Source organism: Ornithodoros turicata, chromosome 6 (genome assembly GCF_037126465.1).
Source record: "Ornithodoros turicata isolate Travis chromosome 6, ASM3712646v1, whole genome shotgun sequence".
NCBI lineage: Eukaryota > Metazoa > Arthropoda > Arachnida > Ixodida > Argasidae > Ornithodoros > Ornithodoros turicata.
This window is the reverse complement of record NC_088206.1, coordinates 60,671,359-60,906,614: the sequence shown is the minus strand read 5'-3', so window position 1 is coordinate 60,906,614 and position 235,256 is coordinate 60,671,359. Positions and strand designations below refer to the sequence as shown.

At 45.8% G+C, this 235,256-nt stretch overlaps 1 protein-coding gene across 5 annotated transcripts; it reads right to left on the bottom strand.

Moving 5' to 3' along the window:
* Window positions 1-82,599: 82,599 nt before the first annotated feature.
* LOC135396874 (uncharacterized) lies at window positions 82,600-233,983 on the bottom strand. Of its 5 annotated transcripts, XM_064628086.1 has the most exons (21): window positions 198,814-198,894; window positions 197,906-198,060; window positions 196,956-196,987; window positions 196,692-196,856; window positions 194,885-195,021; window positions 194,316-194,483; window positions 193,761-193,959; window positions 186,098-186,222; window positions 111,632-111,928; window positions 107,766-108,970; window positions 106,889-107,147; window positions 104,424-104,537; window positions 102,828-103,019; window positions 100,710-100,859; window positions 98,492-98,585; window positions 92,096-92,349; window positions 91,900-92,045; window positions 87,664-87,742; window positions 86,925-86,989; window positions 86,193-86,378; window positions 82,600-85,421 (listed from the first exon to the last, which is right to left on the bottom strand). In XM_064628086.1, the coding sequence occupies exons 1-21, from the start codon at window positions 198,838-198,840 to the stop codon at window positions 85,394-85,396; spliced, it is 4,077 nt and encodes a 1,358-aa protein (XP_064484156.1). In that variant the 5' UTR covers window positions 198,841-198,894; the 3' UTR covers window positions 82,600-85,393. The 5 variants fall into 5 exon arrangements, with proteins under 5 accessions (XP_064484156.1, XP_064484154.1, XP_064484155.1 ...); XM_064628084.1 differs by lacking the exon at window positions 198,814-198,894 and adding an exon at window positions 233,594-233,983 and having other exon boundaries at window positions 196,692-196,987; XM_064628085.1 differs by having other exon boundaries at window positions 196,692-196,987; window positions 198,875-198,948.
* Between the last annotated feature and the right edge of the window lie 1,273 nt (window positions 233,984-235,256).

Sequence of the window (235,256 nt, the reverse complement as noted above, 5' to 3'; positions counted from 1 at the left end):
ATGGAATGGATGCTCCCATTCCGCAACCCTTGTCTACAGTGCTTGTTACAAAAGGGCGACTTGTGGGTGCTCGAGCCAGACTCGGGAGCAGAGTTTTCTAGCGATTCCTCGCAGGAGGGTGCCTGCGTTTATGTGTCGACGTCGGTTTATGTGTCTACTCCTAGCCGAGTCAGTGGAGAGAACAATGTCATCATCCCGACTAATATCGTTCTCTCCACTGATACGTTAAAAGTGGGGGCGTACGCCTTTTTGTGACACTTACGCAGTTATGTTAATTGTCACAAAAAGGCATGCGCCCAGCGCTTTCCACAAATGAGGGGTGATAACCATCTCATTCTCTGCAGCAGCTGGCCTTCAGCGTGCTGTGTGGTGAAGCTCTGTTTTAGGAGTGTGCGCGCCAACCGTTGCGACGAATTATAGGGTTATCGCTTCTGACTCGAAGAGAGAGAGAGGGAGGGGGAAAGGGCGTACGCCTTCCTGTGCCCGTCTTGTGTCAATGGTTTGAGCAAAGCGTGCTATGCGGTGATGTTCTCTTTTTAGAGTGTATTGTGTACATAACTGCCCAATTAAAGAAGAGGTACCCGATTTTAAAACTACTTTCCAAACCCAATTTTCTAGGTGTAAGACAGGTGTCCAGTAATAGAACTTCGCCGCACAACACGTTACTACACTCTAAAAACAGAGCCTCGCCGCACAGCACGCTCTGCGCCAACGATTGCCACGAATGATAGGGTTAGCGCTCCTGATTCGAAAGAGAGAGGGGGGCCTATACGCCTTTATGTGTCAATTATCATATATCTAAATTGACACGAAAAGGCGTACGCCCCTCTCTCTCTCCCTCTTCGAATCAGAAGCTGTAACCCTATCACTCGTGGCAATCGCACAGCGCTATGCGGTGAAGTTCTCTTTTCGGAGTGCACGCCTCGCTCCCTTCTAAAATCATCAGTATCATTCCGCGGAGGGGGTGACCTTGAACGTATTATTTGGTTCTCCTTTTGGACTGCAGCGGTGTGTTTCAGCTGCAACTTCCAGTCGTTGCTTCTTCGAAAAGTGTCAGCGTTATGTGATAAGGAAGGACTGCCTCAAATAATTCACACCCAGAACGAAATGGCGCCCGTCGAAACGCAACGAATAAACGCGATAACCGTTTGTTGAGCTTTTAGCCATTTGTCCTTCTATATAACGCCGCACAGGGAACCACGAAGGCATGTTAGCTGATCACAAAGTCGCGTGTGGTTGAAGTATACTTCTCAAGATATCCACGCTGAGCCCTTTATGAAAAGTGTTTAAAACAACAAAAAAACAAAAAGAAAAAAAAAGCGGAACACTAATCGTGTACCCCCTGCGTCTTCCCGCAGGGCAAAGGTGTGCGATTCCAAGTGATGAGATCTTGTTCCACTAGTCCCGTTCTTGACGCCGTGAAGATATCTCTCTCAATTGGTGACGTTTTCCTCGCAAGGTCATGCTGCCCAAGGACACCCATCTATGGCACTCCTGACCTTATTGGTGAAACGACGATCCCGGCGCAGATATAGCGCTCTACAGCGTGTAATCTGTTACGTCATATACGTACCTCTGTCTTCCGACCCACCGACCTCGATAAAAATGCCATATACGGAGTGCCCCGATAACTCACATCTATTATTGGGTTCTAATATATTTATTAGGCACGTGCGAATTTTAAAACGCAAGCGAACAGATAGATAGTTAAAGCAAGTACGACGTCAATAATTATGAAAGCGAATCGAATATTGTTGTATACCATAACCGGACGCAGGAAAACATTGTGATGCACGCGTTGACGTTGGAGGTTACCGGTCCTGCGCAGTTATTAATCTCGAGTAACACAATTATTACAATTAAATTAATTATACACTCTCAGTAATTAGTTACCTCTAGGATTACTGTCGATATTGCGTAATTGTGGCTCGAATTTAATTAATTTGCAAGTAATTTGTAATGCACCACTGGAAGTTAGTGGTATACTATACTTTGCATGCGAAAATGCCCTTTTTCGTCGTTTTAGTGTGGCACTCTTAAGACATTCACCACATTCCTATGATGCATTTGCGACCCCAGTTCAGGCATATTCCGATGTCTTTGCTAAGCACAGATTTCTATGCTCCGCTGCACCAGTGATTTTATTTGTTTTTTCAATAGATATCTCCGTGGAAAAAGAATGAAGCTATGCACGAAAGTTATGGATTGAAATGAGTATAGCTCGGGTGCAACTCAATCCCTCTATTATGATTTTTTTAATCGTAACTATAATTTACTTGCTATTACTAGCACGGTAGTTGGAAATGTAATTCAATCAGTAGCTTTTCAATCAGAAAGGTAATTTTTACGGGTCTGGTCATCCGGAAGCTACAGTTGACAAACAGAACTTCACTCTCAACATATGCTAAAGCCCAACCCCATTCAGAATCATCGGGCTATCTCCCGATTTGCTGGGGACGGGGGGATGTATGACACTTTCTAACACCTTGCGTACACGTGAAGTGCTACAAAGGTGGCCTATCCCCTTTGTCCGCAGCAAATCCGGACACAGCGTGATATCATAATCTGTACACGCATTGCTTCAGGAGAGAGGATCTCCAGAGTTATTCTGTGCTACCTCTTGCAAAAATCATCACCTGTTCTGTCTTAAGAGTGCGTGCAACCATGCAGAAAGACAAAATGGCATTATATACAAGGGTCGTTCAAGATTGACCGAGACGTTTGTTCGGGCAAAATCAGTGAGCAAATGTAATTGAATGAAACTTTCTGAGGACGTAGTGCAATCCTTCTCGGTACCGCGGCACGTGCTGCAGCTTCAGCTATCATGGCGGCGAGCAGTATATCAGTAGCTGTGGAACAGCGATATACAGGGTGTCTCAGTTAAATCCCTGGGCTAAATATTTCGCGAACGGGTGCACCAATCGACGAACTTTCTTTTTTACAAGTATATCTGTCCGATACCACCTACAAGCTGCGCACCGTGTGAATGAGTGGGAGTCGCGCATTATTTAAATAAAAATTCAAACCAGTTTCGTGAAAAAAACGTAACTTTTAAAGCAGGGCGTTGTCGGCATTAAAATGTGTACTACCCCTTTTGGGACCTTCATTGGAACCTTTTAGAGAAAGATCTGCCACCGAAGCAGGTCATTTGTTGCAGTAATTAATTGGTTTTGGTTTACATATTTTTGTCGCGGCTGGTCGCGGCGAAGCGCAAAAGGACGTAATTCATTGGTGGATAAGTGAGTGGAAAAGCGTCCTTTTGCGCTTCACCACGACCAGCCGCGACAAAAAATATATAAACCGAAACCAATTAATTACTGCAACCAATGACCCGCTTCGTTGGCAGATTTTTCTCTAAAAGGTGTCCACTGAAGGTCCCAAACGGAGTAGTACCCATCTTAATGCCGACGGCGCCCTGCTTCAGAAGTTACGTTTTTTCTTTTTTTTTCACGAAACTCGTTTGAATTTTTATTTAAATAATGAGTGCCTCCCACTCATTCACACGGTGCGCAGCTAGTAGGCGGTATCGGACAGATACTTGAAAAAAAAAAAAAAAGAAAGTTCTTCGATTGGTGCACCGGTTCGCAAATTATTTAGCCCGGGGATTTAACTGAAACAGCCTGTATAAGCAGGGTGTTTCAGTTTCAGTTTCTCCTTGTGTAGGAGAACGTCAAAGGCTAGCTGAGATTTTGCAAACATTACCGGCATTCCATTTTTGCAAACATTACAGTATGAGGAGAAAAAAAACAATGTCGAGAGGCAAGTGTATCATTTCATCCCAGAGACAAAAAGAAACAGCATGGAATTGCAACATAAGGCTTCCCGTCCGCCAAAGAAAAGCAAGATGCAGCCGTCTGCTGCGACATCCTGCTGCACTACACCTGTTTCGAAACTATGATTCTCCAAAGACTATATTGGGGTGGGAGGAGAAGAACTCCGAGTTCCTTGCACCTGCACCACCACACCCTTGTGGTATGTTCTAAAGTTTTGGTGCTGCCCTCTGGGACATGCGGGGTGTTGGATCCATGTGGACTGCAACAGGCAACTGCGACTGTGGACTGCATGTGGTTAGCGTGCTGGCCATGTCACGTCGATACTGGGAGGTACCCGGGTTCGAATCCCGGTGCCGGCTGTGCCGTTTGGGGATTTTCCTGGGATTTCCTCAGATGCTTTCAGACATATATGTTGGCACAGTTCGCTTAGAAGTCGGCCCAGGACGCACATTCCCTCAAGGCGTCAGTCGTGACGCTGCCCACACTCTTAAAAATGAACTTCACCGCATAGCACGCTACTAGCCAACCAGCATCTGGAGTGATACCGTTATCTGCCCTGATTTGTTGAAAACGAGAGGCGTACGCCTTTTCTGTGACACTTATGCTGTTCGTAATTGTCACAAGAAAGGCGTACGCCTACCGTTTTCAACAAATCAGTGGTGATAACGATATTATTCGATATGATGGTTGGCTAGGAGCGTGCTATGCGGTGAAGTTCATTTTTAAGAGTGCACCTCTGTGAGACCGAAAACGACGAACCCTGTCACCAGCACCACCGCCACCATTTAGTGTTATGGGATAACGATAAGTTGAAGATCGGGCACGTGGGATGTTGACTGGAAGGGTCATTCTTCTTCATGAAACACGGCGGATTTGAGGCTATAGCAGACCTGTCCGAAATGCGCTGGAAGGTTTTGACCCATGCCCCTTACAACCCAGATTTAGCTCCAAGCGATTACTATTTGTTTGGGCCCTTTAAAGTGCACTTTAGAGGAAAGACGTTCCACGGCAGATAATGCGAACCAGAAAGATGTCCTGCATCCAGTGGCTATGACCGCAGCCCCATCTTTCTACGTCAAAGGCATCAACGGGTTGCCACAGAGATGAGGGCGTTGTGCGCACGGTGAATACTTTGAAAAACTGACGTAGTTTGGCGCTTCCCGAATTTTCTATGCTATTTCAAGGAATAAAAGTCTCGGTCAACCATGAACGACCCTTGTATACAGGGTGTCCCAGAAAACGTGTCATTGAATTATAATAAAAAAACTACACCACCTGTAGTCATGTGGTCAATGGCATTTGTTCTTACTGGAGTTTTGCCACCTCTTCATGTGAATGTCGTGTAACGTACACTCTTAAAAATGAACTTCACCGCACAGCACGCTCCTAGCCAACCATCATCTCGAATGATATCGTTATCTGCCCTGATTTGTTGAAAACGGGAGGCGTACGCCTTTTCTGTGACAATTATGAACAGCATAAGTGTCACAAAAAAGGCGTACGCCTCCCGTTTGCAACAAATCAGGGCAGATAACGATATCATTCGAGATGATGGTTGGCTAGGAGCCTGCTATGCGGTGAAGTTCATTTTTAAGAGTGTAAGTTTAATTATGTAAATTTTTGCGAGCTTAAGTCGGAAATTTGCCTAGTAAATGTCACTTTTTTACCCCACCAATGTGAAGAGCGTGTCTAAAACACACGGCTTATCACGTCCGACTTTCGCTGGGATAATGCTTTCCCTCTCCCAATTTTAGGAACTGTTACTATCACTCTGTGGGCTGGCTTCGGAGCCTCCTTTCGTCGCACTGAGAGCGATTGCGCTCAAAAAGTCATCGCGCGTTATGGTCCGGTGCCCCGAAAAGCATGATATTCGGCTATTTTTTTCCGATGGGATAGCTCGTGAATATCACTGTCAATTATCGTGAATTTGAGTGAATTCGGCACGCTCTTCATATTGGTGGGGTAAAAAAGTTACCGTTACTTGGCAAATTTCCGAGTTCAGTTCGCAAAAAATTACATAATTAAACTTGGAGTACATGACATTCACATTAGGAGGTGGCAAAAACCTAATAAGAACAAATGCTGTTGACCGCATGATTCTAGGTGGCGTAGTTTTTTTATTATAATTCAACGACACGTTTTCTGAGACACCCTGTAAACATGATGCAGACCCGACTAAACGTGACAAAAATGCCTGAGCTTGGAGGACAATAATAATAAACATTGAGGTATACTCTTATCACAATCCCATTGCACAAGATATGCATCCCAATGAGCTAGTACATTGAAGTCTGCCTTGGACAATAGAACCTTCGATATAGTCAAGGTGCTATGCTGGGAACCCAAGAAGAGAGATGCAGCGTTGTCAGCACTTGTCAACTTCATAGGGAGCAGTGATATGGAATCTGTATTTTAGGACCGCGCTACGCATGTGTCGTCGAGTTCCTCGTTCCTGTTATAGTTTCTCGCAATTCCTTTCACAACTAGGGGATGCAGCTATACGCATGTGCAAATACAGTTCGGTAACCGGGAGGGGTAATGTTTTTCTCTTTTTATCTTTTCATTTTTCTTTTTTCTTTCTGTGGGGTCCATCCATTTAGGGGTTCTTTATGGGAGTAGCAGAATTCGTCAGGTGACGAATTCAATTTCTTCTCTTTTTTGCTACATTCGAACTGAAACTCAACAATCCTGTAAATTCTTCGCGGATATCTTTTACGGTGTAGGTGGTATGGTGTGCAATGCTTGTGCTCATCGTTAGTGCAGCGGAAGACCATTACGAATACTTAGGATTGATACTCTCATTTCATATTGCTGTCGGGACCCTCGTGACACTTCCCGCGATCCCCTGACGCTTCGGCAGCCACATCGAAATTAATGAAGTCCTCGCCTTCCATTCATCAAGTTGGATGTACACCATGATTAACGAGTTTCTTTTAATGCGCAATGGGACTGACAGCAAGACGTATATATACATATACCAACCAGCCACAAGACGCAGGACAGAAAAAACGGCAAAAAATCAAACTGCCATCCAGTTAAAATAGAAGAAGAGGAAGAAGTAAAGCACCACGAACGCCACCTAGAGTAAACAAAGGCGAGTAGGTGGTGGCGGTGGTCGTGGTGGTGTAGGGGCTCGCCGTTGTCGGCCTCACAAAGGCGGCCAACGTCACGACTGGAATGTGCGTCCTGGGCCGACTTCTAAGGGAAGGAAGGGATTCCTTAAACGGCGTTACGTCAGTCATAAGAGCCCGCCAATCACGACCATTCTTACGGCGGCCGTAGTTATGGAGACCAGCCACCACCAGCCGCATAGGAAGCCGCTAGTAGCCACGGAAAGTCTGTTTGAAATCGTCTGCTTTGATTGGCTGAAGCATGGCGAAGAAGTGAGAGTAGGGGTTGCACTAGCACTGGCCCACCAGCACCAGCTCGCGTGGCTGAGTAGGTAGCGTGCTGGCCATGTCACGTCGAGACTGGGAGGTACCCGGGTTCGAATCCTGTTTTTTTTTTTTTTTTTGGGGGGGGGGGGGTTCCCCAGACGGCTGTCAGACATATGTCGGCGCAGAGTCAGCCACAGAGTCAGGACGCCCATTCCCCCAGAGCGTTTAATCGTGACGTTACCCGCCTCTGTGAGGGCGACAACGACGAGCTTTTGCATTAGTACCACCACCGCACGTACCGAAACTCATGCGGCTCTGACGTCTACGCCAGTGAGGAAGCGCGAGAGAGGCCACCTGCTTACGGCTACCAATGGGAATGGCCGGAACTCTGATGTCAGAGCTTCACGAGTATACGTGTGCGCTAGAGTTTATATCTCGCCAAGTACGACACGTCATTTTTTTTTCTTCTCGATATTCTACTGTGCAATACAATGTGCACACGATGTTATGAGCTGCATCCATCAAAGCGTCAGAGCCTTTCTGTATCTATATAGGTGCGACTTTGTTGTAAATCTTTTGCGCTCAATGCAGAGAGTCTCATGCACACCAGGAGACTGAAATTCGAACATCTTCAGAATGTGCTGAACCTCAAGATCGATGTGTATGTCTAGTACCGATCGGCGCATTTTTCTTAATTTTCTTTTTTCTGCAAACGTCGAGGGCCCCGACCCATGCATTGCGATGCCTCGCCAGCGTTCAAGAAAAAACAAAAAAACAAAGAAAAACAGATATGCATCTCACTGGAAATCGGCGTCGCTGATGACACGCCACATTGTACCCGCCCCCTGCCTTCAATTACCTCCTTCGTGACGTCACCAGCAAAGTGGATTTCTCTCTCTCTCTTTCTTCTGCACCTCTACCAGAAAGGAATTTTCGATAAGAAACAACTCTAATCCGTACACCCATCCCGCCAATGATACACACTGATCACACGCAGATTGAAGCTACAGACGCATCCTAAATCACGGCGCCCCTACGCAACAGAAGTGGCGGCACATCCATACTCGCGATTAAGAGCTTTATACCTTAATTTGCATTCGGTTGCCACGGCCGCCGAGTTACCCTGTTGTTATCTCAATCTGCCGAGTTTTTTTACTTGCTTTTTCCTTTTATTTTAACGGTTGGAAGACGTGAGAAAAGAGTAAATTCCGAAATCCTACTGTCGAGCAAAGATAAGGAGAGACAGTGTTGCTTTTTGGCATGCGGAAATTTCTCACGATTATTACATCATCCGCGTCTTATCAGTGCGAAGAGACTGCACAGAACCGGTGGATTCGGGTACGCGAAGAAGCGCCACTCAAAGACAACGTTTATTTCTTTTTGGGGGCGGAATATTTTACCGCATTACACCTCCGGCAATTAATTTGTAATGTACACGTAAATACACTCTCAAGACTTCTAGAACCTCACCGTATAGCACGCTCCTATTAGCCAACCACCCTCTGGAATCACTTCATTCTCTCCCCTGATTTGTTGAAAACGGTAGGCGTACGCCTCTTTTTGACACTTGCGCAATTATGTTAATTGTCACACAAGGGGCGTACACCCAGCAGTGTCCACAAATCAGGAGTAGTATCTTTCTGTGCAATGGTTGGAAATTCGTTGTAAGAGCGTGTGTGTTACATCATAATTAGGGCTCTCTTGTTCCCGAGTAAAACCATATCTCCGGTACTTCCAACATGAACCACTGTCATGAACGACAGGTTATAAACCCGATGCCTCTCTGAAAACCTACTTTTCACAAAGAAGGATGAAAAGCAGCTCAACGTGTCGAAATTAGAAGGAATTCTGGGTTCACTGTCGTCTCCCTGCACTCCGTCCGCTGGTGCATAAAAACGAACTTCACCACATAGCTCGCTCCTATAGCCAACCATCATCCCCAGTGACATCGTAATATCTCCTGATTTGCTGAAAACGGGGGGCGGGTAGCCATTTTTTGTGGCATTATGCAGTCCTTAATTGCCACAAAAATGGCGTACGCCCCCCATTTTCATCAAATCAAAGGAGAAAACGTTGTCATTCGGGGTGATGGTTGGCTATAGGAGCGTGCTGTGCGGTGAAGCTCTGTCTTTAGAGTGCGCACTCTTAACACAAAGCTTCACCACATAGTACGCTGAAGGTACTGTACAGAGCGATACCTCTATCCCTCTTGATTTGCGGAAAGCGAGGGGCGCACGCCTTTTTTGTGACAATTAACATTTCTGCATACGTCTCACAACAAGGCGTACGCCCCCCTTTTCATCAGATCAAGGGAGAAAACGTTGTTATTCGGGGTGATGGTTGGTTAGGAGCGTGCTATGCGGTGAAGCTCCGTTTTTAGAGTGCGCACTCTTAAAAATGAACTTCACCGCATAGCACGCTCCTAGCCAACCATAATCTCGAATAATATCGTTATCTGCCCCGATTTGTTGAAAACGGGAGGCGCGTACGCCTTTTTTATGACACTCGCTGTTCATAATTTCACAAAAAAGGCGTACGCCTACCGTTTTCAACAAATCAGGGACGATAACGATATCATTCGAGATTATGGTTGTCTATGAGCGTGCTATGCGGTGAAGTTCATTTTTAAGCGTGTGGGGTGCGTTTGCGTAGCCCGGAACAAGACCCCCAGTGAACCCTAGGAGGAAACCCAGGACACAAGGCGCCATCGAGCACTATACTATAGAGCCTAGCAAACGTGGCTATATAAAAAAAAAGAAGAAGAAGAAAAAAAGAGTGCCTGTCAGCTCCTAGACCACGTTTCTTCGTGGTTAATTGCTTTGTCATGAATGACGCTCGCGTAAATACACTATTTTCGAAACCGGTCACTATTCTTTATTGATAATCCCATCTATTCCACCTAATCCCGGACTGGTTTGCAAAAAGACCTGATCTCTCCGCGATTATCAGCTTGATATATAGCGCCGATATTGATAAAATATATTGACGGATCTACTGTGTCGTGGCTTTTCTTACTTCTCTTTTCCCCGACCTTCCGTCCATATAGTACCTTGTACCGCGGTAAGGCATACCTTTTGTATGTCCATGAATGCTTCTTGCCGAATCCTTATGGTCGTCCGTTTCCTTTAACGGTGTATAATTAATGGACGCGACCCCTGGAAGCAGATAAAGAAAAGGCACACATGAAGCCCTTATCTGCGTATTGTTGAACTGCATCATCATAAAAAAAAATGAAAGGAAAAGGAAAGAAAAGAAGCTGGATACCAAAAAGCGTCATGAACGTGATCGGTACCGTGAAATGGAGCCTATGCCTTGTGCGCACAAAACTCTGTATGCACACCCTATTGTAGACGTGCAGTGTACGCTGCGCTGCACGCGCATTCATGCGCGCATGCGATGCTTCGGAGTTGCACGTGCGCGCTGCGTGCGTTAACACCGCTGGCGAACTTCCGTTTTGCAGCAGAGTAATTTGCACCACGTGGATAAATAATGCGTATACCTCTGATAAAATGAACGCATGCGTAAATCCGCTTTCGGTGATGTTATCAGTGGAAAAATATGCAGTCGAGAGGAATATAGGTGGTTATAATGATTGCAGCGCGAGATCCCGTGAAATTACGAGATTAATCACTTAGAATTCATCCATATATTTCCGTCGGTACTGCAACAGCTCCACATAGAGAATGTCGAACTGATATATTTTGGGGTCCGATCTTCGCACCTCGAAAATGGTTCCTCGACACTGGCCCCTATATTCGCTTCAACTCCGGAGTAAAATGCAAAAATTGCGCGTGCGTGTAAGCTGTTTCAAGTGAAAGGACAACGTGTACTTTGTTTATAGGTTTATATCTCGACAAGTACGATGACGTAAAAAAAAAAATCCTTTGCGCGGCACTCTGCTCTGCTCGGCGATACACGTATTATGTAATGAGCCACATGTACAGAAGTGATACTACCCCTTTAAAGTGCCACAACGGCCCATATCTCGTTTCTTCAGAATTCTGCTGAATTTGTGTCATTCCAATCCCCATGTATCACAATGCATTCACCCAAAATACTGCTCCTCCATTTGACGCAGAAGTATCATAAAATCAGTTTTTATCATATTTTAATCAGTATGTTAGAATTACACTGGATCCTTTATTAATGACCGAAAAGAACCTCACTAGTTTCATTCTAAACATAGACTAATCACTTAATCCTCATTGTGCATTTAATTTTGTTACTTTGTATCTTGTTAATTTTTATTTTGTAATTTGTTACTTTGTATCTTGTTAATTTTTATTTTGTAATTTGTTACTTTGTATCTTGTTAATTTTTATTTTGTAATTTGTTACTTTGTATCTTGTTAATTTTTATTTTGTAATTTGTTACTTTGTATCTTGTTAATTTTTATTTTGTAATTTGTTACTTTGTCATTTTGTACTGCGGCTGTACGGTGTACATTGGGAGGGGAGCCTCAGTCAAGCCTCCACGGCTCTTTACTTCCCCTTCCAACCAAAAGGAAAAATAAAATATTGAATTGAATTAACTGCTAGTTTTGAGCAGTATGACGTCATAATGTGCTCAATCTGCTACCCCTCACGCAACATTGCTCTTCGACCGTCGACTTCCGTCTCTTCACCGCAGCTGTTGGACATCTTCCAACGTGGAGCGGAGAGCGGAGACCGCGAAGGTGCGCGCGCTGTTGCTAGCAGACGGACACCAGACCACTTGGTGACGTCACCTATTCTTAGCGAGCCCGAAACCACGAAGTTTTGGGGGATCTTTCAAAAATTCGTGCATGCGCGTAAGGTGCACGGAATGCGTTTACATTTTGCACACGAAGTCTTTGAGTGAGGTTCATTTGTAATACCGAATACAATAGAATTTTCCTTTTTTCTTGGAGGGGGGGGGGCGTAGTGGCGATACGTAGCGCAGATCCACGACGTAACGGAACACCTGCACGTCAGTACGACTAAAAGCATGGTCGACCATCACCGAAGAGCAGCGCACCCGCTTTAAAACCACGTTATTAGATACCGTTTGCCTTTTAATTACGCTCGACTAGGCCTAACGCGTTCTTTGCATAAGAAGCACGTGGAGACCGCTCCTGGCCAACCACCCCTTTAGCGTCGGCGCGTCTAATTGAGATTGATACCCGACCCCCTCCCGTCTCCCTGAATCACGTAAGCGAAACTTTTTTTTTCAACTTTTTCTTTACGTTCGTGTTTTGCTGGGGGCAGAGAAGACCAGGTCGTGTTTGGCTTGTAAACACGGGCAGCGATTTATCACTTTTTACTCAAGAAGAAAATTCGGTAGCGCTTCCATTTTTTCCTCTATTAAAATCGTGACTCTCCGCAGACTGCTACTTCCCGTTTATAGTGCCGTGCTCCGTTCGCTTGCCGAAGAAAGTGTATGGCTGCATGTCCTCGACGAAGATAATAACAAAAAAAAAAAAAAAAAAAACACGTGCGGGGGGAAAAGTCTCCCTTTCTGTTGAGGAGAAGTGTACAAATAGGTGTGGCGTGCACGGTGTTGTATCATGAAGACAAAGGTTGTAAATATGTCGCTGAAATAAATTAGAAATTGCGACAAGTTGTACGCGAGAGAAAGTTTCGACTGGGAAAGGAACGTTGGAAGACAGAGCGGGGGTAGTACTGCATTACATCTCGGTAAATACGCAGTGCCAGTACATTGCATTCTGTGGAGGAGTAATTCAGTGACCGGCCTCGGTGGCTCGGTTGGTAGCGCAAACTGATCCCATGGTTGCGGGTTCGAACCCGGCCGAGGACGCCAGCAGCTTGACGGCTAGTTGCTTTGACATGCCGTCTTCCGCGAGGCGACCACTGTTGCGTCAATTATTGAATAGTAATTCAGCGAGTAATGAGTGCTTTACAAAAACTGTAATGAGTAATCAGCAAGTAACAATAATTTCCCCAACTCTGTTGGTAAATTACTGGGGCTCTATACAGCGCATTCTAAGCTAACGGGAAAACGGTCCTGAATTAAAGGGCTAGCGTAAATGAGGTACCAAGCAGAAAGGAGAGAAGATATACTGGTAATTGCACCTATAGATACTCCTAAACTCGTAAGAAGTGGTTTAGGAAAACAGTCGTTTTCCAGTCAATCAAACAAAACAGAATAAAAAAAAAGAGGAGGGTTGGAGTTGCGTGGACCGTATACGCAAGGACGTGACAGCATTTTCATGGTCTGGCAGCCGAACTGTCTCCTTTTATAGAAGCACAATGGCCGCGTATCGCTGATCAATTGAGTGATTTACGTCGACGGAGGAAGATGAATGAAGAAGTCCCTGCTCGACGCACACAGGATTCTTTTCCACACTATGTCGGTGCATGTAAAAACATTAAAAATAAATATAAAAGACATTTGTTTCTGTTTCCATGTCTTCAATGTCCTCAAATTTTGTTCCCCACTTATCCATCTCCGCGTGCAGAGCGTTTCCTTTTCTTCTTCTTTTAAATCTTTGATGCATGTAAATCTCTGAAGATATGGTCTTTTTGCAGCGTTTAATCGAGTGTATACCTTTGTCAGTCAATCACAGTGTCTGATCCACTCCATTACGTGCGTACAGAAATGCGCACTTGATTGATGCGCACATCTATATGTGTGTATTTTATATGTACATATGTGTGTAGGTAGAAATATAGAAATGCAATGGGGTAAATCCTACGTGCGCTTTCTGTTTCGGTAAAAGAATTTGAGGTTGACTATGCAAATTTCGGAGATCACTTGGGAAAATTGAATTTCTCGCGAATTAAACTTACCATGCAGCTGCGTGGCTGAGCAGGTTAAGGCGTCCCCGCTCGGGGATGGTAGCCACGGTCGTGCTGAAAACTGGGAGGTGATGCGTTCGAATCCTGCCATCTCCATTTTTTTTCTTTTAAAAATCAATCAATCAATCAATCCTGCCACCGCGGCTGTGCTGTCCGAGGTTTTCCCTTGGTCTTCCGAAGACTTTCCAGACGAATGTCCCAGCACAGTTCACCCTGAAGTCGGCCCAGGACGGTATACTAACCCCCCTTGTCCCCCACGCCTTCCTGCTATCCTCTCTCCATCTCTCTACATCTGTACGGCGCTCATGGCCGCAGTTGCTTCGCAGAGCTAACACGGAATTAAAAAAAAAGTGAATGAAATGTGATAATAGTGCTCAGAAGTCATGGCAAAATCTCTCCCGAAATAAATAACGTTGATTCGTGGTGTCGAGGTCACGCGCTGGTTCACTGGGCTGTGATTATGGCTCGGTTTGATAACCAAACAGGTAACTATATACTCTTTTGGTGAGACTTTTTTGTCATTACTGAAGAACAACGGACAGGGACCGGCGACTGCATCCACTTAAAAAAATTTTAAAAATCAGACGGGTTTTTGCCTCCACACAGACAAAAGAAAAGCGTTTTTTTTTGTTTTGTTTTTTTTCACGTTAGATGCAACACCCTGTATAACTGTAGCTTTTGTTCCTCTCCAGATGTGGGTTTGTCGTATGAATCAAGTAAGGGCAAATAAGAGTTGCGACGCGGAATCCCCGATTGAATGACAAGCGTGAGAAGAGGCCACAGCAGCTCCTCGTCCCAGTCTTTTATTTCTCCGCATTCATGAGCAGTTGCAGCAACCGAGGAAGTATGCGGTATACAGCGAAGGAGCATCGGGGGAAGAGGTCAGCAGCGTTCGATCACGATCTCATTAATTGATCTTAATTGGTTTAAGGACGAGTAAAACCGGAGGCAGCCAGCGCGGCGAATCGTTAACCCTCTTTCTGGTCCCAAGAAATAGAAAGTGCTTCGGTGCGAGGGATGGTCGTGTTGTGTATTGGGTACAGTTGAGTGGATTGGATGGGATTGCAATTTTTTTTTAAATTGGAAATAAATAATTGAGTGGATTTGTGGTGTCGAGTTCACGCGCCGGTTCACGGGGCAGTGATTAGGTACATTCTTTTCGCTTGCACCTCCTGCACCAGATCTGAACTGGGTCATTTGCGTGCTGCACTTTCCCGTTGAAAAGAAAGGCATTACTAATAAAGTTCCTTTCAGCTGGAAAGTGCAGCTCCCGAAAACCCGTCTTGCGTGGAGTCCAAGATAGTGCAGTCCAGTGAAAGTGAAAAGAATGCGCTCATTATCACTCGGTTTGATAACCAAACAGGTATACTCTTTTGGCGGGACTTTTTTGTCAGTACTGAAAAACAACGGACAGAGACCAGCGACTGCACCCACTTAAAAAAAATCACACAAAAAAACATACGGCTTTTGGTCTCTCCACAGACAAAAAAAAATCACAGATAAGCTGAAATCATATTTTTTGCCTGTCTTATAGACATGTGTGTGGACCTATATAATAAAACCGAAAAACATCAAAAATCGCTAACGTCAGGCTCAGTGAATATAGACTGTTTCATAAGATAAAGTATCGAAGGATGTTGACTGTTCCACCTGAATCCCTGTACAACGAACCAGAAAAGAGGGAGAGAGAGCGCGAACAACAAATGTATAGAAAAGGAGCCGAGGAAAAGCTTTGGAAAAGTTTGCTAGATTTGATAACATGAAAAGGCCTTCTTGGCTTTTTGCATACTATGCCTTGTTATCTCAAGCCCTGTCCCCAATAAACGGCATCGCTAATAACGTATCGAGTCACTGTCGCGGAATCGGGCAATTTTGTCCTTTTTCGGCGGCATTTCTGTCATGTTCTAACGACGCCCGAGGAGCCGGACCCGCGTGGTAAATTGGTACCAGCCGTTACTGACGGCTTATGCCGTCGCCACCTATTACAGGGTTTTGATGGGCCTCTACCTGTGTAACAAGAGATTGCGGAAGTCTCGTGGCTGTATGAAAAACACATGTAGCGGCGTCCCTTTGGACACCCGCAAATAGTTAAGAGTCAATGTCTGCGGGGGACCTTAGGGGTTTCCTCCTCCTCCGTTGTTTACCAGTTGTGCCCCTCCACTTCTGTGATCAATTAAAGTGCATTGTAGCAAGTGTGTGTTAGGCGCCAGAGGTATGCGACGTCGGCGACTGACAAAGACGTCAAAGCCATGCGACACCGAATAAAACTCTTCAGGACCCCTGTTTCGGGGCAGTCGGAAAACATGTGACCAGAAGTCGGACGTCTCAGCACCAGCTCCCCAAAATTCAATTTCAAAACAGTTATTCCCTCTGCAATGGTTTGTCAATATCGTTTGGTGAAGTGAAGTGTGTGCAGTGATCATCGATTTGGACTTTGTCTACCAGCCACACCAAGAGGACCATCTGAAGACTGCCATCATCAATCATCAATCAGCTAAGACTTTGATTCCATTTCATTCCTTATACGTATCAGGACTCTAACCGACCTGTGATTTCGATGTTACCGTTGTCTGTTCTCCCTTTGAACAAATGTTAACCCAGCTGTTGATAGTGTTCTCGTAATTCTAGATAGAAATTGTTGCGTTAATTAAATTAGTTGCTGTTAACGTTACTAGCATCTCTCTTTTGTCTCATTGTGTGGCGCATGGGGCGTGTGTCGATTGACATAGGGCAGCCCGACCACTCTTCTTCATTTATTTGTCCGGAACGGTGTTGCTAAGTGTCCGCTGTGCGGCCGGAAAACTTTCGCCGGTGAATTCGTCTCACCTTTATCAAGAGGTTCAGGACGGAGGATATTTCACCTGGTGCGATCGCGAGTAGGTCCCAGTGGTATAGCATCCCGGGAACGCACCAGGTTTCCGTGACAGTCACTGATATAGAATAGTTAGGAAGCAAGCGAGTTGGTGATATAGATCCATACTGAAGAACCCCGAGACAAGGGACACGGAAAAAGGGTTCCTTGTGTATGTCTCCTTTTTTCGTGTTCCTCGTCTCGGGGTTATTCAGTATGTATCAAGTCATATAAGTTGTGAGCATCAGGACTCAGGAGGCTACTGGGACTAATAATAGCGCCAGCGAGCGTTCTGACTGAGCACGAGACGGTTGGAATATACAGGGTGCCTCAGTTAAGAATCGAATAACTTTCTTTTTTACAAATAGCTGTCCGATACCATCTACAAGCTGCGCACCGTGTGAATGAGTGGGAGGCGCTCATTATTTAAATAAAAATTCAAATTAGTTTCGTGAGTAGTTTCGTCTTTTCTGCCCTGAAAACGGGAGGCGTACGCCTTTTTTGTGACACTTATGTTGTTCATAATTGTCACAAAAAGGCGTACGCCTCCCGTTTTCAGCAAATCAGGGAAGATAACGATATCATTCGAGATTATGGTTGGCTAGGAGCGTGCTATGCGGTGAAGTTCATTTTTAAGAGTGTGGGACTAATATTGGGCCAGTATAGCCAGTATTGGCCCAATATTGAACCAAGTTGTTCTGCTGCTTGGGATCATGAAAGCTAAACCATTGCACAGACTGATACCGCTGTCATTCCCGGTTTGTGGAAACGCCTTTTTGTGAAAATCAACGCTACACTGTTAAAACAGAACTTCACCACATAGCGCGCTCATAGCCAACCATCATTCCGAATGATATCATTCTGGGCATTGATTTGTTGAAAATGGGAGGAGGCGCCTATCTGGGACATATTATCTTGTCCCAGATAGGCGCCTCCCCCCTGTTTTGGACAAATCATGACACAGAATGATATCATTCGGAATGATGGTTGCCTAGGAGCGTGCTTTGTGGTGAAGTTCTGTTTTAACAGTGTACTACGCACACACAAAAAGGCGTACGCTTCCCGTTTAACGCAACAGGTGTTAAAGAACGATGTCATGTGTTTCTAAGGTTGTTGTGACGTCCGGTTCTTACACCAATTTCTACGGCTTGGACATTCTCGGAATCACTTAGCGGAGTCACTTAAGTCGTCTCTTGTGACGCTTCTAAGAATCGCCCACGAGGCAGCTGACAGAGCGTCGACAAAAGACACTGCGAATCCTCCTTGAAACGGCGACGGATCATCGGGCATTGTGTAAAGTGGACGCTGCGATCTGGGTCGCTTTCTTGGGAGAAGACCTCCTTATCATCCCAAGTCCCCCTCGGGGGCAGAAGAAGGGCGCGACAGCGAGAGTGAACAAAGAGAGTGGACGCCTTAAAAGTGAAAGTCGGAACAATGAAAACAGTCTGCAGCCCGCTCGAGCCGGACGCCGGAAGGGACCAGGAAAACGCCAGCAGTACGCCCTGCGCGGAAAGCTGTCGTTGGAGCACCGGCCCGGGACGCCAACTTCTGTGACTCGGAACGCCACCCTATCTCTACATACTTGGCCAGCTGACATCAGCCATCCACCACCCGTCCGGACATCGTGTGTGCCGTGATCTCCGAGGCCCTCTACGAACTGTACTACATCGGTGAGCTCTCCTCATACATTGACAAGCGTTCCGTGGCACTCCCTGTGTATGTTCTGTATAATAGATCCTTATTGGCTCATCCCTTGCACGCGACGTCAGCATCCTGCTGCTGTACATATTAAACCATTATTGTTACGTTCGCCATTGTTTGTGTGCTTTCTCCTTCTTGGTGTTCGGTCCCACACATATTGTAGTTGTGCCTGCGTCCTCCCCTTGGGAGCGTAGTCGTCACATTTGGTGGCAGCGGTGGGATCGCAACACTGAGAATAGCGGGAGACACGACCCTCCACGCTCAGGAGAGGGCAGCCGCAAAAATGGCGACGGTACCCCAGACGGCCCAGGGGAGCGCGATCGGAGCAGGAGTTCTAGCATTAGGATCAATGCTCCCGGCATTCACAGGTGACGGTAACGGCGTCTCCGTCAAGGAATTCTTTGCGATTCTAGAACAGTTAGGAAAAATGGGCGGTTGGCAAGATAACCAACAGATAGGTATGGCTAGGTGCAAAATGATGGGAAACGCACACAACTTTGCCTGGCTAGACGAGGACGCCTTAGCGGTGTCATCTTTTGAGGAGTTCAAAAAGATGGCTATAAGCCGGTTCGACACAGAGCCGAGGAGCACTAAAATGGAAAGGTTCCTCTCGGCCCGTCAAGAAAAGAACGAAGACGCGCGGTCTTTCGCAAACCGTGTGCGCGCGCTGGGGAAGGACACGATAGGTGATTGTACCGAGGGGTCCGAGAAAGCCAAAATTGCTGGAGAGTTACTAGGAGAACAAATGCTGTCCGTGTTTTTAGGCGGCCTGAGAGATCCCGTTAGGCGCTTCGTGCTCTCCCGCGAGCCTAAGACTATGCAGACAGCTATTGAGGTAGCAACGAAAGAGGAATCAAACGAAAAATTGGTGTCACCGCGCGGAGTAGTGAGAGGCATATCGGACGGCGAAACTCAAGAGATAAGCGAAATGAAAGGTCGTTTGGATCGTCTCGAAGCATTGCTAGAACAAAGTATTAGGCTAACGCAAGAGCGCGTGGTAGAAGAGACTCCGGCGCGGAGAGACCGATCGAATGTAGAGTGCTACAATTGCGGGAAGTTAGGGCACTTCGCGAGGGACTGTCGCGCACGCCGAAATTTTGGCAGGTCCGAGCGCAGGCAGTACAGTAACAGCAACCGCGGAAGAGAGTCAGGACGACGCGAATCTTACACCCCTAGGCAGGCCCAGGGAAACTAGAAGCACCCCCCTTAGCAGAAGACACTGAGGGGGGGAGCCACCAAATAGGAATCAGGTTCTGTGGGGAAACGTGTCCGATTGTGCGTTGCCAAGTGTTAGAAATGCCTTGCGAGTTTCTCGTCGACACGGGGGCAAAAGTGAGCCTCATAAAGGAAAGCGCGCTGCAGCTGCTAGGGACGAGCTGGGAAAAGACCCTCGGGGCTGATAAAGGCTATGCGCGTTCTAACCTAGTGGGAATAACGGGCAGCCCCATACAAACGAAAGGGAAGTACAGGATCCCCTTCCAAATCGGGCAGACGAAATTCGAGCATTCATGTTTTGTTTGCACGGACGAAATAATGCTTCCAGCTTCCGGCATAATTGGGCAAGACCTCCTCCGTGCTCAGAGTATAGACATACTCGCCAGTGAGGCCACAATCGTGATTCGGGGCGAAAGCGTTCCTATTGTAAACTGGAAGGAGCCCGCTCGCGGTCGTAATTGGGAGACGGGTGACCCTAATCCCGCTGCTACCGTACGCCTTCTTGGTGAATGCCGCATACCTCCGCAGTCGGAACTGATAGCGACTGCCTGTGTAGACTCCGTTGCTCAGCCAGGGGACGTGGGCGTTGTCGAACCGACGATAGAAGCTAACGGACTCGTCGGCGCTCATCTTCTCGTCCAGGTGTCGGACAACGGGCACGTACCTGTGAGGATCGCCAACTACAGCTTAGCCGAAATGACGCTACCTAGAAATAAGACCGTAGCACTTTTCATCAACGCTGAGTACGCCGACTACGCCGAAACAGCGTGTTGCTGTCACATAGATGAGGCTGAGAGTGCCGAATTCATCGGTAAATTTGACCTCGAACATATAAACGCAAGCGAGCGCGATAAGGTCACGAAGCTCATAAAAAGCAACAGCGTCGCTTTCGCGCACAGCAGCCTGGACTTAGGTTGCTGTGGGGTCATTAAGCACAGGATCCCAACGGTTAACGCGACCCCCGTATACCGCAGAGCCTATCGAATTCCATACTCAAAGCGCACCGATCTAGACAAGCAAGTGGACGAGCTTGTCGAAAAGGGCATAGTGGAACATTCCACGTCGCCCTGGGGTGCCCCTGCTCTCCTAGTTCAGAAACATGACGGGTCGTACAGGTTAGTCGTAGATTACAGGGACCTAAACAAAGTTACCCGTTCGGATCCGTACCCGTTACCAAACATTCAGGAGACCCTCTCGACCATGGGAGCAGCGAAGTACTTTTCTGTCGTCGACATGGCCTCTGGCTATTGGCAGATAGAAATGGATGCGCAGGATAAGGAGAAAACCGCATTCAATACGCCGTCGGGGCACTTTCAATGGTGTAGGATGCCCATGGGCCTCAAAAACAGTGCGGCGGTTTGGCAAAGAACGGCAGATGTGGTTCTGGCCGGTCTACTGGGGAAGTCTTGTCACGTGTATCTAGATGACATTATTATTTTTAGCTCCGACTTTGATCAACACCTGAAAGACATTGAGCAGATCCTTAACCGCTTGAAGGCGGCCGGGCTGAAGTTAAAGCCATCAAAATGTCAGTTTCTAAAGCCCGAGGTTCGGTACCTCGGACACGTAGTGTCGGCAAATGGTGTCAGACCAGACCCCAGCAAGACGGAGTGCGTAAGAAGTTTCCCTGTACCAAAAAACGTGAAAGAGGTGCGACAATTCCTCGGCCTAGTGGGCTATTACAGGCGTCACATTGTAAATTTCGCGCAGATTGCCAAGCCGTTAACGAATCTAACGTCTAAAAAAACACGATTCATGTGGAATGCCCCCGAAAACACAGCGTTCCAAACTCTTAAAGTCAGCTTGACTGAAGCCCCGGTCTTGAGGTTCCCGGATTTCGCGCGGCCTTTCGTCGTCACGACGGACGCTTCGAAAGTAGCGCTCGGAACAGTTTTATCTCAGGAGTTCGATGACGGCGAACACCCCGTGGCTTACGCGAGCCGGCAACTAAACAAAGCAGAATCGAACTACGGAGCAACGGAACTAGAATGTCTCGCGGTGGTGTGGGCGGTGAAGCATTTTCGCTGTTATCTGTACGGGAGGCGCTTCAAAATCCTAACGGACTGTCAGGCTCTTAAATGGCTTATGAATGCCAGAGATCCCAACTCACGGCTAGCTCGATGGAACCTTCTGCTCCAAGAGCATGATTTTGAAATAATGCATAGGCCTGGCGCAAAGAACCAGAACGCAGATGCTCTTAGCCGGGCACAAATACTCGCTATTCAGGACTTCTCACCGTCCCTCGAGGAGCAAAGGTACATAGATGAGCAAAGGAGAGACCCTGAGCTCCAGGGCATCATTCGCCGGTGCGAAGAATCCAGAGACAGAGTATTGGGGAACTACTATCTGGACGGGATGGGCCTATTGAGATATAAGCAGCATTCCCAACGGTCCAAGGAGTGTCATTCCAACAGGATAGTTGTTCCTAGCAAGCTAGTAGGGGAAGTATTAAAGCTCTATCACGACGCACCTTATGCAGGCCACTTCGGCGCCACAAAAACGCGAAAAAGGATCAGCGGGACGTATTTCTGGAAGGGCATGAGAGCTACCATTGAGGCGTACTGCGCAGCGTGCGAGTCGTGCTTAGAGCGTAAGTCCCCTAAGAACCGCCACGTGGCTCCGATGAAGATTTTCGAGGACATCAACCGACCTTTCGAGCGCACAGGGATGGACATCGTCGGTCCTCTCCCGACATCTACGGGGGGGAATAAGTACATTTTGGTTTTCGTGGATCATCTGACGAAGTATGCAGAGGCAATCCCCATTCCCGACCAGAAGGCGGACACTGTAGCCAGGCTTTTTACGGAACAGATTGTCCTACGTCATAGCGTGCCAAAGCAGCTACTCACCGACCAGGGGTCAAATTTCACGTCTCGAATGATGAAAGAAGTATACCAATTGCTTGGGATTAAGAAATTGCAAACTACGGCGTATCACCCGCAATGTAATGGCGGCGTAGAAAGGCTTAACCAAAGTATCGTGAAGGTGCTGTCACATTTTGTATCACGTGATCAGAGGGATTGGGACATGTGGATCCCGTACGCTTTGTTCGCCTACAACACGGCCGTGCACGAAAGTGCGAGAGATACCCCTTTCTTTCTTCTGTATGGTCGCGATCCCGTGCTCCCCGACGTTATGAGCGAAGCGCCTACCGCAAACTACGGAACGCTCGAGAACTATCGCGCAGAACTCATGCAGCGGCTGTCTATCGCGCACGAAGCGGCGAAGCGTATATTGAGGTCGGCGGCCGAATCGCGGAAGGAGAGGCATGACCGCGAGTCAAAAGACGCGGCGTACAGAGTGGGGGACAGAGTATACGTTGAGGCCGCCGTCGCAGCAGCCCCCGGCGCCGCCAAGAAGCTGTCACCAAAGTGGACGGGGCCGTTCCGCATCGTAGAAAAGTTGTCCGACATAACGGTACGGATCAAAAGCATTCGACAAGGTGACGAAAAGATTATTCATGTCAATCGCCTCAAAAGAGCCTTAGATAACCCCACGCAATATGACGAAGGTGATCAGGGTGCGCGAGAGCACTGTGGGGCCGAAAACCAACGCGATCCCTCAGCGTCATCCTGTGGCGAATTAGATAATGGTATTATGGACTTAATGCTGAGTGAAGCAGCAGCTGAAATAGCCGACGTCCCCCTCGATGTGAACCCCGTAGGCGTGCCTTCCCCCGCGCTCCCAATCATTCCTCAACATTCATACAACCTCAGGAGTAGAGGTACCACGGTTACATAGGAAAGAGGCCAGAGCAGAGTTGACGCAATTTCTCTCATTGGGCTGAATTGTGGGACAAAAGCGAATGGGTTATCGGACGCCATATATATTTCTCTCGTAATCACTTGCCTGGGTCGACTTTTCTGAATTGTACTATAGTGTAGCATCTTTGCGGACTGTTAGGGGTGGAGTGCCACAGATGCGTGGAGATGTGTGCTGGAGAGCCCGTTGTTTGTGTGTTGTGTATGATGCGAATTTTCTCAACTAGAAAATTCTCTTCGTGGTGGTGGCGGATGTGACGTCCGGTTCTTACACCAATTTCTACGGCTTGGACATTCTCGGAATCACTTAGCGGAGTCACTTAAGTCGTCTCTTGTGACGCTTCTAAGAATCGCCCACGAGGCAGCTGACAGAGCGTCGACAAAAGACACTGCGAATCCTCCTTGAAACGGCGACGGATCATCGGGCATTGTGTAAAGTGGACGCTGCGATCTGGGTCGCTTTCTTGGGAGAAGACCTCCTTATCATCCCAAGTCCCCCTCGGGGGCAGAAGAAGGGCGCGACAGCGAGAGTGAACAAAGAGAGTGGACGCCTTAAAAGTGAAAGTCGGAACAATGAAAACAGTCTGCAGCCCGCTCGAGCCGGACGCCGGAAGGGACCAGGAAAACGCCAGCAGTACGCCCTGCGCGGAAAGCTGTCGTTGGAGCACCGGCCCGGGACGCCAACTTCTGTGACTCGGAACGCCACCCTATCTCTACATACTTGGCCAGCTGACATCAGCCATCCACCACCCGTCCGGACATCGTGTGTGCCGTGATCTCCGAGGCCCTCTACGAACTGTACTACATCGGTGAGCTCTCCTCATACATTGACAAGCGTTCCGTGGCACTCCCTGTGTATGTTCTGTATAATAGATCCTTATTGGCTCATCCCTTGCACGCGACGTCAGCATCCTGCTGCTGTACATATTAAACCATTATTGTTACGTTCGCCATTGTTTGTGTGCTTTCTCCTTCTTGGTGTTCGGTCCCACACATATTGTAGTTGTGCCTGCGTCCTCCCCTTGGGAGCGTAGTCGTCACATTGTTGTGAAATACTATTTCAAGAGTTTGCTTGTAGTTCATGACAACAAATTGTATTACCTGTTGTATTTCCTTGCAGTTAGTGACTGCACAGCGTCAACGCGTGCGGCAGCTGCACGTTCACCATGCAACACCATCATCAATTATGAACAGCATAAGTGTCACAAAAAGGCGTACGCCCCCCGTTTTCAACAAATCAGGGCAGATAACGATATCATTCGAGATGATGGTTGGCTAGCAGCGTGCTATGCGGTGAAGTTCATTTTTAAGAGTGTAGTTGTAGTGCCTGCATATCACTGAAGCAAGTTCATGAACGCACGCGTAAGTTCGAAGAGGCAGCACAAGTCTGTTGGACTCGCCACGGGACCTGGTAGCCCGCGCACTGCTGCAGCGACAGAAGCTACGGAAGTGAAACAATTCTAACAATTCTAATTGTTGAACATTGAATGCCTAGGGGACAAACAATGAGCAACGAAACATATACCGTTTGTGGAACGCTACAGGGGCCCCCCGCCGTCAGATGCGTTGTGGACGCATCGCAAGAGCTGGAGTCCAGGAAACGCGCCTGGGAAAGGCTGCAGTTGAGGGCGAGGCGGGTGGCGGAAGCAAGGCATCGAATGGCTATGTGCGGAGAAAGCGGGCTTTACGCGATCGACAGAAACTGCTTCCGCGTGGCCTTCGACGTCGATAACCAGAGTCTTCTCAGTGCGGGAGAGGACTCTGTAGTGTCCCGAGTACGGGGCGTCCAGGCATCTGCGAGGGGAAGGGACCTGGAGGAATACGTGAGATGTTGTTGTCAAAGTGTCTGGGACGTAGGAGCGGCGAGATGAAGGATATCGGGGAGGGCTTGGCCTGATGGACTTGAAAATGTCTCGGAGTAAGGAGACATAGTCGGATAGGTTGTGCGTAGAGGTGACGAAGTCAGCCGGGAGGCGAAGGGGGGTCCCAAAGGCGAGCTCAGCTGGAGAGCAGCCCAGATCTGGCTTCAGACACGCCCGTAAGTGGAGCAAGATGAGGGGGAGGGCGTGAAACCACTTGTCAGGATTGCGGAGGGCGCGAAAACTGCTCTTCAGGCTCCAGTGAAAGCGCTCGACAAGGCCATTAGCGCAAGGGTGGCCTGCAGTGGTTCGGGTGCGTCTGGATCCGAGAAGACGGCAGAGCTCGTGAAAGAGACAGGATTCAAACTGTGCCCCACGGTCCGTGACTATTTGGTCTGGGGCACCATATCTTGAAAGCCACGTACTCAGGAGGGCGGAGGCAACGGTTTCAGCACGGATGTCTGCAACAGGAACAGCCTCGGACCACCTCGTGAAACGATCAATGATGGTTAGGATGCATCGAAAGCCGGATGAGTGGGGAAGGGGACCGACCAGGTCAATGTGGAGAACTTGAAACCTTCGGTCGGGTGGAAGAAACTTGCCTGGTGGGGTGCGCGTGTGACGGACCACCTTCGTGCGTTGGCGGGTAGTGCATTGCAAGGTCCACATACGAATGTCCCTAGCCATGCACGGCCAAACATAGTGGTCCGCAATCAGACGCCTGGTGGCGCGGATTCCGGGATGGGAGACGTCATGTAAAGCGCGAAAGGCCAGATTGCGAAGACTTGGTGGACGGTAAGTTCTTGGGGAAGCGGTTGAGACGTCGCAGACAATCGTGGAAGTGGCGCCGGGGAGAGCTACTTCTGTCAATTGCAGCGACGTTTGATGAGACGTGCGGAGTGGCTTGAGGTCGCCGTCATGGCGCTGGCCTTGCGCAAGGCGCTCCAAGGTAAACATGTCTGGCGGAAATGCGGAGATACGGCTGAATGTGTCCGCAGGGATGCTGTTTTTCCTGCTGATGTGCTCGATGGTTGCCTGGAACTCCGCGAGGAAAGACAGCTGGCGGATCTCGCGTAGCGAGTGGTGCTGGCCAGCAGCCCGGAATGCGTGGACCAAGGGCTTGTGGTCTGTGAACAGTATGAATGGGCGACCCTCCAGGAAATAGCGAAAGTGCCTGACGGCGGCGAACGCTGCAAAGAGCTCGCGGCCAAAGGCACTGTATCGTTGTTGAGTGGGCGTGAGCTTCACCGAAAAGAAGGCGATGGGCTGCCATTGATTGTCGAAGTACTGTTGAAGGACGGCCCCAGTAGCCGATCCTGACGTCCACACCCAGGGACGTAGGAGCATCATGGTGTGGGTAGACCAGCATAACAGCGTTTGCAAGAGCTTCCTTGGCTGCGAGAAAGGCTTCCTCCGTGTCGTCTGACCAAGCGACACTAGTTGATCCGGGGGCCTTCTGTGGAGTACGAAGGAGGGCTTCAAGGGGGGCGAGCAGAGACGCGCAGTTCGGAATAAAACGCCGGTAGAAGTTTAGCAGGCCGAGGTAGCGGCGGAGCTGGCGAAGAGTGGTTGGTCTCGGGAAGTCTCGCACTACCCGTTCAACCGTGCACGTCATCCACGGTCGCCCTGACTGCCCTCCTCTAGTGAAGTCGTGGGCATCTTCTGCTTTATCGCCGCTCCGCGTCTGAGGGAGGGAGGGGGGGTGATGTGGCGGCCGGTGGACAACGACGAGGATGGACACGCGCCTAGAGCACCCGCTTCAGTTCCACCGGCGCGACCATGGAGATAGACCACCGTCATCGCCTCTCCGTGGCATACCATCATCGCCGGTCGGGACTCATGTAGAGGGACACCACCTCCTCTATACCGTGATCTGGCGGCATATTTGAAGCCCGCCATCAGGACAAAATGTCGGGGACTGCTCGCAAAGAATGTTCTGCTCCAACTTGACCACACCCGGTCGCATTCGTCACGTATGAACACTTCAACAATCCGTGATCTTTATTTTGAGTGTCTTCCACGCCCACCATATTCACGAAATCCCGCGTCGTCGGACTATCACATGTTCGGCGGTCCAAGGAGGGTCTTTGCAGCCGGAAGATTGGTTCGCAGCTGACCCAAAGACTTCTCTGTTGAAATACAGGCGCTTCCCAACAACAACAGTAACAACAATAGATGCTGAATAGAATATTTATTTCGCTTGTCTACGAAATGTTCACAATAGATGCTGACGATGAGATGGGCGCACCCCAAACGATGGCACGTCTGCATTGAAAAGAACTTTAACACTCAACTCAACACTTAAAAACAACAACAACAAGCAGGAGGACTACGTAGAACGATAATACATTGTTTCGTTGAATACCGTAAACGTATTTTATTCGCGATGTATTGATTTTCGCGAATTTCGCGACCGCTAAATAATCGCGAAAATTTGTACTCCCGAACACAACTTGACGTTTATCCCGCGAAAGGGAACAGCCCTGGAATCGCGAAATCAAATACACGCGAATAATTTCGCAAATGACTGAATGCGCGATTCGCGAAAATTAATACACCGCGAATAAAAATACGTTTAGGGTATTCATTTTCGTTATTCGTAAATAAATTATTGAAGGTTGGACTCCCCTCGTAGATTAGAGTGCGCATCTACTGCAGGCGTGGCAGGGAAGGTACAACATATGTTCTTTGGTGGTATAGCTTCAACGTAATGCTGAAGACTGGGAGGTCACGGGTTCGATTGCTACCACAAGCTATGTCATCTGATGTATTTGCTGTGTCTGCCGGCCGACTTCCCAGACGGGTTTTTGGCACAGTTCCCCCTGAAGTCGGCCTTGGACGCACACTAAACTCCTCTCTCCCATTCCTTCCTGCTGTTCTCTCCCCATCTCTCCACGTCAGCAGACGCTCATAGCTTCCGTTGCTTCGCGGCGACACCACTGAATAAAAACGAAACATAGTTCCTATTCTTCTACGTTCCGCTGGGGGTCTGTATTCTTTTATTGGCGTACTCGATTGATTTAAATTCGTTCTCAGGAGGTGGGCATCCTCACGAGGACAGATGATGGTAAGGATACATCCTCATCTCACCTTACTGAGGTGAGGTGAGGAAATTTTTCAAGAAAATAACTATTGAGGTAAGGTAAGGATAATTTAGAGAAGAACATTCCGGTGAGATTTTTTTCCAGGTGAGGTTGCCAGAAGAGTGATTGACGCAACAACAACAATAAATGAAGAAGTGATAATGACATGGGATGTTTCCCCGTGATTGACGCAAGGTGAGGACAAACTATTGATATCCGTATATCTGTCGGCAAACATTGAGGAGAAGGACAAAATCGTGATGGCATTTGGCCACCTCTGACGTACTCTATAGGATGCGCCTGCATCCGCAAGAACTCGTCTTTGGCGACACATTCAGCCACATTGCACGTTCGAAAACTGTCGAGCATTCTATATACCTCCTAGTAATTACACCGAAGACGATAACGTAAAGCAAGACCGGATAGATATAACTTTAATCCGTATTTTTTCTTCCGTATAGAGCTTAATCTAATTTAATGCATTACCCGAAAGGCGTACGGGCGACTACCAGTTTGGTTACATATCAGCTCTTTATATCAGAAAGAGACATCTCGCACGACCTCACGAACCCGCGAGCTGATTGCGGTTTAAAAAAAGAAAAAGAAAAGAAATAAGAGACGTTCGGTACCTGTCTATTGAAACTATTCGGAGTCGAGTGCCTCCCAAATATATTTCACCCCACTAATTGGACACGGCGTGTCGGTTTCGCGAAACCAGTTTGCCAAATCGCGACCACAAAAAAGAGACAACTCCAAATACCCACAGGACGCTTTTATCGCAAACTACGCGCAGAAATACCTGCTCCTCGTTTGTCACATCCACTGGAATTTCGATAGAGAAAAAGAAAAATACGCAGAGCCACAACCCGACCGGGCGTCAGTTGACCTTACACAACTTACCTCGATAAAGGAACGTTATCGACACGGCAGAACGGAGACGCCACCGAAAACTGATGCCTCCCGCTTACAGCATAAATGAAATAATCAGCTGTATAGAGATAATGAGATTAAAAAGACTGTCATCCCGGCGCTTCCTGGTCCTCCTCCCCCTTTATCGTGTATCTCTACTCCCCTACATAGAGCTTTTTTTACTCCTTTTTTACGTCGCCATAAATCAGTTCTTCCCTGCTAAGTTTTTCTCTCTGTCCCTCTCTCTCTGTGCTGCTTTTCTGACCCGCGTATCAGCGTAAAATGACCCGAGTACTTTATTCACCACCTTCCTATTTATATTTGTCTTTTTTTACACTTCACTGTTTAGTAAGAACGATATACAAAAAAAAAAAGAAAGAGAGGAAAGAAAACAGACTCATTTTCAAACTGCAAGGTACGCTTGCCACACCGGCGCAAAAAATGACATCGTCCTCTGCTGTCTTTTGAATCTCGACTGCCATTATTTACGACGCTCGTGCCAGTTCCTTTTTAATGACATTAAACGTGCCGTTTAATGTCATTAAAAAGGAACTAGATGACGCGGCCCACTCACTAAAGTAAAATATGCGTGATGCAGCTTTTGAAGAATGAAACGTAGTTTACAGGTTGAAACTGCGTTTAATGTTTTGAAATGTAACAGTAGTTTAGGTTGATCTTCACGTGAACACCTTACGATACGTTTTAATGCCGCCGCTCTCACTGGAGTTCGTCATCCGCTGCCGGTGTACCCGCGAGGAGGAGTCCCTTCGACATCGTCTTCGGCTGAACGTTGCCCTCACCCGTTCACTCCTGTTCAAAATGGGCCGCCTCTCATCTCCCACTTGCCCCTGCTGCGCCGTAGAAGACGATATCTCTCATCAGCTCCTCCACTGTCAACGTCACCACCATCAGCGGGCCGTGCTCTGGCAACACCTCTCAGAGCTTGGGTGCTCGGACGGACGGACGGACGGACGGACAGACGTTTCTCTCGCAACACTCCTTGGCCCTGTGCAGCGAGATAACCAGTGGAGAGTCACAAAAGCGGTGCCCCGCTTTCTGCATGACACAGGCCTCCTGGGCTCCCTGTGAGCCGAGTGTCTTTTCCGATTTGTCTTGTTTTCATTTCATTTATCTTTTTGTTATTTCCTTTTCTCTTGTTTATATTTTTCCCTTTTTTTAGAGAATAGCAAGCCAGCGTGCTGCATAACTGACCTTTCCCCTTTCTTTTTTTTTTTTTTTTTTTTTTGCTGCCAATAAATCCCCCCCCCCCCCCCCCCCGCCGCCGCCGCCGCTTTCAGCATAGCTTGCAAACTCAGAAGACAATTGGTGTCCGCGTCGTGCGTTTTTTGGTTGTGGCGGTGAAAATCCCTATTCACTCGAACGATTATTTCATGAAAAGGTACTCGTGCAGGCTAAAATTTAAGAAACCAACTTGTGTTGTATAGCAAAAAGTGTTTCTATGCAAACTTAAACTCTTACGTAAACACACGGAGCGAGAGTAGGCCACACAACCTATACATGGTTGCATTTTCACTTCACCTTACTCCCCTCTCTTCCCCGACTTCAGTGGGAACTGTACCGACATCCGTCTGGAAAGTCTCGGGAAAAAACCCCGGGAAAACCTATTACAGAGATTCAAACCCGCGTCACCTCCCAGTCTCGGCGTGGAAATTGATCATCCTAACCACTATGCCACGGGAGCTGGTTTTTCTTCCCGATAGTCACGGGGGTTTTCGTCATGGATATATGCCACCAGCGCGCTTACTTTTTATCATTAGCAGGTAAACGCCGTTAAAGCACGTTTGTCTCAACTATAACAAGTATGTTTGCTAACATCTTAACATAGTCTCTCGCACTCGTCGGTATTACCATGTTGTCATACGTATTGTTACCACCGAATGTTAACAATGCTGCTTGTTATGCTTGTTGTGTTTATTGTTCGGCCTTGTGTCTCTCTGCTTAGGCTGACACTGGGCGGTCAGCAATATTACCCAAATAAAAATAAAAAAATAAAAAACTATCCATATGACTGACATTAAGTGACTAATGTCGCAAGTTTTAATGTCATTTTTCCTCCCCGTGGGACACGTGGTCCTCTTTCATAATGCCAATCCGGTATACTATAATTTCGTACTCGTATCTCATGGTAACGTACATTTATATCCCAGCTTATACCCGGAACAAGCGTACAACGGACTTACCTTTTGTACGAGGGACGTCTGACTCTGTATCTATATAGTCGTCGTCATGCAAGGATGTCGGAAGGAGTGTTTATCATAATCAGCTACGTAGTTTGCGTGCAAGATGCGTGTTGGAAGATGGAAACGTGTATCGTACTGTAAACTCGATCAACTCTGTCTGGGACGTTGTAGCTAAGTGCACCGAATTAAACGAATTGAAATTCGTGTCATGTCGTATTCGCAGGAATGATTTGTTGGAGCCTCTATCGATTCAGACGTAACCGGATAGAATCGTAGACGCGAGATGCATGTTTTTCTACTACTGTCTTCCTTAATCATTAAAAATGAAGAATTTCCTTTCCCGTTCAGCGCGTGTACACTGTAAACTGGAAAACATCCTTTTGGGTGTAAATGGCTTGTCCTATAACTGACACCTCTTTTTAGGCCATATGGTCTGGAACGGTATCATCTCATATGGCCCGAGTGTGCATAAGGCCCAAGTGATCAGAACGCCCAAATGTTCATAAGACCCGAAAAAAATTTGGGCTTTTTGAACATTCGGGTCAAATGAGCAGGGCAGGGTAAGGTGTCCAGAAGGCCGAAATGCCCAGAAGGCCAAAATAGTCATATGGCCCGAAAACCAGGAGGGAAGATTAGGAGTGTCCTAGATATTTTCTTTGCTCCGATGCACAATATTAAATAAATGCGGCAGAGGAGAAAAAGGTAACTGAACTAAAAATATTAATAAATGTGCTGAAATGAGGAAACAATTTTTCAAGCAAATAAGATATAGATGTGGCAAACAGCGTTACCCTTACAGCGTCCAATATTTCGTTCGTTACATTTGGTAGGCTCTGTGCCTAATATTTTTATTGAATAACTTATCCGTTTGCCACATTAAAAGCCTTTCAACCTTCTCTGGAATACTGCTATGACGCACAATGAGTACCGCTTTTTCTGCGAAGGTAACCAAGCCGGGCACTGCAGTTGCGTAGCCAGAAAAAATATTTCTGGAGGGGTTCAGGAGGAAATTTGCATAGGAGAGAAGGGTTTACCCATCGTTTCCCTATCCCAAACGAGCTACCAAATGTACGATTTCGGGAGGGGTTGGAACGTAGCAAACCATGCCTACGCATGGGACCGTTTTTTCCGCTCTAACCCCTCGGGAACCATTTTTTCCGAGATCGTTTGTTCCGTCACCAAATTTTCCGGGGCTATTTTTTCGGGGCCGTTCGACCAAATGGGTTCCATCAAATGGGCGAACACCTTGGAATTGATTCTGTAACTGAACTCTTTGGAGAGTTGACTACATTTCACACGGCGGAAGCAGCGCATTGTTTGTGTTCACGTCAGATGCGCGCTGCAGAAGGAGCATATTCCGAGGATTCACCGAGTGCAATCGTCCAAAATGGCCGCAACTTGATTAACATAATAAATCTCAGCTCCGAGCAAAATACAAAGTCGTAGGGCTTCTCGGAAAAGTGTGGAATTCCTGCGCTGTCACACCTGAAAGGCGATTTTACAGACGAATATTTGTTGCATATAACTCGCACTGATGAAAGTACCGTACTTCTCTGTGTATAAACGCCGTTATATATTAAAAAAAGTTATCTGAAGAGGTCCTGCGCAGGATGATGACGCGCATATGATGACATTAGATAAAGTACGCGCAGGACTTCTTCAGAGAATTTTTTTTTAAATGTATAACGGCGCTTATACACAGAAAAATATGGTACTTTTATCACTGCAAGTTTTGTGACCCTGAGGCAACAGAAGCCTTTCCTTCAGGTGAGGGAAGGTTGGGGCTGGCCTAGTTGAATGGGGAAATACGCTTCTGTTGTTTGCGGTTCCATGACCTCACAGATCAATCTGATGCCTTCCTGGTTTTCGGGCCATATGACCATTAGGGCCTTCTGGGCATTAGGGCCTTCTGGACACCTTATCCTGCCCTGCTCATTTGACCCAAATGCTCAAAAGGCCCAATTTATTTTCGGGTCTTATGAACATTTGGGCGTTCTGGCCACTTGGGCCTTATGCACACTCGGGCCATATGAGATATAACCGTCTGGAGCACCCTTTTTAGAGGCTGTATTCTGCGTAAAACACCCTTTGAAAGTTTGCTTTTCCATGAAAATGCCTTCTTTTGCGCCCTTTAGACACCCTTTTAGAAGGGTGTAAAATTGTTAAAAGGGTGTATAAAGGGTGCAAAAGACGGCATTTTCAAGGTAAAGCACCCTTTCAAAGGGTGTTCTACACAGAATACAGCCTCTAAAAAGGGTGTTCCACACCATATGGCCTAAAAAGAGGTGTCAGTTATAGGACAAGCCACTTACACCCATGAGGGTGTTTTCCAGTTCACAGTGTACAGGTAACTTCCATTGTAACGAGACACAGCCTCTGTTTACGAGTGGCACTATAGCGCGGTGAATGAGTGTTTCAAAGCTCTTTTTGTTTTGGTTGTGTGTGAGTGTGTGCGTGAGTGAGTGTGAGTGTGCGCGCGTGTGTGCATGTGTGTGTGTGTGTGTGTGTGTGTGTGTGTGTGTTTAACAGACACAGAGTTGCTGGATTTACTGTGACCATCGTATGTAATTTTCTGGGTTACCATTGCCCACCGCTTTTCCTTTTTCGTTCGTTCTTTCATTCATTTCATGTAGAGCCACTAAATAGGGAAATTTATCTATCACCGCGTTTAATTACAGCCACGAAAGCTGTTATACAACAGAAAAAAAAATTGGCCTCGAGAAAAGCAAATTATCGAGTAAGAGAGATTCAAGGAATTTTGCTCGAATGATTCCAAAAATGCACTTCAAGCACCTGCTCGGCCGCTCAGACTCCATGATCTGCTCTCGCTGTGCCGTTTTGGCAGACATCAAGCATGTGGTACTCGACTACCATCTTTAGAGTTCCCAAAGAGCACCACTTCAGTGTCGCCTGCGCAATCGATCGCTGCCGCACCATTCATATTGGCAACCATCTTCGGCCCTTGGTCTAACATGATCGAACATCGTCGTGCTCTGCAGTATTTCCTTATTTTTATACTCCGTGACACCGGTCTCCTCTCTATCCTATGATGTACCTGCGTACCTGTGTGCTGAGTGTTTTCGTGTGTTGTGTTTTTGCCAAGCGTTTTGTTGATGTTCTCACCGCCCCAAATTTTGAATCACCGACTCCGTTTACCACTGACCGTCTACCACTCACTTCAGCGTCGTTCATCGTATCATCATCATGTCACGTCTCATTCCGTCCATGTACCTCGAGGTAGTGGGCCGCACCCCGTGTGGCGAATTTCCCCATTCATCATCATCAATTTATCTGTTGTTGTTGTTGTTCGTGCAACAATTTCGCGAACAAGCCCACATGTACAAAGTTCACGACTGCTACCACAAGCGTAACAAAGGGTCATTATTCTCAAAAAGCAGTTGCGTGTACGCAGCTATAATTTCCTACAGCGAAGCTCCCGAAACTTTCCACGCCACCAAGCGTCCATCCGCAGAAGCCAAGCGAAGCATAATACCACGTGGGCACGAGGCAAATAAGGAGAGAGTGCTCTCTACTTAACAAAGCTTTATCAATAGCACGGTGGAAAAAAAAAGTATATATATATATATATATAGGGCGTTCAACCTCTTCCGGCGTATTTTGATTTTTAAATACTTCTTTCGATATTTTGTCCCTAAAAAAAGCTCAAGCAGAGATGACTTCTAGTCATGGCTATGCATCGAAGGAGGTGAAAAACGCTGCGCATATATCATGTCGGCAGTCGCTAATTAGAGCCGTTACCCGTAATTGGATAGCCTAATTCCAGCCTTCACCTTCGGGCGGTGCCTGTGATCAGGGGGCGCTGCGAGCGGAAATCTATGGGGGAAAGCTGCAGGATTTATATCGCTTTGTTTCGTGTAAAAGCCCCTCCTGTAGAAAACTTATTTGTAGCTTGGTCGTGATGACTGCATTATTTACCTCTTTAACGGCATGGCATGTCTATTTATGGTCAGACATTCTACACCTGTACTGTTGTAGTGGCCCAGTAAAATATTGATTTCATCTTTATAGTATATTCCTGTTCATGACGCTTGACTGATGCTATCGTTAGCACCGCACGACAGACACAGCAGAGGATAAAAGTATGGCAGTACACTCTCAGAACAGCTTTGGTGGTGGTGGTGGTGGTGAAAGAGCTCGCCGTTTTCGGCCTCACAGAGGTGGGCAACGTCACGACTAACGGTCTGGGGGGAATGTGCGTCCTGGGCCGACTTCTAAGGGAACTGTGCCGACATATCTGAAAGCGTCTAAGGAAAACCCAGGAAAAGCCACAGACAGCACAGCCGGCACCGGGATTCGAACCGGGGTACCTCCCAGCCTCGACGTAACATGGCCAGCACGCTAACCACTGGGTCACGCCAGCTGGTTTTGTTCTGGTCCAATCACGATTGCGCTCACAGCGACCGTAGCTATGGAGACAAGCCAATGTCGGTCACATGCGCAGCCACTAGAAGCCAGAAGAAGCTTGTGTTTGAAATCGTCTGCAGCGATTGGCCGGCATCCTGACTTTACACGACCACGTCCGAAGGATTGAGACGAGGCGCTAAGGAGGCCTTCTCTCTCTCTCTCTCTCTCTCTCTCGGTGGTGTTGGTTATGATTTGCGAAGGTGTCGTGTTCGTCCTTGTGTTTGTGTCATAGACCTCAGTTACACTACGCGGTTTGAGAGAGATGGCGCCCGCCTCGACAATATTCGTAGCAAATGTGGGTGTGACTGCGAATATACGCAAGAGGATGTGTAGACCGGAGTGCTCGTCCTTGTGTATCTAAGTGAGGCTATAGCATCTCTCACTGGAGGGTATACGGGGTCGCGTCCCACGGCTGTTTGATAAAGCACCTCCGTTCTGTAATCAAAAGCCGCTGGGCGGACACCTATGCATCACTTTCATGTTTGGTCAAGGGGGTTTTCGCACCTCAGCCATCATAAGCGTCAAAACCGTGACGTGAGCTCACAACCTCCACTAAACTAACCGTAACTAATGTTATTGATGACGTTTTAATAGTGAGCGCTGCAGTCGGGTCTCGGCACGCAACGTCCCGGAACTACCGCACACGTAGTATACATTGAAATAAAACTAACTATTCCCGCTTAACCACCCCGGTGATGGATGCATCCGCTTACGCGCTCCAACCGTATGAAGATCCATCATCACTATTTTAACTATCACCTCCAAAAACCACGGTGACCACATCGCTCGCCTTCAAGAACAAGAATAATCGGGATTTCGCATAAAACTCGGTACAATGCTCGGGAAAAAAGAAAAAAGTAAGGCCACGTTCTGATACACTTCTTGGGACGACAGATCGTGCTGCGCATAGCAGATTGCTCGGATAAGGAAGAACTTTCTAAAATGCAGTATAAAGCATGGGAACTGACCGCAAAGATGGCGGATACGTTAATGAGGGGATAAATTAACAGTGATTAATCAGGAGGCACCCGATGGAATGATAAGCGAGCAATGAGGATGCTCTATACCAACGCGCCCCCTACACAAAGTTGCGAAACTGTAACGCCCTCTGTAATGAAACATTGAATAATGCGACCATGTTATACAATGCAAGTTTTTTTGTGCTGCATGTCTGCAGGCACTGCGTGAATTTTTTCCTTTTTTTTTTTATTGATCTTGTAATTACCAGCGTGACTTGTAAAGAACACAGTGTTGTATACTGTTGGGAACACGGTTAGCTAAAATCGCCTGTCAGTACTTCGCCGTCCTATATTACCTCGATTGTGCTTGAAAGTGTTGTACCAATATTGTATTTGTAGGTGGACCATGTGCTTCACGTGTTTATTACTCGAAAGAAATAGTCTTGCAAAACCTGGAGTTTTGAGACGAGATAAACCCCTACAGTACTTGCTACCCGTACCACAGCTAAGTCACCAAATATGCGCCATATCTTACGCACGCACAGGCGATAACTCACTAATGTATCACCACTCCATCACCATCGCTGCCACCACCCAAAAGTAATTCGATATTCTACGGTGGTTGTACTTTTTGTACCCTCAAACGGACGACGTACACCCAATATTATATTGTTTAATGTCACTTTTTTTTTTTTCACCTTTACGCTATGTGCAGTTTCCTTATCTTGTGCAACGCAATAATATGTCAGGACAGTTCTCTTTTCGATACGTTCCACAATTCCCAACCGCAATTTTTGTTGGAGAGTGGCGGTCTTGAAATGGATCACACAGACAGACGAACACGACACAGGCCTCAAGGTGCCTGAAACCGTGAAAGATCGAAATAATGCAGTCGAACCGTCAGACAGCGGCAGGAAGTCAAACCCTTGATAATTGCCGATCTCTTGATTGCTGTTCAAGTGCGCTTACCCCTAAGCTACGCTGGGACCCAATCACACATACATATAATTTCAGGTCTGGTTAATTTATTCTTTAGCTATCTTTTTTTTTCTGTTCTTTTAACGAGAAATTTACCCACGTGAGCAGGTGAGCTCCTCATGTAATGAACTAAACCCCGCTTGACGGTGATCAAAAGAAGCTACTACGCTGTATTAAAAGGTTTTACCAACTTCAGTGACAACATGCAGATACGTATCCTGCGGTGCAGCGCCATCGAGTACTTCGACCGCCGAGTATACTAACTATCGGGTAGAAATGAGTGTCATTACGTAAAGTATAATGTGCACTCTCACAAAATGAGCACATTCGGTGACATTCTATGCAATTTGCATGTAAATTGTAATCATAGTCTTCAGAAACGTTAAACGCCATGGATGCAACGATCTCGAAGAAAATGTCTTTTATGTTCCCATCTTTCTGACGCAAATTACCCAGCAAGCGGGAGAGCTTCTTAGCTTTCATGATTAATGGCTTTTTCCCCGCTTGTGGGTATAGGGATGAGAGGAAATGTTTTCCACCTTCAAGGTAAAAATTGAACAGTCAACTTAAGACCAGGATTATCTTAATTGCCAAGCGCGGAACTGGTTCTTGTTTCGGAAAAAAAAAAAGAACAGACACAAAAATGGTACCCGGACGTATCCATGCAACAGAGCGCACATCATTAAACACCCTTGTTGAAATATGGTCGAGGAAGAAAACAAAAAATAAATCTTGAATCATATCTTCATCCGAAAGAATGTCACTCTCTCTCTGTGTGTGTGTGTGCAGGAGAGGCCCACTTTGATGACGTCATCACACGTAGAGGGTCAGCCGGGTTCGTGTTCTCTGTTATCGATTTATATACACAGGTCGGTGTGTACTCATTAATTTGTCTTACTGTTTTATAAATATTGTCAGCGAACCAATCTATCAACTGCCGGGTGCCGCTACCGAGATCGAATTTTTGTATTTTTATAGTATATATTTTGTATATATTTATATTATATATATATATAGTATATTTATAGTATATATAGTATATATTTATATTTTGTATAGTAGTTTATCGGTATGCTATCACGATACGCTTGGCTTTCATAGAATAACTAAATAAATAAAACATGCATGTCGTACACTGTACTTCAGAACATGCTCAAGGTCGATCAGCGGTCAGAAGAAAAAAAAAAAAAGAAGAAAAGGCTCTGTCTTCTTATTCGCTGAGGACGAACGGGGTATTCCATTTCTGTGACACTTTGCGTGTATGCGAACTGCTGAAACTGTAAACAATGATATCAGAGCGTCCAGCTGCGTAGAATAGAATACAAGTAGAAAGAAAAAAAATGGAAACGTAGGTGGCAGCAGTACCAGCTGCATTAATATCACGCTAGTTTCGTTTGGTTCACTTTATTCAAAAATGTGTGCGGGGTTTGAAAAAGGTCAGAACGTGTACAGTACACTGCTCCATCCCCGTCGAGAGGAAAAAAAATGTCCCAACGTGTTGTTTGCAGAAGGCGTCCGTTTGAAAAACAGTGTCCAGGCGGGGAAAGCTCATGGTGAGCTTTGCTTCAACCTCATGCACACATAAACACACGGCAGGGCGCCTTTGCTGGCCCTTTTAGTTTTGTTTAAAAGCGTCAGCCGACCACAAAAGCGCCCCCTATTCATCCGCCTCCTTATGCCTTTGAAATGCCTGCTCCCCTCCCTGCCACTCTCTCAACCGCCCCTTTTGTTGTCATCCATTGTTTCAACGTGTCGCTTCAGCGCGTCTTCAAAAAAGAAGATACCCCCACTCTTGTGTGCGCAGTAGCAGGTAGAGAGCATCATTATCCTCGGCATCGGTCGTCTTTTTAAAAAGCGCCGTCATGCTTCCGCTCTGCGAATTACGCAGTTAGCCGACCTGCGCAGCGTCGCTGCTGTTCGCAACACACTTGATTAATCTTTTACAGACTCGCGACTCGTTGTTTTTTACGGGTACGTCTCATGTTCCACGTTAGCGGGCAACATTGGGACTATCGTATAGATGACGATGATGATAATAATTGGTGGTTTTACGTCACGAGACAACTACGAGCATGAAACTGCAAAGGACAGAAACCAGCGGCATGCCGCTCATTGGTGGTAGCCAAGGTCGTGCTGAAGACTGGGAGGCGGTGGGTTCGAATCCTACCACCGGCTGTGCTGTCTCAGGTTTTCCCTGGGTTTTCCGAACACTTTCCAGACGAATGTCGACACAGTTCCCACTGACTGAAGTCGGCCCATGTCGCATAATAACCCCCTGTCCCCCACTCCTCCCTGCTGTCCTCCCTACACCTGTCCACATCTGTACGCCGCTCATAGCTATCACAGTTGCCTCGCGGCGCACACTGAATAAAAAAGGGACAAAATCTTCAGAACGCTACCGAACTCGCGACATTGCAACTTACGCGTCTCTCACTGAAAAACTCTCCCGGAATATTGTTTCTCTTGAGAACCGTAATTATTACAAAATTAATTGGCAGTTTTGAGAAGTACGGCGTCATAGAAGGCGCTAACCGCCATGCGTCTGGCAACAATGCTCTTCGAAGTCCGATTTCCGTCTCCCCATCACTGCCTACTGGCAGTCTTCCAACGTGGGACAGAAAACGGAAACGCGCCCTGTTGCTACGAGGGAGATCCTAAAAGACCCGATCAGAGCGTCGAACCGAACCGGAACCGAAACCGAAAACCGGAATTGACCGGAATTTTTAGCTGGAACTGAACCGGAACTGAACCGTAATTACTAGCGCCATCTTGGAGCTGAACCGGAGCCGAACCGATCTGGGAACTTCGGTTACCGGTTCGGTTCGGGTTTGTGTGTACAGGGGGGTGATGTGGGGATTTGAGCGGTCTGCATGCCTAGATGGGCGGCACGGTGCTCGGGGAAGGGACGAAAGGGGGGCCCTGTTGGTAGAAAAACAGAAATAAATGCATAAAAAAATGTAACTAAGAGATCTTGTATCATTTTTACTGGATACCTCTAATTTTGTAGCATATTAGAACCTCGAACCGGTTCTGAACCGGTTTACAGCCTCTGAACCAGTTAATCAAAAATCGACGCTCTGGTCTCGATGACGTCACTTACCCTTGGATAAATCCGAAACTATGAAGTTGGGCTGGTTTTTTCGAAAATCTGTGGGGTCGCGTAATCTTCACTGACGGCACTGATATTTTTCGTACTGAGACTTTGAGTGTGGCTGATAGTTAACTAGGGAACCTCCATCTGTGTACGCACTGTATGTACTATTTTGTTTGATTAAGAGTAAACTCTATTTGAGTGATTGATTGGCTGATTGATTTTAATATATTTTTTTTTGTCCGTAGTAGGACTTCGAAGAAGAACAAACCGCCTGACCAACAGGCCTCATGGCGTCCTCCGTAGCTGTAACTGTGTGTGTTGGTAAGCTACTGGAACGATGAGGGCCTTACATCAGAGCCATCGCTTCTCGGAACACATTACACCCTTCAGGAAAGGTAGGTGCACATCGAACGCATATGCTGAAGTAAAAGTCCTCAGGCAGGCCAGGAAATCAATTGCATTTGTCCTTGCTTTCTTCTTATAGATGTGAAGAAAGCGTACGACTATGCAAAGCACCCGGCTTGGCGGGCCTGCTTAGTGGCTCCTGCCGAAGCGAGGATCACATGGGGTGCCCTCTGGAGGTGCCTCCTACACTTTCTATCGGACAGAACGTTCGACGTGTCTGTCAGCGCAGGCACATTGGTTCCGAAAAATCCTTCCAGAGGGGGAGGGAGGGGAGCATGCAGCGTGCTGTCCCTGACGCTGTTGAACTTAATTGTGGCAAGAACCCGGACAAATCCTGCCTACATCCTATCCTATGTCAGCTAGAACTAGAGATGCAAAATTTCCGGAAATTTTGAATCATTCGAAAAAATTTATTTTCTTTTTTTGTTGTTGTTGTTGTTGTTTTCGAAAAAAAAGGAAAAAAAATGGAAATAAACGCGGTTACTGCTGAGTCGCATTGCCACTGAGAAAGCATTGCCGGCAAGCCACAGCATACAATGAGCTAGACACTTTAGTAGTGTTCACCCTCTAGGCATAAATGCAGAGCAGAGCATCACATGAGACTGCTGTCTACTCAGCGATAGGTAATTAGCACAATCCGTCCACTCCGACCAGAACTCCGCCATTGTGTGAACGCGATGGCGATCGCTTCGATCAGCCAGACGGAGCTCTAAGTTGGTGGTTGTTGGCGGATTAGAGGCACCTAAGGCATTGTTGGCGGGTTGGAACGCATGAAAGGCACGAAAATTTACAGTTTTGAATTTTGTGGCCTGGAAATTTTGGGCTAGTTTTCCGGAGACGAGGAAAAAAACCTACAGAAACTGTTTTTTTTTTTTTTCAAAAATTTCCAGTTTTTTTTTGTTTTTTTTTTTGGGGGGGGGCTTCGCATCCCTAGCTACAACTAACCACATCCATCATAAGCGATGCCGCTGTCCAATGATTCGTTTTGCCCATCCTAAGAACTTTTAGCGCTTGCTGAAATGTCAGCACACGGGACATCCTCACGTGGTTTACATAGCAGTTTTACGTCCCCTCGCAGGATGACGTCAAAAGCAGCTCGTACCATGCCACCAAGTTGCTTGTGTCCTCGACTAGGTTCGAACCCACAGCCTCGGAAAGTATTTTACGACATGTGTTTCCTTACAAATGCTCGATGGCTCAGCTGAGAGGTTGTCAATCAGACGATTCCAAACATGTGGTACGGTACAAGTTGCTTAGGTGAGATCACGCTCTGCTAAGGTCACATGATCACAGAGGACGAAGACCTGCAGCCCTGCAGGCGCGAGTTTACTGTTTTCTTTTCTTTCTTTTTTTCTTCCCATACCTGTACCTCTACATTCGAAAAAAAAATAAGAAAGGAACACAGAAGGAACACGTCGGGTGTCACGGAACAACAAATGCATGTAGTAATGATAAGTGAAGAAATTTGAGGCTACACACAGAGTACGTAATTTCTTTTTGGGGGGTGGGGGGAGAAGTTTCTTTAGCAAAATAAGCTTTACTGTAGCGGAGACTTGTGCGTAAAACACATGTGACGGTTGTTGGGTACTCCGGAATTGACGTATACGTAACGTTCAAGGTACCAATGAAGAAAGCAACACATTGTGAGCCTGCGAGCAACAGTTCTGCAAATATACTTCGGTGCTGCGTCAAGCGGGTTACTGAGCCAATACCAAGCCATGCCCGCACAGTTCACCAACTGTGGTGTTGTAAAAGGTAGACTCTAGTAAAAGGGAGAGATGTAAGCAATAGGAAGATTAGTATCTGACCCTCTCTTCCTGCATCACCTTCTTACAACTCTGGACGAAAATGTACAAGCAGTATAGAAGGGATTGAAACCACTAAGTGATCCGCAACGCAGTTTTTGAGAGATCGGCCCGTTAAGCCTGTCAGCCACACCATGACGTTTTTATTATGTGGGCCAGTTAGTTAAACACTGACGTACTCCAGTAGACTGCACTATTAACGATGCCTACCACCAAGCGTATGTGGCTCATATACTCCAATTCCTTTATATTATTGATACTGCCTCCCAGATAACTCCAGTCACGGAAACCCTCTCTATTTTTTCCTCCTTCATTTAGGAATAATTTGTCACACCTGGTGTGGAGGTACGAAATGATCGTCGTACGAGTTCCGCATACAAGAAAGCGTGTGTCGTCCAACCTCTATAGGATAGCCGCGACATCCACCTTACCCCCCCCCCCCCCCCCCATTAAGCGCGCCACATTTTCCTTCTTTCTTTTTTTTATTTTTCCTTTAGATTTTTAAATCCCTTATTTCTTCCTCCGAAGGTTTACTGTGGAGGAAGAAAAAAAAAACGCTAGATTACGAAGAACTCACAAAATAAAAATTAAGAAACAAGATAAAGAGAACAGCCTCTAACAACACGAGCCAAACTCGAGTGAATTGCCGTCGACGCGGTTAGCCAACCCCACCAGCAGCGACCCGAGAGTCACCCCGAGAAGTTGATGTCGTTGCTCTTTTCCTCCCAGATAGCGCTCGTCGGTAACAGTTTACCGCCGCCCTTCTCTTATGGCGCTCTTCAATAGAACGCGGATATCGCGAGCAGGAACACGCGACAACCGCCATTCTTCAATCACTTACGAAACCCTCCTCTCTGCAGGATCCATCCGTTGCTCTTTCTTGGCTTGCGATAACTGCACACGAGCGGCGTTGCGTAATAACGTGTATGTTAATCTGGGTGGAGGTCATTTTGTGATAGAGTGCGGGTGTGATACGTGCAGAGATATCCCATTTCAGATGGATTTGAGAAAACTTGGCACAGCTTAGGCTAGGTCAGGTGCCGCTTGGAAAAGCGCAGAACATCGTTCGTCATGTGCTGTGCTGAACGCAAACAATCAAATGCCTGTACGATTGGATGTTCTGACTTATGACATACACGCGGCTCATGTTTCTTCGAGCAGGTATGCCCTGCCCTGCATGAATGGAGAAGTTAAAGAAAGTGCGCAGTATATGTGTTTCCGTGAAATTTAATTAGTAAGTTGGACACAGTCACTCGAATGCCGGAAACGTCTTTGGTTGCCGGAACCCGCAGGCAAGGTAGTATGTACTTTCTTGTTGAGGAAACAGAACGATGCCAAGTGATCTACTATACGGTATTTTGAAGATGAAGGTGGCCGCTGTAACGCACATATAACGATATTAGTGGAATTAATTTCTCTTGAGCTTCCTCGAAGTCAAGCAACACTGGCAACTGACTCGCGCTTCTCCACAACGATTTCTGAAGCAGACGACATAGAACTAATGCCTGTTTTCCCCGCTGTCGTCTGCAAAAAGTGGTCTGGTCCCAACCTGGGACTGAGCGTTAAATCTCTCTCTGGGACGGCCACGTATGCTTGTCAGATCCCTTCAGACGTTTTTAAATCGCACTGCAAATCCGAAATTGCACGCATTGCCGAAACGAGCCACATCCTATTTCCAGAACCGCCCTCAACAACAAGCCTTACAACATTCCTCCCTTTATCAAAACCCAAAATGACATACGAGGAAGTCACATTGGAATCGCCCACCATAACTTACAGACGCTAATCTCGCATTCTCGTCCCAATACGTGATACTCCGAGATTTAAAGGGAAAGAAAATGCAGATCGGCACATTACCGGCCGACATGGAAACCACGTGCATGACCATACGCACCCGCTAATCCTATTCGACTTACCCGCTATCGTGTACGCCCATCTTCTTTAACCCTTTTTAAAAAAGCCGAAAGAAACGCGCATTTCTATCGCGTACTCCCAGCGACCAGCGCAACGCACCGACACCGAGCAGAGGGCTCGTGTCTACGTGCGTGCGTGCGTGCCTTTGAAATGCATGCATAAGAGCCGTTTGGTGTATAGATAAAGTGGATAGTTAACGTGTTTGCGTAGTTTGCATGAGAAAGGCGCTACTTTGTAACGTTGCCAAAGTCTTTTATTTGCATGCACAACCCCTATAAGTGCGTGATAAGATTGCAATGTCGCAGCACGTTTTTCTTCTCCTTCTAGTTCCAATTCTAATTGCAATGTTGTAGCGGATACACGGAGAACTTCCCGATCCGTGACGAAGAATGTCGTAACACGAATGTTGGCATGGGAGGATGGTAAGGAAATAGAGGACGATTTTTGCACCTTCACCACAGAGAACGATACCGAGATCATTTCCGATTTGAGGGGAGAGCGGGCTTACTCCTTTGCCGGTGGCCGTTGACATAAATGCGAAGTGTCATAAAAAGGCGTACGAGTCCCGTGTTAAGTGCATTGCGAGAGAAAATGTTATCACTTAGCACGATGGTTGGTTAGGAGCGTCGGTGTTCTTGTCAGGAGCCAGCGATTATCACGAATCGTTCTCTCCCCATGGTTTCTTGAAAACAGGAGGCGTACGCCCTTTTATGACAATTAACATAACCGCATACGTACCAAGTAAGGTAATTGGCGTAAAGCGTTACATAAGTGCATAAGTGTCTGCTAAAACATTTGTCCGTCACGTCAGCCCGTACGGTGTACGGACGTTTCGGTACAAGACATTCTGGTACGGACATCTCGGTACACGGCCATCTTGGTACATGAACATCTCGGTGCATGCGCGGGATGCGGCGCGCATGTGTTGCGCCCGTCAAGTTTTATAAGCGAGGGGTAAAACCTGTGCGCAATAAATGATCTTACCGAGGTGTCTTTGTAACAAACACCAAGGTTATTTGATAAGTCGAAAACGTTCATCAAACCACGTGACAGTCGTCAAAAGCTCCAAAAATAATCCAAGATCACGGTATTGTTGAGGGTTAAAGCGAACGGCCTGTAATTGCAAGGACAGCTAGAAGAGAACTCCCTTGAGCCTAAAACATGCCAAGAGGATACAGATACCCGAACCAACTCCTCTTGCGTTCCTTATCGTATTTGAGCTTAACCAACAAGTTCTGTGTGTGCTCTCTGTCGTCACATTGTCGTCACACTGACGCATCACGCATACGTGTTGGCCGACTGGAAAGAAGCATTCATTTGTTGGTGGTAGCTTCAAGGTCGTATACTGTAGATTGGGAGGTGGTGGGTTCGAATCCTGCCGCCGGTTATGCTGCACGAGGTCTTCCTTGCGTTTATTTTCTGGCAGACTTTCCAGGAGAATGTCGGCATATTGCCCCCTGAATTGAGTCCACGACACACGCTAACCTCCCCCCCACGTCCCCCACTCCCTCATGCTGTCCTCTCTTCATCTGTCCATGTTCAACAACAACAGCATATACACTGATGATGATGATGATGATGAATGGGGAAATTCGCCACCTGGGTTGTGGCCCACTACCCCAATGCCGACTGCATGAGATGAGAGCGGTGTCTTGCAGAAACTCCAGTAAAATCTGCAGGGCACAGCGGTGTTACAGGATGTCGGTCCAGGGCCCAAGGACTGTCGCCAAAGTGAACGGAGCGGCAGTGATTGGCTTCAGTCGGTTTCGCAACCTTTCTCGTTGAACCCCGAAGAGGACACAGTCCACGGTCACGTGCTGGATATCTGCTAGCACGGCACACCTGGAGCATAACATGAGCGAGGGCCGCACCAAGTCGGAGCCTGTGTATAATGGACGAAAAGTTGCGAGGCAGCCGATTGGGCAAGTTGAGGGATAAATCGGGATCCACTTCTCTCATGAGGGTCCTTGACGGGACATCTTAACACCATTGTAGATGGGGCAGTTTCAACAAATCGCTCTCCAACTCCTAGCGACTGTCATTCATCCTCCTCGATATTCGGCATCATGATTTGCCACCATAAGGAGCATGAAACGGCTCGAACAACAACAACAACAACATAGATGAATAGATGATTATGATGACGTGGGATGTTTCCGTGCATTGAGTGCAGGACCCTACCCCATTCCAAAAAGGTTCACATGAAAGGATGACGAGGGAAGGAAATCCCTACAAGGAGGCCGGTGGCCCTCAGAAAGGAAAGAAAAGCGCGAAGTGCACGGCACTGATAAACGGCTCGAAGGAAGATATGTCAGGGGGCAGAAATTAGGATTTCAAGTCCTGGGGGGGGGGGGGGATTTTGAGCGGTCTGCCTGCAAGCCCTGGGGTAGATATCTACACAAAAGCTACGAGTGCAGCGCGCGATCCTGCAGGTGCGCCCTAAATGACGCACCCTGGAGTAGCCGGTCCCGAGTAGTTTGGGACTAACATCTCCTTTTTTTTTCGTGTACCAATCAATCAATCCATCCACCCATCCTGGTGCGCGAGAGAACTTTCAGTCTCACTGGTCCCCTCGGCTGCCAGTCTGCGACGTCATCAGTTGCCTAATAGTGAAGCGGGCGCCTTCTTTTTGCAGTTCAATTTTGCGCTCGTCCCGCGTCGCTGTCCCTAGCAGACGATTCACGGCAGCCAATAAAAAGTGCTCCATTCACCTGACGTCACCATATGCGATGGGTAGCTGAGAAAGATCGCCGTTGCTGCGCATTCTTCTCAAGAAATTCGGACTTCAAAAAGTAAATCTTTTCCGTGACAGTTCCTTCTAAGTGCCTTTGATCGGTCGATCAATTGATTGATTGATTGATTGAGATTTAAAAATATGGAGATGAACTTCACCACATAGCACGCACCCAGCCAACCATCATCCCGAGTGAGCATGGCCAACCTCTCTTCTCCCTATTAAACAAAGAAAAAAAAAACATCGTTCCTTCTCCTGAATTGCTGAAAACGTGGGGTGTACGCCATTTCTGTGGCAATTATGAACTGCATACTGCCACAAAAATGGCGCACGCCTCCCATTTTCAACAAATCAAGGGAGAGAACGTTGCCATTCGGAATGTTGGTTGGCTAGGAGCGTGCTATGCGGTGAAGCTCTGTTTTTAGAGCGTAGAGTGCATGCACGTATGCCGACGCTGGGTGGGAAACCGCGTTCCTCACACGCATGCGCGTACACACATATACATGGGATGATGATGTGATGGGCCACTCGCGTTCCTTAAAAACATATCAAGTTACTCTGGTTTTTAAGTAGTAACACGTGTTCCGTCTTTCTTTCAACGGGGTTCCGTCGGGCAGGTTAACGTTCAACTCGGCTCCCCTGTACCTGACTGGAGCACGAAATGGGGCTTACTTCGTGTTTTTATTCAGTGAACGTACAAATTCGTGGCGCGTTCGAGGAACGTCTCTACAAAGTATTCGCTCGAAATTGCAATAAATATGAATTTGAAATAACGATAGGGACGTTGATGCATCCTTGTCCCGCAAATGCCAGAGTATTTTCCTTGAAAACGGACTCATACGATATTATCGGGCGGCACAGAAAGATGTTAATCGGATGAGGAACCTTATTTTTACCAGTGTTTTATTATGACGGTTACGACGCTATTGCCCAACTAGATGTACATGTACAATTTAGTGTTTCCTTCGCTCGCACTTCGAAATGTGCAGGAGCTACACTCTAAAAACAGAACTTCACTGCATAGCACGCCAACCAATGCCACGAATGATAGGGTTATTGCTTCTGATTCGACGAGAGAGGGGGGCGTTCGCCTTTTTGTGGCAATTTAGCGAGACTGGGAGGTACCCGGGTTCGAATCCTGGTGCCGGCTGTGCTGTCTGGGGTTTTTCCTGGGTTTTCCTCAGACGCTTTCAGACAGGGTTGGTTACCGAAAATATTGTTTCCGGTTCCATTTCCGGTAACTGGAAAACTCGCCTTTTCGTTTCCGTTTCTGGACGATTTTCGGGAGCGATTTCTGTTTCCGTTTCCGTTCCCGTTTCCGAGGTAATTTTGGTACCGGTTTCAGGTTCTCATCAGAACTCGTACTGTCTGGTTTTGGCTTTTTCATGTCAGATATTCTAGCTACATAATGGATGCAAAAGGACAGCCACACCAAACACAAACATTAAAGACTTTAATGCGAAGTTCGTCACGAATCTTATACACCGCAAGTAGATGCGTCTCTAAGTTGCGGAAATACATGACTTTAAGTTTCAGAAGTCTCCGCTCGTCCGCGAAAATAACACGTCATCGAAAACTTTCGCGTCCATCTTCAACACGAAAGAAAGTCCCAAAAATAAACGAATGCATGAATGAATGAATTATGACTGAAACAACAACAACAAAAAATAGGTTAATGATAATGAATGGGGAAATTCGCCACGTAAGGAGCGGCCCACTACCCCAAGGCACAATGGGGCAGGATGTGATGTGTCCTGATGATGAGGTGATGAACGATGCTAAATAGGGATAGTCAGGGATGACTTAAAGAATAGTGCGGATATATATATTTTTTATATTAACGCGAAAACACTGAGGGAAACGTCCTGCGGATTTGGTTTCCGTTAACGTTACCAGTCTTGAATTTCGTTTCCGTTTCGGTTTCTGGTAGTGGAAACTAAAACAATTTTGTTTCCGTTTCCACTTCCGTTTCTTGCTGAATTTCGATAATTACCGTTTCTCGTGTCCGTTTCCGGTAGCCAACCCTGCTTTCAGACATATGTCGGCACAGTTCCCTTAGAAGTCGGCCCAGGACGCACATTCCCCCAGGGCGTCAGTCGTGACGTTGCCCCCCTGTGTGTGGCCGACAACGGCGAGTCCTTTCACCAACACCACCACCACCATCATTTTTAAGAGTGTACCCCACTAGTTCACAGCGCTCGCAGCGCATTCGTCATCATCCATGATAAGAGCACGCTATCTCACCTACGGAACGACAGAACCGCCAGCGCGGTTTACCAGTCGCTTTGAGAAGGAATACCAAAGCATCTCTTGCGGCTGTTCCTACACTCTTAAAAATGAACTTCACCTCATAGCACGCTCTTGGCCAACCATCATGTCGAATGATATCGTTATCTGCCCTGATTTGTTGAAAACGGGAGGCGTACGCCTTTTTTTGTGACAATTATGAACAGCATAAGTGTCACAAAAAAGGCGTACGCCTGCCATTTTCAACAAATCAGGACAGATAACAATATCATTCAAGATGATGGTTGGCTAAGAGCGTGCTATGAGGTGAAGTTCATTTTTAAGAGTGTAATCTTCCGTCGCCCCCGTGCGTGAACGTGCCGGTAGCTGATCCAAAGAGCGCATTTGTGCACTGCTCCGCGCAAGAAATCATGTAAACCGAAACCGATTAATTATTCGAAAAAAATCACTAAGTGTCGACGCGGTTCTTTTCGTTTTTTTTTTTTTTTCCTTTGAATATTTTTCGCTGAAGGTTCCGATACGTAAAACAGAGGTTCCGTAAGCGTGCGAAGTAAAATTTAAAAGTTAGCATGTTTATTTAATTAGTGAGCGTACGCAAATGAGCCGCTCACTATTCAGTTCATGGCCGATGTCCCAAGGATCCTTACCAAACAGAAAGGTCTTCGATGGCGCCACCTGTTCACGAATTATTCAGCCTGGGGACCTTCATGAAACACCCGGTATAGGTCTTATCAAGTACGCACGAGCTTGCAACCTGCGTAAATCTACACTCTTAAAACGAAACTTCACTGCATAACACATTCCCTTAGCCAGCCATCATCACGAATGACGTAGTCCCCCCTCCCCGGATTTGTTGAAAACGAGAAGCGCACGCCTTTTTGTGACACGTATGAAGTTATGGTAATTGTCACAAAAAGGCGTACGCCCCGCGCCTTTCACAAATCGGGAGTGATAACGGTATCACTCTGTGCGATTTTTTTTATTCCGTCTTAGCGCCGCGAAGCAACTGTGGCTACGAGCGGCCTATAGATATGGACAGATGGAGAGAGGACAGATGGTAGGAGTGGGGGACAGGGGATTAGTATGCGTCCTGGGCATACTTCAGGCGAACTGTGCCGACATTCAACTGGAAAGTCTTCGGAAAACCCAGGGAAAACCTCAAACAGCACAGCCGGTGGTTGGATTCGAACCCACCTCCTCCAAACTCTGCGCACGGGTTGGCCTTCAGCGTGCTATGTGGTGAAGTTCTGCATTAAGGGTGCAGTTACGATAATTGTCACAAAAAGGCGTAAACCCTACTTGCTTTCTACAAATCAGGAGTGATAACTATATCATCGTGTGTGATCCTGGTTGTGCACAACCTCCTCGTCACCTCCGGCCACTCCGTGTGGTTTCAGTGGGTGCCAAGCCACATTGGCTTGCCGGGAAACACACGTGCCGACACAGCAGCGAAGCGCGCTCATGGCGCAGCTGAGTGCAACACTGTCATCCCGTTATCACCATCCGTCTGCCGCATACACATCCGCCGGCGCGTTTCCTTCGACACCCACCTCTTCATGGAAAACACTGTCGCAGCCAACACCTTCCTCCACCGCATTGACCCGAAGATGGCCTTCAGTGTGTCGCTACGGCTGTCTCGAAAGGAAGAGTCGGCTCTGCATCGTCTTCGCCTGAATGTCGCCCGTACTCCATCGTTCCTGTTCAAGATCAAGCAGCGTCCCTCTTCGGCGTGCCCCTCCTGCTCCACCGACGCCGACACCCATCATTTACTCATGACCTGCCCAAGATATGCCGCTCCTCGGACCGCACTCACGCACCGTCTATCTGCCCTGGGGCACAGAGACCTGTCTTTGGCCACCCTACTGGGCCCCGTAGGGCAGAAGCAATGGGCTGTTACCAGAGCGCTCATATGCTTCCTGGGTGACACTGGGCTCCTGGACTGCCTCTGAGCGGTCGTGTACTCATGCCCCTCTGCTGCCCATGTGCCGCTTGCGTCTTTCTCCCTTTCTGTTTCTTTTCCTTTTCTTTCTTTTCTTTTTACAAGGAATAGCAAGTCGGCTCCTGCCTGGCTGACCTTTCCTTTTTACCTGCCTCTTTTTTTTTTCGCAATAAACATATTCCCCCCCCCCCCCGTGTGTAACAATTAGCCTTCAACGTAAACGCGGTGAAGTTCTGCTGTAAAAGTGTAGGGCAAGACCGAAGGGAAAAGGGCTATGGATTCGACACAAAACATCAGGACCACAAACTTCCTATGATTTTTCTTTTTCTTTTTTTTTTTTTTTTGTCTAGAGGGACGGTAGATAAGGCGTAAACCCTCCCTCACCTCTTCTCCTCGGGGCGCACGCTGCGATCTGTCCGGGAAGAGAGAGAGAAGAGAAAAAGTCTACTACGAAATAAAATGAACACTGTAAACGTATTTTATTCGCGATGTATTAATTTTGGCGAATTTCGCTACCGCTAAAAAAATCGCGAAAAATTGTACTCGCGAACACAGCTTGATGTTTATCCCGCGAAAGGAAACAGCCTTGGCATCGCGAAATTAAATAGTCGCGAATAATTTCGCAAATGGCTGAATGCGCGATTCGCAAAAATTAATACATCGCGAATAAAAATACGTTTACAGCATCATTTTTTAGCCTGGAGTGGCACTTTTGGTATTTGTGTTCACTTCAGCGTTCCCTCACATTCCCCATATAGCCCCGTTGACGTTGAATTGATCAGGACTGTTCGCCTAATTTGTATAACGCATATACGTCCCCTGCAAACAAGGATAAACTCTATACCGTTGTCTTAATCTTGTGACTTCGAATCAAATGTATCAGAAACGAACATTGCGTCACCCAAGGTTGCCCACGGCAATAATAAATGAACAGTTATAATACAAAGCCGGAGACCCTAAACACATTGAGATAATATCCGGTCTGCTGAGAACAATGCTCCGCAGTTAATAAGAGTCAGCAAATTGAAAGTCAACGAGCTCCAGTTGGATAGCAGGCACAATACCTTGTCTGATTAAACTGGCAACGTGATTGGGGCGCAAATTGGTCACGCGACCGTGACAACCAGCGTGCCTGATTGCGTGCGTAACACTAAAGAAATGACGTAAACGCTGCGTGCACTGGTCCGCCTTTGGTAACTATCCATTACGCCACTGCTAAAGGCTGTCTGCACGAATAATAATTTTAACACAGAAGCGAATACGACTATGAATACGGTACTACGGTGAATACTAATACTGTTGACTATGTACAACATACATAAGTAACAGGTGAATATAAAAATATAAAAATATTCCCCTAAAGAAGCACACAGCTTGTTATACCTCCTCTTGGTGTCTTCGAACTTTCGTGAACAGCTTCGGAATTATTCGAATGTATTCGGTTTGGCAGAGACCGTCTTTCGTTTCAAAATTCGAATAGACAATGCTACGCTTTGGTATTCGAAGTATCCGAATACTCCCACAGCCCTCACTGTTGCACATTTCGGATCAAGATGACTAAAAATGTGTAACGTAACAGTATACGAGCCATACGTCCAGGCTCCAAAGAAACTGCAACGTTGTGTAACCTGTATTCGAATTCTGGTCGGACACTGTAGCTTGTGCGCTGCATCTGCCTACCTCGTAAGACATCTGAGCAAAACGCAGCCGGTTAATTCTTGCAGCAGCTAACGTTTTCGGCCGTAATTTGACCGTAAACGCTACACTCAAATTGAATTAACACGCTCGACAGAAATTTTGATTCAGTTAGTTGCAGTAAGCAAATATTGTAACAGCCTGAATTATTTTGAAAGGGCACATAACAGCAAACTGATAACTCACTTTTGCTTACGGTTCTGATTTACATGCGGTTCGACGCCATGAATGACTATCCGAAACGGTGCGCTCACCTCAATCCATATTTATAGCGAATTAAAACGAAAGTAGGAGACATTATAAGAGCATAACCATCACTAATATCTCGCTTCTGAATAGCAGCATAGACCACAACGAACTCCTTGTGTAGGGCTTCCTTCTAAGCAATCGGTTTGCCTTTGCAGAGGAGAGGTCGTCCACAGACGACAGCAGAGGGCAGCACTTTTCAAAAGAACGGCTTGTCAACGCAATCGGCGTTTACAAGTTTACGACGTTACGCATTCGGAACTATACTTTTCAGTAGTTACGGACGGTTAAGAAACATTATGATAATCGCAAACTACTAATTATTGGCCGCGTAAACGACAGAGCCTTTTGAAACTTTGTAGCAGAGCGACTGAAATATTTGACAGGTTGCCAACGGGACGCCATTGAAGACAAGTTCAGGTTTACCAAGCCACAATGTTATCGGTCCCCGCTAATGAAGCGTCTCGCTCCGCTAACTTTAACGCGAAAGCCGAGCTGATAAGTTGGAAACCTTTCACTGTCAAGACGGTATTTTTGTTTCTGTTTTATTTTTGTGATGCGACCTGGCTTCACACTTTAGTGCTTATCGTGTCAAAAGCAACCTTCACAGGTTTGCATTATGCCACTCACAAATGCATGTATAGGAATATGAGAGAGTATGTGAGCCGCATAATAACTACGAAACAACCGTCTTCTCAACTTTTTATTTGTATAATTACATTCACTTGTTTGTACAGTAGGACTAGTTTGCAGTCTCTTTAGGGGTCTCTATATGAAATGTGCACGGACAGTATAGAAGTTCGATCTCACAGCGCGTAATATAGATAATTATTAACTGTAGCAGCATTAATCACTGTCAAGCAATGGCGACAATTCCTTGTATCCACAGGACAACCCTATTTCTGTGGCACCGTTCAAGTTGACATAGAATAGATCCCTGGCCTAATATCACGCAGCAATACGTACTGCTTTACTTCCTGGAGTTTCTACAAGGGACATTTGTCTTGCTTGCACTCTTTAGTTGAGCTGGGCTCATATTGTGACTTTTATGTCTTTGTGCGCTGACACTGTCTGGCCATGAGAACTTCATGTCATACAAAGGACAGCGATGTAATATCATTTTTCACCACTCACCTTATCATTTCATGTCTGATACTGACTAATGTGCCCTATAGGGTAGCGAGCCACAAAATAGTGGCAAACTTCCTGACTCATCCTTACTACATGTATTTGTTGTTCATTTGTTCGCCCCGTTGTAAAAGAACAACAGCTGAACGAAAACATTAAACGGAACAAAACAGGGAGTTAATTTCACGAAACGAAAATAACTCCCGTAACGCGGGTTGTACAGGACTACATGACGCCGCCAATAATAAACTTCGGACAATCATTTGAATATTTAGTTTCTCATATCTTATTGTCATTGCAACTGGGAAAACAATTAACGCGAAGAAATAGACACCGAAATCATTACAGGATGGTTCGTATGTGCGACCCTGCGCGTTTGCCAAGCCTTCTGGCAGTAATAGAAACGACTTAGCAATTTTCGTTCAAATTTCCAATTTAATTTTCATTCCACAAAAGAGGAAAAAATACAAGAAAATAAAAAAGAAGAAGAAAAACACTCCGAAGAGTTGTCACAAAGCCAACTGCGTGACATCCCCCTAAGGATCCAACAAGATATCACAACCGAACGGAGTGCCGTACACCCAATAAAAGCTGCAACCTTGAAAAAACGCATACATATGTGCCCTCCACTGTGACGGGCACAAAATAAACACATGTGCGCGTCTGCCAAATGAAGCAAGAGACTAGGAAATATATTAATTAATCCCTTCCTATCACTTCCGATATCTTCCCGATGATAAATAACAGTCTGCAACTTTAACCCGAATGCCCTCCTCCGCTGCGCGAGCCGTGAATACTGATTTGACTGGTTCAATTCCGTTTCTGTCTCTCATCATTACGGATAATGCTTTCTGGTTATATGCGCACACATATGCTCTGGTTAGAAGCGTACATGAGCAATGCATACGCACATGACAGATACGAGTAGGATGCCAGTGGGTGGCAAATTGAATAAAAACATGATCCGTTAATTTCGGATTGAAATTTCTGCCGTACGGGAGTGCCGTACAAGAACTGTCGGACTTCCCCCCCCTTTTTTTTTTAAATAAATGCGGATTTAAACCTGTGGGCAAGCAGTGCAATGGTCGCACATAGGTATATGCCTGCCTTGAGATTGATGGTATATTGGTAATTTCTGGCATGTGGCGCACACTGTTGCAACAGAACTTCATCACGCTCCTACATAGCCAACCGTCAAAAACAAGAAAACAAAACGAACTCACCACATCTCATCTGTCCGGTGGGGTGCGGCCGGTACCGAAGTGTCCATGGCGTTACCCGCCAATGGACAAGTGACACTCTCCCCCCATCTATGCTGAGGAGAGTTGACCCAACGCTCGCTTTCCGCATGCCACGAAACACCTCTCGTCAAGACGCTGCATTAATTCATCGAATGCGACTCGATGTGGCTTTTACAGCTCAGTGGCGTTACCGCTTGAGACGAGTTCACTCTCCCAGATGCTGTCACTGCGGTGCTCTATAGAAGATCTAGAGAACATTCTTTTTCATTGCCCACACTACAAACCTTCCCGAACAGCGCTCTCCGGATCTCCTAATCAGCTGCATGGACTCTCTCCCCCCCCCCTCTCTCTCTCTCTCTCTCTCCAAATTTCTTGGTCCCTGGCCACATCCAGCCCACCGACGCTCTGCCCTCAAAGCTCTTTTGACCTTCTTGGACACCATAGGACTTCGATCCTTATTGTGGAAGGGGTCAGTATTTCATTCCCCACATCACCACCAGCAATGTGGTAGAGTATCGCCCCTGGCGGTGAAACTCCCCATTCATAATCTCAAAATAAAGTTGTTCCTTCACCGTTGACACCGTATAACACCGTTCCAACCGACCACCATTCTGAATGTCATCGTCCTCTCTCTTTATTTGTTGAAAACGGGAGGCGTACGCCTTTTTGTGACACTTGTACAATTATGTTGATTGTCACAAAAAGCCGTACGCCGCGCGCTTTCCACAAGTCAAGAGTGACAACGGCACCATTCTATATGCAAGGGCTGGCCTTTAACGTATTCCGCGGTGAAGTATATCTGTATTAAGAGTGAACGGCTCTTTTGGACGCATTATGCAAAGCGCAAAGTATCCGAAATAGGCTTGTCCGTGCCATTTTCAACAAATCAGGAGGCAGAACGCTATCATTCTGAATGGTACACTCTTAAAAATGAACTTCACCGCATAGCACCCTCCTAGCCAACCATTATCTGGAATGATATCGTTATATATGCCCTGATTTGCTGAAAACGGGAGGCGTATGCCTTTTTGTGACACTTATGCTGTTCATAATTGTCACAAAAAAGGTGTACGGCTCCCGTTTTCAGCAAATCAGGGAAGATAGCGATATGATCCGAGATGATGGTTGGCTAGGAGCGTGCTATGCGGTGAAGTTTCATTTTTAAGAGTGTAGTTGGCGAAGAAAGTGTTATGTGGTGAAGCTCTGTGTTTGCAGAACCTCATTCCCCACACTTTATAAAACATAACTTCACCACATAGCACGCTCTGCGTCAACCACTGCCACAAATTATAGGGTTATCGCTTCGGGTTCGAAGAGAGGGGGCGATCGCCCTTCTGTGTCAATTACCATATATCAAATTGTCATAAAAAGGTGCACGCCCCCTTTCTCTTCAAATCAGGAGCGATAACACATCATTCGTGGCAACTGTGGGCGCAGAGAGTGCCATGCGGTGAAGTTCTGTTGTTAGGGTGCACCGCGACCACGAAATTCACCGCGCAACACCGATAAACTCTTGCAGCACTGCGTGGCTTACGATCAGTGACCGTTTGGTTACACATCGAAGCCGCCAAAAGGTACAGACAATTCGCAATGACACGACTTTCGTGTCATCACTCTTCGGTCCTTATCGGACAATAACATTTCGCGGCAACGTCCACGAGTCGTTCAACGCGTGATATGGACACATTGCTCGAACACACGGGCACCCAACCACTGACGAAGACCACCTTGCAGTAGAGTAACAGTTCCAACACCCGACGCACCACAGACCCACTCCCAAAAACTGCGTGCCTGCTTCCACAGCCTCTAAAAACAGCTCATCCATAACTGTCTCCAAGCAATACCAACACTAATAAGCGTATATTGTGGCGCTTCACAGCAAGGACCACCCAATGGCGTGCAACAGGTACAGCGGCGTGGTTTCTCCCTAGGTTTGGGTGCTCCGCACCCGTGCTCAATCATGTTGAATCCGACAACCACGGTAATTGTTTCTACATACTGCGTACACGATATACAACATACCGGTGAAGAAAACGAATGACACGCCATCAAAGGCTGTCAGGAATGCTCTCGAGATAAGAGCGGCGCTGCGACAAGGTGTACCCCTGTTGGGGTACACTCCACTCAAACAGAACTCCACCACACAACGTGCTCGAGGCCAGCAATTGCACAGAATCATACAGAATCAGCCAGGAGGGTACCCCTTTTCGTGACAATTACCGCAACTGCATAAGTGTCACCAAAGGCCACCGAACAGTGAGACTTGGACACACACACGCACACATAAAAGGGATGATGTGGAGACGTGGAGAGATACAAACTACAACGTATTTTGCAAGCAGTGGTTTATCCAAAATCCCAAGCACGGAGGGGTTTTGAAAAAAAAATTGGGGCGGGGGTCATTATTATAGTTACGTCATTACTGCCTAACATATCATTACCGACATGTGTCTAAAGCTGAAATCGCAAGGGCACCCCCTGTAGGGGGTACACAGGTGAAAAAGTTAGGTGGGTGTCACTGAACATTTGGGGGGCTATTAGGGGGGTATGGATAAATCACTGTTTGCGAGTACCTCAAAGAACTTTGCGTACTTTACTTTTCCATTTTGAAGGTGGAACTTTGTATTGGACTTCAAGTACCAATGATGCCAGGTACTTGACACTTTACTTTGAGTACAATTTTGAGGTACTTTGCCCACCGCTGCTTGTCACCTTCGCCGGCAGAGTTGTACGTAACGCGTTACTAGTAATTGCGTTACTAGTAATCAATTACTTTTTCAGTAATTTTTTAACGTAATCAGTTAATTTTGTGAGCAAGTAATTTTCCAAGTAATCCGATTACAATTCGCGGTAATGAATTACTGAGTAATTGATTACTTCTTTAACCTTCTGTCAACAATGGCAGCCCTTTTCAGCAAGCGAATCTGTTCTTCTGTTCCACCACCAGTTCGACTGAAGCAATGACGCAGAGGTCACTGTGACGGCCGTCTCTAGTCTACACGTGTTATACACACGCGTTATTACCACAGCAATATGATACAACCGCAATAATATGATGATATGATAATATTACAACCGCGACCTACTAGAGCAACAGTAAAATAGATGACTGTATTGATAAATTGTGGGGACTGAACATAACAGTAACAAAACGAAGCCGAAGTTTCGATGTTGTTTTAAATGTATGTATAAATCTGTAATAAACGTGTGCATGTGTTTAGTATGTTGCTTTCAAACGTATTTGTGAATTTCACTTATCATGTATGTTGGTGTCTCATATTAGAATTTGCAACAAGAGCTGCATGGTTGCATTCACTGCAGGCTTGTTGGCTTTGCTACAATTTAAAAGTAACGGGAAAAGTAACGCGTTACATTTTTAATCGGTAACGTATTACATTTTTGATGAAGTAATTTGTAACGGTAAAGAATTACTTTTCGTGTAGCTGTAACAGTAACTGTAATCAATTACTTTTTTCGAGTAACGTATACAACTCTGCTGACTTCGGTAATGTTTTCGTCACCGGGCCTCAATTCCAGACTCATTCTGAACTCTTGAACACAACCTAGAACGTGCACGTCGAGTTCCTCAAGGAGGTATCTACGGGAGTTTCGTGAAACAACCGGCAGTTCTCGTTGTCTTTCGAAAGCCACAGGCTTCCAGCTTTCTGAACCAGAGAGAGCTCCACGGCGGAATACAACCGCTGAGCACATGCACACCACAAATACACTCAAAACAGTAAAAAGACAAACACAAAAACATGTGAACTATACAGCCCAAAACAATTACCGCAGACACACTCCCGCGGTTGTGTACACACATTCCACCGCAACACGATAACAAAATGACTACGAGAGGGTGAAGCCCACACTCCGCGTGAGCCACGGGGTTGGTGTCTATCAGCTCGTTTGTCAATCAGCCTCTTTTTGCCCTCATACATCTCACTCCATTATGTACGAAGACAGAGGAGGGAACTCAAAGGGAAGCGCCCCCGTCACCACAAAACGTAAAAAAAAAAAAAAAGATTTGTAACCGAGAGAAGGAAAACGATTATTGGAATGGGCGAGACAATGTTCATCCGGGGCCTTATTAGGGCGATAACAATCCTGGGCTTACAGCACGCGATGTTGCGCCATTATTCGAGTATAATTTTATCGAGTTTTAGGCATTTTACCGCACGGGCGGGCTGGCTGTACCAACGAAGCCGCGTCAGACGAGAAAGACCCATTGCACCCCAGCGGTGCTTTATGGTGCGTAAATGCGTATGTCTGCCCTTTATTTAACACCTTTTTTTTTATTAAAGCGATAACTTATAGGGCCACGTGAGACCACGTGATTGCCAGACTGTGATTGCAGCGGTCATGTCTCGGTTATCCACAATTCAGGTATCCGGGTATCTCGTTATCTGGACTACATCAGCGGAACGAACCTGCTACCATTGGCGTTTGTCTCGGTTACCCGGATACCTGAATTTCGGGTAACCGAGACAAAAGCCAATGGTAGCAGGTTTGTTCCCGCTGATGTAGTCCAGATAACGAATTACCGGGATACCTGAATTCCGGATAACTCCTTATCCGGACTACATCAGCGGGAACGAACCTGCTACCATTGACTTTTGTCTCGGTTATCCGGAATTCAAGGATCCGGGTACCTCGTATCCGGACTACATTAGCGGGAACGAACCAGCTATATCATTGGCTTTCGTCTCGGTTATCCGGAATTCGTTATCTGTATCTGAAAAACAAGTTGGGGGACCAACGTTCCAGAACCTACGTCATTTTCATACGCTTATCCGGAAATGTTTCAATGGCCTCTGTCCTTAGCATGTGTTTATCTGCTGTGTTCGCACTGTTTGGAATAGCTCCCATGCTCCTTACCGCTTTGGCCTTCCTTATACTGTTTGGCTCCCCTTGTTAGATATGCGCAATATGTTGTGTGCTGTGTGGCATTAGGTTTTGTTTTTGTGTTTGTTCGGCATTTTCTTCTTCCGTATTGGTTATTGGTAGGTATTGGTAGGTACAGGTCCGGGCACTCAGTAAAGATGCTAGTAGCGGAAGTGGTGTCCACTGGGCACAAGATATGTGAACATCGATCGTGTGTCAGGGCCATCCCAGAGCACCTCCAGACTCTTAGCCTGAGCCACAGATGCCCTGAGCATTGATTTAGGGAAGTCTGCCGTCTACAACGTTTTATCCTATGATATCCTATGCAGAGATGCCCACTTACGTCGAGCAGTGCACATTGCATGCGCGTTTTGAGGTAACCAGGGACGGTATTTTGCTTGTTTTCTTTCTTCTGAAGCAATACAGAGGTCCCCTGAATTTTCGGGTTTCCCTGGAAGTTTGCTCGATTCGCCCATTGGAAATTCGTTACCTGGACGAAATGGCGACTCCCGGGGTGTTTGGATAAGCGAGACATAAGTGTAGATGAAATTGTACACCAACAACACACACACACACAAAAAGAAAAAAATGGTAGATGGATGGGGCCTCTCCGTTCGGGGGTCCACGAGGTTTTGACCGTATAGGCTTTACTCTGGTTAATTTCAATTTAATTTATTAACTTTATTAGCGTAATTAAAATTAAGAGTTCTTATATAATTTAACAAATATAATAAAAACAGGTAATTCAAAATAATACTTACAAAACAAATTACATAGAGGATAATCATACTCGTCTCGTGACGTAAAGCCACAAATTATCGTTATGAAAAGGTTACATGAAATTTCTTAAGTGTCCGTCACATAAACGATCCGAAAGACGTAATGTCTACATCATCATAAGAAGAAGAAGAAACGAAGAAGAGACCGAAGGACTAAAAGGCAATATTTCTTGCAGCAAGATCTGCGTTCCAGCAATAAAGAACAAACACCTTCTGATGCAGACGTCATTCACGTGGAGGAGGGAGAGAGAACAAGAGGGGAACAAGTTCTCACCCACACCCTTAAGAATGAACTTCACCGCATAGCACGCTCCTAGCCAACCACCATCTCAAATGATATCGTTATCTGCCCTGATTTGTTGAAAACGGGAGGCGTACGCCTTTTTTGTGACACCTATGAACAGCATAAGTGTCACCCACGAGCGGCTGTTGAAGGCGAGTCATACTTGCGTCATAATAGGAAGGCCAACGTCGAAGCTGTATGACAAGCATCCTGAAACAGCGCTTGTGAGCTGGGCATATATTAGTACTTAATATATAGGAACCGCAATATATGCACTTCTTTTTCTTTAAACATCCATCCAACACGCGCCGGTTGACATTGGTACAGAAAAAGTCGCAAGAATTACAATGTAAAAACGACACACGGGTTATAATAGCAAACGTGCACCCTAAAATCGGAGCTTCACCTCATACGTCATAACACGCTTACACTCCAAAAAGTACCAGCGTTCACACATACTTTCTCATTAGGTACAACTCCATCCCTGTTGTGGCGCACAATGACCTCAGTTGTCCGTGCGCAAAAAAATAAATAAATAAAAATAAATAAATAAATAAAATCTGAATCAACACCATCATCATCAACACTCCAAAAAGCGCACACTTAAAAATGAACTTCACCGCATAGCACGCTGCTGGCCAACCATAATATCGAAAAATATCGTTATCTGCCGTGATTTGTTGAAAACGGGAGGCGTACGCTTTTTTTGTGACACTTATGCTGTTCATAATTGTCACAAAAAAAGGCCTACTCCTCCGGTTTTCAACAACTCAGTGAAGATAACGAACTTTGTTCTTTGCGAACGTTGAGGGTCACTACCTTCCAGTTTCCATAGGTGTTCAAAATTAATTAGCGCGAAAAGTATGCAGAACTGAGAGGTGATGACTTGTGTGTGTGACCAGAAAGCCAAGTTTTACATTATGGTACCTTGAGACATTGTGGTTATATTTCACTTTACAGTTCCTTTAAAGCCCCCTCCCCACCCTCCCCACCCCCCATCGTCTGAGGAAAACCGAGGGAAAACACCCACACTCTTAAAAATGAACTTCACCACATAGCACGCTCCTAGCCAACCATCATCCCGAATGACAACGTTCTCGCCCCTGATTTGTTGAAAATGGGAGGAGGAGCCTATTTTGTGTCATTATGCACGGCACAAAATAGGCTCCTCCTCCCGTTTTCAACAAATCTAGGGCGAGAACGTTGTCATTCGGGGTGATGGTTGGCTAGGAGCGTGGTATGTGGTGAAGTTCATTTTTAAGAGTGCAGACAGCACAGCCGGCTCACGGATTCGAATCCGGCTCACCGCGTAGCACGCTCCTAGCTAACCATCATACCGAATGGCATCGTTCTCTCCCTTCATTCGTTGAAAGCGGGAGGCGCACGCCTTTTTGTGACACTTATGTAATTATGTTAATTCTTACAAAAGGGCGTATGCCCAGCGCTTTCCACAAATCGGGTGTGACAAATGGTATCGTTCAGTGGTTCATGGTTGGCATTCAGCGTGGTAGGTATATGGTGAAGTTTTGTTTTTATAGTACAGACGGAACAGTCATTCAGAATGATGGGTTCTCTTTCCTGATTTGTTGAAACCAAGAAGCGTGCTCCTTTTTTGAAAACATCGCAAAACAAACTTTTCCAGACTCCAGTAATGACTGAATCATCGTTGTGGCAAATCAGCATATCGTCAACATAGAGAAGGATATATATGCGACTGCCTTTTTCTGTCTTGAAGTAGAGGCAGGGGTCTGCCTCGCTACGGCTGAAGCCCTCTTCAAGAAAGACTTCGTTTGCCTTGATGTTCCTCGCGGCCTGCTTGAGCCCATATATAGAGGGATCTCTGCAGCTTGCAGACTAGATGTTCTTTACCTACCGAAACGAAACCTTCGGGCTGTCTCATGTATATGTCTTCTTCAATCACTGCATTGAGGAAAGCAGTCTTCACATCGTAGTGACGAACCTGCAACTTTCGTAATGCTTATACCGTGAGAAGAATCCGCAAGGTCGTAAGCTTTACAACGGGGGCGAAAGGAGCGTCGTAGTCCTCTCCGTATTTTTGAGAGTACCCGTGGGCCCATAACCTGAAGAAGTAAGAGCGCAGTGCGGCAGTGCGAAACAACAGGTTTAATGTGGGAGCGAACAGCAAAGGTAGAATGAGTGCGCGAGAAACAGTGCTCATGCGCCACAAGGCTGTTGTCGCCCTCTTCTAACAATTGTTGCGAAAACGCGTACGCCTCGCTTGTCTCCACAAATCGGGAGCGATCACTGCACCATTTGGCCCAGTGGTCTGCACAGAACGTGTCATGCGGTGAAGTTTCCGCTTCTGTCCGCGCGGATAGTCATTTTTACAACGGAAGCAAATGCGAAACGAATAGTTCAATAGCAAATATACGGACGCGAATATTTGCACGAAGCAGCACTGACTTATTTAGTACGTTCTTCTGTGGGGGTTTGAAAGAGACAACCTCCCGACCACGACCTAAGATTATAGCGACCATGTCATAGGCACCTCTTCCCAGCGCCGCATTTGGAAGCTAGCGGTGGCGATACTCATCGGCCCGGTTATTGCTTCCTCAACTTCTACAATACTTTGTACTTCAGGTTACCTTAGTGGTTTTGTACAAGCGGTGGATGTCCCACGAGAGATGTTTCTGTGTAAAGTTGATTATTATCATCACTATTCTACGCATTTTAATGGGAGCTGTTGCTGTCGTCTGCTACGGTTGTCGTCTGCAAGTTCAAGATTCAAATTTCCATTCTCCAATCATGATGTAGATCCCGCGGGACGATGTGTAGCGCTCCTAGCGGATCGTGCTGACTGGCTCCTCATAGGGGTTGCCGACTATCAGGGATGGGCAGTATTTAAATACATTGTAATTAAAATACTATTTAAAATATAAATACATGTATTTATATTTTGTATTTAAATACAGACCTGAAAAATGTATTTATAATTATATTTAAATACTAATTTTTGGGTATTTATTCTTGTAAATACTTTGTAAATACTCCTAAATACAGTATATACTGAGTACTGACTCATATCTTAAAGTTGCCCTCCATCTGACCTTTCGGGAAGAAGAGAGAGTTTGGGGCGCAGTTATGCTGTGTTTGCGCTACCATGCGCATGCGACCAAAAATTTTAGATGGCAAGTTTTTCACTGTTGTTGCGGACAACGGTCGCGACTATCCAATTACCTTGTTGTACGAAGCATCTTCGTCAAATTTAATAAAAGCATTTATTCATCGGCACCTGTGGAGATGCTCTTCTCCTTTGCGAATCTGATTGTACGGCCGAACAGAAGATGCCTAAAAGATGCAATATTCGAGAAACTTCTAATATTAAAATTGCCATGATAATCTAACAAATAAATGCTATTGTTCGTTGCTGATTTGTTGTTATGATCATCGTTATTTCTGTAATTCCAGATGACATTTTAATCACAGTATTTATGGTAGTAGTTACGGTATTTAAATACTGTATTTATATTTTGTATTTAAATACTCATGTTGAAAAGTATTTATGCAGAGTATTTAAATACCTCTTTCAACAAAGTATTTTGTATTTATATTTAAATACTCAAAAAATATATTTATGCCCATCGTTGCCGACTATGACATGGTCGCTATATCTAGTTGGTCGTGTTCCCGACACGAAATACTTCAAGTACAGAACCGTATACTATTTTATCCGTAATTCGGATCGAAGTCACAGTTACTGCCTTTGGCATTCGAATAAGTTCGAGCATGACACAGCACTCATAAATACGTGTGACGTCCGACGACATTACTATAATACACGAATTAAAAGATGCAGAGGAAAACATAGAACAAATAGACGATGACGTGGGCGATCCAATAAGGTGATGATGAGCATAGCCTTGTTTTCTCGGATCACTTGCATACTAAAATTAGTGAAATTACTTGCGTGGCACACCGCTCCGCCGCAACAATGACAGCAGCAGCAGGGAAGGGCGATTACCTGGGGCGGCGCCGCGACTCCAACTAATGGCACATGCAAAAAGCAAAACCGAACCTACGCGACAAACGCGAAATAATGTAATAACGTACAAAACAAACGCCGGGGATGGACACCCTAGAAAATTTAACGCCGGCTCGGGTCATAAAAGTTGTTTTCAAACACTTTGCAGAGAGGAAGCAATAAGAATAGCAGGGAGGTACATGTACCTAAAGAAAACAGATAAATCTTCAGGTAAATCTGATAAACTCTGCTCTGTCATCAAGAGACACGACCTGGCCGTGGTAGTATATTTCCAGCCGCGCAGGATATTGGAGGGAGAGCTTCCAGAAAGGAAAGAAAGAAAACAAAAACGCTGTCGTAACAGCTTTAAAAAAGAGTCGTCTGTCGTCTGCAATATTTTTTTTTTCTCTTCGAAAGAGGTTTATCGGGGATAGAAGTAAAAGCAAGTGCAAGAATGTGTACGGAATGAACCGAAATTGGCGAGAAATTCGGTTCGATAAGGGAAAGTACTTATACATGCGCAAATAGATCAGATCGGTGTGTATACTTTGTGAAAATAAACGATACAAAACCGCCTCTTAGTGAGAAAAGTCGTTAGAGGAAACGGAAAAGAAACGAAAAAGCGAGAGGCGCCAGGTTTCAGTTTTTTTACGAGGCAGTACCCCTGCGATGCAGAAGACAGTGTGATACAATCGTGTGACTGATATCGCTGTTACGTGGAATCCGCGTGGGTGTCTCTCTCTCGCGATACATTGTAAAAATAGTGCGATAATCACCACGAGATTCCTTGTACGCTTTTCATTTTGTTGTGTAGCAGTTACAATGCCGAAGCCAAGGTGTCAGGAATAGGTGACGGGGTCCTCGAAAGTGTGACTCATATGTATCAATATAAAATAACAAAGAAAACGGAGATCCCAATGCGAGCTCGTGCTGACAAGGGTATGTGGGAGTTGATAAGGCGTTTTGCAGACGCAGATTCAGCGCAGAGCGCCATCTACAATGCCACTGTACAGCAGCGCCCGCACGGCGTTGTGCCGGGTAGGGTGTGTACATGTGTGTGAGAGCTAGTATCGCATACAAACGGCCTAATTTGAGACCCCTGCTCCTGTAACCGACCCTCTTCCCGCTATTTCTTTATTTCTCGTTGTGCTTTAAACTGAGCGTGGCAATTTACCGAGGAGGGGGCTATTACATCTATGATAAATATTCGAGCGCTGCTGGCGAAATCCCACCGGCCGGGACTGTCGGGTATTTGAGTCTCATTTCAGTTACATTCCTGCGCAATTTTTCCAGAAGCGTTTCACCTGGAAACAGTCAAACATCTGCATGGGGAAACGATGAAAGGGGCGTTTCGTCTCCGGCAGGTTGCTACCCGAGGATTTGGCTGGGAGATAACGTTATCTATTATCACATAAATGCTTTCATCGTAAATGCTGCAACAAATCTCGGTCTCCTCAGTCGTAAATAAATAAGTAATTGGGGCTTTTACTTAGTCTTACGTCCCGAGACAACTGAGATCATGATTGACGCCACAGCGGTCGGTCTGTGGATTGTTTTTGCCCACCTGAGGGTTATTTAAACATGCGATGAAAGCTTACCACGCGGCACCCCGTATTTAACGTCCCTCGCGGAAGACGGCGTGTTGAAGAAACTTGTACCTTGCCACCAAGTTGCTGGCGTCCTCGGCCGCGTTGGAACCCGCGACCTGGGGATCAGGAGGCGAACATGCTACCGACTGAGTCACCGAGGTCGGTCTCCTCAGTCGTCATGTCAATTTTCCCGATATTCGTCGAAGCTCAATAATTTTGCTCCGCTAATTTTACGTCCAGTCCTGAATCTGTGCATTCCCGCCAAACATAAATTTTCCAAATCTCGAACTGCTCGGAAACGAGTTATCCCACACGCATAACGCTGAGGCATCGTTTCGAGATTATGCAAAATATACGGCATAAACGGGAACGCTAAACTCGAGTACCACTTCAAGTTAATCCGATTAAGTCTAACAGACGCGCTCGTTGAATGCCCCGTAAAAATGTTGCACGGGCAATCCCGACCCTTCGCAGTTTCGTACCACGTGACCGACACGTGACCCCTCCCCCCCCCCCGTGAAAAAAAAAAGAAGAAAAAGTCAGCGCGACGCACCCTTCTGGAGGACCGTGTTCAGAAAATCTGGAGAGAAAGCACCATGTTTATGCAACAAGCGTGTTGCGGCTTTGCCCTGTGTGGTACATAAAGCAGGAATGGTTTTCAGTTCGAAAAGTCAGGGATGCAGATGAAACGTTCGCACCGCGTGCACCATCCGTTTCATGTTCACGCTTAGCCGATCTTAATCCGATTCGCACCGTGCTTACAGATTAGCATGAAGGATTAACGGACGTGAACTTTTTTTTGTTTGTTCTCATGCGCGCGCGTGAAACAGAGTCATAAACGTATAGTGACACCCAGTGATTTATCCACACACACACCCTACACCCCCTAACACCCCCCACCAAATCTGGAGATGACCCCCTCCTAAAATCTTGTGAGATTGCGCAATATTGAGTGAAAAGCATGTAAATACACCCCTTGCAGAACTCAACCCCCCCCCAAGGACGCAATTCTGGGTAGACCACTGGTGACACCCGTGGGCAACCTGATGCGGAAGAAACTCTCCATATTTCTCTTTCATATCCAATCCAATCCAATCTGTGTAAAAAACATGAAACGTTACTGCGAGGCCCAAAAGTCGAACTTTGGGACTACTTTCCCTGCGCTGTCGTTTAAAGGGGGCAGTATTCTGGAGTTTATCACACAGTTGTTTTTATGACCAAATCTATCGTTTCCGTTACGTCAGTCATTTTAGTGCCGTCATGCTGACCACTGACGAGCACAGTTATCAAGAGCCATAGTAGGAATGTTGTCCCCATTAATTTTCAGCATGGGGCCATGACAAGGAAAGGCTGAGCTTGGGCAGAGCCAGAACACACAAAGTACGAGAATGACAGCCAGCGGAAGGCAGGCCAGGCCAGAAACTAGAGGTGGGACGAATCCAGAATTTTTCGAATCCGAATCCGAATCCGAATCCAAGGAAGGTTCTACGAATCCACGAATCTTACGAATCTCGGACCTTTCGAATCCTTTCTTTAAAAATAGATTAAAAAGTCGGAAGAAAAAAAAACACACTTATAGTGAAAAGTGTTTTGAAGCAGAATACGATACCTTTATTTAATGAAAAATAAATAAATAAATGGTGCTTCAGTTTCAGGAGAAAATATACCCATATAGTTCTTCTTAAACGTAATTTATTTAACATGTCGTTCATCGACTACAAGAAACACATAAATACTCGAGTCTGAATTATTTCCATAAAACTAAGCAACAATCAAAAGCAAAACAAGGTTGACTTTTAAACTTGTGATGTAACAGTTCCTGCCTAAACTCCTTCAGTCCAGAGCAATGTAAACAAACAAACAAGAAAACACCTGTCGGCCAATCAGGCTTCCGGTGGACTCCGAAAGCGCCAATTTGAAAAAAAAAAAAAAAAAGAAGTGGCTGGTGGATTCGAAAGATTCGCTTTGGGCACTGGGATTAGGACTCTCGAATCTCGAATCCCTGCCTAGGATTCGAGGATTCGCGGATTCGGTTGGCGCATCCCTACCAGAAACCCTTGTCGTCAGTGTCGTACTTTGTACGCTGTGCCCAGCGAAGCTTAGGCTTTCCTCGTCATTTATCTTTCCCCACATCTGGCCTGTGTAGTGTGTATATGCTTTCCTATTTAACCAGTGGGGCCGATCTCATCAGAAGTGCATAAGTAGGTAACATTTCAGTAAGTGTAGTCAGAAGGTTACGAGGAACACAATTATGTTCTGCAGGGCTGGCAGCCTGTCCAAATGTATAAACACGCAAAGTGCAAATCGATGCAGGAGCTTCGGTTAGGAGCTTTCAGTTAGCGAGGCTGTCAACACTCTAAAAACAGAACTTCACCGCATAGCACGCTCTGCGCCAACTGATGCCACGGATGATAGGGTTATGACATTTGACTCGAAAGAGAGTGTGGGGCGTACGTCTTTTTGTGTCAATTTGGGTATATGATAACTGAGACGAAAATGCGTACGCCTTCATGTCTTTTCGAATCAGAACCGATAACCCTATCATTCCTAGAAATAGTTGGCGCAGAGAGTTCTAATCGGTGAAGCTATCTATGTCTTTAGAGTGTATCATTCTGTGCAATGAGAGAGAGAGAGAGAGAGAGAGAGAGAGTCTTTATTGATACATTTTTTTCCATGTTTACAGTGGGGACTGCTAGGTAATCATCAACGCTTTACCTTCGGCGTGTTATGTGGTGAAGTTCTGTTTTATGAATGCAGGAAACACCAGCTCCTCTACGGTGTCCCCAGCAGAAGCGCCGCCTTGCTGCCCCATCTGGTGCTCAACACGCGCACTAGCAGAGCAGAAGACCCCCGCACAGTCGCCTCAAATTTACGATCGTCTGCGTGCTCTGAGTAGCAGCCACTCAAAAAATAAACAAATAAATAAAATAAAACGGACGACGACAAGAAACACGCAAAATTTACTCTGTGCCGACTGCGCTACTAAAGTGCACCCAGACGCTTTCACCGCAACGGAGTTTAAGTAACGAAGAAGAAAAAAAAAGAAAAAGAACGCTCGGAATAAATTGGTACCGCGGGAGGACAGAGAAAGTCACCTCTTCTTTGCAAAATGCCGCATGTTCTTATACATAGACGGTACGGTAACTGCTGCATAGGAAGGCTTTCACGCCGAAAACACGCGGCAAGAAAGATAACAGACGAGGTAGAAAATGAGCTTGATGCATTCACGGATGTCCCGCTCAACTTACGAGCTTCGCTCGAGTCGTTGCTTATCGCATGGCGGTTCCCTCCGCTGTGGACACTCTACTACATTTCTTCCGCTTCATTTTTTTTTCTTTGTACTATTTAGTGCGTTGTGGCGGCGGTGTAGGTCCTTTCGGTGCTGGTTATGCGCGCCCGGGGTAGCAGTGACCTTTTCTTTTTCCTTTTTTCGTTCCCCCCCCCCCCCCCACTATTCCGCGCGCATATGATCCTAGGCGTGGCACGACTGCATCATGCTTTTCCTTTTTCTATTTATTTTCTTTTTTAATTTCCATGGAGTGCCAGCAGCCATTTCAAGTGCTTCACAGCACCGTATGCGATGCCTTTTATTAAATGCAGCAATGAAGGAATCTCGGGCGTGCCGCAAAGTAAGCAAGTCAAGCCACGAATTTTAGCATCCAGATTAGTGACCGCGACTATGTGCGGACTGTGTCTGATTCGCGAAAAATCGGGGTCACAAAATTAAATGGTGCAAAATTAAAGGATACAGTACTTTGCGTCCTTGTATCGCACCGCAGTGGTTTTTATTTCAACATATTTGTACCAAATATATTTAAAAAGAGACGAGCTGGTTGTGCATGAACAAGAAGAAAAATGACGAATTAACGATAAAACGAAAACGAATAACGGGAAACAAAACGAAAGGGCACGTTACTCAAATTCGGGCATTTCTACGACGGATATACAAATACGACACTATAGCTTCTTCCACGGCGAGGAATATCATCGATGTGATCCAGCAATGGCTGCATGTAAGAAATACAGACCTGTAAAACGAAATACAACAACATTATGCTTATCCTAACCTAACCTAACCTAACCTACAGTTTTTATTTGCGCAATTCTGTTTTATTATTCTCCATATAGTTTCAGCCTCTGCAATTTAAACTTGCCTCTGTCTGCACGTTCATGTGAGAGTGAATGGAACAACGTGGGGAAGAATGTGCAGTCAACGAATCGGCGTAAACCACGGCCTGTGATACGTGGAGCATCATTGTGGTGAAATGTGGAATATCCGAAATAAAAGGGGGTTTCGACCCCCCACCACTGGAATTCGTTGACTTTGCACCATCTATAATCGAGTAAACGTCCCAAGATTAACAAACTTCCAGCAATGAAAGACAAGTGCAAAGAAAGGCGCAGACTACCAAAATGTGAACCAAAAGACAATGAAGAAAAAGGCTGATAAGGAGCATCCAGCTGAAAAGGTGCAACGCCGCCACCGAGGTATACATTGATATCATCTCAACGAATACAGAGAGGGAGAGAGAGAGAGACCGTAATTAGAAGCCGCAAGTTTGAGAATTTATAACCCCATGATTGCACCTATACTTCACGAATGTGTTTTTATTGCGTCCACAACCACGCTTCGCGGAGCGGAATAAACAAGCAAATATTTCATAATTGTTCCCAGTGTACATGGCGCTGTATTAATGCAGGTGTGCCATCTGTACTACCGATGTCTGCATATTAATACGCGGTGCAGCTCCATTATGAAGCCATTTATGCGTCGTTCCTTTACGGCTTTTCGTACATCGCCGCCGCATAAATAACTTGCCCATCCAGGGGGCAATGGAGCGATTTCCATCCCCAAGGATATGTGCCGCGTTCTCCGATACCGACCCGAATACCGACTGCTTCAATCAGAAGTCACAACTCTATAGGGGGGAACATCGTTGAAGACCAGGGAAAGTAACAAAGCTGGGGCTAGCTAGTAGCCTATAGCACAAACACATAAGCTTCCAAATGCCAGAGCATGGGAATATAGCGACACGCTAAAACAAGGGCACACTCTCACACTCTAAAAACAGCTTCACCGCATAGCACGTTCTGCGTCAACCATTGCCACGAATGATAGGGTTATCGCTTCTGATTCGAAGAGAGAGGGGGGTACGCTTTTTTTGTGCCAATATGGATATATGATAATCGACACAAAAAGCCCCGCTTTTGAATTAGAAGCAAAAACCCCCATCGTTCGTGGCAATGGTTGACCTAGAGCGTGCTATACGGTGAAGTTTTTCGAGTGCAACAGTGCAACCTCTTCACGCTCTCTCCTACATGTTTCACTAACACACCTTCGCATACATGCACAGGACGAGGCAGGCGGCATCTAGTGAAGATGATTGGAAGGTAAAGAGAGTAGCTGGGAAGATTTGGACTCGCCTTTTGGGACGGCTGTCTTATACCGCTGTCACACGGGCGTTTCAATGGTGATTGACGTGAGTCACAAGCGAACTGAATGGTAATTCGACGCCACTACACGGTCACTTTGAGTTACCGTTGACTCGGATGGTTCTCGACTCGATGGAGGTTCGTCAAACGTCATTGAAGATGTCAGTGCTGCTCGAAAACCGCAGCTGGCAGCCTCGTGATTAGTTAACAACCAAAAGCTCAACAAAAGCACCCAATAAACCTGCAAAAAGTGCTACAAAAAGTGCTACAAAAAGTCTTGAAATTCGGTATAAAAGTTAATACATTACGTGGCTGGCATTCGAAAATCTATGCTTGTGCTCTCGACTCACACACCACGTTATGTCGAAGAAAAATGCGTGTAGATTATTGTTACACAATTCAAACGCTATTCAAATTCAAAATCGGTTCTTGCCTGATGTAGATGGAGAGACGGAAGGACGCACGGACCGGCATCTGGTGTACAGCGTTCCAACCTCTCGAGGAACATTGGATCGACCCCAGCGTCAGTAGTGCTCGAAATGTTCAAAGACCATTGGCTTCAATGATATCATTCAAATTTTTATGTTCAAGATTACGTCTTTCCATAGGCAGAGTTGTGGTGCTCATGGGCCGTACATGGCATGCACCGTCAAGAGAAATACATATTTCTGAATGCCGAATTACCTGATGTCCTCATGCGTTTCACAATGAGGGCCATTCTGCACGTGCAACCCGTCTAAGCCGTTTTCTTCACTAAGTGGCCACACACTGGTTGCAAGGGTCATTCGTCGCAACCAGAATGACACCACATCCAGTGTCGTTTCGGCGGCGGCAAGTTCAACACCCGTTGGCAACTTGCGAAGTCACGATGACATTTACGGTGTAAACGGAGCTCCGCCTCCATTAACAGTGGTTCTTTGTTCCGGTTGTTAGCTGCATGCTTGTTCCATTCGTTTGTCACCATGCAGTCTAACGAGAGGAAGGGAACATCGTTTCAGTTCGCAATGGGGGCTATTGCACATGCGAGCAAGCGCGACGAATTTCTCTTCGTATAAGAGTAATTCTCCACTAAAGTCGACGGTGCTGCAAGTACTGCAAAAGGATGAACGTTCTTCAACAGTCAACGGTTCTTCGGAAAAGGGCCCTGAGTAACGCGACCACTGAACCAGTATTCTTTTATTTAAAAAAAAAAGTTAACTATTTAAGCAGCAAATTAAACTTGCAAGGGACTACGCTAGTGGCCAATTCCCTGTCAATGCACCGTTGCCGGGCGTTGCGCAAGTTTCCCTGAGAGAGTTTGTCCCCAGTAATTTCCAGTCTTGCAGTGGCTATACGACAGCAGTCCACCTCTTTCTACGCCAAAGGCATCAAAGAGTTGCAATAGCGGCGGCAGTGGTGTCTAGATGCGCACGGCGAATACTTTAAAAGACTGACGTAGTTTGGTGCTTCCCAAATTTTCCATCGTATTTTAAAGAAATAAAGACCTACAGGTCGACCTTGAACGACCTTTGTACGTAAATAGTCGCTTCGTGCAAGTAAAGTACAGAGTGGGTGCAGACAAAGTAGCCCCACATTTATGCACGTATGGCGTTCCCTGCTTACCGCATGAACTTCCGGTGGCGAGGGATGACGCATTTCTGCGATGAAAACGAACAAAAAAGTCGTAGTAACCAAACTCCACGTAACAAAAAAGTTACTCATGCAAACGTTGCTCTCCGTGCATCCCGAATTTCCTATGCAGAAGTCAATATGGCGGTCACGGCACAGTTGCGTCTAGCTACCGCTAGGCGTACCAGATCTTTTGCTTCTGCGTGGATGGTACCCCCAGCGGTATAGGGCGATACAACTGTGCTACACTGCCATGACCCACTGGAAATACACGGAGCGACGTTCGCGTTGCTAACGATTTTATTGCGCAGAGTTTGGTTACCACGATTTTTTTTCTCTCGATTTTCATCGCATAAATGCACCGTCGTGCGCCGCCGGAAGTCCGTATGGTATGCAGGGAACTATGTGCGAAAACGTGGGGCTACTTTATCTGCACCCACCCTGTAAGTGCAAAATAAAGCTGTAATGAAAAGTAAGCCTCGCGCTTGATCATAACTGTCTCGCGATGTAAAGACATGTATTATCAACTATTATCAAAAATCCACCCACAATTTAGCAATTACTTCATCGTCATTGGCTATACTTCAGCAATTTATCGAGCAAAGCAACGTACTCGTACGTTCGATACGTGCCTATGCATGACGCCATAAGAAAGGCAGTTCCGTTACAGCCTCCTCTGAAAAGCAAATATACGTAGAAACATCATATAGAGCTATCGAAGAAGGCAAAGAAAGAAATTTCCAGCGTGTAGTCAAACGGCGCACATAGAAAAACGAAGCTCATTTGTAAAACGTTCTCAAAAGTATCGGGATGGAGAGCGTGGCTAGCAATATTCGGAACGAGATAAGGGTAACATTTACATAGAAAGCACCGCATTTCGGACGCAGGCACGCGCCCCGTACAATCCACCGAAAAGCCTCCGCGAACCTCGTAAGACATAGAAGAGAGGCATTAAAAATTCACCACGGGTGATTTCTAATGGACGGAACCGATTTTCGGAAGTGCTGTTCGCATGGAAATGGATTGAAATGTTGCGCCCGACGGTCGCATAGCGACGTTTAGAGAAACAGTAACGTTACGCCTGCGCAATTTTTGCACGCGATGCTTACATAGCGCAGTTCATTTGACTTTATATCGAACGAAGTGTCGTTTTGCGAAGATTGAATTTAAGACAGTAAACTGTAAACACAGTAAACTAGATAAAGAATGCCCGCTTATTGCCTCCTCTGGCACCTTCGCTACGTGGACATATAAAGTCAGAATTCGGTCTACTACTGCCAGTCACCGTTCTGCGAATTCAAGAACTCGCAAATGATTGCAGCTAACTTGGAACCTGGAGATCCGAATCTGTAGAAAAAAAGTGCAACACGCTTTCCAGGAAATCAGTCTTGAGAAAGATATGGGATCGTTTCGCGGTTTATTTTAATTTTTTTTTTTTTTTCATTTAGTACGCGGGGACGTTCAGCCACTACTCGCAGACGACGGTGGTCCGTCTCCATGACTACGACAGCTGAAAGTTCGTTCGTGATTGGCTACCGCACACACGATCCTGATTGACTCTTAGTTGTTACGTCACATCGACGAGTAAGCAGAGCAGACCTTCTGCATCTAGGTGGTGTTGGTGCAGCTTCACAGTTTCTCTCTCTCCCCTATTGCCCGTGCAGCGACCTCATTGGTTCCTCACCCAAATAAGTTACTGCCTTGTGAGTGGACAGACACTTTGTCAGGTGATTTCTCCACACTTTACCCTCTCCCCTGTGCAGAAACAAGGAAACACACAAGGCAAGCACAGCGTGACCGCGTTCTGGAACTTTCATTGTTCATATTTTGTGCTTTCTTGTGCTCTCTTCCCAGTGCAAGACCATCGTCAGCTGGCGCCATCCATCACTGTTACTCGGCCAAGTGGTAAGAGTATCGGCTCGTGGGTGGGTGGCCCCAAGTTCATGCTAAAAGGGACACTAAACAGCCCGCCGGACATTCTCCAATTATCATGTTCCGTAAAAGAACATGGCTCACAAATCCGCACATGATATTCCTTTGGTTCTATAGCGAGTCCATGAAACCGATACCATTTATGTTCGGCATCGGCCGACGATCTACCTGGCTCATTCTTTTCGCCCGAAAAGTGCTTCGATATTAAATTAACGAATTTTAAGGATTAGCCCTGCTTCCGCAGCTGCAGAGGATCCAGCGGCGCGACATCACTTCCTAAGCGGAGGAGTGAGAGGATGGCGCTTACAGGAGAAAGGCGACGTCCAGCTAGACGCCCGTACGGCAAAGGCATTCCTTTTTTCAAGGCCGTGCTCTGATTGGTGGTGTAGGGAATGACGTTTACGCCTTTTTCCAGAGAGGGAATTCCGGCATACTCTTAACATCCGGCATCTGTTCTTGTCATGTATTCCATCGAAAAACAGTCAAACTACGCCACTATTTCGCGTGAGATTTTCGATACCGTGGTCAGCGGTACACGAGGAATAAAATGGTACACTATAGTTTCGAAATCGACTGGAACTGATGCGACCGTCCCTTTCAAAAACGTAACCCGCGCATCTCTCTCCTTCGAATCTCGCTCGTGAAGCAACGCTGCATTCCAAGCACTGAAGATCGGTGGCATTTCAGACTCCAAGCCGTGACTGTAGTGCAATCCTATCGCGATAATAGGCATATCTCTGTTTGTAAACAAATGACGCCATACTGTTCGAAAGCGCCACCAATTTGGTAGACTTGAACTACGCCCGAAGGGGCGAACAAGGTCGCGCCCGAAAGCCACGATCCTCAGGGGATTACGATGGTCCCTGAAAGGGACGCGACCTTCGGTCCTACTTTTCTTTCAATAGGAGGCAGCGAACAAGTACCCATTCGTGGAACCAAGCCCTCCCCTTCCGATTTGTTTCGGTTTCAGTCTGTCTAACAACGTCATGATGACGTTCCGCGGGTAGAGGTGTATTGTGAGAAAATAAAATAAGCGGCTTTCGTGTCGCCGGAATGGACCTCTCCCTGTTTGTAAACAAATGACGTCATACTGTTCGACAGCACCACCAATTTGGTAGAGTTGAACTATGCTCAAAGCTGGGCGAACAAGGTCGCGCCCGAAAGCCGCGGTCTTCAGGGAAATACGATGGTCCCTGAAGGGGACGCGACCTTCAGCCCTATTTTTCGTTCAATAGGAAGTAGCGAACAAGTGCCCGTTCGTGGAACCCAGCCCTCCCCTTCCTATTTGTTTCGGTTTTAGTATGTCTACCAACGTCACGATGACGTTTCTCGGGTAGAGGTCTATAGAGCACAGTTGGAAGGGACGAGAGGAATTTCCACGATGAGCGAGTGTTGTTTCGCACAATGTTCGCTGCCCAATTTGTCATCTACTTGAGTGAAAACTGGTCAAATGACCATAGGTTACGCAAAAAAAAAACAAAATAAAGGAAAGAAAGAAAAATACTTTTCAGGCTTTTTCGGTGACGAAAACGGAGGGGGTATGATAAGTTAGGATGGCAAAACGTTAGCTTAGTGGGTGCGTGTAATGCGTGTTTACTCGCACTACCCGCGGATGCATTACGGGCAGTGATTTATCCAGACCCCCCTAACACCCCCAGCCAAATGATCAGTGACACCCCCATAATTTTTTCACCTGTGTACCCCGTACAGGAGGTGCCCTTGCGATTTCAGCTTTAGACACATGTCAGTAATGATACGTTAAGCTGCAATGATGTAACTATAATAATGAGCCCCCCCCTCCAGCTTTTTCCAACACCCCTCTAGGCTAGGGATTCTGGATAAACCACTGATTACGGGTATACCCGCATTTTACCTGCATGGCAGCGAGCCAGCGACACTGAAATTCTCCACGCAAATCGCAGACTGCGCGGGTGACTGCGGGTACACGTCGGCAGCTTCATTTGCTACGACAGAAACGACATCAGCTTGCCTTGCTGGAGATAGCTGACCTTATGGACATGTCATTACAGGCGTTGAAGATCACGTTTAGAGACTATAGTGAGAGGGATATCTGCCCCCTTTCCTTCAAAGTTTCGAAGTGCTCCCCTCCATACCATGGACATAGCATGGCGGGTTACACAATTGATGATAGCTTGCTCATATTGCGTTCAATCGGCTTTTTGGCGGCTGTATCCACTTGAGGCTTCAAAGCAACGCTTTATTTAATGTTATCCGCCCCTGCCTAACTGCGGACGCGAAGGCAAAACTCCGCAAAAAGACGTGCTCCCTTTCCTGCGGGTTGTGGATAAAGTTAAGAAGATGAGCTACAGCCCTTCCACGGTGAGCTCTTCCCATGAAAATTCAAGTACAGCAGCGTCAAGGCGCCCGATCTTCAACTATGGCGGGCTATATAGGGCTGTCCTTCTAGCCCGCCATACTTCAACTGTGACATAGCAAGTGTTAACGTGATATCTAAAGTTCGCGCGCTTCAAAGCCGCTGTGGTAGGCTCGCGCAAGAGCTCGTGGCGAATCACGGGCTGAAGTGATACATTTAACGCGTGTTATGGCATAACGACACGTTGAAGATCGGGCCCCAGGGCCTATATCAAAACAGTTTTGGAGCGCGCGAACTTTAAATATATAGCGTTAACACATGCTATGTCACAGTTGAAGATTGGGGCCCTGGGCCCGATTTTCAACTTGTCGTTATCCCATAACGCGCGTTAAATGCACCACTTCGGCCCGTGATTCCCCACGAGCTCTTGCGCGAGCCTATCACAGCGGCTCTGAAGCGCGCGAGCTTTAAATATAACGATAACGTGCATGAGACTCGCGCAGCAACCGCTCGTCAGTTTCCAAAGCAGACGACTCACCTACGCTTGCGGTCTAGAATCTCCTCGTCCCAAACTGCAGAGCTCGTACACAGGAAGTGTATGTCCTCCACTCCTCCCTGCGGTCCTCTCTCCATCTGTCCACGTCTGTACGCCGCTCATAGCCACAGTTGCTACGCGGCGCTCACACGGAATAAAAGAAAAAGGAAGTGTATGAAGGCTTCACTTTCGGGAATAGCACTATTTGATGCCTTCCTTCCAAACTGTATTCGCCACGCGTCCCAACACATTTTATTGTACACTACACATTATTAAAAGCGATAAAACCCCCAGTGGTGGGCCTAAAAGAGGGACAAAGGACGAGGCGAGGAACGATACACAACAACTGCACTGAACTGCCAAGCAAAGGTTTATTCCACCAAAACATTATCTTTTAAACGTTACCCTCCTTATCCTCTTCTCGTGCCGGTCTTTCCACGTGTTTATCCGGATACTTTCTTCCTGATATGAAGTTATATCGACCTTCTTAGATAAGTGTATTGAAGCCTTACCGAGGCAATTCCCTCCTAATCTTTTGGCTTCTTTCGATTCCATGAACAGCAAAGCTCCTTGTTTTCTACTTTTAGACAGTACTGTGGTATTTTTAAATATCGGCTCACATCATTCAAATTTGCGTATGCTCCTCCAATGTACTATAAGTTTTGATCAAATTAGCCGCACGTTCTTTTAACCCTCCTGGTTGTCTGGCCTATGTGTACTTTACTACATTTAACCTGTAAACTCCAGCCTCGTGACAATTAATATACTTTTCATGGTTAATCTGGCAACCCTTTTCTTTTTACTTTCCTCATCAAGGCACTAGGCGATTTTCCTTTTGTAAATATATACTACATCTACCCCATAATGCCTAGAAAATTGTTTTAATCTACGGCCAGCCCTTTATGTACGTGTGGTATAACGCTCAATTTCGTTTATCTACATTCAATCCTTCTGTACCTTTTTCATCACTTACTTGTTTAAACACCCGATGGGCTGTGTCATTAGTTACTATTATTGGGAAGCCCGCTTCTTTTAATCTGGTTTTTGAAACTTCTTTCCATACGCTCCTTGCATAACTTGCTTGCAGCACTACAAATAATGTTATATGCGCCGGCATTTCTTACTGTTTTTGATATATATACGAATCAAATGGGATTAAAGATTTTTTTTTTTACCACAATTTCAAGAGGTAGTTGCTGCCCTGTAGTAAAGATGAGCTTCTGTGAAGCAACTATGCCACAGCAGAGCAAGGGCACGCACGCCATCACGAACAGTTGCATCTGACCCAAACAAACCAGTGACAGGTATAGGGGTCATGAGCCTTTTTCTTACTTTCGTAGCACGATGCCTTGATGAAGTACACAACTTGCCTGCCTATAATAATGTTTGTTTGTAAGGAAAACGAACGAACGAACGAATTAACTGACTGCTCTTAGTGTAAAGCGTCCCAAATATGCACCTGTCAAAATGTGATCCAGGTGAATAGTCCGAACACAAAATCTGAATTCTCCGAAATGTGGACACGCAGGCTGCGAGCCAAATACTCTCTTCACTCCCCTTGTGTGATTTCCTTGAACTGAAGATGCGACCACAAACTGATCAGTGTAGAAGTTGTAACTTCTGAAATTTAGCCGTGACAAGCCAAACCACGCCATGCTTTCTTCCGAAAGTTTTGGCAACTTGGATAGATCGGTCAACCCATCCAGCCACGAGGAACGTTTCCACAGACATAACAAAAAAGACAAAAAAATAAAAATAAAAAAAACAAAAAAACGAAAAAACAGGCACGTATATCATGCAGCGAGCATAAATCCCGTACGCCGTTCTTCCCGCCCGTAGGCGCGTGCGTGTGTCTGATGCGCTCAGTCTCCCGCAACATGGCGGCTGCAGCTGCTCACGGCCGCTAGGTGGCAGTATTTCGAAACCGGTCCATTCATAGAGTTTTTTAGTTGAAATGGATCATGAACGTTTCAAAGGAATTACAAGGAAAAGGAATGGAATTACAAAGGTATTGCATGTTGCCAAGCTCCCATCTCCGACACGACTGCTCGAAATGGGAACCCTTGTTTATGTAACTTTACTATCAAGAATACTTCTAGATAGTGCTCTTGCGCGTTTTTTAATGACGTGATGAATTTTTCTAAACCTAATTCTTCAAACCATTTTTTTGCCTGTTCTTTCATTCCTCTACTGGGTCCTCCTTCTACAACTTATCACTTCTTAGTTCCTATCACTGAACTGTTTCTCTCTCTCTCCATAAATGCCTGATCCCTGACAACTGCAAATTTTCCAACCTTGTCTGCCACGAGAAGCTGACATTGCTCTGTTTTTAATTCACTAACTGTTTGGTTTGCCTTTCAAACTGAGATATTTGTTTACAATCTTCTACAAGATTATAAAATACAGTTCTGCTTCAGTACAGTGGACGAAACAAACAGTTTTGTATTTCCAAAAGGTGGAACTATGCCGCTTTGTCTACAGTATTGTGATGCTGGTGGTAAGTGGTGACCTGCAGTACACCATGTATGAACATATACTGTGAATTATAGTCATTTAGGTCATCGTGTGATCATATCTCAAACCATACTGCTTATGTTTCACGCAGCTCAATTTCAAGTTTAGAACCCTCCCATCCACAGGCACACACATAAACAAGCAAACAAAAACAAAAACAGTATTGGTATAATTTTTGGGATGAGCCCTAAAGGAATGCTTATCTGAGAGGAATCCAGTATCTTATCAAACCACTGCAGCAGACAAATAAGTGGTAGCTGGCAGAAAGAAAAAAAAAACACAAGACAAAGGTGACTATTTTCACACTGCACACCATACAAGATGAGTGTACAGTATGAGCAGGTGAGCGCTTAAAGTGTGCTTCCGACCTACAATGTCCCAGAAGGCACACAATGAACTTTTACACAGGAAGCTTTGTGGAGCTATACTTTTATTTATGGGACATAGAAAAACAAAGGCTACAAAGAGCAACTATATGTAGAACATACTGTGTTCTCACATTTTTTCATAATTTTTCAGTAACAGCAGGAAGTGTATACATACCTTTTTGTCATATAGTACTTCTCTTCATTTCTTTTTGGCTTTCCATAAATCCACCACATGCAAGGCGCTTCCTATTGCAGAGCCTCAGTGAAACCGTCATGACAAGTTTTCATACAAGCTTTTGATGCAGTGCAATTTGTCACCTGACTAGATACGATTTACTGCAATCTTGGAGTCCGTAAATGCTTATACGTATCTCATTTCAAATGAGTCTACATAGGTTTTTTACTAAAAAGGTAATGACAGCATGAAAAAATAAATACTAAGTAACAGAGCTGATACAGTAAAATACCTTTCTGTAAAATATAAGACTTCATGACAATTTCACTGAAATGCCTGAAGGAGATTTTCTTTTAAAAAAAATGAGTAATGGTTAATGGCTCAGAACTACGACGACGACGACTTACAAAAATGTGACGCCAGTTACAACGGCCCGAGATGAATTTCATCAGGACGCAAAAGTACATGGTACAGTGAAGGACACACAAATTGTGGACAAATGTAGAAAGTTCGTGTGAGCATGCAAATTTTACGTAATTTTACGTTATTGTGATGTCTTGTACTCCAAAACAGTAAAGGCTAACTTCCTGTGAGCAGTTCTACGCATGAACATTACTGTGTAGAATGCGTAACAAACAGACACGTATAAAAATACTACTTGCACATCTGACACAGAAGTGGGACGTATCAATGTGAGAAAGGCACATAATAAATGAATTGCTTGGTTCACACATCTTTGTACCTCGCAATACATTCACAAATTGTAATTCCACATGCTGGATTGTAGATGTATCTAGAATGGAATCCACGTTACCTGAACCAAACTTGTGCTAACATAGCACAAAAAAATGTACACCAGTGTTTCAATTCAAGCAAAAACAAACACTAACGCAGACAAAAAATAAAATAAAAAATACTTGCTGTAGCAAACAGAACTTACCAGTACTTCAACAATGCAAAGAATTGGACACTCACTAATCATCTCATACTGTGGCACTATTATTGTGTCCACAAGATAGATATTCATCTTGGTACTGTCCTTCACAAGTAGTGACACTGAATTTATGTCCTGTGGTATAAGGCTGTGAAGAAAAGTGGCAAGAGAACTCTATGAAAAACACAAAAAAACAAATAAGTGCTCATCATACCATATGTGCTGCATGTACACCAACACTGCATGTGGAAAGGAAAAGCATGGTCCCTTGGACACTGCACAACGTTCAACAGCCATGTCCTAATAAAATGTTACACTATATCTAAAATTTGTACTTGTTTCTAAAAAGGCTCAAAATAGTTTTTGATGAAACTAACTTTGTTAAGTCATAGCTTTGCGTTGTCTTACTGGCTACCTGCTAGCCTTCAACTAATCTTTGGTAGTACTCTGATAATGTTCACTGATAGTTCATTGGTTAAACTATAGTTGATCCTTTGACATGTACAGATAATCTGCCATGGAATAGCCGAAGGTTTCCAAATTTCGTGTTCATTTGATTTCAATTTCTGCACAGCATCCATGGATTTTGCATACTACTAAATTTTCTTTGATTTCTCAGATAATGCTCTGATGGCAAGTGCAGAGGATGACGAAAAATCGAGTACAATGTAAGTAAATTTTATTTCCAAATGAAGGCGTAAGGTGAAAAGCTGAATTTCAATGTGTTAATGGATTTTTTTGAGCCTCTCACACTTGGCAAGAATGAATGTCAGAAGGAATGACATGGCAAGAAACACATAACTAATGCCGACTACACAGCAGTCGGCTAAAAATATCTACCCACGAATGAGCAAGCACATGCAGGTATGACACGATGTGCACCACAATGCATGCTGCTACACTATATTGGTATACATGTATCATAAACACTTGAAGTGTGAAGAAGTGTGCAATCGTGCGCATCAAATGACGTGTCCCGTTGCACACTCGTACAAATCCAGGCTCCCCAGTACAGGCTTCTTAGTCACATACCACAGTGCATGGTTATACTGTGCAGAAACTGGGGAGCAACAGAGCAGGTTCGTACGATAACCACAAAACGTGCAACATGCTAACACAATGTCGCTACTGTCATTTGCATATACGTGTCACATGGCACATCTAATGCGAAGAGTGATGCGTATTTCCGTACGAGGCATAATGCTAGCAAGGGAGAGTCTTCGTAACCTTGTAAAACTTGAAATTGTAAGAACAACATACTCTTATACTAAAAATTATGGATCTCATAAGCAATTTCCAATATTATGAAGTTTAAATGCCTTTGTCTGTGAATCTCTTACTTTAACTATAATGAGTACGTTTGGCATAACAGTTACGCGCGCCCAATGCCAATTCAATTTTTGTGTCCCAGGCAGGCACGTCTATAACAGAACGAAATAAAATGCAGCACCAGAAACAAACGTCATCAAAAACAATATTGCTGCACCGCAAAAATTCCCTCTTATCAGTTCGTTGCAGGAGACATTTTGTGCTCGCTTGTGCAGGGCATGACATAAAATGGCAGTGATGACAGAAATCTAATGACTTCCCGAGCCCCAACACGTGTATAGGGTGATCGTTCCATCGTCCCCTTGTCTCGAGATCCAGAGGGCAGTGCGGAAGCAGACCAATCACTGACACATCTACAGCGATGTAGCGGAGGGACGTTTCAAGGGGTGGTGTCTTCACTTCATACTGGTGGTGGACCATGGGTGTAGCTAAATAGAGCAAAAAAAGTTTTTTTTTTTAATAGTGAGCAAAATGTTCACTGTATGCTCTAATTTGGAATACATAGTCAACAGACTAAACAAGATACAGGCAAAATTATTCATGGTCAATCTCCTGTCACACGAAAACACGACAGTATGGATGACCACATTGGATACAGTAAAACCCTTTAATTTTGCTGCCCCAATTTTTTTGCAAACTGGCACACATTCACGGCTATTAAATTTTGCTGGTTCCGTATCCCCATATTTGTGGCCTGATTGACTTCCTTTTCAATAAGCCCAGGATTGTCAGTGCCACATTTGATAAAAATGACTGGAACCAGGACAAAAGATCACAAAACAGATAAGGGCAACACAAAAACAACCAGATTATATGACCATGTCTTGGCAACTGCAGTGCAACTCTAGAAATGCCTTCGAGTCCAGCCCTGGAGTCAGACAGAAAAAAACTTGCGGTCTCTCTGCTGATGCAACGCGACGTTTGCGACAGGGGAGAAGAAGGTGGATGCCAACGTGTGCACGGAAATGGGAACATTAGGACTGCTGCCAATTTGTTGAACTGCTAACAAATTACATGGATAATTTGAAATTCTGGAAATGATTCACTGAGCATATTAATGTCTTAATGTCATTCTTTAACTGAGCACGGTGTTCCAAACTGATTGCTCACGAGTCGCCATTGAAACTGAATATCCGTTCCCACATAGGATACGGAATACGATTCTGAATTCTCTCTTTTCTCTATGCAACTCGTCATACCTGAGCTGTGGTCCAAATGAAGCATGAAAGTTGTTGAGGAGGTCACAACAGTGAGGTTCCATCAGACATGCCACACAGTAGAGCAGCACCAATGCAACTTGGACGGGAAGGGCAGCTTTCAAGATACGCCACAGACGACGACCGCTCGGTGGATCGTCCTTGGATGATGGCTTGGATGTGGGAGATCTGCATTTCAAATATCACAGAGGTAAAAAAAAATCTGAGCGCTGGTACCAGTTCATGTAAAATATGCAAAAATTAAAATTTAAGAGAAAGCCATTATTTACTTGCAGCAGGTTCTTCTCCTGCACTCTTCTATAAAACTAACTTGTAGCTATTGCTAGTTATCACTTTTGATTAAAGTAAATAATTAAAGTACTTTAACATTAAACATTAAAGTTACTTTAACAAGTTGCATTTCAAAAAGAGTGACTGTAACCCAGTTACTATCTTTGCCGACTAACTGTCATAGCGGAGTTCACTTGCATAGCTTACAGGCGAGGGCACAGTCCCTTGCTTGTGCCATGCCGAACTATCGTTTTTACACTATGACTCCCCCGAAATGAAAATGTTGATGCTGGAGAGCAGTTTTCTGTCATACATACAATTTATGACATCACATTCATATTTTTACGACCATGTTCTACTGTCTGTTTTGTTTGTTAGGCATTATCAGTCATTACTGACACAACGTCTGCCTGTCCCAGTACCTCTCACAAAAGCAACTCCTACCTGCTGTTCTCAGACGTAACCTTCTTCTCCGATGTCACAACTGTGCTGTCCTCGAGCGCAGCAACCTACAAACACCAAAATGGAAATCCCTGTATGACTGATAACTTGCATGGCAATCATCGTGGGTCAAAGATTACGGTGTGTAACACAGTTGGTATCGGATATGCATAAGGCTTTGTGTTTCAGGGTAAAACCTGGTAAAACCTATTTTTACCCCAATTTACATCATTGTAACCTGGGGTAAAACATGAAAGCTAACTTGGCAAAGTGCCAATTCAGCCACTATTATGTGCAGTGAAGTACGGTCGTGCATGCATACAATTCAGCACTGTCGTTCTGTACCCCATATTAATCGAAAATGCAAGAGGCACTTCTTTTTTATTTTCAACCCAAAAATCTGCTCCCCCCAACCAGTATCGCCTGGTTTTACCGTTTTACGGGTCCTGAAACCACACTCGATTTTTACCCCACCCTTTCCTCCATTTTTACAGAAAACATGAAGCCCGAAAACGGCTATACTTTTGCAGCGTTACATAACATAATAAGAAACACTTTCAGTACTGCTGCTGCAGTTCGGAACGAGTTACGGTAACAGACAGTTTGCCACAGGAACTCCAAAAAATACCAAGGTTTGCATTAGTCCTATGGAAACTACAAACAGATACTCAGCAAAAGATACAAGTTTCAGCATTGCCCAGTCATTCTGTGACCCTCTATTATTTCTATCAGGGAATCTCACCCTTTCAGACAAAGCATCCTGGCTCTCAGCACCCCACTGGTTCTTCATTGCTTGGAGCTCCGTCAGCTTGGCACCACTCCTGAAAAATTGCACAGAGGAAGTCAGGACATGCAAAAGTGTAATGGGACCCATAAATTCTAAACTGTTCTGCTGGTCTGTACATATGTACAAACACAGCTTGTTAGTATGCATAAATGTGCTCAAAAAGTGAAAGATTGCAATAAGCAAGAAAATTTGCATTGAGGGTCTTTGCTACTCGCTTGTGAGGAGAAGCTTAGTGCCCTCTGAGAACGAAATGTATGGAACACAACCAGGGCCGGTGCTAGGGGTGTGCGGGGCCTGTTTCACACGAAAAGTAATCCCTGGTTGAGGGCTTTGTGCGCGGGGCCTATGCAAGCGCGGGGCCTAAGGCGACCGCCTTACTCCCCCCCATGACCCTGAACACAACAGTAGGGGTTACAGGGCAGCAACTTTCATAGATCCATTCCTTTTTTATAGTTGCTTTTGCATGGTCACGAAGTATTGTGTGTCCCTAGACAATAACATGCCCTACAGAGAAGACAAGATGTGCTCCTGCCACACACAAAAACTATGGTGCGTGGAGTATAATCCTGGAAAGCTAGGATGATCTCGTACCAATCTATCACAGACATCATCAGATGAATGCAAGTAGTTTGAAAATTATTGGGAAGCTTGTGGACGTGTACTCAAACCAACACACACATTTCTGAATGCATATTTATGAATAGGTTAACAGGATCCTCTCATATGTGAGAGCATCTTAAGAGTGTGCCAGAAGAGAAGACTCTCCTATATTTGCACTTTGCAATGTGAATACTGATGCTGGTTGGTAAATTTAAAAAAAGTACGAAGAATATCTCACTCGCAGAGCTTTATCAAAAATCGAAAGCACAGAGGGAGTTACAGACAGTGATTTTTCCAGTAACCCCCCCACCCAAAAAAAAAAAAAAAAAAAGAAAACCCTGCCAGAGAGGAAAAAAGAGAGAGAGAGAGAGAGAGCAAAAGGCAGCAGACACCGCAGGTGTTGGATGGGTATTATCGAGATGACTACGGGACCTCTCAAAAACCACAGTCACTGCAGCACGACTATCGTGTATGTACTTCCCATGTGTGGATACAACACGTTTTCTATACCACGAGAAGTAATACGGCGAAGATATTCGCGACGGCAGTTGTCTTCCTTGCTCGTCCGCCAGACTTAACCGCGAATAATCTTTTCTGCAATCTTTGTTAACCGCACGCGCGGCGAACGTTAACCACACCAGTATAGAGGGTCATTGCTAATCAGATAATCTTTGTCAGAAAGCGTGTCACACAATGTTCGCAAAAGAAATATCGGAAAAATCTAACGAGAACGAGTCAGCAGAATCGACAATGGTATCGCCCACGCAGAGAAAACGAAACCACATCCACAGCTATCAGCTCCCGCAAAGAAGCTGACACCACGAAAAGAGACGCAAGCGAACAAGATTTGCAGTCAGCGTAGTTCATTTGTAACACCTTAATGTGGGAACTTGACAGTAATGAAGGATAAAATGGATGATTGGACAGAAGGTGAAGAGACTGAACCCGAACCTCCCCCTGCTCGCACTCAAAGGTATTACAGACGAGGAGGCCAGGAGGACGGAAAATTAGTGACGTGTACAGCAAAACTGTGGACACGCACGCACAGAACTGGAAACCTAGCAGACGAACTCGAAAACTCCGCATGCAGACGACGCATTACAAACCTCGCACACAAGATGAGCACCCACTAACAGACATGCACTTTCACTCCTAAAACACACGTACGCCCACCGTCGTGAAAACGAAACGCCGGAGAAACAGCCCAACTTTTCACCATTCCTTCGGGGGAACAACGACGTACACTCGCCAAACCGGTACAACGACGGATAACCTTAGCACATAAAAACGGCGAGAGAATCACCTTCGGCCCCTGGCCATCTGCGGGAATCAGGCGTAGGCAGAGAAGCAAACGGAATGTCCTAAGTGGAAGCAGCAGCTCACGACACGTCTTCAAAGCCCAAGCGACAGCTGAGAAGCTACGCAAGCCAGACACACAGGAACGCACGAGGACGATGACAACGAAGACGCCAGATGCCGTTCGTTCAACTACGGCGAAACTCCCCTCTCCTCATGAGGCGCCCTTTTCGGCCTTCTCTCTTTCTCTCACATACCCGTTCGTATTGGGTTAATGGAGGCGAATTGTTGAGATGTGCGAATTAGAGCTTTCCCTGTCCTCCTTTTTCTTTCTTTTTGCTCAACCGAGTGTGATGCGGCTGAGATGCTGAGCTGACCTCGCAATACGTAGTTTCTTTTTTTTTTTTTTCTGTTCTTGAATGACTTTTATACGGTGTAAATACAGATATTATAGAACGAACCGATAGTTTAGAATGAGGGGGACGAGGCACCGTATCCATCCATTCGTTTCCTCTCACGTGAAACTTACGCACCGTCAAATTCTATATTTATAGCGGGAGAATGGAAGATTTCGAGAGGGAAATAGAGCAGAAACGTGATTTCTGGACCACGACAACAGCAAGAAAGAAGGACACCGTCCGTAAAGGGCGCGGAAAGAGGTAGCGCGGACGGACACACGTCAACTGGAAGCGTGTGCGACTCGATGGCAGCCTGTCACACAACCGAACATTCCACAGGGTCGCGAGAATAGCACAAGAGTAGCAAGTCTAAGCCTGACTTGTGTCGGCTGATTTATGATGTGCAATAAAATATTTTTTATCCGTGTTGGACACCCTGTTACATGTGTCCAAGGGCTTCAAAAGCGTACTCGTTCGAAATGTTTCGGTTTGCTCCCTCGTCTGCATTTCGCATGCAGGTAATGATGGAACGAGTTAGGCCTAGCTGACCGTGTCGACGGTGACCGCTCCTAGAGACGATGAAAAGAGCAAGATGAAATGACAGTTGCACGACTGTCGTGAACTTCTTTCCATTTTGCAGTCGTTACGGATCTCATGTTCCGGTCCATTGTTCGAGATGGGGCGTCTCTTGGTTGCGGAAGCCGTTACAAGACCAGCTGACAAAACGTGTTCGTGTCGTTCGCAGAAACATCGTCCGCTTCGCCTGCGTGACCTAAGATTTGTGTCCTTCGATTGTACCTGGGTCACGCTGATGGACCCATTTAGACTCTTTCGCTACAAATGTGTAACACCCATACGAGTATACCGCTACCCAGGCTGTAACGGCATCGACCTGCTTTGTCTGCTTCTACGCGAGAACGATATCGTGGCAGGTCGGAGGCTCCTTGTGGGAAGGCAGGAGTCTGCGATAGTCTGCGGTGGACGCGACCATCTCAACGCCATAACATACCCTGTTAAAAACACCATAAAGCTGTGTCTACTTTGTGAAAGAACCTTTTCTGCATTGAGCACTGAAGTCGTAATGGAGACAGAGAGAGAGAGAGAGAGAAAGAGCCTACCTTACGCGTGGGGGGCATGGATATGCCCGCTCTCAAATCTGCGGAGGAGAATCCTCATGGCATCTGATTCATAAACAGGCCTGTATTTACCGTACGCCCTCGCGGCCGTTGATCCGACGCGGGGGACAATACGTATGCAATCTTTCATCCTTCTTTCCGACAACACGTAGTTGCGCTTCTTGTGCCGAGGGACTGACTTGCACTTCCCGTTTAAAATCGCCTTTGCTTATGCATATAATTACGACATTCACCGGCAAACATTTTTACACAAACGTGAATTATTGAGCGAGATCTCCTACCCCAAACCACTGCCGCCAAACCACCGCACTCGCTCGAGAGGTCCTCGGCCAACTTGCTCTCGTTCCCATGACGTAGCACCCACCCTAAGCAGTGCCAACGTCATCCAGACGACGAGCCTGACCGCTAATCGGCGTGACGTGGACGTGAACCCAACTGCCACATCCCAAATTAAGAGTCCGCCAATCACAGCAATGGAGACAAGTCGTCATATGGTGCGTGGATAGCCAATGGAAATCACACAAATTCCACACACTACCCAATGATAGTCACAGGATGTGCGGTGTTTGAGATCGTCTGCTATTTGCTGGCGGCTATTGATTGAACAAAAATTGCTCTCTCTCTCTCTCTTCATGGCATAGTTAACGAGATAAAATTTTCATCGGACGCGCTGCCTCGGGCGACAGCATCAGAGGCGCATGTCCGCTGTCGGTTCTCAGAAGCACGTGACCGAAGTCCCGGTGAAAACAGAAAGAACTCACATTTCGTACGCATCGTCCCATTGGCGATACAGGTCCTGCACGTGCTCCCTGAAGCAGGGAGATCCACCCTCAGCTGTCAGTCTATGCACCTTCAGCTTCACCTCAAGCAGGGACTCCCGGATGCCGTGTAACGACGATAATGCCACCTGCACTCCTCTACGTCATTCGCGGTTTTAGGGTAAACCCTGACACTCACCTTGAGCTCCTGCACCCGCTGCTCCATCCTAGGCAGGTCATGTTCCTCTGAAGCAAGATCACTGCTCATTTTGGGGCTGGGCTTTCTCACCAGCCTAGCCAGTGCATCGAGTTCAGCACGCAGGGCAGCTATGTCGCTGAGCACGTCTGCTTCCTGCTGTTGGGGCTGGTTTCCACTGGACTCTGTACTCTTTTGCGTGGTAGACTGACGGCGCTGAAGCTCCGTCAGCAGCGCTTCCCATTGGCTGATCAATTCTGCGGTAAAGGAACATCGGCAAACTGAAACTATACCGTCTTCATTACCGAGAAACCAGGAGGGTGGCATCTCAAAGGAACGTGGAATGGCCCAAGAAAAACGTCAGGAGTAGAAATTAGGATTACACACACATTCGCGCAAACAGCACGAGCGCAGCGCGCAAGAGAGTTTTCTATCTCGCGAGTCAGAAAAGCTGCATCTATTGGCTGTCAGTCTGTGACGTCATCTCATCCGTCCAATAGTAAGACGCGCGCCTTCTTTGCCGCTTTCTTTTTTGCGGTTATATTTGGGGCCGCGCGTCCCTTGTCACAGAGCGGTCGATCGGTTGCCTTGCTCCCGCACTGTGGGAGACGATTCTCGGCAGCCAATAAAAGTGCTCGGATGAGCTGACGTCACAGCACGCCAGGAGGAGGAGCTGGGAGAGCTCGCCGCCGCTGCGCCCCATTCTCGTAAACTGATTTTCTCAGAAAACGCGCACTTTCCAAAGGAGTTTGGCGTGGATGTTCCAAAATGTAGTATGTTCCTAAACCGGAGTAATAAAATCTTCGAGGTAAGGTGGTCTGTCTGTAACAAGGAAACTCTTCCACTTTCCGCTTTTAGACTTCAGGATAATTTGTAATTACCGAGAAAATGAGCTTTTGTTCTTTCTCGACAGCAGCGCTCGGAAACCGTGCAATGCAGTCACGCGGGTAGGTTGCACGGCTGAGGCCACTGGCTACAGCCAGTAAAATATTTCGGAGACAAATCCCAATGTGACGCAACGTGACGCTCGTGTTGTGTGACACCACACAGAGAAAATACAGTCTACTTTTCTTACAAATAAATCACGAAAAGTGGTAACGAATGCGTATTTCTGATACAGTTTTGTAGTTTCAATATTAGAAGCTGTACTTTAACAGTAACAGGCATCGCCGGCATCGAGAAACTGGACTAGACTGGACACTGGCCTCAACTAGTGTAGCGTCACTCTGTTCAAAACCGGGAAAATGTTACAAAAAATAAATCACCGTATAAATCGATGCGTAAAAAATAAAACCAATAAATATGAAAAAAAAACTATTTCAAACCAAACAGAGATGCAACACGCACGTGCTTTTTAGCATTAGAGTTATCTTGCAACGTTTCCAACCATGAGCTCAAAACATATTTTAACACAACACCTAACATATTAACATAATATTTCCCCCTAATTTGCTTTTATGTGGACGCGTAGTTTGCCTTCTCCATGACGCACATAACAAAGGGCTACCACACAAAACGCGGAGGTAACAGAAGACACAGACCGGGTTGGTTTGACTACAACCAGAGTGGTGTTGGTGTTATTCATCGGGCAAACTCATATAAATATGCAGAAGACGAGCACGCCTTGCTCTCTACGAAAATGTGTTTACTAAATCCTCACTAAGACAACAGTCTATGAAAGCCTATCGCACAAGCAGGGCAGTGGTTTATCCAGAATCCCAAGCATGGTGGGGGGCACAATATTGGAAGGGGGGGGTCATTATTATGGTTACGTCTTAACAGCTTAACATAACATTATCCACATTTGTCTAAAGCTGAAATAGCAATGGCACCCCCTGTAGGGGGGTAGACAGGTAAAAATGTTAGGGGGTGTCGCCGAACATTTGGGAGGAGGGTCTTAGGGGGGTGCAGGGGGTTCTGGACTGCAAACAAGGGGAGGTGACTAACAGCTGCCTCATATATTTTTGTTGACCACCCATTTCGTGCGGTGCCCAAAGACCGTCTTGCAAAACTAGATGTCCAAAACTGTGCAATCTACGACACTGATGCTAAAGCACACGTATCCTCTGCGCCGTGCTCGCGGTTATCTTCTGCGGCACGCGATAAGCGAACGAAACTGGCGAAACGCCTCTCCTACCTGTCTGCGTAGCCCCATATTCACACACACGCACGTAGACAACACACTCACAGCTGCCTGTGGCAGCGACCGAGCTTGTTATCTTCCACGTAAGTGTACCGCACGTACTACGACGAACACCTGAAGACCGAACCGCGTGTTCAGTTTTGTATCTCTCTCACATGTGCTTCTCTCAAGAGCGAACGCCGGTGCATGCGTCCGCGTTCGGTGGCCAGCATAGCAGACGATCAGGCGGGCGGTTGCGTCGTCTGCTTCAAAAGCGTGACGCGAAGAGCACCTTTTCAATGCGCGAAGATCGTAACTTCTTGGGGGGTAGAAATGGCAGGGCAGGCGGAAAACGTTGCGGGAGTGAGAGGTACCCTATTTTCAGCCGGAAGAGACGCAACGCGACGGACGGTGACGAAAAGGGCACTATGCCAAAAGGAGGAGAGCAATGTAAAGTCGCGTACAACTGTGCGACTAGGCGGTTTCATTCGTGCCACGGTACATGACTTGTTCTTCTTGGCCGATTCATTTGGCATCGGCATGACAGGCATTTTCGCAGGAGGTTCATCTCAGGGGGTGCTGGTGTCCATCCCTGCTGCTTACTCTCTGGCGTCTTTGGCCTTACGCCTTCCTGGTCGGTATCTTTTTTTTTTTTTTCTTTTGGGGGGGTCCAATTTTGGGGGCATTAGGGGGTTGGGTGTACTGGGAAAATTCCTGTGCCATGGAGTCGGGTGGTAGAAGCACGACCCACCTTCTCTTGCGCTCCCCACCCCTAAAACGTTTCTGCTGTTTACACGGAGAGACCAGCCCTAATTGGACCTCTTCCGTATTGACCGAACGTCGTAACTAGTAGTACCTGGAGTTATTCTGCACTTTTTTGTGTACAGAAAGTAAGAGTGCCACTACAAACTATGTTTTTTTTAAATATTCTACTTCCTATTATAAATCAACCCTACTCAAAGACTCGGCCCAAACGCTGCTAGTGAACATTACGCGCTTCTGCTAATTTTCGAAAGAGCACGTATGGTTAATGGTAAGAAACTTCATAGTTTCGGAATTCTCCAAGAGAACGTGACATCACCGGGCGCTCCTGCCTCCGTCTCCTAGCAAGAGCGCGCGTCTCCACAATCTACCCACATTAGAAGACTGCCTGTCAGCAGCTGCGGTGAGGTAACGGATATAGACCTTCGAGGGGCAATGTTGCCAGATGCGCTGGCCGATTGGTCACCCAATGTCATGCTCCTCAAAACTAGATTGTCTGTTATACTGTGCGAGAGAACGACACGCGTAGATAGACCCGGTGCACGCGTGCGAGATTCCAGGTGGAGAAGGGTTCGTCGTGACGTAGCCTATTCCCCTGGCGTGACTCATGAGTCATGACGTAAAATGAAAGAAGGAAAGAAAGGGCACGGGGACTTGCCGACGTCACACGAGGGTCGGGTCGGCCCTCCGCGGCTGGCTTCCCAGACTGTTTTTGTAAAACTGATTGCGCACGGTCGAAAGGCGAAAGCTTTTTCTTTTTTTTTCGCGCAGTGGCTCCTGATGGACAGATGAGACAAGGTTTCGAACCACGTTAAATGTCAGCTGATTGCTCCTTTAACACACCTTTCCTTCAAATTTCAGCTGTCGATGCGCGAAATACCGGTTCGTAGTTAGACTTCGGGGCCGAGGACGACGAAGTTGGACAGATAGGTGGATGAAGGTTGAAGCGTGGATGGAAGGTTGGTGGGGAAGGGATTCAATACCCTGGCATGAAACGCACTGCTCGTCGCGCTACTGGCTGTCGGGAGAGGAGTAGTCCAAAAAATCAGAGGAATCTGAGGTGCCTTGTGTACAGAATGATGCAGCTACATTGGGAATGGTACGAAGCATCGGAAGTGAGAGCACATTGGTTTTATGGAGCATTCCATGTCAAGGATGCTGTCCAAAAAATCGGCCCGTGCCTACTACAAATAACCTTTTAACTTGCATTAGCATTATATCTATTCAAAAGGTTTTAATTTTATTTTATTTTATTTGAGTGTGCTCAGGTGTCATAGTTCTCAAAGTTAGAGTCAGGGTGTCTACCAAATTGCAGCCTTCAAATTCCCTGACTTTTCCAGGTTTTCACTGACTATTTCAAGCGAATTCCCTGACGCAAACAAAAGGGAAGTTGTTTCTTGCTGCTACGTTTTGATACAAGTCCCTCAAAATAGACAGATCATTTATTGAGTATTACTGTGGCTGCCATACTTTCCACCGATCGGCACTCGCGATTCGCTGCGCATCGCCACGGCACTTGTCTGCGATTCTCCCTCCCTTCAGCTGCTTTTTGGCAAACTCCCTGACAATCCCCTGACTTTTCCAGTCGCATCAAAGTTCCCTGATAACCCAAGGTTTTCCAGGTTGGTAGACACCTTGAGAGTAGGAAGAGGTGACGTCATAATCATCACGTCAGCACCACATTCACAAGAGGAGGGTATGTATGTCGTCAGCAAGCATTTCGAGAAGCACATAAGGCGAATCCCTGGCTAAGATACTACTTACTTAGCCAACAGGTACAAAAAGAGGTCATAGAGCAATTTAGTGGACAACCAAGCTTTACAATGGAACCGGTTTTAATGACAGGCTTCGGAACGAAAACGAAAGCCTGGGCTCTCGCCCAGGCGGTGAGACGATGCCAATGACAATGCAGCTCGCTGAAGATGAAGGTGGGTATTTAGCGGGCGCTACATGGCACTGACATAGCCAGAGAGGGGGGGGAGGTCCTGAGGGTTCAAACCCCTCCCGAAACCTTTGGTAGTGCATTTGGGAAAAAGAAACGAGGGGCAAACCCTCCTTTCCCATGTAAGGTGCCCCTAGAACCCCTGCAGAAATATTTTTCTGGCTACGGCACCGCTACATGGCTCCTGTCATTGTAGTCCCGCCAGTCTACTACACACGACATCCAGAAAGTAAGTTCCGATTGGCTACTAAGAAACACAAAAACTTCGAAATGTTTTATTTTCAGTAGGTTCTACGTAACCTACGCTACATTTTGGCACAGCAGGGCACCAGCTGCATCGTAGAATAATGTTATGAAACTAAATTATGCTGGGCTTCCTCCATATAGTCTTCATATTTGATATTTGAGAAGATGCAGAGGATTCATGGTGTGCTTTCACAAGCTGTCCAAGGACTGGTTCCTCAACCACAAGCAACACATAGGGAAGAGACGACGGGCCACTCTATTGCCTCAAAGTGACTGTTCGGACCAAAGCCAAAGCCACCCAGACACTGTTGCACGATTTCTTACGATGCTCAGTGTCACAGCACGAAAAAACTTCAATCAAATGTGCAGCTAATTACTTACAATTAAATTTTACTGTATTCACCTTCTCTTCCATAATGTCGCTATTGGCAACTTTCAGTTTCTGTTCTACCAAGCAACCAAGCATCTGATTCCAAACAAACTTGCTAATTACTTTTTATCATGTTCACCCTTTTCTGTGCCACACACTCTTGTGACATCTGCCGAGGTGTTCGTAGCTCATGCTTACACCACTGTGAAACTGAAACTGCACGTGAGCATGTGGTTTGCTTTTCTTGTTTATCACAAAAACTGCACCATTCGGCTGGTCAAAATTCTAGACTTGGCATCTATAAGTAGCTCAGAGTTGAACGGAACCCTAGTCCAAACATATTGCCCCTGGCGATGAAACTCCCCATTCATCATCTCACAATAAAGTTGTTGTTAGTCCAAACATCGGTCAACAGGGAGAAAAACTAGAGACAGGGAGACAGAAACAGGATGAACACTAACGTCCCACCAAGTGTTGATGTTTGTTCACCCCCTCCCCTTTTTGTCACTGTGTCTCTGGTTTTTCTTCCTGTGATCATGTACCAGCTAGTCTGCACTCTCTCCCTCCTATCGATCCTTAGTCAACAGCTCCACACTGTTCCTTTAAACATTTTAAATGTGAAAAAAGATGCGTCAACGCCATCTTATTGTTTCAAGCTGGCGTCTGTGACTCGCCGGAGGACAGACAAACTCGTATGCATGCCCACAATGGTGACCGCAGTCCAGCACCAACACTTGCAAATATAGAACTTACTTTCTGGATACGCATCGTGAAGAACCTGACATGAACATAATCCTCTTTGCAGTCGTTAATCAGTTAGAAGGTAGATTATTACATATTTCTAAATGAGACAAGGACGCAGAGGACACTCCTCAAAAAAAAAAAGAAAAAAAAGAAAGAAAGGAAAGAAGAAAAACAAAAAGGGAAAGACACCATCAGTTTGGATGAGGTACTTACTTTCCAGCTGGGGAGAATGTGCACCAGTGTGAAGGTGAACCTTGATCACTTGGAGGCAGTGGAGATTCGTTTGGCAGGTAGCAACCAGTTCAGCCTGTTCAGTTACAAAGCAGGCAAGCACACAGAATCAGCAAACACTGAATTTCACTGAATCCTCATCCCACCACATGCCGTAAGACAGTGATGCCTTTGTTCCTATTACTTTTTGTGGTATGCATCACACAACAGTATAACAGAAATATCGAGATCAAGCTGCACTGCTTGTTGTTAGGTACTTGGGTCTTGGGTTAAATCCAGTAAACCCGGTTTTACCCACCTATTTGCGACACTGTCGACTTTGGGAAAAACCCGCAAAAGCCTGCGCACTGAACTCGCCCAAATAGTAAACTGAACCAAGACACGAGGCAAGGTGAACACTAAATACTTTGTGCTTCTTCTTGCAGCCTCGTGCATTTGTCTTTTCACTTTTTTTTTTCTTTGCCCTGAAAATTTTCCCTTTCACACAGTATCACCTGAGTTTCAGCTGTTTTACACCTTTTAACTTAAAATCCAATCATTAACCCCACCCTGATTTTGAAAGATGTAACACTCGAAAAGACGGAAATTCTCATTGTGCATTTGTGGCTGTCGAGCGACACGTGGGTACAAAAACCAGGCAGGTTCAAGCCAAAATGCATGAAAAAAAATTAAGCTGTTCCTGTTACGAATAGTTAGGCTTTACGTTTTGTGGGAATTAGGGTAGAAATCAGGTTTTATTCCTGCAGTTATGAAATAGGGTAAAAATTTGAGCTGTGTGAAGAGCAAAATTTCCATTGCGAATAGTTTACAAATATTTCACTTGCACTGCGAATCGAATCCGAATAATTTCTCCAGACCAGCGAATGAAATTCGAATAATCAGAAACTGCCGAACTTTCAAATACCTCCTGGTGAAATATTTTGTGGTGTTGTGCTCATTCGATGATGTTCTGCTCAAACTTGTGAGCCTTTTCACCCGGCATAACATACCATGAGAGAAGGGTCCCTCTGTGTTGCGTACGGTAGACTGCATTAGTGGGATGAACTGCATTGAGACTTAGTCGACATGTTCCGTGCAGCCTACTTTGTCTGTCCTCATTTCTATGTTTACATTAACAAAATACAGAAACCGACACTGTCCTCAGTGTCGGTTTCTGTATTTTGTTTATGTGATCTACAGGACTTGACTCCCCTCTTCGTATACGCTTATGTTTACATTGTGAATTTCCTGTACTTTTTTTAGAAACTGCACATATTTCCATCTGTTATTGAACATAACTCTCAAAGTTGTGGGTATATTTACTGGAACATGCAGTGCCCAGTGTACAGTGTTGACCATGAGCTCACAGAAGTTGTTGACTGTACTGACAGAATATTGTAGACTGTGTAAAGTGGGCTTCACCTCACACTCGAGTGTAATGAGGTGAAGTCGAATTGCAGAATGGGCCGCACACCTATCTCTTGCATGTAGTGAGGCGAAGCCCACTTGCGGAATGGCGATAGCGCTACCTTGCTTCGGTACTATTCGAAAAATATTCGAAAATTTTAAATACTGAAAATAAATTATGAACAGCATCAGATATTCGTTTCATATTCGAAATTTCGAATATTCGCACAGCTATAGTAAAAGGGGCAAAACTGGGCGATATCGAGCGGGAAATAAACGATGCATAAAACGAGTGCTTCTCACGTTTCAGATGAACGCAAGACGCTGAGCAGCTGAGCTGAATGCACGCTGCTTAGCATCCTCCAGTGACTATATTCGTGGGTGAATTTACACTTTGGCACATTTGTTATTGGAGTTTTCCTGGTTTTACCAAAAGTGACAACGATGTAAGTTTAACCGACGCGATGCCCTAGGATAGGTGTGTGAAGAATAGCGTCTGTTTGAAATATCGAGGGCTCCAGTCCTGAGGCACTTCCCTTAATGTTTGCTCTACAAGGTGTTTGACGGTGTCAATGGCACTGTCTACAAAATACAAGGTTCAAATATTTGTAGCCTGTCAGTGACTGTGCTTCATTCCCATTGCCGAAGCGTAAGGATAGCAAGAAGGTATCCCCAAAAATAGGTGAACAACAAGCATGCCACTGTAACTCCATGAAAAAAAAAAAAAAAAAATGCGTATAATGACCCCCTCTCGACATGTGGTGTGTTGAGGATGTCTCAGACATTTCTTTGTAAAGTAGTTCTGTTCACTTACAAATTTTGAAGTGGCAATTTCTTTGGGTTCCCTATTCAGGTGCTTTTGTAGGGTGTTTTGGATAAACTGGTAAGCACGGACGCTCTGCCCCAGCAGGTGCTGGAAGTCTTCCACATCGGAGTCAGAGTCGAAGTCTGTCGCTGCATTAACCTGATGAGGATCAAAGCACGTTGAGTGTAACAACAAAACGTGACACAGATTTTTGGGAGGTCATTTAAATTTATTTCATAGTTGCTGTTGTTCATGGCCTGTGCCAGCTGTCTGCTTTATGCGGTATCCCAACAAGTAAATTCATGAACAGAGACAAAAGCAAATCAATATCTCAGCAATAGCAACAATGTATAGAATATCAATTTTATTTAAATTAATTGACAAGGTATTTTTATTAAAAGCAGTAGCAGGAACAACCGTCTTGGCAGAAGAAAGCAAAAATCATGGTGTCCACAGTGTATCAGTCCTGGCACATGGGCTCTGTCGTTGCACTATTAAATTGTATGATATCATTATAGCCATCTTCAGTCCTAAACTTTTTATTTCAATGCTCTGCTTGCTCTGCAATTGCTGCTCTCTACCAAGCATTTGTAGAGCATTGGTTGTACAGGGCTCAGGTGTGAGGCATTGGAAGGGGCCATATGTCATGCCGCAATACAGTCTAGCCCATTTATAACAATAGTGATGGGAACGCAAAATTCAATTGTTATATCAGAGTATTGTCATATACAAGCTTTTGTAAAATCACCACACAATGTCGTGTACACATGAAAAAGGTGCGAGAACAATGGCAGTGCAGATCATTATAGTTGTTTTATTTCAAAAAGTTAAAGTAGCACAGAAGTCATTTTTAACATCCCAGTTTTCGTCCTATAAAACTGTTAAGTTTGCCAGTAAGATGCACCATGTGAAGTAATTTACACCACAGAGTCATAATTATCGCAGGAATTGAATTTAAAATATGCAGCAAAAAGCGACCGTGCGCAGCGGTGGTGAAGAGCACTACCAGCCTGTGATCTGCCTGGAACCTCGCGCTGACGCTATAAGGAGAACGCTCGCTGATTGGCCTAGAGAAATCTTGTCTGCTACTCCGCTGTCGTCTGCTACTCGGCTGTTCGGGGTTCTGATAAAGCCTTTCTCCTTGCTCGGTAATGCTTTGGCCGCTCCTTCTATCCCAAATTCTCCGGGAAAACTGGCAAAACAGGTTTACGGCGGCAAAGGGACAATGCGCTGACCCCCACTGACCAGCAAACCAGAATGAGTCTCCTTATGCCGTCATCGGTGATGTGCCATCATACCTCCTCATCCTCGTTATAGCTGGAGTGGCGAGTTAAGGGTGAAGGCGCGGAGCTATGTTTATGTGAGTTTTTTTCTGGGAAACAAATTGCACACATCAATACCTTTCGTGCTATTCGGTATAATGACACAACCACTTTCATCAGATGTCTTAATCTGAAATTTTTTTGGATGGCCCTCTGTACTCCTTTAAGCAGTGTTGCTTGCTTTGAGCTTTGGAAAGGTGGAGGAAGAAAAAGACCCTCTTAAATGCCCAGTGACTCACTAATCCTTCTGCTCTGCGTGACTAACCACCGAAGACAAGACTAACCACCGAAGAAGAGACGGGGCGGCGGCCTTCGAAAAGTGGAATTCTTTTCGTTTTGGCGGGAAACCAGAAGAAAACCCCATTGTTATACGCGAGCAAGGCATTCCATTGAAGATTGTACAAACAAAGTTTTGTTTGCACACGTTTCAATGGGAGAGCTGACAGGAACCGACAGTTTGATTGTATTATCGAAGTTATTGTTGTATTGAAGACTGTAATAAACAGGCTCGACTGTATCAGAGACATCACACCCTACGCTCTTAAACCCAGCGTGGCGACCACAATCAATGTAGCACCTTGGAAACATTGAGCTTAGTCTGCAGAGCGGGAAAATGGTGTTTCCATGTTTTAACCCCTTGTCTAGATTTTGACAGAGCCCTGAACATCCTTTGAAATTCTACAAACGTTTACAAAATAAGGTCGCGCATGCCACAAAAGAGACAATAAGACTTTCGAAGACTCTGTGGACTACTAATCTTAGTGACAACACATATCGGTGTACTCTGCATCACTGAGACACTGACCTGCGTCTTGGACGTAGATCGTGGGAGCTTATGTGGAGGTCGTCGTGGCCCTTCGTGAAGTCCACTTAGAGAGGATGTGTCCGAATGACTCCCAATGAATGCTCTGTAGTCATCTCCAAAATGCAACAGCTTCTTAACTTGGTCTTCATCCGCTGTCTGCTCTGAGTAGGGTTCACTGCAGTATGGCGGATCCTGGAATGCAAAACAGTTCCCTACAGATTACGCCACACATTCAATTCAGTGAAACCTCGTTAATGCGTACCTGGCGGGGATGCCAAAAAACTACGTACTAAGCGGTAGTACGGCTTAACCAAAAACTCAAAATACAAGTCCACGTACCTGTCTAATGGAAGAAAAATGGAACATGTTTGACAAAATGAGGATAAATATCGCCGTTTATTGACTTTGCAACAAGATAGTCCGTTATTTTAGTTATTTTCGCTTCGTACCGAGGCGGCCTTGCAGCAATGATTGCGGCTTCAAATCCACATACATTCCGGTCGAGCTGTTCAAGAAGTCCCCGTTTTCTGGCAGACTGATCGATGGTATGGATGATGTCCAGTTTCTCCATGGTGTTCAGGACACGGTGGCATGGCGCTGTCCCACAAAGAAGTGAGAAACGAAACTATAGGAGGAGGAGGAGGTTCGGAGCCTAGTTGCCCTCTACACTATGCGGGAGAATGACCTCTCTTCCTCACAGGAGTGACGTATTGGCGTCGCCCCATCTCTGGAGGAGCCACGTGCTTCCGAATCTTTGTTTCTGGTACGGGAGGAGCTAGTTTTTTTGTTCTGCACGGTCTGTTTCAGGACGAAAAGTACGCATTAACCGATATTGAGGCTGCGAGCAGCTACGGCTTAAGCGGGTAGCAAATACATTGGTTTCAATGGGAGTCGCGACGGGGATTCAGCGCAACTACTGGTTAAGCGGAATTACGGCTTAAGAGGGTACGTATTAACGAGGTTTCACTGTACTTCAGCTTAGACACCCTCAAGCTGCTCTTTCGTGTGATTGAATTTTGCCTATAATTCGTGGGCATCCTACGTGGAATCTGTGCAATCGCAAATTCCACTGGTCAACTAGAGTGAGCACTTACATCTTCTGCAGAGCACTAAAATCCGACACAGAGGGACAGAAAGACAATTGCGCTTTCTCCAACGGCCTAGTGGCAGCCGTAGCACAAGCTGTACGTGACGACAGTGTCCCACTGGAGCTCCGACTGATTCAGAGAAGTCTCAGCGAAGCAAGTGAGGCCTGCTTGCACGACTGTTGAAAAACTTCCTCAGTGGTGTCCTCAGCAGCTTTGGTAGTGCTCCAGGCACACACTATACTGTCCTCAACACCATTCACTTGTAATGCACTGGTTAAGCTACTAAGGGACACAGCACTGAGGAATTTCCTCAATGTTTATGCAAATGGGCCCTGATCCGAAATGACCAGTAACTCCAGATAGACCAGTGGAATTAGCCTGCCTCTTTTGAAATTTGTAGTTCATCTTCCTTGACACATAATAGACCTCAAATTCACTCTTGAAATGCTGTCCAGAAGTACCGTGCTCAGTACTACATGTCACATGGTTAGCAGAACATTTCATGTACCTGGTAGTCATCCCACATCTGGTCTGACACCGAGCTCTGCTCTTCCACGTGAGTCAGTGTTGCGTCACATACAGGAAAACCATTTAATGACGCTTGTGAGATTCCCATGCAGTCCTGCACAACAAATACGGGATCTTGTTAGTTCAAGATGCACATTGCACATTCATTCTCAGCAATTAGTCAGTAGCTCATGCCAAGAAGTAGTGAAACTGGATCTGATGTCACTCCTACGTAAGGCCTCGTGGTAGTTGCATCACTACATAGCTGGAGCACAGCAAGGTGCTGTTTGTAACAGCATTATAAGTGTTACCAGTTATCTCAAATTTGCTAGTTATACAAGATCACTCACCAAGAGTAACACCATAACTTAGACTTGTAATCCTCCAATACTTCCAATTCTGCCATGCTAAACAGAACTGACATTACCACACTGCAATCTAACATCAATGTATACTAATGTTATGTAAAAAATAACACACCCAAGCAACACTACACAGGAACACAATGATCAACATGCAGTTAAGGATTAGAACTTAATGGACAACACTGTGAAACCTAAAATAACGAGCAAAGGGATATATTGAGATACAATGTGAAAAAAAAAACAAAAAAAAAACTGGAATGACAGCAACTCTGCCCAAAGAAATCAAAGCAACAATCTTTTAAGTAATATCAAAAGGTGGTTATATTTTATCGTATTCAATGCAGACAGCAGCATCAACAGGGGAAATGAAGATGCAGTGCAGGAGAACCATAGTAACATGCAATGAGGCAAACGAAACTGAGGTAACGGTTAGCATCCCATAAGAAAATGAGAGTAACCGTGTATTCCCGCGAGGGACATCCTCACGGAAGATTCTAGTGGAAGAAAAAGCAAAAAACTGTGCACGGAACCGAAGTTCCGCCCTGTGTTACGTTGAGCATTCACACGGTGCCGGAGTATCGGGAATGGAGTGTTGTCACACGACACACGACACTGTCAGCGTCTTTTCCTGTCGTCCGCTATAGGGAATATCTTGTAGCCGTTAGCAGGGCACGTGAAGACACGAAGTTGAGCACTCGGCGCTCACGTGACAGCAGAAAACCTATGACGTTTTTCGCATCTTCCGCTGGAGTATTCTGGGGAATTTTGCTAGTGTAAATATATGGTAAGAGGGGATGTGCCACAACGAAACCTAACCAAAGTAGGTCATCTCATGTCACTGAGCAAAGAATTGCAAGTCTTGATGCAAAACTACATTTTTAGGTCCTGCAATGTGTCCTGCTTAGGCAGAGTTGAAAAAAATTGCACAAAGCATGAAAATGAGGAGAAACATAGGTAATGCGCTGGTAGGAACTTCAAGTGCTCCTTCAGTATTGCTCAACTGCAAGCACTGCCAGACGAAATGTTGTTACGCCTTCAAAGTTGGCTAGAATTCTCTCGGGAGTTCGTACCATTAACTACGACTACACAAGGAAGGTTAGGTAAGAAAAGCAGCACCTGCTACTTTGCGATGGTCAAGACCCTGAATGTCTTGCTTGGACTATGCTAAAAATAATTATCCCAAAGGTTCAACAGTAGTTTTTTATTTTTTTTTTAACTGAGGACCTAAGAAAGCGATAATGTTTATCACCGATACAGTGTCTGTGATGTCAAACAGCAAAGAGGCTTGGGTTTAACATTCATACAGTTAGTACAAGAGCACACAAGAGGGCAAGAGTTACACAAAAGAGGGCAAAGCTGGAGTAGCAGTCCTCTAACAAACAGAGACTCATTTTATGCATTATCAGTAGGCTTCAGACTTTTCGGATTTATCCGATAAACTCCCTCTGACGTTTTTTTGCAAAAAATTGGATTTATCCGAAAAACTCTGATTCTTCCAAGGCCCACGTGGCGGCCTTACGGTTTTTCCAGTTTCCTTCTTCCTTTGTCCCCTTTCTTCCACACCTACTTTTCGACTTCAAACTGATCCGAAAAAGAAAAAAAGAAGGTCAGAAGTGGTAGCCTCCTTCAGGGTCACTGGATGCATGAATGGCCCAAAAGGAGGTGGTACACACATTTGTCCCATCTATGCGTCTTCGACCCTCGTGACTCTACGTGACCCCGGGCACTGGGCTAGTTTGGCACAGAACAGTTCTGTGTTCGTCACAGCTGCTACTCAGTTTGAACCTGGGCACCATTCAGAATTTGTGCAAATATGCTTGTTTGTACTTCAATAGCTCTGGGTAGTAAAACATCCATGTGCTGTATCATGTGGTCTCAGTCACTCTTACACGTCTTTCCTTGCATTGTCTCTGCGATGACTACTCCGAAATACCCCGAAATCGGTGCCGTTCATTTTTCAGACTTTTTAATCTTCCGAGAAACTCCGAATTTCAGAACGGTTGAAAACTCTGATAAACAGCCTCCAAATTTTACAAAATGTAAACTGAGAAAACTCGGAAGCCCTAATTATCAGCAACACTGTTAGGTACGTGTCACTCACATGGTAGTTCTCTGTTCCTGACGATGAAGTGTGATGCCCTGAGAGGTGGCCAGCACTCCCGGATAGTGATGCCGCTGAAACATCCCGTACTCGACGAAGTCGTGCAGAGGAAGATCCCGACACTGCCTCGGAGCTCGAGTCCGAGCGGAACGTTCGGCTGCGGAATGCTCGTGCCCTTCTCTGACGATGTAGACGGTGTTCCGGAGAGGAGAGGTCTGACAGGTCCTTCTGGACGCCCACTGAACACGTGCGAGGTCGTCTAATAAAGAAGGACATTGCATACTTTTGATTCACACTTAGACTTCCACACAATCTCCTCCATAGTATGTCTCGCATCAATGTGGTCTAGCTATTCAAGAAGGTGCACAACATTGTGCGTAACCTGCTGTAGGACAGCCCAGTAAATGAAATTATTAACAATTAGCAAACTATCACTCCAAGAGATGGCCCTCTTGAGCAATGGTTTGAGGTGAACAATTATGCAGACTAATTAGTGCTCAGGAACCAAAATGTGTAATTGCACACTTTGTCGCTAACATCGAAAAAGCTCTTGTTGCAGCTTAGTCAATGCCGTCCACGCTACAAAGTATAACACCCCTCAAGCAAAGCATACAGGACAGACAAAGACATATCATATCATATTTGAAAACTAGATTCAATAACCACAGAGATCAGAGATACAGAAACATCTTGGTCAACTTAAATACCCTAGAAATAAATTTGTCTTTTCCAATCAGCTTTCTGCTCATATCAGGGCGAGGAACAATGATAAGTGTAAGTTAAATTTTATTTGCCCAGACATTCGTCACTACCTAATGCACCATGGAAGTGCAAAACATGGAAGACACGACACAAGACAACACTCCGTAATGCTTACCCTTCGCTGCCCAGACCTTGCTGCCCCGACGCAGCGCTCATGAGCACATTCAGCGCTGTCTCCGACGTTGAGAAAGGTGACAATGCTGACAGGGCACCCGCTCCTTTCACGTCCGTGACGCTCCAAGGCCTGTCCCGGCCTCTCTTTTTGCTCCTCAGGCCAGTCCTCATGACCACACCACCGTATCGAGCATCTCCACCAGCTCCGACCTGTACTACAGTCTCCACTGAACCTGTTCCGGACTTGCTGAGAGACACACTCCTGGATGTCGTTCTTCCTTGACTTCCTGAGGATGATGTGTCCGCTGCATCACTGTCGTTGTCTTCCTCGTTGGTTGTGTACTCCCCGCTGGCGTCGCACGAACTGTCCACGTGGCACGGCGCGCTGTCTTCGTCTTCCTCACCACCTGCCGACGAGTTGCACCTTTCCAACCACTCCTGCACTTTTGTCACTTTTGTCGTCTCGAGCGTCCTCTTCACTCGGCGTACAGCGGCAACCTCCGTCATGAAAGAGACATCCAATGGGCACGACGAGTTCGACGTGTCTTGTTTCTCACTCGACAAGCCGTCTGCAAGGCCATCCTTCCACTCGTCGTCGTCGCCCAAGATAGCATTGACGGCTTCGCTGTTTAAGTCGGAGAATCCACCTTCGGGTTCCAGAGAAGTCATCCGGTAGAGATCTGCGGCCGGGCCGGTGTTCTGAATCAGCGGACAGGTCTTGTAGTCCTCGTAGTCTTCTTCTGGAGCTGAATTCCAGCGCCCTTCCAATCCCGGTCGTTCCACGTCACCGGCGTCGTTTTCCCAGTAAGATTTCGACGTTTCTTCCGGGCCGTAGCTGTAGATATGAATACAGTCCTCGCTCGAAAGTTGCGTCGAACTCTCGCTGGAGTAGCCGACATCTTGTATGATTTCAAAGCGACCGCTGCCAGTTTTAGCCTTCAGTTCAGCGATACCCGTCGTTCCTACCATGACACCCTTTTCGAGGTAAGTAGGAGCAGCTGGCTGGACGGGTGGTGGAATATCCCACTGAGGAGTAGGAGAGTCGGACTGTCGAACGGGGTCTTGAGCAACATTTGCTCCAGGCAACGGAACTGTCACTTCCATGGCTGAAAGGTCTTCGTCCCATTCGTTGCTCAGTCGCGGTTGCTTGCTGAGTGGCTCGTCCCCGTGACCCCTGTCACTACCAGAGTCCCACTGTTGGCTTCCCTGCAGGAAGACGGATTGTTTAATCAGCAACAGAGCTATAAGCACTTGTTCTCCTTTGGATATTTTTGCAGCAAAAAGAACTGGAACACAAGGACCCATGGAAGCACAAACGCGGCACCCCTGCCTGACATCCACCAGGTTGGACAGTATAAAGCGGGAATGAAGAGAATTTGAATTTGCAACCTCGGCAGTGCAAATAAGCGTTTTCTTTTCTTTGTTTACAGAGCTTCTGACGGCAGTGAGAGAGAGAGAGAGAGAGGAGGGGGGCACTTTACGTTTACCCTGCCCTGCCCGCAAATTCTCCTCGCGACGCCTCTGAGCTTCAGTATCTCCAACACTAACCAGCAACACTTCAGATAACAAAAACACGCAGATGCTATGCTTTGTAAGCCAGCAGGGCATCTGACATTCTACTGATAGGATGACTAATATGTGATAACTACAAGATCACCCCATCCTCCTCCTTTTTTTGAAAAATGTCTTTCTCTTTCTCACAACTGTATTTCTCACTGTATTGTTGCAAAAGTAAAATCTTGTAGTTGAGAGTGAGCAGCTGTGCTTGTGCCTCCGTGTGTCTTTGTGCCCCAGTTCTTTTTTTCTTGCAAAATATCCAACAGACATATGTACCAACTACCCCGCCTCACGACACGATCACTTGGAGACAAGAAATAGGTCAGGTGCCTTAGAGCACTGCAGTGGCACTGTGTGGTGTAAAAAGATATATGAATGGGGCCAAGAAGCAGAATCCAAACCACAATTAAAGTGGACATGAAAAACGTGACATGGACAGTACCCAGAGAAAATACACAAATATCAAACCACATAGGTACTATGACATGCAGTGCAAAATATTTCTAGGTAACCTGGATTTTTAGCAAGATATCAGCTCGCAATATACCACGGTCAAACAAATGCTCTCAGTCAGTGTTTATATCGATGAGGTTCTCAGAAGCATATCACTGTGTCAAGTGCTAGTGTCACTCTGACACTGTACTTCCACGTGCTGTTTGATAATAAGAGTAGAGGATGGACAGAGCATTATCAGGTAGCTCGGTTAAAATGCCTCCAGCTCAGCAGCAGATCGGGGGGGGGGGGGGGGGGGGGGGGGCATGAAGGAAATACGAGTCTGCGAAGATGTGCAATGAACAAAATAAAGAACAAATGGCGTTCCTTCACTAATTTTTTGCGGGCCATCTATCGAACAGATTTTTGCTCTGAAAACGGCTACGATATCAGGTGACCGAAAGGAACAGATGTTCTCATTGGGACAACTTTGTAGCTTTTATAATTCAAAAGTTAATTAAGGAAAGTTAATTAAGACATTGCCTTTGGACTTTGCTAATGCCCTCCTAGGGAGTGCCCTTCAGCATATATTCTATATTGCAATTGATTTCATCTTGGAAAAAGTGTTATATATGTTTTTTAAAAATATGTTCACAGTTAGCTGGGACACCATGTATAGTCTGAAACATGAATGAGCCTTTTATATTTCCGTCATCGCGTGAGCGCGAACGTGCGTCGACAGCGAGCCATGACGCGTCCCCGACGCAGCTATGAATCCCTAATTCGGAGCGGCTCCCTTCAGTTCGAACTCCGCTTTATTCGAACAAAACATACATTCGGTTTCCTTCGAGTTCGAATTAACGGATTCCACTGCATAGCTTCATAGCAGAGTCAATCAAATTGGACTGTTATATTCGGGCCGTAATGAACGCAGTGGAACCACTGTCCCTGCCACAGTTTCTAGCCATCTAGCCTACGTAATCGTAAGGCCTCGCGAAATCAACGTTTCCGCGAGACGCAACACGCGGAGTGCCACGGCGCGTGCTGCGGGAGCTAAGTCGTTTCGCGCGCAACAGTGAGTTCAAATGCAGATTCAAGGAATACTAACGCTAACCTTCGGTATCGATGTTGCCGATACAAATAAGACGTATTTACCTCAATTTTTGTTTCTAGTAAACGTGACACATTTCAGAAATCGGAACGACCTTAACGGCATTTCTCTCTTTCTTTGTCTTTTCCGAACACTCGGTTGCCTACAAAGACGCCGCATCTGTTACACATCACCAGATAGGATGCCTCATTTAAAAACATCCTTCATCTACTAGTTTGCAGTTCGTGCTTTACTAGTCTGCGTGATACAGTCGTGTTCCTTAGGACGCCAGATAATATCTTACCGATGATGCTGATAAAAAGGCCTTCAAGAGAAAAGACCTAATGGCTGCTGCTAAAGAGGCAGGTTAGCTTGAAAAGTAAGTCAAAGCTAGAAATTTCGCACAAACCCGAAGCCCAATGAAGAAAAAAAAATTAATGCATTTTTTACCATTCTGCAGAACGCGATTTAATGCGGTAGCTTCATAGGGCCATGTTCCGATCTTGGTCTTCGGGCATTCGCATTCTCTCTCGCCATAACTGTTATGGACGGACCTACACGGCCGTCGACGTTAGCCAGCCTTGTAAGTCAATCATTCAAGCCTTTATGCTTATCTGAAGTGCCTATTAACAGCATGTAGCCTAGTAAGTAGTGCACACACAATGGACACATGGGCGACCATTTGTCACCCTATTAAATAACAGCACTTTGCACTTGCCCCCCCATCTTCTTGATCAAAATAACCTTCTTTCCACGTACGGACTGATAAGGCACTTTAAAAAACCCACCTGATTGCCGTATTTATTGATGAGCTGTTCGAGACGGCATTGCCATTCGAGGGACTTCAACCAGAGGCCATGCCATCGCTTCTCAAGGTTCGCTGCGACGCGACAGAACCTCTGCGCTTTCCACGAAGGAAGTGGCAGAGACGAAGAACTTTTCCGCAATGAAGACGCTTCCCCTGCACCCTGCAACGAACTGTCAGTGGCTTCGCCCGCGCCAGCGCTGGTGCAGCTCAGGGATTCGCACTGACGAAGAAGAGACTTCACGAAGCGTCCACGGGATTCAATCTCCTGTTGCACAGCCTGCATGAACGGAACGAAGAAGCAACGTCATTTCCTTTTCTTAGCCAACGAATAACTACGGATAACATGATATTCCTCCTTCACATCGCTACGAACTTATATCATCATTCCACACTCATAACCCACAGAATAACAACTCCAGATGTAAACAGACTAAGTGATATGCACTGGACATTTGGAACAGAAGGCACAAAGAAACGCAGCTACAACAAAGTTTTTTTTTATTCCTATTTTACCCTCGCAATGTTGGTGAAAGTTTCCGAGTGCCCATTGTTGACTCAATAAAAATTTATTACGCTAATTAAAGAAAAAAACGTGTAAGGCCTAGCTGCATTCTGTTCTGTTTCCTCGTCTCGTGTTCGACCTTGATGCGCTTAGTAGGAAGCACCTAGAAGGACCGAAATAACTCGCGGCCATAATAACTTTTTTTTTCTTTTTCACCCCAGTCAAATGCTTCCTGCATAGCAATGCTGCATACAAACACATCAGCACATCATGCCCTTACTAGACATTCGCATCCAGCAAATTATTATTTCCTCCGCATCTAACAAGAAGTCGTGCTTCCTAAACGGGTACATGAAGTGGCCGTCTCGCAAAAATAGCTCAGTATTTAGACAGAACAAACAAGAAAAATAAAACATTAACCCTATCATCATCAAATGGTCGTTCGTTCCTGGAACACGAAAAACCTTACCGAGCACAAAACTAAGAAGCGCCACCTCGCGGGGTCAACCCTCCGTGGCCGAACACTCCAAGACCTTTACATAGAGGCTAACATCGTCGGATAAGAAAATTGCGGGCAGAAAGAGGTGGTGCCCGCGCGCGTACTAATCTGCGCGCGCCGCGACCGGTTACTGCGTTAAATACCCCGAATCTCCATTTATTCGAACACACTGCCATTGCTTCTTTTGTTCCCGTTTCCGCTATGCATGCAGAGTGAAGGGCGTTACAATATTCCGCCCGTCGCGCACGTCAAGCATAACCAATGTCAAGACCTGTCTTTCAGACAAGGCCGTTTACTATAAAAACGGTGTTCAATTAAGCGAACTTCCGCATGCAAAGGAGGAGGTCTCCAGTCGCAAGATAGGCGGGTGCTGTACAGTCATGTGTTTGGATTTGCGCGCGCAAACGCACCTGAAGTTTGTTATTGTAAGCCTCTAATTTTTCTTTTATCTTCGACAGTCGCTTGTACAGGTTACCGGCAAGCATTTGGACTGCCTTACAACACAAACATATGCAATGTTGCTTTTACAAAATGCGGCACCGGTAAACTCGGGCATATCACGAAGCAAGCCAACCAGAATCCAGAATTCGTGAAATTTCGTGGGCGCGAACATAGGTACCCAGGGAAACCGGAGCCACGAAATTAGAGGGTTTTCGTAGTATACGTATATTGGCACTGAGGTCATTAGTCACTAGGAAAGCTTCGTTAAAGCACGCCGCTTGCAGAGCCAGCAAATGCGTCGTGAATCCAGGACGACACAATAGGGTAGATGACCGCGAAGACGTTGCACATAGTCGTGCTCAACTCCCATCATATTGCATTCGTTGTCGTAATCCCGCCGTCAGCTTTATGTTCGTTTCAACGCCCACCTTTCCGAGTGCAACAAAAAATGCCGGCTAACGTTTTGTTCTTCGGCGTTTTTCCTTTTTCTGAAGTTAATAAGGGGGCCATTTAATGGTTGCCGACACTTTCCGCTTCGACGCCCTTTCTTGTCGAAGCGAGCGAATTTTATCGCCTCCACCGTCGGCGGATATCTCGCCCTCTTTCGGTGATATTTTCTCTTTTCTTTCTTTTTCTGCGTTACGTCCAAGATGTGGCCAAAGATTGGGGGCCAGTTGAGGGACCTTTCATGCAGGAGTAGCAACGTCTCAGAAAGAAGTAAAAAAAAAAGACTCTCGAAACCCGGCGCTACGGGGAACGACGAAAGATAGGGCGAGGTACGCGCACAGGTAAAAAAAAGCTGCTTAGGTTAAGGCATCTAGCACTAAGACTAAGGGAACGTCGCGATATGTAAATACTCTCAAATGGGGCTGTGAAGGTGCACGTGGGGGCTATCGACGTCGCAAAGAAAAGGAAAGTATATATCATCGTGCAGCCTTCGCGGCTACCTCATTACTTTTTCTTTGCTGCTATCAGTTTGAATGAGAATACTCTTATACGGCACAACAACTGCATTGAGACCTCGATTCCACTATCCATTTTCCCGTCGTACTTCCAAATATTGTTCGCGGTTGCGCCACCACCTCGTGTCCCGCAGAGCTGTACTTTTCCATCGCGTTCAACAAGACCGGGTAACTTATCAATGCTATCATAAAAGAACACGGTGAAAAAAAAAATCAGATATGACGTCTTGTTTTGTTTTCGCCAAACCTGGGTACGAAAGCAACAGTCATAATTCAGAATAGCGTCCTACTTCGGGCTTTATAGCACCGTAGTCGAGTGCTCTATCGTAAAATGGAGAACGTCGCACCCTAGCCTAAGGAAGTAGTGTTTCAACGATACCAGCATCTTCAGGAACAGACATGCACGCGCGGCAAAATATTGGCACAAAAGGTGCGCGTTTTCACGACCTACGAGACGAGTGGGACCGCATCCTTGGAAAACAAAAACGAGAGAGAGAGAGAGAGAGAGAGAGAGAGAGAGAGGTGTTTTGGTGCTTTATGGCACAAGAGCGACTAAGGCCAAATAGTGCCAAGACACATGATTTATTCTCCGTGCTGTGTTTTGCATGTTCTATACTGGTTTGAAACAAGAAGGATATTATGTGTCATTGGTTTAAAAGGGACTGTGACTGTTTTTGTTTTGACTACAGTGCTAGGAAAGAAAAAATAGGTGTGTTGTTAAGTTTGAAGCAAGGCACGGAGAAGTATATGGGATTTAGCCACGGCAATATACTGCCACTAATACCCTCCGGCCTCCCTTCTGTGACTATCGCATTTATGGCGCCCACCGCACTGCGAGGGCCCAGAAGCTTTGGGAAAAAGTCTTTGGCGAGGGAGTCGCCTATTCTCCTCTGTCTAAAAGACTTCGAGACATTTCCGGGGCAAGGAGCTCACCCGAACCACCCTACCCATGTTGGGATTCTGGGCACCCCCAGGCGAGGGAGTCGCCATTACTCCTATGTCCGCAGGACTTCGAGGTATGCCCAGACGGGTGGAGAGAGAAAGAACGAAGAACAGACACACATCCATCGTTCGTTGCACGAACGCATTAAATACAGCGCCACGAAAGTTACTTTTCTTTAGAACGCTTAGGTCTCTACCATTACCCCAAAGCAAATGCACCGTCAGAGCACACATTTAGAGCCATGAAGAGTCATCAAAAGAAGTCATAAACCCGCACTTTATGCTGTCGATGTCCTCCGTGCAAGGGTTTTTATTTTGTCCTCGCCCCATTGTGCCTCTCTCACCCTTTCGCTCTCAGGCAGGTCGAAGGACGCTACACGCGCAAAACACAGCGCAAGGACAAAGACCCGCTCAAAATCACCGTCGCTCGTGCGTGCACTGTGCAAGGTTGGACAGTTCAAACACCACGGTCTGTGCAGTCTCCAGCGTTTTATTTTTGCGAGCCTTCCATCGTTAACATACAATCCTGGAAGTTACGACGTACAACCCCTTTCTTGTCTCATTATACGGCAGCTCAAATGCGTAATTTCCTCCAACTATGACGAATGGCAGTCATTACGTGTTCCAAATATGCAATCTACGACAACAATGTCACGTCAGAGGAAATGAGTAATGAACGACAAAATGACTGCGCGCGTTTATTTTGGGGGCCGTCGTTGATGTTTTCGAGACTGGAGAAAGTGCGTGCGTATGTGCGAAGAAATGTTTTGTTTCGTGTTAAATTCAATTGTTTGAAAGAGCGATTAAAGTGAAGCGTGAAACGGCATGTCGCAATATATGGAATTGCCAATATTCAGCCACGGAGGAAACAATGAATAAAAGAAACATTGTGGCGCACTGAGCCTTGTGTGATCAGTTGGTGTGATCTACTGATGGCGTAGGAAAATGTCCAGAGTTACCGAAAGACTGACAGAAATGCAAACGTTCAAAATGCAGACTCAAGTCCTCTGTACGATGCGAAAGGCGCACGGTTTATCTTTGTTTGAACAAGAACAACATAATTTTTGTCACTTTCCGTACAGAGTAGTTCACTGTGCAACAATTATTATTTTAATCTATGTATATAAATGTCTGTGGTCACATTTTAGACCCCTTCCTATGTGTTAGGTATGTTATATGTGCGTTGTTCATTATCTTTTTTTTTTTCAATAATAAGGACTCGCGGAATAGAGGCAGGTTTGAAGATGTGCCAGCCAGGTCACATTTTACAGTAGCGCTGTCTTCCGGCGTATGTAACGTACTGTTAGAAAATTCTGGACACGACATGCAAACAAGGGTTTCTCAGAAGAACGTTCCCGCGGTTCTTGACATTCTCGGATTTATGGCACCTTTCATGCTTGGCTTCTCAGTCAACGACAGTACTTTCCGCATGCACTATGCTAAGGGCTCACCGAGGCAAAGGCGGATCGACGAAGCCGTTGGCTTTGTACAAGAACACACGAGAATGCAAGAAATTCAGACGACCCCGAAGCTTCGTAGTATCATTAGGGAAGTTACACGAAATACACACGATTATCAGTGAATAAGAGATATTTCACGGTGCGAAGACTCTCTTACATCTATAATGTGTTTGAACGCAAACTTCAAAGGTAGCTGGACTGTAGCGATGTAGTTGAGGTAAACGTTGCATCCAGCGGCGTGTATTCGTGATTTCCCGCACTCGTTGAGGAATCCCATGTGGTCGAAACTAGTCTTGTATATAGCACGTCCAGCATGCTACTAGAAATGTTGAGCCCCTCCCACGTGAAGAATCAATCACGTTATTATTATCCAACGAAACAAGTTGGGCTTGCCCTCTCAGTCCTGCTTGTGTGAATTATGCGCTGTATAGAATTAAAAGATAGAAACAAATAAGTTGTTCTCACTTACGAAGTTCGGAGACCGATTACAGTATTCGTATTCACAAACATTCTGCTGCAGGAAATTCTCGAGTGACACGGACAACCGTCCTTGATGACTTCACGCGAGCGCCACTAACACCAGCACAATGTCGTCACCCAACACCGTATCCACCGTCCCTGGTAACTTCACTCGAGCGCATCACCAGCACCGTATCGTCAACACCACACGGCCCTATACCACGCCAAAATTTTCGCCCATCAACACTTTAGCAGACGGCCGTTTTCCAACGTTATTCGACTGGGTGCCGCGCTCGACTGAAACACGAATGTACAAATCGCGTACAAGCGAACCTGCGCGTGCTCACTCCGAAAATGATACAATTTCGTACTTCGCATAGAAGGTACTAGAGCGAAAAGAAAGAAAGAGAGAGGCACGTGAGTTTTCGCTTTCCCCAGCTCTATATACGAACACAAGCAGTACCCATCCATCCAACAGAGAACACTTGCTATCCAGAGCAGGAACCGCAAGGAGATGAAGTAGACAGCAACAGCAAAGGTGTTGGCAACGTATTTCCTTAGTGCACGCTCATGTTGTAATAAGATCACAAACAATTAGAACGCGCCTCTCAGCACGAACTGTGATGTTCGAAAGTTTAACATGTTGGACCACCGGCTGTGCTGTCTGAGGTTTTCCCTGGGTTTTCCGAAGACATTACAGACGAATGCCGGCACAGGTTCCCCTGAAGTCGGCCCAGGACGCATACAAATCCCCCTGTCCCCCACTCCTTCCTGCTGCCCTCTCCCCATCTGTCCACATCTGTACGCCGCTCATAGCCACAGTTGCTTCGCGGCGCTAACACAGAATAAAAAAAAAATGAACATGTTGAACATGAGAGAACTGATGTTCTGAGGCTGGAACAACATAGAAGGGACAATCACATACAAGGCCTCAAGTTGCCTAAGAAATTAACGCTGAAAGTCACTGAAAAGGTTAGCCAGCTGTAGGACGCGAACCCACATCCAGAAGATGTGGGTTCGAAGACTACTTTCATCTTTCATCATGAACATGTTGGCCTTTTGCGTTGAAAACGACGTATCACACTGCGAGTATGAAGCCGAAACGTCTTGCTTTCTTGTACAGAGAGTGTTTCCTGGAGCTGTACAGCTTCATTTGCTTTTTTTTTTTTTTTTCATTTACTGACCCTGTACAGGGGTTTATAGCTTCGAGCCGTTTAGCTCAGCCGGCAACAACTGCATGACCTCTAAGTCTCTAAGGTACGAAACAAAAACTGGGTTAGGAAAACCTGGCACGTCGAAAGAAAAGAATGAAACTGAAGGAAACCGCGAAAAAAAAATCGAATTTCCGGAACCCTTTCTCACACATACGACAGATGAAAGGAAAAAAAAAAGCCATGAGAAGATGACAAGCAAACAAAAACCAAATTCGAAACGCTAGGTTTCTCTCTCTCTCTCAATTGATCTCATGCGTGGGTGAATGCATGTTTCACGCCAGGCGTCCACCTTTTTCCTTTTCTTCCGTGTTTTTCTTGCCCGTACGTCCATCAGTGACACTTTCGCACAATAACGAGGAAAAAAAGATCTGGGATATCTAGGTGAGTACACTTTTCGGCGCGAGCGCTTTCTCCGACGACCGAAACGAAAGCTAGCCAGAGCTGATAGAAGATCTGCATGTATAGCGTTACGTGCGCTGGGCCGTTAGAACCGCTGTAGGTTAATCGTCTCGTACCGACATTTTCCACCCTGCGCGAGATGCCATTACAATGACCGCGCGCTTCACTCGGTCTCATTCGGACGGTTGCAACATTTCGATCAGCGGTGAGCGAGGGAGGATGCATTGTATGCAGAGTTGACGCTGGTGAAAATCGATGTAGGCCTCGATTTCTCTTTTTCTTTTTTTCTTTTTTGTATATATGTTTGTGTGTGTGGATAAGGGGGTAAGACATACAAAGGGGGAAATGATAGAGTTCGCTGCTGTGCCATCACAGCGTTAAATCTGCTGTCGCTGCAGTAACGAGATTCGACACCTAGGAACGTTTGAGTCGTACCCTTAGTGTGCTCGAGGTTGACAAATTTGCGCTTCACTTTTGTAGTTTCTGTTGCTAGACATCTAAAAATCCTGCCACTTGTCGTTCCTGCCGGCCATTTCCGTCATCTTTGATTTCGCTGTAGGTTGCAGATAGCGGAGAATCAGCCACACTTTAGCTTTTCGCACGGTACTGTGCTGTCATACATATAGCTCAGAAATTCTTCATCCTAAATGTCAGACAACACGCGTCCCTCCAATTTTTTTTTTTTTTTTTTTACCACTCAAAGCAGAAGGTTCACCGTTCGAAACACGGGGAAGCGTAATGTACAATACGTTTAAAGTTTACGTTTATGTAAATATTCATCTCTCGACAGCCTGTACTTCCTCCAAAGAGCCACCGAACGTGTTTGGGTTAAACGACACTGAAAACACTCGATGCATATCTGGCAGAAGAAGAAGAAAAAAGGCTCTCTCGAGGAAGCGGTCATGCTTACAGAGACAATGACGGCCGTGCCGCCAAACGCAAACAGAGCATCGCACAAACAGGGCCGTCACAATGCGCCAGTGCGGAACGTCCAAAGGGGACGACCATTACGTCATCGGTTTCGCTCTACTTGGTTCAAGACGGGCTCAGGAAGATGCATGCAGCAACACCGAAAGGTAAAGCGAGTTTTGCCCGTCATACTCCATGCCGTAACATGCTCCATCATAAAACAGGGCCGAAAAAAAAAAAGAGTCCGAAAAAGGAAACTTACTTTTGCTAAGTTTCTGTCGGACACTACACAAGTCGGCGACCAGCTGTGAGCGGGGAAAGTTTGATTAAGTGGTTAATTTCAATTTGAGGTTAACGACTGTATGCTAGGGATGGAACGATATATCGTTGTAGATATCTTTGCCAATCGACGTTCTAAAAATATCGATAACTTATCGACGTTCCGTATCGGTAAAGTATAGGGCTGTTGCAGCGAAATTTGCAAAGTCGAGCGCAGCGCCATTTCGGGCCCAAGCAGTTACGGATCTAACAGTCTGAATCTGAACAGTATAGGTAGTTTCATCAGCGGGTTCTATATGGTGTTTCAAGCGATAGAGCGCAAAGGAAAGCTACAAAACCTGTAGGAAATCTACAGAAAAAGCTGTGCATTTTGCCAAGTGCGAACTCGAGACCGTGTATTTGAAAGTGCCGCCGTCGTCTGCTAAACTACCGCGCGTTGCGCATTTTCAGGTGCTGACGTCGCTGCTCACGCGCGCCGTCTGGCCCACAGAAACAGGTCTATCTAGAGAATATCGATCCATATGGGTAAACCCGGATTACAAGCGCTAAAAACAGAAGAGGATAACACACACGGAAGGCGCACTAACAACAATTTATTTGACATGAGACGAGCGTACTATAAAAGAGCTCAAGAACTCCCTCTCTTTTTCCGTTACATCAATGGACGGACAGCTGACACACCTGCCCCCCCCCCCCTGCGATCAAAAAAGCTTCCCAAATTTCCCTCTTCCTACTATCGCGGAACCTTGCCTTTATCTCCGTTCCAGTAAACACAGGATGACAACCACATTGCTGCACACGGGCAAACAGGGTACCAGACCGCGCGGAGAGGTTATACCTCCCAAGCAGCAAAATGTACTGAAAGTCGAGTGCAATAGGGGTGGACGGGTAGGTGGAAGGCCTTGAACAGACTCCTGAAACTAAAGAACATTGATAAGACACATACCGCCCACCCCTATTGCACTCGACTTTCAGTACATTGTGCTGCTTCCCAAGCAGCACAATGTACTGAAAGTCGAGTGCAATAGGGGTGGACGGGTAGGTGGAAGGCCTTGAACAGACTTGTGAAACTAAAGAACATTGATAAGACACATACCGTCCACCCCTATTGCACTCGACTTTCGGTACATTGTGCTGCTTGGGTTGGGCTATGTTCCCTTAATCGAGTGTTGACACACCTTTTGATCATCTTACATCAATGACATCATCTACGTAGCGCTTTTAATCCGACATGCAGTACCAACAGGCCCAATTCCACATTTTGAGCATACGGGTAAAGTATATAGGTTACTAATCGACATTTTAATCGGTGTTCGTCGACACTCTGCCTCAGATATCGATGTTTAGCGATATTCAAAATGCCGATATTTTCGCACATTCACCGATTACAGATACCAGTAATTAATACCAGTACCGCCACTGATTCCGGACTCGACGGAGTTTTCTTCCGTCGTCTCATCGAAAGTTACTGTTAACTAATAGCCATTATATGCCTCACATTCACATTATATGCCCCAAGAGAGATTCACGGCAATCGATACGAAAGAGACAAAAGGCGACCTTCCCAAACGAAATGTATGCCATATCACGTACGATCCCCACCCGCACAAACGGCCCGCCCGAAGCTTTTGACAGCGTCAGGGACGATGAGAGAAATAACCTTCGATACCTCTGACGCCTGCACTGTCACGTAAGCCAACACCCGGGCTATTCATGGTCAAACTTTTGATTCCGTTGCTTCTATCCCTCTGTACAATGGTCTTTCATTTCAGGCGCGAGCTAATTTGTATGCGTTATAAAAACGCAAGCAATCATGAAAGGCGTCAACGAACGACTACACCGCAGCCCGCGTTCAATGACGCATACACGACGTGTGTTTAGCGGCTCGGTAAACATTTCGGTTCGATGCAGTTCTCACGGCACTGTACCGGGGTTGCGGACGGACTGAGAGAAGACTGCGGCGAATGTGACACTTTGAATGCGGATATTTTCGTGGTCGTGCAGGGACACGAATGTGCAAGAAAATACCGTTACCTTAACACGAATACAAAAGGAACGGCATTCGCCGGTTGCGTCGTTCGTGGTCTATGATCGATAAAAAATAAAAAAACGCAATTTACGCCTTCCCTCTCTCTCGCCTTCTCAAGAAGGCTGACAATGCGTAGCGTGCGTTCATTGGTCTCCGCAAACGCGGTTTGTCCAATCAACGCGGGAGACCGTTTGAGCAGACAAATCCGAGGCCTCTCCGCACTGTCGACCTTCTTGACAAGGAGAGGGAAGGCGTAAATTGCGCTTTTTCTATCGATCATAAATAACGAACCACGCAACCGGCGAATGCCGTTCCTTTTGTGTTTGTGTTAGGGTAACGGCATGTGTAATTCAGCGAGGAGAATTTTTTTTTTTAACATTTTCGTGCCCCCTTACTAGTTCGCGATTACGCTAGGCGGGACATTTAAGGGAGCTTTAATTTCCCGATGCATGTTCTATGCTGTTGTATCATATAGCTACTCTCTGTCAGAATGCCGGAGATCTGAGGCTTCGCCAGGACGCGTCCACAGACCCTTCCTTGGTGAGTTCGATTTTGACGATCAAGCACAGGTTATCGAGATTAGAACTAGGATGGAACGACGAAATGATGTTCGAAGGAGTGCAAAACTGGTGTACAGAAATAGTGCTACAATAAATTCCTGCTCACACAATGGATAAGATCGACTCGGTGGAACTAGAGCACTGGAAAAACAAGTTTTTCCAGTGCTCTAGGTGGGACCAATTAGTTGGAAATTAGAATTTTTCTGTAGTACTTACCTTCCTGAAATTCTTAACTGTAACTTCGCGCAAAAAAAAAAAAAAAAAAATGAACACCGCGAAAACTAGGGCACTACTTTTACGGCACTTTTATCGACAAGTGGATGTAGATGCACTATCTTCGTCTCCGTGTTTCTTTTCGAGTTCTTTTCCGAAACGTCGCGACGGGAGGATGCCACCTCTGCGGCGAGAAATTACGCGGCGAAAAGCAATTCTACCCTCGCCGCATGCAACGCGCTCCAGAAAAAGCTTTCGACCAGCGCTATTCTTACACACAAAGCCCTTTCAACAGAACCTCATTACCACACTGAGGAGGAAATTAAGCGGGACCTTTCCCTTCTCATCCATCCAGGTCAAGTACGTCACTAATTAATCACGGCACTTATTATAGCGGCGCACAATTTCCACGCAACGTAGCACACCCTACATCCTCAAAAAAATAAAAAATTAATAAAAATGAAGGTCACGTACATTCGCTGCTCTACGCGAAAGGCGTTCACTTATCAAAACTTATATCGTAAACTGGGCCGAAAATGTTGCCGTAATAATGATAAGAAGAACAGAGGGTTTCTCGCTTACACCAGCAAAGGTCGCGCGCGTTGGGAAACAATTCATACGCGATAAATATCGAACAAAAAAATTACGACTTCATTCTCGGGAGCGCACGTAAATAAGAAAAAGAGATCAAGAACATATTACGAAAAATAAGCGAAAATAAGCGCCGCTGTGCGTCGTATATTATGAAGAGAGAGAAAGAGCCAATTTTTTATACCTGGAAAAGCGCGAACGGTTTTCGCGGGAATCCATTACAGGTGGATGTCAGGGCGTTCCAGGGGGAGAGCATATACTAGTAGTATGCGATGTCCGATGGGCCTTTTAAATATCTGTTGACCGCGATACGGCGCGTTTCAGGGTCGACTGGGACTATGATAGGCGAGCGCGGATGAGCCACGTTTTTTTTTTTTTCGAGGTTAATGTTGAACGTTGATGCTCCTATGTTACCGCCCTCTATACATGAACGCTCGGCGTAATGAATGTGAGTCGACAATTTCGTCGAATTACCCTTTTATTATTGTTTTGTTTGTCATAAAAACGCGAATGCCTTCTGGTTTCTGAATCGTAAATCGTATGCTTACTCCCACATAGGCATACATTATTTCGCATCACTGCACACTGAAAGCAGGAGGCCTTGTACTTTACTCGTGATCTTCCGTACCACGCAGGGGAGTAGTCTCGTGTAAGGTATAAGGACGCTGTTCAAAAAGCTATACAGCCTGTCTTCTTATTGCTTCTGCAACTACTTCCGAGTGCTGCGTTCGAAAGGATTCTCGTTTATGGATACATCGCTTCGTATTCCTAGGCCGACTGGATGATGGCAAGTTCCACCTGAGAGTGTGGTCCAGCAAACATCAAGCAAGCATCTAGCTACTTGACCGGAACCGTACCTTTGTTCATCACACACGATTGGGGAGTGAACTTTGTATTCCGTGTCAGTACCAAGTACATAGCACCTGTTGTACTTTATGTACAGTACAAAGTACACTACAAATGTACTTGAAGTCAAGTACAAAATATTTTGCAAAGTATATTAAAGTACTCATCAAGTACACCACAAATTTTTAGATCGTATCGCCGGACATTTGAACACTTGGTAGTGATAAAACGCGAGGTAATTATGTTTCGACTGCTATATTTAGAAAACTTTTAGCAAGCATATTTGCCAAGCGCTAGTTAGAAAACATCGATAATTTACAGCTGACTAATTAACAGGAACCGAAAGAAATTATTCTGTTTGCAATTTTGTGTTCGCATTGCCGATTGGGTACTTGAGTACTTCAAAGGAAAGTACCGAGAAAACTACTTAAAATACAGCACAAAGTACACAAACTTTAAGTAAAGTACAAGTACTGAGAAATCTACTTAACAAAGTTGTACTTGGTACTTCAAGTACTACCCCCATCACTGGTCGCAAGCTACCTAGCTTACACCTTATCACTCGAAATGCTTTCATTTCGTTCTGGTATCTCTCTTTGCTGTTGTTTGTATGTATGCCCGGTCATTCGTGACGTCTCTCTGCGTTCATTTCCGCTTCGCCTCTTCCAGGTGTAAAGGGGGTTAGTGCTCGAAGGCTGCAGGAAGCTAGGTGGCGCTGGACATGCGGAGACACAGGGGTGATCAGTAGCGCACTAGAGCATGAAGTCTGCATAGTCATGGCACAGCTGGCGAAAGACAAAGGGAGGCAACGAATGGCCCGTTCCAGGGCCGGATATGGTGCCACCTAATGGTGCGTTTGTTTCTTTCGTACGCCTTTTGACCGGCAGGAGAACTCGCAACGACCCTGAGGCGCAGCTTACGAACAGCCATAGACTCTGGATGCAGTCAAAGCTGAAAGAGTTCAATGTGCTCCATCACTGGATACGCCATTTTTTCGCCGATAGGCTACGTATTCATTCACGCGCCTATCAACCTGGAGCATTATTCCCGGACACGTATGGATGCCACGAAGCACATCTCGTCAAGATGCTGCATTAATTCATCGAATGTGACTCGATGTGGCTTTCACAGCTGAGTGGCGTTACGGCTTAATTGACTCTCCCAGATGCTGTTACTGCGGTGCTCTAGAAGATCTAGAGCACTATCTTATTCATTGCCCACACTACCAACCTTCCCGAACCGCACTCTCCGTGTCTCTTAATCAACTGGACTCTCACCCTCCTCTCTCTCTCACAAAATTGCTTGGTCCCTGGCCACATCCAGCTCACCAACGCTCTGCCCCCAAAGCTCTGTTCACCTTTCTGGATACCATAGGACTTCGATCCTTATTGTGAAAGGGCTCATTGTTTCATTCCCTACATCACCACCAGCAATGGGGTGGAGTATCGCCCCTGGCGATGAAGCTCCCCATTCATAATATCGAAATAAACTTCTTGTTATTGTTTCCCACACAGCAACGGGCAACTGTTCCTGCTCTTTGCAGTATAGGTCGGTCAATTCATTCATGATGGCCATCACGGATATCATTCACCATCACATCATGGAGAATGATGCGACGTTGAGTGATGGGGTGCGATACGACGTGATGTGATGTTGAAGTCGAATGATGGGTTTTGAAGTTGATGATCAACGATGAATCATGATGTTGATGGGCTGCGAGTGAAGACCACCATGCCCTATGGTCTGCAGTTCAAGCTCATCGAAGCTCATCGAAACTTCACGAAACCATCTTCAACCGCCGCTGCTAATGTACTAACCGATGTTTCTTGCTTGTCATTCATCTGGCCCGTGCGGGCGTTTCTTAAATATCCACCGTGTCCTATTCTTCGGAGTACTTTCTTTTTTTCTTTTTTATATGCCTACTCAGATTCCAAGATCGTTTTATGCCTGCACAATAAACGGACACAGCCCTTCCCAGCTTCGCCCTGTATTTAAGCCGACAAAAATGACAATAGTTGCCCGGGCAAATCCCACGATGGCCTATCTTTGTCTTCTGTTCCATTTGTTTCCGAGAAGAAAAAAAAAAAAAGGCGACACACACCCGCCACACCCATGCCTCTGTGATCTTCCCATTGAAACCGACTGACCCAATTACGGCGTATATGTGTAACTACACCCAATATGCACACACTATATACCTAAATACACGAAGAGAACGACGCGGCGTGTGATACCTCGGGCGGAGTCGTAACGAGTTCCTGCCGGCATCGAGCGTGTGTGAGCTACATCCGCCCAGAACCCAATATGTAGTGTTTTAGAAGAGGAAGCTTCTGTCACAGATACGCATAATCTACGAGAACCATACATTCAGGGCCACCGAGCATGGTGACGAGGTACGGGATCACATTCCGCCCTCGGGACGAAAGCCCGTTTATAGGGACGCTGAATCACCGATGACACCCTGGGGGCGTACACCCAGCTGTGTTACGTGTTATATAGGCATCGAAACCGGTAATTTTTTTTTCTTCTTCGTGCGGTTTATAGAAACGGTGGAAAATGATCATTATTCGGTATTATTTTTATTATTATTATTTTGTAAGTAGGCGTTGATGAGGAGTCTTTCTAATGTGGGTCAGTGGGTTCGAATTAACGCGTTAATGATGTGGCTAAAGAGATTGCGAGAAAGCGGTCTTTATCTTTGTTCTTTCCGCCACCTTCTCCGTGCGAAGCTGACAGAAGTCGTGGACGCTTGCAGTCTTTTATAACAAATGATGTTGCGAGAACGTGCGCTAGAAAACCAGGCTAAATGGTACGAAGACTCGGTCAAATATAAGACGTATTTTATATGTAAAGGAAACCTCATCTTCGTTGCTGAAACCGTCGGGACATTGTTATGGTGAGATCTGCCGCTTGGAGGCAGCTTGGGACGGGTACACATATACGTTACAGAGTTCGAGCAAAATCTTTTACCAGGAGCCTGGGAGGAAACGACGAAAAATATACAAGCACGACGTTTCCCGGTTAAGTCCCGATCCCATCCGACATCTACATTCCGAGTCGATTTTTGTCCAGGTTGTCACCAATGTTATTGGGGAATAGGTGACTCCAAGCTGTCCCGTAAACATCGTAAAAAGGTGCCCAATTTCTGTCCCGCAGTTTACGGAAGGCATTATTTCTTTTCTTTTTTTGTGTGTGAGTGTTGTTGTGCCGTGTTAGCGCCGCGAAGCAACTGTGGCTATGAGCGGCGTACAGACGTGGACAGATGGAGAGAGGACAGCAGGAAGGAGAGGGGGACAGGGGTGTTAGTACGCATCCTGGGCAGACTTCAGGGGGAACCTGTGCCGTCATTCGTCTGGAAAGTCACGGAAGACATTAAATCTGAGTCTATTTATATACTGTTTACGCGTCCGGGACAGTGTTTGTAGCCCAGCTAGGCAGCCTGCTTGCCCATAAAGGTGCGCCCGATGGTAAGCATTGACATACGGACAAATCGTGGAGTCTCAGAAGAAGACGAAGTCAAACATCTACGCAAAAGGAAAGCGAAGACGGATAAACCCCGGAACAACGGTTAGAAGGACAGACTGCTTATTCTTCGGATCCCGAGCACCACTTTAAACCGTCTCGATGACCATAATCGCGATCAAAGACGGAGATCGACCAACGCGAGCGCAGCTGACCCCGTTCCCCGGTAACTTCCAGACACCCCCCGTTCTCTTGCCGGACCAGCAATCTCGTCAAAATTCTTCTTTTTCCTGCCAACGAGTCATCATCTGAGAGACGTTACGAGAAAAAATAATAACAATCAAAGGAAGCAATTCGATGGGAGGTGCGTCGACTCGTTTTCGAACTCGGCCACAGCGCTACTGTGTAGCAGTGCATGTGCACGACAGGTTGTGCCATTGTCAGGGAGGTCTGTACATAACCAAATCAGCATTCGCTTTGATTTGAAATTGGCATTGTGCAATGATAGCGAAGATCAAGCTATACACTTAACGATGTCATTGCACGTATTATACCCCGTTCGCACGGGCACACGCAATCTGAATCGGCACTCTTTCATGATCGCGGCTACACGCACTCGACATTGAGGATCCAGGCGAGTGAGTCCTCAGTACTGCTCTGCTTCACGGGCGAAACTTTCGGTGGTACACACTCTGACGAGGGGATCACCAGGTCATCTACCCTATGTGGCATTCGAAAGACAATTACTCATTCTATTAGTCATTATTCATTCTACATTTACTTATCATTAAGTATGATATACAGGGTGTCTTTTTTTTATACAGATTTTTCATTAAAACACTATAAGAGCTATACACACCCTGTTTTCACTTCTATCATCTTTCTGGGCCGGCGGACGTTTTTGGCCATCAGTTGCTCAACCGTCGAGTGACTAATTACCTAAAAATCTTCAATTAACTTTTTAATTATAAAAGCTACGAAGTTGTCCCAATGAGAACATCTGTTCCCTTCGATCACCTGGTATCGTAGCCGTTATCAGAACAAAAATCCGTTCGACAGATCGTCCGAACAATATATGCATAATATATAGTATATTTCTATTTATTTGATAATGGTTTTCTAACACGCATACAGACGCATACAGTGCGGTAGTGAATCCGAATACGAAATACGGTAGCGTTGAGAATGTTCCCGCGATATACTCTCTGGTTTCAATTTCCGCTTTGCATACAGATGTTGTTGCTTAGCGGGTGTCCGTAGCAAAGCAAAGAAGAAGAAGAAAAAGTAATGTGGGACACACCGATTGGAGTATTGGAGGGAAGTGTAGTTTGAGGCACGCCGTTGCATACACAGTGTATCTATGCATGTTCGTGTACGAGTAAAAAGAAGGGAAGACTTGCTTGACATATTTAGGGCATTCGCTGTAGCACGCAGTGTATTTTCGGTGCTGTTTGAACAAGAGTAAATGCGATATCTTGCCTTGTACGGGTACAAGGGTTCTGAAAATGGCATGATACGATATAATCCCCGATGTGTGAGCATATAGGAGGTAACGTTGCTTCACAGTGGGTGGCCGTGCTATCCGGCCAAGCTGTGGGGCGTTACTGGGTGGTAACGGTAGCTGAGTAATAAAAGTTACTACCTGGACAGAATTAGAAACGTCTATCCGTTACGGAAATGGCAGAGTACTTTCAAGGAACAGCCACACATAGAACATCTGTAGAGTGTTGCTCTCCGTAGGTGTTACATTGGAAGGATAAAATTGATGGCATTTCCGTCCTAACCTTGTCGTTTTCTTTAAATTTGTCCGTAAATTTCTTTAAATTGAAAGGCGAAGTAGTTTCATTTATGCACACTGATTATTCACATCGCAGTGTGAGGTCAGCGCCGAGGATGCAGTGAATTGCAGTCCCTAAAGGATTAGGGAATTCCGTTCCAAATCCAGACGCCCAGATAGGTATGCGCGAGCTTCTCTTGCTGTCTCATTGGATACCGCCAGTAAGGTGAACCGCCAGTCCTTGCCCCCTGGGGATCCCATTCGTTGCCGTCAAAGACACTCACTGATTTCATTGCGTTTTTCTTCTAAACGGTAGCGTTGTGCGAACTAATTTTGCTTGAACTATACTAATTGAAACACTGACTTTCATTTGAGAGCAAGTTGTTTTTGTATTTTAGTTCCCCTTTAATGCACACTAACAAAAAACAAAAATATGAAGGGGCCTACCTTTACTGCTCCTTTAAAGTTTAAAAATAAAAATTACACGTCTAGGCTACACTTAATCGCATCAACGAAGAAAGGAAGGCGGAAACTGCGTGCAAACACACCTTTTGTTTCACATGCCTTCCAGACGACAGAACCTCGCAGCATCGTATTATTATTATCTCCGTCGGGCACATCTCATTTATAACTGGGACACGAAGCACTTAATAACGAGAGAGTCATAAACATACTTCCCTTCGAGTACGTATTCTTGCGCGGGAGCACCTTTTTCATTTCCTCTATTAAATTAATGCCGTAAAACATTACACTAATATGGCGTACCAGCAAACGCGCCAAGGAAGTGGTTGTGGCTTTCTCTGTACCGGCTGACGTTATCATTCTGCCCGTAGTCGTACACGGATGCATTCGCACGCGGGGTAAAATTATAATGTTCGTGCGAGCTGACAGACGTCTCGGCATTGTTTTCCGAATAAGCTCATCGTCACTGTAGGGCGCTGAGAACGTTCTGACAGCCGACCCGTTCCTGAAGCGTTAATAACGACGGTAATACGCGATGGTCCACTACATCTCTGAACGCGCATCAGTTTTATGAGGTTCCAAATATTAGCTAGCTGCTCATTTATGTATTTATTTATTTACCGCCAGAGCACATGCGGTCAGGCTCTTGTTTATTTAAATGTAAGTATGTACCTAAAATACCGTATTTAAAATACTTTTTTTTTCGGTATTTAGTATCTTACTAGGTACTTTTTAGGGAAGTAAAGAAAACAGACAGAGTCCAGAACAGTAATGATATGCAGGAAATCCAACAGAGCTTTCATGTAGTAGCCTACGTTTCTTCAGGTGCGAAACGTTTGTACAAGTTGCGCAAATATATACAAGGAAGGTCCCACGTGAACAGTAAATGGCGAGAGAGAAAAAAGAAACGCGAAACAAACAAAAAAGAAAAGAAAGAAAAAGGGGAATGTGCATATTGGACCTTCCTTGTATATATTTGCGCAACTTGTACAAACGTTCTGCACCTCAAGAAATGTAGACTACTACATGAAAGCTTGTGAACGGTAAAGAATGCTTCACAGTCAAGTCAGAACCACTATACCAGGTACCTCGGTACTATACCAGGCCGAATGACGTTCTCCTGCACATTAATGTGCACACTAATGTATTTAGCCTTAATTGATTTTCGAGTTACTTCCCTGCAGAGACGACGTCGCGTCAAACGCTTTACTTCAAGTAAGGTGGAAGTCTACAGTGGCACCAAATACATTTATGAAAGAAACGAAATGTATCTGTAGTGACCCGGGCAGAACATGCATATCAATTTGTTGTAAGCTCAATGTAGAATGCGTTTTGACGAAAGTGGTTTATATTTATTTATTTATTTATTTATTGGGTCGCGTTCGTTCTCCCTCCCCTTCTCTGCCTTCTCTCTCTCCCTCTGCTTGCTCAGCAAAACGTGAAACATAAAACAAAAGTAAGTATCCTGTCGGTCATCTTGACAACTTTTTTATGTCTGACTCGAATGATTTTCGCGCATTTACCTGCGTCAGTTCTTTACAAAGCCATTACACCGTTTATACTGGCCTTGCATTGCAAAGTCACGCAGTGAAGCCATCCAAGGCTTGCACAATCAGAACAACGCACCCTCTAACGCGATAGGCAAGCACCCTTGACACAAAATAATAATAATAAAACATTAACGACAAAGAAATAATGTTGTCATAATCGATCTTCAGTTCATTCCTCCACAAGTCCTGAGCCGTACGATGATTCCTCCTGGTTTGCAGTCATACCTGTCTTTCTCTCTCTCTCTCAACAACCTCGAGAACACTTCACCTAGCGCACAAGGATACGCCCACTCAAACAATGCTGGTCTTTCATAAATACATCATTCGAAAAAAAAAAAAAAAACACCGTCTTCCGCACACGAATCAAATAACAGTTAGCCTTCAGACAATCTGCCCCCCTGTTGCGGAAAGGACTCTACTAGCTTTGTCCTTAAAGAATATAATTTTGGGCTATTGGACTGTCAAGAAATTGCCAGCCAAACACCTCTGACGCAGTAACAAACCGTTCGCTGCGGATAAAAAGGTTTCTCTTTTATTTTCATCCACACATAACATGACTCATGCTTCTGTCTCGGCGTCCTTGGAGACCGTACAACCCTTGTTCAGCTCCACTGCACGCTTGGAGCGAACTGGACTTCTTATGTCGCGTTTGACGAAGGCCTATATTTCATTCCGGCCTTGAATTACCAAATACCCCTCTGTCTACTGAAGAATATCTCCTTTCGAAGAATGTCCGTTTGACGTGTCAAAAAAGTCCTTGTTTCCTGGGCATTACGAGACAGTTTCTTTTTCTTTCTTTCTTTTTTTCGAGAGTCAAGACTAACTACTTTGTAGCAAAAAATGCAGGCAGAGGCAGCCGCGGGGGAAGTCACGTGCTATCGAGAACGACTGGGAATGGCCCAGGCCTTCTTTGACGTCAGAGCGCGACGCGGACGTTTGTCAACGCGTATTCGAGAGGCTTTGTATAAAAATGGAACGACAGCGAGATTCGTATCGATACTGTCGTTATTTTTAGCAATCGATGTGTTACAAATATCGACATATTTAACGAATTTCGGTAAATATAGTAAGGAATCGATATCTTGACATTTATTTATTTATTTCCATTCAGGTGATGGATGGAGCCGGGCTAAAAGCTCATAAGAGCTTGAAAGGGTGCCGCGGCTCCACATAGCAGTGACAGCAGCAACTGTACAAAAATAAGTAGTGTGAGTTAAATATAAATAGTAGTCAGCACATTCAGTAACATAATGGCATGTTTTTGTAATCCCTGTGGGTTAACATCAATGAGATATAGTACAGCATGTCTGATCAAGCACATCACTTTCGAACATTACATGTTTTTAATTCACGAAAGGAAATGTTTGAAATATATATCTTGCGATGGTGCAAGCGATTCAGAAGACGAGGGACCATTACTTGCAATCCTTGGTTGCCGTATTTTGAGCGGGAAAAAGGAACTGTATAGGCGTCGGGACCCCTGAGTGTATACCCCTTCTTTGTTTGGACGCAAATCGGCTAATGTAAATAAATCTTTGGGAGTCCTTAACGACTGCTTATATGCTATGGCCAGACGGAATGTGTATTGCCTCGATATAAGGAGCACGTTATGTTTGGTATATAATGGTCCAGTTGTGGCGTCATAGGGAGCACCGTCAATAATACGTACAGCTCTCTTTTGTAGCAGCGAAAGTCTTAAGAAGCTTAAAATACGTATTTTGATCGACGTGCGTTCATCCATAATCGAAATTCCAATATTTCTGAGTCTCCGCTGGACTGGCAAAGAAATCCAGCGCAGCGGGGAACGCAGAAGCGGAAGAATGCCCGAAAGAAAATATTTTTTTCCTCGCCGTCACTCTTACGGGCTTGGCCGTCCATCAGTATTTAAGGTCGTCATCCGCGTCAACGCGGACGTTATAGCGGGATGTAATGTATAACCCCGATCCGAGCTACGCTGGACCTGTCAATCAGAAATGTTCCCGTTGCCTACTTTTCACAATTCACTCTCTTCCTCCGGGAGATAACTCGTATCGGCTGTGTTGTACAATGGCCGTCACTTCGGCCGATATGCCCAGATTTTTCATCCCACGCAACGGCGTTGCGTTTCGGCACGAATAAGTTGTTTGTCTTCTTTCAACGCTTTCCGCATTATGGAAATAAGGACAGAACAGCGTGACGGACAATCCTTATAACGTGACAGGACATCCATAGGCCAACAGTCAAATCCTCTGGAATCAGGTACCCTATAATACTTAGTTGTATTTTCTTCGCATTCTTTTCTCTCTCTCTCTCACTTTCAACCCAACAAAAAGGAAGAAAATTAAATGTGGATGCGATGTGGATGAAGGCCCGGATAGTCAAAACCTGAGGACCTACATTATGGCGGCAAATCTGCTAGCGGCAGTGGCGCTCTCCTGCGGATGACGTCATGCGAATAAGCCCGACTTCAAACACCGTTACCGTCAAAGCCGTCCATGGGGCTGGTGGCGACTCATTTCTATCATTACGGCTGCTGAAAGGATGGCTGTGGTTGGTGATACTCCTGATTACTACACCACACCGTGCAGCGCCAACGCCATCTAGATACAGAAAAGCTTGCACAATGCCTTCCCCTCACCCCCCTCGTCACGTGGACATGCACAGTCGCGATGCCGTCCGCTTCAGCCAATCGCCACAGATATTTTCAAACAGCCGCTTTCTGTGGCTTCTCTTTAGATAACGTATGTAGTGGCGGTCAAGCTTCGTTTAGTTGAGATAGCTTTGACTCGATGCGAAATGTTTCTTCGCGTCACATCACGTGGACGAGATACAGCGTGGCGGGCATTTTTATTCCGAATGGTCGTTAATGGTCCTCACATATAGAGATCAACCATGGAACGACGCTTTCCGTGTATTCACACGAGCGACATTTCCCCAGAAGCGGAAGATGCCAAAAACGTCATAGCTTTCTGCTGTCACGTGAGCACGAGCGCTCAGCGTCGTGTCTTCACGTACACTGCTAACCATGGGGGAATATCCTGCGACACAGCCACGACATATTCCGTAGCAGACGACAGGAAAACACGCTGACGGTGTCGTCTGCTAAATGCACAGTACGCCACTCCAGGTATTCCAGCACAGTGTGAATACTCAACGGGACGGAACTTAATTAGGTTCTGTGAGTAGCGTTTTTTTTTTTTTTTGCTCTTTCTTCCGCTAGAATATTCCGTGAGTATGTCGCTCGTGTGAATACACGGTTTATGACGCTTTTCGGAGGGGAAGCGCATTTGCTTCACCAGTGCCACACGCAAACATGAAACTGCTTACAAGTCACATTCGTTCACCTCTCCCGCCATGTGTCCACGCTTCGGTGACCTTTTTTGTAACCGATGCGGAGGGAACCGGAAGAAAGGGACGTTCTGCAAAAAAAAAAAAAAAAAAACTCCGGAAGCCCCATCGTTCCGGAAGCAACAATAGCGCGGACGTCGCAGAAGCGCATCGTTACATTTCCCATTACATTCCATCTTCTCGATTTGGTCTTCCCGATTTATTTTACGATATCCTTTGTTAGAAGGCAGCTCAGCTGATAGGGTTTTTTGTTACGGATACATCTTTCTTTTTTCTTCTTCTTCTTCTGGGTCAGTTTGAAGCGGTACGAAATAACTTCTGTCAGTGCACGACTTTGCTCCGACTGTACATGTTGTTAAAGAGGTCAGTCACTGGAGCTGGTGTCATTATGGCTGTGGCGTGACACGAGAAAAGGCTGAATGGCGTAATGGCGCATATATTGTCCCGTGGCCGATGCGTGCCGTATACGCCGTGGGTGGTGTCTCGCATATCTTTCTCGTGCCCTTTTGGAGGCGATTCTTTGCCAGGTTACGGGGTTTCGGGTGCAATCTGTACCTGCCTTAATAGCCATCGTGTCAAACTTGAGACGACTGTCCTTTCCTGAGAAGTCGAAAGGAAAGAGAAGTATTTCGTTATAATGAAGCCAGTGGGACCGGAAAAACTTCGATATAAGCGATAAAAGCGACGTGCCATAAAAATAGTGACAGTAGCCTCCGTAACAGTACGAGAGGGTTAATGTATATATGAGGGAGAGAGAGAGAGAGACGTAAGCTGAGTTTGCCGTATGAGCTTCCGTCGGCCCACGCCATTCGCATTAGGCGGAACCGACTGGCAGGACACTTCGAATAACCAGGTTCGAAACGCATAGCCAGCTTGACTGGACTGACTTCCCCATCAATTCGCTTAACTAACGAACGAACGCATCTCGAGCGGAACACGGTGTGATATTTCGAATAGAGCGAATGCGATTTCGTTATAACGAGGGCTTGTACTTTTGCTCCCGTGCTATTTCAAAGAGACATTTGAGAGTAAACGAAGAGGAAGTCATAATTAAAAGCGTTGGGGTCCATCTTTCTAAGCTCGATTCAGACGAATAACAGCTGTCAGGTCAGCGGCCACAGCAACGTCTTATTTCTGATAAGTGATAACCAATCATCTAGGTTTTCCGCATCCAGCCAGAGAACTACGGAACTATGAAGGAACTATGACCATGTACACGGTTTCATTTACAAGTGGTAAAAATTGCCCAGAGCAATATTATCGGTCACGACACAGTGTACGCCAGCTTCTGTGCGCAATAGAAAGTCCTAAACAGACTTGTACGTATCTTGAGTACGTACTGAAAATACAGTATTTTAAATACTTTTTCCGGTATTTTGGTACTCTACTCAATACTTTCTGCGACAAGTATTTTTAATGTATTTAAAATACTTTTTTCGGTATTTGCTACTCAGTACTCAAAATAATTTCCTTCCTCGTCAAGCCATATCCAGCACGCTTCCCGCCGTGCCGAGATTTTCAGCTCACTGGAATTTAACCCGCTTTTTCTTCTGTTTTTTTTTTTCGGGAATTCGCGAATCTGTCATTTATCCTCTTGTACAATAAGCTGGTCCCAAGCCTGGCCTTGCTTGTCAATAACCAACTTCGTCAGAAAACCGTTCCTATTCATATTGCCAGGTGAATCACCAGGGGATTAGGTACAAGATAATCCCGGCATTTATTTCCTTGGTCATCAAAGCAATAAACACGTACCAGATGGTGAAAGACCCGAACCGACATACAGGAGGGATTACGAAGTTTTGGGTCAGAATATATCAACAAAGTTCACTTGGGTTCACCAAAGTTCACCAAACATTACTTGACATCAAGACGTTGCAAATGAAAGATATGCATGGCTCATGAAGTTTATTCCTTTAATTTGCAAGGCCACGTTCAGAATACGCGTTTCACTTACTGCTAATACTAAAGTATTTTAAAGAGTATCTTAAATATTTCTTAGAGTATTTAGTACTCTACTCAAATTACTTTCAGCTTTGAGTATTTTGTACTCTATTTTAAATACTTTTTCTGTAGAGTATTTAGTATCTTATTTTAAATACTTTTGCGCAGTATTTTGTACAAGTCTGGTCCTAAACACGGATGCACGGAGTGACTGTGTGTCATAACGAACACAGACAACAACAACAACTTTATTTTAAGATGACGAACGGGGGCACGAACACAGAATCCACAACGATGGCGTCGAATGGCACGCAAACTCGAGTTTACCCATATCAGCTTGCGACCTCGTATATCTAGTTTCGCCAGTCGAAGATCGCTCACTGACTCGTAGTACGACCTTGCTACATTTGTCCTGCGCAAACACAAAGCCGCCTAACGGATACAGCTGTTTCATCAGCAAAGCTGAACACAGAAATAAGCAGCTGCCGCTGCACAATGTACTTGCACACATGCCCCCAGTCTAGAGAGAGAGAGAGAGAGATAAAAAGAAACAGAATTCTCTGTGCGACGACAAGAGTAAATGGTCAACGACCTAGTACCGTCCAGTGACCGAGCAAACAGCACACGGACTATTAAAACAGACAGAAAAAGTGTTGAGACAAAAGGAAATGGACCATGTGCAGAGAGGAGGACGTACCACCCCAAAAGAGAAAGATGAAAATAAAAACCGTTCTGCAAAGCCAGGCAAAGCGTGCACAGAGCTTCATCAGAGTGTGAAGTGGGCAAAAACACCCTGCAGGAGAACGTCCAATAAGGGGCAGCAGTCTGGTCAGAGTGACCGGTCATGCCCAGAGGACAGAGATTCGTCACCCTACATAGTTGGCATCGATATGCATCCAAACTGAATTTAAAGTCAGCGTTCATTCAAAAGTCACACGAATCATTTGCCACTGGAGCTGAACCGCACGATGTTATTCAGCTTGGGAGTCGTGACTCCGCTTTGCCTTCCCTCTTTTGTCTGCACTCCTGCTATACAAAATAGTACAAATAGAGATGAGCGCGGACAAGACTGACAGTTCCCGCATCCGCGCAGTATTCGCGTATGTAAGATCCGCAACCACAACCGCGCAGATACTGAGTTTACCCGTACATCCGCGGTCTTTGCATTTGTAGTGAAAAAATCCGCATGGCAATGTAATGTTACTTAGAAATGTACACCACGACTGCGTGCTCTTATAGACCTCTATCCGAGAGACGTCATCGTGACGTTGGTAGACAGAGTGAAACTGAAACAAATCGGAAGGGGACAATTGAAAGAAAAGTAGGACCGAAGATCGCGTCCCTTTCAGAGACCGTCGTAATTCCCTCAAGACCGTGGCTTTCGGGCGCGACCTTGTTCGCCCCTAGCTTCGAGCGTAGTTCAAGTCTACCAAATTGGTGGCGCTGTCGAACACTATGACGTCATCTGTTTACAAACAAGGAGAGGTCTATTACGGCTCCCCCCAGAGAATGTCGGCGGAGACAATAATGCTTATTTGAGGATACAATGCTTATTTGCAGCAGAGTCACACAGTTTCATCTGCCCGGATTTCAAAGCGTTTTATTTCCGTTCGCAAACGAGGTGTGGCGCGGATTCTCGAGCGGATCCCCGGATGTAACCGCGCTCGCGCACACGTCTAAGTTAAAGCTCATGCCTGTGGGAAAGATGCTCCAGTTCGCTCACCTTTCATATAGGCGCGCTGAACGCGAAAACTCCTCTGGTCACAACAGACGCCATAACTGATGATCACGCTCATCCGCACAAAGACTTCACGACGACAGAAGAAATAAATTCATACTGAAGACACCCCGAGATGAGGACTATATCATCTATACCATCACTATATCATCTATATGAACAGCTCGCTTGCTCCCTAACTATATTCTATCAGAAGAAATAACTATCTCAAACCCTCTTGCTCGTACCATGTGCACCATATGACTCGCACCATGCCACCAAATTGCTGGCGTCCTTGCCAGAGTTCGAACCCATAGCTTTGGAACGAATTGGTATAGACGTCACCGAAGACGGCGTAAAGGTGTCCGTCGATATTAAAACACCAAGGGCTCTTCCGGAGCGTTATCTGCTCAATCAAGACTAATAACCGCTGTACATAGAAACACACAAAAATCAGAGACGGACCGATGCACGGCCGTGAACTTCGCCGGCGGTAGCAACTGCGTTTTTCCGACCGTTTCAAATCGGGGTATTTTCCACGGGTTCTTATATACGCTTAATCCCGAACGGAGTCCTCCGCACGCGTATCCATTACTCAATCCGGTACCAATTGCAGCAAACACGCTCCTTCTGTGCCTCGCCCATCAGTGTACTCGCCTCAAACCCGAACCACCTTTTTTCCCCGGATTGATTTATAACAGCCCATTCAGAAAACGTGCACTGACCACCTGTGCGTCTGGCTCGGCACGCATGTCGTTTCACGTTTTGCTTCTGCTACCAAGTGGCTCAGATGGCAGAAGACGACGCCATCACTCACGTGGCAGATGGTTCTGCGCATGTGCCACGAAGGCACGACTTCAAACGCAATGCAGAAAAAAGAAGAACGCTCTCTTATTTTCTTGGCTCGTCTCACGCGAGCGTGACTGAAGACTGACACAGCGTTTGCAGATTAAAGTCCGTCTTGTCCGCCCACCACGAACTATACGAGCGTGCTCGCGGCTGGAAACGCTGAGCGAAGGAGCGAAAGGTAAATAGCCTGTGAAAGCACACAACGAGACGACTTTAACATTGAAAATAGACGAAGCTTGTGTGCAGAGGAATAGCGAGAAAAAAGGGCGTGACCACACAGCGCTGTCTCACACAGATTCTTCGTTTCGGTCGTCAGCTGGATGACCTTGTAATTCTGTATGTGTCAATTAACTCTTTGTAATAGAGCGACACTGGTGTCCCATTCCGCGTTTACAAGTAGGGCTTCATAATAGCCGCAGTTGCCGCTCAGGGTGATTGTTCCGCGCTGACATCTCTGTCTTCTGTATGGTGGACGCTCTCATCTGCAATTCCAGCAGCTCATGTAATGTCTCGACCACGACCTCCTAGATTATAGCGACCATGTCATACGGACCCCTTCCCAGCACCGCATTTGGAGGCTAGCGGTGGCGCTACTCATCGGTCCGGATACTGCTTCCTCAGTTTCTACAGTAGGTATTTTGTACTTCAGCTTACGTTACTATTTTTGTACAGGCGGTGGATGTCCCACGGGAGATGCCTCCTTCTAAAGTTGATTATCATCATCATTGTACGCGTTTTCATAGGAACTGTTGCTGTCGTCTGCTACGGTAATGGTGCGTCCGCTTCTGCGCGTTCAAAATTCAAACTTCCATCGTCCAATCATGATGTAGATCTCGCGGGCCGATGAGTAGCGCCCCTAGCGGATCGCGCGGACGGGCTCCTCATTGGGTTTGCCGATTATGACATCGTCGCTATAATCTAGTAGGTCGTGGTCTCGACCAGCGACACCACCCATGCAGCAGGACAAATTGACTGAATACTGGCGATACTGATGCAATATTGAACCAGTATTGACGACCCAGTCAATATTGAGTGAAGATATTGTGCTGTTTGGGTGCATGTCCTTGACAGACCCTTGTGGACCGTGCTCCACGGGCAGACTTCGTAGGAAGACGGAACGATAACTCAGACTAAACAGTGCAGCCTGTGCCGAGATTCGAACCCGGAATCCTCCCTCTCTCCCACTGCTGACGGTAATTGGCAATTATGTCGTTCACCCCGTGCACCCTGATCCATCCGCCTTATATCGCTACTCCTTAATCACGCACCACTTAATTACACAATGGCACAAAAAGAATATCGCCGACCACGCCACCCTAACTTCTTCCTGCCTTTCCCTTATAATCAGGCTTCGCTCCACGATCGATCAAAAACCAAAACATCAAATACAATGAACACACAAGAAAAAAAAAAAGAAAAGGAAACCCTTTGGCTACATCATGTACACCACGCCATTTCCTGTCACGGAATAACACATACAAAAGAAAATAAGCAGTGAAGAAAGCAAGAAAATAAAAAGATAATGAACGGTAAAAAAATAGAGAATAAAAGGAGTGCTCCAACGTGAGATCATCGATATAAGCTCACGCGATGCCGCTATAGAATTAGACACGACATCATAAAGTAGTCTGGCAACATCGTGTCTAACGGCCACGATTTTTTTAACTTACCCTCCGCGACGTGCGTTGTTATCGAATGCCGTGGGATGACCACCAATGCCGACCAGTACCTTTCTCCGTCTATTGATCGCATAAATAGAGTTTTACTTGTTCTTTGCAGGGCCGCCTTCCAACTCGCTCGACGTAAGATGGAAGTCATGACTGATACCAGTCGGGTTTTCGACGAAAAAAAAAAAAAAAAAAGATAGCGTGCTTTTACGATGCCGTAGCTAGTACACCAGGAAACGGCTTTAATCTTCCCCGCTAATCCCTACCCCCCTTCCCACCCATCCGACATTGAGCAGGAAAGGGTTCAGTGGATCGAGCAAACCCTATCTAGAACTGCGATAATCAGACCCAGCATTCAAAAAACGATTTGCAGGGTCTAGAAGCTAGAACGGATATCAACAGCTCCCTTTAGGAGTGACAACATTAAGAGGAAGAGATAAAAACCTCCCTATAGCGTAAGTAGATATCGGGAGCATGCACAAATGAACCAAGCGATTCTAGAACACAAAGACCGCTATGTCTCTACGGCATTGTACTCCGTTATCACGTCCATTGAAGGAATTAGCGGAGCTTGTATTTGTATTTTATTTTCAGACAACGTGGAATTACATTTATCTCCGCCGATAGGAATCTGCTTGCACACCCAGATATATTGCGTGCTCGGACAATTCTGCAAAGAAACGAAAGACTGGCTATGCATCGTTCGAAGTTCATCTTGTTAGGACCGCGAAGCAACTGGGGCAAAAACGGCGCACAGACGTCCACACACGGAGAGAGGACAACAGGAAGGAGTGGGAGATAGGGGGACAGTATGCGTCCTTGGCCGACTTCAGAGGGAACTGTGCCGAGGTCCGCCTGGAAAAGACTGCGAGAGAGCTCGGGGAAAACTTAAGACAGCAGCACGGCCGGTGGAAGGATTCGAACCTGCCACCTCCAAGCCATGGAGCTCCCACAAACTGGCGAATGCTGTGCCGTTGGTACCTCGTCATCTTAAAAAATGGCGTAACCCATTATGACGCTGATGATTTTCGTCCCAGTCACACGTGCAGCTTTTAAGAAAATCACAATTGAAAATTGTGGGCAACACTGCGCCGAAGTAGACACCAACTCCGCATTGCCCGTCAAGTATGGCGGCAAAACTACATTGCATGCACAACGCCGTGACGTCTGCGGCGCGCAGCGTTGGAAACCAAAACCAGAACAAAAAAAATTCTCACACCAGGCGTCGCCACGACCAACATTATCGAAAATTTTGCAACAAATAAAAAAAATCACAGCGACATACCACGCGTGTCTGCTATGTAACACGAATGTAAGGACCCTGCTCCTAGAGTCACTAAATAGGCTACGCTTCAGAGTATCGACACTGAGGTATAACTGAGGCAAAAGGGCGAGTTGGAGAGTCGCCATGTTGTTTCCGTTTCGACCTCTAGCGCCATCCATGGAGCGCTTTTTGAAGTGTTGTCTTGTTCCACTGCCAAACTTCATCTTCATCTATTTCTGCTGCCGAAGTAGACGTGGGGCTGGAGGTCAAACGGAAACAACATGGCGGCTCCAGCTCTCCCTTTTGCCTCAGTGTCCCTACCCTGATGCGTAGCTTATTTAATGACTCTACCTGCTCCGGACGTAACGTATTTTGGAAGACAGTGCAATGCATTGAAGACGAAGAAAACGTTATCCGCGAGTCAAGGAAGCAGCGAAATTTTACAATTATTAAATTTCTACTCCCTCCCACCTTCCGCAGACCGTACGCTTATTTTTTGCTTATTTTTGAAAAGTACTTCTTAAAAATATATATATATATATCCACGGAGAACTAAAAAATCCCCCGCTGCGACTGTGCACGGTCCGTCACCATCCCTCGAGGCGATATACTCTTCCCATTTTCTCTTCTTCTTCTTTTTTTTTTTTTTTTCCATCTAGGCTATCACGTCAAAAATGTCCCGACAACACGCTGGTCCAAATGAATGTTCGACTTCTTACAAGCACTCATGCACAGCGGGCACTTCCTCCAAGATTCGCGAGGGGACATACGGCCATTCGCATTTATTCATCGGTGACCTCCCTAGTAGACGCAGGCGAAAACCATCAAAGTCGGCCGTTTCAGACTCCCGGCGAACAGGAATAAAAATGACGGAAGCGATGGAAGGCGAAAAATCGCAGTCAATCCATGCAGGGTGCAGTATGAGGGCAGAGACTATTATGGATAGACAAGGAGGCAGAGATTTTACGCTCGGTTTTGTCGGATAAGCGGAGTGAAGGGAGAGTGCACACAAAAAGGAAAGTTTTTTTAGACGAGAGCGTGAACGAGGATGTGTGGCACGCGAAGTTTCTTAGATGGGGTGGATGTCAATCATACGGTCCGTTTATATTAAACGCGGAACGAAAAGTCGAACGATGAAGAGCAGAGTTGTTGGTTTAGGAAAGAAACCCCCGGGCAGTTTTATAGTACGGGAAAATGGGTCTCCAGTCGTCTCAGAAAGGGGTTACGCTATTATAGTGCAAGAACGACACACGACGATTACAGTGTTCGCAAAATGAATATTTGACGTATAGCATCGTAGTGAACAACTCTCATGGTTAAAAGCGAAGTGCATTACGACGAGAGCCGCCGATATTTCGAACAAAGACTGTTTTTCTTCCGGGATCAGAAGAAGAGCATTTCCATACCATTTCGCTGGATTTTCCACATTTGCAATCTTATGTAATGCATGCAACGAGAGTTAAGATTACTTTTGCGTGCGACGTGAAAAAAAAAAAAAAAGTAGCTGAAATACGATCGCCTTACAATATTTTGTAAAAGCACGACACAGCAACGACTCAAAGGATTCGGTATAACCAAACGAGGGCTGCCAGGCAGAAGAAATACATTATCTTCAGCTTTAGTCAGGGGGCGGTTGCCCGTGATCATTTGTGTTTGCTAGTGGTGTTGTGGGAGTGATGGGGGGGGGGGGACGTAACCTCCCCCATAACATATTGTCCCACACCGCATTCCCGCCTTTTACGAAAATCCTGGAAGACCGTAGAGCATCATTACTTATGTCAAATGTTAATCTGCTAGAACCATTCCTGCACCGGAATAATCAGTAATGGTTACCAAATCTGGCGCAGCCCTATGCCCGTTCAATCTACGATATACCCCTGTTACATGACCTCCTCAGTCTGTGAGTCTACGGAAAAACAACACATTGTGTTCCATGGAGATGCGTGTACACGAACTTTTACGAAGACACGCACGCGCTCAACAAAGCTGGCATCGACGTACAATGTATCCTTCCGATCGAAGACCATGTCTCGCGTGCGCTGAGAAGATTGGGACACGCAATCGTGGATCGTAACAGAGAGCGAGAGATCCTTGTCGCCATTAACTGAACGCCTATTTAAAGGATAGGCCTCTATTTTATGTATCCCGTCAGAGGGACGGCATACATAAGCAATGCAGTCACGACTTTTCCGTTCGGGCGACCTTGACACGCAAGATACACGTTATACACCACGCTTCCGATCTGGGGATAAGGCGAACAAAGACAACTTTCCTATAGTTACACGTTATACACATACGCATGCTTACGATCTGGGCGAACAAAGATAACTTTCCTATAGTCGTGTTCAACCTAAGCGATGTTTAATAATATTTTTTATTACGTTTAGTGTAAAAATAACCTCTGTCAAACGTAAATACGGTACGAAAAAAATCCAAAAGGAGCCTTCGTTATTTCCAGAGGTCGGCACTAGAGACTACTGCTCACGAACTCTCATCTCATTTGCCTCATTGAGCATGAGTGACTTTTGCTGAGGTATGATAATTTTAGCTCTAGACACATGTCGGCAGTGGTACATAGAGCCATTGCAACGTAACTATAATAATGACAGCCCCTCGTTCAATTTTTCTTCGCCCCTCCCTCTTCCGTGCCAGCGACTCTGGATAAAGCACTGCCTCAGGGGTGGTCAGGTTTTGGACGCTGGGTGTCAAGCCGTCCCACAGCTTTTTTTCCCATCACCACATCCTAGAGATAAAATAAAATTGAATTGAGTGCAACTCACTGTGTGTAGGGGGGCTTCTCGCTGAAATATGGTACTGGTCCAACAGTAACGTGTCGCTACAAACAACTCGAACCGACCCACCAAGTTCCAACCATACACTGCATCGATCTACACGAAAACGGATTCTACCTTCATTGGCATATATCACAGTAAGACCAAGCTCCATTATGTCATGTTTGTTTTCGATGCCTTTTGTTCGGCAGAGGAACGGGTTCAGTGGCTCAGGGCGAGAAACGAAGAGGAAACGGAAACAAAATTTTATAATGATATCACCGTGTAGATTCGCGTATATAGTTGCAGGGCATAGTAGGGCGAAAGTGAGTCTCTTTTAACTCTCATATCTATCTTCCTTGGCCTGTACCCCATTCTCGCTCATTCTGAATCCTGTTTTTCTCCGAGACGCGGATACAAAGAGTCAGCGTAGATAGATTTTCCCTTTCCTCGTCATACGTCGTGACTTTAATGATGTAAATCAATCACCCTGTCGTGTCTCTTAATGAGTTCGGTAGAATCACGTTGTCCTGCCGTTATCATTCCTTTTTTTTTTTTCCTTTTTGCGCACATATAGTATAGTACGTCAGCAGCCAATTTATTGCAGATGCCGGAGTTGTGACTAACTGAGAGTGACTGCGGGATACGAGGCACTTAAAGCAGCTGTATGGCGTGCACGACAAAGCCATTCCACCTTCAAATGCCACGGTCCGTTCGGTTAGAGAGAAGGTTCGTTGACGCATGCAAGCAAGCTGTACGCAGGTTTCAGGATAGACGCAGATGATGGTGACAGTTATGACGAAAGTTCGGTCGTATACACGTATATATCTTCCAAGTTTTATAAAGAAAACATAATTTAACACCGTCACTTTTTGTAGGGAGGATCGGGTTAAACGCGATTTCCCCGAAATGTCCTCGGTAGTTATAAAATTCGGAGCTCGAAAGCAGGTAGGCGACCACTACGGTTTGCTTTCCGATGGTCCTACCACCGGTTCTGTTGTCGGAGGTCTTCCCGGAGACTTTCCAGACGAACGTCACGGTTCGTCACGGTTCCCCCTGAAGTCGGCCCAGGACGCATACTAACCCCCCTGTCCCCCACTTCTTTCAGCTGTCCTCTCTCCATCTGTCCATATCTATATGCCGCTCATAGCCACAGTTGCTTCGCGTCGCTAGCACGGGAAGATTTAAAAAATAAAACTTTCCGATGGGTTCCACGGTACCTGCTTCCCTCTGGTCCTGCGTTAGTGCGGCCTATGCGTGACTGACAGCGCTCGAGAACGTGTCCACAAACCATGCAGGGAGGATAAAACGATCGAACCGATAATTCGAGTTCCGAGTCCATTCTCAAGCACAGGTGGCCCGCACTGTTGTATAATTCCACTCGGTAAGAGCATTCAAGTTGAAAACAAGTCCATGTGGACGCACGCAAGTTTGCAAAATTAGTTCGGTTTTCGGTGTTTATCATTTTTTTCGACCCCCGCAAAGCGCAAAAAATGAACGCCAAAACAAACTACCGTAGTACCAGATTGAATCGGCTTATTTTATAACAGAATGAAATGATGACTTCTATTTGTCACTATTCTTCGTCCTGTTTCGTAATACCGCGGAAAACATAAACACCGAAAATCCTAATACATAAGTAATTTAACGCAGCCAACTGGCGGGTGAGAACAAACCGGCGATCACCCACGCAACGCTGACGGGATACGCCGACTTCCACGGCATCCAATCATGGCACGTGGAACACTTATCATCATGTACAAAGACATAGACAATCCGATCCATCGTATTATAGAGGAATGAAATCGTGTTCACCCATTATTATGCATCCAGGGAGCTGACACCCGCGCACGTTGTCTTTTTGGCATGTTTTTCTTTGTGTGTGTGTTGTATTGAATGATTGCTTAATTGGCTCCAGGATAGCAAAGATCAAGTCGAGCTGTGGGTGGTGTAACATCCTTTGTGGGACAGGTCTGGGAAGATCACTGCATCTTAATCTCGTACTGAAACATCAGCGAGTAAGAAACTTGCTTACCTGACAGCAACGCCGGCGTTACACGTAGCCTGCGCAATAATCGCGCACAAAAATCTCTCCACTGCTACCTTGCAAGCGAGCGAGATGCCCCACAAAATCCACAAGTTCGGAAAAGTGCCTGCGAGGCGAGCTGTCACTGTGAAAGCACCACGTCAGTGAAACACGGCGCAGACGAAACAGAGCAACGTCGTGCACGCACCAACGGCAACCACTCGACTGACCAGATGCGGGGAACACAACGCAAGAGCAAAATGATAGCCGCCGTGGACGGCTGCGAGCGCACGCAGGTGAGGAGCCGTCTCTGACGTCACTCGCGGAAGTTTGCGCGCGCGGGAAAACGTCACGTCCGCTCCTGACGGCAACAATGTCTGTTTTCGTTTTCCATTCGCAGCCTTCTCCGTATTTTTCCTGATTTCCTCGATTTTGTTCGCTCGTTCTTTACGCGGTGTTGCTGTCTGCTGTAAATGCTCTTGTTGGGGATAAGAGCTTTCGGCCCGAAAACGCCGAAGAAGGCCAACCGAATATGCTTGAAGCTCGGCAGATTCTAATGAGCCCGACAACGGTTTCGAAAATGACGGCATTTGCCACCAAAAAAGTTTCTGGTCTACACGTTTCATGCGCATGCCTCTATTACATGCTTTCTCCAGTTTCGCATGTGCAGCTACACGGCGGCATATATATTTTCAGTAACTGTGTGTCGTGTCGTCCCTGTGTTCCCTGATATGCTCTTAGTTTGTGGATGTCTTACATACTGAGGTGAACAAGTTGTTACGTCGTATTCTTAAACCAGCGAACTCGGGTATTTGTCGTTTTCACTTAGTCAGAGTTTCCAAAAGTTATAGATGCCGATAAGCGCTCTTTGCTCAAATCATTCAGATTATTCGTGCTTTCTTTACTCTCTTTTTTAGGCGTCATCTGCAGCCCAGAGTTGAAGCAAGTGCCACACTCAAGAAAGCTTCCAACGGAATGTGCTACAGCATAAAGCAGCTACCAATTTTGGTCCCGCATAACCACAAAACAGCCCACGCAGCACACTATCTTGGCCCAATACCGGTTGAATATTGGCAACGCTGGACGAATATTAGACCACTATGACCCAGCCAATATCGCTGCTTGGGAAAGTGTATAAAATGCATACACACATCGTATTCGTGTAAGGCCTATAGCCTAGCAATCCCTCATTGCGGTTTCACTAACCCGCATATCCTCACTGGATTTTGTGGGCCATAACAATGCAGGCAAAGAATGCATCGTTAGAAAGTGAAGTGCCCGCCATTAAATGGGTCGTGTACGCGGGAGTCATGCGATACGGGCCGTTACAATGTGCAAACTCATCAATATACGTACACGTGTACTGGCTCAAAACAAGTTGCTCCGACTTCAGTCACGTTGCATTGAGTGCAGACGTATCTGGAGGACGATGCGAGCATACGAGATGAGACGTACATACGATCATAAAAGTTTGTGGTTCCAGAGTTCATGCTCATGTTGTTGTTTTTTTTCTGTTTCTTTTTATACCGTGTTAGCGCCGCGAAGCAACTGTGGCTACGAGCGGCGTACAGATGTGGACAGATGGAGAGACCCCACAGCAGGAAGGAGTGGGGGGACACGGGGGATTAGTGTGCGTCCTGGGCCGACTTCAGGGGGAACCGCGCCGACATTCGTCCAGAAAGTCTTCGGAAAACCCAGGGAAAACCTCAGACCACCAAGTTGTAATGATAATGATTCGATCTTTTTCTTGTTACGGCTGTATCTGCGACTGTGGTGTACCAAAGGACACTGTAAATCGCTTTATTGTTCGCGAGCCCCTAGTATTCCTGTAAGTTTCAAGCGAGATATGTCACTTCGAAAACTGTGCTGGAATCGCAAAGCTCATCTTCGTAGTTGGTTACTGGTATATGCGTTTGAACTGCTTTAGAGCACAAGCATGTGCAATGTGCCATTTTTATCGAATGCGGTACTGACAATCTCGGGCTTATCACGAAGTAAGCAAATAAGATAAGCAAGACCGCGGGCCTGAAATTTAGCGACAGCGAATATGTGCAGGGTTCGCAAAAAAAAAAAAAAAAGGGGGGGGGGCGACGAAATTTAAAGGTTTTACAGTAAACGACTTAGGTTCAAGTTAAAACGATCTGGCAAATAACGTTCGCGTGCGGTTAAAGTCTACGTAAGCATCGTAAAAATCGTGAGACATCTGCGGGCATCTGCGTTTCCATATATTTTCTTGAACGCATCGGCACTGAAATCGGAACGGATCTCGAACCCATCTCTTCTCATCATACCCAGAACCTATCATCATCATCATTATGATGCACAAAAAACACACTCCATATTTATGACGCCACATTCCACACGATACCCCCTCCATACACTTCCTCGTCGATAGACGTGCGCAGTTTAAACCGCAACGCGGTGAATATAATATATATTGATGACCACTCACTGCCCGTCCGGATCTCGCCGAGCACTCTCTGAGAAACGGGCAACACCACACCGAGGGGGAGAATGCTTCAATGTATATATATATATAAAGAAGCAAGAAATAAACAAAATGGCGTCAATAAAAGGCGCTATAGAGGACGTTTCGCAACGCAGGGACCTCCAGCTTCCACAAGAACGAACACAAGCTCAAATTAGTCCCGGATTCTTGCGACCAAGATTACGTCAGCACTAACTAGGGCCTGTCAGCAGAAACTGAGTCCTGTCTGACCTGCGTTGCGTCTGGAATGCAATCCTTCCCCCTTTCCTCCTCACCTTTAATGTTCCTTTCTTCTTCTTTTTTTTTTCTTTTTTTTTTTTTTTTTGTTCTTTCGTACAGCAACCGAAGCACGTACGATGTTTTCGAGGCTGTCTGAAAGCGGGCCTAAAACGCTTCATCAGTAACGAAGATAAAGCTGAAGATGTTGGGCGAACGGATTACAAGAGTTGTAGCTTCGTTACGGAGTAGCCCAATAACAATCAATCAATTCAGTGTTGACAGCTGCAGATTGAAGGTGCCGCTACATATACAGGGTGTTTGCTCTAACGTGTCCAGAAATTATATTTAAAGCGAGCGATAAAAGAGAAACGAGCGCTACGACGCAGTACCTGTTTCCTACTCAAGTAGCAGAAAAGTACCACTTGCTTTTCTTTTATCGATTGCTTTAAATATAATTTCTGGGCACGTTAGAGCAAACACCCTGTATATGCCGGCAATACTTAGGGTACCCGCGGGGGTACCCTAAGTATCGCGGGGAAAGCACTGTTGAATGAAACAAGCTAAGCAGGTGATGCTGTAAAAACACTTATAATTTCGCGGCTCCGAATTTTCTGCAAATCGGACACAAGAGCGCATGTTCGCGGCCACTAAGTTTCGCGAATTCTGGACGCTACAATTTGTGGATCAATTGGTTTGTTTCGTGATGAGTCCGGGATCGCCAGTTCCAGCTAGCTGCAAAGTAATCCAAATTTTTCCGAGCGATCCTTGAAACCAAATGCGAAATTGATGTCTGTGATTGCAGTGTAGCTTCCGAAGCGTGAATTCTTGATCTAAATCTTTCAATTTGCGGAATTCGCGAAAAATAATGACCCGCATACATAAAGGGTATTACACAAAAACTGGTTCAAGATACCAAGAAAATCTATAACCAATATAGATTACTGTACGTGTGCTGTCATCGTTTTTCCGTGTGCCCCACACTGTTAAAACAGAACTTCACCACATAGCACGCTCCTAGCCAACCACCATTCCGAATGATATCATTCTGTGCATTGATTTGTTGAAAATGGGAGGAGGCGCCAGCTGGGACAGATTATCTTGTCCCAGATAGGCGCCTCCCCCCTGTTTTGAACATATCATGACACAGAATGATATCATTTGGTATGATGGTTGGTTAGGAGCGTGCTATGTGGTGAAGTTCTGTTTTAACAGTGCAGACCCAGGATTTTTCAGTAAAAAGGGTTCTACTGTATTCGAAAGCAATACTGGTAGTTTTTTTTCTTTTCCTTTTTGCTAACTCGACATTTTCTGGGAAGCGAGGCTCTTGCGACAAAAAGATACATATGACAGAGACACACTCTATTGTGTACACAGTGTGTCGTACAAAAATAACTCCGCCCTGTTGCATTATCAATGTGTCCTTAGGCAGAAAACAGGCGGTGCTCGAATTTGCACACAATGGAAGAGAACTTCCGCTTTGTCCATTACGACATCCTGTCAAAGCATCGTGCCGGCAACGCTATACGCCTCAGTCAAATCATAAATGCACGCATGAGAAGTGGAAGGGGAGGGAAGCCGTCATCGATTTCCTCGTGTCCTGCTCAATACAAAAAAAAAAAAAAAAAAAAAAAAAAAACCGAAGAGGCGTGGCCAAGTGATATCGCTGTCGATTCCGAATTCTGCAGGGGACAATCACGTCGAAAAGAAAACGTAATTTACTAGTGAGTTTTAGTATATCGTACGCTGTCGCCCTTGCGTACATAAAGGAATGCGCGGTGGTTTTGCGCAATGCGCAAAGCTCTTTTTATGTTCTGCGCGTGCGCAGAACCACCAATGCTATCCCTTACGTACGCAAAGGGCATATAGCGTACGATATACTTAAACCCACTAGGCAGTTTTAGCGGACCGTTGGGAAGGTTATCGTGTGTATCGGAACCAATCACAGTCGCGTGTAACTCAGAATCTTAACTGGTTAATTGGCTCGGGTTGACATACGGTTCGACGCAAGCCACGTTATCAACGGTTTGCTAAAACTCTCTAATAGAGAGTTTTTGTGTACCGTACGCGCCGTCCGAGCGTGGGCAGGATGGAGAGAAGACAGCAGGAAGGAGTGGGGGACAGGGGTCCTGGAGACACTCGCCTGGAAAGCCTTCGGAAAACCCGGGGAAAACCTCAGATAGCACAGCCGGTGGTAGGAGTCGAACCCACCACCACAGGGACAGAGCGTTCTATGCGGTAAAGTTCTGCTTTTGGAGTGTAATACAGCCTCACATAACACGTCAACGGTACGGCAGGGGCGTTTCCAGTTAATTTCTTTACTGAAATAATATTCCGACAACGTTTCATGAACAATTTCCTACATTGGTTGTTGGTCCCCCTCTCTTTCTCTCTGTGCATGTGTGTGCATGTGTAATGGGGGGGGGAGGGCGTAAAGCTGCAACGCCGACCTCGCGAGAGCAGAAAGTATAGTTACTTGTACAAACAACGATTCTGTATGCGAAAGTTTTCCTCTTCATTATTATCAACCGGGCCACACGCAAGAGCATTAGATAAGAGCTCCACCCAGACATAAAAGAACACTTCCACACAAAGAAGCGGGTGGGCCAAATTGGGAGCCCACGCTATCCCACGCGTGCTCCAGTGTATTACTGTGCGACCGGTCGTAAAAGAAAAGAGATAATCCACTCCCCGCAAGGCGCTACTTCATCGAGCGTCCCGACGACCAACCGAAATATAGCACTAAGAAGAAAGAGAGAATTAGAATCTCCCGCAACACTTCGAGACAGACGGAAATTAACGGGCCACACCTGGATGCGCGTTGCCTTTTATGGAAAAAAAAAAAGGCCTCGCCATAGTTCGTTACTGCCACCACCACCACCAGAGTGCGTCTTCTAACCTTAGCGGTGAGCGAGAGTCTGACAGGAGAACGAATCACTCGAGATGGAAGTAAAAAGAGCAATTGTAAAAAGGTGGATACGGAGAGCATGCTGAGAGGCCTGAGAGCTAAAAGACGGGTCCGCCTGCGGTGCACGGGAAGGTATATACCGCAAAGATTTACAATACACTCGCTCTCTTCGTTCACTGCAGTCCATTATAATAAAAAGTAGTCTTTCTGAAAACAAGTTTCGATTTGCTGCTAAGAAACACCTACACGTATTTTCAAAATGTCTTATTTTCACCCGGGTGCCTCTAAGTATATTTCCAAGTAGTTTCCAGTATGATTTCTTGGTTCCGAGTTAGCGCTACGAGCGGCGTACAGGCGAGGAGAGGATGGCTGTAAGGAGGATGAGACAGGGGGGGGAGAGTTATTGTGCGTCCTGAGCCGATTCTAGGGGGAACCGTGCAGACAGCCGTTTGGAAAATGTGCCGGAAAACCCACGGAAAACCTCAGCCTGCACAGGAGGTGGTAGAATTCCAACCCACCACCTCAGAGTTTTCACTATGATTGAAGCACTTGTCATATAGCGGAACGTGAGTTTTTGCATCCCCGCATCGTAGAACGATGCCCCTGTTATAAAACTAAAGTCATGGCGGGTCATCTCCACCGTCCCCTGGCGGTCACTGCTAGTAAACTTCCCTTTAGCGATACAAGTGAGCTGGAGCAGACGACTCCGCACTTGTGGAGCCACAACCCCCATATTATTCGAATCCAATTCAATCCCATTCAACACTATGGTGGTGGTGGTGGTGAAAGGCTGGTTCGGCGAGGGGCAACGCCACGGCTGACGCCTTGGGGAATTTGCGTTCTGGGCCGACATATGCCTGAAAGCGCCTGAGGAAAACCCAGGACACACCCCAGACAGCACAGCCGGCACCGGGGTTCGAACCCGTGTACCTCTCAGTCTACACATGACACTGGGCCACACGAGCTGGTCCAACTGTTTGCAAACGGACCTTAATGCGCCTCGTATTTTACTTCGAACCACGATCTGCTCTTCGCGGATCATCTCGCGCGTCCTTGCATGCGTACGGACCACATGCGTACACTCGAAAACCGGCCGATGCCACATGCATCGTAACAACGAGGGCAGCGTCGTTAGCGTGCTCAATATGACAGCTGGAGTGCAAATAAAGCCTGACCTTCAACCGTGTGCGCCACGGTGCTTTATTTGCGTATAGCTCATGCGAGGCCGAACGGTAAATACTAAACGGCGCGAAGCCCAAAATATACTGCTAACACTTGGACGATAAGCTCCAACGGTAATGTTGAACTTGCAACAGGTTACTTTTGTGTGCGTGTGCAAGGGGGGTAACAGAGCGAAATCTGGTGTCGAGGCGGTGATATTCGGCGGCAGCACCGATGTCAGTTGATTGGTAGCCAAGTTCCTCCCACGTTTTATCGAAACAATTCGAGAAAACAATTCGGCGTCCGTCGGTCTCTTTTTCTTCCTCTTTCTTCGAACTTAATGGGACGACTATTGCTTGTCTCAATCAAACGACGATCATCAATTAAGTGGATTCCGAAAGTAAGAAAGCCGACCCGCCTTCTCAGAGACGCCGCTATTAGAGCAGATGGGCGGAAACAGCGAATGAACCGCGCCGAAATCCAACCGAAAACGATTCGCCGAAGAGGTCCGGGATGAGCCGACCCAAATTCCTTTGCCCGCAAATTACTGCCGCATAGTGATGACTTTTAAAAACAACTGATCGCTGCGTTCGTAAAATTACCCATCAACACTCTGCGGGCATGCAACATGACCGAGACCTCGTCGCACCTAAATGAACAGTAATGGCGACGCCTAGCGGTTTCTAGGAGTCAATTATGCCGTCCCCCTCCCACGTGATGTCTTTAATCACAAACAAGCTCTTTCATAATACGCAACTAAATTTAAGAACAAAAGAAAAAAAAAAGCTCAACTACGCAAGATGTAGCATTTGCAATCACAAACAGAACACTATAATCAAAGACCGCCATCAATACGTGTACCGCGATGCTCCAGAATAATAAGCCACTTGCGAACCATATTTTCCGTTACGCCCAACGGTTCAGCGTTCCGTGCACCTTACTCGGTAAAATGGTGGCATCATCTGCGATAACGCTCTCTCGTAATGATGCGTTCCCGTTAATATGACTCTCGCCGTATACCGCGAAATATAGTATCGTGTTATACAACGAGCACTGTATGAATAACAAAGCAACACAGCGGGAACAAATGTGCGATCACATATCAAACGAGCCTCGTTAAGCGACTCCGATGAATTATTTAAACGCGATCCAAAAATTAATGCTAGTCACGGTCACGCAATCAACATCGTGAATCATGTGCACACGTCTGTTCTACAACTTTTCCCTTTCCCGAATCTTCTCCTTGCAGTGCGACTCTGCCAAAATCACTGCGAAGGTTGTTGTATATCTTTAATCTTTCGGCTGTCAGGAACATGTGTACTAAATATCTTCTTCCAAAACTGCGCATATTCTGTTCAAATGAATCTGTTACGAAGCGGCATTGTTCTGAAAGCAACCCTGGGCTCCGTGTCTCCCTGCGCCTTTTCCCGGCTGTCCCGCCAGTGTTTTTGCGAGAAAACAACCTTTTCTAAAACGTGTTCCTTTTTATCCCGTTGGCGGCATATGGTCGGGTCAGTATGTTGCATAAGTGGTTGCGGCAACAGATTTCCCTACACGACGGAAGCGGCGGCGACTGCAAGCAGACGACAGCGCGGTCACGACGCGAATGACGTCACCCAGGTTGGGGTTGCTCTAATTTCTCATCACAGCATTTTGGTTTGCTCTTTTCATCGTTTACGAATTCATTACTCAAGGAAAATGAACACGAAAGTTGTATCAGTTATCGAGGGGGTGGTTTGTGCTCGGTACGATGTTCACCTTTCTTTCTTTTTTTTGGGGGGGGGGGGGGATTGTGGCGAAGTCTCCCTTTAAGCAGCTGAAGCTCAAGGAGCTCAAGGGTCACAACCCTTACCATCTGGCCAGTGCCACTACGAGCTAAGTCACGTGACTTCAGCATCCTACAGAATTTATGCCGTTGCAATCTATCATACCGTGTATTCACACGAGCGACATCCTCATGGAAGATTCTACTCGAAGAAAAAGCGAAAACACTGCTCACGGAGCCCAAGTGGGCACCTGTAGCCCACTTGTTGTCTCCGTCTGTACAATGATGTAAATATATACACGTCGTCTCTCTCGTCAACCGGCCTCTGCCTTGTGTTCTTTGCCTACCGTTGTGGGGACCAGCCAGCTACCAACCCCTCGGCTCGCAACAGCACTTAGCAGACGACACTTGGCCGATGACACAGTCAGCGTCTTTTCCTGTCGTCTGCTAACGAATATATTGTAGCTGTGTTGCAGGATAGTCCCCACTGCAAGCCGCGTACTTGAGGACACGACACTGAGCGCTCGCGCTGGAGTATTCTGGCGAATGTCGCTCGTGTGAATACACGGACAATGTATTATCCCGAAATTTTGTTACTCTATGTGACGCGGAAGTACAACATAACGAATTTCCAGCTTTGAGAAGTATGACGTCATGGGGTGTCCAATCTACCCAAGCGTCTGGCAACAACTGCTCCCCAAAGGTCGATTTCCTCCCCTCACCACAGCTGCTCGCAGTCTTCCAACGTGAGACGGAGAGCGGAGACGCGCGCTGCTGCTATGAGACGGACTCCAGAGCTCTCGGTTACGTCATCTACTGTTGGAGAATCCTAAACTATGAAGCTGTGCGGGTTCTTTCGAAAATTCGTGCAAGCGCGTGATGATCACTGACATCATTCTTGATATTTAAAACGAAATTAAATAAACGTCTTTTTTTTTTAGTCCGCAATGTCTCTTTAAGAACAACCACCGAGCTCGCCGTTATGTAGGGGCACCACCTTCCCCACATAACGGGTGAACCGGAAAAGCAACACCACGTCTGAGAATGCCGTCGAGTCAGCACCACCGCTCCGGCATGCTCTTCTGCCACAACCACCGGCATCAACCCGACCACCGTTGATCACACGACAACATCCACGTTCTAGCGCAGAAAGACGATTGCGTTAGGGCCACGACTCGTGAATCACCGAGTACGTCTCTTCCATCAGCAACTCGCAGTGGGAGGCCACGATCGTTCATTCCGACTCGGCACTCTTTGGTTTCAACGCCCCGTAACGTTCGCGGTACGCCGTGGGCCCACACCCGTTTTCGGGACTCCACCTGCTTTTGGATGACCGCTCCCTTGCAATGAACTTCCAGGTTAGTAGTGAAGCAGTCTTTCATGGAGGCGGGTGATCCGTGTCCGACTGTCAGCATCGCTGTTCTCATTCATCGTTATTGGGTGTTTCCTCTAGGGTTCCCTCAGACGCTCTGGGACGATCGTCGACACGATTCCCTAAATAGTCTGCCCACACGACCCCCCCCCCCCCCCACACACACACGAGTAACTTGCCCCCACCGCACCAGGCAGATCACTCGGAACTACGAGTCCAAAAACAATCAAGCAATCAACCACCTTTCAAATTCCCAGCCCTGTGTCAAAAAAAATTATCCTGCGCCGCTCGTCTTCAACGTATTTTTTACGCAACAGTGGCCTTACGCAATAAACTCACGAAAAAAAAAAAAAACGAAGAAGAAAGATAAAGCTGCCGACGTAGAGTCTCACCACAGAAGTTTCGTGTAGCCCGACATCACGAAGCGTGTAAAAAACATCGCGCATTACAAAGAACCGTGAAACCACAACGTGTGACGCCAGGGGTCGTCGTACTCGTTTTCAAGGTGTGACGTAACGGGTGACATCACCCGACACACCTCCCACAAATTAGAGAGCACGCTTTCCACAATCGGACCTTCCCGCCTCGGTGCACACTGGCACCGTGACAGGGAAAGACAAGCTTTGCTGGCTTCTGCTTACCACATTCAGTGATTAAACATTACGCTTGCGACCGCAAAGTAGCGCATGACGTCCTAGTGTCCGACATTTCGGATATAGCCATCCGTAGCTAAGCTGTGGTACGTTGCCTTCTTTGCGATCCCGCTTATAACGAAACTCACGTTAAATGCCCGCAGCTTTTCGGCAACTTCGCCGAAATCGGACAAAAACTGTTGACGCCGCGCAGAAGCAAACACGCTCCGAGTCTGCAGCCTATAATTTCCACGTAAAAGGCATTACACCAACATTTTTCCTTTAATTTTGGAGATAGAAATGACACAAATCAACCACAAGGGGTAAACGAAATTTTAGTACTACCTGGCAAAACGAAGGCAAAGGACAGAGTCGGGACGATTCGCACTTTCAACCAATCGGCCCCATATATTTGTCATCTTTTAGTATTATATCGGGAATTAAAGTTTTGGGATTTTTTCCCGTCGAATGCATTGTTCCTGTCGTACAGGGGTCGTTCAAGGTTGATCTCTAGGCTTTTATTTTTTTAAATATAATGGAGACTTCGGGAAGCATCAAACGTCGCCAGTTTTTCAAAGTATTCACCGTGCACATCTAGACACCGCTGCCATCGCTGTGGTAACTCTTTGATGCCTTTGGCGTAGAAAGAAGTGGGCAGGCGGTCGTAGCCACTGCTGGACATCTTTCTGGAGGGCTTCATCTGTGTGGAACGTCTTGCCTCCAAGGTACTCTTTAAGGGGCCCAAACAAATGGTAATCGTTTGGGGCTATATCTGGGCTGTAAGGGGGCACGGGGCAAAAGCTCCCAGCGCATTTCGGCCAGCGTTGCTACCGACAAATTCTCCGCGTGAGGCCGGGCATTGTCATGAAGAAGAATGGCCCTTCCGGACGACATCGTAGCCATTAATCGTGACCCCTTGCTCCAAGAAGTCCACATTGATGACACCCCGCGTGTCTCAGAAGACAGTTCCCATTGACTTCCCAGCAGACGGCTGCATCTTGCTTTTCTTTGACGGCGGGGAAGCTTGATGTCGCCATTCCATTATGGTTCTTTTTGTCTCTGGGGAGAAATGATGCATCCAGGTTTCATCGCGTGTGACACTTGACTGCGAAAATTCGTCCCTCTCGGACTGAAACCGGTTCAGCAGCTGCTCAGAGACTGTCATGCGCGCTCCCTTCTGGTCACAAGTGAGGCTTCGGGGAACCCAGCTTGCACAGACTTTGCGGAACACAGTGCTAGTGAATGATTGTCACCAAACTGCCGACACCAATATTACGCTGGGCTGCAATATCCCTAACTGTTACTCGCCGGTTCTCGAGGATGGCTTGCTCAACGCCTGCGTTGTTCACTGGCGTGACTGCAGCCGCACCAACGTGTCCGTGTGGTTCATTCGTCATCATATCCCGTCCTTCGCAAAACTGTCTGCACCATTCGTGCACTATTCCCCTTGACATCGTTTGTTCCCCCATACTGTGTCCGCGATCCCTGCAAAATCACAGCTGGTTGGACGTTCTCCTTCACAGAGAACTTGATTATGTGCTACAGCTCCACTGCTCGTTGCCATGATAGCTGCCGCTGCTGCACGTGCCTCTGACCCGAGAAGGATTGCACTTGGTCTTCCGAAAGTTTTATTCAACTACATTTACTCACAGATTTCCCTCGAGCAAAAGTCTCGGTCAACCTTGAACGACCCTTGTATATTGGTACAGAGAACGCAAAACTTCAACACAAGAACGACACGTAATGTAGTCTGTTGACCCTAACAGAGCTATACTGCGCTGGATATTTTATACTGTAGAGCCACCAGGTTTCGCGTATCGGGCTTCATTAATTTCAGTGTCGGCGCACTTGTTGCCACGTAATGATGCGGCTAGCCAATAGGAACAAGCATAAGGCGGTGCGAAACGTGCCGTTCTTAGGTCGAATACGACTATAGTATACCTGGATACTGTTTCAGAACTCTGCTTCCCAACGGCTTCTACGCAAATCGCACGACCTACAAGCCAGGAATGCAAATTCGGTTGGCAACCTCCGACAATAAAGCCATAACTTTTTAAAACTCTGTTGGCCGTAAAGATGCCACCATATGCAGTGCCCATTCAAGAAGTTTAGAGGTCTCGACACTAAACGAAAAGTTCCTTATCGGTCCCAAAAATGGGTTTGACCTCATTGATATGACGGAGCTGCACTGCAGATCGAATTTCGGGGAAGCTCGTTTATTATGGAAATGGATTTTCCTCAAACAGCCTCAACGAGTACCTGCTACGCGGGCTTCGGTTGGAGGTGAGAAAGTCGTGACCGCTGATTGGCCACACTGTTGACGTGTCAAAGCTACTCTTCGTGACGAGACTGTCGAGGGGAACCTATTCGAAAGAACGTCCTACGTACAGGATATCATACACACGTTTCGGATTTTCCCGTTGTCAATGCCCAGTGAAGCACGACTATATATATCACGTGACTTCCCGTCGACGCTCCTTTCTTATTTTGATGCTGAACGCCAGTCTCACTGGTACGGACGGGACATTTGTATCCTTTATGGACGTCGAAAGAGAATGACATACACTAACACGAAAAAAATGTGGAGAAGTAGCGCTTACCTGACATAACCAATAGAAAAGAATAAGAGCTCACCTGCAAGAAACAGAAGGAAATAATTATGTGTTGAAATTAAGCGATACGGCAACTGTACAGTTATTTTGGATTAGTTGGTGCGCCAAGCATTATCTTTGCGCTGCGCTTGTAAGCAAAGTAAATGTAGAATCTCTTATCTTTACCATGATACGTATATCTAAGGCCGCATCTCTGGTTCAAATCGAAGTGTGTGTATGCGTTCAAAGCCCATTGCTGGTGCCTTGTCTTCATCAACTGCATGTCTTTAACTGAACTGTGGAACTAGACACAGTAAGCTTAAATGTCCTACTGTCATGCTGCTACATTTGTCTTACCCTAGCCATACTACGTTGTGCCAGGCATCTTAACAGGGCTTAACCAGGCTTTGCAAAGGGTTCTTTCGACAATTGCACGTGAAATGCAGCTTCGTTCCTCCTGTACTAACAACAGGTACGCCAGAGCAGCGCAGCACACATTTCGAGACAGGCACACCAGTACCTGCGGCATGCTCGGTACTCAGTTTAAAGTGACACAGTGATACTGCGGAATACGTCATTCACTGATCCCACTTCATGGCTGGCTCCGTCACCTCCGGCGGCAGTTCCACTTCACACCGTGGTAACACCGGCTCCCATCGCATTGCAATCACCGACTTTTGCACACCCAATCCGGTTTCATTCGACTCTCACGGACAAAGAAATTCTAGGACAGGATCATCCCAAATCACCGTGGAGTTCCTCGTGATATTTTGCCCGTCATCAGCGGCATGCCGAGTGAAACCATGCATGCCCAGTTTTTCTTTCTTCTTTTTCTTTTTTCTTTCACGCCAACCCTTTCACCATGTGGAGAATGTGCGATGGGCGGACACAGCGAGGAATGCTAATGGGAACTTTGGCTTCGTTTTCACGGGCGAAGGGCAATTACTGCACTGCAGACTGGGTGAGACGTACACAATCAAAAGGGCTGATGCACGCCTCATACCTGAGGGTCCCCTTGATATCGTGCGTGTGGATGATGATAACGCATGGGTGCAACGCGATTATTTGGGGTTTATATAGGTTAAAGGTTTCTTCGTAAGTAGGAGACTAGGTTTCTTGCAGCAAAAGCGGGGTGGAGTGTTTGACGCCACACAGGGAACGTTACTTCTGGTAGACGAAACCACGGCTCTCGATGCATTTCTTATGTGTTCCTTTATTCCGAGATACACCCTGAAGTAACTGCTGGGGCCCTATTCTCGTCGAAGTAATCGACCTCGATTACTTTGTGTCTCGCCTGTCATTGGTCGTTACGCGAAGAAGGCGTGAATAACAGAGGTAAATGCCACGTGCCCTCAACCAATAGATGAGCACTTGATGCTGCATTCTTCGTGCTTTATTACTTTATCACGAAGATTGCAGGATCAAGAGTTCGATTATCGGTTGAGGGCGCGTGACATTTATTTTTGTTCTTCACGCCTTCTTCAAGTAATGGCCAATGACAGGCGAGACACAAAGTAATCGAAGTAGATTACTTTGACGAAAATAGGGCCCCAGTTATGGACGGATATAGAGAGGACAGCCCGAAAGGAGTGGTGTTAGTATACGCCATGGGCAGACTTCACGGGGAAGCGTGCAGACATACGCTTGCAGAGTGTTCCGGAAAACCCCAGACAGCACAGACGGTGGAAGGAGTCTAACCCACCACCTCCAAGTCTTCAGCATGACCTAAGAGCTACTAGCGGATGTTGAAACTACTCGGAGCCGCCACCGTTGACGTATCGTAAACAATCATGTTTATTTCTTTCGAGCACGTAGGTGAATAATACAGGACGCGATTCGTAGCCTCGTGATTTAAAAATTCAATTTACGCAGTACTAAAAAAAATGCCACAAAAACTAACGAAAAAAAACGAAAAAAAAAAAAAGAGACCAGCAGAAAACATACACAGCGCTACTTCCAACTATATTCACCTCTCAGCAACACATCAGCTTAAAAAAATGCATCGAACAATTGCGCATATTGCGTTTGAAGATTGACCAAACGCCGGGAAAACCAATGTTTATAAAAGCGGTAAAGAAAAAACTCACGGCGCACACAACAGGCTACAATATAACAAAAGTATTGACATTTCGGAGTCTGCGCGGACCCCATCAGAATGAAGCAGGGGGTTGCTAACCGGTCCTATTCACGTATTGGAGGGCGTAACAATCCGGTAACGGTTCATAACGTTATCAGTCTTTTTTATAAACTAAGATTCTAGCTGTCTGCGAACTGTAACGATTAGTTGTTATAAGTAGTGTTTATAAATAGTTTTTTTTTCCCTACCGTTCCGCTTTTCCCTCGCAAAAGCTGATCCCATAGGAACGCTACGGTAGAAAAACCTTACAGAAGGTATGCAGTTCGCGCTTTTTTTTAATTATTATTGTTATTATTCATCGTTCACGAATTACTTTCACACGAAAAGGTCGGGCAACGAATTTCGTGTTTTTCCCCTTTCCTCCTCCCCTCCTCCAACGCTGGATGAAGCAAATTCTATTTTTACGCCAGCAGGTTGTGCTCTAGAAGAGGTCGCTACGTGACGTGATATGCAAAGAGATTAAAACTAAACGACTGATTTGAGGCATCCGACTGGTAGAAGCCCCGCTACAGGTGTGTACGCGGGCACAAGCACGCGTTACTTAAGTATTCACAAAGGCGAGCCTGAAATAAAATAAAATAAAAATGAAAAGTAAATTAAAATAAAAAATGCTCGTATTCTACGAATCTAGGTCTCGAACTGCATTCTGTTTCTACGGTTTAATCTTTTCACTTTCGGTGTTCATGTTCGTGTTGAGGAAGTGGGTATTCAATGTAGGTTATATACACTGTTACATTCTTTCAATCGCGAGGCGAGACTCTACGACAGTATGCTGTGCAGAGTGAGGCTCATTTACAAAGATCTCGTTGCACAGCAACTATTTAGCGCCGTGATAAAATAGATTTGGCAAAGGCGAAAAATAAAAGAAAAGAAAAACGGAGAGGAAATGATAAACGTTGTTCCTGATTGAGTTGCACACTGTTCATTTACACTTTTATGTGGTTTAGTGACTTGGTGTTTAATGGCACGAAGGAAGCTGAAGACCAAATAGGCTTTTACGTAAAAGACAGCGTTTCATCTTGAAAACTTAACGGCAAACTTGATGGTGCCTCAACGGGCAATGTTAATGCTGGCTTAATCAGGTCATCTTCACATACCTGTGTTGTAGCTGTGTCATTGTTTCTTTTTTATGTGCTTTTGTCTCAACAACATATTTTGTATTTCTGCGCTTGACTGAAGTGTATTGAGTGTCTTTTGTTTTCTTTTTGCTTTTTCCTAATATTGGGTCAAGTCATTATATTGCTTCTGGTTGCTACACGTACCGCGTCCTATTATTCTTTTTCTTTCGTTTTAAAGCTTCAATGATTTCTCTTTCCTTTTCTCCAGTACTACTTCTGGTACTCCATAATATCATCATGGGCTGTAACCAACACGTAACGCTCGAAATGCTAAGCCTCATATTGAGATGCAACGACAAGGATGCTATATACATTTTTTATATATGCGGAAGTGAATCACCGCGACCCGCAGGACAAGAAAACCTGAAACAAATGAACGGGAAAGAGAGAGAGAGAAAGGAGTGTCATTCTTCTTCGCAGATGATAAATGACGTGTGTGGGACGACACTACACAGTTCGTACAAGTACCACGCCTCTGTCGTTAGAGAGCGCTGGATATACTTACTTTGCATCTCATTAGAATGGCCTCGCCTCATTTGTCACTCGGGCACGCGAGCCCCGTCTACCCACTACTATGCTTTACGCCGCAATTTTAGAGCAAAACTGGTGCTACCGGGGTACACCCTACGTTCTTCTCTTGGCCACATTCAAAGATGAACCCGAATGCCTAAAAAATAAAATAATATGATAAACATTGTTATAAAAATAAAACTGCAGAAGCATAAATAAAATTATAAATCAAAAATTTTCTCGTAATGCCGTCAGCGAACACTGAACATGCCCTTCCACAAATTTTCGAAAGAACCCGCAAAAAAAAGTTCATAGTTTCGGTTTCTCCGATAGTATGTGACGTCACCGGGAACTCTCTCTCGTCTCTCTCTTTCTTTACAACAGCGCCCGTTTCCGTTCTCCTCCCTACGTTGGAAGACTGCCAACAGCTGCGAGGGTTCGAAGAGGGACCTTCGGGGAGCGATGTTGCCAGACGCGTGGCGGATTGCGCACATTATTATGACGTCGTACTTTTCAAAATTATGAATTAATTAGTCTGTGATACTTCCGGGTCACATAGAGAAACAATATACGTATTGGCGAAATACAGCGTGAGACACCTGCATTTGAATGACATATAATACGTTAAGATTCTGAACACACGAGATATCTAGTCCGTAGGGGTTCCTCAAAAGAGCCTAGAAAGTCATCTCAACTAGTTTGTTGCTGACGCATTATGAAAGGATGTGACGACTTCACAACTAACACACACACACAAATTCTCAAGACTGTCATTGTCAACCAATCAATTGTCATTGTTTTATTACAAGAACTTGCTGCTTGGCTGGAATCTAATAAACTTATTCCCAATCTGATCAAGTCATCTTGCATTATATCTTTCATCCAAGACAAAATAAACTTGCTACAGTACATAATGATTTAGTTTTCTACAATTTCGTTCTTCCGAAGGTAGATTCTATCAGTTTTCTTGGACTTGTTATAGACCAACATCTAAAATGGGATAGCCACGTACTCGCTGTGAGAAGGAAGGTGCCACTTGGAATACATGCACTTAAAAAAAATTCACAGATTGCTACCTCTCAATACGCCCATATCTGTGCATTACTCATAGTGCATTCCCATGTGACGTATGCCATTGAGGTTTATGGACTTTCATATGAATCAACCTTGAATCCCCTTTACATACTTCAGAAAAAAGCTGTTACAGACATGTTAGATCTTCCCCAGAGAGTACAGATTACATTCGCGTTTGAACCTTTTCGTGTACAATCGATTTATCATTCAGTTAAGTTTAGGACTGCCTTGCTAATGCACAAGTTGGTATATGGGTACACAGCTGTTGACTCTGTTGCACTTACGTGGTTATCAACGCCATAATTCACGAGGTGTGATAAGTGATAACTTTGCAGTTATGTTTGCCGCGTGTTAGGACGAATTATGGATCACAGGGTATTGGCTACTTTGGTGCAAATGTGTGGAATTCTTTATTATTTGCAACAAGAAATATCTCCAGTATTTATGTATTCAAACGTACTTTGCAAAATGAATTTGTGTTAATTAAAGTGTTTGCTGTTCTAATTTTTTGTGCAAATCCCACAGGTTTTCATGTTGTACGCAATGTTGCTATTGAGACCGCGTTAGAGTACATCCTAGCGGTCTCTTGGAAGATTGCTTGTATGACTTTTGTTTTAGTAATAAACACTGTATTGTATTGTATTGCCTGCATGCAATATTTTTCTGTTAAGAAAAAGCGCACCCGATTATCGACGCGCGCTTTCCCGCTCAACTAGCTCTGCAGAGTGAAACGAGGAGGAGGAGGAAAAACATCACCGGTGATGTGATTACGGTCACTATAAGAGTGACCGCGCTCCAGTCGGGGCAGGAGCTTCCAGTTTCCTTCCTTTTTTTTCTGTTTCGTTTCTCCCCCAGTCCTCTCGGTGTAGCAGACGACGTCTCTCAAAACCAACCAGAGGACTGTACCGTAGTGACGTCAAAGTGACCGGGGCGACTAGTTGCGAGCATTGCTCCCGTTGCACAGGGTCGCGATTTTTGAAATCGAATTCTACAATATTTACGCATCTGTCGAATGAATCACTTCGCATAGTGCATTTTAATAGGCACATTAACGGCCTGGTGATAAAAAAAAAGGGGGGGAAGTGACCGAGGTGCTCCAGCCCTCGAGGGAAGCTTTCGTTGCTCATTCACTCGGCACGTCATGGACGGGAAACAAACAGATGCAACGGCGCCGAACATCTCCGCCATTCGCGTCACGTCATCCTAATACTATTATGTATACACTGCGTATCTGCGCGAGCTTTCAAGCAAGCAGGAACGGATAACGGTTAGGGTTAAACCGTGGGAAGCAAATTAGGGCGGGTTTGCGGCCAATGCGAAAGAAATGAGGCATACGAGAGGGGTGGGCTAACAGCCGTCAAAAGAGAGTTTTCGTGGCGTGCTCACTGCTCGTTCATGGATGCCCGTCTCATTGTGTTACACACGGGTTTCCTGCAACGGGAAGTGACAGATGTAGTGGCGCCGACTGTCTGAAGACGTCGACAGAGGGCGCACAGGTTCGAGGAACGAAACACTGCCGTTGAAGGTGACGTCACAGTTCACAAGCACGGATGAAGGGATATGGAAGCGATAATTACAGTTCCTCGTTTGTTATCCATCTGTGTTGAAATATCGAGTACCTTATAGTTAAAGGAAGGAAAATTGAGACGATTCTACTCGAAACAACGAAAAAAAGAAAGCAAGGAAAGTCATAGATTAACCTTTTTGTCTTTCCTTCTAGCTTCTGATAGTGAAATAATTCCGCATAACTCAAAGCGGAACTTTCTCCTATGCCCCGTATATTCACACGAGCGACGACATCCCCCAAAATACTCCAGAGGAAAATGTGCAAAATGTTGTAGCTTCCTGCCGCCTTGTGAGCGGCTCAACTTCATGTTTTCGCGTGCTCTTCTAACCATGGGGGAATGTCCTGGGACTCAGCCACAACATATTCCGTGGCGAACGACAGGGCAAAAGGTGTCGTCCGCTATAACATATTCCGTAGCAGACGACAGGGCCAAAGGTGTCGTCTGCTGTGAGCACTACGCCACTCCCAATGTTCCAGCGCCAATGCTCAACTAAGAGTTGGCTGAGCAGTTCCTTTTTGCGTTTTCTTCCCCTGATATATTCCGTGGAGATGTCACTCGTGTCGACACACATCAGTTCTGTTATCACAGAACCATCCCAAGTGTGCGGTTGTGTACGAGACATCGTTAAAGAACAGTGCTCACAAATAAACTTTTGGGTTGTTCCTACACTTACTGCAATATTTATCTTACTGCGATAACACTTTCGAAAATCGAACTCGACAAAAAGTCACTATGGCTTCTTTAAGTCGCTATAAATTCAGAAGGACACCGTTTACTGGCCAAGGAAAACAGGAAAAGTTTAATTTCTGAGCTACATGTTGTTACGGGCGTGCTTGTAAACTGCCAGTCCCAACTCCGTAGTGATGCATTTTCATGATGAGCAATACACACCATCTGGATGCATTTTCGCGCGGTGGAGGCGCCACAAACTGCCCCCTATCAGTGCCGTGCCCCCTCTCCTAACTGCACCAGAACAAACGTAGTAAGAACTTCGTCGCGCCCCTAGCGGGACCTTGCGGAAACGCATACGTGCAATGCTGTGACCACGGATCGGAACCGGTATTTTTTACGGTCCGGTTCGGGTTCAGACATATTGGTTCGGTTCGGGTTTAGCTATGCTGAACCGAAATTATCAGCTTGAACCGGTTCAGGTATGTCGGTTCGGTTCGACTCAACTCGACGCATCTGGCATCGTATACAAAAAATAAATAAATAAAAAGCAAGTCGGTAAATAAAAAAGTCGGTCGGTAGTACAATTATTTCACCTCTGAACCGATTCCCGAACCGGTAACCGTATAAAAAAATTTCGGTTCAGTTCCGGTTCGGTTTGGGTTCGACAGAAAATAACGTTTTTTTTTTGTTTTCGGTTCGGGTTCAGTTCCGGTTCCGATCACTGGCTGTGGCTGGCAATTCATTAGAGGTATTGCCCACAGAAATAGCAGTAGTTTGAAATTAAACTCGTCTTCCTTTTCTGTACTGCTAGGTGCATTTGCGACAATCATTAGTCTCTTTCGGGACTAAACACATGGGGCTTGTTCAAAGACTATTTGCAGTGCTGGGGAGCAAAGTTCAGGTTCGGAGGCTAGAATGGGAGAATTACAAACTAGGGGAGTAGAAGCCATAATTGCTCCCTAATTTACTGCTTTCTTCACACAGTGTGACCACCACATAGGACAGAATGTGGCCAGTCCAGAATTTAACTATTTTAGCGACGAAAGCTCCACTTTTCAAAAATTGAGAATTATGACGCCGCGTAAAGATTACAGGTAGAACAGAAACGAACTGTAAAGTTTCTCCCTGGAAACTAAGAAAAAAGGAGTAAATTGGAGCTTCTAATGCTCCAGATTGCAATTATTCCCCTTATTAGTCCCTTGATATTAAGATTTATTTCCCAATACTTAAGCTTCGCTTCAACGTCCCGAAAGAGACTAACGGTTGTGACAATGCATCTAGTATATACTCCAATTCTATATAGGATTATAGCTGCTACATGCTTTCGTTTGTGCACAGTGTGCCGACTGTTACCCCATTCCTGCAGCGACTATCAACAGACAGTCAGCAGTATTGAATAAATAAATAAATAATAAATAAATTGACTAAGATCACCTTGAAGTCATCGAAGTCTCATCTCCACCACGCCCACAAAAAAAAGTACTACTGCCTCAAAGGTCATTGCTGCAAAGGCGACTTCCAAAAACGTTCAACAATCGCGCACGAAACAATGAATGCGGAAACATTAAGCTGCCCCAACACACAATCGAACGTATGTCATTTTATTCTAGGCTTCCAAATCCAACGCCCCCTTCCCTGTCTTCAAATCCACCGCGATGCTACTAAAGATAGAACAATAATCAATAATAATATTAATATAAAAAAAAGAATGCCTACGAAGCATCATTATGCCGTACCAAAGGCGACGAAAACATCTTTACACGTACACGCATGTAGCGCATGATCTAAATATAACCACGGCGTACGAGTGCAGTACAGTGCATGTGATAAAAAATCTCATCACTCACACCTAAATAGGCCCGGACGACCTTTCATGCACTCGCTCTGAAGAAGCGGCTAAACGTGGTTCCAGTTACTCCTTACAATTCAATAAGGTATGCTGCATAGGAAGTTCGCATGCTGCCAGCATAGAAAACAATGGACTCTCGCTGCGGAACGTGATCGTGATTGGGACGCCATCGTGATCGACTGATGGTATAAAAGATCGGGAAACTTGGCGTGTAACTTATCCTTCATTTTCCTCCTTGCTCAAATGTTGAGGAAGCAAAGATACGAGCTCCGATAAGAGACACGCCGATTTCGACCTCTGGAGCGCTGCCAGGAATTTGCTCATTTTCGCATTCCCATACCAGGGAGACCCCCTAATCGAAAAGAGGAAATGTTGTGGTAGGGTAGCGCTTAAACTTTCGCAGACGAAAAAAGTTGTGCCCGAAGGAACGGACGGAGCCGCAACAATAACAAAGAAACGAAAATAATGAGCATGACACGTTCGTACCAAACACAAACTACCCCCTTGCTATCTGAGATAACCTTCGTCTTCATTTTGCGCGAGTAATTAATTCGTTTTTGATGGCAAGAGCAAATCGAACCCGAAATGCGGAGAGGAGAAAACAGAGCGCCCTACTGCGGCGATTCGTCCGGAGGGGGATGTGAAGTCACCTGACGTCGTCATCTGCGTTTTGAGTAGAACAAAGGGTGCGTTCCACAACTAACCCTCGAGTAGGAGTTGGTCACGTGACAGAGTTGTACCACGTGACCATGGGAGTAGGGTAACCCTCGGGTAGGTTGTGGAACGGGCGCGAGTACGATTCTCAACATGGCGACAGCAGACGACATTGACATTTGGGCCCCGCGACATAAGAACCGCTGTCCGCTGCTTCGCTTTAGTGTGACGCTGTTGACTCCGGTACGGGGACATCTGCGTGGGTTCGTAAAGCATTCACGCCACGAATTAGGGGTATTTGCCGCACGTTCCGAGAAAGGGTAGCGCTGTTCTCGTCCGCAGTTAGCTCTGAAACGCACAGAAACAGGTTTCGACCTTCACATACAACGATCTGATGTGTGTTTTATGTACGGTTACGTTCATGTTGCTCTGAAGAAATCAAGTCGCAAAATTCGCGCTGGAACTTTCCTGGGTCCGCTATAATGCTGCCGAGACGAGCAGCAGCAAAAGCAGACGACCGTAGATTTCAATGCAGACGACAGCTCTGACGTCACTACTCTTACCTACTCCCGTCTGATAGGGAGTAGAGCGAGTCGACCTCGGGTAGCTACTCTCGAGTAGGCAACCCGCTTTTGGAACTGGGGTCGCGACGTCATCGAGTAGGTTTTGGAACACGGGGAGTAGCTGAGTAAATGACACCGGGGGAAGTCAGCGTTTCCGACGTGATGCAAGATCTGTTACCAGAATAACTTCACCGGACCATTATGGTGTCCATTTCGACGGCACAGAAAGGAATATGATTTGGAAAAAGGTTGTTTTCTTCCTATACACGGGCAGGACAGAAGAGGCAGCGCTGGGAGAATCTACCCAGTTGACGCGGAGTCTAGCGGAGCTTTCAGAAACCTCTTGCTCCACTGAGGCGACGCCCGCTTCGTAATAAATTCATCTACACAGTTTCCGAGGAAGATATATTGTACACATGACCCTGATAGCCGAAACGTCACAGGCACACCGGAACTAATTACTTTACTGGAGTTTTCTAATTGATTGTGATATATATGGTGTACTGCATTACAATGTTACATATTGTTATTGATGTGGCTTGTTGTGACTTATTTTAGTGTTATTTACCTAATTGCTTGGTATTTTGTGTACTGTTGCGTTTATACTGACCTGTATTTATTACCTTTGTATACTGTGTTTGTGTGTAATAACCCACTCCCCTCTGTAATGCCTTCGGGCCTTGAGGAGTAAATAAATAAACTATAGATGTAGCAAACCTCGGCGAGGTTCGAAATTCGAACTTTTCTTCGGAAGACAGAAGTTAGACTGCGCATGCGCGCCAATCTCCTTACCGGAAGCGGAAGCACATGTTTTACGACTCGAAAACCCGCCAAGTATACTTGCGGTATGTTTAGATTATGACGACCTCTATTTTTCTATTATTACAATCTCGATTGCACTTCCTGTTGTAGTGGTTATAAGAACTGTTGTTTTCAATAAACTTTTCGTAGTTGCTAGTGGGCGCCTGCGTAGTGTCGTTCTTTCTCGGTCCCTCTCCGTGCTGCGCTCGTTTCATCGTGAACTTGTACTGACTAGCCAAACCAATGTTTTGTCATGTTTGACAAACAGACACTTATTAATTGTAAGAGCTATATCAGTTACAGTATTTCCAACTTTTCACGACAAAGGCCAAGTCTGCGAACCTTTGCGAACCTCGGCGAATCTGGCTTGAAATTCGAAAGGTCGTCGAACCTCGCGAACCGGCGTGTTCGAACTGCGAACCTAAGGTTCGCGAAACGTTCGCGACATCACTAACCAGAATCTTCGCCGTGATTTTAGCTGACTTGAGATTTTAGCGTGATCAAGTAGCTAAACATGACATAGGCCTTTAAACTTCTGTCTTAGCACTGGCCTTATACAGGCACGATACGCTCCCAGGTTTATGCCATCATTCTTGCGCAAGAGCGCACACCGGAGCAAAGAGAGAGAGAATTTTATTGAGGGGCCTTCGACTGTTCGTTTAAGGACTGAAAGTACAGATTAACCCGACAAAAAGCCCCTCTTTAAAGGGACGGTTCACTCTCCAAGCATCAACTCGTAGATATCTGTTTCCACGTGTAGTGTATTCTCCTATTTACCGAATCCCCGCTTCACACTTCGCCGACTCGAGCTCTATAATTTATTATTGGAATTATAAATCATTGGTATCCACGCGGTTTGAAATTCGCGCGCAGAAAGACGTACGCGCGACGTCAGAGTGCGGAAAAGTGGGCGTGGCCTTGGCGCGTGACTTCCTTCTCGGCTGCACAATTATTTGTCTCTCGCTGCGGAGAATACTGGAGGAGGAGCGTGGGAACGCACGCTGACACGTCACAAAAAGGTAACGCTAGCCGAATACGAATAATTAAACAACTAAATAATGACTAAACCAAATAAAATAGGAATAACTCTGGAAATATGTGGATTTTGAGAGACATAGCGCGTCTGGAGTCAAATGCTCTTTCCAGGCATATTTATTTGAACGATGTCTGCGTGCGGACTTTCTCTTTAAAGTATCGTCACAAAGCAGGTCGCGTGCGGGTGTAGGCGGACGTGCGAGAACCTACCCTACTCAGTGCTCGTAGATATGGGCATTCAAGTCAGCGCCAACGTAGGATGAATAGAAAAAAAAAGAAGAACGAAACCACGGGAATCCCTCACATTTTATTACAAAAGATACGAGTAAAATAAATAAAACGTGGATGCGAATGATGGTATACAAAGGTAGTAGGAAAGTTAGTGGAGGAAGGAGGAAAGATTTCGTGCGAAGAGATCGAGTAAAAAAAAAAAAAAAAGGAGAGATCAAACCATTGAGCCTCCGACGTGAAGACTTTCGAGAAGACGGCGCGCGCGAAATCGCACCAGGAAATCAGACTGGAGCCTGGCGGACAAAAGGCGGCCAGCTTTTCTTCCCGTACCGCGCACATATTGTCCCGTGTGCAGCGGAGATCCCAGATCAAAATCCCCGTAACGTTCCAGCCCTTATCGATTATCTGTGCCGCTTTTCCATTCCGATTTTTCTCATTTTTTACGCTTACGTAAACGTTTCTGCCGGAAACTACCCTTTCAAGCCGAACACAAAGACGGCGCATTTGCCGTGCAAGATCTGCAGGAAAAAAAGAAAAGAAAAAGCCGTTGCAGTGCAGAACAATGAGCGGATGTGATATCATAGGAGGATAAAGTGAAGCCACACACTCCGCGTGAAACATGGCGTTCTGGTTCCAGTTTTTCGTGTTCGTTTGCATGCAGAGTACATGGTACAGGTCCATACCGTTCGTGTGATGCTGACGCAGGTATGCTGTGGTGGTGCACGCTGTTGACCCCGATGTGACCGGTGATTTCGGCTAGTTACATTTTAAACCGTTACAAATACCAAAGGCTATGTACAATCCGCCTGCTTGTACGATCTTATCGCGATCGAAGTCCCAGGAGCTGTACCTTCCTGGTTGGAACTATCTCACAACAGCGATATCCGCATACAGGCAGTTTATGTTGCCGGCGTAGATTAACAGCTTTTGTGTGTGTGTGTGTGTTAGCGCCGCGAAGCAACTGTGGCTATGAGCGGCATACAGATGTGGACAGATGGAGAAAGAACAGCAGGAAGGAGCGGGAGACGGTGGTGTTAGTATGCGTCCTGGGCCGACTTCAGGGGGAATAGTGCCGACAGTCGTCCGGAAAGTCTTCGGAAAACCCAGGGAGAACCTCAGACAGCACAGCCGGCGGTAGGATTTGAACCCACCACCTCCCAGTCTTCAACGCCACATCGGCTACCACTAACAACCCTCTCGGCCATGCCGCTGGTAGTAACAGCTTGTAAGCCCAGCACAACAAGTTATACATGTCACAGAAAACACTTCATGTTTTTAATTTGCCAGAAAAATTGCGATAAAACGGCTCGGTGCGACATCTGGTGGGAAATAACGCTCAATTCGTCAGGCAACAGTGATCTGTATGCGCCCGACGGATGTGCTGCTCCTGATGGCTAAGTGGCCGACACGTAGCCAACTTCTTCCCCGTGCTGTCCGCATGCAATGTAGTTTTGCCGCCGTACCTGACGAGCACTGAGCAGCTGGTGACCACTTAGAGTGTTGCCCGTAATTTTCATTTTTAATTTTCTAAGAAATTACGAGCGCCACTGGGATTAAAATTGTGATGTGAGGGCACTGATAGCACGGCAAGCGCACGTATAGTATACTCAGAGACAGCATAAGAACTACAATCACATTGGTATACCTCCGCCATAGGATAATGTAGTCCGTACATTGAAAGTGGGGCACTCGAGAATATGGCGGATGCCATGCAGACGAAGAAGCCTATTCGCCATGTTTTGTTACGCCAATATTTTACGCGTTTTTCCATAAAAGCATGACAGCGTGATCGAGGTACGTCGTCTTTGACGATCGTTTTCGCACCATGATCCTTAGCGCAAGCAATAGTTCGAAGCCCTCGAGCGCACTACGCCAATCACAGACGTCTTTTGCATATTAGCAGTAAACCAAAAATGTACACATAGGTGACCAAAATCCTCTTACCAGTTGACCCGTTTACTTATGATACGTTTCTCTCTCTCTCTCTCTTTGTCACAATTTTCAATTCAATTCAAGCGCACCGGTTATGAACGTAACGGTTTCGATCTTCCAAAGGTCTTGCGGCGCCGCTATCACCCCCCCCCCCCCCCCCATAGCGTCCATACCGAAACATTATGCATTTCTAATACGAGGGTGCCCGTCCGCAACCCAAGCTATTCGCTCCGAGATCGAACGGTGTCGGCGCGCTGCGGAGAAACGATGAACTACCGTAGTGTGGATGGCTTCCTCGCGTCGTCTGCTTTTACGCGTTTATTCCGCGTCCAGCGCAGTATGTGGAGCATTGGGAATCCGAACAGTATCGTACCATCGCGGCACAAGTGACCTTCCGGTGAAGATACCCAAGAATTTTTCTTTTTAATTCCGTGTGAGCACCGCAAAGCAACTGTGGCTATGAGCGGCGTACAGACGTGGACAGATGGAGAGAGGACAGCATGAAGGAGTGGGGGATAGGGGAGTTAGTATGCGTCCTGGGCCGACTTCGGGGGGAACTGTGCAGACATTCGTCTGGAAAGTCTTCGGAAAACCCAGGGAAAACCTCAGACAGCACAGCCGGTGACAGGATTCGAACCCGTGTCACCTCCCAGTCTCGGCGTGGAAACCCAAAAATTACGGAAAAGAACAGTCAACTCCGAACAGCGGCCGGCGTGTTATCCACACTAGAAAGATGACAGTGTCGCCCCCTATACGTCGATCTCGCAGCGAATAGCGTACGTAGAATGTTTCAGCTACATACTGTGCGTCAGAACATTCCGTGAGAGGCTGCTTTGGCGCAACAGCTGAAACACGCGGAAGCGTTTACCACCCAGAGGAGACATTTTCGGAGGTCCAGTCGCGTGGCGTCCCGCTTCATTTGCCATGGACGTAACGGGAACAAGATCAGCTGACCCCTAGCGCGTGCGAGCGAGCCCTTCAAAGCATACATCATGAGCTTCTTCTGGGCGCTCGTCAAAGCCCTCGGTAGAAAGACAAAAGAAAATTACCGGTCCTCCCAAGGACAGCCGACTGGAGGTCAGCACGGCGCATGAGGACGACGGCCTAAAGAAGAAACAAAGACGTCGCATTTTCTGCCGTTAACAGGAGAGGGTGAACTCGTGCGACGGTCGTGAGGACGGCGCTAACGTACCGAAGGGCACTCTGTCCGCACAAGTGTACCAAAGACCGGATATAACGCGATTCGTTTTAAGCGGTCCATGGGCATAGCGTGGACCGAAGGCGGCTGAAGCAGGTCACGTACCGTACATCAGTGATTTGACACGAGCACGATTTTTCGCCTGACCCGTGTCCGCCACAGAAAGACCAGGCGCACGTACCAGGTCCAGATTTGCCGAAGAAGCCAATTACGGTTCAATCTGAAAATCGCCGAGGATCCATGAGCTAATCCAATACATTTCCAGCATAAAGATAGTTGCGCAGAAAAAGGATACCGTCAAGGGACGGTGGACAGATCCCGATACACAGCCAGTTGCGATGGAGTTTGTCTAGCTGTTTCTGCTTCTCGCCAAACATTCATTGGGGAATCTCCATCCATATTCTGCTCTTAAAGTGCAGCATCGTACGGGCCAAACCGTGTCAATCTCTACCCTACATAGCCACCTTGAGAGTCCCATGAAGTGCTCATTGCTCAGGTGGTATCGAACTTTTAGAAAATAACGGTACACGTTGTCGCACGAACCGGAACGAAGGTCCTACATAATCGAACTTGAAGCCGATCTGCTGAACCCTTCACAGCTCGCTCGACAGCAAAAGAAGTGGGTGACCACAATCCGTGGCCTTGCGTGCAGCGGACCAGAAATGCTTAACGGACAGCCATAGAAATACAATTTGAAACGAGGGGGAGGAGAATGCACAAACGCCGAAGCACACACGGAGAATGCATTTCAAGTTGAGATCTTGCTCCTATCTTCTTTCTTTTTATCTTTTTTTTTTCGTCGAGTGCTGCTCGTTCTGATTACGAGAGCATGCAGAACAGGTTACGGGCACGTATATGAGCACAACAAACAAGGACATGTCTGTCAAACTTCAGCACCTCGCGAAGGATGGACGACGCGGCTCCTGCGGTGAAATACGTTCTTCGGTTATTAGGTTTTTCTCTTTGTTGAATGCTTTTATTTTTCGTCCCCCTACCGGTTTTTGCTGGCCCCAACGAGGACCACGGCGGAAGCAAAGGCGTTGCCAAATAATTCCGGGCCTCTATAACTCACAAAGGAGGAATAAAAATAATACTGCTCTCTTTCTCTCACCAGGCTTACATGCGGGGGCAATTGTACGTAATATACTTCCTTCCTTAGCACCGTGTCAAATCGCCTTCGCTGCGGCGAAACCTTGAACGCACGACGCCACGCGTGAAAATAATGGCTCCTTCTAGGATTTTTTTTTTTTTTCGTAAGCTTCCACCACGACAGAAAGAAAACAAAGAGAAGAAACGAATCTGTCAAAACATTAGCTAGTTTTAGTTGATGGTACGATATCGTGCATTTTCAAGCGAGCAAAGAACGAACACAAGACCACACACGGGTAGTACGATATCGTTCCAACGTCCGGCGGAGCATAGACACGTTTTAGAGTCACTGGGCTCCCGGCCGCAAGCTCTTGTCTTGTGAGTCGCTCGCTTATAAATTATAACGAAGGTCAACTGAGCTGCGTGCGCCCTTTCGATCTCAACAAATAAAGCGGTGAAGTCCAAGGAGATGCCGATACTGGCCGGAGTCCTGCGAGACGCTCCCACGAAAGCTTCTTGCGCACTCCATAAAGACTTTTTTTTAATTGCGTGTTAGCGCCGCGAAGCAACTGTGGCTATGAGCGGCGCACAGACGTAGACAGATGGAGAGAGGACAGTAGGAAGGAGTGGGGGACAGCGGGGGTTAGTGTGCGTCCTGGGCCGACATTCGTCTGGACAGTCTTCGGAAGACCCAGGGAAAACCTCATATCCATAAAGAAGGTGCCTGAGCAATGGGCAGAAGACAGAGAAAACACAACACGAGAAGCGCTCAAAACAGGAAATGTTTATTTTACGAAGACACACAAAATATAAGCCAGCTAGCCTGTATATCTACGCCATTTTATCGTTCTTCTAGTGCACGCGCGCTCGGCATCCTTGCGTACGCTACGAATGTGCAGGGTCGGCGGGAGAAATGACGGGTCCCGGGGAATGTCCGCGGGTCCCCCTTCTCACGTCTGGATAACATAATCTATAAGTATTTCATGTTTACATGATTACGTGTGTCTGGGTTCCTGGTGCAAGCAACCGTCGTGCCTTGGGTCGGGCGGACCCATGAAGACAACCGTGCCCCGGGGCTCTACCCCGGCTGCTCCCCCCCCCCCCCTCTCGCCGGCCCTGTCAATGTTTATGTGCAATGGCTATGTACACGAAATTATATGGCAATTATACAATTCGCTAACACTCTATTGTCCGCGATGTTAACTACTGACTCGTCGCGTGTTATGAATCGTCCCTATGACATCGGAGGCATGCTGCAAGTAAGTGTGTCACCAATAAATTGTATGCTCTTTCCCAATTTTTTTGAAACGTCTGAAAGGGATGAATGGCTATAATACGTAACCTGCAGTGGGTTAAGCAGTTAAGCGAAAATTTGGCGGCTTCCTGACTCCCACCAGACAGAAAACTTCTGGCTGACTCCACTGCAACCAGACTGAATACACTAAAGCCAACGCACTGTACATGAATGCACTCAGATCGTCCGCATTTTGCTTCTGCGCGTGAGTCTAAACACAATCATATGATGGCTCATCTGGGCAACGTGTAACTCGGATCAGAACCTGTCCCGTTTGTTGCGATAAAAGGTCGTTGCTGCAGACGGTCGCAATGCCGACTACTAAACGGGAGAGACGAATTCGTCCTTCCCACTAAGTGGCTCAATAAACGACGAGTAGCCTCATGCAGAGAAACAATGGCGATCCCGTTTTTCCTCGGTACCCTCTGTATTTTGCCTTCCGTGTAAGTGCAAGTTATGGAACGATTATTTCACCCTTACGGCGCGATCGAAGGCACTTATAGACGCAGTGTATGCAAGCAGGTCGTTGATAGTATCGGAAAGCATTATCATTTTGTAACGGTCTATTTGCAAAGTAGGTTCGGCAGAGAATCGTGGAGAGACGGCTCACCCATGCACTCAGTTTATTCTGACTATACAACCTGTATAAGGTATGTGTAGAGAAGTAGAGGAACTGGAAAACATTCAACCTCGCTCATATACATGTACATACTTTAAAAGTAAACTAATCAGTCCTATCTAATTAATTAGTCTCAACGAAAAAAAAATACTGGCGACTAGGATGCACGACTGCTAATGGCATCCATCTCGTTTCGTTCACGTACAGCGCTCCAACTTTTCTAGAAGTCTGGGTTCATGCCAACTGGGACACACTGTGTGATACTGACCGAGTCTTCTGCCGCTTAGTAAGAGCACGTTAAAAAGGCTTTCAAAGCTAGTCAATTATGCTGTTACCAAGCAGATTTGTGAAGCTAACCGATAGTTTTCGTTCATTTCTATTTTTTTCTAAAGTCCAGACGCCTTTTGCCGACATCACAACGTGTACGCATTGACAGAAGCGCAGGAACGCCACTTACAACAGGACTGGCCCGTGTGAGTCTCGGCTCGACTAGCGAACCGGTTCAAGGTGAGACAGGATACCTAAGCGCATGACTCATGCCGTTTACAAGCAGACTGCTTAATAGCCGGAATAAGAAAACGCCCCGTGTTGTTCAGGCGTGAATGGGCTAGCACATCGTTTGATCTAATCGTGGCACAGTGCCCGTGCACAGCCCGTGCAATCTGTTCGCAAAATCATCCCCTGTCGTTTCACGGCTGGAAGTGCGAATTCGAGGTGCGACCTGCTTTGGTTTCGAAGCCAAATGTCTTACCACAGAGCATCTAACATACTAAGCAAGCGTTCAAGACACGGACAGAGAGTAGACAAGACACGCGCTCGCTGGTATCTGAAGAAATTTAATATCAGTGTAATCAATTTTAGGAATAATAAAAGTTTTCCACAATGCCAGTGAGCGCCTGTCCTGTCTACTTCTGTGTCTTGAGAGCTTCGTTAGCTATGTTAGATGTTGGCCAAATTACCCGATTCCTGACCAGTTTCCGCAGAGTTACTCTAAATGAGCTGCTGCGATATGATACGCAGTAATTCGAGTATATGGGTTCAAATCGCAAAAGACCGCTATATGCCAGCGAATAAACGTAATATTTATGCAACGGTGACATAGAGTACGAATTCCAAACACTTCAAACGGCAATTGCACTTCAGCAATAGCAGACGACGATGCCAGCCGACGTCATGACCCTCTTGACCACATAAGCATACGCAGACACTTTTATAACCACCACCGCTGTTATAAGCAATTGTATGCACGTTCGTTGTTTTTTAATGACAGCCATTTAACCATCGTTTCCGGTAACCTTCCACTTCTAACGTATTTCCGTGTGTCGTCTGCTACGAGTACAAGAGAAAAAGAAAAGTTCGTCACCGCTTCGCCGTGACATGCGTGATATAGAATTCATATGAACCAGTAACACCGAACTTATTTCCTTCTTGGGACGGCAGTAATGAGGCAAACGGCAATGCGGCAAGTGCAGTTGTCCACGCGCTGCGCAAAGAAAGCCCGGGGTCAGCCAACCGCAGCGAACATAACAGAAAAGTGCGGAATTATTCACAACACAACCATCGTACAAGCACTCCTTAGGTTCAACGACACTGGTCGGTCGATAGCAACACTGGGATGTGACAAGAGGCAGGAGATGCATTATAAATGGCAAGCGCGTTATCGACGGCCGTCCACTGTGATGGAATGCGAGAAAGCAGACGACATGCGACAAAGCAGTGAAGCGACACCAAAACGAGACAGAAAGAAAAACAGCTAGCTTGTATGATATAAGAAGCCCAAATAAAAAGATCAATACCGTATCACAAGATCTACAATCGTACAGCAGCACACGTCGCTCCGTCATGATTGCGAAGCAGACGAGAAACAGGATCCTACTTACGATCGTACCTCACAGGCGCGTTCGCAGCAGGAACGAGATAGCGATAAGGTAATCACCAAATCGTCACTTATCGCCAACGTGAAACGCGAAAAACAAGTGCCGCTGCATCAGGGTAAACCAATAGATTTTTCTTGACGCTTTTGTTTATCGGACGATCGAGGAGTCCCACATAAACGTTCAATAACTCTATCTGCGCTAGTTTTATTGCAAAACGGGTAGTCAAGTGGCTCAATACAGACTCTCCCGATATTTGAAGGTCCAAATCCTGTACTTACCGAGTAGAGTCGAGGAAAACCCTTCTGGAGTCGGTCACAACAACAAAACACCGGCGCGGCAGACGAACACATTCAAACAGGGCGCCGCCATCTTGCGCCAAAAACCGGAAAGAGCGGGAAAAGAGGGCGAGCGAGGAAGACGGAAAAGGAGAGAGAATCGCTCGATCGCAAGTAGGTGACGGCCCAGCAAGGTGCTGTCAGCCTGCTTGTAGCGCGGTGCACCGAGGGGATGGGAAAGAGACAGACGAAAGGGGACGGGGAAGACTGGTGCTACAGAATACAGTGGGAGACCCCTCGTGCTCTGGGATTTGGGTATTCCCACAAAGCTACCTACCGGAGACAAAATACGAACGTCCCCTATTAGCAGCCTTCATTGGTGCCAGTGATTTATTTAAGTTCCCCCACCCTTCCCTATCTTTACTTCCCCTACAAGGGGTCTCTGTTATTTCAGCTTTAGACACATGTCAGCAATGGTACATACAGCCAGTGGTTTATCCAGAATCCCAAGCACGGAGGGGTGTTAGAAAAAAATTGGGGGTGGGGGGGTGGGGCATTATTATAGTTAAGTCATTACAGCTTAACATATCATTACTGTCATGCAGACTTGTGCCCGTTACTCGAAAAATGTAATTTATTACCATTACCAATTACTCGACTTCAAATGTAATTGACTAACGAGTAGAACAGTAACGCGTTACTTCGGTCGTTACTCTGCATTCACGCAAATTATAACCGTCTTTGTGTGCCTCGGAAAAAAAAAAAAGAAGTTCAACAGTGGAACAACTGAAATAACAAGACAAACAAAAACACGTAGAACAAGGAGATCTGTACGCCCGGGAAGACGTTGACCCAATTGTGGAAGAGCATTGCGTGGAACTTCCCCATGACTCACTAAACCTCCAAAGCTCCAGATACCATCACACCGGTGTAGGAAGAGATTAGGGAGAGAGATTCTGAAATTCCAGAGCATTATTACAATGACCTCAGCTTGCTATAGTAGAACAGACCAACAAGGGCTGATGGAACCAGGGGCTTGACTTGGGGCAGAACATCTGAAAGATAAGCTAATCTCTGCCGGAAAAGTAATCAATTACTTAGTAATCGATTACTCAGAAAAGTAATTGATTACTCGAAAAATTACTTTGACAGTAAAGTAACTGATTACTCGAAAAATTACTCAAAAAGGTAATTGATTACAAGTAACACAATTACTAGTAACGCATTACGCACAAGTCTGCTGTCATGTGTCTAAAGCTGAAATCGCAAGGGCACACCCTGTAAGGGGCACACAGCTGAGAAAGTTAGGGGGTGTCACTGAACTAGGGGGGGGGGGGGGGTGTAGGGAGGTCTGGATAAATCACTGCATACAGCTCTTACAATGTAAGTGCAACAATGACCTCCCACCCCCAATGTTTTTGCAACACTCCTCAGTGCTTGTGATTCTGGATAAACCACTGATTGGTACACTCACTGCACCACGAGCAGACGATGTGAATAGGAAATGATAGAAAAATACCTGTACAAAATCAAGTTTCACTTTTAAAAAATGAAAATGAAATTGAATCATACATATTCAGTACTGTTCATTAAAGATTTCACTACTGTGTCGCATTGCCCTGTCGCCAGGACACGTTGAGCAGCTAGTGTTTTTGAATGGAAATACTCTGTAACTGACAACAACAAATTATGTGTACCCCACCTTACTTTTATTAAAAGTAACACATTTGTATACTATGTCTTCATTATTCATAAATATTCATATTTGATTAGGTGGTTCTCCATATTCGATTCAAACTTGAAAATCAGTGTTCGCACTGCCCTAGTGCTTATTCTTGGGTGCTTAAGTTGGGGGCATGTTCTTACAGGACTGCATCCAGTATGCGAGTAAATACAGCATTTTATATCCTGCACACAGAATGTTCACAAACTTTTGAGTCCTCCTGGATAACATGCTTGCGTGGCTTGACAATGTTGGATATGATACCACAAACATGCTGCCATGTTAGTCAAAGGAGATGATGAAAAATGTTAGGGTCAATTCACACGATGCAACTAACTCGGCTCCCGCTACATTTGGAACGCCACCAAAGTTGCACAAAAAGGTCCCTTTCATACAGCGAGCAACTCGGAATGCCGTAGCGGTTGCCGAGCTCACCAGATGGCGCGAAAAAACATCACTGTCATCATTTTCGTCCAATTGCACTGCGACGCCCACTCGTTACGACTTCAATCCCTTGCGAGTTTGATAATTTTGCATAATTTCCGCTGGTCAGTGATAATTTCATCGTCTCGCGTACTGCCGCTGCCATAACTGACACGTCGAAGTCTTCCTGATTGGTTGCGCTTGCAAGGCGGAGCCGTGTGATTGGCAGGTTGCATCTAGAGTTGCAGGAGAAGTCGCTCATGAAGTGATCGGCTCTGCAACTCCTGCAACTCAGGTTTCACAACCAGAGCCTCGCCGTTCACTCGGTGCAACTTGGTGGCGCAACCTGGTTGCACGCAACTAAAGTTGCATCGTGTGAATCGACCCTTACCTTTTGAGTAAAAAAGAAAATGTATTTTTAGTAGACTATGCTTGCATTTGTCTGTCCTATTTGTTTTCTTCGGTTTGGTAAATGTGCAACATTTTTATGCAGAAGACATAGGCCCCCGAACAGTAGGGCAGTAAACATTTCTTGAGGTCCTGTGAGGCCTTCAGTTTCCTACTGCGGCAAATTCAAAATTCCACGGCACCAGCGTGTAAATTCCACAATTTTCCGCGGCGAGCAGTCAACGGCTGCTTAAGAGGGGATACCACCTCCGGCGGCCCCATGAATTTTCTATGGGACAAAGTTTGCAGTCTCTTTCGGTAAATAATGAACAGATTTTCACGAGACTGGTGAAGATGTATTAAAGAAAAAAGGAAAAAAAAAGGAAAGGTCAACCGAAGCGAGTAGTCGTATTCGTAGCCGTATTCGAATTGCAAACATGCAATTCAACGTTCGAATTCCTAACCGAATAGATGTTTCTTCCAAACTGAACACATTTCAATAATCGCGAAGCTGCACACGTTAGACTGGCATAGGAAGGCATAAAATAAAATTAGAGCTACTTCCTATGCTGATCCGTATACATGTCTCACGTACATCTTAATATCCCAACATATGCTGTATATGCATCCTCTATATACATATATACGAGGGTGGTTCCATAAGTTTCCGGCCCAACCAACTTTTAATAGTCACAGAGGCGAAACAAGTGTATCACTTTTCGACATAGTCACCCTTAACTTCGATGCACTTTTGACACCTTTCAACCAGCATTCTTATACCCTTGAAAAAATAGTCTGAAGTTTTGTCCGCAAAATGCTGGAAAACTGCCTCTTGCACCTCACTATCGTTTTGAAATCTTCGTCATCTGAGATCCCTCTTCAAGTTTGAGAACAGGAAGTAGTCACTCGGTGCCAAGTCTGGACTGTAGGGTGGGTGGTGGATTTCTTCGAAGCCGCACTCCTTCAGTGCAGCCTTGGCAAACGGAAGCCGTGTGGACAGGGGCATTGTCCTGGAGCAACCATTTATTCCGACACATCCATATGCCAGACATCAAATAGGAAGGAGGTGTGACATTGTAGTAGGAGTTGTAAACAAAAATGTTTTGTCGCCTATTTGTGCCCTCCTGCCCGATTATGACCGTTTCCAATAAAGGAGAAATAATACAAGGTATGAGACTCGTAAACATCAAGAGTAGACTCATTTGCGTGCGTGTTTTGTAGATTGGAAAAATTTTATATATGATTAATGTAATCAATCAATCAGTCAATGCACAAGACTTTTTCTGTGAATACACAGCAGTTGGCTTTGCGAAAGCGAAATGCAAAATGTTTTACTGCTGGAATTCTCAGCCAAAGAAATATCAGCTGGTCACTATAATTTTATAGAAATAAGCGCAGCGAACGAAACATAACACTTGGACTTTGCATGCTGGTGTCGAAAAACTCCGACATGGAAAGCTTAGGAAAGCTAAGATAACATCAACCCCAAAAGTCAGTAGATGCAGTCAACAAAAAGACAATGAAGAGGAATTCGCCTTGGTTGGACTCGAACCTGCCTTTTTTTCCTATAGCTCAGTTGACCTTGGCAACCCACACATGACGCGAGATCCCTGTACCTCAATAGTCAAGGAGGTCACACGTTTATGGAACTACACAATCCCGTGGAGGAGTAACTCGTAACAGGGGTATTGGTTAGAGCTTTCACCTTGCTGAGACCCGGGTGTTCGTGTGGCGCCATCTACAGGCGACAAAATCCAGAAACGGAGATGGCTCCTCAGTGATATCCCCTCTGAAGACAGGAAACACTATTTTCTCGGATAATGTCTCTAATCTTCAGTGTCGGTTTCTGTATTTTGTTTATGTGATCTACAGGACTTGACTCCCCTCTTCGTATACGATAATGTGGGAAGGAAAAATATTTTATAAAATTATATATTCAAAGCACTTTTGTGGCTCAAAATTACATAGATGATACCTTGTGTTCTCCTCTGATGCATTCTGTCACCTGCAATAATTTTATACCTGCTAAAAGATCTTTCAGCATCTACAGAGTTTAGAGGAACTTTATAGGAAGGAGTTTACAATTCATGCCCTGATGAAGTTACATCTTTAGGACACCCTTTTTTTATTCCTGGGCTGTAGGCATTATTTAAGAGTAGGCATTATTTTAGTCACTTTTTGAAGGCAACCTCCCAGATATCAAATCAAAATCCCTCACTGCAACCGCTAAACAGCACACGGGAGGTACGCCGCCCCTTCCTCAGGCGAAGTATGCTCAATAAACTTGGACTAACGTTATCTTAAGCTAAACTACAATCTGTCTGTGTTTGTCCTGCAGCTTGGACAATTTCATAAACAGGCTTCTATATTGTAAGGCAGGCTTAACCTCATGCAGGGAAGCGTCAGGCGAAGCCCACTCTCGGGAGGTGTCGTTCGTATTCGGCGAATAATCCAATATCCGGAAACCTGAATATTGGGTATTCGATTCGCGAGTCGAATACTTCGAGTGATTGATATTCCATTCGAATTCCACGATAATTCGAAATTCCGCGAAATGTCGCTGAATCACGGAAATCTGAGGACCTTAAGGATAGCTGTGAGAGGTCAGCACGGTAGCTTGTTGTGTACATATATTTCAGATTGACATCTGGGCTGACCCAAGAGCGTAGTGACCCCTCGGTTGCAACAAGAAAATTGTATCAGTGGTAGGTAGCCTACTGGCCCACAAAGGCCCGGTGGCTGAATCACCAGTGCCCGCGTATAATTTTTACCTCCGGGGGACAAGTCAGAAATCTGTCCCCTGTACGGGCGCTAATGGAAGGGTTGGCATGGTCCACCCTAGTGAAGAGAGCTCGCAGTTTCTCGTCTTCCCTGAGCTGTCTTGTCCCTCTTATTAAATGGCTGTTATTAGACGCATACCGGCTATCTCAACCCCCCTCCGCATTCTTGCTGCCCGAACTGTGTCTTTTTGGCGCCCCTTTTGGTGGGCTCAGGGGGAAGGCCATCGCCCCCCATAGACGCTGGCCCTATGCATCACCTTTACCCTCCAGCACTTCTATGGGTATGGCTCTAGGGTCTTCATGGACTACACACTGACAACTATATGCCATATTTCTTGCATTTGGCAAGCTGAGTATATAGTCACAATTAATGAAGTAATATTTACCTGCTGTTCGCTGAGATGTTCTTGCAGTTGTTGAAATGAACACGATGATCCCACTAGCTGTGATGGAAGACGACCCTCCAGTTCCCTCAGCCAACCACGAAGGCGCCTCATCTCCTGAGCAACCTCTGCGCAAATAATTTCAAACAACCCATTAGAAGACGTACAAAGTACAGCAACGTACAATTATGCATGGGGTCAGTATGGGGTCAGTATAGGGTCAGTAGTCACACAGAATAAGGGAGTAATGGGCATCTTCTCATCCTCGTTTCCACTTCCGTTTGTCCCATATTTTTGTTCCTGCTTTTGGTTCTGATACCAGCCTTCCAATTTTGTTTTCGTAACGCTTTCGTTACTATTTCCAGTAACGAAACTGCTCTTATGGAGCTTCAAGAGGATGCTCCTTTTAACTCTGTCAGCACTAGTGATTTATCCAGACCCCCTACACCCCCCAAATGTTCAGTGATGCCCCCCTAACTTCTTCAGCTGTGTACCCCCTACAGGGGGTGCTCTTGCGATTTCAGCTTTAGGCACATGTCGGAAATGATATGCTAAGGTGTAACGACGTAACTATAATAATGACCCCCCCCCCCAACTTTTTCGAACACCCCTCCATGCTTGGGATTCTGGATAAACGACTTGCCTCAGCACCACTTTCGCCTATGTGCTGCTTTCGAGTACATATACATTACACAAGTACCCACATGTGTTCACATCCTGCTAAAATTATGAGTGCTGAAGTTGGTCCTGTGCGTACCTGATAGCAGTGGCGAAGCGTGAGGGGGACCATGGGGGCAGTCGCCCCGGGTGCAAGATTTTGTGGGGCGCAAGTGAAAACAGTGAAACTGTTTATCACATGAAAAAATCTAGATTTTTTAACATTGGGCACCGTTGGAACGATCTCCTGGGCACCTCAAAGACGGAGGCGATTGAAGCAAGGTTCGATATACCAAGGTCAAGCTTAGCCACCACCAGTCATCCACAGCTGATGGATAACGCTGAATGGCCCCTCTATGGAGTTGGCAGCACCAGCAACACTATCGGCGGAACCACGAGCAGCGACAGCACCTGAACGCCAATCAAAGTCTCCGGCTCCAGCTCGCCAGGCTAACACCTTGCCATATTCTTGAATACAGCAATAAACAACACAGGGAAGACACGAAGTTGACGCCACAGCTGCTTACTCACAACTGACAGAATATGTATTTTGGGACGGACAAGGAAACTAATAGCATCTTCCGTGAACAGGTTTGAAACACGAATAAGACCCAATACTCCCCCCACTGTTACCACACATGCTTAACAGATAACCCATCACTATCTAACACCTTCACACATGCCACGCATGCCTGACAAAGTACCGAGCATACTAATCCACATCAGAGATTACATCGTATGCAGATATGCTATCTCTTCCGAAGACAGGTCAATGGAGGGCTGGCTTACACACGTATCCCAGTTCTTTATTATTAAAGATGTTTCAGCTACCTCCCTTGCTATCTGTTGTTTGAACATAGCTTTTACCACTGTGTGTCCAAAAAGTGGCTTGCACCCGCATGCTCGACAGTGAACGGCAAGGTGTCCTGAGGGCGTTGAATTGGACACCGCTGCCCTATGCTCAAGCAGCCGTGTGTTGAGACAGCGCCCCGTTTGTCGGGATAGTGACGAGTTATCTGTTAAGCATGTGTGGTAACAGTGGGGGAACAGTGGATCTTATTCGTGTTTCACACCTGTTCATCGTAGATGCTATTATTTTCCTTGTCCGTGCCAAAATAAATATTCTGTCAGTTGTGAGTAAGCAGCCGTGGCGTCAACTTCGTGACTTCCCTGTGTTGTTTATTGCTGCATTCAAGAATATGTCAAGATACCAACTACCCCAACTTCGTACACTCGTGTAACACCTTGCCAGCAACTGTTTCCTCCAGCATGACCCAACAGCAAATCACAGATTCCGTCAGACGGCCTATTGCACTCAGCAGAGCAAAACAAATAGACGAGCAGCTCGTTAAGATGGTCCATTAAGGGCTATTATCCTTTCTCAATCATAGATGACAAGGAGTCCCAAGAAACCTGTGGAACTGCTGAATAGCGGGTATCGCCACCCATCCAGAAAGAGCCTCTCTACCACCATCCACAACATCCACAGCTGATGGAACAGGGCAGAATGTTTGGCATTCTGGCAGAATTTTTGCACCCGCAACTACGTACATTGTCTTGGCTCAGAAACCCTACGTTTCTGGAAGCCGGAAGAGGGGAGGGCAATGCCCCCCTGTTCCCCCTACTCCATCGAGCACTACAAAAACATGTGAAACAATTCAAGGGTGACCGAGGGAATGACATCGTTAGACGTGTGGTAGATGTTCTCAGCGAGAAGATAGAAAGAAGATGAATCGATGTCGAGACTAACAGCAGACTGGCCGGAGGGACATTGCTTGATCCCTGTTTCAAGACTCACGGTTTCCAAAGCACAAAGGAGGCAGAAGCTGTGAAGGAGTCTCTCTATCATACAGTTTGTGCAATTTATTTGCCAAGATCTGATGAAGGACACCTAGTGGTAGTGAACACCACCCCTTCCGCACACTCGCACAATCCATAATCATCAATCTGGGAATCCTTTGACACAAGACTGTCAAGCTTCACCCAGAGCGCAAATGCCACAGCAGCGGGAATAGTAGAGGTTGACGGGTACTTGCAGGAACCTCTGGTCCATTGAGCATACGACCCACTTGCTTGGTGGAGGGAACGGAAAGGCATGTATCCACACCTATACCAGGTGAGGCTAACGAGACTGTGCGTTCCAGCTACGAGCTTTCCATGTGAAAGATTTTTTCAAAAGGCGGCAAAGTCATCACAGAACGGAGAAGCAGACTTCATCAGCAAAAGTGTCGAAGATCCTGTTTTTAAACACGAACATGTGATAACCAGGGCTCGAACTTTCGAACTCAAAATGCAAGTCATGCCATATTTTCTACTTTTATTCACTACAGTTACCTGTTCATCATGTTTCATCCATTTTCTAACGTAAATCATACTATGCTACTATCACTACTATACTATCGTGTACGCTGCAATACAGGGCATCGCCTTTCATTAAAGTCGAGTCTCGAGCAGTTTAATACGTATCTCGTAACTTCACGTTGTCACTTTTATGGCAGATCACTCGGCGGGAAACGGACAAATCCTAATAAAAAGACCAAAGGTTACTGTGCCAGTACAGCAGCAGTTATGCCCCATTTTGAACGGGCACACCAGGGCTGCTACCACAATTAAGACCGCTCAATGAGCTAATTAACTCGTTAGCTGCTGAATTGATCCATCCCGCATGAAGGATCAGCCGAGCAACACCAAACATGAGCAACCCAATTCAAGCCCCATTCCCATTCCCACGATCAGGAGCGGCCAGGCCATTCTGTGGATCACGCCACGAAGAGTGAATGAACGGTCCCAGAACAAACCAAAGTGAATGAATCCCACCATGAATCAGGGAGCCAGACACAGAATTATTCCCCCACCAACGACGTGAAGTGGACAGATCAGAGAGCGAATCAGTGAGCCACATGAGCGCAGCACACAGCCGAACCGACCTCCATTGCGAACGGATCACTCAATGAACCAGTGAGCCACAGGGGCACAACCATACAAAGATTCTCTGTCAAACGGTCCAACGCGAATGGACTCCTATATAAATCAGTGAACTAAAACGTACAGTGAATGACTCACGTAGACTTTTAGACTTGAGGAGAGCAGTGGCGCAGCAGCCAATCTCCCGTGATTCATGTCATGTCAAGTGACTCATGTTCAAGTGATTCTTACGACTGAGTCGAAAGGTTTAGACTGATTCATATGATTCAGTGAGTCAGTCTCGCTTGCACGCTGCCCTCATCATACTCTCCACACGTGGCATAGCTAGGCTTCAGAGTTTTCGGATTTATCCGAAAACATTTGAAAAACGTTTTCCGGTAAAATTTTAAGCACTGCGGATTAATCCGAAAAACGCCGCTTGAGAGATGCTTTCCCTGATAACCAGGTTATTCTTCTTGGCCTTCTTTTGTGTCCTGGGTTTCTTCTGACCTCGGTTACCTGCCCCATTGTAAATAATAATGGTTTCTGTGACCTAGCGTTTTCTTCGGCGGTCATCTTGTCCACTTGAGGGTACACCGCCCGGGGTTTTCCGCAGTCTGTTTCCTGATTCCCTTGCCCTGGACGTAACCTAAGCACTAAAATAGGCACCGAACCGACATCATACGAAGTGGTCTTTTTGAAAGTGCAGCCAGACTTGGTGCAAGTTACCAAAAAAAAGGAACTACATAGCGTTACCCGTTACTTCGGAAAAGAGAAACTAAATACGTACGTTACTCGTTACAGACATACAAAAGTAACGAGTTCTCGTTACTCACAGGTAACGAGTTACTTTTACGTTACCACCGCATAGTTAAAGGAGCCAACAAACATGCCGCCACACGTGGCAACGTGATTAGTGACCCTTCGTTTTGTCTTGTTCCCTCTGTGTTGTTTGTTGTGTTGTCCCCTCTGTGTCGCGTCTTGGGTATGGGTCATTGTAATAAACCTTTTGCTGAGTCTGATCATTTGTCGTCCATCCTTCGTGTTCTGTGTCTCTCGGCCCCTTACCATGAGTCTGTATCAGCTTGCCTGGACTATCCCTTCTTTCCGAAGTGGGGGTGATTGGAGACCATGAAAACACAAGAAAAGACACCGGTTTTCGTGCCACCGATCACCATAGGTTGGCGCGATCATGATCGCGGCAGCCTTGCCAGTGCTTCATGATCGCACTCATGATCGCGATCATCAGGCTTTGATAAGGCATTGCGATCATGATTGTGCCAACCTATGCCGATCACCAACAGTTCCCAAAAACAGAAGAGGAGCTGCGTCATAATTTAGGGCGCTCACCAGCTTAGCAAAGAGAAGACAAGGCTAGAAGTCGAAACGCGTTTTTTTTAGCCATTCCACAATTGATGCGCATTCTTGAGAAGGAGTGATGGTCGGAGATTACGGAAACAAGAGAAAAGACAACAACACATCCAGCGAGGGATTGCAATAATACTTTGAGTCACACGTGGTCGTGGGTAACGCAGGTCAAATCTGCACACATTGCGCCACACGGAGTGCCGAAATGTGCTCCCCGCGCTGAAGAAAAGGAACGGGTAACGTCAGTAGCGAGTTACCAATTTTTGTAACTGATTCCGTTACTATTACCATATTTTAAAAAGTAACTGAATCGTTACTTTGTTACCAAAAAAAGTAACCGTTACCAAGTAACGAGTTACTTGTAACAAGTTATGCACAACTCTGAGTGCAGCTAGTTGCAGTGCTGACGACAAGATGGGACACATGCGAAAGCTGCCCTGCAAAGGAAGACCTTGATTTCGAGGAGTTCACATCGTTGGAATGGAATCATTCCCACTCCAGTAATAATTTCGTTGTTGCCATTTCATTCCCATCCCATTCCGGACTCTATAAAGAGGAATGATTCCGGAGTCAATGCAACTCCGTATTGGCAACTCCCCATATTTGGAAGTACTGCTTTAAGTAGCACTTCTTTTCTATTTTGATTCAGAGCTACACGAAACCTGAAAGCAATCACCGGCAGTGATAACATAACGCTACACCAAAAATCTAGAACAGTGTCTTGCAAATTCAAAGTAAACAATGATTGGTCAAATCTAGCTGCCAGCAGAAAGCCACACATAGAAGCAAGAGAGTTATGAAATGAGTGTGCAGCTACTTCTTACTGAAAGCTATGAATGAAAAAAAATCGGTTAGAGTGAATTATGCAAGTTTTCTGTTGTTTTCACGACCTCTATTATGTCATATGATAAGAAAAACATGTTCAACAAAAGACTGCACAGACCTTGACGGCTTTCTTTTTGCCCTTTCCAGTTCCGAAGTTATGCAAGTTTACCGTTATATTTGAGTCTCAGAGTTATGTTAATCCCTGTTCTCCATAATTCAAAATGCTGTTACATGTGGAAGCAATTCACAAAGTGAAACGAGGGATGCCGCATACGGCCTGGTTCAATCGGATCAAGGATTCAGACGATCTCACTGGCTGAATAGACACCGGTTGGGATAGGCTGTGCTGTCTAGAGCTCATATACTGGAGAAACTGCCCTTCGTTTTCTTATTGTTAACTGCTTGTGAAGGAAGACTTCTTGGAAACTACAAGGCAGGCAAGACTGTGACCGGTTCTCCGAGAGGCGTACAAGTAGTGTCTAAAACAGTAAAACAGCAGTAATGGAATGTGTTATCTGTGTGGCTACTGCTGGGCATGAGAGCGCAAACACTGCATATTATCTCATCATGTGCCCGTGCAGATCGGCCAAGCTCTGGACTCCACTGCACCTCTCAGTCGTGACATTACTTACGTCTTTTGTTGAATGATTTGTCGTAATTAATTCAGAGGTGATTCTGTGACTCATGAAACTTCGAAACATCAGTTACAGCTTCATCTGCTGCTTCATCGTAACATTTCTATTTGGTAAAATTCGCCATTAGCCTGAGAGTAAGATTGCTAGGTCGAGACCTGCACTTAGCCACAGGCTTCTCGAGCCGTAAGTTCACCAGTTGAAGTAGACTGGTTCAGCATCCCAACTGCGGTTATTTCTTTTACGATCACAGGCCAAACTCCAAATATTGGGAAGGGAGGCCAGAGTCGGTACTCTCGTATGTCTCCACAAGCGACACCTTGAAGAAACCCATTTTTGATAATTCAGTGCACGTGCATATGTTTAGCTGACGACAGTGCAACCATTTTCAGGACAACAAAACTCCAATTTAAAAATATCCAGGACACAGCCATGCTGTTTTCTGAAGTGGACAATCTGAGGCCGTGCTGTTTTTTGTTTTGTTTTTTCCGCATGTTCTTTTTTTTTGTGTGTGTGTGTTCCCCCAGGTCGAGGCTATAAATCCGCTCGACGTCAATTCAGTGAACAATTAATTGCATTTGAAGAAGTGCTACCGCTCAATAAACGAAAACTACTCAGCAAAAGAAAACATTTATTCCGAAGTCGTTTCTTACATATCAAGTTCTATAGCCTGATCAAATACTGTCCTGATTCTGCCTCCTGGAAATCTGCTTTCGATTATGCTTTTTCCCAGGTGATATATTTTCTATTTTATTTCCCCGTTTCCCCAAAAATGCATCATCGAGACTCTACTGTGTCTGTAGAGATTAACATTGTTTGGATATCAGCATCAGACTCCAAGGTGAGACCTCATTCCAGAACACCAGTTCTGCAGCAGAAGCAAGGTTATCGTGCATTTTGTAAATATAGAATACAGTTACTGAACAATTTTTCACACTCCAAAAATTTTGGCTCGATTTTATGGAAAACGCCATTTGCATCATCTAACACTTCATAGAACCGACGTATTTTCACATACAGTATTTTTGAAAATTTTGATCACTTCTATGAGGAATATCCGATTTTTTTCAGTAAGCGGGTTGTTAAAGTGCATGTCTCCTAACAATTGAAGCCACAACAAATAGTGCATTTGAGTTACTGGTATTTTATACAGCTCTCGTAATTGTTGCAACGTGTCAACATTTACTATTTTGAGGGTGCCAGCAGCATCCTTTGAGTGCTCTGACAGTGCACGTGACTGCACCAGCAGTGTCTCTACTAATCACTGATGCAAAACCCACCTTGAAAGCCACTCGGTTCCATTGTATCCTCCTTGCTGGGCTCGACAGCTCTCGACACGGCTTCCCACTTGTTGCTGAGCAAATTCATTCTACGGTTGACATCCTCTTTCATGTTTGGACCCACAGCACATAGGTTCTGTGCCTCTTCGGCAAAGAGTTTCACTGAAGCCTCATGCTGATGCAACTCCTGCTGTACTCGCTGTGGGATAGAGGATCGACGATGAGCCGAGCGTGAGTTGAGCAAAGAAAATATTTTAAAGAGAATCAATGGCAGAAAAAATGAGGATTGATGAGTGCACCCAGGGAAAAAGTGGGCAGGGAACCCAAGTGATACCAAACTGGGCCTCAAGAGGCACCAAGTCGGACTCTTGCACAATAAACCGATGGTTCGAGTATTACCAGCGCAGGTACAGGTGGTGCGACTTTCTTAACCGGACTTTCCTTAATTTGACCCTGACTGAGTTACAATGTCAAATTGTAAGAGAAGCACATTTTAAACAATGATGGAAAAAACGACCCAGAGCACCAGATATTGCGAGAAACAAGTGTACTTACAACAATCGCATCGGGCCGTTGTTCAGGCATCGAGTCAAGGATAGAGGAGTGCAACTCGTGTAGCCAGTCATGCAAGTGGTTGAACTGCCGGACGAATTTTGCAAAGGATAAGGTGTCACACAAAGGTGACACTCCTGCCTCGTCCAGAGCCAACTCTCCTCGGGCCTCCTGCGGGACCAAACAACACAGGGATAATTTTACTCGTTATATTTCGAGCTCTACTGCATGAGATCTGCTCAAGTATTGACGAACACTGCTTAAATGTAGGCAGCAATTTGTAGCGCAGCTCAAATGCTCGTAAAATTGTATTGCTCACTTTAATCTGAATAAAATGCTAGTAACCTATTGCTATGCACTCTGAATAACACACATGCGTAGTCATGCAAGCCAGAGAAACACCAATGTCCGCAGTAGCATACTGGTGTGCTCTACTAGCTATGTTACAACTCGGGCTATTTGTATAAATGAATTGATTAAAAACAAAATAAGAATAACAAAATGAAAACTATGCAACCATAGCGCAGTTATTTTTTGTGCAACCCAAGAAAAAGCACAAACTTGGTGCTTACCCTGCAGCTTTGAATAAGTTCACAATCCATGAGGTAGTTGTAGTCGGGACTGATGGCCTCCCAAAAGTCATCCCTTCGCAATTCCCTTCGCAGCGTCCCTTGTGGACTTTCCATGTTGCTCTCTTCGGTTGATCTCTCTGCAGACACAACAAAAAAGAAATAATTTCAACAAGACATTGTATTGCACCCATTTTCTTCCCTTTGTAACCAAAGAGAACCATTTTGTCTTGCAGATTACAGAAGGACAGCTAACGCCAGTGAAATGCATCTCCATAATGAAGCACATTACCATTTCAATTTAGGTTGTTCGTGGAAACCTCAAAATAAAAGGTTGAGTTGAATTGAATATCAAACGAAAGATGCTCCATGGTGATTATGCTGATGCCTATCTCACCAACAAGGACTAAGTGAGGCAATATGAACACCCTCATACCACTGCAAATTCGATATGGTACTAATCCCATTTATCTGAAGCGGGATCGCTAAGTGTTCTGGAAAACTCCACCATCTGCCGAGAAATTGAAAGTGACGCATAAAACAATATCTACTTGTGTGTGTCAAAATCACAACTATCCAACACACTTCCAGAAGCCGTTCTTTTGTTCATTCTTCCCTGTCACTGGCATGGCAAGAACATGCATGGCATGGCAATAACATGCATGGCACAGGGGCTCGAGTGCTCGCACACACAGGTTTGTGCTGTGCGGTATGGACCAGTATCAATGCTAGAGTTGTGGTGCATTAAATACGTGGGGAAAGTACAATACTGGGGTGTAAATACAAGCTGTTGGAGATGTTAATTATGTGAACACACCAATTATTTGAGTAAATAAAGTGCATTTTGTTGGCTGCTCATAGGCATTCGAAATGTTGATCTCTTACCACAGGAGAAAGTGTCACGTTCTACATCTCCCTTTCTAGCCGAACATTTACTCTGAAGCAACACAAAGTTTAGGGAAAGGAATGTGCCTCATTTTTGTCTAGGCCATTTTGCCACAGGATAACAAAATCTGGTCTTGAGGTCTGTTGTGTGGGTCATAAAATCACGCTAGAGCTATACTATTGGAAGAGCAATAGGGCTCTACAACCTCAAACAGTGTGCCAATTGGGGTGTGGCTCAAACCTGCCTTTAAATGGCTTTGGCTCCCCCTATTGCAGCAATTCTATATCGTTTATGTGATCTGTCCCATCTAGCTGTAGGTTGTGAGAAGACTACCAGTTGTGCACTTCCTTGTCTACACTTATGTTAAATGTACACGATGTAACCCGATTTCTCATGATAGTTCCCCCTCCCTGAACAAGTTTTCAAGAATTCGGATAAAACCTGATATCTACCCGAAATCCTTGCGGTCCTTCAACTTGTCGTTCTAGGTAAACCATCCAAAAAGTGAATCATAATATCAGCACAGAGAGCTATTTGTGCCAACTTTTTTGTCCTCCTTTTATAATCCCCTACTGCAGGAGTCAAAGACGAGCTTTTGTGGAACTCTCGCAAGTATTTGAATACCGCAGTCTTTCACTGCCCCAGTTCCGAGCGGAAACATAAAGATCCTTGTTTCTCGTCCCAGTGTCACAGCAGTGGCTTGTCTGATATGCCTTTCGTTTCACCCGAAAGTTAGCGGATGACATATCAAACAGAGATCGTAGCGCCCGATTTCTTGTATGTAAATAGTACCCGATTTTTCCCTCCCGAATTTGAAAAATCATAAAACCCGAAAACGAATAACCCTATGTAACCAGAAGGCCAAAACCAAAGATGAGAACAAGAAACAAGAAACTATGCATAACAAATGATTCAATCACCCACCTTCGTCGGAAACTGTCTTCTCACTCTCTTTTCTCTTTCTCACGCGTGCTGTACGGTGTTCCACCTTTCTCCGCCTGCACTCGGCGTTTTCCTGAATGCTGCTTTTGATGGGCGCAGTGATCTCCCCTCCAAATTCGCTGTTCCACGCCCCATCGCGCCTTCTCCCTTTAAAGAATTGTGGCAGAAATTTGACAATTCTTCCAGAACGACGTTTGAGGAGCAGGTAAGCTGGGTGAAGCTGTAGCCTCCAGTCTTTGAGCGTACCTCTTGCTAAAACCAAGAGGTGGGGAAGCTTTCTGGAAAGAAAACAGGGTGCAATATTGTCAGTGGTAATAAATATTACCATCTACCCTTTACCAAATTATTTGTGACTCAGGTGCATAACCAACTGAGAAGAGTATTACCATGGCATTAAACAATGTTACCCTTCATAAAAAGATTTCAGCAGGTATTTTTCCCCAGATGGGGGGAAAATGGTCAACCTTTATGATATTGGAAAAAAATGTAGCCTAATGCTTATACCAATGACACCCTTGCATTACAAACATGTAGAATTGATACATAGGCCTTCTTACACACAGGATCGCTAAAAGGAGCATGGGAAAAACATCAGACATTAATTTTTTTACTGCTACGTCAGTGTCCTGTCTTTATTGCTTACAGAAAAAGAGTATAACTTCCTTGATAGATCCCGTACTGCTGCTTCCTGACGTGTGTTATCAGGTGTTTTCAGGTGGGATTTCCATACGCCTTGTTTCACCTCCGCCGTGGCTCTGCCGTACTGCATGGCGCTTCGGTCATTAAACTTCCCTCTATCCCTCTTGTCTGCGTCCGTACGGCTGGTTACCTTACCCATAAATATATTTTTTACCCCGTGACACGAACATACTACCTTCAGTAACTATTTCCGTAACAAGCACAGTATGAACTGTATTTTCAGAAGCAAGTAGCTAACACGTGTCCAGTTTCTCCTAACACCCCGCAGCCTGTGCACAAACTCAATGTGCCTCGCGCATGCTATATTTTGATTCCTCCAATCAAATACTAGTTTCAAATTTCATCTAGCTTTGTTCTTAAAAAACCACAAAAATCTGCTCTCAGCTGTCAGAAATCTGAATTCTGCTGCCTTTATAGCACCCCACACCATATCCGTACATTCCGTGACAGCCAGCGTGCAGGTGGCACACGGTGCTTTTGAGTACACACAAACTTACCGAGTATGGACTAAGTAGAACTTGTGTCTGAATCTCACAAGCACGCATGCATTGCGAGGTTTGAGCTCTTGTGATGTCGGTACTGACGAGGTTGTGTGGCACTTAGATTTGCGACGCTGGGGTGCGATACGCTGGCATCCGTTGTCTGGAGCAGCCTGCAATAAAATATACCAATAAAGTAAACATGAATAACATGATAGGCAGGGATATGAAAGCAAACAACGCAACAGCACTTGACGGTACGCGAGACACTTTGGAGGGGCCTTTATCGAATAGCATTCCATCTTCGCTTTCGAAGCAAGGATGCTGAACAACTATTTTTATGTAGTTGCAGCATTGTACACTGCAACGCATAGTGCAGACACATAGCTGCTGACTGCGGGGGGGCCTGTGCCCTCCCGGAACCTTCCCTGGGGGGCTAGGCCCCTCCGGGTAGTCTACCCAGCTGACACTCAAGATAAACGTCCCTAAGAACCACGTGGCTCATGCATTGCAAAAATTTGCTTCACAACATCACACGCAGTTCCCGACACCCTGCTCGACCTTTGTGTATGAAAAAAAAGGGGGGAGGGTTGTTGTGCGCCGGCCCCCTCCGGCAGATTGTAAAACTTTCCGCCTATGTGCAGACATATATTGCAGTGATTTCAATGTTGTTCTGAAGAGTCTGCGCAGAATGCAGGACTGAATTAGCTCAAGTTATGATTTCGTTCTATATCCGCAACAATGACGCAATCTTCACAATGTGCTACAACCATACATGCTAATGAACACACCACACACACAAAAGGAGCACGATTCGAATGATTCTAAAGTAGTCCAAAGCAGCAGAACCCACGGAGTGGAGGGGAAAGAGACATGCTCTTATGCCTTAAAAAAAAAAAATACTATGCACGAACATATTTCGGCACCTTGCGTTTGCATTGGATGGAATACATCGATATTTCCTTCCTGATGCTGAAATGCACTCACTGACATTTCGAAGAGTGCGCTTGTGACGTAACCGCAGAAGCGAGAGAAGCGATGATCTAGTTCGAGCGCACGCCGCGGGGTGGCACCACATCATTCACGCGCTGCACGCATTGTAGGTGCGAGGTGCGTTACTCAACTGAAAAAGTTGACGTGCAAGATAGAACGGGCGATGGTCCGTGCACATAAACACAGAAATGTGACAAATTTACAGTTTAAAAGATACAAAGTTCCGACTGTAGAGCCACATCAAAAGTGAAAAACAGGGGATTAAAATAAGACAGACGGGGGGAAAACGCCTTGATAGACTGTTGAACATGGAAGGAAGGCCGTAATGTTGGTAGCACTTCATCAAAAAATGAGAACACGAAGTAGACGGGACAGTGCTCACAACCAGCAGTGGAACAACAATGCCGGCCATTAGTCTCTACGAGTGGACGCATTTGAGGTCTGAATTTTCTAGCACTAACCACGATGGCAACAACTCTTGTGGACCACGGTCACTTGATGCAAGGTGAAGACGACGACGTAACGGTGAAAATGGAAAACGCGATCGGCGAACGATCATCCTCGAATAACGCCGGACGTAGTCGGAAGCCCTTCACGGCAGAGAGAGGGGAGGGGGCCTAACCCAACCCAACCTAACCTAGAGGAGAGCACTACGGTGCATGGAGTTCTAGGTAGATTGAGAAGTGCGGCAAACGGGACAAAAATGGAAGCCATTAACGCGCTCATTAGAAATTACTCTTACAAGCGATTTGATGACGGTGGAGGTTGTAATGCAGATAGGGAAGACCATATCGCGTTCTTGATTAGCTTGAGGCGAAAAAGAAATTGGCATTAGAGTAGCAGAAACTGAAATATTTGTTGATGGTTTCATTAAATGCGGTAAGACAAATTTATAGAAGTATAATCGAACGGTGGCGTGTTTCTTTATTTTTTATTTTTGCTCTCGTCAAAAGTACACTGCAAATGAGCATTATGGAGTGCAAATGGTGTGCAAACTCAGTGACGGGGGGGCAGCTGCCCACCCCCTTCCGACGCCCCTGTAGTTTAGCAACACGGAAAAGGCGCATGGAAAGAAAAATACTGATCTGCAAGTGTCAATACAACGTGACCAGATCTGTAAAAATTGCATTTCAAGAGTTACCGAGTTACTGTAACAACTACACGCTCATAAAAGAGACACAGAAAAGTAGCTGTAAAAAGTAATTGGATCACATATGTAATTTTTGCGTACTATTTCCATGAGGAACGTGTTACGAATATGGTAATTATACATTGAAAAGACAACCGAAATGTCTAGCGGAGTAGGATGACTAGAAATCTGTTCATCGCGGAAACACGAGAACATGCTTCAACTGAGGCAGCAAAACCATCAGAGAAATAGCGAAAGCCTTAAAAAATATTACGGGAAAATGGTTAACTGCTTATGCCGATAGCCCGTAATGTCCATATGCCCTCAAAAGCAAAGCGCGTCTTCAAATCTGTCTCAAATGACACGATATAGCCTCATCTTTACGTGAACCAGTAAAAATCGCGAAATACGGTTCAAGATTTTAAAATGAAGTTGAATTCCAAAATCGTAAGGTAAGTAGTTCCAGAACTAACTCCAAGTGAATTACAAATCACCTGCAGAAGTAATTAAAAGCTACAGCTGCACGCTATTGAAAGTAATCCTGGAAGTCATTAATTACAGAGAATGTAATTAATTAGAGTAATTATTAATTTGCACGTTCGTTCTTCTTTCTTTCTCTCTCTACCTTTTGAGAACTATATAGTTTATGCGGGTATGAAGAACATATACGGCCACTTTCGGCCACAAGATGGAACGAACCTCAATAGCATAATCTCAGCGAACACATTCCAATTCATCCCCATTTTGCCCAATTTTCAAGTCTGTAGTGCTCATTGCTGAACAGCCGCTAATAGCCACGGTTGCTTCGCGGCGCTGACACGGAATTTAAAAAAAAAACAGAATGCATAGCTACACAGCTTCACTATTTGCTACAACATGTCTATTTACACTTACGCACATATACACGTGTATATATACAGGGTGTTTTGCTCTAACGTGTACAGAAATTTAATTTAAAGCGAGCGATAAAAGAGAAACGAGCGCTACTTTTCAGCTACTTGACTAAGAAACAGTTGCTACTAGTGAAGCAGTACCTGTTCCTTACTCAAGTAGCAGAAAAGTACCACTTTATTTTTCCTTTTATCGCTCGCTTTAAATATAATTTCTGCACACGTTAGAGCAAACACCCTGTATAGATATCTTAACGCACACATGCCTACTGTAAACTGTCACATACATACATGCATGTAAACATCGATTTTCGCACCCATTTTCGATGAGCCACAAAGGGCACCGTACTCTTTTTAGCCACCCCGCATTCACCCAGAACGGGGCTCTCTCTATTTTCCGCCGACCGATGCAAATTCAACGGCGCACGCTTTATCGTGAGACGCGGATTTACGGCTACTTTTCCCGGTTACTGGATACATGACGGGACTTATCGTCTTTTAGTCATCCAGGCAAATAACACTGTAGGGCAACCGAGCAATAAAACAAAGAGACGCTGGTCTGAGCTGAAACCGCTACGGCGTTCAACGGGGTGAATCCACCCGTTATAAAAAGGAAGCTCTCGTTAAACGATGTCGTTTTTATTGCTCGTTTAACGGCCCCGTATTGTACCGCGTAGGAAATATTTGTACGCGGAAACGGAGAAAGGTGACTCTCCGTGTCGCGTGCTATTCTTACTTTCGAGCATAAGCTGTGCGCGCACGCAAGAACAAATTGATGAGAATCTGAAATGTAATCAGTTCGTGGTGTCGGCTTACACGGACGCAAGTAGTAATAGATAAAAATAGCCTTTATAGATTTTTGTAGGATTGCGTGTTCGCTGTGGGGAAGAATTTTGGTACCACAGGTCGGCAAAGCCACTCATGATGGCCACTACGCACTCCACTCACTATATCGCACCCTGGAGAATGGTGTGATAGTGATGGGCTGCGATGTGACGTTGAAGTCGAAGGACGTACAATGATGTACATGTGATGTGATGAGCTGCAATGCGACGCTGAAGTCGATGGGTGTATTGTGATGTGATCAGCTGCGATGTGATGTTGAAGTCGAAGGAGGTATTGTGATGTAGATGTGATGTGATCAGCTGCGGGTAATGTCCAACACAACGCGACTTTGAATGAATTTCTAGAAAAGTGCCGGCCTGTTCTTGGTAGTGGCATGTTAACCTGCTTCTGTTTCGCATCATAAAGAACAGAACAGAACAGGGTAGTTATGATGCGAAATATGCACTGAAAAGTTAGTTCGTACTTTCCTCCGAAGGTCAATGTGTATTATGAGAACATTGAGGTTCTCACATTTCCGTTCCTCGACAGTGTGACCTTTGCTGTGGTCAGCACTCGTAATTTCAGCCTCTCGTCCGCTCGCGTGACGTTGCATGACGTTCACTCTGGGGTGGTCACGTGGGAGTGACGACGGGCCAGCCAACAGGGGGCCGGTCTCATGATGTCCCGAATACGTCCCTATGCGCGGGAATTTCAAATCGTGTGGATTCCAGTGATTTGCGATGCAGATACTAAATTATACCGTACAACTTCACGCAAAGTAACGCAGAACACTGGTGAAGTATAAAAACCAAAGCGAACTAAGTGTCGCACAACATTACTACATTGAATTGAATTTATTTTATAAAAAATATTAACTTTGGAGCTTTCAGTGCTGGTGTAATAGATGGAGGCAAAAGTCTACGATCACACAATAAAATTCACAACTGAACTCCTTTCAAGACACAAAACCCCATATATTACGTGCCACGCTGACCTAGGCATCCTACACTTTCACAATCAGCGGCACATCAACGACAACATAAAAAGAAAAGGTAACGCGCGTTGGCCAGACTCGGCTAATAAACCTCCCGCCGTAAACAAATCCGCCATCACGCGAGACGATATACTCCACTGTGGGCAGAGAAACCCCACTGGTGCTTATACGAGAAAGGGAAAGCTGTTATTAGGCAGTATGATCACGTAGTCCGATATCCGTGGCTGCTGTCCCCTGACAAGCATTTATACACACCTACGCTCAGCGTATCCAGTCTTGCCGACATATCACATGACCGCGAAGATCTTTGCTTCATGAATATTGGTACATGTATGCCAACCTATTGAGAAGCCAAATTGTGTAATAATGAAATGTCCGAGTTTGACCTTGAAGGGACAGGTCCCCGTAAAAGGAATTGCGCACGCCCCTTCTACAGCTCTATATGTGTAGCATTACATCAGCTTCGTAAAGGAATACGTATTGCCACAGCGTCTCTGCATAGGAGAAACATCTTGTGAAACATCCCCTTATGAGGTTTTCTTCCTTCTTTTTTTTTTTTATTGCGTTGTGAAATTAGGTTTCGGTTTGCTCGTGGTTCGGGCTTCTCGTACAAATTCCAGGGACCCTCGGAGCCCTCGATTGCCAAAGCTTACGGTTAGGTAATTACGAACTTCAGGGGAAAAAAAAGCGATGAGGAATGTCAACGAAACGAGAAAGTGTAGCTAGGCACAAGTGACATATCCCGATGGCCGCAGAATACGATCCTGATGTGGACTTGTGCATTATTTGGGTGTTGCAAAGTAAATGACAATATTGTATACGACTGAGATGATAATGGCCTATTCTATGTTGTTCGCAACTCGTTTAAGGCACCAGTGACACCCGTCCGTGAGAGTTTCTTGCGTTTTTCCGGAAGCTTTTGGCATGGGAGGGATATCACGTGGCAGTTGAGGCGTAACGAAATGATGTAACGTTTTGATGGCTGATGCACAGAAGAGCGCTATTGCGAACATAATTCTCGCAGTATCCCTCTGTCATTCGAGATTATATTCCCGTGACTGTGGTCCTCGCCGCGTCAAATATACGATTAACCTCGAAGAATAGAAAATCCGATAATTTAATGGAACGGCGGATTAAAGCACAAGCCTCAGCACAGCTAGGACCCGATATATCGAACAGAGACTGTTGGAAAACAGTACCTGTTCAAGATATCGGCTGCTCCAAGACATGAGACTTCGAATCAAATAAGCTGTGGATGTTGTATAAAACGAAGTGGAGTGCACAATAAACGAATTAGATCGATGGCCACCAAATACGTGGAAGTCGGTGTAATCTCTAATCCCATGTTTCGAGGTAGTACACTCAGTATCAATTGTGAGTTTTGAGTGCATCGTACGTAGGGTCTGACTTTTTCGGGTTCAACCCGATTCCGCCCGATTGTTCCCTCACGAATAAGTTTCGGACCATCATGTATAACGTTGTATCATGTGTCACGCACCCGATTTAGAAGCAATCTGTGCGCACGTCCGATGAAAATATTATCTGAGTGCGACAATAAACTATGCGAAGCACATTTAATTGTCGCAAAGTTCCACAGTCGTTGACTCCGTACAAAACACGGGCAGCGGGCCTGTGTGCGACAGCGATTTGGATTCTTCCACCTGCAACGATTGCTGGACACCCAGCAAGTTCAAGTTCCAGATGAACCTGAACAGTGACAAGGATGTAAATGCGACCACTGGATCTTCCACTCAAGTAGGAAAGCCCGATGGACTCTTTTTTCGGCGCACGACTACTGATTGTTGAGGAGACTCTCAGATTTGCTGTTCTTTGAGAGTGGAAGGCAGTAAGCGTCTCGAAAGCTATACGAGGATGTGTTCTCCTGTCAAGGACCACGCATATCGCTGAAGCTGTCATGTCGAAAGTATTGCGGGGGAGCTCATAGGGTCAACATACACAGGTACAAAGGCGATATAGACTGCCATAGCCAAGTTCATCTGGCTGGAGCAGCAACTACTGCGGCAAGTATTCGAAAACCGGAGCCGGTCGGACCCCTTTTCCGACACTCGGGCGGTCACGTCCGCGGGATTGCCGCCCCCGCCGGAGCCAGAGCAACGTTCTCGGCGTCAATTTAATGTTACATCATTAATGTTACATCATGTGGTGTTTTTCAACTATAAATCGCAAGGAATGCATCTTCGATCAATATGTGCACCTCTAACTACGAGGCGCTTGATGGACACAGAAAAAAAAAAAAAATATGTAGCCCGATAACACCCGATTGTATCAATAGCACCCGATTTCACCGCCGAATTTCAGATTTCAAAATAGCACTCGATCCCCCCCCCCCCCCCCCCTCCGAATCCGGGAAAGACGTTTAACCCGAAAAAGTCAGACCCTAATCGTACGCTATCGCCTTTTGCTTACCTAAGGTATAGCGTTTGGTGGTTCTGCGCGTGTGCAAAAACAAAGAGAGCTTCGCGCGACGCACTAAAACTCTCTAATACCGTATCGTACGGGTTTTCCCTTGTTTACAAGTGGTGGGAACATTACCATCGTGCACTGAAACCTGGCTATGTTCTCTACGTTAGTTTTTTTTTTAAATTCCGTGTTAGCGCCGCGAAGCAACTGTGGCTATAAGCGGCGCACAGACATGGACAGATGCAGAGAGGACAGCAGGAAGGAGTGGGGACAGGGGGTTAGTACCAGGGATCGGAACCGGTATTTTTTTTTTTTTTTTTGGTACGGTTCGAGTTCGGGTTCAGGCATATTGGTTCGGTTCGGGTTTAGCTCTGCTGAACCGAGATTATACGCTTGAACCGGTTCAGGTATGTCGGTTCGGTTCGGGTTCGACTCAGGGAGACCCCCCCAACCTCCCAAGAAAAAAAGCGGTCAGGGACATTGACAGGCATTGGAACCATTACTTTTTTCGGTCCTGGTTTAGCCGGTTCTTCGGCAGTAATTTTGCTCCATGAAAGCGAGCTTACCCTCACCGTACACTGTTGGAGAAAACCGTTCCGCGCTTTTTTTCACGTGCAAACGCAAAACATAACGCATTTAACATATATTAACAAAGTAACGCATTTATTATTTACTTGATATTTTGCTATACTGTACTTTCGTGGTCTTCTCCTGAAAACGAAAAGCGAAGTACCTTTTGGCAGAACCCGCAGTCAGGGCCCTCTTTTGCTCCGAGAGAAAATTGGCGCCACACAAATCAAACTTGTACTCGCATCTGACATCGTACAAAAAATAAAATAAATAAACAAACAAACAAACAAAAAGGTCGGTCGGTGGTACAATTATTTCACTTCTGAACCAATTCCCGCAGCGGTAACCGTATAATTTTTTTATTTATTTTTTTTTTCAGTTCCGGTTCGGTTCAGGACAAGCAAAAAAATTGTTGGGGTTCGGTTCGGTTCGGGTTCGACAGAAAATAACGGTTTTTACCGTTTTCGGTTCGGGTTCAGTTCCGGTTCCGACCCCTGGTTAGTACGCGTCCTGGGTCGACTTCATGGGGAACTGAGCCGACATTCGCCTGGAAAGTCTTCGGAAAACCCAGCGAACAGACAGCACAGCCGGTGGTAGGAATTATCTACGTTAGTAAACATGCGCTGTGAACAAATCATCGAATCGACAAAGCACCATGCGCTGATGGGCTACACGTATGCTCGCGTCGCTTCCTGGATATGAGCGGCACTGGAGCAGAGCAGCAAACAGAAGGAACGTACACTTGGGAGTGAGTAGCCTACTTCCGACAATGTTACTTCTGCCGGGCGTCGGAGAAGGGTTGGCATTGGCACGCATGCACCTCATTTTGATCGCGTGAAGGATGATGTGACGAAGGACGAATCATTAGGAGGGACGAATGGAAAGAAACAAATCGATCACGGCTCTGACATCGAAGTTAATGTGCTGACAGCACGTCACTCCCAAATGATTACCCCTACCAGGTAATGATTCTCCCCCCCTTTCATTTCTTTTATTTCCTCTACGAGAACTTCATCTGTCGATGTCCTACAATTCGTGATCGTACAATCCGTGGTACGAATGTGATGTGGACAACCACGCTGAATAGAAGGACACAGCATCTAGCCGCTGCTACCACAAATAAGACTTCAAATGAGAGTACAAAGAAAAACATCCATTCACTTCATTTTTGATACCACGTGGCTATATTCCATGTTTCCCTTCATCCCCGCAGCGATGCGCAAATTATGTTGCACTGTACTTGCGAAGCGATAGAGTTACACATTGTTGTCTCTTTCACTTCCCAAGTACTATATGTATGATATGCATTCACACGAGCGACATCGCCACGGAACATTATAATGGAAGAAACAGCAAAAAATAAAAAAAGAAGCTCAATGGCTGCTCAGACGCCGCGCGTTATGTCGAGCATTCGCACGGAACTGGAATATCGATAGCGGCTTATACTGCGCGCCTATGGCAGACGACACCATCGGCTCTGTCGTCTGCTATGGCTGAGCCGCAGGATGTTGCCCGTGGATAGAAGAGCACGAGAAGACACGACGTTGATCTCTCCCGCTCACGTGGCTGCAGGAAGCTATAATATGGTTATATATATGTAGCTCACCATAGCTATAACATTTTGCCGAAGATATAGCTGGATCCGCACAGAAATAGCAAACGAGCCCTTATAGCCAAGCCCATCCAAGTCGAGCTACATTCCTTTTTTCTCATTTGAAGATGGACCAAAAGCCAGGCGATATGATGACCAGCCTGATGTAACAGGAGAAAGCAAAAGCTGTGGACGTGCTTATGTGAGCACTATCATCACCGCTCATCATAAACTGTGAAATTTTAATTGTTGAATGAATTGTGACGAAACACAATATTGACAAAGAATTTCCGTCTTTCCGATCGTTTATGTGCTGACACCATAATGAAGGTGCCTGAGCAATGGACCGCTAGCCTGTGTCAACGTCATTTTATGTGCTTGCGAAATTTCATGTAACGTTTTGGCGTTACGGTTTGGTGGAGAGTTAAGTTAATTATATAAATGTAATTAGCTGAATGTTCACTCAACTATACTTCAATGAACCGCAGTTACTAACTTAAATAAATAAATCATACATGGTAAGATAAATTAATTAACGCTCAAAACCTCACGGACCTCTCCAACAGAGAGCGCCCCGGCTCTGGGGGCTCGGCTCGGATAGGCTTGGCTATAGGGCTCCTTTGCTTTTCGGTTTTGGTGGCACATCTTCTGGCTACCTTCTTTCGAACGAACTTATGGCATTCTCAGTTTAGGGCTCAGGCCGTACCATATCGGGACGTTATACTTTAAATTGTGAAATATAACAACAACAGCTGCTCGCAGTATAATTAGTCCGTCGTTGCGTAATAGGTCCAAATAACGTCCGCGAACGTTAGCACAAGAACACGGAGAATGACACCGGCAGTTACATAGGAGGGGGAGAAAAACCGGAACGCAATAAATGGAGATGGTACACGAAAGAAATAATAACAGGAAAAAAAAATGGACGGAAAAATCATTAGTGTTCGTGTGTGGGTCGGCCTGAATAGATGTCGGTCGGTCAATTCACGTTGCGTGTCGTGCCATCTTCAAACGCAGTGACAAAGGAGGCACTTTGTCTCCACGCTTCTGACGGGACTCGGTGCTGCGAGGCTCACGCAATTACCAGGTTACAGAGACTCTATCGAAAAGGAGCCGTATGTTTTGCAGGGACTAGTCGCACGCATCAATAATAATAGTAATAATAAATATAGAAAATAATATAAATTAAAATCATGGTTTCTCCGTTGCACACGAACACCCACGCAAATACCAATAAGAATCCGTGTTTTTAATGCTTCTTTCCTCTATACTCTGTATTTAACGTACATTGTATACGTGTTATATGTATAACGTACATGGAGATTTAATGTCTCTCGAGGAAGGCCACATGTCCAACGTGAGCCCTGCAACAAAGCTGCAGGCGTCCTATGGGCCAGGTTCGAACTCGCGATCTCAGAAACGTGAAAACGCACATTAAAAAATTGACAACTTTGGACACCTCTTCTTCATTCTTTTTTTGGCACCTGATTCAATTATTTTGCTAACACAACGTGTACTTCGCGGCCAGAATACTGACCCCTACCACAAGTGTTTGAATGATTATCAATGATGGCCAGTAGTTAACTGCATGTAGTTAAACTACCAGATTGTAGTTAAAAAGTAGTTATCAACTACTTGGAGAAATGTAGTTGCAACTACTAGTTAAACTACTATTTTAAGTAGTTAACTACAGTAGTTAGGTTACTGAAAGCGCGAACTACTTCCGATTTTGCCGCAAGCTTTACGGCACGATTGTGCTTCCGACTTTTACCTTGAGCTACTTGTTTGACGAGAACGGAGGTGCAGAGCAATTCTGTCGTGCATGTGTACTAAATCTTCACTTTTAATGCTTGTCCAATGTCCAGTGAAGCCTCATTTGCTGTGAAATAATTCTGCAACTTAGTTTATCGCGTAGGCACAGAAAGAATCCCGCCGCAAGCTTTGTATTTGACGATCGTAGCAGTGGCTTGAGCCAAAGTTTATCATTGTTTGTGATTCATATTTAGCTGTCCAAGAACACTACAAGGGATTGGTGTTGATGGACAACGTTAAGTAGTTATAGGTATAGTTAAACTACATTGTAGTAGTTAAAGAAGTAGTTAGTAGTTATAGTTAAACTACTGTAGAAGTAGTTAGTGGCCATCACTGATGATTATGGCCCAGTTTCACCAACGCCGATTAACATTTGAACCGAGATCAATTGTCATTTAACTTGAACAGTAACCTCAGTAAAGGGAGTTATTCACGGTCAGCAATTGACGTTTATAAAAAATAATTGAGTGTTATGTTTTAGCAACCCTTGATCTCGGTTCAAGGTTAACCAGCGTTGGTGAAACAGGAAGTATAAGCATCAGCGCATAACTTTCCTGTCCCCAAGAGTTTCCTGCTGCTTTTGAGAGTTATGCGAAGTAATATGGGACAAGGTGAAAAACAATAGCCTAATTACCGTGGTTGGTAAAAGTAACAAGCACCCCTCAAAGTAACGAGGCTGAATTGCGAACTTCAGCGTACATGTACAGCCAGAACAGATATGGGACTGTTAGGGCGGACCCTGTTATATTGTGACCTCCCTCGCCGTAGCCGAAGGGGACGGAGCACAAAATTCACCACAAAAGGGGGATACACTCAACGTGGGAACCCGCAGAGGTGAGAAGGAATAACAACCACGCACTTCGGTAACAACAACGAACATGATTTAATTCGAACACAACGAAACGCGTATTGTTTAACACTTTACATGACAGATGATAGAAATCGCGACAATACACGTGATATCAATCGAACACAGCTTAAATATATGACGTGAGCTGCTTCAGATGAATAGTTACGCAAATCGCGGCCAAACAAATCTCGAGAATCATGTGCAAACGTGGGAGAGACAACATGGCGGCAAGAGTGACTGACCCCGATTTTGCGCACCCCGACGACACCACATCTTCACCAGGTCATGGACGATGGCGTGGCAGACGAGCTCTGAAGACGGCTTCAGCAGTGGCCTATACGCTGCCAGCTTTCCATGCTGTGGCTTTCGGTTGCTGCTTCCGTCGATCTTCAACCGCTCTGGTCTTCATTCTTGGTCCACGGCCGGGTCAAACAATAGTGAAGACGGCGACTTGGCGGCAGGCCTACCGTCCCACTTGGAGGCTCGGTCCCATGAGCTCGGCTACCGCGCTCGTCGATCCGTCTCTTCGCTCGCCACACCGTCGTCGGGTGCACCTCGTTCCGGTCAGTCGCCGCCAGCTGGGCCTCCAGGTCGCAACTTCGGTTGCCCGGACGTCAGCGCTGGTGGAGGGAGATTTCGGGGACGAACCCTCAGGTCGTCAGGCATCCGTCCGGGCTCCCGCTCTGGATCACATCTCGACGACTCTTCGCTGGTTCCGACCCTCGACGCAAAGTACGACTGACTGTTTCGGCGACTGTCTCCGTCTCTTCATGGTTTATATAACCTTCTCGCGCCATGTCAGAGTCCGGGTCAGTCACGTACGCAAACTAAAAGCACATGTGCGTCCGACACTGCATTCAAAGGACGCTGTAATTTCCAACGCTTCCGTTAACATAGTTATGCTGCCTTCTACACAAAGCCGCCTCTAGGGGAAAACAACACTGTCTAAGGGGGGGGGGGGGGGGGCAGGTGTCACCCGTCCCACGGAGAGACACTGCGTACATGTCAACTAAAGTTTTGTGGCTTTCAACTGTATGGGGGAACACGAGCTCTTGCGTCCCTTTGAAAGTAACAGGGCGCGCTGTCCCTTTGATGCTAGAAAATTGGAAAAAGTTTCGGACACCGATTTTATCAAAAAGCCCAACCCGTCACAATACAGACCCTCAAAAAAACAAAAAGAAAAAACATGGCAGCATACCGCCCCGAGAGCACAAAGGTATTCGATACCACAGATTGCATAAAGGGACGCTTTTGGACACTGTATAGAAATTACATCAAACACATTAATTACATACATTAATAACATTAAGACATACATTAATTGCACAGTAAACACAGGCTAGTTTACGGATAGAACTAGTTACACAGTGTAATACTGTACAAAGACCGAAGCAACAAACGTCTTTATTCGGCTGACGCCGGACGTATAGACTAACTAACTATCCCAGTCGAACAGGTGATCCACGCAGCGCGCGCGTCTCATCTTCGTCAGTCTACTACAGAGGAAGTATTCTTCGAGTCTTAGTTTTAAATAGATGGAAAGAAGCGACACTTCTAATGTTCACTGGCAAATTATTCCAGACCGTACAGCCGTACACTATTAAAAATAGGGAGTACTTTAACTCCTTTTTCTTGCCACATATATAACTCCCTTTTGGAGAGTACAATTACTCTCAAAAAAGGAGTCTCCTCACTCCCTCAAGGGAGTAGCGTGAAACCTTTCTCCCTACCGGAGAGTAATATCACCCTCCAGTAGGGGGTTAGAGCGTAACACCACTCCCTAAAGGGAGTGAGCAGATTCCACTTTTGAGAGTAATTGTACTCTCCAAAAGGGAGTGATATATGTGGTAAGGAAAGGAGTTAAAGTACACCCTTTTTTCTTTTACAGTGTAAAATTTGAAGAAAGAAAAAATTAGTCCACGCGCGGTGTAGAGATCTCAAGCATGCCTCTGTTATTTCTGAAAGCGTAATTCGTGTCACGACGACTGGGTAAAAAACTGAGAATGTTTACAGGGCCGTTGCCGTATTTAGTATCTTTACAAAGGAAAGGACAACCCACTCGTGGCTATCACCTTACCCAAGAAAGAAGGGAGCCCCTTGTTACTTCCAAGTAACATTCGCGATATTCGTAAGTATCATTCACATCTCGCAAGACACAGAGACCGAGAGCGGGAACATTATTCGACAGCACGTTACAAATAGCGCGCGCACACACATTTTGACACGCGATGGAACGGTTATCATCTGCCTTCATATTTCCCATGCAACAATGACTGCCCGTCTCCACAGCACGAAACAATATAAACCCGCTCTTCGTGTGAATGTGTTCACTTCAGGCAACACTGGGCGCAAAAAGTATCCCACGACCTCAGTGATATCTTGCGCGCATCTTGTCCCGCATTTAATAACGAGCTCCACACAAACGCACGTACTAATGCCTCGGCTCGGACGAACAAGACGTTTTGTACGAACATTCCATGTTCCCATAGGACACAAAAGAGAAGTGACGCGAAGGCAGTTTAAAGGAAAAACAAACACAACAAAAAAGCGCGAGGCTATTTAAAAAGCTATCCAGCAAAAGGGCGTTGTTTCGTGGCTTGGCGAAGAGTGTAAGCAGTTTATTTTTGTCGTTAATTGCGAGCGCAACAAATTACTGCTGATGCTCACACGATGGAGAATGGATGATCTTACTACGTAAGCGGAGTGAAAAGCGCGCGCTGTGCTTGTTAAAGGAGCATGGAAGGCGCTTGGAACATACATCTTTTTACTGCGTCACATGATCATACTCACTTCAGGAACCGTTACGCAAAATATTTCATTTGGGAAGTGCGAACTTACTGAGAAAATTGCTTTGCGAGAGAGCGCGAGTGGCGACGACCTCGCCCAGCGGCTCCTCGCGTCTCGTGACGTCATGTGGCAGAGCGTTTGTCATTGGTCATCGAGAATTATCTGCTAGCGAGAGCTAGGGCAACACCACCTAGATAGAGAAATCCTGCTCACTCGTCGACGTGACGTAACAGTTAAGAGTCAGTCAATCGGGATCGTGTTTTCAACGGCCGTATCCAATCACGAGCGAGCTTTCTGCCATCGTAGTCATGGAGACGAACCACCGTCATCTGCGAGTAGTGAGAGAACGTCCCCGCGTACCCCTTTTCGAGAGATGCCCACCGTCCACTGCTTCCTGCAACTTTTCTGTTTTGTTTTGTGCGTCTATTCATCGAGAACAGACCCCTGCACTAGAGACCTTATGTTGCGTTCTGTGAAGCGTTCCAGTACATACAACACAGAAAAGAACAACAGAAACGTCACAAAAAGAAAGAAACGATCGAAATTATATGGTCATGTTCGCTATTCCGTCTTTCATGCTTTCCGTCTTTTCAGTCAGCGAAAAGTAATTCTGTCTTTCACATACTGTGCCTACTAGATCTCGAAAGTGCTGCTGTAGGACACCCCGTGTAGCTTTGTACCAACAATTTTTAGAAAATACTACCGCGAGTTACAGGGAAACGTGTGAAACAACACATGTTGTTTTGAACACATGAACAAAACATTTTGTTCCACAGCTCAAATCCCTTGAAATCGTAGCGCAAATCAGTGCAGGGCAATAGCTACTGACTACCTGATGCAAGAAAAGAGAGAGAGACACTAGAAAAAAAGGGGCACATACATTAAGAAAAAATAGACAGGCTCTGGACATATGCGACCTACAGCGACTTTGTTACGTTCGCATTAGGTAAAAACGCCGTACCTGTCCTTCTTATCTCGATTACGTGTCAGACATTACTGCCCTCTACCCCGGGAACGCACAATTCAGTTAACCCCTGTTGAAACGCAAACAATGCGCTCTTTCCTCTCCACAGCGTCCTGTACGAGAGCAAGAGTCCAATTAGGAGCGTCCATTTTCGGGTGAAGGTACCCACGTTTAAATACAGCCAATTATGAAGACTGTCGAGACGAATTATCGCATTAAATACGGCCAAGGTAGGGGTCAATGGGAGACGCTTGCGCTTATCTTCATTATCTTCATTGTCGGTAAAGCCAGTAATGGCCCCAAAGTGTGTGACACCCAGTTACCTTTGGCTCCGTTTCGTGAACTATTACGTCGACGCCACGGTGAACGAAGTGCTATTTCAGCATTATGATGTTGTCTAGTCCTTGGAAGCGATGGCGTCACACCACCCTACACTCTTAAAAAAAAGGTGTACTTTAACTCCTTTTTTTGCCACATATGTAACACCATTTTGGAGAGTACAATTGCGCTCAAAAGGGTGTCTCCTCACTCCCTCATGGGGGAAGCATAACACCTTTCTCCCTACTGGAGAGTAATATTATTCCCCGGCAGGGAGAAGGTGTTATGCTACTCCCTTGAGGGAGTGAGGACTGAGGAGACACCCTTTTGAGCGTAGCTGTACTCTCCAAAAGGGTGTTATATATGTGGCAAGGAAAGGAGTTAAAGTACACCCTTTTTTTTAAGAGTGTAGGTGCATCGACCGCTGCTGTCATTCCACACAGCGAATTTCCCATCACCCCCACCCCCGCCTGAAACCTTAAAACAAGAAAGAAAAACGTTTTTCCTCCTCCGAAAATCCTGCACTAATATCTGGTTTCACCATCGTCTGCATACCCTTTTACATCACACTTTACCGTTCAAGACGCGAGGAAACAAAAGCGAGGGAAAACAATGAGGAAGAAATCGAAAATAAACTTCAACGACGAAGGAGAAACGATGCCAATCAACCCCACCCACTCTATACGCTTCCACCACTTACAAGCATTCTTGTATTGCATATATACCAATATCCTCACATTCAGAAAGGACACCTGTGCCGCTGTCTTTCGGTGTCCGCCCATTTCATCGAACGCCGTTTCGTTCGTTGAAATTTGCTTAAGTTTGTTGAAATTGAAATTTCGTGAAATTGTAATTCGTTTAACGCCGTTTCATCGACGCCTGACCAAGGTTAGGTCAAGGTTACCTATTTCACACGTTGGGGAGACTGACGAAGTTTACAGGAGAGTCTTTTACGTATTTCATACGTTGCCGCAAGAAAAAGCGGCGGCCACCGGTTCCATGAAACGGCATTCGATGAAACATCCATTTTTCGGCGAAATGGAATTCGATGAAATATCACGGAACCTCGTTTTTCGCCATCCCATTCTTCAACCAAGGTACGAACTGCTCTAATGAAACATAAGCGACTTCTAGTACATCGGAAGGATAGTTCCTAAAGCATGATCAGCCAAACGTCTTATTCTTTTGAAATGGGTGACGTCACGTTCTTTGATTTGACCAGCTCCCTTTATCGTAGAGCGCTTACGATTTACTAGAACTATTTTGAGGAAGATGCCCCTTCCACGGTTCAGTCTGAAACCCCTCAATACAGTATAGGCTCACTGACCATGCCAAAAGTCGGATGATATCGCCAACCGGACATACAAAGCGAGGCCAGCAATTCGCGACGCTCGCATGCGGTGGTTGTTGATCAAAAAGCACCACAACTTTAACAATGCCGATGCAAATCGTAGATTACGGGTTAAACGTCACGAGGGCCTCGACCAGCATGATGAATGGCGACCACAGTTCGCCCTTGCGCCACGATAGCTGTTATTATTACTTCGCGCGCATGCAATAAATTGTAGAATATATTATAATGCGCCGAATTGGTTCCAAGCCAAAACCATATACTGCAGTGTATATCAGCATCGCGGATCAGTCGGCTTAAAAATCGGGCGCCACGAAGGAGCGTTTAACGCGCACGATTCACGTCCATCAGATCCAGATCCACCCTATATCCAATAAAACCTTTAAGAGTAGTTATATACTACACGGTCAAGAAGGCGCACACCGCGATTAAAGAAATCGGATGGCCCGAAAAAGGATCTGGAACACGAGCCACAAAGGTGTATACGCGTTCGCGCACAAATACCCGTCGATTACGGCTGCAATAGAGCGTGTCAGTCTGGCAACCCTGCACGTACGGTACACGTGAAAAATCGGGCAAGATGCGAATTAAAGAGGTTGTTCGGGATCTTTTCCACGTTTGCTTTTCGTGTGCCCCACTCGCTCAATTGCCGAACGTGCGAATGCAATTATGATATCGGCCATTATTTATGGGATCTCCGAACGGACGCTGAACTAATATTTGGCAGGGGTGCGAGGGAACGTGCTATGCAGTGCTGTCTGAAGAAAGAAAACGATGAGCGTATACATGCGCCACATAGGTACGAAGTAGGCATACTGTGTGTTCGCACGAGCGATATCCTCACGGAAGATTCTATAGTGGAAGAAAAAGCCAAAACACTGCGCACAGAGACGAAGTTCCGTCCCGTGTTATGTTGAGCATTCCCACGGTGCGGAATATCGGGAGTGACGTACTGCGCACTTCGCAGACGACAATTAGCAGACGACACAGTCAGCGTCTTTCCTGTCGTCTGCTACGGAATATCTTGTGGCTGTGTCGCAGGATATTCCCCACGGTTACCAGTGTACGTGAACACTGAACGTTGAGCGCTCGGGCTCAGAAAGCTATGACGTTTTTCGCGTCTTCCACTTCTGCGAGGAATGTCCCTCGTGTGAACACACTGATAGTGCACAAAAGCTAATTCGGAGATCGCCCGTTGCGTCGGAATACGTAGGCGATGTGCTATGAAAGCGACGCGACAGTAACACTGCTGACACAGTTACACCCGCAAGCCCTAAATTGGAAGGGATAAAGTAAGGGAAATTTTTCACATTTCGTTTTCCTTTCTCTTCTTTTTTGACTGGTATTACATGTGGGCACCCAGCTGGTCAGAAAAAGTTACTGCGCAACGTAGAGCACATATTGGCTAGCAGAAAATACTCGGGGCCGACAACAGGTGCAATGGGTGTCCACAGGGGCAATAGGTTTATAGATGGACACGTACATCTCTCTCTCTCTCCCTCTGCTTCCTTTTTCTTCTTCTTTCTCTATTTTCTGAATCCACACACACAATTAGGCCGGACGTGAAAACTGTCACGTTCGTGTGAAGGAGCGTCCGTTTACACTCAGTTTGCGAGTGTTACGGACGGAAATACGGTCCGTATAGAAAATAACGAATGTGCGAACATCCTCGTAGACTATAACGGGTCCGTATGCTGGCCGCTAAAAGAACCGACAGCACACACAGTATGGAAGGAAGATCCAGCGAGCCGGCAGCCAATATCGCGAACAGAGACTGTGTTTCACGGCCATGCAGATAAACGCGCTCTGTTCGCAATATCGGCGTCTCAGCTCTACTCTGAACGTAAACAGAGAATTGTTTTCCACAGCCACAAAACGGACAAGTGGAAGCCGCATGTATTGTAGACAGACGCCGTGAGCGGCGTTGAAAGAATGTGATGGATCAAACGGAGCAAATTTCAGGTTGAAATGACGAAGTTGTCCCATTTCAGAGCGAAATAAACAACTTTCAGACTTGACAACTTTTCAGCATATGGTTGACTGTAAGGTCAACTGTACTGTAAGGGACTGTAAGGTAAGACTGTAAGGTAAAACTGTGCGAACAGTCACTGTTCATTCGTATATTGTAAACAGATTGTAAACCAGATTAAATAAACGGACGCCGTAGGGCAAGCCATGGGGTGTTCGCAGCCGGGCTAGAGGCGTCTCAGTTACATCTGACGGTAGCTGTACAGAGCATTTCCGACGCACAATTTCAACTTCGTGATGCTGAATAAACGAATTATCTCGACCTTTGCGTCAGAAACTGTGCGCCTCTGGGAGTTTCAAGCACTGAAAAGACGCAGGTGGCGAATGTGTGTGTTCCGCGATACAGTGATAAGGGGCAAATATAATACCGTATCGGAGGATCAGTGTTATGCTTCGACGAACCGGTTAAAGCGTGGTATGGCTTGTGCATGGCGGCTGCGTTGGTGCGCGCAACCAAGTGTGCTACGCCGTGAGTGAGATTATACCATGACGGACCTTGTGTACCCCTCAAATACCTTCGGGCCTTGAGGAGTAAATAAATAAATAAATAGAATGTAAATGGCACCCGTTTTCCCTTTCGAGCGACCTAGATCGTCAAGGTTTAATGATAAAAATGTAAAATGTGACGTACATTACTTTCGGTGATGCAACTGTCTGGCCTGCCTCCACTCCTTACGGGCTACTTACGATGGCAAAAGGCAATTTTGTACTGTTCCACTGTGTGTGTGCTTATTCGGATACCATCCCACCCTTATGACATTTATGATAAACGTGATACACATTAGACGGTCATAAAGTAAGCAGTGACTCTTATACGCTAAGGACATCCCGTCTACCACTTGTGCGCGATATGTGCAGTACATGAACTAAAACTGAATTAAATTGAATCGATCGCAAATAAGCCCTGCTCAGAGCCGTTCCGAAGGAGGAAGGCGATAAACGAAATTATGAGCTCAACGAGAAGTCGTGCATGCGGCAGCAGTGAGGTTAGTCCAGGTTATGCTCGTGCAGCTTGTCTGACGGCTACATAACGCCATAACGAATAGCAAAGCCTATACTCCCAACCTCAGGAGTACGGGGTCCCGTATGTATGCACGAGCCGACTTTACCGGCCCGGCCCGGCCGCATCGAAAAATGGCCCGGCCCGGCCCCGTGACTCAGCGAGTAGATCCCGGCCTAGTATTTCCAGCCGTGACGTACGCGTTTCTAGCGCTTATGAGACAAAGTTGTAAGTAAATTTTGTAAGAAGAGAAGACAAGGCCACGAACATACAAGTGCTGGCGGTTTAACACCGCAACAGCACGAGACCAAATTAAATCCAGGACGCACGCGGGCAAGGTGGAGATATGTTTAATGCTGATAGAAAAAAAAAAAGGGGGGGGGAAGAGGGGTTAGCGGGCAAGGGCGTTATCGTCACATTACCAAGTTTTTGTGGTGGATGCTGTCGACAAACTCCATCTCCCAATGTACGTACGTCTGCTCACCACGAAAATAAATCGCCGAGCAGGAGCGCTACCACGCGAGAGGCAATGTAAAGAAAAGATCGGCGAGTGCATAGAAACAATTCTGCCCCGTCATATATTTCGCCCGCGCGCGGTACAAGACCCGAAACCAGACGCGTTCAACGCACTTTGATCGAAAGATGCGTAAAATTAACGAAATACATACGTACATAAAAAAAGGAAGAAGAAGAAAAAAAAGACTAGAGGAACGTTCGATTAAACACGGAGGAAAGCATGACAAACAAGGAAAACACACAGAGAACAACCAATTCAGTTCCCATTTCGAGCCTATCTGTAAGCGAAGTGTGATTAGCGAATTTCGACGCATAGTGAAAGGCGTTGTAACATTTCTCTGATGTGGTACTGCGCCGTCAGGCAGAGCGTGAATGCAGCCTCGACGTGGTTCAAATTGGACCCCAATCTTGGCATTAGGCATGCTCTAAAAAGCTACCCGTTTGATAAATACGCCTTCTCTACTAAGGACGCTGCTTCATACTCGGACTTGTGAAGATTGTGTCCAAGAGGTGATACAAACGTAAAAGCACGAGATGAGCACACGTTTGCCTTGTTGGCTCGATCAGGTGGCAAACTGCGTTGAACGGTTCGGCGGACCGGACAGATCGGGGGCTTTTGACGTTTTGGGGGTGACTGAGGGTCAGCGGCTACGGGATTTGTTGAGTGGTTGCTTGCAGGTCGCTATCGCGGAAATGTCCAAGGTTCTACATGCTCCGGACAAAATCAGAATGCCTCGCATTGTGAGATTGTAGCCATATTAGGCAGAATTTCATTTATAATCCGGCGAACAACTCGCAAAACGTATATGTTGTCGGAATGGTGGTTTTCGGGGTTTTCATTAAAGATCCTTAGGCAGATTTGTATGTAACGCGTTACAAGTAATTGCGTTACTTGTAATCAATTACTTTTTAGTAATTTTTCGAGTAATCAATTACATTTTTGAACAAGTAATTTTTCAAGTAATTGGATTACAATTTTGAGTAATCAATTACTTTTGAAGTAGAGTCTGACTCAAAATAACAATGCTCTGTGACAAATTTCCTATGCCTTTGTTGGGCTATTCTACTGTAGTAAGCGGAAAATATTATTGCTACTTCTCGCTCGCAAGTCTTTCGCGCTATTTTAGCTGTCCCAATCACTTGGGAGTTGGGGCTTTTCTTTCTTTTTTTTTTTTCGAAGCACACAGGGGCGGAAATTTTTGCATGAATTCAAAGTAACAGCCCGAGTAACGCGTTACTTTTATACTCGTTAATCAATTACATTTTGAGTCGAGTAACTTGCAACACTAAAAAATTATTTTAGCTAGAAGAGTAACGGTAACAGTAATGAATTACTTTTTTTGAGTAACGGGCACAAGTCTGCCCTTAGGAGATATTAGGAGGTAAAAATTGAGCGTCGATTTTAACCTCTAGCTCGAGTTGAAATCGAGTGGCCTTTGTGTATTCCGTTACTTTCAGTTTAAAGTAAAAGGTAACTTTTGAAGTTTTTCAGTGTATTCGTGAAAACTCGAATTCCGGAACGTAAAAGGGTTACAATGTGGATGCCGATTCGTTTGGACCAAGGGTCTCAAAAACACGGGCCGCAAGTGACCCGCGAGCAGCTATTCTGCGGCCCGGGCGCTTTTGACAACCCAGAAGAAGGAAGCTGCCTACTACCTTCATAAGGGAGCAAAAAAAAAAAAAGGAGTAAAGAATTAGGAACGAAACTGGATTTTTGGGCATTGCTTTTACCCTTGTCTGGAGTATGCTGCCCTTATTCATGTGAACAAGTTACGATCACAGCAATCTGGTATTTGCGTGTACGATGGTAAACTAACACTGCATCTAATGTGAGAATTAAAATGGGCTCATCTGAATTCTCGCACTAAGTTTGCAAGATTATAGAAGCAGCATCCTCTACGCATGTCAGCTGCGGGAAATTGGAAAGGGACACAGAGATGCAGAACGGGAAATAGACGGAGACGCAGCAATGATGCACAAAGGCCGCTGAATTTTAATTTTTTTCGGGGCATATAAAAGTAGCAAACCCGAAATCATCCAGTGTCAACAAAGTCAGCTGCGCTGCTTCTCTCTTCTTTGGCTATTTCTTTTTTCCAAGCTGAAACTGTATAGCAATGGCAACTATACAGCGCGTAAATGGGATATATAATATCAGAGTTCCTGAACATTGTCATAATCGCTTGCGAAGAAATACATAACTACCGTAGTTTTGTTGTGTTTTCAGTACCTGATTCCGAGAGGCATCTGTTGGGAGTGCCAAGCGGAGTTTTTCAGCAATGAATTGTACACACCCCAAAATAACTACGCCGCTCCTGTTTTTCTGTATATTTTTATTTGATTGTATTTTAGGATATTTTGTGGTAATTACGGTTAATTACTTTATGGTACGGCCCTCCAAGATGGGGTCAAAGGTCGGTGCGGCCTGCGACTCGACTCGAGTTTGAGGCCCCTTAGGCGCTGTCAGGTGGATGAATGTTGCAAGTCGCTGACGCTGGCTATTGTCACTTTCTCTCCTTCTTCCCTCTCTCTCTTTTTCCTAGACACGTAGAGTCGAGAGATGGTTCGGGGTAAAATCGGGTTTTAACCTATCGAGATCGAAATTGATTGAGGAGCTAGATATCGGATGGCATCGTGTTAACAAGTGGGTTGAAGCGGGTCGTTGGTTGATGTACATACATGAGTGGAACTGCAGCAAGGGACGCGGACAAGCGGGTTAAAACATAAACGACGGTAGACCTGCAAGCTCGCAACTAGCAGAAGTCTAATGGAAGGAGACAAATATATACATTACACAAGGCAAACAACCAATCGCAACACAGCAGTAGCACGTGGAGCGATAATAAAATGTTGTTTGTTATGGCTCCACGTGCTACTACTGTGTTGCAATTGGTTGTAGGCATCATGTTACATTGGGAAAAAGTCAGATCTTCGCCAGCGTCTGTACCACAACTGGACATACACTTGGAACCATCCTCCTCCGCCTCGACGTTTTCCGCTTCCTCAAGATATGTTTTAGCACCGCGTTTTAGGAGAGGACCGCCGTTGTGGCTTCTCCGGCTATCTTTTCCACACTTGAATCACGATCGCGTGGTCTGAAATCGCCATAGAAACGGTGACAAGAAATTCGTCCAAAACGAGCTAGCAATCCAATTACAAACTTCACTCTATATTTCCCCTCCTCCACACATCAGGCGTCCAGAAAGCACTTCTGGATTGCAAAAACAAAACAGAATTCAAATAAAAAAAAAAACATTTTCTTCTCCAGGCTACAACCTCAGGTGCTTCACTCGCATCCCTCCATTAACCGCATCTCTCACTCCTTCACCGCGACTCGAATTTTCCTCAATCAATTCATCGGGCCTTCGCATCGACTATATACCATCCATTACTCCCTATCACAAACACTATTACGCTCAATTCACTCGCACTCATTACACGCAGGGTTTAGAGGAACCACTATATAAAGGATGTCCACACACAAAGCAGTTGTGGACGCGTCTAAAATATATACTATGCTCCCGTGACGTTCACTCTATATGATGTATCTGATGTGTTCGTGTTTCTAATTAACGTCTCGCTATTTATACTTTGGACTCGCTTTTCATCGAGCTGCTCGCCTGAACGGTCGCCGCTTCTTATATCGCTGCTGCCCATTGTCGCTGTTATTGTCCTTTGTTTCACGCCAGTACTTGACCTTCGGAGATGATGGTCAAGGGAGCTTTTTTGTGGACAAAGTACGGTTCGTACATAAAGCTGAGGCAGATTAGCCGCATTTACAGTTACGTTCAACTTATAACAACGGCATCTTCCGTGCTGTACGTAGCTGGCCTCTATAAGGCCAAGAAATCGCCTCTTTTACGCAAGAGAGGTCTTCTGCATGGTGGGAGAGGTCTTAAAAGAGATGTCTTCGCGTCTTATCGTGACCTTTCGTCATTACACTGAAGCATGAAAATAATTATTGAGAGACAAACATGAGCACAAGAAATTATAGTGGAACGTTTCGAACAGTATAGTATTGTCTCCTGATCGTTAAATAATAGGAGAAAAAGATGCACCGACAATGCCATTCCTAAGTTGAACACGATTATGGTGCGTTTATATATGACGTTTTGCTATACGATTCCCTTATTGCTTTGTTTGTTTTTCTCATTTTTGTTCCCAGCGGTGCAGCCAGAGGGGGTTTCGGGGGGGTTAGACCTCCCCCCCCCCCATCTACGCCGGAATTCTTACATTTGGTTGTGCATTCGAGAAATTGGAAAACGGAAGTGAAATCCTCCTCCCAACATAAAGTTGCCATAGAAACCTTCCGAAAATATTTTTATTATTCGCTCTCCTACTAATTTTGTTTTGTCCTGCAGGAAATGAATAGGCATACTTTGATGACTCAGAAATCATGCCGTGTCCAAAACGTGTGAAACCAAGAAGTAGACAGCCTGGAATGGTCCCAAGTTACGACATGCATCTTCCCTTTCTCCCCGTATGTTTGAGTGCAAATCCACAGGCGATATGCGCCCAGCTATTCTAAAATACGGGGAGGAGGAGAGGACAAAAAGATGTTCCAAACTAGCATGAGGGAGTAACTCTGTAACGGTGCGTGATGCTTTCAACTGCCAATTTGCGGTGAAAAAAAAAAAAAGAAAACATCGCTTCATCATTCCGAGATACACGCGAGCACCACCCGCCCTCAAGCGACGTCTTCGTTCTTCGCCGTAACTTCAGAACCAAGGTTAATCGGGTCCCAATTATGGGCATAAAGGCCCATCATCATTAAGCAGCGGTTAGGGAACGTGCGAAACACACGCTTTAAAGAAAGAGACGTAAATATCGCGTCTTATCAAAGCGGCTCTATACGAGGATTTGACATTCACGGTCGATTACTGCTCTATCCTTCTCTTGCACTCGATTCTCCATACTTTCCCCTTTCCAAGAAATACACTTTAGCCTTGACAACAACGCATGTACGAGGCCACGGGAGAAAGAAAAAAAAAGAAGAAAAAGGAAAAGCACAGTCCATAATGTCTCATATACTTTAATTACCCCCGGATAAAGCATATAAAATCCCATTCCCCAATTGCATCATCTAATGGGTGTTATTTCTTCCGTTTTCGTAATCACTAATCAGCGATTACACCGTGGTGACCCTCCGTCTCCTCCTTTCCATCATATGAGAGTAATAAGAGAGAAGGTGGCGCCTTACAGCGCCACCTATCGACCTCAAGAGCGGATCTAGTTGGCCCGACTGATTATGCGCTCATTCTTCAACGTCATGGGGAATTGGGAAAGTCAGTGGCGCCGACTGACCGCTAAGGTGGAGACTCAATTCTGTGAGCACAAAAAATGAGCAAGAAAAACGCGGTGATGGTCCACCATGTTACATTCGGAAGTATGTGGAGGATCCATTGTTGTAATAGTTTGGGCACAATGGCTCGCAGATTATCTGCGGAACGGTGAGGCTGTTCAGTACAGTATTTCGTTGGTAGATGCGAAAAAAAAAAAAACACAGAAAAGAGATTTATAAGAAGCAAAAACAGAAGCCGCGCGTTTACATGAACTCGACAGGAGCGGGTTGAGTTGAACAGTCGAGTTAACCCGCTCATGTAAACGCTGTCGGGTCGAGTTGAGTCCATCCGACAGCAAGGGGTGGGGTTGACGCGCTCGACTGGACGGGCGAAGTGCATGTAAACGCGGTCGGGTCGAGTTGGCCGGACACGAGGAACCGTGGGACCGAGCACAGCCATTGCTCTACGCAGGCGGGACGAGAAACAGGAACCGGAAGACGCTCTCACTGCGCTGGCAGCTCGACTCGCTGCGATCGTCTCCCGTTGGAGCGAGTCAACGTCGGGTCAAGTTCAACTCGACTCGGCAGTCAACTCGATCGGCTCTGTCGAGTTCATGTAAACGCGGCTCGAGAGACGCGGGACGAAGAGACAAACGCGACAAAGTTCGCAGACACGGTAAAAGTTCAATCGCATCAAGGAACCCTGAAGCCATCCTTTCCCCCTTCCCTTCGGGAGTTTTTGGGTTTTTAGGGTTGCTTGATGTGATTAAACTTTTAGCGCGTCTGACAACTTTGTCGTGTTCGTCTCTTCGTCCCGCGTCTTTCGGTTATTGTTCCATATACGTTATGCACCCGTTAGTCTGCGCCTTGTCCCCTCTGTCGAATAACGAAATTGTTAGGGCGACGTCACTGCCACCTGCCTCCTCACTCCAGCACGACAATTTGTCTCCACGTTTTCGCTGATTACCGAGGATGTGGAAGTTGCTACAAAATGTAATCGCCTCACACACTGCATGACTCTCGAAAATAAGTTACAGAAAATCACTGAATGAAACTCAATGAGACTAATGTTTATTTGCACAATGAAGCTTACACGCAAAAAAGAAGAGAGAGAGAGAAAAAAAAGAACAAAGTTATGCATACTGTAAAACTCCGAGACTAGGGAACACGAAGGGACAGACGCAACACGAAGTTTCGTGTTGTGTCTGTCCCTTCGTGTTCCCTATAGTCTCGGGGTTTTACATTATGCATCATCTTCACCACTTCGCTTGCTTCCTAGCCATTTTTTCGTTGAAGAAAATTAAATATGAGATTGTGGAATTGCGAGCATCCGCTGTTTAAAGCCTGGTCGTAAAAAAAAAGAAAAAAGAAAAAGTACGTGCTTGTGTGAGGCTTTTTTTTTTTCCTTTCTCTTTTTTTAACGACCTGACATATACCCCAAGACCTCTGATTTTAGGCAAGCCACAAGCAAGTGCGTGGGTGGTAAAGTTCAAAGATTTTTTTCGCTGCCAAAACAAGAAGTGCTTCGATGAAACTTTGTAAAATAAATGTTGAAGGGGCATACTATCAAATGCAATTTGTCTCGTATTTTTATCAGGACCACTTCAGTGTGGAATTGACGGCCGAATATGTGGCATATGAAACAATATTTCCGAAATTCATTTTTTTTTCTGCGTATTCTTGCAACACGCTAAACAGTTTAAACGTCTCTGAAAAAAATGCAGAGTTCCGTAAAAAAATTCAGAAAGTTCTCGAAGTTTTACAATTTTCTCGGGGCATAAATTCGCGATATAAAGTATCGATCAACCTTCAACGGGTCTTGGCACGAAAGTGTTATGCTTTGCCTTCCCTCAGAAGAGATTTGGTTGGAATTTGCGAAAAAGCTATTCTGTTAGATTTTCTTTTTCACCAGATAGATCACATGTCTCATCGCAAATCTTAAAGAGGCGGCCACGGCGCGAAGAAAACTTTTACGGCAAAAATAAGCCAGGAGAGCATCTGCTGTATGGGAAGAATCAACCACAATTTATTTGAAAGAAACCGGGGATGGTAGCGCGCAATGTTTGGGACATTTGGCATGGAATGACCCAACTACAAAAACGGCACTTGTGCTAGTGTCACCGAATTTATATTGATCGTAATAAAAGCTAACACCTTATGTATACATACTACAGTCACAAATTTGCAAAAACTGGAAAAAGTAAATGCCGCTCCCAAGTTAAAGTGCAGGTAAAACATGGCTACGTACAAGTTACTCATATCTTAAGGTATACACTGAGATACAGTAACTAGATTTTCTAAAGGCAACTGGTTACAGCAACTCAATTACAATCATTTGTTGTTGTTGTTGTTGTCAATTACTCTTACGTAGTCACTTCACAGTTCATATTGACCTGAGGCGTTCTGTCCCGCCTCTGTTTCTAACCTTTTGCCTTCGTCTCCTGTGCTGCAGAACGGTCGATATGAACATGTACCAACTCCCCCGCTACATCCCTCTCGTTACTTCGCAGCTGTGCTCCTATATATAGCGTGACAGCAGAGCTGGACGCTATTTCCTACAAATGCACGACCGAAAAAAAAAGTGCGCAAGTTCATTATATTGCGCTAAGTTACTGAGTCACACGATAATAAAACTGGCTCATAAACTGCCCTTCTGCATCTCCTGACACGCTCACTTAGTTAAAATGCTGCGTCCTTTCAAATACACATCGAACTTTACTTGTTTCGCGCTGAGGTAGCACACATACATTGGTTACAAAAAGAAAGGACAAAGCGCACTGACGAACGGTGCTCCCTTTAATCATCCATTTTAACTCGGACAACTCCTCCCCCCACACCTACTGCCACACAGAGCCACCCATAACCCTTCGAGACAGCAAGATAACCTCGACCACCCGAACGGGACCTTTCGTTCCCAGGCTGGAAATAACCCCCACTCAGCATATCAAAAGCAGCAACTACAAGTCAAACCACTTTAAGACGCAGTTGTTTTAAAGAACAAAACACTTCGGGAGGATCGAGATCACCTTTTTAAGCGACACACATCGCTTAGGTTGTGAGACAGTTCGCTGAAAACTGGCTACAGGTTCGTTAGTGCTTCCATGAGCTACATAACGAATTTGAAGCGAAGGGATCGGATGGCGGAAAATCGTCGCGCTAATCTACACACAATGGTTAAGAATATAAATGCAAAAGAGCCCGTCGCAAGAAAGACACGGTAAGATAATGTCGGGGCGATCCGATACGCGCCTAATTGGTGCGTGCATAATTTACTCAATATTTAAATGAAGAGCGTGCAACTTTTTAATTAAGGGACGGGTTTGTCGGCTCTTTTACTGGCCCTTATACTGGGTTCCGAACGGGCCTAATTATAGACCGATTTGGGGCAGGGTCGCTCTACTGACAGCCCGTACGGTTTTTAATGGACAGGAGCACGGTGTGTATTGTTCACAGTATAGAAACGAAGGGACAGTTCAAAAGAGAAGTAAAAAGAAGATATGAAAACGTGGAGATACATGTCTGCACTTGCGACTTCCGCTCAGCTCTCAGTTTATTGATAACTCATGCTCATTCCTTGGCTCAGCCTTCTGTTTGCTCACCTATCTGCGGTTCACCTCTCTGGGTGTTCCCGCTCGCTCGTACACGCTCGCTTCTCGCTCACACCCTCGTTTGCCGTCTCATCTCACTACCAAGAGCGTAAAAGTGAGGAGAGCGGAGCTGATGCGATTGGGACTATAGCTGAGTTTGAGACTGCTGCGTAAGACAGATAGAGCTGACGGCACACATGCCTAGCGCTCACTGTTGGCAGTGTGTCCGTTCTCTGACCTCTGATCAATAACTGACGAGCCACTAAACTGTGCTCGCTCACGAATGAAGTCCAGTCCTGAGTCAAGCTCATTCATACTCGCATGCTCACTCACGCTCATTTGCACACAGACGCTCACTCGGCGCTCATGGACGAACGCGAGTTGCTCATGCTCTACTCACAGTGAGCATACGCGGGCATTGTCCACGAGGTATGTATGGAGTGAGATGGCCCATACGGTCGGCAGTTGAATGATAATCTTTTCTGCATAACAAGATATAGTTGCATACTTTTTTTCTACAACTGTATATATGTTTGTCGAGGTATACGGAAAAACGTCAGTATACAGGGAGTTTATTTTTATCCGTTACATAATTTTCATAAAAAGGCTATGGGAGCAGCACAGATGTCGTTTTTGCAATTGAGTTATACGGTCAGGCGGACATCCTCTCGAAGAAAGTATGCAACTACAAGATAACTAATTACCTAGAATTCATTAATTAACTCTTTATAATTAGGTGATTTCGGGCAAAAGCGAGATAGCACAATGAGAGACTATCCTCGTTGAAAGGCATTTCACGTGTAACAAACCCTGAAACACGCGCGTGCGTTAAAATATTCGTCCCCAAATTTTGATATGCAAATGAGCCGAAACCGCGGCGACCTGGAACGCAGGGAGCACAGCGCTCATTTCACGTCACAGGGCCACGTGATTTGAAGCGATGGAGATGATTGGAGTAGGTGCCGAGGTGGAGTTGCTGGCCACATAAACCACTTTAAGGCCCGGTAAGCCTCCGTCGGCGTAGATGATGAGCTCTTGAGGCGTGCTTTTTCGGTTTCGGCTCATTTGCATACCGAAATTCGGCGGTGGATATTTCACGGCGCGCGCACTTTTCTGAATGATGGCGATGATGATGATGATGATTTTGGCCCATCAACAATACACTATTCTGGAATTATACAAGATAGAATAGCTTCCAATGAGGATTGTCTCTCGTTCTGCTTCCTCGCTTTTGCCTCAAAATTACCTAACTAAAGAGCTAATTAACGGAATTTAGGTAATTAGACACCTTGTAGTTACATACTATCATCCAGAAGATCTCGCTTTTGCACGAAATCACCTAATTATAAAGAGTTAATTAATGAATTCTGGGTAATTAGTTGTCTTGTAGTTGCATACTTTCTTCGAGAGGATGTCAGCGTCTGGCCGTATAACTCAACTACAAAACTGACATCTGTGCTGTTCTCATAGCTTGTTTATAAAATTCTGTAAAGGATAAAAATAAACGCCCTGTATGCGCTGTACACGAACACTCGTACCCACAGGCTTGATCGAAACGACAAAGGTATTCCACAAGCAACCGCGACACACGATGAAAAGTCCGTTTATAACGAAGCTCGCTTACAACGAACACCTCACACCCCGTGACCTCACTCTCGTGCACTCGCGGCGCGGCTCCCTAAACAAACAAGGTCAGAGCACACCACACATCATGCAAAAGAGTAACAACAATAACAAAACATTACATTCCAAAGCCTGCATCCTCGAGAACACGACCGCCACACCAACAAAGCGGCGATAAATAATGAAATTGCGCAATATTTTCTCTAATAGATGGCCGCCCTATTCGGAAGGGCGCAAAGAAGAAAGGCCAGGCACGAGTCCGACCGCTGGTGCTACGAGGCTCGGGAGAAGCGCCACCTCGCGGAAAGCAGAAGCGGGAAGGACGTTACCACGGTCGGCAAAAACGGACCCTTACTAATGTTTGGTGTCGTAACTGGCACAGGAAGAACACGAAAACGTCCTACATCGACTCGTCATGAATTCATGCTGAGGTGGCGCCGTGGATGGAATACGTGCCAATTGGCCAGGAAATTAGAAGGAACCGCTATTCGGTACAAGTTTGTATTTGGGTAAAAGGAAAAGCAAACACGCGCGGGGTGTGCAGTGAAGATTCGAGCGTGCTGATGCCGATTTCATCCTTTCTCGTTTTTCAGAGTCTCGATCCACGAGGAGACAGGGGAGATTTACGTTCCTACCCGCGTGTGCTAATAGAACTTTACCGCAATGCACGCTCTTAGCCAATCACAGTTACGAACGGTATCGTTCTCTCAGCCGATTCGTCGAAAATGGGAGGCGCACGCCGTTTTGGGACACTTTGCATTTATGTAAGTGATCACACAGGGAGACGTAAGCTCTGTTCTTTCCTCGAATAAGGAGTTGTAACACCGTCATTCTACAGGGTGGGTCACCTATTATGTGGAGAAGTTCTCCTTAACTGAAGAGCACGGTGGGGAAAAAAAAGTTCCGCAAAAGCAAGACGAGGCGGTCAAATGGAGAAGGAAAACATTGCAAACACTGCGTGCTTATGAGTGTGTCCAATTAATTCAGTGAATGATATATAATCTCTTCCAAAGTCATGTACCATTACTGCGTCAGAAAAACAATATCTTTCTGCAGATTTATACCCGCCTGCAAAGGTGCAATAATGTGTACCAGTCTATTGCGGACTTACGTGAACGAGTCAAACAATGATACAGCCGAAACCTCGCCCAATAATTACAAAGGCCCGTAATATCGCCCATTTCTCCCGCGAGTGCTCGGTATTCCCTCGGCAGCCACAGGCGAGGCTGTGCTGATAGAAGGTCGACTATAGTAGGATCAAGCATCACTCGCTTTTCGCTGTGGCTCACTCTGTATAGCTGTAGCATTTGATTATGTTCATCGTATAACCTGTTGTGTGTTCGAGTGAGAGTATAGCTCGTCTGGTTACTTTGCCTGTTCAGACGAACCCAAGATTCACCCGACAAAAATCACGATTTTCTACTTGAACAGGGATCAAGCGAATCTTGGACAGAGGGTGATCAATAGCGACATTCGGTTATTTACTTCTCTACGACGATTCTGCCTGAAAAAAGAAAGAAAGGAAAAAAAGAAACAGAAGGAATCGTGGAGACGGCGGCCAATTTTTACGCGGTCCGAGTGCGTTCCCCATTTCTTGCACCCCCTTTTTTTTTTTTCGCGTTCGCGCCGAGCCGCAACTATGACTGAGTAGCGTACAGACGCTGACAGATGGAGAGAGGACAGTAGGAAGGAGTGGGAGACGGGAGGGGGGGGGGGGGGTTAGTATGCGTCAGGGACGGGCATAAATACATATTTTGAGTATTTAAATATAAATTTAAAATACTCTGTTGACGGGGGTATTTAAATACTCTTCATAAATAGTTTTCAACAGGAGTATTTAAATACAAAATATAAATACGGTATTTAACTATATACTACCATAAATACTGTGACGAAGATGTCATACAGAAATAATGATGATCATAAGGACAAATCAGCAAGGAAGAATGGCATTTATTTGTTAGATTATCATGGCGATTTAATATTAGAAATTTCTCGAAGACTGCTTCTTTTAGGCATCTTCTGTTCGGCCGTACAATCATATTCGCAAAGGAGAACAGCATCTCCACAGGTGCCGATGAACAAATGCTTGTATTAAATTTGACGAAGATGCTTCGTAGAACAATGTAATCGGGTAGTCGCGACCGTTGTCCGCAACAACAGTGAAAAACTCGCCGTCTAAAATGGTTTGTCGCATGCGCATGCTAGCGCAAACCCGGCATAATTGCGCCCCAAACTCGCCCTTCTTCCCGAAAGGTCAAATGCAGGGCAACTATATTCAGTACATTCAGTCAGTATATTCTGTACTTAAGAGTATTTCTAAAGTATTTACAAGAATACAGTACCCGAAAATTGGTATTTAAATATAATTATAAATACATTTTTCGAGTCTGTATTTAAATACAAAATGTAAATACGTGTATTTATATTTTAAATGGTATTTCAATTACAATGTATTTAAATACCGCCCATCCCTGGTATGCGTCCTGGTCCAACTTCAGTGGGAACTGTGCCGACATCCGGAAGGTCTGCCAGAAAACCCAAGGAAAACCTCAGACAGCACAGCCGGAGGCGGGATTCGAACCCAGCACCTCCCAGTCTTCAGCACGACCTTGGTGTAATCAGCAATGGGCAGATGTTTTTGTCCACTAGTGCGGCCTTAATTACTTTCTCGTTATTACTATTCATTTATCACCTGTCGCCCGCGAAAGTCCGTCAAGCATCTGCCTGGACCACTGAATTCGCTCATCGTCGTACTATAAGGTAGCCTTCCTACCGTATATTCTTCGGCAGGAAAAGCAGCTGCCCATTTGGCATTGTAGTCAGGTTCATGGCAACAATTTTGGAACTTGTCCGAGCAGCGCTGCCTAAGTTTCACAGTAAGCGCTATGGTCCCTAACCCAGAGCCGTTCCTATGCAAATGGGCAGGCGCCCTCGGTGCCTTCCCCGGAGGTGTCGGCAAAGAGCTAATACGGTTGGAAAACAAAGCTAGATTCGAGATCATCCTCACTGTAGAACTAGAGCAGAAGCTTCCCCATTCACTTTCTTTCAGTTATAAGCTTTGAAGCTCAGTCGAGCTTTGAAGCGCAGAACACTTATGCAGCCGAAGAAATTGTGTAATAAATCAATATGCCCCTAGATGACGAACACATAGGTAGATTCTACGCATATTTTTTAATTTGATTTTTCTCTATCCCTTGCGCAATCTTTAGACAGTGACAGCCATCCTGCCTCAAAAGGAAAATGCTCTGTCTGAAGGAAATGCTCTGTCTCAAATGAAGACAACGTAAGTTGATTCAACATTCATTTAAGCTTCTCCTGTGCTTTAGTTTAAAGAGCGAACATGCAGCCGCTGCATATTAGTATAATTCTGTTACGGATAAAACTTTGTTGAAGAAACTTCCAGTATCACAGAGGTACTGGTTTGATGGCAGGTTTTAGCGCCCAAGCAAAATCGTTCGGACTAGCAACGATCCACAAAAAGGATTGGAGGGATTCGCACACGTATATCATAGCACGACCTATGATCGGTTGTTTCGCCTTCTTGTCAATAATAGTTACTCAAACTATTTACGGACAACTCCGCCTCTGAAGCATACTTCCCATTAACACATTGAAACATGAGTCGAGTCACACGCGTGACGTGTCTATACAAAGCAAGACGTCTGAGATGAGTTGTTCACTGGAGGCACGAAACCTACTTCAGGCTACGAATATTTAAGCAGAAAATTAGTGTGTTTCGTAATCCCGCTTAAAACGAGACATTGGCAAAACCTTCTAGTATTCACAAAAACATAGATCTTGATACTTTTCGTGTATTACATTACCATTGACTGATGCTTGATACACGACGGTAGTTCCGTTTAATATCGTCTCACAGCTGAACACTCCCATATCATAACACGTAGAGGTAAAAAAAAAAGGAGAGAGAGAGAGCAACAACAACAACAACAACGAGCACATCACAAGGATTGCTCGAAAGTGCTCGAGAACACGATTGGGAAACCGCTGCCTACATTTGAAAACTTCGACAATCACCTGCCACCTCACCGGTCTTGCGTTATCGCTTCACGAACGCGCGCATGTATACTTGTAGTGTACAGGTACAAAGAAGATCAGGAAAACGCGACAACGATTCTTCCCACACCAGAAATTCCCAGACAGATTAACTTCACTTACCGCCATGAACAAAAAATCAATTCACTTCATATGCGACCGATGAGTTCAAAATCCTCCGCTTCATCAACCTCCCTCTCTTCAAACTTCCTTCGTCATCGGAACAAGCAATCCGTGATCAGCATCACAACTCGGCTTTAACGATCGCGCATATTTTCACTTTGCTTCACACACACACACACGCTACCACCACCCTTACCCACAAAATGCACAACCACTGATCTCCTTGCACTTCACCGGACACCGCACGTCACACGACCACTTTATGATTCAGCGGCGCTCACCACCACCACCGGGTGCGCGCGTACTACTCCAAAGCCGTCTGTAGCCCCATCACAATTCCGCACACCTCCATAATCACAACGGTCGTCTCGCATTTGTAACGTTTTCAACGTCGTTTGCAGCGCCGTTCAAGCAGCTCACTCAAAACCGCTTCCACCCCTTTCCCGCAGCACCCTCCTTCCCTTCTATAGCCTCCTCAAACATAACTGCTCGCTCTCAAGGTAAACTCAGACACATGCACGAGGAAAATATGAGAACGAAAGGTACACTGCACGAGGTTGTTCTACCCAAAAACTCTCCCTTGTGTACCCGTATGGTTTGACAACAAATACGTGGGTGCTAGCGATGATTTCCGGCGAGTTCGTTCGCTCCTCGGAACGCAAATAAGCTGAAATTAGAAGGGCGTGCGTGAGTGTGCTCTTGAACGCTTTCCAGACAGCGTTTATATTCTTGAAGCGTATGTTTGAACTGCGAATTGTGCGTTGAAGTCGTTCACCCCATCGTCAATCATGCTTTGTTTAGTTCCTTTGTCTGCTGTGTAACGCACGGTTTTGGCTTTATCCTTGCGAATGTTAGTTATTATCGTTCAAATGAAGATGGGAACTCAAGTAATATGGAGTCGTTGTCTTCAATGATAAGCGTTGAGTCCATGAGCAATGTGTGCGCTCCAAACGGTCACTTTCCGTAGAGAACAAGGGGACTAGCCTCGCTAGCATGTTTCCTTTATGGAATGCTGCGATAAGATTGGAGTTCAGGGTCCGCTTGTATCTTCCCAGCGATTAAGGCAGCTGCTGTGCCGTGTGATAAACCGCGCTGTTTCAAGTCAATGTCCCTATAAATCGAGACCTCGGATGTGAATGTCGATGACATCTAAGAATCCACTAACGACAACTTCACTGATGCGATGGCTGCGCTATTCAGCCACAGAGACCGCGCATTCACGCGAACGACATTTCCCAGAATATTCCTGCGGAAGATGCGAAAAACGACACAGCTTTCTGCTGCCACGTAAGCGCGAGCCTTCAATTTCATGTCCTTTTGTGGGGAATAACAGACGACAGATGACGACGTCTCAGACGTAGCAGACGACAAGGCCAATGGTGTCGTCTGCGCAGTGTGCCACTCCCCGTATTTCGGCGTTGTCCCAGTGCTCGACATAACACGCACGGCGGAACTTCGCTGCGCCCCTTGAGCAGCTTTTCTTTCCTTCCACCAGAATATTCCACATGGATGTCGCTCGTGTGAGTACACGGTAACCGTAAGGAGAAGAAAGGGCACTCAGGATGAACTCCAATCGCTTGAAAGAAGCGGAGCCTGCAAGCACACTGCGTCTCGGACGTCTACACATGACGTGTAGACGTTGATGGACGGTGGGGGACTTCGC

Bases quoted from the DNA above. Each gene is read 5' to 3' on its own strand.
- LOC135396874 (XM_064628082.1), bottom strand. From the start codon at position 198,840: ATGTATTCCATCCAATGCAAACGCAAG. The intron at 196,988-197,905 runs GTAAGTTTGTGT...TTTTCTTTCCAG, and splicing joins TTCTACTTAGTCCATACTCG to AAAGCTTCCCCACCTCTTGG. The intron at 86,379-86,924 runs GTAGGAGTTGCT...TTTGAAATGCAG, and splicing joins GTTACGTCTGAGAACAGCAG to ATCTCCCACATCCAAGCCAT.